The sequence below is a fragment of the Sturnus vulgaris genome, chromosome 8 (genome assembly GCF_052056855.1).
Source record: "Sturnus vulgaris isolate bStuVul1 chromosome 8, bStuVul1.hap1, whole genome shotgun sequence".
NCBI lineage: Eukaryota > Metazoa > Chordata > Aves > Passeriformes > Sturnidae > Sturnus > Sturnus vulgaris.
The window spans coordinates 16,844,239-17,088,031 of NC_142250.1; the positions used below are offsets into that span (position 1 = coordinate 16,844,239).

The 243,793-nt window shown below is 40.2% G+C and overlaps 6 protein-coding genes and 1 long non-coding RNA gene across 19 annotated transcripts; 4 read left to right on the top strand and 3 right to left on the bottom strand.

Annotated features, from left to right (window-relative positions):
- Window positions 1-10,556: 10,556 nt before the first annotated feature.
- Window positions 10,557-28,869, bottom strand: SAMD8 (sterile alpha motif domain containing 8). Its single transcript, XM_014879950.2, has 7 exons — window positions 28,745-28,869; window positions 27,373-27,525; window positions 20,495-21,092; window positions 18,638-18,733; window positions 17,830-17,947; window positions 17,011-17,161; window positions 10,557-16,109 (listed from the first exon to the last, which is right to left on the bottom strand). Exons 3-7 carry the CDS (start codon window positions 21,058-21,060, stop codon window positions 15,805-15,807), a joined length of 1,236 nt encoding a protein of 411 aa, XP_014735436.1. The 5' UTR covers window positions 21,061-21,092; window positions 27,373-27,525; window positions 28,745-28,869; the 3' UTR covers window positions 10,557-15,804.
- Window positions 28,870-28,962: 93 nt separating this feature from the next.
- On the bottom strand, window positions 28,963-98,046 carry LOC148223010 (uncharacterized). 3 transcript variants are annotated; one of them, XR_015805140.1, is made up of 7 exons: window positions 91,544-98,046; window positions 84,425-84,551; window positions 80,407-84,147; window positions 79,981-80,170; window positions 79,136-79,362; window positions 62,263-62,525; window positions 28,963-29,812 (listed from the first exon to the last, which is right to left on the bottom strand). It is a non-coding gene; the product is annotated as an uncharacterized LOC148223010 (long non-coding RNA). The 3 variants fall into 3 exon arrangements; XR_015805139.1 differs by having other exon boundaries at window positions 28,963-29,253; window positions 29,598-29,812; window positions 79,981-84,147; XR_015805138.1 differs by having other exon boundaries at window positions 79,981-84,147.
- Window positions 35,254-38,137, top strand: DUSP13A (dual specificity phosphatase 13A). The gene is made up of 3 exons (XM_014879888.2): window positions 35,254-35,485; window positions 35,774-35,991; window positions 37,005-38,137. The coding sequence occupies exons 1-3, from the start codon at window positions 35,325-35,327 to the stop codon at window positions 37,202-37,204; spliced, it is 579 nt and encodes a 192-aa protein (XP_014735374.1). The 5' UTR covers window positions 35,254-35,324; the 3' UTR covers window positions 37,205-38,137.
- On the top strand, window positions 40,371-63,379 carry LOC106855319 (dual specificity protein phosphatase 13B-like). 2 transcript variants are annotated; one of them, XM_088168943.1, is made up of 5 exons: window positions 40,371-40,743; window positions 46,312-46,340; window positions 59,623-59,818; window positions 60,942-61,162; window positions 62,289-63,379. In XM_088168943.1, exons 3-5 carry the CDS (start codon window positions 59,652-59,654, stop codon window positions 62,513-62,515), a joined length of 615 nt encoding a protein of 204 aa, XP_088025069.1. In that variant the 5' UTR covers window positions 40,371-40,743; window positions 46,312-46,340; window positions 59,623-59,651; the 3' UTR covers window positions 62,516-63,379. The 2 variants fall into 2 exon arrangements, with proteins under 2 accessions (XP_088025069.1, XP_014735373.1); XM_014879887.2 differs by lacking the exons at window positions 40,371-40,743; window positions 46,312-46,340 and adding an exon at window positions 52,936-53,282.
- LOC106855358 (dual specificity protein phosphatase 13B-like) lies at window positions 79,174-88,341 on the top strand. Its single transcript, XM_014879967.2, has 3 exons — window positions 79,174-79,364; window positions 80,048-80,268; window positions 87,925-88,341. Exons 1-3 carry the CDS (start codon window positions 79,174-79,176, stop codon window positions 88,137-88,139), a joined length of 627 nt encoding a protein of 208 aa, XP_014735453.1. The 3' UTR covers window positions 88,140-88,341.
- Window positions 98,047-113,024: 14,978 nt separating the features above from the next.
- On the top strand, window positions 113,025-128,862 carry DUSP29 (dual specificity phosphatase 29). The gene is made up of 3 exons (XM_014879966.2): window positions 113,025-113,220; window positions 122,997-123,217; window positions 128,134-128,862. The coding sequence occupies exons 1-3, from the start codon at window positions 113,036-113,038 to the stop codon at window positions 128,379-128,381; spliced, it is 654 nt and encodes a 217-aa protein (XP_014735452.2). The 5' UTR covers window positions 113,025-113,035; the 3' UTR covers window positions 128,382-128,862.
- A 4,187-nt stretch (window positions 128,863-133,049) lies between these two features.
- Window positions 133,050-243,593, bottom strand: KAT6B (lysine acetyltransferase 6B). Of its 10 annotated transcripts, none has more exons than XM_088168945.1 (17): window positions 243,484-243,593; window positions 235,177-236,073; window positions 190,481-190,589; window positions 184,591-184,706; window positions 184,363-184,444; window positions 183,242-183,374; window positions 178,362-179,293; window positions 177,317-177,438; window positions 175,817-175,932; window positions 173,712-173,853; window positions 170,535-170,696; window positions 165,554-165,647; window positions 142,899-143,130; window positions 140,986-141,145; window positions 140,118-140,384; window positions 138,589-138,889; window positions 133,050-136,945 (listed from the first exon to the last, which is right to left on the bottom strand). In XM_088168945.1, the coding sequence occupies exons 2-17, from the start codon at window positions 235,795-235,797 to the stop codon at window positions 134,460-134,462; spliced, it is 6,075 nt and encodes a 2,024-aa protein (XP_088025071.1). In that variant the 5' UTR covers window positions 235,798-236,073; window positions 243,484-243,593; the 3' UTR covers window positions 133,050-134,459. The 10 variants fall into 10 exon arrangements, with proteins under 10 accessions (XP_088025071.1, XP_014735402.1, XP_014735401.1 ...); XM_014879916.2 differs by having other exon boundaries at window positions 243,328-243,554; XM_014879915.2 differs by having other exon boundaries at window positions 242,940-243,554.
- Window positions 243,594-243,793: the final 200 nt, after the last annotated feature.

Here is a 243,793-nt window from a genome sequence, read left to right on the forward strand (position 1 = left end):
AAACTGAAACAAAAAACAATCCTGTGCAGAAGAGCTTGTACTTACACATTCCTCTGAATTTTGATTGATAATAATTTTTTCCTTAATTTTTCTTTTTCTTGCATTTTTCATTGCCTTTGGATTTTTGTTGTTGTTGGGGGTTTTTTTATCTTCAAGGAATTAGACATTTTTTTTCTTCCTGATATATTTACAAACTATCAAGTGTTCTGACACCCTGAAATAAATTAATTGATAGGTTTCATTCCTTGCAGAGGATAAATCTGAGAAAGGGAGTGGTAATCACACAATCAAATACTGACCTGCAAGCAAAACACAACAATTAATGCAAATCTCACTGAGAAACTCAGAGATACGCCCAGTGTTCCAAATCACTTATGTGGAACAATACGTTTGAGAAATTGGTGCAATAGTTGTCACCTGAAATAAATACGAGACCAGCTACTCATTTGTGCTGTATTGTTGACATTTCTGCTCACGGTGAAGGTTGTAGCAGTTACTGTGTCAAATGGATGTGTAACAGTTTTAGAGGTTACAAATTTTCAGTTACCTCAAGTTTTTGTCAGAGGTTGAATGAGGATTGCATGTGTCAGAAAACCCAGGGCACTTTACACCAGAGGAATTACACTGCAGAGCAGCAGGCCTCCAAGGCTGTACATGCCTTGCTGAAAAGAGTTTGGTTACCTCCATGACACTGCTTTTCTCCTTGTATAGCTTGATCCAATGAGGGACACACGTGCACAAGATGTTGAGCAATGTTTTTATAGCCTTGTCTCTCACTGAAGCCACTCCAGGGTTAAACCTAAATGTTGTAAATAACACCTTGATGGAGAAAAAAAAGCAAAGCTGAGCCATGGAGGAGGAACATGCACAGGATCGTGCCCAAGAGTTTTGTACTGTGTTCAGAAGGGGGCTTGGACAGGGGGAATAGGAAACAGCTTGCCCCCAGGCAAATCCCTCTCTGAGAAAAAAAGTGCTACCCTGGCTTCACAACCATTCTTGTTATTGGCTGTCCTTATTGTGCTCAGAGGATTCTGATGATGGTCTTTACTGACCATCTGACTGCTCTGATGCACAGCTCTAAACCTGGGAGCATCTCTGTAGTAACAGCACTGTTGGCCATTTGCTTTTGAAGGACTGTTTCCTTCCTTTCTTAAGGTCACCTCTCTTTCTAAGGTGCCTATTTGTAGCAGATGCTGGCAGGCCATTGGCAGCAGCCAGGCTGGAGGGGGTTCAGGCTGCTGGAAGCGGAGCTCCTGTCCCAAATGGCTCGGGCTTGGAGGGAGCTCCAGCCGGGCCGGGCTGGCTGAGCTCTGACACAGAACGTGCCTTGGCTCCGAGGCCGAAAGGCACCGTCCCCTCTGGGTGGGAAGGGACATTGATGGGTCATTAAACAAGGGGAAAGCGGGAGATTCCGGGAAGCAGATGTGCGGTGGGAAGGATGGGGGTGCTGTGTGACTAGGACGAGCCTGAGCTGGCCAGCCTTTGGTCTTCTTTGGCTTCTGGGGGCGATGCGGGGACCCTGAGCGGGCGGGACCAGCGGTCACACCCCTTAAGGAGTGTAAGGAGTGTGGGGTGACCCCAGTTTTATCCTACGAGGATGAAGGGTGGAGTGGCGGCCGAGCACGGGCGCTCTGTGCTGCAGCCCCTGCCCTTCTCCGAGCGGCTCTTTCCCTGTCATTCCCGGGGAGCTGCCCTGCGGGAGCGCCGGCAGCGGAGGGCAGGCTTTGCCGGCCGGCTGCGCTACCCAGGAGGAGCTGGCAGTGTTGACACAGCCCAGGTCTGGGAAGGAACACAGCGACAGAGAGGCAGCTCAGGCTCTTGGCACCGTCCTTCTGAAAACAGACAAGTGCCGGCGTGCACCGAGTGCTCCCGTGGGGAGCGGACAGCACCGGTGGATGGGGCTGACCCAACACCGGCTGCACCAGGGTTTAACCGGGGCAAGCTGACACAGATGGTTACCCGGGAGGAGAGGCTTGTCTTGATAGGACAAACCCACAGGAAGTCATTTATCTACATCTCTATTCCGACAGCAATCATGCTAACAAATATAAAAGTCGTGAATTAATTACTTCTGCCTGCATGATTTCCTTGAAAAAATGTGTAGTCCACACCCTTCTGCAGCATGTGGAAAGTAGGCAAACTTTGCCAGCAACTGTGACTCATCCAGTGCTTTAAGGGTTGCATTTTCATTTGAATATAAGATAATAGAACACACACCCTCACACACACACAAAAAAAGGACTTGTGTCGGATTTTTCCTCTTTCACAGAAATTTGACTGTGTGTATGTACAATCATGTTCTAGTTAGTGTCCAGGTGCTCAAAGCCGGACTCAGCGCAGCAGAGCCGATGATGGTGGTTCTTATAATTAGATCCACCTAGTCACCACCAGTAAAATGTCTTATTTTAGTAATGCCTTATTTCATTGATTAATTTTTATTTACTCACATTGGAGGTTCTAGTCCAGAAATCTGTGTAAGTCAGAATATGTTTTCAGAAGTTTTGATTAAAATATTCAGTGCTTTATAAGGGAAAAATGCTGCTTGCCCAATTGAAATAGTTCTTACAATGATTTGAGAGGGCTCTGTGCATTTCATGTTGACGTGGGTATTTCAGACATCACATGAAAGAATTGCTCTTTTGCTGTTTAGTAAAACTCACCCACTCAACCTATAAACTTCAGAAGGATCTGCCCTGGTACAGTCTGGCAATTGATTTCTGTTAAGGGTGTACTGATGGAGGCACATGCTTAATCTCTGCACTTAATGTAATTGGTCTAAGCCATCTCCCTGGAGCAGCTGTGCATACTGCATCCCACAGCTGAAACAGTGAAATGAGATTTCTACATTTTAATCCTGTATTGTAAATTTGGCTGTGGTTCTGAGCAGAACAAAGTCTCTACAGATAACCATTCAGGAGTGTAAGAACCCTAAATGCCTTCTGTGTTCAGGAGCAAAGAGAAAAGGGTGTAAAAACCAAAGGCAGACACACAGAAGCACAAGTAAATACTAATAAAAGGGGATAATGAGCTGTGACAGGAACGAGGGCAAAGGTGTCTGCTGATAAGAATGAAGAAATCAGGGCTTTACTACAGGTTTACCTCTAGCAATTAATTTCACTTCTCTTTAAGACTCTTTGTCCTTCTGCAAAAAAGGAGTAATGACATTGACCTCTTTTGTACAGCCCAGCAAAAAGTGAACATGGAAAAAATTGTCCTGCTTTCCAACTCTTATGTAACTACAACTTTTAAGTTTTAATGTCACATTGAAAAACTTGCAAACCCAGGTGTAAAACTAACACAGCATGTAGTAGAAAGACAGATGAGATATTGCTTAAAAATCTACACACACTAAAATCCTCCACATTCAAAGATAACAAGACAGGTACAACAATATGACAGATCACAGTATAAAGAGGCTGAATTATTTGTACACAACCAAACCACCAGGAGAAATCATGTACGATTCTAAAATAAAACTAAACCACTTCCTATCTGTCCCTTTTCTGTTTGGAAGGAAGACGTGTCCAGCCATACCTATTTCATATTCTGAGAACATGTTCACCAATTTTTAGAATTCAGGCATTTAAAAAATTTCTCCTATGCTGTGGTTTGGAGAGACATTTGTCTGACACTACTGCCTACTACTAGAAGTAGTTACTGCTAAAAATTGCTGGCTTTCAGTTACAAAATGCTGCAGAGACTTGAAAAGCCTATGGTGGGGAAAATGCGCAGCGTGTGGTTGCAGATGGGCTCACAGGTGCAGGCTGTGGAAAATTTCGGTGTCACTCACTTCATCTGTGTCACAACCAGAACCCAAGACAGATCTTTAGGACAAAGATCTGCAAGTAATGATCCACAAAATACATAATTTCTAAAAAATGTCACTGAAGGCTGTCAACCAAACAGACCTGTGTCTCTCGATGGGCATTCACAGCAGGACATGGGTCAATGATTCAATTAACCCAGCAACAGATTAAGGAAGTAATAAACATTAAGAGGCTAGCCAGGACATATATAGAGAAATAGCACGTGGTCATTGATCATAAGGAGTGATCACAAGGAAGGAGTCCTTTCAGAGAGAGAAGTGAGCCTTTGCTCCATTTTTGTCATGTAGAGATGAAGTTTTCTTGTAGGATGTTTTCAGATCTAGGATGAAAATTTCCAGGCAACTCACATGATTTAAACAGAAAATATAACCTTAAGAAATAGAATATAACATGGAACTAAAATTCAACAAATTATTATATACATTTTAACTTTACATTTTGATTTAAACTTAGGTACACACTGCATATTTAAGTTCATGAATACAGCAAAAATATGTAGTTTGAAACAAATTGAACATTTTCTCTTAAATGGCTTCCCACATTTTAGAAAATTATTGAACATATTATAAACCCTGCTCTTCTGTAGTGGTTGTCTACAAATGTATTATCCAGGTGAACATCAACAGCTTAGTAATGCTTCCTAAGAGACACTGACTTTGGAGTATTACAGTCATCCAGCAAATCCAAGGGTCTCCTTATGTGAATCCACACATTTTTGTCTGACAGGGCCCATGAAACTCAAAAATAGAAATGGTTTTGATATGCTTCAGTTAATGGATATTTGACTTTGTGCATTTCAGGAGCTGAGAAACTCAGAAACTTGCCTTTCTATTGTCTTATTTGCACTAAATCTGAATTCTCAGGTCTTCAGTCCCATGTGCCAAACTGCTTTAAGTTATCCTGCCTCAGGTATCCCTGTGGAAAGAATTTTTAAAAAAATCTTATTTTAATTCAATAGTTCTATTCTTCTTGCAGTCAGGCTTGGAGATTCAACCAAGCCACAGTAATTATAGTTCTGAATCAGGCTTCAACTCTTGTGCTTTCTTTATCACTACAGCTTCTTCCTATTTCTCCCAGTAAGAGGGACAAAATTAATAACTTTTTATGACTGTAATAGAAAGCTACTAAATAGAATAACCTAGATATATTAATTCTTTCAGATAAAAAAAAGAAAAAAAGATTATGCTGTACCAAGGTTGCAAGTAATAGCAGTAATAGAGATTCAGCTATGCAGGGAGTGTCATAGTTGGTGTTAGCAATCCTGCATTTCCAGTATAATTAAATCAGCAGCTACCCAAAAGTCATCCTTTAATGTGCTAGATTCATCCACCAGGATTAGATATTCATAGAAGGTTTTTATGAGATCAGAAGATAATAATATAAGATTTATTATACAGAACACTAAAATAGAAGCTAGAGAATGACAAAGTTAAAGCTTGCAAGATGCTTTACAGCAAAGATGCTTTACTAAGCTCTGTTTAGACACAGGAAACAGCTTATCAAGCAGTAGCCTAACATGTCTCAGCATGATGGCATCATCATCCGGGGTCCTGCCATCACTGAAAATTCACCCAGCAGCAGTAAATGGAAATATCTACACTTTGGAAGTGTGAACAAAGTGGGATTTTTCAAACACTTTTAAGCCAGGAAGGGCTGAATAATCTACCCTTTGAAAAGCAAACCCTGTGACAGCCAATATTTTTGACAATATCTCAGGTTAAGAAAAAGAAGTAACAAAAATAAAAACAAAAACAAAATTCCTAAAATAAAGATGGCTTTTGCATTAATCAAATGCAGTTCCAGGCTGTATATCCACGAGCCCAGTCCAGGATGACTGATTCAGAGATACACTGAACTTGTGAACTTTGTGCCATTATATGGCTGTTAACATTTGTTCAGTACTATAGCATAAGATTAGCTGCACTAAGTGCCAAATATAACATGAGTCATGCTGTGTAGGACTTCATCCTGGGATATGTCAGCTGAGCTGTGGTCCTTCCCAGGAGGGGGACATTCTGTTCCAGGATTTCATGCCTCCAGCACCATTTGCAATATACTTGGCAGCTTTCTTCTGACACAAGTTGCAGGGAAAGTAGTGTGAAGTGTTTCTGTGGATGCTTTCTGATACATCTGCCTCCCTGGCCTTTCTCTGCAGTATCCAATTTGCCAATCAATCCATGCCTTGTCTTCTCCATGCCTCTACAGCTGGCACTGCCAGCAGCTCACAGCTCATCAGGCTTCTGTGAGCTGGCTTAGACTGCACGATGTGTGGGACCAAGAACAATTGCATACACATTGTTTTTCTCCCTCTTGGTTTTTTGGAGCCTGGGTTTTTTTGGGAGGGTAGAGGGTGAGGAAGTTGAGTTTTGTTTTGGGGTTTTTTGTTTGTGTGGGTTTTTTTTAGTTTTACTCAGCTCTTCATTGCAGGCACGAACAGACAGCTTTATTAGTAATGCGTTTATTTTCTTTTACTGTAGTCCTGATTTCTTACAGCTCAGGAAATGTATGTACAGGAGACTGATTTGAAGATATTCTCACTGTTTTAAATAACCTCTCTGAGAAGCCAGGGCGGTATAATAGGCTTGTCTGATTAAGCCCATTGCAATCTTTGGCATGCCTGGGACTACTGTGCTTTCATTTTCCAAGAGGATGAATCTCAAATGTGCTTTGAAATCCTCAGAGCAGGATACAGATGTTCAAGTGACAAAAGCCAGTGCTCAGTAATCCTAATGCACAAGGATACTTCTTTTGGCAGGATCCTGGCACTCAAGCTGTTATTCTGATCTGCTGACCGTCTGCTTTCCATTAATCACTTCTAGCAGAAGAAAAGGCCTTCCAAAAATCTTTCACCTTTGGCCTATACTCGGATAGCAAAAAGGATGTAGCAGCACACAAGGTCTGTGCCAGACGGGATCCTCAGCCTGAGAGCACGATTCTGAGGTTTTTGCCATGAGATTTCCCACAGGTCTGTCCTGCAAGACCCAGCAATCTTGTGAGCCACACCCCACCTCAGGTTTCTTTATCTAAATAGGGTGGTAACCCTCAGTTACCCTGCCTGTGGTTGTAGCAAGCTGACAAGTTAGTTCATGCCTAGCACAGATCTGGCAGGACAATATCTCAGGGATGATGATTAGAAGATGGATAATGCTGTACAAGCTTTTTCTTCTGTGACTGAGGGAAGAAAAGGAGGAAAAGGGAATCAAGAAAATATGGATCTGAATCCAAGTCAACATCAGTCTTTTCTGCACTTGGGAACATTAATGTGCAAAAGTCTTTAGAGAAAACTAAACTCCTCTTAGTGATCTAAAACAGAAAAAACCTTTCAAGAACAGCACCTATTACTAACCATTAAGATAAAATCTTTAAGAAAGTCAGCACTCTTGATTAAAGAGCACAAAATACTTTTACTTTACTCTGGATAAATGTCTTCAGAAACATTGATGAATTTATTTATATCCGTCCACCCTCAGTTAAGCTTCCTCATTTCTTACAAAGGGAAGTAAGCAATCATCCTTTCTAAGCCGGCAACTTTCTTACCTGTCTGAAAATGAATTCTTACAGTTCTTCAGTGGTCAGACTGGCATTTAAGATACCAGGGACCTGCACCCCAACCACCTACTGCCCTATGATCCAAATAGGTTTAAATTCCCACATTTTGTACAGCTGGGACTGGTGGCCAGTGCCTCTTAAGAGCTAAAACAAGAATGGCAATGATAATGATAATAATACGTGCATTTAGCCTTATGTGGGGGATTTCTTTAGATTAACTCAAAGAGGAGAGAGAGGTCGTTAATCTTCATGCAGTTCTAGGTGTAAATTCTTCCTACATCTGACATTGTAGCACTGGATTAGCTGGAACTGAACTTTGAACATCTAGGCAAAATGTGAATAAAAGTAAGCTCAGGCTATGGTCTCCCTCTGGATGACATGCTCACCACACCATGTGCTGGTGGGGAAGATCCTGTGGCTCCCTGTGGTGCTGCAGTGGTCTGGGCTATTCTGTCATTCATTGCCAGTTCTCCCATGCCATAGGAAAAGCAGAGCAGGGATTTGTATTTATAAATAGTATGTGGAAAACCAAGGGCAAATTAACAGCCATCAGATGATAAAGTCCACATCCCTCTGGAAAGCCAAAGTAAAAATGACACAGACTGTGAATCATCTGTGAACCACACCCGCTAGGACAGGTTTGAAATTAACTCTGGTGCATTTGAATGTGGTAGAGATAATGCCTGAGAAGGAGCTTGTCTGTGGATTTAGCTATTCGTGTAACTGTCCTATAGGAAACTGTTCCTGGAAGATAATAAATGAATTCTGGCATATAAACCCCATTCCTGGCCAGTGTGCACACCAGTATAGCCCTGACTCGGTCATGCCTTCACACCAGCCTGTCCCTGCTGCCCAAATCCCTGTTCAAATCATCAACACAGCATTTCTGCAGTGCTGGGACAGAGATAGCACCTGAGTGGTGTTGCATGTTCCAGCTTGCCAGAAGCAGACACCAGCCTTTAACCAAAGCTCTGGGGTTCAGTTGCAGCAAGTCACAACTTGGGGAAACAGCTCAATTAAGAGAAAACCAGAACCAAACAGAAGAGCACCTTTGGGAAGGAGTCATCTCCAGAGTCACCAGAGGCATTCAGCAGGGCCTGCTGCAAACCACTCTCCTTTTCCTTCTGCTCTCTCCTCTTGATCATCTCATAAAGCCTGCAGGAGAGCAGATGCTTTTCTAGGTATTTCCAGCCTCCTGACTGACAGCTTGCACCTGTCCCACGTAGGGCTGTTACATCCCCTGGCATTAGCCAGGGGGCTATTTTTAATTGGCAGGACAGAAATAAGAGGTAGAGCCTTTGGCCAAGTACCCTGCAACCCTGTTACTCACAGACTGAATCACTTTTTGGCACCCTCATTAAAGGACTTGCTAAGAAACTTTGCTGTCCTCTTGAGGAGCACTGGTGCTGAGCAGTGCCCTTCAGAGCTGTTTGCTGGTGTGGGAGGAGAGCACATCTTCAAATCAATCATCAGGAAGCTGAACTAAGGCAGTATCCTCCATAGCCTCGTCAGTGTCTCACAAGAGAAGGCAGAGCTTGCTAAGATACACTGGGATCCACTGGGAAGCAAAAGAAGGACTGCAAGAACCCAGGCCTAATCTGGGCACTGAGTACAGTTTAGTTTGGCTGGAGTCTGATGCAAAAGAGTATTTGTGGTTTTACAGAAGATGAAGCTTGTGCTTTGTGTTTTTATTGCTGCTTTCTCTCTCAGTAACTTGGGCTCATTTGTAGGTCAAGCTGCCACTTAGAGCAAACAATTCAATTTGCTTCTGAAAGCACAGTGGAGCACAGTGCTGCCACAATCCTGCTCCTCCAGCAGGACATGCTCCCTTTCCTTTCTGCCTTAACATGAAATGCAGCTTAGTTCTTACCTTGGAGCAGGGGAGGCTGGGCACAACATCACTCATTGTATTTCTGTCAGAATCATGCACAAAACAGTTTCTGTGATGTGTCACAGGTTTCATTCCTATGTAAACAACAGTGACATCAGGTTATTCTGTACAGATTCAGTATTACAAACTTCCCCACAATACTAAAAAACCCCACCAAGGAATCTTTTAAAAAGTGCCATTAGGATACAAAAGTCTTACCTGTTTAACTTTGCCAAAAATACCCTACAAACCCCAAACATCATGAAATAATTTGAATCAAGAAACTCTGGAAGGGGCCTTTGTGATGAGACTTTTAATGGAGTTGTGAAATTCAGCAAAATTGCAGGTTAATGTTGCCAGCCCCTTTCCCGTGCTTCCACTCACACATCAGAGGTTCCTTAGTGGACAGTCACCTCTTGAATATTCTTTTGCACTCCACACGAACTTCATTCTCCACTCTCCTTCACAAAATTTATGAATTGCTATTCCCTACATTGCCTGAAGAGTCTTCTTCAGTGTTACTGTAAGGAAAGCAAACTTGCTGCCTGCTGTTGTCTCCTCTTCCTCTCTCTCTCTTTTTAGGGCTATTAACCTCCAATTAAGAGTACTTGGGAATCTATCAGTGATCAAGAGACACAGATTCAGTTTTGATGACTTCATGTAGCAGAGTGGGGGGGAGAAAAGTGAATTGGTTTTTTATATTTAAATTGAATGATGAATACTTGTTTGAAAAGCACTGCCTCTTTCAAATCAGTCTTGCATTCTGTGACATTAGAATGTGAAAAGAACCTTTTGAAAAACTAATGACGCTATTAGAAAAAGAATTGTTACCAAATTGGCTGTCAATATTTTGCACAAGTCAAATGATTTCTATGAATACCAAAGAGTCCAGTGAATACCTATCCTATCCTAGTATCAAACCGCAGTACAATCTTGACAGCAGCAGGAATTTAGTATTTGGCAGCTGTTTCCCTGTTCCAGGGAAAACCAGCAATTTTACCAGAATCTGTCACAGGTCAGTGCCAAAAGATTAAACAAACCCCTTATAGGTAGCTGCAAACTTAAAACCACAGCTGTAAACCTGTAATTCCTGCATCACCCAGAACAGTTACTTCTCCAGAAATGATCTGAAGTATATGCACATACTTGTAACAGATTCCCACAGAATGTGCCAATTATATTTTGTCAGCATTACTTACTTCCATACTGGAAAAAGATCTTGTAACACCATCACACCTATGCTCAGAAATACTTGCACAGTGCTAACAGAGACAATGAGCCATCATTTTGCATATAAAATACATCAAGCATTTGTCATCTTTCAAGTATTTTATTTTAGTATTTTTAAATATGTTTAACACAACAAAGATATAAAACAATATATTAATTCAATCTGAGTTTAGAATCAAAACAATATTTACTTATTTACAGTATTCTACACTTCACTGGCATACCTTCTAGCCATTAGATAACACTATTTTCTCAGGACAAAACTGAATTAACTGTTCAGAGTGAAAAGCCATGTTTCTACATCCTTATTATGTTAAGTACCATGTACAATGCAGTTCGTAGTTTCTCAAATTTGACAAAATTTCTCCTTTTTTGACAAAACTGGATTGAAAGAGCAAAACTAAGTTACAGTTAGTCTTTCTAACTACACAGTCACGGCTAATAGGTCAGGTTATTGTGCTCCACATTGATCACCTTAAGTTCTTACACACTTATTCCAAACTGGCTTTTAAAACGTGCACGTTACCGAATTATGTACATAATACTCATTGCAAATTTGTTAGGATACAAGTGGTAAGTCTGCAGGATATTGCTATATGGAAGGTTCAGTGTTCACAATACTGTAGTGTTTGAGGAGTTGTGAGGGGTTTTTTTGTGGTTTTTAACGAACAAGACATCAGTAGGTTCACTCTAAAGAACTTATTTCCCCAGGAATACTGTTTCAATTAGAATAGTGACAAGGTCAAAGATAGATCAGAAAATATTTGGTATTTTGCTATTTATAATTTTATAAACCAGTGGTCTATCAATTAACCCTTATTGCTGAAGTCTACATGTATAAAATAATTCAGAGGGTAAGCTGTCTCACTGATAGGACTTCTGTCAAATATACTTCCATCTTCACAAACTATGGTGGTTTTTGAAGTTACAGGTCAGATTTCTAAAAGGGTGTCCATGGTTATTAAAAAAAAAAATCCGTATTGCCAGTATATTACCACAAATTCTCCCTACCTCTTCAGTAGGAACTATGTGGACAGGATGAAAAACTATCACTGTTGTTTTAAGTTATTTTTGTTACACTCCAGGTCCATAAAACCTACTGTTTGGGTTTTTTTTTTCCATGACTGATGTTTGAAAACCAAGTGGGCTTTTTTACATCAGAAAACTAGCTAAACAGTAATGGACAAGTATAGCACTAAGCATGCAGGCAATGCTTAAAAAACAAGGAGGTATTAATTGCTGCAAAAGGCTTTTACTGGTGTCTGAGCTCAATTCTTTCCTCTTTAACTCTCTTTTTGGCACTACTCGAGATAACAGCTGTACAGAAAAGAAGATTATAGGAACCTGTGCTTTTATCCTCCTTGGAGGGTTTCAGTAATTCTAAATGACCTTATTTAACATGCTTGCATCAAAAAATAACTTTTTCCCCAAATCATTTAACTGACTCTTGCTTCTTAAAGCAGGTAATTATCAAGGTTTTATTCTGTCTTTCGGTTTTTTTACAGATTTCTTCTTTCAGAACCTAGTTAAGTAGCAATCTCTTTGAAATTCTACCTGGAATGGTTTTGGCTTTTTTTACAGTAAATGGGGGAGGGGGGGAAGCATCACAGAAAACCAAAAAGAAAGTGATGTTACCTATTTCCATTACTGGAGCAGTATACCACACAGTATGCACTGGGCTTTATCCAAAAAGATGTTTAAACTAAACTGGTAACACTCACTGAAGTCAAGAGTATTTAGTAATTTGCTTGAAGTTAAGCATACAAGTCAAGCAGTGCACTTATGGGATCCAATTCTTGCTAGTCTTGAACATTTAAATACTTCAGGCCTGCCTACATTTCTGTACCAACACTTTGTGTCAGTGTTATCATGTTTGCCACAGAACATGAGGATAATTTGCATATATGGAAGCTTTCTATAGCATCGTTCAAGGTTAGTTGGAGAACCTTGCTTAAAGATACTTTCATAAGTTTTTGTCAATGTAATCAGAATTTGTTAAAAACATGTCTATTAAGGTCTAATTCTCTGCAGGTATAAGGCTATAAACCACTTAAGGGATCTTTCAGAAATGAAAAACTAAAGGCAAAAAGTTTAGGAAAGCTATTATAAGAAACTGTGTCACAAGATACAAAAAAACAAAGAAAAAGGATAGAGGAAGAGCCTGTGTGTCTGTCACTTGCAGGTATGTGCATACATATCCCCAAACAAATAAGGAAGAGCTCAACCCTATTGCCAAGTCTCAAATATTACTAAATTTTCTAAGCTAGCAAAAAATTGTGATCCTCTCCTTCTTTTGTATATATGGTTACTAATTTCAGACTTTGCTACTTGATTCATTTGTGCACTTTGTAGTACTAATGTTGCACTTGCACTCGCTGACATTACACAGAAATTCATTCATTTTTCTGAATTCAGATTATGTGGGCACTCACACAGACTACAGAAGACAACTTAGCACAAAAGAGGTGCAGCATTTTCAAGAAGAGCAATGATGGTGTGTGAACATGAAGGAAGACATCCCTGAACATACTAAGCATTAAATCCAAGGCCCAAGGTGCTCTGCTGACTTTACTTAAAAAGTGCTTGTCAGCAACAGAAACAGCAAAATGCTTTTAAAACACTGACTCAAAGGAGGTACAAAATGTTAAGCCTATCAGTTACCTGCAGCCTGTTTCCATCTAATTAACAATAAAGCTTACATTCCCAACTTTACAGATTGACCTGTGCTCTCTTGCAAGCAAGATCACATTTTTCTGTCAATCAGCTTCAAGCTTTCCTCTTGCACGTTCACAGATGGACAAAATGAACTTCCAAAATAACAGAGGACAATTATCTTGACAATGTTTTAATCCACTCCAATGTTAACAAAACCAACTATTTTATATTACTTATCCTGGACTTAGCTATCTAGCATCAGGGGAAACAGCACAAAAGAACAAGCTTCTTTTAAGAAACAATTATAGACAAGGCTGATTTAAAACACAATTTACTTAACAGAATTTGAAGATTAAATCAGAACAAAGAATCCTTATGTTTCAATTGTATATGAACTTCACTACAAAAAAATAAAAATATTGAAATGATAGCTTTACTTTATGTAAACATTGTTACACTGGGCTGTACTTGAAAATTCTACTGCATGTCTAAGTTGTAAAATAGTATTTCAGTTTAGATGCAGTTATGCCAGTTACCATTCAAATGGTTATTTGCAGAATCAACAGCTCTGCAAGTTTAATTGCATACCTCTCCATATAACTCAGATTACAATCTTGTACATCCTGAGAACAGATGTTTCCTAGAGTTTAGAAAAACAGCATTCATAACTGTGTGCATTGCAAAGGCAAATATAAGTTAACAAATAGAGCTCTTTTATTATAAAGTCTCAAGAGGAATGTTCAAATTGCCTTTCTGAAATCAGAAAGTTAAGAGCAGCAAATGGCAAGTCTTTAAATCTTTCAGAGTATTTTCTCCATTTTTTAAAGTGTAAGCATAGTTCCCCAATTTGGATGGCAAAAGCCATCAGGCTATGGTAGACTGAACAATATAGTATTAAACCTGCAATTTTGCTAAAAAATTGGAATGTTACAAATATAAAAATCTCTGGAATAATACAGTGTACATGTGCTCATTACAGTTGGCAGAGATACTCCAAGACGTATAATTCTTCTGTGGAATCGGAGCTAAATTAAATTACAAAATCAATATACTAGGAAGACTGTAAGGTAGTCAAGTTAGTACAATCAAGGCTTATAAAAGGAACACAATACAGCAAGGAGCAGCCCACAGTAGGTTACAAGCCTCCCCACACAAAACCTTGCAAATTCCAAATGGATTCATCTCCATGCACACACAAGTACATAGTGCCCATTAAGTCAGCTTGTACCAAGCTGGAAATGCTTTGTGTAACTTTCTAAAGCTGACTTACACTACATTTCCACATCTGAAGTTGCAATAATCAAATTAAAAGGTCTATGCCATTTTTATGATTTTGTACCTTGTACCTATTAGTTTTCATTTAGCACAAATCTAATTTCAAGGCTCTACAGACAACACTAGTATTGTCCCCTTACCCAATGCCTAAGAGATCACCCACCCTTATGTGACCCTGCTCATGCATTATGGACTCGGAGTGTTGGTTTAAGGTTTTGGGGGATGTTTTGTCGTGGGTTGTGGTTTGGTTTTTTTCAACAAGCAAAACTCAACTGTTTATGGTATCTTTCAGTGTAGTAAATGAGCAACTTAAATTAAGAACTAGCCTCTTTTCATAGTTGTTAGAAAAACATAACACTGTGTGTTTATATATATAACCAAATATACTGTGCATATATATATCCAGAGATATTCACCATATTGTTGACACCAGAGTGCTAAAACATACATCAACATGAGCACTATTTCCAATACTCACTATTATTACTATTCCTGAAAGAGTTACTACATGCATTTTCCCCAGCCATTTACAGGACAGTAAGATACACGAAGACAACTGTTCTGTTTTTCCAATGTTAAAGAAGTGCTCCTGAAAAGCATGCATGGCTTTGGGTATAAAGCAATTAAGACCACACAAAAGTTACTTTGTGGCTTTAAACTCACTAAAGCTAAGTTTACTTTCAGTGGATGTTCCACTTACTTGAACTCATTTAAACACAAAAGGGAAAACTTTCAAGTGCTAGAACAATCATACAGACAACTGATAGACTAGAGTAAATAAGTTCTCATTAAAAAAATATTATCACTGCACAGCCACAAGGCAGACTTTCATTTTTGGCAACCTGTATGCAGACCATTTATACTGTCAAGACTTGTAATTTAACAATTAAGAGACCCTCTCAGCAAGGAACTATACTGCTTCCTTCATTATGACACAGACCTCCTCAATCTTTAAATACATGCAGTTTGTTTCGAAATTTTCATTTATGACTGCTTTCAAAGAAAGGCTTCCCAAAATTCTAATTTTTTGTCAGTATATGTAAAGGCTGGCACTCGGGTAACAAAGATTATCTGGACCTGTAAAGTGTGTGTTATATTCAATACATATTTGAGGTTAATATTCTATAAACATTCACGCAGAACCTTACCAAGGGTAACAGTATTCTGGTTTATATTCGTGCTTCACTGATAGCCTTTACCCGTCCCTGCATTGTTTTCTATTTTCACAAGGAGAAAACAAAACACATCCCTGTAAAGTATGGGAACCCCATTTTATGGCTAAGAATCCAAGAAACAAGGCAAGGAGGAGATCATGGAGTGAAAAATGTTACTTGACTTCCCCCTTGTAGGATCTCAGTCATAATGCTTCATAAAAATCTGAACTGACCCACACAGTCTTCAACCAATTAATCTTTTTAGAATAGCAGGTTTTGAAAAGGGCCAGCAATACTCATTGGGAACAGTACCATTAACATTGCATTCAAAAAAAGAAAACATTGGAAACCATATCCTTGCCCTCCTACTCTGTTGATATGCTCTAGTATTAGCCAATGTATGGTAATACAAAAAGAGTCTTGTAGTGATGTAAAAGGCGATGAAGACATCTATAGAATAATGTTCATGTGCAGCCAAAATGAAGAAGATTCCAAAGAGATTCAGGACCCAGGACAAGGTGTGCAAGAAGTTCCAGCTCCTTGGCGTGTCTAGGAGAAAACAGAAAGTGATTAACTTTGACTGTCTCAAAATGCAAGCCTAGACATTCCAAGTTTTTATACAGATTTTTCATCCAAAAATGAGATGAAGTTACTCTCTTCATTCAGAAATATTGTATACAGGTCCAATAAATCCAACAAAATCAATCACACAAGTTGTATGTCTGTCAGTTCATGACTTCATTTACAAATGCATTTCTGGATTAACAAGAGCATCCTTAAATGTTTTAGCACCCTGGAAAGCAGAATTCTTTGTTCAACCAACTTCTTTTAATGAAAATCATGTCTTTTCTATGTTATAAGGAGGTAGATGTAATGAAAGCTACATTACTGTTATTGCAGTCATTACATCATAGTTGAACTCTAATTATCTTTGCTTGCTGTAATATGTATCAAATCACTGTTGGTGTTTACAGAAGGGTACTCCTGTTTCATATATTCTCACTTGTTACAGGGTTTGGTGTTTGGCTTTATGGATTATACTAAATGTACAGAAACTTTGCCAGGTATTTTGGTTGGCAGGAGTCAGTGGCAGATACCTAGGGAAGGGAACAGTAACAGACAGTCCTAAGTATCTTCCCAAGTATTCTCCCAGTAGCAAGCCAGAAAGCCTTTCTAATTTCTTGGCTCACATGCTCATTGAAAAGTGCCTTATTCACCCCCCTATTCAATGAGGTGGTGTTCCTTTCCTCGCTGTGCCTTGACTGTCACAAACCTGAGAAAGAGCACAGCAATCTGAATTTATATTTGTTTGCTTAAATGTTACACTTTGAACTTTCTGAGAAAGTCAAGGAGCAGATATTCTTAATACTTAAGGACATTCAAATGTTTACACTCTCACACCTCTGTACATACTCTTAAGGACATTTGAGTATTGACACTCTGTACTCACATTCTGTGACAAAGAAGTTGAGCATGGTCAGAACGACAGTGTGACCACTGAACATATAATCTCCACATGTATGTACTCCAGTCAGAGTCATTCCAAAGCCACTCCATATTGCAAATGCCCGCTGGAGCTTTGCCCAGACATTGCCATACAACTGAAAAACAGTGATGTTAACTTTACTAAGTTGCAACCCCACTGCCCAAACAGTAAGTCTCTAAAGTTAGCTGTACTGCACTATGTTTGTTTAATACAATTTATCATGTTGTGCCTTTTAATAAAATGCAGGTTAGCACATCTTTGGATTTCACTGTGGCAATGAATCACATTAGTAACTACAGTTACTAATTGTATTAATCATACCTCTTATGAATACTGGAATTCAGAGCAAGTATTTTGTTTGAAGTGATTTACCCATAAAGCCTGCCATCTTTTTTTGAATGTGTTCAGTCTCCCAAATGTGTCATTATGTCATTTCCATTTGTTCAGCTCAAACCTCTCCTAACTACAAGTTAGGATGAAACCATAAAATCCTATATTCTAAGGAATATCCCTTACGAGAAAGGGCAAAATAATAATAATTTGTTGGGGTTTTTTTCAAAACCACACAACCAACAAGACAAAGAAGCCAATAGTTCCCTTTCAGTCTTTCTTTATGAAAGCTAAAGTGCACACACCTCTTTGACTTAATCTCTCTGTAGGAAGTGTAAGAACATGATGTTCTTAAAAAACACACATCTAACACTATGGTTGCAACAATGATAATCATGTCTTGTTTTCTAAAAGGAAGCAGGAACAATAATTTAAAGCATTTGAAGATTTTACCTTTCCAGTACACTGCAAGTGCTGTCCTGGCACCGAGAGTGAGGTAACAAACATTGTAATGCAACGTAATAGAAATACTGTCCCCATGAGGCTGCACAGCCTGCGCAGGAGTATAGATCTGGGAAAAGTACACAGGAACTGAGATCAGGAAAGTTATGATAAAAACATTTCACCTTAACCCAACTCAATCCCATTAAGTCCTGTCATCATCACTGCAAGTTTCACAACAACTTTTTTTTTTAATTAAGTAGTACTGTAAAAATATGGTTCCACATGACAGGGTGAGACATTGTAGCAAGCTTACTGACACCAAAAGGTACAGCTCCACCTCTACAGCTACTCCTGCGCTAGTTTTGGCACTCGTACCTTCTGTTGGCAAACTGATAAAAATCAATGAACCGGTGAAAATGTAACTTAAAATACACATGCACACAAAAGCATTTTTTATCCCTCTGTGAAAGCAAACTGCCAGGCTGGCTCAGACATCCTGTGGTATTTCATTCTTGTAACACTTTCTTATATGCAAAAGTGTTATAGCATAAGTGTATATACTGACAATTCTCTGAAATACCTACGTTCTGAAGGAAATTACTTATAGATATAGCAGAAAAGTAAAATCAGATTACTCCTTTGAAAGATTCACAAGCCATCATTCTTGATCAAATCTCCCCTAATCCATTTTAACAGAGACACTAGGAGTTGACAAGAGTCTTACGAAATGGAAATTCTTAAACAATCATCAGAAATTCTTGTTATGGTCTTTTCTCTGCATCAAAGTACCAGTTAATTTAGATTTTATAAAACCTACCTGTGTTTGTGAAGCAGAAGAACCACGAGCCAAATATAGCAAAGAATTACACCACATACTTCAGTCATAGCAAAAGCCCATGGTATCCTAGGGACGCTAAAAAAAAAGGAAAAAGCAGGAAAGTTAATACAAAGGCCTAATTTTTTTCTTAGTCTCAGTATTGAAAAGAAGGGCATGTGAGGTTCTAACTTCAAAATTTATGTGCATTCATCTGACAATAGTATAAACTACAGCCAAAAATACTTTTATTGTACTGAATGAAATAGAATTTCAAATAAATTCAGTTATGTCATCTCCTTCCTAATAATGTGCTTCCAGTTTACATAGAATTCACGAAGTCAGTGAAAATCTCTAGTATGCTCTCTTGATTTACACATGACTTACTAACAGGATGTGCTCCTCTACTGTTGTTTCATAACAACCTTTTCAATTCTGACAAAAACTTGCATCATGTCAATTATGCTGCTTATGCTTGCAAGAATGACATGTCAACACAATTAAATGCTGCAAGGCCAAAACCTTAAACACTTGTAATGAAGCAGAACTGCATAGAAAAGTATCAGGGAAAATAAAAAATGTTTTCAAAACTTCAGGGATAATCACTACATGAAAATCTTTCAGCCTTCCCTGTCAAAAGATCTAAAACCTCTTGCACACATAAAACATCCACTCCTCAGTCACTAAAATACAGATCAACAGATTTCAAGAGGCTGCTCCTCATAGTTTTGTGTTCCCCCTGATACAAAGGGCTAGCAAAGCACTGCTCAAACACGAGCTTTGTAGTAATCCCTTCTCATTGTTTCGTGAGCTGCTGCTTTCTGGCCTCCCCCATCCTCCTATGCACTGAATACCATGGCAGCACCCTGGGAACAAAATCCAGTAATGCCACAGCTCCTGCCCTCTCTTCCCCTCTTCCACTCTGATGGATGTGGTCTGTCCTTGATGAGTTATATATAAATTTATGGGGGATTCTTACTCAAAAGATTAGTCTTACTGACTTCTTGAAAGCCATTAATGAAAATGGAAATTACTGGCAGGAACAGGAAGATCACAAAGGCTGAACTTTTTAACAGTTTAGCTCATCTTTTAAAACTCTCTAGGCAGTTAAGTTCTCCATGGTGCAAGTGCACTTTCTCAAAGGGAACATTTATCCTTTATTAAACCTGTTGTCAATGACTAGAATTTGACCTTTGCCATTGTGTCTCTGCTTTGCCTGAAGTGAAATATTTTAAAAAATGAACAGGTACTGCATAAGTCACACATTGGTTTAATACCTGTTAAAAGAGATGCTGGTCGTTCGTTCTACTTCAGTTTCCCTAGACCATCTTCAGCAAGCTGACAGTGGGAAGACAATAAAAATACAGCACCAATGCTGCTCCCTTTCAACTTCCTTGCTCACTCACAGACCCAAATATTGCTTCATCCAAAGTCTATTTTATATCAAGACATGTTAAGCCTCATAGCAGGAACTGGATTTCAGAAAATGCATATGGCTGCATATCTATACCAGCTGACCATTATGCTTTTTTTCTAGAATGTGAGGATGGACAAAGTAATTACTGTGTTGTAACGAGTTTAAGATGTAAAACTAAATATAAACTAGGTAGAACAACAGTTCAATTTATTTGCCCCTAAAACGAAATCTTTACATCTAACTGAACTGTGTTTCCATCTTAGCAGAAGGATTTACTAGACTCTTATTACTATTTGGCAGAAGCATCTTCTAGAGCACACAAAACTTTATTCTGAAGTATATGAAACTTTCTTCTAGAGCACATGAAACTTTGAAAACAGAGAAAAAACAGCCTGTATTTTAACCGTCACATTACTGTTTTGTTTAGAAAGAAAATTTCTTACCTATCTAGAAATATGTCTGGCAGAGGTGGATATGTTTGCATGTCAGGTACTCGCTCGTGTACTATCACCATAACAAATGATGTAAAGCCAAACACTATGAAGACATACACACAACTTAAAACTGTCTTCCAGTACTCTGGGTCCAGTCTGCGTGTGGCGTGTTTGTTTTTTCCATTTGCATATTGATACTGATCACCATTCAAGTCAGTAATTGGTCCATCATAGTCCCGAGGTACTTCACCATTACAAAACCAATCTGCCCCCTGTAGTGCACCAACTGTGCCAGCATGACCATCACTGGTGAAACCCAGCTCTTCCAGGACATCAATGTGCTGCTTCTGCAGTTTGCGTATGGACAACATCAGCCTCTTGATATCCCCCAAGATTTTGATTTCCAGAGGAGGGGATCGCAAGTCATACTCAGTAAGTGTCAGCAGGGTAATTCCATCTAGCCTGTGTCTGTTGCACAAGAGATCCACATATTCACAGAAGCCTTCTTCCTTCAGCCACCTGGCCACGTTCTTGGTAGTCCATCGGCGAATGCACAGCTGGGTACTGCCTGCCATCCTGCCCTTTATCCGCCAATCGCGCTGACCTGCTGCAGAGCCGAGACAGACAACACCAGTGTTTGACACACATTACTGAAATGCCAGGGTCTGCTGTGCAATTTTAGATGCTTAATTAGCCCGAGACATTTTACATAAGCGATAGCTAAAAATCAGACCTAATTCCTAAGGTAAGTAATATAAAAATGCTTTTTTCTTTATTCCAGAAAAACTAAATTATCTCATTTGCTCATAAACAGAAATCTTAAGTTTCCAAGAAGTAGAGTATTTCCTAGATGTATCCAGTATACTGCTCTAATTTTGCTATAAATAAATAAATCCTGCTTTGTTAATTACATTAGACAATGAAAATCAAATACTACTCTTTAAATACAAGCTTAATCATTAGACTTTTCCACTGTGTGCAGTTCATCAACTACGCCAGAAGTACAGTCAGCAAACACAGAAAACTGAATTTAGGCTGAAACAATACACTTCAATACAGTCCAATATATCCTACTGCTTTAAAATACATACTGAAGCTTTGATGACATGACATTCCCCCACTCCTTCCAAGTAAACCTAAGTGTAGACATCTGCAACAGTATTGAGTTGAAGTACCTTAGTTGTATGTTGATGGTACAACCATCCTATTACTATCTCTGTTTGATCTCAGTAATTAAGATAGATACTTACTGAATTGTGAATCCCTTAAAATACTCAGCTTTCAAAAACAGCATTACTAGAAATGAAGCATTGGCTTAAGCTTCAAAGCATTTTTAAAATTTATGTGGTAGTAAATAACATAATAACACACTGAAACCCGAAGAGATGTATTCTCCTCATACAGATTTCTCACTAATTGTGTTCCTGACTAGAATATTGCTTGAAGGAAGGAGAGACAGCTCAGCAACATTTTAGTCACATGGTGGTGACAAGTCACCAGAACAACCACCAGGAAAAAAGTTAACCACAGGACATTATGTGGAACACATTATGAAACTTTGAAAGGCTACCAGTGAAGTTAAAGTACTAAAACGTTTATGCAATATTGAAGACCCACAGCAGTACAGAATGGATTTGTGCATAATTTATATTTGGTGGCTCATGTACAGCTACCATCTAAGAAACAGCTACAATTTCACAGCTCTTTTGTACTCGAAAAAACAGTCGAACTAAAATGCTTCAATCGTGCCAACCAAATCTCGGAAAATACAAAGCAGTACAATACACTACTGCCACATACATCATTCAAGGCTTTCAGAATGAAAGCAAGGAAACAGTGTATTTAATCTATTATTTAGTTTCTGTCTATAGTAAACTGGTACTCAAACCGATCATGAATATTCAGCACAGTTCTGCATATTTTCCAGGGGCACAGCTCTTCCAAAACCAGAACCTCTTTCCTTCTCACTTATTTTTTTAAGGAGGTACAGTACCTATTGTGCTCTTAATATAATTATTGGATGAAACTTTTTCTTCTGGCTTTCATCTAACAGAACCAAATTATTTTATACTATATCAGAGAAGATTCAATTTGCCAAATGAGATTTCCCAGCAGTGCAAAAGTAATATTTTAGAAGAAAAATGAGCACACAAATCACACTTACCCTTCTAAAATAATTAAGGGCATGATACTTCTGAATATATTCTCTCAGGAGTTGATTGTATATTAACAACATGTACTTGATTCATTGCTAAATTTTCTCAATACCTCACATACAGTCAGTAAGTAGATAAGCTTTAAGTTTTCAAGCTTTAATAAGATTTAAATAGTTGCCCAAAAAAAACCCCACTAGAATATCTGCATATACCGTACACTTCCTTCTCCATATAGAAGGGTATTTCCTCATTATGCTTTCTTACTATTTTTGAACATGTAGCTCAAAAATAACTGTAATAATTATTCTGATCACAGCTCATAAAATAAATTATGGCGTTTAATTTTCAACTAATCATTAGTTATTTGACCTTTTTTGTACTACATATTTTTACTTTACTCCAGGGTTGCTGTTTAATCCCTGCTGGCAATAAGAGTCATTTAGTCACTCACTCACTCCCACTCACTGCCCCCAGCCCACTCCCCCCTGCAGTGAGATTTCTAAAAAGGTAAACACAAAGGGTTGAGATAAGAACAATTTAATAATGGTAATAATGTAAAATACAGTAATAATAACAGTGGAAATAACAAAAAGAGATAAGAACAACACCCAAGAAAGACAAGTGATGCACGTTACAGCTGCTCAGTGCCTGCTGGCCTTAGTCCAGCCAGTTCCCCAGCAGCAGTTGGCCCCTTCTGGCCAACCTCCCCCCTCCATTTATATACCAAGCAGGGCATTCCATGGTATGGAATATTCCTTTGGCCAGGTTGAGGTCAGCTGTCCTGGCTGTGTCTAAACCAGCTTCTTCTGCCCCTCCTCACTGGCAGAGCAGGGGAAACCAAAAACTCCTTGACTTAGGGTCAGTACCACTGAGCAACAACTAAAACATGAGTGTATTATCAACACTGTTCTTATATTAAACCCAAAACATCCAATAAAAAGAAACAAACTTGAGTTGCTTATCTGAACTTCCAGCTTTCTCTACTCAGAAGCACAGATGAAATACTGAAAAAAAAAGCTGTTAATCACAGTGAGTCTTATATCATAGTAATCATCACATGTTTTCTAAAAGCACTGAATGTAAACTCACCACCACAAATACACTCAACTTACTCATACTGTCTTCTAACCAAAGCAACTTCTGAGGACAAAGGCAGGAAACCGTCCCTACCCGAAGAGAATTCTATTCATTTGTCACAAGTCAAGTGGCCTAACAGCAGTCTAGTCTTCCTCCATCCGACACTGCCGGAATAAAAATCAACCCTTAGCAAATGTGCAATGAAAGTAACCTTATAACACTGAATGAGCACACCCAAAGGTCACTATGGGCTGGACCTGGGAGAAAGTCTAGGTTAACCTCAAGATGCAACTGATAGGACCTGCTCTGTTCTAAAATTCTGTCAACAACAAGACACTTAACCAACTGGAAAAGACAAAGAAATGACCACAAAACACAAATTAAAACACTATACAGAGCAGGTAGGTAATTTCATCGCAACAGTTAAGCTTATTTTTTAATGACAAAGCAGCTTCTTAAACCTTGAAACTTCCCTTTCAGACTACTCAATTGGTGACACTTTTATGGTTTAAAAGGTAAAAGGCACTCCCCTAATTATCATAACACCTGGAATACAGTACAGATCCCTGCGTGCAACTGCTCCTGCTCATTTTTGAAGCTGAAGAATGCTTCAGAACTTTCACACCACTAGACTGCTATGTAAGAATAATACAGCAGAGGCCAAATCCCCTAGATAACTGCACCTGTCTTCTGAAAGGAAACAGCTCTGGTAACTACTTTGCCTTCCATGTTACTAGTTTTATCAGTGAAAGCAAATACTGGGTAACATTATTTAATGATGAATAATACACATGAGTAACACAAAGCAAGCACAGACTTAAGCATCAGAGGGCAAAATATTCTTTTCACCTGACATCAGCAATGTCTGTAGCTACTTAGTTGATTATTTTCCTGGTACTGTGACTTAACACTTAGCAAGCTTGACAACAATATGTATTGTGTGCCCCTTTTTCTTGCACCAGCCTGTCAATTAACAGCATGAACACAAATGCATATGAACTGCATATGTATAAGTATTTACTTTTTTAAAAGAAAACCATTACTCTGTGAGCCATAAACATTCCTACAATTTGGTTGTCGTATTTTAAGAAATAAGATGTCTCTGAGAGGCTGAGTATACCCCTATCTGATAGCAAAATTTCCTAGAAGTATATATAGATAAAATTAACCTCCCTCAACATGATTGTCCATGATTCTATCATTGCCAGTCAACCATTAATTCCCTCCCTAACTTTCTTCGCTTACAGACTTTGAGACTGTATTTTGAGTTAAATATGTGGGAAGTTGAATCTGCTTATCACTGCTCGAGCCAAGGAAAAGTAGCATTAATATCACAGTAACATTGGGCTGCAAACTTGATTAGAGCAGAGTCATAGATGAAGGGTTAAACAACCTAGTTAGGTCTGCAACAGATAGCAGAGTGCTGACTGGTTTTGTTTATTCCAGACACACATGCAAAATCTCTACCAGCACATTACTGCTTTACCACCTGCCCTCAGGTACCTGGGAGAGCCTTGCCCCTTGATTTTTTCCCCCTAGATTCAATTCTCACCATCCTTGAGAGGAATTTTAGGAAGGATACTGAAGAACAATCAGATCTCAAGTGATTAAACCTACATTTCTGTGTGAAGGTTTCAAGCTGCAGTTCGAATACAGGCCATTCCAAGTCAGCCCCCTCTTGGCTGGGTCTGTTGGCTTAGGAGCACGTCCCACACCTCAGGGGAGAGGCTGTTCCCTGCAAAGGCTGCTACTTCACCCACGTGGACAAGGCCCATGTTGGTGGCCTTGGTTCCCCAGCACAAAAAAGCTACACAAAAACATGTACTGAGCCAGCCTGCAATAATAAGACTACTGTCACACACCAACTTAGCAAAGCTGTGCTGGAAAAAGAAGACACAGCACTGCCTTGTTATGCAGCACCGGGCTCAGCTACTCTGCTGACTCTGACTTACATGAGAAGTTTGTCACCTGTTCTTCCTGGAAACTCTAAATATTCTTCAGTGCTTATTTAAAGCAAATAGCACCAAAGATTTCACTGCCATATAACATACAGTGACTTAGCCCTTACCTTCTAAATGCCACCAGATACATATAATGCCGTAGCTATCTTGTAAGCAGAAGGAAAAAAGAACACAAGCAAAAACAATACATGATTTTTCAAGAGTTTTTAAATATAATGGCTACTATGCTACATATAAAATTTATCAAACACAGCACAATGCCCACCATGAGACAAAAAACTGTATTTTCCTGAAGCAAGAATACAATAATTTCAAATGCATAAATATTGCTGTAAAACTTGCATTGAGTTTTAATTAGGGACTTTGGTATCATAAGTGAGATGATCAGCAGTAGCTTAATTGTACTCAAAGGTCTTAGTGCTATGCATGAAGGTATGATAAGAAATCTCAAAGTAACACTAGTTTAGTCTTAGATTTTAAGCCATCAAGGAAGATAAGCTTTTTAAGAATTATTTATTGAAGTGCAGCTTGTGGATCAGATACTAGCTCTGTATTCTCAGCAGTCTTTCTGTCAAGACACCTCCATGTAAAACTGACATCAGCTACTGCAGAAAGTCCTGAAAGTTAAACACGTTTGTCTTAAGAACCACCAAGTACAGTTATATATTGCATCAAAATGAACAGAATACATACTGCTCCCTGACTCTTACACCTCATTAAGTCAAACAGGTTGTACTATACTCAAGTGGACATTAAAAGCAGCTCAACTCCTAATCTACTAACCAGCTAAAAAAACAAACTTTTATCCTACTGCCGCAATTTAAGGCACACACAAGTGTTTTTAAACAACTGATCAAGTACTCCACCACTTATCTTAGGATGCCATTCTACAGTATTTCGTTACTATTTGACTAAGTTCTTGAATATTTTACATGCTAAATATCACGTGTCGAGTATTTTTCTTCTGGTTTCAAGTAGCATATCCCTCCTGTAACAGAATGTTGGCTGCTCTTTATCCCTCTACAACTTAGGAGTAACAACTCGAGTTTCTTCCTCCCCTTTTCTTCCCACATCCTCATCTTACAGTGGAAATAGGGGAAGACATGAACCAGCTCTCCATCCAAATGAATACCAGAACAATATCTGAACTGAAACTGTGTTTCATCTTACCCTCCACAACCATTTACAATCTGATCTTTCTGATCTAGTGAAAATCGAATAGCCTTCCTCATTTTAGATGCATTAAATAAAGTAAGAAATAAAAAACTTCTAAAAGGATGTGATTATCAAATATACACAATGTAATATGGTTAGTGGATCTCAACCAGCTAAGTAGACTGCAAAAGCAAGCTCTGTACCAAGAAAAGCAATACTACAGAACCCAAAAGATGACAATTTCCAGGCCAACCTGTATTTTAATAGTACCCTACTAAAATAAACCCTCAACCAGCCAGCAAAAAACAGTATCACTTATAAGAGCTAACAAGATAATTTAAAATTTTTGTGCTTTACAGATCTACAGAACATTTCCTTCACGTCTAAGCAGTACTTACACAACAAAAACTTACAAAACTTCCCTAAATTCCTTTCACTTGGTATAAAAATCACTTCATACTAATTCTGCAGGCTAGTTCCACCTTTCTTCTACATCACAGAAAGCAAAAGGAAGAAAAAGACACAGGCATTTCCTTACCTCTGATATCCAGTAAGAGGCACCCCCTACCAAACAGGAGGGGCACTTAAATGCCAGGAAATGTCTTCTGAGCTCTCGCCACTCCAGAGCACAGCATGATCAGCTGCTCTGTGGAGGTGGCACAGACACCGTGTCCAGCTGCACGAGGGAGCTCTGTGGAGACAGAGCAGACTTGAGCAAAGTGGAATCCTCCATCAAATCATCTTACAACACAGAATGAGTGTCGCACATAGAAAATTTTTATAAAATTAATTTTGCAAACCGAAGCCTCAAATACAAAACTATGAGACCACTTCAACTTACTAAAAACGTTAACATTAACACTACCTGTCATTTACCTCTTCCATTAACTTAAGGAGCTGGAAAAATCTACTTTTTAAGTATTAAGGTTTTTTTAATAGCAATCAGCAATGACTAAGTGAATGGTCTGAGGCTACATAATGCATCAGTAATACAGATTCAAGAGACTGAGTGGATAACAGTTCCAGTAGTTTAACTTCCTTACACTCAGGCCCTAAACTTGCACAAACACTCTCCCCCACAGGCAGACCCCACCATTTAACCCTGAAACTCGAAGAGCACGCATGCAAACCAGTAACAGCACTATTCCATGCTGCCTTGTTAATAATCAAATCCTACACGCTCAACAGCATTTTTATTCAAAACTGAACGCTGTGTGCTCAGAAAACATACCTATTTTATTGACAAAAGTAGCAAGAATATCTATAGGATCCGGTACAACCGTTTGGTTATCTGCCTGCAAGACTGACACAGAGCATCTTTTCCAGGAACGATCAGTTTGCAGTGGAGGCTGAGGCGGGAATCAGACACCACAGATCCCCTCTGCCCCCGGGCCCACAACAAACCGCACAGTGCCCGCAGGCCCCGACCCCCGCTGCCAGCCCCGTCCCCGCTCGGTGCCCGTCCCACACCGCCACACGGCTCTCCGACCGAGGCTGACAAAGTTCAGCGGCACAGGCGGGCACAGGGCGGACCCCTCAGCCCGAACCTCGCCGGTGACACCGCCCCAGCGCGCAGCCGGTGCTGCCGGGCCGGGCGCTCACGCTCGGCAGAGATGTGCCGGGCCGGGCGGGCCCGGTAATTACGGCGGAGCGGTTCTCAGCGCGGACACACAGCACAGGCGGCTCGTCCTCCCCCCGCCAGGCGAAGCTGTTCTCCTCCCGCACAGCCCCTACGGCAGGGCAGCCCCTTCCCCCCGGAGAGCCGCCCGCACCCCGGGGGCTCACGCCACAGCGGGGGCAGCGACGCGGACCCGGCGGGCTCCCACCTTTGCGGGGCGGCCCCGCGGGAAGGAAGGGTCCCCGGGAAGGAAGGGTCCCCGGGGATGGTCCCGCAGCTCGCCCCGCCTCACCTGGCGCCGAGCGGCGGTGCCGCCGCGCCGGCTCTGGGCGCTGCGGCTCCTCCGCGCTCTGCCTCTGCCGCTGCCCGTGCCTCTCCTCGGCGGCGGCGGCGGCCACCGCCACCCCCCATCCCCCGTCCGGAAGCGGCGGCGGCAGCGCCGGCGGAAGGGGCGGGACGGCAGCGAGGACGGGGCCCCTGGCAGGAGGGGCTTCGAGCGCCGCGGGGGGCTCGCAGTCAGGGGGTCAGCAGGTATTGCCATCCTGCAACTCAAAGCATACACCTGGACAAAGTAACAGGGGAAACTTGCAGGTCCCTCATACTGTCAGGCCTCGTATCAGGCAGTCATTACAAAACATTTCAGTTGCAACATTGTTATTTACTGATGTCTGTTATAAAAAGAATAAAACTGGCTGTCAGCAGTCAGTCATTTACGCATGGGGATCCAAAGCACAGATGTGAACAGCATACATGACTTGGGAAAGCTTCAGCAAGGCACCGTAACTTCGGGAGCTCCATACCCTACAAATAATACAAATGGAGGAGATGGAAGACGGACAAATTAGAAGCAAATTGCTCCAGAAATAAATTTGTTTTGGACACGGAACTGTCTGGGGTAGCAGCCAGCCCTTTGAAACAGTTTGAGGAACAGTCAGATTTTGTTTTATTGCTGATGTAATTACTATGAGGTTCGAGAGAAGTCGAAGTTCTAGCTTCAGTTGAAATAAAAGCTTATATGCTGCTATAGTGAAACAATAAAATTTTGCATTTTAAAATCCTTCAAAGCTGAGTTGTCGAGTCATCGAGCAATTCTATGCAAATATGCTCTCTCGTACTATCTCAATTGTAATGGACTGTCTATCTACCTGATATTCAGAAGAGAAACTGTGAAGAACATCTCTCAGAAGCCGTGAGAACATCTGCTCCTTTCTACAGCCTTGATAAGGGTTCAGAGATGCTTATCTCTTTGCAGTTTGTTCCATCCTGCTTTTGTTTTTAACACTGAACGATCTGTAGTTTCCCAGGATGAGTTGCTGAAGTTGGAGGGTGTGTTCCACTTTCTTTGCCAGTTTAGCAGCATCTGCAAACAATGTAGGAATCAAGTACAATTTCAGTCCTCACAATGTTTCCCTTCTTTGCCTTTAAGGCACTAGATGAAAAACTAATAAATCTGAATTCATCAGTGACAAGCCATAGAACACATACATTTAAATCTGAAAAAAGCAAATGGACCTTGTCTTCCTGTTTATAATGGATCAGTTAAAAAAGTAGGTTGAAAGTTGAGATCATTTTGCTTACTCCAGGTTCACGCATTTATATGCAAAAACCCCTAGCATTTATCTGATAAGGAAAACAAAATTACAGGAGAGCAAGGCAACTAAGTTTTTTTGTGCTTCTCTATGATGTGCATTCTCTACTGTTTTTAACATGAATTCTTCACCAACTGCAAGTCAATCACAACTTTTTGCACTCTTCCAAGTGCCAAGTTGGCACAATATACAATAAATGGCTGCATTTGCTTATATCTGAACCACTGGTTTAAACCAAAAATGTAAAAATAAGCACAAATTAAAATTTAAAATTGCTGCAAAAATGACCGTAGTCAGCTAGAGAGCTATCTCATCATAGAATAGGTCGCTGTGACAGTCTTAAGCACATGTCCTGAAGCTAACTCATCTTTTGGGATCTCATTATTTTCATGGGAGGTACCAGGAAACTGCTGCTTTGTTCAGAGTGCTATGGCTTTGTTGTTTTATTTTACATATAAACATGCACTAGGGTCTATCAACTTACCAGATTCCAGGAAGGAATCTAAAATGGAAGCAGAAGTTTCCTAACCCTATTTCCCTACACTGTAGCAAAACCAGCAATCCACCTAAAAAATTACATTCCAAATTCAGTCTCCAGACTTTAGAAGTTTGGGAAATGAGCTGTATTTAGACACGCATGTTAATCCAGGACTATCTGAAGTTTACAGGTCCTAAGGTGTGTTATTCCAGCAACAGATTTGCATGCAGGGAACCCCTGGCCAGGAGCTGCATCCAGAGCAAAGGTGAAGAAGACAGACGGAGACATGCACAGCAGAGAGCACCCTGGGCCGGGCTGGGGAGGCTGCTGGGCTGGTTTGCAGAAGCGATTTGCTCAGAGACGGGACCAGGAGTCATGGCCATGAGCAAAGACACAAGAAGTTCCACCTCAATGTGAGGAAGAGCTTCTTTATGTTGGGGTTGGAAGAGCACTGGAACAGCCTGCCCAGAGAGAGCATGGAGTCTCTTCTGGAGACATTCCAAATGCACCTAAATGGCTCTTGTGTCACCTGCTCTAGGTGTCCCTGCCATGGCAGGGATGTTGGACTGGATGATCTCCAGAGATCGCTTCCAATCCTAATGAATCTCTGATTCTGTGAACCTCAGCACTGGAAAAAGGCTTGATGGTCAGTTTCTATCTCAAGTTATCACTGCTAATGGGATTTTTCTGCTCTAATTTCATAATCTAGCAAATATTTTGAAAATTACTAAAAAAGCTTGCACAGAAAAGTAGTACAACATAATTTAAAACTTGTAACACTTAGATATGTAATAGCTCCTTAGTAGTTGTACTTCAAAATTCAGAACTACTTCTCCTTGCCAGCATTTTATGTTCTTTAAAAGGGTGAATTATCTAAATAGTTGGTGCTTTATTTAACAGAAATTTCTAATAAACCTCATTCCATCACTTTGAGTTATGTCACTTCATGCCATGTGACATGAAGGCATTGATGTAAGTTTGACATGCAGTGCCAGTGCTGGCAAGGCAGTTTGAGAATTTATGACAAATTATATGCTACAGATATTTTTAAAACAACTGTGGATTGCCAAGGAAAAAAATATTTAAAATGTGTAATAACACTGATGCATCTTTAGATTGAAAACACATTCAATTCACATAGTTATATTGATTTAATGTTCAGGCTGACACTTAATGCAATAAAAGATAGGAAATTTATATTGAAAATTCCCAACTAGCTCAAGTTACAATATATTATAGGGCAAAGGAAAATGACATGTGTTAATGTAATGGGCTTTTTTAAAAAACATTGTCATTAAGTAATACTGTTGCCATTTAATAATTAGAAATAATCTATCTCAGATATTAAGGCCCTACACAGAATAAAACGGGCCTCAGCTGAACAGAGAATTAATTGCTTATGAAAATTCTTATTCAGCAAAGACTACAACATGGCAAGGGATATACCTTTCACTAGAAATGCTAATAGATTTAAATCATGTTTTTTTCTTTTTTCTGGGTTTGGGGTAATCTCATTTTTCTATAGATAAGTCCTGCCTTATAATTTCATCACAATCTCTGTACTTCAGTTGAAGCATACTTAGGTCAGTCATGTGTGAATTTTCACGCATCTATCTTCAAATGTCTTAATTCTGTAAGGGAAGAATAAGAGGTTGAATGCCTAAGGACTAATCAAATTAGTGAACCATAATAATTTTTTAAGACAAATAACAAGCTTATTAGGAGAGGATAATAAAGGAAAAAAGAACAATAATAAACTCCATGTGTTTTCCAGACAAAATTGTTCCATGTGTTAAAAATGCATTGTTGTAGAGCACCAGAAAACTTTGTCTCACTTAGTCACTTAGCATTGCCCAAAATGTACCAGAGTTCAAATACTTCTATTCTTCTTCAGTAGTTAACCATTCCAAAAATCAAATCCTGAAAACAGGCTAATGAGCAAAATGAGAAGAACACTTTTGCAGCTGGAGATACTGTATCTATAAAATCCTATCTAACTGAACTGTCATACTGTAACATTTTCACTTTAAATGCCTCCTTCTTTCAGGATATGTGAAAGGAGTGTGATTTTGGCTCTTTTCTCAGTAGAGAGATGGTGTGGCATCAGTTAGAACTGATATGAGTACTTTCAAGGGAAGAAATAGAAGAGCCACCATGAATTTCCTGTTTTCAACTGCTGCACTTTTTCCTGGCAATGGCATGCCATGTGCTACTGGAGCATTCCATGGCAGTTTACACTTTTGCCACCTAATACATTATTAGCCAGGGACTGTTTGATTTAGATTATTGTACTAAGTACTACCTTCTAAGCAATCACAAAGGCTGATTAGAATGCTTTCTGTTGCACGTTGCAAGATTAAGCATGCATTAATTTCAGCTAAAACAACAGCTGTTTAATGTTCATATAGAATTGCATGCAAATGTTTGATTTAGAGCTGCCCAGCATTCAAACAGCTGGGAGAACCTCCAAAAGCTTGGAATCTCAAAAAGTGCCTCCTGCACAAACTTGCCTCTCTTCAGTGTGACCATGTATCAGTCTCTTGCTTTCTATATCCTTTCTTAGTAGATGTTATAAGGGCCAGAAAAGACGCAGGGATGTAGAGAGGGAAATCCATTTGAAAGTCAGATCTCTGCCTCCTGTCTGTTTCAAAGGCAACTCCTGGGAACAAAAGGTCAGTGACACAGCTTTGCCAAAGCCACATTTCCAATTAAACATTAAATGTTTAGAAGATGTTGGGTGTGGAATGGCAGAGTATTGAAGTAGGTGGATGTATGCATACAAATGTTCAAGGCACACAGGACTTGGGGATCATTTTTCTGGAGCTTATGTTTTTCTCTTTGTCACCTTTCATACCACAGATGAACTTGGAATTCTTAGTCATTGCAGTTGATGAATTCTTAGCCATTGCAATTGGTGGAGAGGCCAATAAAAGTTTTACAGCTGAAAAGGGCTAGACTTAAACACGAGTTTCACCTTTTTCACAGAACTTGATTAGCAATAAATGGGCTGGGGTTACATTTATAAAAAACTGATAGTAAAGCCTCACCTTGGGTCTCCACCCAGAAACCTGAGAAAAGTAAACTAAATTGAACAACTTAACCTGCTCAGTCAGTTAATTTTCCTGATTCATAGGCACACATCAATCGGCTTAAAGTACACTAGTTTACAGAAACAACAAACCCAAGAACAAAACGAAAACAAGGTAATGTATAAAAGGCATATACATAGAGTTTGAAATATAACTTCAGCGATTTTTCCAGTCCTCCCCTCTGCTGGGTCTGGCCAGCTGGTTGCCTCAGCCACAGCAGGGCCTGGCTGCCTGTCCCACTACCCACTCTAAATAAGCACTGCAGCACTGTTACTTGTACTTTCCTTTCCTCTAGGTCAGAAAATATAGGGCAGTGGGAAGTAACAAGTCTCTTTGTATACTGGAAGCTTTTAAACAGTTTATTCCCTAAATACCACAGAATATAAGTAATTTCTGCTTCATTAAACATTCTATAAAAAGTCATTTTTCTCTTGTTGCACATGACTTTTGTCTTCTGATGCTGGAAAGTATTGCATTGTATTATGATGATCTCTCACGGAGTACTCCTAAACCCAGTCAATTATGCCAGACTTTAATACCCAGCTTGGAATGCCCATGATATGTGCCTTTATAAAATAAAGCAAATCCATCATAGTATATCAATGCATATGGAATAAAGGTGGCTCAGACCAGACCAAGAGTTCCTTCTATTCGTGACCTCTTTTCTACAGGGGAAACTCTCGGCAGCAAGCTCCTCCTCTTTGGCCACCTTCTCTCCTGGATTGCCAGGTTTACAGAGGAAAAGCACCACCATTTCATTTGTTCTGTCTTGTAGCTCCACCACTGACAATTTTGAAGCCCCCTGCTAAGAATCATCGTGTTGAAGCACAGGAACTGGTGTACTTGAAAAGATCCACTAATATTACAATTTGATATTGTGAGTCTCCAATTTATGGCTCGCCAGACCTTCCTATATAAACTAATTCAGTGACTTACAAGTTTCACTTGACAACCATTATACTCCTTTTGTTATCTTTTCGACAAAGAGAAGTATCATGCAATATGTGGCAGGTGCCCTGCATTAACTCAGTGAAGGATTGGAATAGAAATATTAAAAATATAAAGTACAGTTATGTCAGACAATATCACTTGGTGAAAAAAACAGTAGCTTCAATAAATAAATTTCCCTAGATTATCAGAGACAGGCAAGGCATCATCATCATCATCCATTTGGTGTTTAACCTCCAGGTGACCGTGTTGGTAGCATTTCTGACCCTTTTACTGCTATGTTTTAAACACCTCAGACTAAATGACAATTGTTACTGGGACAGGTTGCTATTTTTCCTTTATCAGGCTTTAATTGCTAGTGATGAGTGCCCAGATCTCACTGAGTGCCACAGCTGTGTCGAAGACACTGCTGGGACAGTACCGGCCAGTGTCAGTGCGTGTCCTGCGGGCAGCGGCTGTGCCACTCGCGGCTGACGGTCCCGGCACCAAGGCTGCTGTGCGGCAGAGCAGGGCGGCTCTGGAGACGAGCCCAGAGAGGCAGAGTGGAGCCTGTAAGGACCCAGCAATGCCCAGTTTGGTGGCTGCACCTGTTTGGGGCGGCTGTGCCGGTGGGGCAGTGCGGGGGCCAGCCCTGGGCGGGCACGGCCGTGTGCCCGGCAGCTGCCCCAGCCCATCGCAGCCTGCCCGGCTCGGAGCGGCGCTGGCAGCGCCCCGGGGCCACTGCTCGGGCCGGCAGGAGCGGCCCCGGGGCCTGCCCTGCATCTCGGCATGTCCGCGGCAGGGGCGCCGCACACCCAGGACCCTGAAGAGGCTGGGACATGCCCGGAGGATGTCCCCTCCCTCAAGGAAATCGAGCAGCTGCTGAGCACTGGGCGGCCCTCTTGCAATCACGTTGATGAAGTTTGGCCTAATCTCTTCTTAGGGGACCTGTAAGTACAGCTTGCTTTATGGACACACCTCTGCCACACCTTCCGTTAGAATGCCTCATGGGTGCAGCTTTACACAGCTCATAGTTTTGCTAATTGCTGTCATTTACACTGCAGACAGCGCGATTTCCGAGATAAAATTATGACTAAGCTGGTATTCCCTTCTCGATTAGCCCTTAGAAGTAATGCATGGGCTGATACTTCAGCAGTGGTTTGGGAGATGCAATCTCAGTGCTTCTGCTCTGTGAATATCACTGCACCAATCTTGACTTGTTTTTGTCTTTTCCTTAGAGTAACAGCACACAATAGATTTGTTTTGTGGAAGATGGGTGTGACCCATGTTTTAAATGCTGCTCATGGCACAGCATACAGCCACGGAGGCCAGGACTTTTATGGAGCAACCATTGATTATTATGGTGTACCAGCCCATGACCTGCCAAGCTTTGATATCAGCCAGTTCTTTTTCTCTGCTGCACAGTTTATCCACAATGCCCTGAACACGCCAGGAGGTAGGAAATTATTGTGGGTCTCATTTTGATGCGAGTCAGCAGCCTCACATAACAGGTTGGCTCCACAAAGCTCAGTGGTGGACAAATCACTACATGGTGTCCTGGAAGGTGCTGGTCACCTGCACGGTGGGTGGCAGGAGAAGGGATGTGTGGATGTAGCTCTGACTAGGTCCCAAAAAGCTGATGTGACAAAACAGATGAACCGCGCAGGAGAGAGACTGGGGAGGCGAGGAGAGAGAAAATTATTTGGAAGGTAAGGCTCATTCAAAAAGGGAGAAGCAAAAACATGCATTTGAAATGGACACCCTCTTTTGAGACCATCTTATTGCACGAACAAATGAATAAAAAGACAAATATCCTGATTTTTGCAATGACCAACTGTATGAAGAGGTTCATACATTGCAGATGAGTTTCTTGTGTGAACAGGGCTTGCAAGGCTGTGCCTCCAAGAAGAAGATTTACCCAAGGAGATTTACAGTGAGTTCCACAAGAAACTGAGCTTCTTGGCAGTGGTGCAATAAAATACAAATTAACCTGTTTTACATAAAAGACCATTTCTTAGCATGAGTAAACTGGCATTAATGGACCTGTCTCTATATCACAAGTTCTGACTTCAAAATAGAATTATAGTTGCATCAAATTGCCTTATTATGCAATAGTACTAGGCCAGTCATTTTTCTTGGTGGCTAATGTATCTGTGCCATCCATTCAGGCCTGATTTTAGCATTCTTCCTTGCATAAGCAAGCCTGCTGAAACTAATAGGTCTTTTTTTCCTCATGGTCAAAACAGAACAGCTTCATTACTCTAAGAAGGTTTTATTTGGTTTACCAAAGAAAAGTGTTTCTGAGATCAGGTTGGGGTCTCATGGCATTTCTCATACAAGTGAGTGTAACAATGGCAAATTAGACTTAACTGTTAGCAGTTCATGTGATCTATCAGAAGAGTAAGAAAAACATTTAAATTAAACTTCATTTATTGCTTCTCTTGATGGTTGTAATTTTTTTTTTACCAGCCAAAATATTGGTACATTGTGCAGTTGGAGTAAGCAGATCAGCTTCTCTAGTCCTAGCATATCTCATGATAAATCACCATCTCCCATTAGTTGAAGCCATCAAGACAGTGAAGGAGCATCGATGGATTTCACCCAATCGTGGTTTTCTGAAGCACCTGCGAAACCTGGATGTCCAGCTACGGCAAAGGAAGGACTGCTGAACAGGCAACCCTATCTACATTCACTTGACTGAGTTTCACCCTTCAGAGCCATTGTGCATATACAGCTTCCCATGATCAGTGCACATTACAAAAATGAAGAAAATGATGCATCGAAATAAAATGTCAACAGGATGGTAAATGGACTAGTTCTGATAGCTCAGCCCCTCCAAAAGCAGCCCAGCCAACAGCAGCACTGTGACCACTGCGCAGGGTGGAACTGCTGTGCCTTGAGTGGTGCTACTGGATGAATCCACTGAAGTGGTTAAGACAGACCAAGTTTGTCCCTGGTTTCTGCTCATGCCAGAGGCAAGTTCAGTATTTACATCTAGCTATAAAGGATGTTTGAGTCCCCTTTACTTGGGAGTGTAACATAATCATCTCTCTCGGTTTGGTTACAGTTCTCACCTGCATGTTCTCCTAAGAAAAATTTTGTGTTTCAGGCCTGATGATGAGACAAGGGCAGTTTCTTGAGAGCCCAGGCACTCCTACAGAAATGTTCCTGTTTTGCTGGTCTGCTAAATATTGTGGTGTTACAGAAAACTGTGACAGCCACAAGACCGACACCATCAGAATAAATGCTTGTGATATTTCTGCAGCCTGGGTCAGCAAACCCCATAGGTCTTTTCTTGTTAAATATGTTTTCAAAAAGAGAATGTATATCATGTAGTATACTGAGGACATTAAAAAGAATATGTCAGGTCTTCAAAGCATTTTGTAAGTTGGACTTATCAGTTTGTTTGCACTCCAAATTATCCCAAATCAGTTCGTATCAGTGGCTTTGGATCACCCATGGTTTAATATCAGGTAGAAACTTAGCTTACATCAGTGGCTTGGCCTAATTGATGCAAATTAGTTTTAAGCTGTTTTGAGGATGTCACTTTTCCTGTCACTAGTTAATCAGTAATTAAACCATTGTGATTTTCAATACAGCAACAGCGTTTGAAATTCATGCTACCACTCTGCCTGAAAATTAGCTTGTTACCTTGTGGTGAACCACGAAGTGATAATCAAATTTGGTTTGCCCTTTGCTGCTGGTTGGATTTATTGATTAGTTGACCTTATAAAGATTCCCTGCCAGATTAAGTAAATACATTTCTGTTTGCTTGTTTGCATTTGAAGCATCAGTTCTGATCATTTTATTGTCTGCTGAAGGAGACCTGCAAGGTTATTAGAAGACTAATGTAATGGTGACTTGTGAGTTGAACCTCTTCCTTTCCAGACCACATTTCCTTCTTCATTCTTGGAGAGGTTATGACATGAATGCTGATTCTGCCTAGCATTTAGGGGAATGTAGAAATCCCTCCCTATTTCACCGTACAAAAGTGCTTTGCAAAATAAGCATATTTAAGATCCTCAGACATCAGTTTGACTGTTGAGATTTTCCTAAACCTTGTGAAAGAGCTCCACTGATGAGAGAAAGGTAAGACATTGTTGTGTGAAAAGATCAAACAGGAAATCACATTTAAAACCCAACAGTGCTAGGACAATCTTTATACCTCACAAAGCAGCAGAGAGGTGGGGGAGGAGCTTTGTATGCTTTGAAGTTCTCCATTAAAATTAATAGGGATTTATATGAGTTAATATTTCATTGTAATTTATCCTTCATTCACTTTACAGTAGGTTTTAGTCTGGAAATCTTTTGAAGACACGGCATTGAAAATTCTGAAATTCATGTGAGTGAAATAATGCAACTTAATGGCTTTAGGCTGGACAAAATTAGACACATGTGAGCAAGATTAATGGAATCCCCCCATCAGGATAATGTTTTGCATGCCTCTGAGCATCTGTCCTACAAAGCCACAGCTGCGAAAGCTGCTCCTGTTGTAAATTAGTACCTGCTCTTGAAGATACTGCTCATCCTGGGAGAGTATTGTTTCACCAGGGCAGAGAAGGGAAGAGCACAGAGTGAAGCTGAGTCAGTAGGACATCCATGCCACCAATGGCATGGTAGCAATCTTGTAAGCACAACTTACTTACCTCAGTGGAGGGAATGAATTAGGTAGAAACTTTTTTCAAGGGCATTGTCAAATCACGGAAGTGTTTTTAATCTGTGGAGTCAGTGTTGCTTGTATTTCCTGCCTGTCTGTATTTCTTCTATATATACAGATTTACTTTGAGTGCACACTTGTGCAGGGAAAAAGATTCCAGTCAACATAAGCAAAAGCAGAAGAACAGTCCTGTAACTTCCTAAAACAGAAAGCATTGTCTGCTGCAATGTGCCAGGAGGAAAAGGGACCTCCTCACCTGTCACTTACACAGTCCATAATTCACGTAATGATGTGACATGACATTAGTGTTTCACTGCTTTCCACTATTCGCAGAAAAACTTGTATTGAATGTTGGTTTGGCAAGTTAGACTAAGGAACCAAAATGAAGGAAAAATACTGCCTCCCACTTCCCACAGTGAAGTGCCACTTCATTCAGAAAATGTACATTTGTCAAGAGGGTCTACACAACCTGGGAGAAGGTGCAAGTGAAAGGAACTGTCCCAGGTACAGCTCTAGCAGACTTAAATCCGCTTAAAACAATCACAAAAACAGTGTCACCTGAAGAGACTCACATAGAGTTCCAGTGAAAACTTCTCTTAATGTTATTTTCAAGTACAAGAACTGTGGGCATCAGACGAAGTCAGTAGAAATTAGGTCTGTAACAAGAGGAGAGCTTTACATGAGCTGTGTAACATCTTGCCACAGGATGCTGCAGAGAGTAAATGCCTATAGACATGCAAGGGGCAACTGGAAAAGTTTGTGGGACAGAAATCCATTCAGGGTTACCAAATACTTAGAAACTCCATCCAGATCAGCCAGCTGGAAGCTGGGAGAGTGTTATAATTATTATATACACAAGTATAATTAATGCTTGTGTGCTCTTATATTCTGTAGGCATCCACTTTCAGCCATAGTCAAGCACAGAGCAGTGGGCTTGGTGAACCTTGGGTGAGGCCCAGAACAGGTGTTCTCATGGTGTTTACTTTGAACTCACCCTCAAGCTGTGCTGTCCCCTCTTTCCCGGTAGCTTATTATTAGAACTGGGTCACATGAAGCATTTGGGACTGCGTCTCGGTATCACTGCCTGACATTTCTTTCACAAGGAAAGCTCTGTGCTGGCAGGAACAGCATCATAGCTTATGTGAGGACGGGAGTAGCATTTTTTGCATAAGATCCACTTAGAGCAGAACGTTCATTTTTCTGGCTGCTCCCCATTGCGTCAGGGACACAGTGCTGAGCTAATCCAGGGAGGCGTCAAGGCGCGAGCTGTATTTAGAGTCAGCCACCTGCTTGGGAACATCAAGCGGCACAAAGAGCCTGCTTCAGCAAAAACCTGCCCTGTGCATTCCACAGCAGCGGCTTCCAGCAGGCCCTCCCTCCTCTGCATGAGGCCTCCAAAGGGCTCAGCACCTGAAGACAGACCCTGTGAGCCCAGGAATGCTCTGAGCCTGGCACTCCCTCTGCCCAGGAACTGCCAGATATTTTGGACAGCTGCAAGGTGGAATTAAATCACGTGGGTGAAGAGTGGCCTAATCTCTACGTAGGCAATATGTAAGTGTTATTTGAGGCTGAGCTGTTCTGAAGGGCTGGGGAATACAGTAGTCATTAACATATGCTGGCCAATTTTATATAGTTAGTGTTGGTAATCTTCATTGCCTTAAAATAGACTTAAGATTAGCACAGAAGAAAGCAAAAGGACTATCCATTAAAGAAAGAACCTACTGCACAGAAAAACAATTAAAAAGAGAATTAGATTCTATTGCTTTGTATTATTTTATAATTGTGCAACATACAGATTATGTAAATGCTACAGCATTTACCATCCAAAGCACAAGATAGACTTATGATCCTGAGAAGCCATAAAATTGAACAATAATTGGGGTTTTTTACTTTTTTGGTGTAATTTTAACTAGAAGGGAAATTTTCACACTTAAAAGTATTCTGATTTTGGCTGTTTATATGACAACTTGATTTGCAATTGAAATTTTTACAAATCTATGGATATTCTGAATGACAGCAGACTTCACTATTTCTGAAAACTGTGCAGATGGGTATTTCACTCTGAAGCATAGAGGAAGCATGCATCTGCACTCAACACGTCTAGTGCCCAATATTATGCCAAAACAAGGGCTTTTTCACCATCATCAGGTTGCAAACTTGTTGAAATATCTAGAAATTACAATAATTCCTACAGGAGAGAAGCAGGGGAAACTAAAAACCCTGCTGATTGCCCACTGATAACAGCTAAAAGTGTTTAGCTATGAAACAGCAAAGTAAAAAAATGAGCTAGGTGACGTTGGGGAAATAATCTGCATTTACAAAACTTGGTTTTACAAATTGCTGCCTGCTTGCTGATGTGCCTGCACTGGCAGGCAGGATGTGGCACTGGCAGGTGTCCCTGTGCACTGTGGGTGGGGACACCCAGCAGCAGCACAGCTCCCTGCTCAGAGCAACGTGCAGTGCTTCACTGGGCTCCTGCCTTGGCCAGGGGAGTGGAAACCCACCCTTGCCTTTCCGGTTACACCTTGTAACTACACTTGGAAATTAACTCTTTTACTTATTACAACCATGTGCAGAGATAAGGATTTGTAGAATTGAGCCTGACAGGCAAAGATTTAAGACAAAAATCTCTGAAATTTTGTTCTCTTAACAGTAACATTTGATTTTCGACAGATTTAGATCTTTTAAGATTTAGACCTTTTAAGTGCAGTTTTAAGATCTTCTTTTAATGCCTGGGAGTATACATGTGCCAAACTACTCTTGGATGTTTCTTTCAATCACATTCTGTCTTGTAGGGGGGAAAAATGGTGAGGAATAAAATGAAAAAGTATATAGACAACAACAGTGTGTATGTGTAGTAAGGAAAAGATGAGCTTTGAGAGCATTCAGCTAACAGAAATAAAAATGTAAACAGGTTTCTTTGTTAATGCAACAGCTGATTACGTATATCAGCTAAAATATGAGTTACAGACTGCAAATAGTGAAACTGGAAGTTGATCAAGTACTACAGATAGAAATTTTTTTGTTGTACCAACATCAATAAACAGACAGGAACAACACCTGAGAATAAGGTTTTGTGGGCTCTTCATGAGATAGAAATGGGGAATAGAGACAGTATGTTCATTTAGGGCCCAACCCAGTACTCAGTGAAGTTAATAAACAGTGGATGTTTCTGTTACTGAGCAAACCCATGCCAGCATCAGGACTTGTGCCAGAGCTAAAATAACCTAGAACAGTACCATGTATTGTCACTGCTTGTTTCCCTGGAACCAGTTATGTGCAGTTTCTGAGAAGCTACTTGGAAATCAAAGATCAATCTAGAATTAATGCTGTATTTTATATGAAATATTTCTCATTACACCTTTATCAGAAATCTGATGTTCAGCATCTTTAAACAAGTTAAATATATCTTAAAATAAAGTAGGGATGGCTAACTTCACATGATGACTTTCATCCTGGAGGACTTTGAAGTTGTCAACAAACTGATTATTAAATATTTGTCTGGCTATCAGCCATTGCTGATATAGAAGGCCAAGGCCAAGACCCTTTGGGTTTAAAGGTACAATGTTTTCGGGAGTTAAAATATCCTGCAGAAGTTAAACTTCATGCTGATCTTAAGCAGGCAGGTTTATTAACTGGAGAGTAACCAGATTAGCAAGGCTAATATCACTTCAGAAAAGAGACATTGTACAGTTACAGGCTGAGGCAATATGGTTACAAGCTATGCTGAAACCTCAGTGTGTTCAGTATAACACATTTCAAATCCAGTTATAGAAGGACCTGAGCTACCTCCTGAAGTGAGTTTTTGTAGGGTGTTTGGGCCAGCAGTCTTTAATGTGATTGTAGTCAACTGAAGGCAGTAAAACTTGTTAAACTTACTTCTTTTCAGAAGTGACATAACTTTGAATTCTGCATTTCCAGATATGTTATGAGTATATTCAGAAATTGCAACCTTTTACCATTCTTCTACTACCTTACCTTTTCTTACACCTCTCAAAGGGGAAAAAATGTCTCAAAATGTGGTGGCCACTGGGCTCTACGGACAGAAATACATAATAAGGCAACAAGATAACTTGAGCTACTTGTAATCATGAGTTTTTATAGAAGACACAATCAACTTTGACCTTGTTGCACATTTCTGTACATTCTGTGTGCATTAACAAGGGCAAATGGTGAGTCCCTGTCTGGATGGTAAGCTGCTGCTTTTACACAGCACTACCATTAAGCAATCACAAATTACTTTAGCAGCATTAACTAAATGTCACTCAACCACTCGGGTAAGCCTAATTATCCACTTACAGACATTGTCTTCATTGGCACATGGGAAAACAACAGGATCCTGAGAAATTAGGAGTGACCGACAAAACCATATCCACATCAGATCACACATGGTGTACTGGTAATCATCAGAATGTATCTTGTGTAGCAAGAGAGAAAAAAGAAAAGTAATTATAAAAGGGGAGACAGTTCTGAGCTCTCAGTCAGAAATCACCGATTTTTTTTTTTTTAGATTTTCTATATTGATTTGTCAGAACACATAACAAAAGTAACTAAAAATAGTTACTTTCTAGTTTGAGAAACAGCCAAAAGCTGCAAAGAGCTATTGCAGAGACATGCCAGTTGGCCATTTACAAAGCCTAATGCCATGTGTTTTCCTCTGTTTCTGGACTCAGATCTCTAGTAACAAAAAGCTGTTCTTGATTTATGAAAGGGCTCTATGTAATACCCTGGAGGCTACTTTATCTCAGCTGCTGTAAATTGTATCTCTCAGAGATGAGATGAGATGCAATGTGAGTGAGGCAGAAGTACAAACTTATGCAATCTGTGACCACAGCATTATTCTGTGCAGTCTGGAACAGCACCACATGTATTCCTTTCTACTTTGAAAGGAAAAATCTTTATTGCTGTATTCTTAGAGAAAACAGTTGATCTGCTTCCCTTATGCTGGCTTACCTAATGATATTCTGCCACTTTCCTCTAGGCAATGCTATCCAAAGAGTTATCCAGTCGTGAACAATTTCATCAAGCTGCAGGATTTCCATACTGAACTAAGATACAGTATACACCCATGTAAACTCTAAACTCTTAGGAAATTAAAAGAACACAAAGAGACAAGGAGAAATATCAGACAAACAATCTGTGAGATAAAGGCAAAAGTAACATGACCTAAAGCTTTGGCATCAAATCTATTTTTCCTCTCTGTTTAGGGTATGGAATGTTTCTGAATTTTGCATGCTCCTGTCATTCCTCAGTCAGCAAACGAAGGCAGCAAATATGCTAGGTGCTCCTCTGGCATACATTCCTAACTTGCTGTCCATTCTGCTCATTAAAACCCAACTCCAGGAGAAAATAGGCCCTTGTTTAAAATTAAAGATTCTAAGTATACACAAAAAGATGCTAACCTGTTTTGCTCATTTGGATCAGCAAATTAAAAAGGGGGAAATATTTCCCAACCTGTACAGGAAGTCGCCCAGATAGGAGGCAGTTTTCTCACCCTGGTGATGATAGATGCTCAATGGCTGAGGACTTTCTAGAGGTAATTTCTTCTTGCCATGCCCTCTGCCCAGCTCTGTCTCAGCGTTATGGACCTGAGAATTTCTGCAAATGTAATAAATTTTCAGCCATAAATTAGGCATTTCTCTCATGCTCAAAATTCCCTGTTCCCACCAAAATTCTTATTACTTCAACGTTGCCATGCCTCTAGCACTAGTGAACATGGAAAGAGACAAGTTATTTAATTTTAATGGAGTATTTCATAAAGGAACTGCTCTTTTAAGCCTACTCTGCTGGCTCAGAAGGAAGGTTTCTCCCAGTACCCTGTCTTTTGTCAATGTCTCACCAAGGAGAGGGGACTGTAAAGAAAAAATCAGAACTACCCCAAGATAGTTCTCATCTTAGAGCATTTGTTTGGAAAGTAAATTGTAGTTTTAGACTGAAGTCCGAAACATGCAGAGGTAAAATACCTGGGGAAAGTTGCTGGTGGCAATTCAGCATCTCAGCAGAATTCCATAGCATTTGCCCAGAGTCCACTTGCCACATGCATGCATCTCTGGAGAACATAATGCAGTGCTGCATCAGAACACCAAAGCTAGGGGCCACACTAGTCCTTGTGGAAATTCCCACCCCAAACCAGCAGTGTAACCCAGGGGTGAATTTGCCCTCCTAATTCCAAAAGGAGACGTCTGCCAAGGACAGTATGGCCTTAGAGGCACACATTGCTGGCAGGCTCTCAAGTGTCAAAATAGAACCGGCTCTGCCAGCCACATAGATCCCGTGCTTCGCAGGCAGCACATAGACAAGGAAAACAATCAAGTTGTCGGGTGGAAAAAGCAGCTTCCCGGGATCACTCTGACCATGGTGTGATTGTGATCAATCCACATTGGCAAGTATCATCTTTCCACGTGTGTCTCGCCTCCCGCAGGCTGCCTGCGGAGAGCAGCTCGGGCAGGCTGATGCATGCTTGTTATTGCCGGCGTAAATATCTCTGCCTTGTGCTATTGTGGCACAAAGCAGCTGGACCATTTGAAAATCATTTAAAAAGCACTATAAAATTAGGGCTCCAGTGCTCTTATTTTATGGCTTTCACGAGCAGCCATTGCCTAGAGAGAAATTATCCTCTTTATTTTCAAGGCTAAAGGTTCTTTTAACATTCATCAAAATCAAAGTGCACCCTTGGTAACACGTTGAGCTGTTACTTATTTAGTACAGACTCTTTACCTTCTGCATAATATCACATTTGAGATCTCAGTTCTTCATATACAACTCATTTCATTGTGTCTGCTGCTGTTTTCACCAAGTGAATTTGCAGTTTCAAGAGAGGCTGGATGATGCACTGAAACATATTCTTTCCATAATTCCCTTTTTTTCTTTTCTTTCTTTTTTTTTTTTAATTTTTAGAACAATAGCCTGGAGTGTTTTTGTTTCTGATCTTTCTATAAAAATGGCCAATTACCTCTTTGGCAATGGATTTGCACAGACCAATTAAGCACTGTAAGTGAAAGATTTTCAAGGGCAGAAATAATACTTAGGTCCATAACCTGATTGACTCACTTTGAAACATCTCAGTGTATATAAAAAAACTGTCTCTGATAATTTTTTTTTCCATTCTTGTTTTCACAGACAGTTTCCTTACCAAACTGAGGAAAACGGTGAGTGAACCAAAGCAGCATGACAAAATGAAAACAGTACAAAGGGAAAGCCATTCTTTTTAGGAAAAAAAAAAGAGATGCACAGTTGTATCAACCATACTTAGAGCTCAGATCTGAAGGACTTAGGAAGAGACACTGCATGAAAGCATCCATGAGCCAGCCACAAAGGTGGCAAGTGGGGAATGGTAAGGCCCTGCACATGCTCTGTGCTGCAGCTCAAGAAATTACTGTGTGCCCCTCTGTTGTTTAACCTGCCTTACGTTTCTGTAAGAGACTGGTCACCTTATTATCCGGAAATCAAATACAGACTGAAGATAAACATTTACAAAGTCATAACCTTAGCTCTGTTCTCATGGTTCCCTCTTTGGCCAGGATTTTGTCTTTATGTTCTCTGGGGACAGCAGGCTCACTCCTGTGCCAAAAGGCAGCACTCTTTCAGATGCCTGCAAGGAGGGTGGTTGCTCCTGATAGATCCTGCTGTGAAAGCATGTGTAGTCACACAGAGCAGCTGTAAAGTCAAGATGCACCATCCTGCCTGAAGGAGATGTGAGCAGGCAGAAGGCAAGGCTGCCTGTGTGCAAGGGGAGCTCTGTCACCATACCAGCACCTCTGAGAGCAGAGGAAGTTGGAGTTTTTAATGACAGAGATTTTGCCTGTCATCACCCAGTCTGGGATTCCCTCAAGGGAATGGTTAAGCTAACAGAGGAACGAGATGAAGTTACTTGGTAATCACTATTGTTTATGACCCTAGAAAGGCAGAAAATGGGACAGGCATGACAGACATCTTCATGAAGGAAGGAGGTGGGACAGACATTAAGTCAGGATAAGAAAAGCACCTCAGCTCTGTGACACATTTTTCTGTTCCAACAGTCAGCAACCACCTTCCTGTGCCTGACAGTCTCAGAAATAGAGAGAAGGGCCCAATTAAGCTCATGTAGCTATGGGCCCCTGCATTTTAGACCAGATTAGATCTTTTGGTTAAGACTGACTCATCCAATCTCAGCCCTTACTTGTGGCGATAGTGAAAAGTGGCAGGAAAAAAGCAGTGATCAGTGTAGCCCTCTCAAGACCTGATCCAGCACCACAGGTGTGATTATGTCACCTGTGCAGGGGGTTCCTCCCCTCAGAGCTGATGTGCACATGTGTTTGCTCCCTCTCAAGCATATACGCCTTGCTCAACAGACCAAAAATTAAAAACTCAGAGTTTTTATCCAGTAGAATAGAATAGAATAGAAAATCCCTTTACCCAGTAGAATAGAAATAGAAAATCCCTTCTACCCAGTGGTTTCAAATTCCTGAAAAGCCCTGAATTTGCTCTTGCTTTGTGGATAAACTACCTGTGGTAGTTTATGTGGTAGTTTTTTAATGGTAATTTTGCTAAAAAAGATAGCAAATTGACACTTGCAGTTAATGCTTAAGTGCTGAAAGGGGAGGATTTTCCTTTCAAGCACCAAAGGGGAACAGCTGTATAGAGAGTGTTGTTTTCCCTGTACACACTTATCTACTAACACCTCAATGTGTAAAGGCTTGCTCACCTCACATCCAGAGAAGAATTAAGCATACCCTGGAGCTGTTTTGACCTAGATGATCAGTTGCTGAAAGCCTGTCAAAAAGGACTCAAGTTGCAGGATGTCCTGCATGAACTAAATTCAAAGTAATTTTGTGCTCATTTAAACCTATTAATTTCAAGGGAGGTTTAATCTACCTTTAAATAGCAGATGGGAACCCATAACTCAGAGGTGGGCAGCCAAAGGGCAGAAGAAGGCTCCTGGATGCTGGCAGTATTCTTGTGGTGTTGCCAGCAGCTGCAGACCTTCCATCACTTGTTTTCCTCACAAAATGAAGCTGCTAACTGCAGAACCAAGCTGGGACCAAAGTAATTTTACCAAAAGAAGCAATACAAGAAAGAATACCTTAAAAATCCAAGTAGGATCAGAATGTGGAGAGGAAAGGTGTGAAGCATTGGGATCTGTGTTAGCATCATCTCAGGGTGCTCCTGCCCAGATGATGGGCACCCGTATCATCACTTCTTTTCCCTCATCATCACAACAGTTGCAAGTTGCTTTAAGCATTTTGCCTTTGCTTTTTCACTCTTGATGCCTTATCATTCTACTCCATGTTGCCACCATGAAATTAATCTTGGTTCTTTGTGACAAATGTATTGCCAGCCCGGGAGGCAGATTCTGAATGCTTGGTGCCCGTGTTATAGAATTCAGTACTTAGTAATGAGTAGTGTGGACATAGCATTCATAAGACAGGTGGAAAAAGAGCCAATGCAGGTTGGACCTGAAGGGGTGGCTAGTTATTAATTTTCCATCAGGCCAGAGCAGAGTCTAGAGGAAGCCAGCATAAGAAACAGGACAGCTGTGTATCCTCCAGCTTTTGGCTTTCAACAGATTGGCTACTTCTTAAACCTCTTGGTACTTTTAATTACTACAGACTGAACAGAAGAACTGGTCCTAGCACAAAAGTCCCTAATTGCCCTCATGCCCCCAACAAGCACCTTGCCTCTATCAGTTCCAAGGATGTTAGCTCAGGCTATGGAGGAAAAAAAGAAAAGGAGGGATGAAGGCTGGGTGACAAAGAAAGGTGAATGGATAGCTGAGGAGCAGGCTGGATGGTGAAGAGGAAGGCTAGATAGTGAGGAGGAAGGCTGGATGGTGAAGAGGAAGGCTGTGCTGGAAGAGGCTTTGGAGAGCCACTGCCATGACCAGGAGCTTTGTCCCCTCACCAGAGGAACTGCAAAGGCTACTGAAGAATGTTCTGGATGTGTCAGTGAGGGAAGGCCAGGCCAGGCCATGTTGGGCAGCAGTGGTGTGGCAGGGCCAGGGCCGGGACCGGCGGGTCTGTCCAGTGCTGCCATTCAGAATTAACTTCTACCAGTTAATGAGCTGGTAATTGCCATTAACCTACAATAATATTTGTGAATTTTCCATAGCTTTCTTTTATCTGTTAGAAGAATGCAGGGGAACCACCACACTGGCTGCTGAAGAGGAATGCCTTTGGATAACTCAAAGCCCCCAGCCAGTCTGGTTGTATTTTCCAAACCATTTTCCATTCTTGTAGAGGGTTTCTTTCCTTTAAGAAAAATATTTGAAGTGAAAGCAGCTGGGGAGAGGGCATGAACAGCACAGACTCCTCCATCCTAGTCCTCTTCCAAAGCCCCAGCAGCTCCTGTGACACCCATTGCACAGAAGGGTCAGTTTTCCCAGGAGATCAGGCAGGAGGGACACTAATTTAAACCCACTGCCCAGCCACCCAGTGCAACCCTGCTAGCCCCCAGGCGTGCCCTCCTGTCCTGCTGTCCCCCATGTCTCCTGCTTCTCCCCGAAGCCAGAGCAGTGTCCTCTGGTTTGGCTCTTTTTCTACTATGGCTGGAGGAACAGGGAATGGGAAGAGAACCATATTTTGAAGAAGACAGTATAAAAGACTAAAATAACCACCCTGCTTTTTAGTTTAGGTGAGTGCACTATGTCTTGGACTGGTTTGCACAACAGATTTTGCCAGCAGAACAAAACCAGGCCAAACTGCACAGTGTACAGGAAAAAATGAGCACTGTCACAGGCTTCTCTTATACAGGAAACCTGCATGGAAAAGGATACGGTGTAGATATTTTGATGTATACACCCAGGTCAGTCGATATTAATCTAAATAATTCAGTGCTTTTCAAATTTTTCTTCCATCCAACGTACACAGTTTCTTGTAAGTTCTCCCTTCAAATGCCGGCCAAGAGTGTATTCTGTCCTGTGATGCCCATCGCTGTGTATTTTTAAATCTCCAATATAGTTTTTTCCTGCCATCTTGTGGCAGCAGGAAAAATCACGGCATTTCCCTAGCACAGCCTGCTGGCCTAAGACAAGGGTTGTCAGTAAAAGTCTAATCTATAATTAGACTACTTGGCATCATTGCAAAAAACTACAGCCTCTCTTGCATATTTAAAAGCTTGACTAATTCTTCCAGCTCTGCAAGTTGATCTTGTAGCGGGGGTTCTTTGGTTATCCCAGAGCAAAATGTCTGTTTTGTAGACCTTGTGTTTTCTGCTGTCTATAAAGAGTAAAGGAGAGTTGCATAACAGTTGAGACTTTATTATGTTATGACGACTTCATCAAGTGAACCCTAAATATTTTGAAAAGGCTCATTTTTGCCAGCGTTGCTCTCAGTCTTCATAGCTCTTAACAAAGCCATCTTTGTTTCCTATCAAACCATAGGAAGATCTTGTCTGACAAGCATGTAAAGCTTTTCCTTTTACTGCAACCACTATTGCTGGCTGTTCTCTCAATGTAAACACCGCAAAACCTGTCCAAACATCCTGCATTGTTTGCTTAATTCTAAACCAAAATATTTTCATTATTTTGTTAAAAATGTGTATAAAATTTATATAAGACTGAATCTAGGTTCCTGGTTCTAGGTTTCCCCTCTTTTCCTGCAATTGCACAGAGGATTTTTGAAAATGAATACTTTTGATCCCAACTCTCCTGCCACAATAGCTCTTCCCCATATAGTTGAGGTAAAAATATGAAAATTACATATATGATAATTTTTAAAAATTCAAAAATAAAAAAATGCCACTATTTTCCCTTAAAATAAATGCAAAATTCAGAGCCAGTAAGAAAAAACTAGTCACTACTTACTAAGAAAATTTCCAGCCTGCAAAGAGAGTATAAATAAAAGCTCTTCAAAGCTTTGCTCATTTTCACAAGCACCCGCAAAAATGACTGCTTGGGATGCCAGACACTGGAGAGAAGGATGTTAGTGCTATTTATAGCTCACGGGTGGCTCCTATTGCCATTGTACCTGAGAATGTCGCAGTCCTTAATGCATTCCTGCTCGCAGCAACTTTCTCAAGCAGAGGACAGCCTTCCCAAGGCTGTGCTGGAGGCACGGAGGTTTGCTTTGGGAAAATGGACCATTACATTTGCGGTGTGTTCCCAAACTGTCTGCTGTAAACCACCTGCAGCAGGCACAGCCTCCAGCAAGGACATGCTCCTTCCTTCTACCTGTGCTCAACTCTCCCTCTTGGGAGCCTCCCTGAGGCTGCTGCTCTGCTGGAGGCTCTTCTCCCCTCCATCACCTTACCTACCAGCCTTGCCATCCATCTACAGTCCACCCCAAGCCACAGCACGAAACACAATCAGAAAAACAACAGCATAAAACCTGGCAAGATAAAGTGAAAATACTCTCCAAAAACTTGCTGGCATAAAACAACCCTTGCTTGTGCCCTGCCGGACCAACTGCAAGGCTCGCATAGCCTCAGTCTCAGGAGTGGGGCAGCACCGTGCTGCCTGCTTCTCACTCAGATATTGCAGCAGGGCCAGGCAGGGAAACTCCTGCCCAGTGACCCTGGGACTGGGCATTCCATGGAGCAGCAGCACGTTCCCTCTGCCCTTGACCCCTCATCCCTCACAGTCTGGAGAGGCAGCTGCACACTCTGCTTTACCCACGACTCCTGATGAGGCATTTTCTACTTCACTCTGATTTACCTGGCACCCTGATACCAGGGAGGTGCAACAGGAAAACCCCTCACAGTTTTATTTCTTCAAATTTAAGGTAAGAAATTAGGAGCAAATACTCATCAGACACATAATCAAAAGTTTGTAAGAGACAGGAAATCCCAGTTCTACATCTTAATATCTCTTTTTAGTTATTCTCGTGTGTTCATTAGAGGTCAATTCCTTTGTGACACACAATCACTCTTCTTAAAAGATGACTTAATCAAAATCAAATAATTATTTTAAAGTCAGCAGTTGAAAAAAAAATCAAAAGAAAAAACATTCCACTCTGCCCCAACAGAGCTGAGAATGTCACTGGAAAGCTCTGTGATATGCCTGAAAAACTCAAGTGCCAAAATAGATCTTCCACTGTAGAGTTTTGAAGTTTGCTCTTGATTCCATAGCAAAGAATTTGTACAGCTTTGTCAACCTTAGAAAAAGGTGCCTTTTTTGTATGTACCCTTACAAGAAAGGCAAAGCAAGGAGAGCACTTTACTGCTTATGTTAAAAGTGCAGGGAGAGACAGCTCAAAGCTACCCCTGTCAAACGACTGAGGAATATCAAAACCCCTTTCTCATGCCTTCAAATATTCTGAAATCTTGCAAACTTGACAGCATTGTCAATTTTGTATTGACAGCAGCAGTCAGATAAAAATCATTTGAGGAGTAAATCAAGGAGATGAAAAAAAACCCTTTAATCCACAGTCACACAAATCCATACTGCCTGCAGAAATGCGAGTGCTTTGGAGCCCTTTTTAATAGCAATATATTAACATCCTTGTTTGTCTTTCCTGAAGCTTGCAAGACATTATTTCCCCGCATCCCTCTCTCAGTCTGGCCTCTTTGACACCATTTTTATCAGAACTGCCCATAACTTACACCTATCGACAGCCTGTGACACCACTGAAGTCTTGGCACAGCACTGGCTGTGACAGCACTCACTGAACTGTTATCAATATCAAGGTCATTTTGTTTTTCTTGCTCTCACTGCAGCTGCAGCTCCTCTGCCCTCAGGGCATGAGCTGCCCAAGAAAGCTTTCTGCCTAAGCTCCTCCACAGCCTCTCTGCTCCATTACTGGCGTTATATAAGATTAGAGTGAAGTTTCTACTATTAGAAGCAGTTAGCTGCATGGTGATTGTGTGCTCCCCTGATTACAGCATACAGCACAGTTATGGCTGCTGGCAGCAGGATTTAAGACTAGACAATTTTAATTCAGGGAGAAGCATGGGCACAGTTGAGATGCATCAAAAGAATCAGTAGGTTTGGGGGGCTTGAATTCCTAACTGTGGCACCCCGGACAGGAACGCCCCAGAGGAGAAATAAAGGGGAAAGCATCACCCTAGGCTCGACAGATATCCACAGACAGTCGGAAATTGTGCTAGGAGCCTGTGGAGGGCAGCGCTGTCTTGCTGGGGATGGTTCATTCCATAGCTCAGAGATGCCAGCTGCTAAGGTAATACTTCTTTTTTTATCTCTTTAGAATCTGAAAGCTGCAGATGTAAAAGCTGGCGTCATGCCACAGCCATGACCTGTCACTGCCAGCAGGACTCCCCATTTTTCCAACTAGTGCCTCCATTTTTAAGCCATCCTTTCCTGCAGCCTTAGCCGTGTGTGTGGGCGAGTGCTACTTCCTAGGCTGCGTGACTCAAATAGGAGGGTTGGGGGAGGCGGGAGGGGGACAACACAAAGGTTCTTCCCCCTTGCAATGACAAGAGTTTTGGGAAAATATGTGCAGATCTATTACATTGCAAAGAAGAGGAAATGCTCTCCAGGAGAGCTTCTGTAAGGTAGCACCCTCTCCCCAAAAACTAGCAAGGCACAGGTGAAGCTCACCCCACTAAGCTGAGCAAGCTGTGCCCCCCCGGGGGCTTGCCTTGTCCAAGGATAACAGTGGCTGTGTGGCTTGGGATGGGGCTGCTGGGAGGCCTCGCTGGGGCTCCCTGCCGCACCCAGGGGCCCTTCTGAGCTGAGATGCTCGTCTCCATTTCCACCTGCATGCCTGTGTCTGGCCGTGCACACCCCCTGTCTTCCCACTTCACCCGGGACCTGCCTCACCACCAGGAGCTCTCCTGGCTATCCAAACCCTGCCTGAGGCTGCTTGCTCGCACCTGCCGTGCCCTGCGATCGCTCCCTCTACTGAAATGGCCCTGTGCACTCATGCCGTCCCCTCAGCCCCATGGGCAGCCGTGCGCAGGAGCAGCAGGGCTCACAGAGGAAGGAGCCTTTAGCTCTCCAGCCCAGCTCAGGCTCCTTGCCAGCAGAAGTTGGTGCCTTCCAGCTCAGTCTGGAGAAGTGCAGAGGGCCCCATCATAAATGTCCGAGGCCGGATGTGAATGGAGATGTCAGGAGGGAGACCAAGCAGTGAAGAGGTGTGAAGACTCAGATTTTCTCCCACCCTGTAAAACACGGTTGCCAGTGTAGGGTGAGGGGCATCTGCAATCTGAACTGGGCTGGGCTGAGGGGGAAGCCGTGGAGGAGGCTTGGAGTGCTCTCCTGCTCTTTCCTGACACTGCGGTTAAAGGGCGGGCTGTGTTTTCCAGAGCCCTCTATCTGGCATCTTTCCCAGCTAGTAAATTCTCTTAAAAACTGAACCAAACAGAGCTTTAATTGTACATTCTGCTTTTCTCTTCACTCCAAAATAATGGCAATAGCATTTATACAGTGCTGCATTGAACACATACCCACACTGAGGCTGAGGGACCGATTCTGCTTTCCATTATTCAGGGGCACTGCCTCTGGTGAGGCAGATCAGAGTTTGAACAGTGAGCTGGAGCAATGAACTTCTACTATTCCCTGCTGTTTGACTGTGGGCAAAATAAAAGGCCATAATATATGACGCAGTCAGCCAAGAAAGAAATATTGCTCTGCCATGTGCACAGTCTACACCAAGACAAGTCCAGGATCTCATTTCTAAATTCCCATAGGTACCTCATTTAAACCATCAGCCATAACCTGCTTCTCATTTTCAATACCACTTGGTATTAGAGCTGCAGTGAAACGCTGGTGAGAGATTCTAATTCCTGCAAACAAGCCCCTGTAGGCTTGCAAGGAAAACAGAGAGTTCCCTTCTCGGTTGCCTGCTAGGTTCCCATCTGTCTGTTTTAACTTTGCTATTGCTTTTAAATGTGCCTGTTTCTGCACACGAAGCTTTCAGCTCTACCTCAAGAGACTCCTGGGTTCTCTTAGTGTCAGATTCTGACCAAAGTGTAGAGACACAGACTGGGTCTTCTTAACAAAAAGGAAGATCATATTTCACATTTTAGTATCTAAAAGATTAATTCCACTACCATGATCATTTCTTTGTGAAACATACTTCTCTCCATCTGGAATTTTCCATCAGGAGAACAAAGAGCCATAGTGTTACACACTACTTGAGAGAAAAGAGCAAGGAATGTAAAAGATGAGTGCAGAGATGCTTGCTAAGAGAAAATAGAAGAAAAAAACAGAGTAGACAGCATTTTCAAATGCCTCAATATGCCACTTTTAAATTTTTTTCCCTTCCACACGAATTATATTCTGACTCCATGCTTTGGAATTTTGAACTATTTAGTTTGTCAGGTTTTTGATACAGGGAATTTAGGATATTTGGCTGCAGGAGCTTTCTGTATCATGTTATTGTTAGGTAGTGTTTGTGCTATTGTAGTAACCACAACTGTGCCTGAGGCTCTCAATAATCTCATGCTGCTGAAAGACACCTGTCCCCATCCAGGCTATCAGCATAACCACAGCAGAGCTCTGCCATCCAGGAAGGTGCTAGCAAAAGGGAAAGAGGAAAGATGATGGGAGTCCAACTGATGCCCTGTCAGACTCCTCTTGGGACTCCAGACATCCATTTAATCTCTCTACAGCTCAGTTCCATCTTGAGGAGACAAGGGAAGAACCATGGCAAAATGGCAGGAGGCCCTGCTACAGAAGTGAAAATTTGAGCTAGGCAAATAGATGGCTACTCAGTTTGTGGTCATTTTTAGTTAAATAAAACATATTTTTCTCAACCAGGAACAAGCCATTTCATCTTGTTTTAATGTTTTAAAATATTTTATGCAATGCAGGAGAACAAATTCCAAAACAAAGTAACTGAATAGAAAAACGGAAATGGTAAATTTTTTGAAATAATAAAATTAACTATTTCATATACAATACAATACTACAATATTGGAGTGTTTGTGTTTTTATCCCCAAAACTTTGCTGAGTTTTTTTCCACTGGAATCTGCAAATGCAACAAAAATCTGTTAAATGCTGTAGCTAATTCAAATCACTTGGGATTTGTGCGGGATTTTTCTTTTCTTTTTTTTTTTCCAGAGATGTTCAATAGAAAATGTCAATTGTTTCCACCATAGAGAGAGAAAGGAAAAAACCCAACAACCCCAACAAACCAAAAACCAAACAAGCTTTGCAGACTATAGTATTCAAGTGACTGGACAATACTGTGGAGATACAAAGCTCTACTAGGTTGTCGTAGACAAGGTTCTGGCATGACTGGGTCCCTCAGGAGCTGCACCCAGCTGCATGCAAACAGCAAGAAGTCATTCACAGCCCCTCCTGGCTGCTCCCTGCAGCCAGGCAAGGTCACCCATAGACATCTCCAGCCTGGACCTCCAGGGCAACTCCTGGACCACACCACTGGCTCCACAGCCCAGACAGGAATCCAAGCTGGTCCTGGCCATTTGGGGTGTACCCAAATGCTCCAGGTGTTTGGGAAATGATGCAGAATGACAAGACAGTTTTACAGCTTATGTGCTACCTTGTATTTTGTGGATTTCCATTAAAATCTCTCTCCAGCCTCAAGTGTCTCCCATAGGTTGAATTTTTTTGTTTCCGTTGTTTTACTTTAAGCAGAAAAAAAATAGGAGAGAAAGATAGATAGATAGATAGAAAGAAGCTAATGAGATGGCTATAGTTTAAAAGAAAAGTAATCCTATCCAACTTGTGTAGTCTAGATCTCTGCAGAAAATGTTAGTGACCTTGTAAGGCAAAAATTTTTCCCTCAGGTACAGAGATTCCTGCCCTCCTGCTGTCACTGACTGCTTCCAACTAGAGCAGCTTCTGGGAGCCACCCAGAGGGACAAGCTTAGAGAAATGTAATCAGTGGCAGCACTTTTGCTACCTCTGCACTATCTTAAAGTAGAAGGTGGGGGGAAACCTTCACCAAAGTCCCTGGCCTTCAATTAAAAAATTCATGTTGCTTTCCTCATTAGTCCCATCATCTGCTATAGCTATTTCCAAGCCTACCCTGATGGCCCTGCAGAGCAATCCAGCTTCAAGGCCAGTGCAGTGCAGGCAGGAGCAGTGTTCTTGGGAGGAGCCATTCTTGTGTTGACACAAGGAGCTCACTTGTCTGACATTAGGCATGTGAACAAAACAATGTTGGCACACTTTTTGGAAAGAGGATTGCTCTATGAAAGGGAGCTCTGTTGCAAAGCAATTCCCTGGCTTCAAAGGCCAGAGTCACCCATGAAGTGTCACTGGCACTAAAATTACTCAATTCTGGGAGAAGTTCCACTAAGTCAGGTCTTGAACAAGAGACCACACAATCTAATTCTCTTTGCTCATCAACTCCATTACTGTAACTAACTGAGAGGCTACAATAGAAGTTTAAAGCAACAGGGTCTAGGAGAAGTGAAAGTTTGGTACACATCTGCTCCACAACTTCAGCCCTTAAGCATTTGCAGCAACTCAGAGTCAGCCACACTCCTGGAAAATGAGCCTGTGGTCTTATGAATCTCCTGATGGAGAAGTTGTATTATCTTATTCTTGATTTTCTTTTATTACTTCAGCTTAACGTTCTGTGTCGGTGAAAGTACAAACAGGTCATCATGAAGATGCTGGCAGTAGCTCTTGAGCACAGTGCACGACTTTCACAAGGCAGTAAAACCTGTAGGGCAATGCACAGTATCTGTTTCTGTGCTATTCTTCATGCTAATCTGGGCTAGGATTGCACAACATACTCCTTTAGCAAAGCTCTTGATCTTATATTATCTGACCTGAAAAATTCGTAGGCTTTTATCTCTATATTTCTCTCTACTTCCCTGCAGTTCTTTTCCTCCACCATTAAAAGTAAAACCAGTCATTTTTTTTCTATGTCTCCCATCATTTTTATTGTGCTTTTCATATCTTGCTTATTAAGTAGTTACCCTAGGGAGACCTCTTTCTTATTGGAACATACAAAAAGCTATAACTGTACTTACCATTTGTGGGGAGGAGGAGGGAGGAAGGGGCAAAGGAAGCAAATTTAGACTGAGGTCACAGAAATATATATGTATGTTCAGTAATATGCTTCACATCAACTCTGCTTCTTTTTGTGCAAGCAAAAATATATTCTCTCTTGTTTTCTGCTTATTCCCCAAATCAGCTTACACTGTTAAAAATAACATATGTGGAACAAAGTTGTTGTTTTAGGAGCAACATCCATATGGCTGCTGCTGCTGTGGGGCAGGGGACAGACCAGATGACTTCTGAAGGTCCCATCTGCACTTGTTTTCTAAAATTGCTGAGAAAATAAACCCAAAGTTTAGATTTAGGAATTCAGGCATTAGAGTGAAAGCTGATGTCATATCAGAATAAACACCATTTACCCTACTTTGGGAGGAGTCTTAGTGTGCCTTCCACTCTGATTATGACTCTAGTAAGAACAAGCAACCAAACAAAGCTCATGAATATTTTCAGAAGGCAAGAACAGTAACTCAGGATAATGAGATCCAGGCAGGAGAGATGTTCCTAAAGTCCCAGAGAAGGGACTGCTTGGAAGTCTTGCTCTTGACTGAGCTTTGCTTCCAGCTGAACCATCTGGCCTGGGCTTGCTGAGTCTAAACCAGCAAACAGCATTGCAAAAGGGCTGCCCATATTCCACGGCATGATTTGTGAGGGTTCACAGGTCTGTGATCTCACAGACTGTGAGGGAGCCCTAGATGGGATTCTCAACAGCACAACAACTACCAGAACTTTTAGCTCTATAATTTCAAAAACACTCTTTTTTCTCACATCCTGGGTAAGTATCCTGTCCCTCAGACAAGAGAAATGGCCCCTCTCTGGAGGGAAGTAGCTATCACATTATTTATACAAAGTGGAACAGCTCCCAGAGGAGAGATTGACACAAGCGCAAGAATACCAGTATAGCTAAGTGTCCAGGGATATTCAACTGAAAGAGAACAAACTAGTTTAAATCCTCTCAATTTCTCTTTCTATACACACAGACATGTATCTATATATGTTTATATATGCATGTGATATGTATACATGTATTTATACAGGTAGGTGTGTTTAAACACATCACTATAAATGAAATAAAACTGTATGTACACACTATTTATATGTGAGTACTCATATGCCATACAGATGGCTCTCACATACACATCATAAGATTTTCACCTTGGCCCTAGCAGCTTTGTAAGTATAAGTCAGTTTAATGATGCATTCAAAAACTTCTGGTTTTAACTGATCAGAATTAAGTGTGCATAAATACTCTGGTAGCTCTTCAACAAAAAGAGGAATGATACCTCTGCCTACAAGGGTCATCCAGTCTGCATTCAGGTGGTGCAGATGTTCTTTACCAACAGTGTTACTTGACAAGAAATTAAATCACATTATCTTATGGTGCTTTCTCAGGGGAGAAATTACATGCCTGTAGAGTCCTACCCCTGAGTCAGTTCTGCTCTCTGGATGCTTTTAGCAACACCTGGAGGCCCTGCTGCACAGACTAGTTCTAATAATGCAATCCTATTTGAAGGGTAATGAACAGGTCTACTTTCTAGGGAATAGTATTTCTGTACGAAAATTTCCTTTCAATTCATTTCAGAAAAGCTGTCTCTGATACAGCCTGAGTGCATGCAAGGGAGCAGCAAGATGCTTCACACCAGAAACTCTTCATCTCTGACTAGCAGCACTTCCTATGAAACACCAGCACTATCAGATCTCCAGCAGCTCCTGTGGCTCAGAGGAGGCTCTGATAACCATGTGGACCAAGTCTGGCCAAATATCTACCTGGGAGATGCGTAAGAACTTATGGTCCTATTGTTAAGCCGTTATCAGTCCCTGGAAGGAGGAGGAGGATGAAAGGGTGTGGTACACTGGGGAGCAGCTTTTGGGTCTTCAGGAATGTTTTTGTGATAGGGGCTTCCAAAACTGATGATGTAAAGAGTCTGGATGTCTAGAAAAACATGGCATGCAAAATGGTGACTTACTCATAGTGTGTCTGACTTGGTTTTTTATATTCTTTGAGCCACCATGAATTTGACACGGTAAAAATTATTTATATTCTTGACTAAAGTCCTCAAAGAACCATGTCAAACTGATGTCAATTCTGAGATGCATTAGCTGGCCTGGAAACTGCTCTAAGGCAGCAGACAAGAGGCCAGTAGCCCTAACACTCAAATAGGGGTAGCAAGATTAACACCCAGAAGGAGGAAGACCCAAATGAATTGTCTAACAGTGATCTTGACATTTCAAATCCAAGCCTTCTTTCAAAGATGATACAATTGAAAATATCAATCAGGAATTTTCATGCAAATACCTTATTCTTGTGACCAATAATATTTATTGGTATTTCCTTCCAATTAGATTACTGCAGATTACCTAGCTCATTTTTCATAGCTCCTCCTCCTCATGAATATATCAGTTAAGGTTCAGAATTTTGTAGAATGCCTACAGTCCTAGTTTATGGTGGGAAGTGGGGTTCACCTAGCTGGTGAACACAATGCATCCACTTCATATCCAAACCAGGAACAAGGTGTTGCTGTATCTGTGCGAGTTTCTCACTCTTGAGATTAGGTACACAATGAATGAGAGATTAGCTCTAAAAGTTCCTAAACAAATATTTAAGGAAAATCTTGACCACTTCATACAGTAAGCTACGTTCCCAGGGATTAACTGCTGGGAGGCATTTGCTTAACAAACAGTATCCCACTTGCAAGTGTGTGCAAGCTCCTGCTGCTCTCCACACCTCCATATCACATTTTTCATGCACAAAGCACTATGTGCTTCTTGAAATTTGCTCCTCTGTAAGCAGGATGCAGCTCCTGCATCCTTCCGTAGTGGGAGAAGGCACTAACTTTAAACCATGCTATTTTTGCAGAATGTTAGGAGCGTTGCCAATGTGCCCTTCATGTCTTTCAACAGGTGGGCTGCTAGGAGCAAAACTACACTTCAAAGCCTCAACATTACTCATATCCTTAATGCAGCAGATGGACCATATAGCATCAACACGGGAGCCAAATATTATGCAGATCTGCAAATAGAGTACTATGGAGTAGAAGCATTTGATGATCCTTCCTTCGATTTAAGTACCTTCTTCTATGATGCTGCCAATTTCATAGGCAAGGCCTTAAACTCTCCAGGAGGTAAGAGAGAAGCAAAAATAAGCTTTGGGTGGAAATTTCAACACAAGCCAAATGACTTTTCATTGCAGTAACAGGCACCAACAGAGCTCAGAATCAGCATATGGTTCAAGGCAGCACATGCAGAACCACTGAGCAGAGGATGGAGAAGGGTGCCTATGCCATGTGCTGCACAGAAGGTGGCTGTGCCAGGTCCCCAGGAACTTCAGAAGACTGGCTGCCCCCAGCCCAGCATGGTGGAAAGAAGGGCAAGCTCTGGGACCAGAGTGTAGAGGGAAGGGCAGAGGTTATGGCACTGCAGATGCTGCCCCATGGGCCCATCCTGTAGGAATCAGCAGGATCTGCGTGCTTCCACACATCCCTCCCACCCCTCACACACTCCCAGGGGCTCCAACTGGAGGATCCTGCCCTGCAGGCTGCTCCTGCTCCCTGTGGGAGAAGCAGCACTTCGGTGCTGGCTCGAATGCTTCACATGCTCAAGGACTTCACAGAATTGGAGCTTTATTCAGCCTGTCTATTAAGCTAGAGAAGCAGCAGAAGTTAATGAACTAAGTCAAAAACTACGAGCCTGACCTGCAGCCTGCTGAATTTTTGTCAGCAGAGTTTGGATTATGGCCTAGTTATCATAATTTCCATTTGTTCCAGAGTTTGCTCTGACTCTGACTGGCTGCAGAATCTGCTGCTTTCACTGGAGTGCTTTATTAAATCCTCAGTTATAGCTCACACTGGGCTGCTGAGATATAGTAAATTACAACTCCATTTTTACAGACAGACTATCCCACAGAGTTTGTGGGACTTACCAGTGATCACAGTCAGGGCTGGGCCAAATTTTTCTGCCAAAAGTTGTTTTTTTTTCCACAGAAAATTATACTGACAAGTTTAGTCACAGAAAACTTCTCCTTCCACAGAAAATTTCAACTATTTCAATCTTAGGCCTAAATTAGTTGCAGAAGGTCAGTATGAAATACCACCTTGCCTGAGAGGTGACCTTCCTGAAACCATGAAGATCCACAATTGTTAATATGGCTTTCTTAACTTGCTTCTACTATTTTTTTCCTCCTCCCTTTGTCCCTCCCACCTTAGAAATGCTAAAGCACACTCACCTTGCTGTGCCTTTTCGTTTGTGCAGGTAAGGTGTTCGTTCATTGTGCCATGGGAGTGAGCCGCTCGGCAACTTTAGTGCTTGCCTTTTTAATGATCCATGAAAACATGACACTTGTGGATGCTCTGAAGACGGTGAGTGCTCACAGAAACATCTGCCCGAATTCGGGGTTCCTCAGCCAGCTGCGGGACTTGGACATTAAACTGAATGAAGAGAGGAAAGGAACCAGAGCATCTGCTACCAAAGGCCTGTAAGAGAGTATTGCTGAAACAAAGAGGACAAAATCTTGAGTTGCCTGTATCTCTTATAGATGAACTGCATTTATAAATTTAGGACACAAGTTTATGAGACACCAGGATGCATGTTATTAATAAAAATAGATTTTGCTTGATCTGTCCATTTTGCAAAGCTTTCCTAGATTTAAATTTATGATTGATTGTATACTCTATCCTTCACTCTCCACCTTAAAACATTGCCGTCTGCTAGTTTAGAAGAAAAAAAAATGAAAAAAAGAGAGAGATCAGGTTCCACTTCAGAAATAGCTGTGTTTCAGCAACTAGTGAAGCTCATATCACTTTATGAAGTGTTAGGCTATTTGAGGTGAAAGATGCCATATTATTTATGCTACAGTAATGCTTAGAAGTTTTCTTATGAACCCGCCCCCTACCCCTTCACTCCCTGTATCTCAGAGGGTTTGTATTTTGAGACTTGAATCTGGCACTGGTTAGTTCTTGGTTTTACAATTGGTGGAGCTCCTGAGTTGGGGTAAGAGGCTGTTTTAAAGGCAGAGCAGCTGGGAAACAACATAAGCCACTCTAAGAAATTATTCCAGGTATCTCTACAGGCTTTTCCTTTTGGCTGTTCATCAGAGCTTTTTTCCTCCATGAAAACACATTTCCTTGAGAGGGCATTCAAATATTGTTAATCTTCCATACGAAAAATCATCCAGGAAGTGCTGTAGAAAATGCTTCTAAAGAAGAAGGTGGGTTCCCAGCTAAGGCTGGTACAGGAAAATATTTGACAAGTTCAATGTATCCCGAATTTCTCTGGCAGTTCAAAATCACAAAACTTGGGATTTTCTTTCTCAAAAATAAAAGGTTATTAACATTGCAACATCATATTCTGTGGCATTTGCTTTTGTGAGGTGGACTGAAGTGAAAACTGAAGACACACAGGAATGGCAAGGGAGGTGTTGACAGGCATCAGGCTTTCATCTTTGTGTCTCTGGGCCACCATAAGAGCACTCAATAGCTACTGTCATCTGATGGATCAGTGCTGCCTGGAAACTATGTGAAGCACATCTGGCTTTTGGTTCCCAGAGGACAAGCATTTGCAGCACAAAGCCAGCTCCAAAGCCAGCTGGGGATGGCAGTTTGTATTCCTAGTACCAAACTCAGGAATGCAGAGGCATGAATACTCCCCACTATGTGAGCTGGCTACTCAAAAACAGCACAGCAACAAGGGAAAACATTCCTTGCCGTCTCCAGTCTTCTCGACAAGGTTAATTTCTGCCTTCAGGACAGGCAACTCAGCCTCCTGTATAAGGCTCTTAGGTGACACCTACATCTGCCTTGTGGGCTAGACTATAGGAGTCTGAGCACAAAGCAGAGTATTTGGCACTGAGGACCTGACCATCGCAGAAGGATGTCTCAGGGGGTTTTACTTTGAACTAACCCGGTAGATTGGGCACCCCTGAGCAGCAGTAGTGCAGTACTGGAAGACTTCATTGCTTTAGTTCCCTGCATAAGGAAACCTCCTCATTAGCTCCAGGGATGCTCTGCAAATACAACAAAACCTCAGCAAGTAGGAATAGCCAAATTAAAAGTATGCTTCAGACCCAAAACAAAATTTAATATGCATGTTTCCATTACCAATTAAATCTAACAAAGTGATTAAAACTTTCAGAATAAATCAGGGAAAACCCCCCAGTCATCTATCTACAGACATGCCCCCAGCCTTTTCTTATCCTTCCCCCTCTAGGAAGCAGGAACGAGGCCAACCAGCCATTTTCAGGCTAGAGCAAAGGGCAGAGCTGAGGAGTCGGTGGGAGCACTAGAATACGTGCACATTAGACGCATTTCACAGGATACAAACTTACCACGCTTTGAAAACACTGATTGGCACAACTAGAAATCTGCAGCTTACTCTGATGGCAAAAATAATGTAAACGCAGCAAAGTAACACACACAATGTAACTTTCAGGTTGCGATGTCTTGCGCGCAGTTTTTCTCGCGAAGGTGCGCATCGCATCCCATCCCATCGCATCCCACCGCATCCCATCCCATCCCGGCCCCCGCCCGTGGCTCCGGCTGCGGCCGCCAGGTGGCGCGGTCGGCCCGGCGCGGGCGGCGCCCCCGGCCGGTCGGGAGGGCCCCGGGAGGATCCCTGGAGGTTCTCGGCGGGGCCGCGCCGAGTCCGCCTTGCCCGCTTTGTTCTGAATTCGGGTCCAACCCCGGGAGAACCGGGGCAGACGATGCGGGGGCTCTGCTCGGGAACGCGCTCGCCCTGTCTGGCCGCGGGCGGCCCCCGCCGCCTGGCAGGCTAGGACACAGCAGGGATGGACCCCGCTGCCCCCCAAGATGGGCTAAGGCCAGCCATCCCCTCACGGCTCCTAGCTGGGCCGAGCCGCAGCTCCCTGGGCTGCAGGAGCAGCCGTGGCAGCCGCGGCTGGTGGGGCAGCCCTCAGGCTCCGTGTGGCGGCACCCACAGGCTCCCTATGCCGGCACCCTCAGGCCCCGTGTCCCGGCACCGCCCGCGCCCCCGGGCGGTCCCGGCCGCTGGCACCGCCTGGGCACCGGCTCCTGCACAGCTCGGCCCCTGCGGCCGCCTCACCCCGGCTGCTGCTGCAGGTCCAAACAGGGCAGGGGAGTACGGGTTATAATTAACAGAATTAAAAATAGGCTTTGAATAAACTGAACACCCGGACAGGCTAGAAATTTGTTGTGCAGCTGGCACCTTAGGAGAAAAGTGAGTGGTATTATTCAAACAAAGGTAATCCAAGACACCGCAGCGCGGGAGCTTCGACTAGCAGGCAAGTACCTTTAAGCTTGTTTACAAAGCAGCCCCAGTGAGGTCAGCCCCTGCCCCGAGCAGTGTCACCCCTCACAGCCAGCTCTGCCAGCAGCGAACCCCCGGCAGGGTCCTGCCACGGCAGCGGCTGCGCCCCTGTGCTCAGGAACTCCAATATTCGTGAAATTCCACTTTGCTTCCCAGCTGGACTTACAGGCTGAGCATCTCTCACTGTAAAAGATGCTTTAAAAAACAAACCCATTTTATTTGAATACCAATCTGCCTTGTATTTAAATTTCTTACAGATCTATCTTTAAGATAATAGCCATGAAACGCTGGATGTAGGTTTCCTTCCTCTCAGCTGATGTTCACAAGTCGATGCTGGGAAGGGAGAAACGGTCCAGCAAGTTATACTGGAGAAAATGTGAAACAGACTAGGAACAAAATGCTGTGCAGTTCAAAAACAAAACCTGGTAGAAACAAAATCAAAGAGTAAAAAGTTGGACAGGAGGGGGTTGGGGAGAGGAGGTTTTTGGTTGGTTGGTTGGGGTTTTTGTGGGTTTTTTTTAGAACTATATAGTTTGGGGCATTTATGGATTATTTATAACTAGGATAGAATTTTCAGAAAGAAATGGGATTTTTAATATCAGCAGTCTTCCTCAGAACATTTTTATTGAGGAAATATGCTTGTATGGCTGTGGAATCCATCATGATGAGTGGAGTAAAAGAGTACAGAAGGAGAAGACTGGGTTAAATTAATTCCTGCTAAATACCTACCAGCAGACTTGTTGTCTGTATGGGGAGCTGGAGACAGAATTGTACCAGGGTAAAAAGGGTAGTGTGTCTATTTTTAGTGCTGCCTTCAACACCATTGGAATTCAAAGGAAAACTCCAACTCAGCACACAGTCTTCTCATCATCTCCTTCTGTCAAGATTAAATGGGGCCTGAGATCATTTCCCCTACAAATCCTTTCTAGGAAGGATCTGTTCCTTCGTGCAACAAGTAACTACCGTGGTACAAATCACTCAAGAGGCCAAGTCCTCCTCACCCAGCCAAATGTCACCGCTTTCCTTTTGGTAGTCAGAGGAAGAGGAGAAAGAGACCCTTACAAGCCTCAGCACTTTAGCAGGAAGGAGCAGAAACATTTCACCCTCAATGGATCCTTGCTCCCCATACTGCCCCCTGCCCTTCTTACACCAGGTGCTCTGGGGCACTTGCAAACAAAAGGTTTTTTGTAAGTGTAGCTCCAGCACAACCCCAGTGCCAGGCAGCAAAGAGAGGAATAGGAACATGGTACTGGCACAGAGTCATGGTCATTCATGGTGTCACTTGAGATGAGGCCCTTACCCTTTGTGCCCCCCTACCACTGCAGAACCACCATCACTAGGAAGGAATGGGCTTCAGTAAGTGTGTGTGGCACCTATTTATCAGTAGAAATTATCTCTAATGTTGAGAGTACAAATGAAAGCAGCTTTGGAAAGGGTATTAGCAAAAACCTAACTGCCACTCTAAAAGAAAGGTACACACCTGGAGTTCCTTAGCTCCTCTCCTCTTTTAGCATCATGGTGCCTCAGATCCTTCCTTCTCATCTTCCACCTTCCAGTTTCTTTTTAATAAGAAATGCTTTTTCATTCTTCACAAAGCACTACCTATTCTGTCTCAATGCTCCTCTTTTGTAATTTGTTATCAAGCTGTCTGCTAGGTGGGGAGCAGAAGGTGCAGGACTTGGTGCTGCCTTTGAGGTACAGGTAATTATTATGTGCATCTGTTATTGTGGTTGCTGCCTCAACAGGTGGAAAACATGCTGTTCTCTGATAGATTTGCAGCACTCCATGCTCCTGCCTTGTCTTTTCTCTAAAGCCAGTCGTGTGGTGTTCCTGAAATAATAAACACAGCCTCACTGCTGCCACAAAAACCCCTGGTAAATATATTTTTATGGGAATGAAGTATTAAAGGATTTGAACACTTACTCACTGAAAGCAAAATATGAGCAGTAAGGTTGGGTAAAGATTCAAAGGCTGGTTTGCTTCCTTTCCCTGGGGCACATCAAGGCTGTACTGTTTGCACTTTAGAGATGGATAGTGGGGAATTACTTAACCCAAAATGATGGAAACAATTCAGACTATAATAATATAGCATGAGAGTTTCTCATATTACATCTATTCCCCATACTGCTGGCTGTACTCTGCCTTCAGATTCACGTGCACAACTCTCATTGGAATCTGGAGGAACTGTATTTGAAGCCAAAATGCATTTCATTGTCTTTCTGAAGTCTCTCTGCAGCTTAGTGGCTAAATTCTGAGCTCAAGAACTGGGAACAAAGCTTGTCTAAACATTTCCTAGTGTCTGTCTCTGTGAGATTCCCATCTGTTGTTTTTTTATTTTGAATTTCATCTTCCTACTTTCCTAAAAACACAAAGCAGAAACACACATTTCCTCTGCCCTGGAGTGCAGGAGTAACTTCTTTTCCCAGCAGGTTCCAGGTTCTCTCAACAACATACAGTGGATCCAATTTTGTCTAAAAATGCTACAAGCCCTGTGTGGAGCAGAAAGGGAGGAGACCAGAAATGTGGGCCAAGTTTCTGAGTGTTGTGAAAACCCCCTGCCCCCCAAAGGGACTCCATTTCCTGTTTCCCCTCTCCCAAAAATGTCACCTGGGTTTGGGTTTCATTAAGAGAAATATACATTGCTCAAGTGCAGACTCTAAGTCTTTGGTTTGTGCTTCCTGCTGACACTGCACAGACTACAAGAGCCATGACAGCTGAGTCTGACTTGGGGGCTTCGCATCTGCAGTAGCTGAGCAAATTAAATGGAGAGCATGTTAAGTGAGTTGGGAGATTCTTGTTGACCAACAAATCTTCATTAAGTTCCAACACCAAGCTGTGCTGCACCTCTAATGAACCTGATCATTGTTTCTCCTGTGTTTCAACTATATCGCCAGCAGGTCTGAGAGAAATTCAAACTTAGTTGAGGTTTAATTAGAAATAAACCCAGTATTAATCCATCTTGCTCCATACATTCACCCCATTTGGAGCTGTTGGTGCATCTTTCAAATAGGCCAAGTTTCACTCTGCTCCCAACTGTTAATTACTGCCTTGGTTTTTGCTAGTTCTTTTATTTACTGCCAGTGACTCATGGAGACCTTGTTCACCGCTTTACAGTGACTTTCTGGATTACTGGTTTGCATCCCCATTACTGGTTTGCATCACCAGATGTTTCAGCTCAAGACTTGCCAGCATGAACCCCAAGAGTTCATATGACTTGCACCTCCCAAAAGCTAAGCCTGTTCCCAGAATAACAAGCTTTCACATGATTAGAGCAAAGTCCTGTTCTGATGTTTGTGACTGAAGGGAGGTTTCCACAACTGGAGCCTCTGAGACCCTTCCCTAGAGACCATTAGAGAAATACAGGTCCTTAGGTATAACTCATGTGCCAAGTTACTCTGCTGCATGGGCTTTAAAGACACTCTGTCCAGTTTAGGACAGAGAGGTTTAAGGGAAAAGTACAAAGTGGACATGAGGAAGTACTCAGCAGTACTGAGAATGACACATTCTAAGCAGAGCGGGCTCTGCTCCAGACTGTCTTTGCCATGAGGAAAGAAACAATTACTGTCTCTTTTAAGTATAACATAAGAAACAAAATGTACATGCAAGGACAGCATAAATGGGGATGTTAGCCTTCAGTATTATTCTTTGACAGATACCATTTATGGTGGCCAAACTCTGTGTTGGCTGTGGTGCTTAGCCATACCCCATACCATATTGTCCTCAGAGTCAGGTAACACTCAAAAAATTTAGATGGCCATCAACCTTTTCCATATAGAAAAGAAAGCATCGATTATTTGGCTTATTATTGGATGCAGTAGCACCCCAGCACACAAATTTATGGGTGGATTCCCAGCACTTGGGCCTGCAGCCTCCCCTTCACAAAGGTTCCTGTTATGTCCCAGGTTGCACTGAAGAGTGCAACCACAACAGCTGCCTTCTAATGGGATTTGATTTTTTTTTTATTTTTGTATTAGAAGTTACATATTTTCTATGCTACAGAAGAAAATATGTTCTGTTTTTGTAGGGTGATCTATGACATTTGGGGGCACATTTTTAACTGCTAGTTTATTTTAGAAAAATTGTAAGAGTTAACCTGGAGGACAAATGATCAGAAATATCATATATAATCCCAAGAGCTAACACAATTTCTGGGAAATTCTAGACCTCGAATCAGCTCTGGTACAGAATACAATGAATTCCTATTTTTTTCCCCTCCAGAGACTTAGTAGCAAGATTTTACAATGAGAAGAAAGCAATTTGCTTAGCTGACTGGGGATTTAATCTCCTTCCCTTGCATCTTTTAGACTACACACATATCAGCAAGCAAACCTCAGCTGTGTTCAGTCTCACTCTGACCACTGTACTAACTTGATTTACTGGTTTTAGTTCTCAAATAGTGTATTACGTTATAACTCAAAGGATCTGATTAGAACTAGCCGGGTATTTTAATGATTTATGAGGGGCATCTGGGACTGCATGGGTAGCGAACACATTGTGTCACTGCTGTAGGAGGAATCTGCATTGATCATACCAGCATGCTCCAAGACAAGAGCGTGTCAAATTCCTGTAAGCCTGAGCTCACAAACTTGATCTGACAGGTGGCCAAGTTTGCACTGAGACTGACCATAGTTCTCATGGTGGGAATAAAACAAACCAGCTGGATTGCTTCTAGCCATTGCATTATGAAAGGATTTCCATTCCTTTCTGTTGTTCTGCTTCTATCTTGCAGTGCTTAAGAAGGTGTTTATCCTTCCCAGTTTTGTAGCCAGAAACCTAGGCCACAGGAACTTGCAATCAGCCCTGTCTGTGGTTTATCCTTCTGCCAGAAGACACTGGTGCAAAATACAGGCTACTGGAACTAACCTTCCAGACCTCTCCACATCCTGCCATGGCTATCAAATTGCTATCAAGTCTCAGATCAGAGAGGCTGGGATGAGAAAGATAAAGGAACAATTAGACAGCACAGTTGGTTTAAAGCCATAATGTCACTGCATTTAATAAGAGATCATATTATTATTTTTTTTAAATAACTGTAAAAAAAAAGGACTTTGCAAGCACAGAAAGAAGGGTATCAGGAGCACAGTGATAAAAGGGTTTCTTGTCCGTGGTTTGATTTTATGTGTTTTCAGCATTGAAACCAATATCTGCCAAGGCATTCCTAAAATCCTTGTCCCCAAGAGCATGGAAGTCCAACCTTGATGGTTACTCACCTCCTATTGTAAGCTGCCTTTTGCTTGCTAGTGGTGAGTAAAAGCTTTTGACCCACATTAAACCAGAGGGCAACTCTTTACTCTGGTCCAGCTATCACTACCAGTGTTTGGCAGCACTCTGCCCCTGGGCTGCCTCCCAGCTCAGACTTGTGCAGAGATAGAAAAATCATCAAGCTTAACTTTACCATCTCCACATGTGCAGTAGGAACAGCACTGTTCCTCACAGGATCACTGTAATAACAAGTATAAAAGGCATTCCAGTGCCCAAGAAACACCAGGGAATCTTGGCTGCCTGCCTCCTGCTGTTTCCCATTTTATTTCCTAGCAGGTTACTCAACTCTCCTGCTATGCCAGTGTAGGGGATGTCTGCTGTCTCCTCTAAGTTGGGTAGCATAGACTGTCTTTGTGTGCTGGTAGAGACCACAGGACAAGAACAAAGAGCAGTGAAACTTCTAATGCCCTCAAACAGAAGAGACACAAGAAAAAAAAAAGCAGCAATATATTGTTTTTAAGATAGAAGAACATACCAGAGCTAGTCACAGGGGAGAAGGGCTTTGCATTGTGCCATCCTTTTGGTTAGATCCTTGGGGCAGAAATCATTCATTTGTGATGGGATTCTTTGAATTCTGAAGCCTGATGTTTTCAGTTCTCGGCTGGAGGACACTGCTGTATTAGTTATTGTTAACAGCAGCCTCATTCACCTTCAGATGTGGGCTGCTAAACTCTCTTGGGCCACAGGATGCTGATCTAAGGGACTGCATTCCAACTGGGGTTTTGTGCAAGGCACAGCACAGGAAATCCTTGGCCTCCAAACCTTGCCAAAGCAAGAAAAACACATGATTTCAGGTCATTTAGAAGGTGACCTGGAAAAATTAGATGAGGCTAGATTAAGGATATGCTACATGGAGTAAATCTGAAGAGCAAAACCATGGCTGAGATACTGGAAACAACACCCAAGGGACTCTCTGTCCTTCTTTGAGCAAGCTCAGTACAGCACACCCAGCAACCCACCTGTCTTTCTCATGTTGTGTTCAGTTGGACATGGTTGATTTGTGCTGTCCAAATCAACACCCCTTACACAGCAGACTGTATATGAAAGAGTATAGGACTTGGGCTGTGTGGTAGTCACAGTTTCTGCCCAAAAAGCTACGGAGATGGAGCAGAGAATGTGTTCGTGCTACAGCATGAACAGGCTCTGTCTCCTACACAGTGACAGTGTGAGGCTGAAGTGCATCACAAAGGTGAGCCTCCAGGCCACCAGGTCTGCATTAGAGAACAGGCTCAGCACATTTCAGGCCATCTGTGAATAAATCCAAGCTTGTACCTCTCCCCCGGGTCATGCTGTACTAACATCATCCAGTAACGAGAGCAACACATGCTCCCTGCAACTGCAGGCTGCAAGTATTGGTAAAGTATTCCTACAAGCCATGAGAAAGCAACTAGGATTTATGTTGTTTCAGGGAGGGTGTGGGCTTTGGAGTAGTTGTACCAAAAAACCAGTGTCAGCCAGACAACCCAGCTGGTTCCGACTGGCAGCTCCAAGAGAAAATCAAAGTGGCACATGTTGCTCCTGATTTAGAGCAACCTGCATCAACTTGCCAGCCTGTCTTTCAGAAATGTTTATCCTTCAACTTTTCAGTAAGCTTCTGAGGGTGCTTCTAGGAGGAAAACAGAGCTTACCAATTCAGGGAATACCAGTTTTCGCCCCCAATGTGTTATTGCTGGAGGCAAGAGAGATGCAGCGATGGATCAATTCTTGAGCCCAGAAGAAGAGCCAGCCTTAACACAGAACAAATAAATTTTAGGTAAGCTTGTCTTCAAGTGCAAGCATAGTGATATCAAGAGTGTTTCATAGCACGTCTAAGAACTGTTTAGTGCAATAATTCTATAGATAGGGATTTTTGTTTTCTCAGGAAGTATGAAAAATGTAAGTACTGAATGGAGGAAGGAGTTAGAGACTGTCAGAACTGACAGTGAAGTCTGATGGCTCAAGTCCATTGCAGGAGAGGACACCAGCAATAATATTTGATGTAGGAGCAGTAGCCTGGCCAGGAGCTAGAGAGACTGTCAAATGTGGGCATGGTGTTGCAGTCATAAATAGCGTGGAGATGTGGTAGATGCATTTTGGACCAGCTACTGTCTTTGGGTCATATGAAGTGTGTCTGCTGGTCTACCAGATCAGCTTGGGTTAATGGGTGTAAGGATGCACTTGGCAGCTGGAAGTAGAGGTACCAATGGGCTCCAGAGGGCCTAGTTTTGCAGCTGAACTGTGCTCACAGCCAAAAGCCACATCTTTGCTGGGCCTAGGGCTGAAAGGGAACTGACTTTGCTTTACTTGCTTGCCAAGAGCCAAGTTCAGGTCCTTAGAGCTCTACAGTGCCCTTGCTCCAGCTGATGACTTCATGAACACCTAGTGCTGGGAGGAACACAGCTCCCTGTAGAGCCTTAAACTCTCTGTTTCCCTGCATAATCAATGACATCATTGCCACCTAAAGGCTCAAACTCTGGTCTTGGCAGGTAAAAGCCTTCTGGGTCACCTTACATTGGGATTCTTGCTCTCAATGCATATTTATGTAATGATTGCTGTATGGCTGTAATTAAATGACTGTAAAGCACTACCTAAAATGCACCAGTAATAAATTCTTAATAGCTAATGCTATAACAGGCAGTTACACAAAAAAATAAAAAATATTGTAACATGCAGATTGTTAACAGTGTCTGGGCTTGTTTAATGCTCAGCTTTAAATAGTTACAATGCTCACTATTAAAGGGGCGTGTAAAATTTGTAACTACTAAATAAAAAGTCCAATTCAGAAACAAAATATACCCAAGCTTCAGAGGTGAAGAAGCCACAGAAGAGCTTGGAGGATAAACTACCTCTTATCTCTGCAATCCTTGTGGTGGTGCTACCTATCAGCCATGGTTTCTGGCATACTCCATGTACATTCCTCTGCCTGGCACAGATTCTGTCCATGCCTCTGTCCTGACTAATAAACATGGTTAGGATCCCACTTAGATTACAAATATGTGACTAGGTACAGCAACCAATGTTTTTGCATTTTGTGAAGAAAGGATGGGTCAGGGAAAATTAATTTTGCTGCTCATATTTTTCACTTCTCTTACCCAATCGAAGCTGCTATGTGGGCAATAACTCTACAGAGTTGGCTTCCCATTGCTAAAGAATAAAATAAGCATACATTCAAGACCCAGAAGCAAAATCAGCAGGTGGCAAGGTTTTGCACACTTGGTACAACATTGCTGCACATCAAAGGATGGCTGGGTCTGTCTAGCCACTGTCAGGAACTGCACACATGGTTGGTAAATAGAAATGTACTAACCAGCTGATGACAAGAGAATATTTTATACTACAGTCACAGAAGAAAACTCCCAGGCCACCCTGCCTTGGGGTCTGCTTGCTAATGTACACGCTAAAACAGTCAAGACCATTAGGTTTGAGAACTGCAGCCTGGCCCACAGACCTGCTATGAAAAAATTAGACATTTTTGAGGCTTCTGAGGCCTGGCAGTCCATAACATCAGTGAAAACTGTGGTAAATTCTGCATATTTGAGAACCAGGATAGGTTGATTAATTTCTTCCTTACATTTGAGTAGTGCTTTATATCAAAAATGTAGCTCCTGATTTCCCTGGATGGCACACAGAGAAAATTTTACTCGGACAGCAGGGAAGCATCACAACTCCTCTAAAGTTAGGACAGAAAATGTTCACCAATGCAATACGAGAGGGAAAAAAAAATCAAATGTTTTTGTCTTGTGCTGCTCAAAGCTGTCCAGTACAACGATTTAGTCTGCTCCTCAACATAGACCTTGTGTGATCTGTGGAGAGCAAGTCCACCTCATGGATTTTTGTCAAGTCCCACCAATTGGGTGCCTTGCTCTAAATTCATAGCTGGGTGACACTTGTGGGTCTGGAAGCCTCCTCTAAATTTGGAAGTGCTGTTCAGATTACATCCTCCAGCTGCTGAAGAGATTTTCTTACAAGCAGTTGGTTACTCAAATACCTTGTGCCTCCCTAGACACAGCCTCTCTCTCAGCTTTCAAGTCCAGCCAGCCCTACCTCAGTCATTGCTGTGTTTGATTCATACCATCTATATCTCGTAGTGCTCCTAGCAATTGATAAATTATGACTCCAGTGAGACTATTGGGTTAAACGCTAAGGAAGAAAGAATGATGACAGTAATACTTGTCATTTGTGTGGCAATGTAGCAACACAAAACTCTAAAACATATGTTATCTTGGAAGAACCTTTCCAGGGGATAGGCTTTCTGAGAAATGTTTATGGCTTTTGAATACATGATAGGCATGAACTTGACATGACCTACTTGGCCAAGCCCTGAGCTTCAGCCTAGTCTTTTACCACCACAAATCAGTCTATTCGAAGTATAGCCAGACTGATATCTTCACTGGCATGGCAAGGTTATAGCACATAGCAGCTTGAGAAAACACAGGATAGAGGCTACTTTGTTCTCAGGATTTAAAGACTCAGAAATATCTTTACTAACACCATAAGAAAATTGCTAATTTCTACCCATATAGAAAAGCCAACACAGGCTCTGGGATGATTAAAATATTTGACGCTTGGTTGAAATGAGCGATTGACATCCTTATAGTATACATGGATCCCTCCTTTATCTTGGCATTGGAAAATGCAAGTTAAAGCAGACTTTGTAAAGGGTTTCTACTAAATATCCAAGACACAAGAGCTGTTTTTTCCTCCTGACTTACCACAGCATCATGCTGCAAGATTTTCTGCAGCTTCATCTCAGCCTTCATACCATACTTTCAGCTTGCTATGTCAAATTGTCAAATTACACTGACTTTTCGTTTTGTTGTTTAATTAAATATTGTGGAATTAGAGAAATTGGGTAAAAGGTGGCATATGTTTCTGAGGACTGAGACACCTGTAAAGGAACCTAAAGTCTCTAAAGGCCTTCTCCCCAGCATGGCACTGAATAGCACCAATTATGTTACAGATAAAGCTGTAGTCACTGAATTAACTGAACCCAATCAAAGCACCAACAGTATATGCAGTCTGTAGGGGCATTCCCTGCTGAGAAGATGGGAATCCTAAACAGTCATAAAGGAGTTATTATCTGGGACCTCTCACAGGACCACTTTCCTTTCTTCCTGGGATAGTTTATATATAAGGAACCATTGACCTGGTTGCTCTCGTCACCTAGCTGTAGCAAAGCCACCAACACACATATGAATCCAAGGAGGTGGCCACAGGTGCAGGCAGGGATGGCAGCACAAACAGCCCGTGTCATACTCTGGGTCACTCTGCATCATCAGAATGACCTGCTTGCAACAAGCCTCTGATTGCAATCCTCCTGCTAGCTGTAATTAAGGAAATTATGTTGCATAGTACAGACACTATTATAGTTGCAGTACCAGCCAATTCAAAATTAATATAATGGCAAAATGTCTTCTATGCGATGGAATCATTACCCTAATACAACTCCTATAGAGCAAAGATTAGGAATGTTTCATATCATCATTCAGAGACTAGTATTTTAAAAGTGTATTGCTCATTCATACAACACACATCTCAGAAACAGATCCACTACAAAAAGTCAGTATAGAGGAGTTGAGCTGAGAATCATTAAAAACATATTTTTTAAATGAACAGCCATCACATTATTACATACAATAATTTTCCTTTCACACTAATTTTTGAAATCTATCCATTTCGTTATAAAACATGACACAAAGTTTTAGTCATAGCATTGTTTTCCTTAAACATATGCATTTCAGTAATGACACTTGCATGTATAAATTTAGTGAGACTGATACCAGAACTGAGTAGTCATTTATTCAGAAAAAAAAAAATTATCTTGTTTTTCTGTCTGCAAATTTTCTATGGAAAGCTACTCTTTTTTCAGTGCATTCATTATTCAATATATTAGTTGAATAGTCCTACTGAGGCTTCTCTGCTTTTGAATCATTTGCAGCCTGTTAGTTGCAGTTATTTCACATTTGAAATTTGAACTCTAGTCCTTCCTTTTTGTTGGAGTTTACACAAACTGATGCTATTCTCCAGTTTAAAAAAAGTGACCAGAATGAAAATGAAATAAATTTTGTACAGACCATCAGCAGTTCACATCTGTGTTTCAACAGGACTAAATTCCTTATCTATAATACAATATCCATGCACGCACAAGCTGAAAGTCATCTTAGGAGAATTCTGAAGAAGCAGTCCCATCTTATAAAGACTGTTATTCCATAGCTTTAAATATCCATGTAGCACACAGTACCTCCTTTTGCCTAGATATGCAGTTATTTTCCTTCTAGAAACAATTCTAACAAAACAGAACAAAACAAAAAAAATCCAGTCTTTGAAGGAACACTTCTCTTTAGGTGCAGTGTATGTCACAGTTATCTGCCCAGCTTCTGTGAGGCTTAGGAAAGCAAGGCTGACAGCAGCATTCAGTCCTCTGAGGTGATAGGAAAATCAACATATTTATACAGTGGAGAGGGAAAGAGAAAAGGATAACAGGCAGCAATGAATAAGAAAAAACCAAAACAGTTTAAAACAACTTTACAGGGAGTGAGAAGTGCCCTAGAGTGGTTATTAGCCACACTGCAAGGAATTAGGTACATCAAAAAAGGGGAACATTTGCTGCAGATATTATGAGGTGGGAAGGATTGGAGGAAGTTGTTATTCTTGAAAGTACTTAATGAACTGGCAGATGGCCCTGTGGTGAGGGCACAGGAAATCCAAGTCCCATTTCTGCTGCAGACCTCCTGTGTGGGATCAGAGAAGTGTCCAAGATCACCAGCAGGAGCCAGGCAGAGCTGGCACAGGGGACAGTGGGGTGGCCAGTGTCAAAGCAGCGATCAAAATCAATGGGGAATGCCTGTTCCAGTGGGGAATTCCTCCATGCCACCTCTTGCATAAAGCCATCCAAAATGGGCAAAAACATCTGCTTTTGTTTTCACAGTAAAGGCTGACACTGGGGGAGATATGCACATTTGGGAGGGGAGCACATTCCAAAGTGGAGCACTTTGTAATGCTTTTGTAACAATATAAAACCACTCTGGGAACATCACTTGGTGAAAATTACTGTATCCAAGAGGCCAGAGCTGCCAAGAAGGTGGCAGGAGAAGGTGCACAAAGGGCTCTTCTTGGCAGCTGGGTAGCAAGGCAGATCACCCCACATGCATGGAAGAAGGGTGACTTGTGGGGACTATTCCGTGACCTGACACTTCCCTCCTCCTTTTCTATGGATATTTCAGGGAATTAATTGCTCCATTTGCCCTTCAGCTAAGCACTGTATTAATATGAAGGTGCAACGAGCTCTCACAGGAGGCTAGCCTTCAGATCCTCTTGCTCTTTGTGCATGCAAAATAAAGTTACACCAAAATATGAGCTTAGAGCTAGAGAAATTACCTAGGTGGGAAACTAGGAGAACATTTCACCACAGATGGTGTTTGAAAAGAAACGGTCAATGAAGGTGCTTGAACTTAAATACAACCTATTTGTTAACAATATATATGTTCAGCAGAAAGATGCGAGATTTCAGGTTTGCTGTTTAACCCTAAACCACCCCTCAAACCATTTATGTAGAAGGCATGCTTCAGGCTGTGCCAGAGCAAGACTTTGACTCACTGACTACAACTTCACCCATGTCCTAGACAGGTGCTTCTCTTTTAAGGCTCATGAGTTGATAGACTTCCTACTATCTCTGCAATGCAGATGTTTAGCTCATTTTTAGAATGTACAAAAAGTAAAGTTTTAGTATTTTCTTAGAACAGAACTCTGGGAAAAATGTAATTTCTATTCCTCTCTTAAAAAATCCTCCCAACGGTTCAAACCCACAGCTAACACTGTAGAGGAACCCCTCTTTCAAAAGAAATGTACCATATGGAAACAGAGTAATTCCAGAGATAAAGTGATGCCTAAAAAAAGTGCTTCTCCTTGTAACTGAAGTACTTGCTTCAAGATTAGAAATGGGATGGTTCTTGGAGGGAGCAGAGAGGAGAGGAATGCAAATTAAAACCAACTTACTAAAAAAATTAGTCAATACTCATATAAATGACAGCTGGAATCACTGTAACTCATTCAGTATTTTTCTAACATGAACATTTGTCACGAAGAAAAAAACGGTATGGCCAGTAAATACCGTTGGAAAGAACCAAATTACTCCTTACAGAGTTTTCCCAATTGAAGTTGACAATTAATAGCTAACCAGGGCATAAGATTTTGCATGACTACTTCTACTCAGTCCAGATCAGTGTGTTGAGCAAATTAGAAGACAAATCAGATTAAGTATATATAAGGAAGCCCTAGTTACCTGGTTAAAGGAAAACCTCAGCATACCATGTTAATACTTTGTTTCTACACCCCTTGAGGAGATATATTTATACAAGACTTTTCCATAGCATTACTTTTTTCCATGTAAAAGCAGAAGTCTTGTGCTGGCATATCAACGGCTGGGCTTTTTCACTGTGCTAATAATTGCATCTAGAATTCCAGACAGTAGTAGGAACTTCCTCATTTCCTATGAAGAAAATAATCTTTAAAAATATAATGAAGTTTTAATCAACTATTCAACAAGGTGAGAGGAAGAAAGGTGATATCAGCAATACCTCTGGCTGGTGGTGAATGTCTGCTCTCCCCTTTCAGGATGGCCTGGGACTCCTTGTGCAGCCAGGACTTACGGCGGCCTAGGATCAGAAGTGCCTCAAGCTGGATGCCCGGCAGTGGGAGCAGCACTGGGACACCATCCCTGGAGGAGCTGCGGCGCCTGCTCTGCACACGCACACAGCCCACAGGGCACGTTGATGAAGTCTGGCCAAACCTTTATGTGGGAGACCTGTAAGAGACAGGAAGGGCTGAAGGTTATTGCAACTCTTCCCCCAAATCTTCCACTCTTTATTTAAAAACAGAGAGCTAGGCACTAGTTTGGGGACCTATCACAACAGGTCTAAAGTGTTGAACAAGATTGAACTGTGCATACAATGCTGTAGCATAGCAAAAATGCACCCCAACTGACTAAAAAGAATATCCCCCACCTCCTGGTGTCTCCTCCTGCATGAATGCAGGAGTAACACGCTGCAACAGCCCACTAGAGCTGTGGCATTGGTACTTCAGGCAGTCATGGCAGAGCTGGGTAAAACATGATGAAGCTCATTTTCTCCTTACTTGGCCAGATGGCATCAGTCCTCTGAACTGATGAATACTCAGCAGAGGTGACTTGGTGAGAAACTCCTTGAAATCAAAAAACCCTTAGCTTGTGCAGAAATACCTCCACCACTGCTTTTCATCTGTTGAGAGCCACTACACATATGTTTGGGAAAAATCTGAGGGAAATCTAAAAGTTAGTTTCTTAACAAATCACTTCTGTCTTAAAGCATTTTGATGGACACTTTAAACCTGATCAGCCTGTCAAAAAAATAGCCAATACCACTTCCTGCAGTTGTAACAAACTCACCATCAGCAGCATGTTCTTCCCTGTGCTGCAATGCAGCAGGCAAATATACTTCCCCATCTTTTTGCAGGTACGTTGCTCGTGACAAAGCACAGCTGAGCCGCCTGGGCATCTCCCATGTTGTGAACGCTGCTGCCGGGAGATTCCGCATCAACACTGGGCCCAAGTTCTACAATGACTTGCCTGTGGATTACTACGGAGTAGAAGCAGAGGACAACCCAAACTTTGATCTCAGCATTCACTTCTATCCAGTTGCTCACTACATCAGAGCAGCACTGAATTCCCCAAGAGGTAACTAGACCATCTGTGCATGTTGCATATCTTCTGCATAGCAGACAAGCAGGGCAAGTTATCAAATATTATCTGACATAAACCAACCCGCCTGCATGGGGGTAAGAATGGAGAAACCCAAACAAAGTAGCATCCTACCTGCCTCCTGAAGTCCTGGTGGTAGTTCTCCTGTTTCCCTGAAACAGGGAAGGATGCACTGAACGCACTTTTAAAGAGGTTCTCCCTATGCCTAGAATTATTCATCAGCAAAAGACAAAATAGCAAGTGTCCTTTATTACCTACAGGGACACACTGACCTGGGAGGAGTCACATAATTTGATCTTTTCAAATTAGTGATGAGATTTAAAATAAAAGACAAGGGCAAGTGTCATATAATGCTACAATCTGTGCAAGTCCTACAAACACAGACTAGGGAAGAACTTGCTAGAAAGCAACTCTATAGAAGGGAGATGAAGCAACACCACCATCCAGGAATAATGGCATGCTGTTGCTAGAAAAAGTGTAACTTTGAAATAGGAAGAAAATGCACAAAATCCTCGGATTCACTAAATACATGCCAGGTACAACACCAGAGGCTTGGGGCCAATGGGAGATCATTACTACTAGGGCAAGCCTTCACAAAAGCAAGTCATCACTGTACAGATACTATTCAAAAGTAAGTGATTTAATAAGAGAACAATTGTACACTCAGCAAACCATTTTGCTTGCATCATGGTGAGCTTTAATTGCAATCAGGGTCCTAAAGTACTAACTCCCCAGCTTAATTGTATGCACTAACAGATCTGATCCACACCATACTAGCCAGGGAGGGGAGGCACAGTAACTGCAAACAGTGTATCTTCATACTATCTGTGCATTTCCTGCTCTTTGGAGGGCTTGTTCTGTTCTGTTACAAAATATTTGCCTTTGTGCAACTTAGGGCTGCATTTGGGGAATTTGAATTTTCAGTCATTTTTATTACAGCATATGCTATTTGCAATTGAAGTCATTATTGGCAGTGCTCCAGAGAAAGGTAAGATCCAAAATCTATTCATGTGTGTAAAAGCAAAGTTCCAAATCAATTGACAAAAGATGGAAAACAGCTGATGACTTGTAGAAGCCACAATAGCAAACAAAATTAGTGCTTTGCAAAAAGCATGCCGAAATACTAAGTTATGAATGCAGAACAAGTTACAGCTCAAGGCATACTTATCCCTACTCTCATGCTTTTAAATATTGCTTTACTGAACTCATATGGAAGTAGAGTTCTGGGAATGGAGACAAGGTGAAATTTAATCATATGCTGTCCAGCTGTTGCTGACATTCATCATTTTGAGGAAAGTGCAACAGTTTAGAAAATATATAAACAAGATGTTCTGGAAGCATAATTTCCTGAGGTACAGAAATTTAGCAGCTAAATACCCATGACTTGTGCAGGGATGAGACAGGGAGGGGAATTGTTACTCATATCATTTAGAAAAAGAAAAAAAGTAGTGTTTATTATAAGCAGTGAAATTGAACAACAAAAAAAATACACCAGGTGACAAGAGGCCTGTCCATATTAAATAGAGGATGTAATGAGGCACTACTGTTTGTTTGAGAAGTCATTTAATTTAAGACTGCTGCTTAACTATTACAAACAAATTCAACATAATTTTTTCTTTAATGGAAATATATTACCCTTTTTACCTAAGGGGACAAGTCAAAGTTAAGACTATATGAAACACAAACATATTTAAAACTAAGAATCAAGTACTCATTAGAATTATGTAAGAACTATTATTTCCATTATGCCTGAAAAAAAAAAAATCTGATGCTTTAGACCACAAGTCCAGAAAACAGCACAGACATATTTATTCCAGATTTCTACCTTAGCTGAAAAGAATATTATCTTTGGTGATGTAAGGAGTTTGTTTTTAAGGCAGTTTCTTAAAATTCAGGTGCCGGAGTGTGAGCAAAAGGAAGCAGAGCGCTGTGCACTTGGGAGCTGTTCTTGTCACAATGGTCAGTGGCTGCATCACACCTTGACTTCCTTCATCATCTTTGTTGCAGAAATTAGAAAATACATGCACTACTATTGCCACATAAACATTATTTTATCATCCCTACTTCCTTGACTGCCTTTCCTTCAGCACAGCCCAGCAGTTTCTTTGCCCATGTAACAGAGCTGTGTGGGGAGGCTCAGACAAGAGTGAGTAGATGCACAATCTGTCCTTTCCCCTACAAGGAGAAACATGGAGTTGGGAAAGTACTGGCCTACTCCCTCAGGCTCAAAGGACAACACCTTGAATATCAGTCTTGACCCTCTGCATGACCACCTGTGCAATTTGCATTTCTCTGGAGTGCAGCTGAACCTAGGGTAAATCAGCAGGGGTTTGTAAAGTCTAACAGAATGAAGAGGCAAAGAGAACTTGATGAAAGCATGCCATGAAAACCATTAAACTAACACTGTGCTGACAGAAAGATTCCCAAGTAGAGAGCTTTGCCTTTTATTGACCTCCGAACATGTTTAAAACAGGCAGGTTAAAATCACCCATTAAAATCTTAAAATGGCAGACTCTCTCTCAGTCATTTCCCTTCCTCCACTTCAGTGGAGCAAATGAAAAGCTAGGCTCCCTCTCCTATCACCTTCTTGTTGGTGGGAGTTATGAAAGCTGCTTAACTTTGGAGAAAAGGGTCTTCTTGCATGACTCCACTGTAGGTGCATTACATACATCAGTCTGACCTCCCACTCTGCAGCAGATGACAGCTCTTACCTGCTCTGACTTGCCACTATTTAAAGCTCTCCGTAGGCTTCTTGCTATTTTCAGCTGTGACAAAACAGATACTGGATTAATCACGAAACAGGCAGTGGATTCTGCACCTGGCTAAAACCTAACAGGAGATGAGAAAATAGTGGAACGAGCCCCTAGGGCCCATTAGCCCAGCTGAGCTCTCCTGCTGAGCAGAATACTTCTGCTGGATCCAATGGAGCAAGGGGGACAGTTACTATGGGTGACAGATCTGGAGCCTCATTTTAAGACAAATTGAATCCATCCTGCAAGAAAGCAAGGGCTAGTTTAGGACATTTTGCTCATTTTAGGACATTTTGCTCATTTAATGATGATTAGCAAAAGGACAATAAGTTATTATGTGTTTTAATGACTGATCTTGTTCAACAACATTGAATTTCCCAACTTGAATTTGGCCAACAAAGTTGAATGTGCAAACTTTATCCCTAGTACAAACCCTTTGATGTTAGTAGAGTTACAGCAGGCATGAGCTGGATAGAATATCCATAATCCGCTGTTAAAAACCAAGTGTTATTGTTCTGCACAAATCCCAGACAGATGACAGTTATTGTCAGCCTCTGCAAAAAGTAGCTCGAGATGTGTGGTGCAAAATTTCAAATAAGGATTGCAAGATTTAATAATGCCAGAAGCTAAGTGCCCCTACTTCTCCTCAGTTAATCCCATTATTCCTAAGGGATCCTATTTCATGCTCAGAGAGAAGGTTGCAACACGGTCCTCTAATGTGGGACCAGTCCAGCTTCTCTTTGCACTGTACGTTAAACCAAATGGGGGTGGGGAAGGCAGAGTTGGAAGATGGCAGCTCATGGCATGGATTCTGTGGTATAGGAGATGAGGTTATAACCTCCTTGCCTACCACACGGCAGGGGAACACACAACTGCCTGTGTGAACGCTGCTCTCCGTGGCTGTGCTCCAGCAGCCACCCAGGAATCCGAGCCTGAATGCTGGGACATCTCAGCTGCATCCCACGAGGGGCTGATGGAATGGCTGGAATCGCCCACCACAGTCACCCACGGAGCAGACGTGCTTCAGGCACTGGTCACATGCAGGGTGGCACCAGAATGTCACTTCACCCATTTGCAGCCACTGCTAAGAGACGAGGCTCTGACCCTGTAAACAGAACCAAATAGCAACACAGCTTTTGTTTCCTTATTCAAGTTCAACATTCAATTTGTTTGCTAAAAATAATTGCACAGTAAATTCAAATCTGCTTTCATTAGAGCAATTTTATATTAATTAAATCATTTCACATGACTGATTTATCTGCAACAAACAAGTCATTTTATTGTCAGTGTACCAGCATTTATCATAGCCTTTGTTTCACTATGCACAGAGGTTAACAATGTTGGAATAGATATTGCACTTGTAAAAGAGATAATATACCTACATCCTCATGGGAACAAGTGATCAGAGAACCACGCAGATTAGGACCAAGGTCAATACTTGGGGCTTGTCCAGGTTTTTGCTGAGACACCTTCTTAAGCTCTTTGCTGATACAGGAGGACTCTTCTGAACTGCAGATAAGCCAGAGAAATAGGGAAGAAAATTCAGTGTATTCCTTCTGGGCACACAGTCTTCTCTCAGACACAGACACAAAACAATAGAGAGCCAGCCTGTACAAGCAGGAGCCTGGCATTTGTTCTGCTTTCTGTGCCTCCAACAAAAACACAACAGGCAATATTTAACAGCAGCATTTATACCCTTGCTCAGCTTGGTCTTCAGTTCAAGACTGCTGGTGGGGCAGAGCATTTTCAAAGGCAGAAGTTCTTCATACAGGTGGGGTGGGGGAGGGGGAGAAAAAGGATCAAAATATTTTACAAAGAACTAGATTCAGACCATCAAATCTCCTGTCCCCAATCCAGTTTATGCACAAATTTAGATTTAATTTCAAAATATATAGTGATGCAAAATCTAATCTAACATCAAGGCCATTTCTTTCTAGTTTTTTTCTTGTTTTTCTCCCTTATGATGCAGCTCAAACCACAAATTCTTCTTCAGTTGTAGAGTGCTGGTAGCTCAGTGGTTTTCAGACAAATTAAAAAAAAAAAAAAAAAACAACAAGGAATAGTGGTTCTGATTCCAAGAAAAATGCTGAGAACATTTTATTCCTTGGCTTCTGTTATTTGGGGTGCACATTTGGGTGAATGTCTGGATTTCCCATTCCTGTCACCACATTGCAGTTAGAACTCCTGCAAACTACTGAAGCAAAGATTTCTCAAAAATCTTTTGGCCTAGCCCTATTTGCAGTGCTTCTCAAAGTGAAATCGTGCTCCTGATTCCTTTATGCTCTTCTGAAAATCTCAGACCAGGATTATTTGGATCCCAAGTGCCTCCTCTGGGGAAGATAATACAGCATACATACCCTGCAAGGTTGGTGGGAAGGCTAATGGAAGTGCAGCACATTGAAAAAGAAGTCTGATGGAAATTCAAATTAGCATTATCTTTTAGCAAGGGTTCAAAACATTTCTCCATATGCCCATAAAAAGCAGGACTTCACTTTCAAGAATTTTCATGAAGTTAATGGAATTGACAGATAGATGCAATTTAACTTGAATAAGGGCATCAATATCTCAGTAAATTCTATGAAATTGTATCTGAATGAGAAAACAGAAATTCTGCAAAACTGGCCTTACATTGGAAAACTTCTTCCTTCCCCCAAAGGTTTTGATGCCTGGTCCAAGTCTGCTGTCACCAGAGCTGTTTTTGCCACTTCCTTGGAGACTATATTTGTCCCTTTATTTCTACTGAAGACATGTCTATCTTTAGGGCTGCACTCGGATTTCTCATGCCGGGATAATGAGAGGTGGCTGTGTCACATACATTGTGGAATTCAACACTTCTCTCAACCTGCTGGCCAGAGCAGGTTTTCACAACACATGCTCACCCTCTCTGAGCATGTGGCTATGCCATCATCATTAGTCAGAACGGGAATGGTTGCTAAATAAATACTCTGTCATAAACAAAATGGGATTTAAGATTAAAAGCTGTGCACAAAGTACACAGAATTAACACCTGGGGGGATGGGGGCAATCAGTCTGAGGTTTTTGTCTGGATCATCCAGATCATCATCCAACAAGGATATTTTTGTCGTGCTCCCTAGTAATAGAGAGATTAAGATGCTGTAAGCACGAACAAAACAAGGAACTCGGCCTGAAAAGATGTCTGTTCTTTCTACCCCTCCTGACATTTTGCAGAGAAGCAGTATCTGAGATAGTCTATTCCATCTCCAAAGGAAAAAAGCGAAATAGGATTGTCGTCACTGATTTTTCATATTTTCTGGATATAAATTTTACTGCACTAAATAGTGTTTTGTCCAGCTATACAACAAATGAACAAGAGACCACATGTTTGACAGTCTAAAAAAAATAAAATCTGAAAAAAGGTAGAAAGTACTTTGCTTCAAACTTGTGAAGATTTCTAGTGAAGAACTGTGCAGAAATTTCCATGCTAAAAGGACATTTTCTTCAGCTGCCTTAATCGGAGGTTGTCCATTTGGTGGTCAGAAGTTCAGATCTGTTTCTAATCACTTGTTACTCCAATAATGCTGAGTTACTGGGCCACAGCCTCTGTGAGAAAAATAGATCTGACTGCAGCAAAGGACAAGAGAGCTTGAAAACGTTCAAGCATGGTTATAATTGAGTGGAACAGTTATACAACAATTGAGTTTCACCCTCAAATAAAATTTTCTCATTGATTTTACCATTTTTTTGAAAGTTGAAGCATTTTACAATATTTACAAGATGCAAATTTTTGGGTCCCAGAATGAGCTCTTTGTTTACATTTAGAGGGAAAGGACCACAAACCTGAATTCTTCCATCTGAGAGCAGAATTTTCCTTTAATTAAAAAACTTTCTTTAATTTCAAATAAGACAATTTTAAAAAATATTCATCTCCTTCCAATGGGTCAAAGTCATAGAGAAATCTAGGAGGCAGTTGCAATACAAAATTTAGCTTCTTAGGCTGCTTCCATTCATGATCACAGCAGGAAAACCAAAAGCAGAACAGAGGGAAGGAGGGAGTTATCCTGCTGGATCTCTGGAAGGTGTTCCCTGAGGCTCCCTTACAGCAACAGGGGAAGGATTCATTATGTTACTCTTAATGAACTCCTGACGAAGATTCACACCTTGCACTGAAATCTCTGGAAAACTGAAAACATTTCATAAATTGTCTTCCTACTGGTTACTTAATAAACCAGGGGAAAATAGAGGCATTAGGGAAGGACAGTGATTTGTATGGGGTAGGCTATAGAGATAAAAATGCCTAAGTTAGCCAGTGCAAATGCCATATACAAACAGCTGTTCTTAATGATAATGCCCATTTTCTTCACACACTTTCTAAAAAGCCTGGGCAGCAGTCAATAACCTCAGAAAGCATTACTGCCCTAAGCAAAGAGGAAAAAAAGAGTTTGTGGAAAACCAGGAGTGTTGCTGTGACAGCAGTGAGCAATCCTGAGCATTGCACTTCTGAAATCCCAAGTTTCCAAGCCTCTCTGGTAGTAAGTAACCTGCCAAGGCTGCTTCCCACATCATGGTCTTCAAGCGTGACCTCTTGAAACTTGGCCGGCAAGTACATCACTCCCAAAACCACACGTGGGCAAGCAGGGACACAACGGATGGCAGGCTGGGCAGGAGGGATAAGGATGTGCTGTCAGGCTGACAGCTATGCTCAAACAAGCAACCATGGATCCTGGAACACAATTACGAATTTTCTGTCCCCAGCCAGTAAAACCCCATACTCCCCAATCAGGGGAACTGCACCAGGGCTGCTCTGCAGGGCTGTATACAGCTGCTGGCCCATTCCCAGTACCAGCTTCCATCTCTGCTCCAACACAATAACCCTCACCATGAGGCCTGCTGGCATAATTGCAAATCTCTCTCCTTTTTCCAGGCAAAGTACTGGTTCACTGTGCAATGGGAATCAGTCGGTCTGCAACTCTTGTCCTCGCTTTCTTAATGATCTGTGAAGGTTTGTCCCTCACCGCCGCCATTCAGACTGTGCGCTCCCACAGAGGGATCTGCCCCAACTCTGGCTTCCTCCAGCAGCTTCGGGAGTTGGATCTCCAGTTAGGAAGGGGCACAGGCAGAGGAGCAGAGGCCTGCTAGTGCCAAGAAGCTTTGTCTCCTGGCACCAGCCCAAGAGATGCTGCCCTCACTGAAGAGTGCAAGGATGCTGTCAGAACTGCACTGTAGCTGCACGGAGAAACTTTGGGGAAAGGCTGAGCATGAGCAAACTGTTAGGCATGTATTTTTTGCATAAGCCCACTAATTGGAAAGAAAATGAAATAAAGAAGGATTCAAACTGGCAGTTTTGCTCACCTGGGCCTGTTTATTTAATTACCTGTTGGGCAGGGCATAGGGAGCAGTTGGGTTTTCATGTCGAACTAATAGGCAGCACAGTCAACTTGAAAAAATACTTTTTACTTGCTTATAATTGCATTTATTTGGCAAGAGGGAAAATGACTAAACTAGTAAAATAAAAAGAAAGCATAAGGCTTTTAAGCAAATCTTTAAAATTTCACATCCAGCTGGCTTAGGGTGAGACTGCAGGTTTTGCAAGCTGACGTGGTTCTTTCGTCTGACGTGGTGACACAAGTCAGGATCCAATTCAGACTGAGGACTCCCTCTGTTACAAGCCACGGAGGCTCTTGCCGGACCTTCACAAGTCCTTTTTACTTCAAATCTATGGCAAATACTCAGAACTTAAGGACTATTAAATCCTCAGGAGCCAACTCTGGAGCTCTCAAGCAGATGCTGCACCCTGGGGCCCCGTTGTTGACAGCCACTCTACTGGTCAGAGAGAGGAAGGTGTCCCCTTGCACACATGGAGCAAGGAGCATGCCCAGGGCACACTGCCCGCTGGCACACTGCAGAGCAGTACAGTGCCAGGGAGAAATGTCCTCCTCTTAGCTTGCAACTCGACGCTGGAAATCACATTCCCCAAATTTCCCTGTTTTAATGGAAAGTCAGAACCTAGTGTCATCATGTCAGAGCAAAAATGAGCAATGCCTCTAACAAATCCAAAGCAGCAGCTCTGCATTTCAATTACTCTTTTACGCCCAATTGGCCACATTTAATCTTGTGAAGAACTCGAAGCAGATATTTGCTTCAGTGCAATTACAGCCACATACAGAACATTGGCAAATGCAAACAATATAGAATTTCCACTTGACGGCAGATTAATTTGGTGTGATGTTTTCCCTCGAGAAGTCTTAAAGGCTCTCAGTTCTGAAAGTACCCTGCAGTTTGTATTTATAGCACCGTGGATGTTGAATAGAAAGAGGGAAGCATAAACTTCTTCTGAACTGAAGTTTCTTTTACCTCCATACATTAAAAATATTAACTGAACATAGCACACCTTCGCTGCATTTCTCATAATGCAATATGGAAACATGATTTCCCTGCAGAGTCTATAGAGGAATTCAGGTGGTGTTTCTACTTTCATAAACATATTAAGTAAAGCATAGCAATGCTACAGACTAATTTCCTCTCAGGGAACAGAGGCACAGGTCTTCCCTCCAGAAAGGGTCCCATCCTTTGAGACTGGAGTAAGCAGTCAGAAGCGAGGTCATAGCTAATGATGGAAAAAATCAGTGAGGTTATAGTTTTCACAGGCCTCTTATTGCCTGCCACAGCAAGGAGATTAGATTTCAGTAAGCATGGTGACTGAACCACCCCTGGCACTTGGGTCTCTTCCACCTTGGTCTGTCTGGGGATTCTTTTTTATTGCAGACCATGCTGAAGCTGTTTTGTGAGTAGTATTTTTAGTTGCCTTACTAACCACTCCCTTCAAGCCTCTAAAACTCAACCCATGCCATTCCCTATATTAAAGCATAGGGGGGTGTATGAAACACAACAGTCCAAAATCTCTATGCATTGAGCCCATCAGGACAAGTCATAATTTCTAGTGAGTTGCCCATCTGGAAACAGATGTGGTTTGCAGGGAAGAACTTAAAGTGAACAACTTGTGAGATTGACTGAGCCTAAAGTTACCCCAGCTGAGGCCTGTTGGCCATTATGTGACTATTTTCTCCAGCCGGGGCAGGCCACAGATTTCCCTGCCATCCATGACTTGCAGCTGGGATCAATACATGTGTGTGGAGCTGCAGCATACCAGCTAAGCTAGGGCACTGGCAGAGCAGACCTTCTGGCTCTTGTCACCATTACAGGTGTATAGTAAAAACTTCCTCTTCAACAGGGGAAAAAAACCCAACTAAACAATAAAAATAAGAGGTCAAAAACACTCAAAAAGACCCAAAGAGAATAATCCAATCCCCAGGACAAAAAAGTCCTTTTCCGAGGAGTGCCTAATTTGAGTGCTCTGCATTGCTGTGAAGCACAGACAGTGAGATGCAGGTCCCCCCCATCTCATTCCAGGTTCTCCACCCTTCATGAGATAATGTTCTTGACCCCACCATTAGCTCCCCTCTCCGTGAAGGCTGCAGCACCATTGAGTGGCCTGGCAGGGGCATAGGGGCAGGCTCTATATTGATGACAATTAAGCCCTAACCTCTGACTCACATGTCCTGCACACTGAGGCTTATTGCCCCTGTGCTTAGTTGAACAAAAGCCTCTTAAAATTGCAGCTGAAATCAAGGCAGAATGAAAACAATATTGAGGGTGGTTCCAGATATATCTTGTGGTATAATTTCAAGATCCAAAGTTTTAAACCACCACCTCAGCCAGAGAAATAAGGAATAACTTCCTTCCCCCACAGTCACCCTGACTATCTCAAGGTGTTTAGTCCTGGCTGCAGCTGTCCATTTCAGTGCTGCCAAGGTAGCTGAAAGGAGCCCAGCTCAACCCTGCAGGTTTGGTGCCTCTGTGGCACTTGCCCAGTGCCCTGGTTAAACATTTCCTGCCCAAGCCCCATCAGTTGGGGCCACAGGCAGGGTGGAAGCAATTGGAACAGCAAAAATGTTAATGGGCAGAGTGGAAGTGACACCACTACCATTTCCATGAACACCCTGACCTGGTGCAGAGTAAATGCTCAGGTTTATTTATGAACACCTGTCCATTCTGTCCATATGAAGAGAAATCTTGACCAGTGTGATGGAGTTGGTATACCTCCCTCACAAAAAAACCTGCCAGGAAGGATCAGTGCCTTGGCCCCTTTTGCAGACAAGATACCTGAAGTTTGCCTGAGCTGCAGCTCAGGATGTTTGGGGAAAAGCACAGGAGGATTACTCTCCAACCTCCAGAACTGGCACAAAAACATGAGAGGAGTGTTCTCACATGTGATATCTTGCCTTCGCTAGCTTTTTACTCTCAGACTTTCACCAGTGATACAGAGAATATTGCCATGGGCATGTCTGCACTATGTTATTTATCCTTTGGATTTGCACTTAGGGTTTTATTTGTAAAAGGAAAATGAGACCATAAATCTGCTGTGCAAGGAGCCAAGGGAAGAGAGGACAGAAATTTTCAACAAGTTGCATGCAAAGAGATGGTGCCAAGGACAGGTTTCCCATGGAAAGAAATACCAGCCAAGATATTGTCCAGGTACTCACCATGTGTAGTGGCAACAGCTAAGAGTGTCAGCCTTTTTCTCGTGGGTGCATTGATTCATTCCTCCTTGCACAGGTAGCTTTTGAGTTGCTGCAGCAAGGATGCTGCTCTCTGATGGGAACATCTTCATCCATAGCTTTTGCTTCCAGCACACACAGGACCACTCTTCAAATACAGAACCTTAAATAACCCCCATGCCTGTAAACAAAGGTGGAGGGAAGCAGTCTCGGGCAGATCTCGGTTCTGCATTACGCTGCCCTGTTCCAAGATAGCCCATGGCTCTGATTCTGCTTTAACCTTGTCACTGCCCAAGCCCAGGCAACATTCTCCTGCATAGCCCTGATGCCTAGACCAGATCTGCCCAGCTCCTGCCAGCCCCACCAGAATTGCAATGTACTGTCAAGCCCACATGCCAGACTTGATCCTCCTCCCATTGTCTTTTGTCCTGTATTTTTCTGATAACAAGGCTATGTGTTAGTGTGGAAAGGGGCTTCAAAACAGCTTGTGCTTTGCAAATTTACTTCATAGTCTAAGGTTCAAATAGTATGTGCAGCTCCTGAAGCCAAGTCAAACAGGAATCTAGGGCCTATGGGACTTTCAACATTTAAGTTTTCTTTAGGCTACAATTATTTTGCTTAGAAACTAGACCCTTGATCTGTTGCAGGAGGCTGCAGTTTAATAAAGTCAAACAGTTTGCTCTTTGCAATGTACTATTTGCAGTAAAAGTATCATTGAGTTACACTGCTCCCCCTCACCGCTGCCTCCTGGAACCTCGACTGTTTATATACAGAAAGCACTCTCAGGAAGCACTCCTAAAAATACCCAGCAATGTTAGCTGAGGATCTGGCACTGTCTCTCCTCCGCCTGCTTTTGCCTCTATAACATCATTCCATCATCTTGATGCTCAACAACCCCAGCTGTTCAAGCAAACTTTTCTCTGCTTCATTCTCTAAAAAATTGTCCTTTTTCTTCCTCCTCTGCCAGTAGCTATTCTCCATCCTGCCACAGAGCAGCTTTTTTGATATTGTCATATCATGTCTTATCTAGAGTTTTCTCATTTGATTACTAAATTGAAGTTCGTGACAACTTCCCCAAATCTTTGAGCTCTGCCCACATTTCAGACAAAAAGGTAGTGGCAAGTAAGGGTGATGATGGTATCTGGAAAAGAGTAACATCTTTTACTTTACTTTGTAAAGGGGCATACTGAATATTGCAAAACAAGATGCAGTATTCTCCAGAGATTAACTTTTGAAATCACTCTCAGTGAAGACAAAGGCATCTCCCAATGGAAATATCATTGCAAATAAAAATATTTTCACAATATTACAAATAGAAAATCTGCACAAGCAAGTCCAACCAGCTGATAAAAACATCAAATTCAAAAGCAAGACTGGGATTCAGCTCACACTTCTAATCTGGCTTTTGCTCAAGATGTGGGCAGAGCCTCCTCTCACACAAAATGTTACTTGTCAAGGAATAGGGTCCCCCAATTGCTGCAGACTGGTCCTGCTTGTTGCCAGTCATCTTCATGACCACAAAGATCTTCCAGCACATTAAGCAGACATCCAGCACAGACTAAGTTCATAGCAGCTCAAAGGATCTTTGATGCTTCTGTCTGTCCACCCATGAGCCATTGAGTTGAATGTTTTTCTTCTGCAGGTGTTCAGCAGACAGAACTGAAAACGAAAGCTTAATAATTCTGCTATTGTGGTAGATAAGATCTAGTGTGGTTATTCCCAGTGTAAAACACTTCTGACAGTTGCTGTTCTACAAATCCCTTTCTATGAAACATCTAATTCCTCCTAATTCAATAGCAATTATAATTCATCAATTCATCTAATATTAAATATCAAAAATGAAATATTCACTAACATTTACAACCAAAATGATCCATCAAAGCCCTTAAGATCACTTTTGGAAGATCAACAGCTCTTCAACAAAAATTTCCAAGAAGCACAGAGCTGTAAGAAGTGAGACACTGAAAATTTTTGCATCAACATCATTTAGGCTGCTTACAATGAATAAATAAATAAATCAGTTCTTTACAAAAACCCCACCCACCACTGGAAAACCATCAGCCAGTGAAGAGTAAGCAAGGAATTATTTGCTCAGCTCTGGCAACAATTGGCTGTTACTAGAGTTATTCTGACACATTGTTTTCAAGAACATCTGTTTCCACTCTGACCCCTTTAACTTTCAGATGTGAAAAACAAAAGCTCATTTTCAAGCCATGTCTCCCATCTTAGTTGGCAATAGTTGCATGATTATGAAGTTATTGTTGTGTTGGATGATCTGTTTGTCAGTTTATATTTTCCTATCATATCTATTTTTAGTTATTCATTAGTATTACTTGGAGCCTCTCCTATAAATCTTAAACATTTATAGCACATCTCGACAATTCATCAAATGGAGCCAACCTCCAAGGAAAGGAAACCCAAACCACTTCCCCTGCTCAGCTGAATGAGATTCAGATCCTTGTCTTTTAAACTTGAAACTCAACATTTTCCCATCTGCTCTTTATACACAACAGCCCTTTTGCTCTGCATCAGTATTTTATTCTCCATTCATAACTTTTTACTTCCCTCCAGAGGTTTCCTGATGCTTTTAGTCTTCTGGACTCATAGAAAACTTGGATTTTAGAGGTTTTCTCCCCCCACACTCCATTGAAGGGGAAAAATAATCATACAGCAATGAATGGCCACTTTTCATTTCTCATTCACAAGAGAAACACAGCAGGATCCCAGGGCTGGACTCAAAGACAATTTTCTTTGCTATTCTTGTTAGCAGGAAAAACATTTTATCAGCGACTATTCAAACTAAGAATATCTGGAGAATTAAATTTACTTTTTGTTCTATTCATTGACTTGCATTTCCAATCCTCTGTGTGTATATGTGTAACTATCAAAAAGCTACACAATTTTTGTGGCTGTGGCCATGCTTGGAGATACCAGTACATGTGACTTGGCTAGGTCACCCATGCAGAGAACATTTCTAAGGGGTTCAATCTATAATGGCCAACAACAAGATGATTTAAAGACATAACAACCAGAAGACGTTCCCTAGCCAAGGGTTTTGCAGAAGGAAGAGTCTACACTGGTGAAGACCAGCCTCTTCAGCCAGGCAGCACTTGGCTGCAGGGACAGGCTGCACCCCAGCTCCTGGATCCCGAAACCAAATACCATCACAGGCCAGGGGACACTGCTCTCCTTCTCCTCAGTTGTCCTAGGGAAGTCCCAGCCTTGCACACTCTGCACAGGTGAAGGCTAAGCAACACATTTCTCAGATGCAACTGCTAATTGTCTGTGTGTAATTAGCTGATACCTGACTAGAATACATAACTGATTAAAAATCAGTGACCATCTTTTTCATTTCCTACATATTTGAATTAATCAAAGGAGACATAATATAACAAGAAATGAAAACTATAACAAGGAAAACAGTTTTGGCATGCATGTTAGTCTCACAGTGCTTTTAATTTAAACAGCTCATCTGATCAGGCAGAATAGCAGGATGTGGCTCTTCAGGGATGTAGAGTGCTTGGGGGAAGTCAGTAACACAAAGGAGTATTTAGATTTTTACAACCAAAATTGTTTTCTATCAATTCACACCATTCTTCAATTCACCTGATGGCTTTTCCTACTGTCAATTTTTTTAAGAAAAGAAAGTTAGTTTATACTCCATTATACCTCCCCGTGGTTACATGCTGGTTTTACCATCACTATTAACCTCCAACAAGTCCTCTAGTTTCCAATCCAGCCTGCTTCACACATGTAGGTCAATTTCACAGCATCTCTGCTATCCCATTTCCTTTTGGTCAGATGTCAAGTACCAATGTCACAGCAGAATGACTGGCCACCTATCCAAAAGCATTTTAATAGACAAATACTAAAACATCTTTCTCAGGCTGGTCATGTGGTCATCCAGTCATCCCAAAGCTCAGAAATGCTTGCCTGCCAATAAAGGTACTGGTCTGCTAAAAAATTAAAGAACTTAATTTTGGTCTGCTTGGAAAAAAATCCTAAAAAATCTACATATTCTAGTCGTTTCCCCATGCAATGTAACTTCTGGAACTCTGTGATTATACTGGCAGAACATTGCACCACAGAATATCAACTTACAATGTAGAACTTATATTTTGAAAAGAAAAAAGCAAACTGTGCAGGCACAATGATTCAGAGATGAGAGATTACAGCAGCAAACCCAAGCAAGTCCAAGAAAGCACCATCGTATCAGCATCCCCTCCCCACTCAAACCACTCTTCCCATGAAAAGAAGTATGCCAAATCCTTTACAATGCTTTCAAATTAAAACAACAAGATTAAACTGAAGATTGACACAAACTACAAGGTTCAAATCCTATCAAATCCTATCCAGATTTCCCATAGCACTAGACATTTACAGCTCTGAGTTCTTAAAAATTTATTATGGTAATAGCAGTCTTAGATCCAGAATCACAGCTGGACTCAGACATATGCAAATGACCCCTGTATCTACCTAAGCAAGAGCTGTATTTCTGCCAGTCCCAGATGTTTAGAACTCTTGTATCACACACATATATACCCTTTCCCATTGTGAGAATGTCTTTTTAAAGCATGCGATTTTATTCTTTGTCTTCAAGTTCATTGTTTTCATTATTTTCTTGACAAGGGCAATAAACTTCCTCCTCCTCTTCCCTGTCAAGGAAAGTGGACATTGTCTGGTAGATTTAGGAGTATGTACCATGTCACAAGACATGGAAAAAAAGCTACAAGAGTAGAGTCCTGCCACCTGGCACACCGTGTCCTAGGGCTAAAGCAGCTGGGAGCATATGCTGTTTCATTGACTTGGCTATGCCTTTTAATGAGCAGTGCCAGGGAAGGATGTATACATACATATATGTTACAGCATCATCAACATCCGTGACAATGGGACATTTAAGAAATCTTTTCATTTACCAGCGCCTTCAGTCCCTACTCTGTCAGCTCTGGGAAGGAGCAATCCTCTGTGAGCTGTTGGTCACACTAAGTTCCCTACTCAAACCAAAATTATTCCCACCAGAAAGTGGAAATTTGACCAGGCCCTGTGTTATCACATACAAACTGATGGAACAAATCTGTGTTTCAGTTTGAAGGGGATTGTTTCCTAACTGAGCCATAGCCAATTGATTTTTTTTTTTTAAACATATGGAAAGACTGTACAATAATACGATTTATTCAAGGCTTTAGTCTTCCGAAGGCAGATTTAGCTACATTAGCCCATAAGATGCATGAATTGCCCAATTTTGGAGCTATCCTTTAGCAGTGTTGTTTATACACACCCATATGGATGTTCAACTGCAAAAGTTTCATGTCACTAAAAAGGAAAAGTTGTAAGATGAACCACTGCATAGTCCAAAGGAACTCATCTGTAACAATAAAAACATGGTTATTTGGTTTAGTAACCAATGGTATAAATATTCCATAGCATCAGGAAACATAACTCAGAAACAGAAAACACTTGCAGTCACAGTTGACACATGAGCAGGATGCAAGAGCTTGGCCCCCAACACTGCAGAGACCATGAGCTCGCTGCAGGGGCAGGCACCCAGTGTGTGCTGAGCCACCCCTCTGTGCCTGCCTCCAGAGCCTCCTCAGGTGCCCCTGTTCACCCCCATAGCCCTCAGCACAGAAAACACAGTCACACAAATGCAGCAGGGTTGAGAGAGACAGGAGAAGGGGGCAGGGTTCAGTGGGGACCACAGGAGGACAGAACCCCTGAGTCACTCCTGTGAGTTGCAGCTTATCTTCTCCAAAGGCCTGAGCCCCCACCAGAGCAGAGATGCTTTGCCCGGGTTGTTTCTTACAAACATTAATACAGATTTGATGTTTTCACTGCCCTGTCATGGCTGCCCAAAGGATTTAGAGTTCAGGCTGAAGACTTTTAGTAATTTCTGCCACAGCAGCATAGCAGGGCTCTGGAGACACTGATGGTATTTATAGCAGCCTGAAAATTGTGCCTCTTCTCACCAGCTGAACTGGTTCCCTGAGCTGACTGCTACAGCTAATTGAGAGAAGACTGTCATGTACCATCAGCTAAATTTACTGCTGGTCCTCACGATCAGGTTGTGCTGACTGCATTGTGACAGCAGTGTCTAAAGGGAGGTCATCTTCATTTCTACATTTTCTCTCTAGGAACACGAGTCTCTTCTGTATCTGCACTGCTAAGTTTCTATTTATAGGCTTGAACCCTGTGATGTAATCTTCCTTTTTGTTTCCAAGGAAACAATATTTGATGTATTCTACTTTCAAGTTTTTCTTCCTTTAGGTTTTCCCCCCTCCACCTGCTCTCTTCCTCTCTCTTTAAAGAGACAAGTCAATAGGTAAAACCTGTATTTATCTCTGGCATGCCACATAGTTCTCTTTCTCTAAAACCAGGCTTATTCATAGCACTAAACATTTCAAGACATTTCAAAAATGTGCTTAGCAATAATTTTATGCACTGTTTATACAGATTGCTTTTCTGATAGCAAATGAGCTATAATTGCATTAGGCAGCAACACCAGTTGATAGCTCAGATTTTTCAAAAACGTATGGTCTGCATCTCAGCTCCAAGTCCTCTTTTCCTGCAAAGATTTTTAAAAAATCATCTCATGACCATCCAGCCAATTTTCCCACAGTTTTGCTCCTTAAGTAAGTGTTCCTGATGGCCAGTCCCATCCCCTGGCACTCCCTTTCTGGCAGCAAATCATCTCATGACACCCCTTTCCATGCTACTTTCTGCCACTGGGCTGTGTTCTCAGGTCTGTGGTGGCTTGGAGGTCATTTTCATTCATGTGAAAATCTTCTGCATTAATGTTCGTTTAAAATAATTGGTTGTCACTTCACTGTCTGTAAGTCAGGAAAATGCAGAGGACTGCATCCATAATTTACAGTGAAATCAGCATTTGTAACAGCTGGAATAAGGTGTGTTGAATGGATGCTTGCAGGTGCTTTGATGTCTTACTGGAAAAGCAGTGGGTCAAGCTAATAGCTTGTCTCAAAATTCTCAGCATGTGTTTATGGGTTGAAAAACGTGGGAGAGACTGGCTGTTTTAACAAGAGACTATTTTAACACTGCAGAACTAAGAGCAGCAATGCTCATAAATGTAGTTGATTAATTCTGACTGGGAAACCTACTCTCATTTTTATTACTACTGCCTTGTGCCTCCATGATATAAAAACAATAAATGAGCTGGACTGGTGATATTCTACTCAAGGGACCACAAAATAACAGACAAGATTTTTTTAAGGACCACCCACTTCAGAACATAGAAGAGCTGGTAAAATTCCAACCTAAAGAAGATGATGTGGACCAAGAACACTCAGTAAGAATTTATGTGGTGAAGGGGAGAAAAGGTGTTAAAGCATGATAGACAAACCATACAAATTTTATGCTGTCAAGGAAATTACCAAAGTAAGCACAGAAATGATTTGTAGTCAGCATCTTGCATTTTGGGTCACATTATAGACTAATACCCATCATTTCCTGTATCGGTTCCAAAGAAGGCCAGGCTCTGTTTAAAGGTATGTGATCTTGATTCAGAAGCAACAAGTCCTTCCAAATCATCTCTGACTCAGCCACAGAAAAGGATGTGCAATGGGAAGACTTACATGATCTAGACCTCTGCCAATATCTCTGGATTCTTTTCAAAAATTCATCACAGTCTTTGCTCAAATCCCAAAAGTATGGGTTTCTCACACTCTGCAAGCCTACTGAAAGCTAGTTTGTTTCCTCCTTCCACCTCCAAGGCTTTTGTAGCTTTTTCCCAGAAGACCATGGTTGTTACCAAGCTTCCATATCTCCTAATCTGGCCATGACACAATAACATGTCAATGCTTTCTCCTTCCTAATGGTTACTCAGACTCAAGAACCTTAGTAAAAATCACATTTGACAGGCATGGGAAAAATAGCAAGCTTCAGGTGTTTGCCACTAAGTTTTGTTAGTTTATTTCTGAAATAGAATATTTCTGGTAGCTGAAACGCAGAGCACATTTCATGGTCTGGCAATGCATTGCTTTAGAGATTGTGGCTCTTTAAAAAAAAGAGCTTTATGAAGTTTGTTTGCTTCTCAAAGACAATCCCTGGCACTGGACAGGTCTAGTTGGGTCTCAGTACATCAAAAGCTTATTTGATGTCAGTGAAACTAAGATGCAACTGCTGTTTTGCTCCAGGTTGTCAGAAAGCCTTTCAGTAATCACTTTCAGTCAGAAGAGATGCTCAATTGTTCTTTCCTGCTGCAAGGGGGGAAAAAACAGCAGCTTGCTCTTCCTCAATAATTCCCTCATATTTCATTTTTAATCTCTTAAGCAAATTACAAGTGAAGACCTTTGATGTATGCGCCAAACTCATTCATTTCTCAGTACTTGCTGGACTAGAGAGGATCTCCCGTTCTTATGCATGTGGATGATAATAACAACTTCAAAGCCCGCAGGCATGTGTTAGCTCTCCTCGATTTCCTTTCTAAGTATGCATTTTGTGGGCCAACACCAGTTAAGAGCCATAAGCAGCTGTACTTGAATGCCATCTATTAAGGCAGCCTTGCTATCTCTCTCATAATGTAACAACCCTATTTCTGCTTTGCAGATCTACTCAATCTGGATTTTGCATTCTTCCTGAAATTAAATATCTAATTTCCAGCATTTATGGTGTTCTCAGCTTAAAATAGTCTGGAACCTGATCAAACTCAGAGCAAAGAGCCATTAAAAGGCACTTGCCCTGAGGTGGTTTGGAGCATTTCTGGTGGATTATGAGGCATTGCTTTGCTGTTGTGGGGTTTTATAACACGAAGTGCAGCTGATTACTTGTAGAGGGACAGTAGGTCATAGCCATATGGTACCACTGGACCAGATGTTCCAAGTACAGCAGAACAGCTGCACCTGAGCAGTGGGTGGGTAAACTTCCCCCAGGCTTGCTAAGGAAGAATGAAAAGGGGACATTTCAAACCAGTTAGTGTTATAGTTGTCATCATTATTTAGTCTGTCCAACTCATTATCTGAACACTTGGAGACAAAGACCACAGAAGAGTTCAAGAGAATATAATATAGTCATATAAATAAGAAAAACCACCATCAGAGACAATTTACATTGGAAGAAAATAAATAGTTTTGGAAAAAGATGTAAAACTTAAGGCTTTCAGCCAAACTTTATCTAAGGAGGTGGAGTGGGAAGAGTAAACAGATTTTCTCTAGGGCAGAAAATTTATCCCATAAGTGGGGAGCACAGATTTCATGTAGTTTCCTTTAATGGGTTTGTTATTGACCACAGTCAGTGGAACAGACACCAGACCAGTGGCACAGCAACTCTGGTGTTTCCCCATTTGCCCTGCCAGCAAGTCAGAAGCCTGTACCAAGTGGACAGCAAACATCAATCCAATTTCTGTCTCCCAGCTCTATTTAAATCTATATTTGGCACTCCATATACCATGAGATTACTCTGACCTGAAACCTGCTCTCAGCATGTCTGGACAATTTTTCTGATCGGAGTTACATACCAAGTATCTACTTTTTTTGTTTATTTTTTTAAGCATGCTATGCTTAGGAAATAGGTTGGACCACACATTTCTGGAACCTCTGCAGCAATATGTTATTAACGATACAGAGAACTAAAAGAAAAAGAGTTTCTTATCCCCACATACAGCAAGAGTAGAAACAGACTGTGGCAGTTTCCCAATTCTCTTGTCAAGAGAATTAGGTGCAATTCTGTGTGTGTTACTGTGGTAAATTAGGGACAAAACCCCCTTGATTTTTGGCAATGCCATTTTCTTTAGAGGTCGGTTTAAACACTGACCAGTTGGAGATGCCCCATTTTTGGGCCTGAGGAGCACACCAGGATGCCCTGCACAGGACAGAATGAGGCACTCACTGGGTATTCTCTCTGCAGAGGATTCCTCTGGTAGGTGCTCTCCTTGCAGGGCTTCCTCTTAGCACTGACTAAGCAACAGGGGAGTCAGCAGTTTGGGGCCCCAGGCTCTCCCTGTTCCCAGCATTCACCAGTAAGGGGAGGTTACAAGAAAGACATCATCCTTATTTTCCACATTACTATGCCTTGGGACCTATACTCCATTTCAACACAAATCTCCCAGAAAATGTTTTCTGCTGACAGTGAGAGAAAAAGCAGAACAGTGAACAAAATGCCTTTCAGAGCCCTGGCCCCAGCCTCACCCCACAAACCCAGGGAGCCTTGTTCAGGACTGGGGTCCTTCCTTCCTAACCCCCAGGGAACTTGCTTGTCCCTTTCTCACATACTCTCTTACAAACACAGCCACTATACTGGACTATTAGCCCTGTCACAGACATAGCAAGAGATGCACTGGTCAGTAAATTTGACTCCTATCAGGTCAAATCCAAATTACCCTCCTGACAATACTGCCTAAGAAGGTCATAAAACAACATCAACCTTTATCTACAAGAATGTTTGTTTATTGAGTAAAAAAAGAAAACCACAAAACATAAAAAAAATAACATACCACAAATCTATAATTTCTGATGCACCTTTCAGTTCCTCCTATTTTCAGACTTTTAGAAATGCTCCTTAATGCATCAGCTGAAAACATTCAGCCACTGAAATCCTTGCTCTGTGAAGCAAAGCTGCCCCTTTGATTTGATTTGCAGAATGGCCTCACAAGTCAACATAATTCTGATTCCCCTGCTGATAGCAGCAACACAACCGACGTCTGGCTGAAATGAAGTAATGAACACAACAGACAGCGCTTATTAAAGAATCAAATAAAACTCTGAATACATCAATCAAAAATAAGCATACAACCAATATTTTCTGGCAATCTGTAGCTGGGAGATGAAGAGGGAAGCACAAACCTAGGCTCAAACAGTAGGTTCTTAGGGCAGCAATTGTCATTTTTGTTTTATGGGTCTGCAATGCTTGTCTCAGCAGAGTCCCAGTCCTGATGGGGGCCATTAAGCAATACTTCAGTATAAAGAGAAATTAAATGAGTAACACCCAGTGAGATACTCCTGCACGCAAGGTTTTGTCAGACAAGTTTTATGTAGTGCTGTATAAACACCAGTTGACTTCAGCAAGAATCAAGGGCATGCAGCATTTTGTGAGGAGGGTGCAGTCATTTAAAGCATTTCTCTCTATCTGCAGTAATCAAAACAAGTTATAGCCAGGCTACAACTATATGTCTAGTTTGAAGACTGCTTGTCTGTGTGAGACAGAACCATCTGGATTTACTTTACAGTTAACTTTAAAATATATATATATATATATAAAAGGTTTCTTAACTTTTGCCAAACAACTGGAAACATAATGGTTTCTGCATGCTGTTAGCATCTCAGTGCAGCTGCAAATGTCCATTAGGACCATCTTATATAATTATATACTTACTCTTCCCATGAAATTGTTAAAAACCCAGCTTTTCCAAATAAGAACGTATTTTGTAGCGAAGAGGAAATCTTCCAGTTCACCAGGTTGGAATGGGGGAGGGAAGTCTTCTAAAGCAGAACTTTACTCAGAGTTTTTCTTTAAACTAACATAAAAATTTCAAGTCTTAGTGTGTCAGATTTTTCCAACTGTACCTCTAATGTGCTCTGGCCAGAAATCTACAATTTCTTTCCCTTTCCTTTGTGGAACAAGCTCATTCCTTCTAAGACTTCTTTTTCAAGGGAAAAAAAAGCAGCTCTTTCCTCCCCCCATGCCCTTTTCCCAACTCTTCCGTCTGGATGGGACTTTGATTCTCATTCTTCCCACAGTTCCATACTCTTGTTCAACAGAAAGTGGTACCTGGTGCCAGTGGGAGCTGATCCCCAACAGGGACCTGCACACAGAACATGAGCAAGCTGGATGCAGGCAAGGCTCCAGGAAGGAGGTGTGATCTGTGTGTTCAAAGCACCATCATCAGTTTGGCCAAGATTTTCAGAAATGACCAATAACACAGCACATGTCAGCTTTTAGGAGTCTGAGGTAACAATTCAACTTTCCAGAAGGCCGGTGCTTACCTCTTCCAAAATGAGAGCCTTCCTGCTGTGTTTTCTGTGTGTCCAGGCTCAAAGCACTCCAAGTCATTAGCCACTCTCAAAACATCTCAGCAGCTAGGATTTTTTACTTAACAAAAACAAAACTAATGGAAACACAAAGAACTAGTCCCCAAAATTGGACACAATTCTGTGCAATGTGCTCTAGGATGACTCTGCCTGAGCAGGGAGGTTGGACCAGATGACCACTGGTCATTCTTCCAATCTTACCCATTCTGTGACTTTTCCAGGAGGTGAGTGACCTTATGCACATGTTCTCAGGACCCTACAGAAAGAAGGGAACACGGGCTCATATTGTCAGCCATTCAGACAGAAAAATAGTTATTTTTCAGATGCCTGCCTGAAAATAAAAATACCACAAAGCATTGTAATGCTATGGATCTCATCAGAATTACAACCTTGGTAAGAGACAAGCAGCAGACCACTCACTGCCCATCCTTGAGGCACACAGACCTCACAGAGCAGCCTCTTCTCACCAGCACTGCTGCTCTGCTGGATCATCTTACCCATGTTACCCATACTGGGTTACCGGCAAGGGATAAAGCAACTGCTGCCAGTTTCTGTAATATGGGGTCTGTATCTCCTCCTCCACAAAGTTTCTCTGTTATCAGTACAGAATTAATTTGCAAACAACCTTACAAGGTATCCTAGAAGGCACAGCAGGTTTCTAGCATCCAAGCTCTTTCTCATTTTAAGAGTGACTGTCTGAATAATTGGCAGGGAGGAGCTTGGCTGCTCCGTAATGCAGCAACTTGGCTAGAGTGATGCTGTTAGCATGAAACAGCAGCAGATCCAATGCCTAGAACTTGAACTGAAACTCTTTGTTATTACTTCACATCTGTATTGTAGCATTAGCCACAGGCCATGGCCAGGTCTGGCCCTGGTCCTTCTGGGATGAACTTTTATCTTTTAAACAGACAAGGGACGACAAAGGTGATTGAAAGGATTTAATGCAACATTAAAAATAACTGACAGAGTCAGGAATTTGTGTCCCACTGAAAAATAATGGCAGCTACTGTAGGACTTGGGTACTTTGGAAAAAAATGGTCAGGCAACCTGAATCTTTGGTAGGGCAGGGCATTTGCAGTCACAGAAGACTGTTTGTTTTTGCAAGAAATTTAAAAAGTTCCACAAGAGGTTTCCATCAATAGCTGGCTGCTTTTTGCAGGCACTGGTGTGACAGTAGAGAGCACTGTGAGGCAGAAAGATAGGCAAGCAGTGCATGCAGGTCTGCTCAGAGAAATCATTCCCAGGATAGTCAACTCAACAGAAGAAAAAGGGTCCAGAGACCAAAGGGATACTTCCAATATCACACACTTGCCCTGACTGATCTCTTTGCCTCTTTTTCCCACTTTCACACAGAAGGCAAAAGATCTGAAGAATTTCTCTGAAGAAATATCAATACTCATGTGATAGCTGGATCTTAGGTCATCACAAGCCTATGTCCAACAGCATCAAAATCTCCTCCTAATGCTGTGGTGAGAGTTGCAGCTCTGAGGCAGGGTTTGCTGCAGAACAAATGCCCAGGTGGAGGATTTTGTGTACAGCTGCTCGTGTGTGATCCCCGGGCCCTTCATCCCTGTGGCCATGAAGGTCACCACTCACAGCAGCAAAGTACTGGAGTGGAAGAGGTGTGGCTCTGACACCAGTGAATCCAGCTTTGATCTTTGATGAATCTGGATGTAACTTACCAGAGAAAGTTTTGGGCTTCCTTCAGCAGGAAGTCATGGAGCTCTTTAGGGAAGTAGAGAATTTTTTAAAGGTTGGAGGGTGCACCTCTGCCTCTTTTTGGCAAGCTGCACTTATGTCACCAGATCTGAGCAGGGCTGAGCACCATGTGGCTCTCCCAGCAAAGAAAGGCATTTCATAAGTTAGATGGGTACTGAAAGTGTTGGCACTGGAGAAAACCAAAACAAGAAGCAGGGGAAGATGGTTTTCTGGTAGTACACATGCAAGAAAAATGGACCTTGTGAAGATGCCACCTCTCCCATTTGCCCATTGTGCCAGTGCCAAATCACTTGTGCACAGCATGACAGGAAACAGCAGTGCAATGCTCCTCACCCACATGCAGCAGTAAACATAGCATTGGCCTTGACAAGGGGACAACATCAAAGATGATGTTTGTTTTATTATAGTCAACGTGCAGGCATCATGTTATCTCAGTCATACCAAGACTAGATAACTAAACTGCCAGGTTTAATGTTTCAGGTCACATCAGGGAATAGTTTTACCAGCAGATGTAAAGATTGTCATTTGGAGTGGGTAGCACTCAAGGTCAGAGTCAGCAAAACCTCCTCTAAAAATAGACTCTAGCTGCAAAGTTAGTAAGGCTTCTTTTGTCGTTCTGCTGCACTTCACAGGACCCAGTTACCTACAACACCCACCTAAGCTTACAGGTAAGGTAAGCAATATACATTTTCTGCTGTACTTCTGCTCCTTTTTCCTTTTGTAACCTGGTTTAGTAAAGCAAGGAGAGGACTGGAAAACTTGCCGAGGTAACTTAATTTCATTAGCTTGTTGGAGAGAAAAAATTATTACAGACTCAAAAAGGTTTCGAAAGTATAATGTATAATTTTAGAAAACCAAATTTGTTGTGTTACAAAACTAATTTTATAAATTAGGAAATTAGGTGCCAAAAATGTAATGATCCTGGAGCTAATATCAATGTAAAAGTTAGAGAATTAAAACGCAATTTTTAAAGACTTGTAACATCTCTCCCAGAATATTTTGCCTATTCTTCAATAATTGCTCCACCCTCCAGTGAAATCTAGCTTTTCCAATTGAATTAAAATTCTCTCCGATGATGCTGTTTTAAGTTTCTTTTGACACTCTAATATTTAATAAAATCTCAGCTTAATCTGTTTTCAATTAACCAGCCCAGTCAACAATAAAGAATGAGGGCAAAAATAAGTTTTAAAAAAATCATATGTGGCTTAGAAATTCGTTGAAATAACTAGTTAGTTTTGAATATTCACAGCAGGAGGGTCTGGGAAATAATTGCACAGAGGCTACAATTATTCTGGTTTAAAGCTGTTTAAAGATGACTGCAATAGATGAACTATTTTATAGTCCATGAATACTTTAAGCATAAGAATGCAGGGCTAAAATAAAGTAAGTGCTACTGAAGTAAATGAATTTTGGTGAAGACTTGGATAGAAATAGGGAACAGAGGATTGTACTTTTTGCTTAAGTATCCTGCAAATCCAGTTTTGGAATTTGGTAAAATCTTTTAGGGGTCTTTTAGAGAAATATATTTTGAAAGACTTCTCCATCACAAGAAGTATTTGTAAAAAAAAATAACCTTTTTGGCCTAGTATTAGGGAAAAAATCCAACAAAACAAGACACAACCCCACCCAAGGAGCCTTTGCAGCAGCAGAGCTCATTGCAGTGCCCTGGGGTGCAGCAAGTGTGAGGTTACAGGGGAAGCACACAGCTCTTCATGGTTGCTGCCAGCCTTCAGAGTCTGAGCAAAACAGCATGGGGAGGCATATCAGGGAGCACCATTTTCAATTAATTTCATTAAATCATCTGACAGAGCAAGCTTTTGTCACTGCAGTTGATCAGCTCTCAGCTCAATTGGTACACTTTGAGTTACAACAAGCTTAGAAACCAAAGCACTGTTTACCCTCCTCCCAAGTGCAAACACTGTGCTCCAGACATGTGCACTGGCTTCTGCAAGAACTTTTCAGTTTATAAAACAGCCCTCTGCTTAGTCATACTCAAAAAGGGCAAGCACTTTTTCACCCTGAAGGGAGGTATGTGTCTGGCATGTGGGCTGGAAATGGAAGAACAGAACATTCCTTAAAAATTCAAGGACTTGCTGAGTAGATCCTCCCTCACTATTTCTGAAGGCTCTCAGTCGTTAGATCTGATTTTTGTCTGCCTTCAGCACTGAGAAAATGCTTACTTGAAGATCAGTTACTAAACTAAATTCAAGTCTTCTGCACATTTTTTCAAAGAACTGGTATTCTCCATCCTTACCTTCTCCTGAGTCCTTCCCTCTTATACACACTTGTTACAAACATTGCTTCTCCATGAAGTTCTTATCTAAGGTAGTTATTAAACTAAAAGAAGGAAGTAAATAAAAATAAAACCATTAGTTATTACTTTTGAAATGGTTTGTAAGGCAAGAATGTCTCATGTTTTACTCTGTGGAAGATAGAAGTACAACTTCAAGTGTTGAATAAAATAAATAAATAAATAAAAACTTAAATAAATAAAACCATTCAATTAAGTCTGCCCTCTATCCAAGATCAGAAAAGAAAATGGGAGTAATTTCTTAGTAACAAGCTCTTCATGCACAAAAACGATTTCTTAATCAAAATGCAAGGGTTTTTTTCCCCTCTTTTGTGTTCTTTTGGATTTAGTGTTCATGGCAGTAGATTAACTACTTTAGTCCCCAGTTTTGAGGGTCAAACCACCAATTAATTTCAAGGGGAGAGTCTTTATCTCTACTGCACTAAAATAGGTATAAGGTCCAGCACATATGTCATTACTTTTGTAGACTCCTCAAGAAAGGCTCAGTGCTGATAGTAGTTTCCTTTCCTTCCCTTGGCATCTTGGAAAAAAACTTACAATGATATCACAGTATCCTTTTTCAGAGCTGACAACAGGTAGGGAGCAAAATCTGAAAGCATCAGAACAGGAATAAGATTAAAAGCTACCTTCACATTTACAAAGAGATTGTATATTTAGGTGCTTGCTAAATGCTAAAAACTTTAACTTCCCAGCTAAACCAAGTAAATTTGTGATTGCCTGGTATTTTCAGGGAGAAGTAGCTTTTAGACAACTCTGAGTACAAAACTAAGGCTTGTACACATGTGCACACCAAATTAAATTTAATAAAGCCAGCATCAAAAGCACCACTAGCCCAAGTAATCAATGTCATAGGAGCTGGGAGAACTTCCAAAAGCAGGACACATGGGTGGCAAAAAATTTAAAACTACCCTGCTGTATTAATAAGGACCGAAGTAGACATTAAGGCAGGGAAGCCCTGTGCCCAGTATGACAGAACAGCTAATACTTCTAAAGAAAAGAGTAAGGAAAATTGTCTTCTCTCCATTTTTCTTCCCACTTTTTACTTGTTTAGTTTCTCTCATTGCATTTTTATACCAATGCCACTGGGCTCTTGACTTTGTTGAAGCTCTGAAGCTTCAGGCACACAAATACAGCTACAAGTTGGCAGCCAGAGTACACGTGGTAGGGACAACAGCAGTGATGGAGGAACCCCCTGTGCCAGGGAGGGGTACAGAAAAGGAAATGATATATAGGCCATAGCACAGGACAAAGGCAAATGCAGTCCTTGTCTGTGCTTGCCTGACTTTTTTCTAAGTCTCTACAGCTGACTTGGATCTTAACTCCCAGGCATAATTCTTGCCAAATTGTTTGGCATCTTTATACACAGCACTAGGGTTTGCACAGCGCATTGAGCCAAAAATATTAAGAAACACAGTATTTTGTTATGTAGCTAATGACTTATAGCTTTCAGTCTCAAAGTACTCAGAAACTTCCACTACATGTGGAAAACCAGCATTAGAAATGTACACAGCACCACCAAGGCTCTGGTGTTGACCTCTAGGAAAAAAAGCTCTGTTTTCCTCCCCCATCTGTGGGATTACCAAACTGTAGAGCTCATGACTGACATGTCCAAAAGCATTAACTCACCCCTCCAAATTTTGTGGTGGGGTTGGACATCCCTTCAATGGAACAGATTTGAAAATGGCCCACTACACTGTGACTTCACAGGGCCTTACTGAACATTTTGGGTTAATTTGAGTAGTTCAAGGGACACCAAACATGGTGCAAAAGACAAATCTTTCACTGCCATATAGTGCTCCAGCCACTAGACTGTGTTCATGCTCTGAATTACACAGCAGATAGACTGGCAGATTTTTCTTTTTTTTTTCCCCTTGCACTTTCTTTCTTTCTTCCCTCCCTGCTTTGTTAAAAATAAAAAAAGCTAAAGAGCTGTATAAGAAATTCCATCTGGCAGCTGTAGAGTAGATAGTGAACATAAAGAAGAGATTCCTTTGCTGTGTCTAATGCATGCTGCTTATCCAAATTAGCCACACAATTACTTCTATCAATGCAAAACTAGTTTAATGTTTTTTTTCTAGTGCACAGCACTTGAGAATGACTTAAAATGCAGTATAATTTGCCACAGTGTATGTCCTGAAGTGGCTCACTAATGAAAAGAGGATTAACTCTCCATTATTCTGAATTACCATTTTGTGAAATCACTAACAATATTTTCATTTATATACATATAACCCAGGGGGGACAAATATTCCAGTCATCCAAGCGATTAACAAATAAAATTTATTAGATAACATGCACTTTGGTCTTATTTATGAAGAGAAAGATTAGGGTATAAAAATGCAGATGACTGGATTTTTATCATCCTTGTTCTGATAATACCCTTAAGTCCATGACAGCAGAACTGGGGAGCAGCAGCAGTTCAGTGTTGTGTGCACACACTGGAATGCGAGCGGCAGAACCCGCAGGATGCCGGGCTCAGCAGGACCAATCTCGCAGGCTTCAGCACCTGTGGGCCCCACCGAGCTGTGCCCCACACCCAGGTCTGAGCAGCCCCCACAGGTGGCACACAGGGGGAACAGGAAGGTCTCGGCAGCTCACACAGGCTGGCCTTGGCACAGGGAAGCTGTGCTCTGGGCACAGGGAAGTGGTGGGATGAGCTGCAGACTGCCTTGCCTCACTGGGAGGGAACTCGTGGCCCTGGATACAGCGCTCCGTTCCTCGCTGTGCCCTGAAGCTGGGCTCAAACCTTTCTGCTGGGGAGAAGCCTCTGAGACAAGGGCAATTCCACAGCTGGCTGACTTCTCATCCTTCCCCCAGGAAATAAAAAGGCTGTCCTGAAGCAGCATTTCCAGGAACAGGCAGGGGGCAGAGTTCTTTATGCAAAGGACATCAGGACAGTCCCTACTCCAGAGGACTTCCACATGACATTGGGATTAGCTCAGTTGGTCAGAGCAAGGTGCTGATAATGCCAAGCTCACAATCTTCATGTGGGCCATTCATTTACGATGATCCTTGTGGGTCCCTTCCAACTCAGACTATTTTGTCATCTAAGGTTGTGTGTCCCCAACACAGTGCAGTGCCATGAAGTGACTGCCAAGCTGGCACAGCACTGGTACATCATTCAGCCTGCACTAACTCATCCCTAGCTCACATGAAGCACCACAAGGGGTGGGAGCCTGCTCCAACAAGCCTGTGCAGAGGTAACCCTGCAATCTGGCTGCCATCTGACTGCACTGGGTGAACGCTCTGCAAGAGATGGTCTCCTCTCCACACAAGTCTGCCAGAGAAATCTGAGCTTTCCCTGCCTGGGCTCGTGCTAAACATTCATCTCTTATACCCACAACAGCATTAAGAACTGTTAAGAACTCCATAAAAATCCAATCTTTTCACTTTTTATTCCAACAGGGCTGGCCTAGGGAACAGTCTTCCTGAAGCTCTGTTTGGTGTATGTGGAACAACTAATACGAGATGAGGTTAGACATCTTTGATTCCTGGGAAGATGCAAGCCCTTCTGCCCCCAACCAAAAGCTTCATGGCAATTATTTTCAGAGTTGAAGTAGCAAACCAGCCCTTTTGCCCCCCTTTTCCCTCCTTCTAGTTAAACTCTGTAACTTCATACATAGTCTAGAGTCAAATCTGAAATACATGTTTTATTAGAGGAATTTCAGCTGATGCTTTCCTGTGCTCTAATTCAATTTAAAAATCCCTGCAGCAGATAACATTGGCAAGGCATAAAAGAACATAGCGTACTTGAAAGTTCAGGGAGCATATGGCTTCCTGGGACAGACAGGAACAAGGATTTCTCAGCAGTGGTCGAGCTTTCAGAGTGTTAACCAAGCTTCAAACTGCGCCGGTGTTCCAGTACCACAAACCAGCATTTGCAGATGTAATTGCCCTGTTCTGAGGTGTAACAAATCAATGCACTGTGGCCACCAACTGGGATTACTGATTACATTGCTTTCTCTTCTTCCTTTCCTCTCCTCCATGTTATGGAGTGAATAAAAGTAGTCAGTCCTTCAGCATCAAGGCAACAGGCTCTCAGTTAAGATAATTCCTTACTAGACAAACAGCAGTTCTTATCAATTTCTAGATAACAGCCTAATCACTCCCAAAGTCAGACTGTCTTAGATTCGTATCTCTGACAGACAAACATTATCTGTCTACACTGTTGAGTTCTGCATGTAGAATTAGCATAATTCTGGCATGGGAAGGAAAAAATCTTACCCAGGGTATGGCTGCTGCGGCAGAGAGATGAGACTTGGTACTACACATAGGCGTGCAAGACAAGCCCAAGGTAAATTTGTTACAAGATGGAATTCTCAGAGCCCTTTAAAAATCTCAAGAGAGGACTGCTTAGCTAAACATCATCATCATGTTTCATGGCTGAAAGATAGGTCCCCTTGCCAGTGAAAGCAAGCCAATTTTTGAACAAAGGTGTACACTTGCCAAACAAAAACTGACTCCACAATCTTGCACAGCTTCGGAGTAGAAAAACAGGAATCATTTGGCTTTGTAGAGAAACAGAACATGACAGGCACAAAAGAGCCCAAACTGAGCAAACAAACCCCATGGGTACATAAGATGTTAGTGAAAAATGGACATCCTGCTTTCAGGAGAGCTTTACAATAGCTGGATGAAGGCATTAGCCAGATTTTTGGAACTGAAAGGACAAAAACGTTCAGCAGCCAACACAAAAAAAATTTTGGGAGCAACTACAGGATTCATTGCTTGAAACAAAGGTGGATTTTTGACAGGCTCTACTTGCACACTTCATAAGATCGAGCCCAACTCCACATCTTGTTACAAATCTCTTATAGAACCACAAGGTTCAATTTGTCCCTTCAAGGAAATAAGGGACATGAGTAACTGCTACCCCTGAGACACCAGAGAGTCCAGTAGGAGAAATAAAAGCAGAGCCCACAGGGAGATGCAGCAGGCAGGGAATCTGCAGCTGGCAACATTAAAAAAAGAAGAGTAGAAGAGAGTACAGCAGTACATGTAACATTCACCTGAATAGACACATTTACTCTCCCTACATTGCTGAAAACCACAAAGGATAAGCCTTTAGGAAGGTCTTAGTTAATGATAAAAAACCCCAACAACTTAAATTTGCACTCGGTTCCCCTAGGTGCTTTAGATCCCTAGGCTGTTAGACCTACCAAATTCTTGCCAGTGGATTTTTCAGGAAACAAATTCCCAGCAGAGACTGAACTTCAATAATCACAAACCTTTGAGTTTTGTTTCCTTTGCTGGTGAGCTCATCCCACAACATATTCCTCACATTACTCTGGGGAGGCAGAAATCCGGGTGCAAGTCTGTGTTTGCCACAGAACACGTTCATCACACCTGGTCAGTGCTGCTCCCAGGATCCCACAGCTGGAGCAGAAGTCACTTGCTCTGTGCTCCCTTGGGTTAATGTTCTGTTTTGGTTGCATTCCAGTTTCTTGCACATCCTGAGAGCGCTACTCCATGGACAAGATGTCATCAGAAAGCTGGAATGCTGGGAAGAAAAATGCATATAGAACAGTCAAAGTAGATCCTGATGAGGACTATTGTACCCCGGGGGCATTTGAACTGGAGAGACTCTTGTGGAAGGGATGCCCAAAGTACACTCATGTCAATGAAGTCTGGCCCAGCCTCTACATAGGAGACGAGTAAGTGCACACACTGCCCCCTGCGTAGCAGATAAGGGTACCTGGTACATCTCCTCTACACAGGGCATGACCAAGCTCTTCTAAACACAGCTCAGCAACAGAGCAAAGTGTTTGAAAGCACTGATGTCAGAGCTCCACAGAGCACTCAGAGCCTGGCATGGCCCTGACTGTTACTGCTGTTTCAGAAAAGCACAGAGTAAGTGCAGCTGGGTCTGTTGTTAAAGACAGAGTGACAGCACTGGTTGTGGCATCAGGGTAGGTTGCAGAGGTTGAACCTCTATTTCTATGATCTATTTTTAAATGGTTCATTTTGAGGAGCAATTTGTTATTTATCTCTGAGTGAAAGTCGTTCCACTTACAGCTCATGGCCTGGATATGTTGGCCACACCTTAGGTTGGTCTAGGCCTAAAATGTAAATCTTGAAAAGTGACTGAAGAGACAGCTCACCCTGCAGTTGCATTTCTGCATTTCCAAGCCTGTGCTTGTGTACATAGAACACTCTGCATTTCCAAATTGCTCAAGAGATTAAAGCAAACAGAACCCTGAGAAGGCAAAGCTGCAGAGATGTGTCTCACGGATCAGACCAAGTGTGATCTGGAAAAAAACCAAACCCACAAAACAGACTTAGTTCTGCTGAGCACAGGGCTAAACTAGAAACAGCCTATTCCAAGAAGCAGAGAAGACTGCTGCAGCAGGAGACATGCCACCAGAAAATCCCCCAGCCCAAGCCCTGAGCAGAGCATGACAGCTTTTCTTACTCCTTTGGCATTATTGGTCCAATTCCCATTTTCCTCTACACCCTGCACTAACATGACATTTATTTTTACATCACCACTGAAAGACACAAGTAGGAGCCCCAGTGGCTCCAAAGTTCTCAATAATTTTTAAAAGGTCCTAAAATTCATCTGTTGCCAGCTTATAAAAGAGGAAAGATATACAGCTTTGAAAGTTACAAGACTCCTAATATCATCCACCAATTACTTCTGTGGCGCCGGAGGCAACAGAAAGACACAAGAGTTCTGGTCTTGAACCAAGCCAGGGCTCACAATTTTAGAGACAGGGGTGGGAGAGAGAGAGAGAGTGTGTGGTGTGGGATAAAAAAAATTAAGCCATGGGAACAGTCTGCCCAAATGATTCAGGAACAAAAGAAAAGGGAGTTGAATTTTTCTCTCCACATCCTGCCCTGCCCCTCCTGTTAGATATTTCTAACTCAAGACTCACCATAAAGAAAAGCTTCTTCTGGCATTTATTTCCTACTTCCCTGTTTAAAATCACTAGCAGAATTATTCTGAATGAAGCTGTTAGAATAATCTTCCTCTAATCTCTGTGATGAAGCTATAGCTGTGCCTGCTGAGCAAAGGGATGTAACCAGACAAGGAGTCAGTCTCTCAGATGCCCAGGACAGCAGTCACTGACTCTTTCCTGTAATCTCCCTGTATCAGTGGCTTCTTACACCTTGTAATTTAGTAAAAGCTAGAAGGCATGACTGAATACACCACACATCTGGCACTTCATACAAACTAACCAGAGGAACAGAAACAAGCTTCTTGAGAGGCACATAGAGCTACACCCCATCATGGGCAGTGTGGTTCTGCTGGGGACTGGTCTTAAGTCAGAAGGAAAACCGGTGGTGCTTCAAGGGAAAAAACGTCCCCTACCATGACAAGACAAAAGAATGAGAAAACCAATGAAGGAAAAACAACTGAGGAGCAAGTAGGGGGGAACAAGAAATAAAACTTCACCAGAAAATGGGACTCCCCAAAAGAGAACAACTGTTGTCAGCCAGGCAAGGGCAAAACTGACATGGGAGAAAATCTGGGAGAACTGGTCTGCAGGCAAGATGCAGGCTTTCACTACCCTAACTAAAATTTGCTTTGAAATAGGCAAAGTCCACGGACCTTTATATCCTTCCTAGAGCCAGCTCCATATCTTACTCCTGACCAACAGCTTACCCCTTCGGTGTGGCAGGGTTTTTGTATTGTTTTTAAGATCTTGCTTTAGAACTGGTGGCCAAAGAGATGTCACAAGCCATGAACAGATGTTGGGTGAACTTGCATCTTAGCCATGCCAAATTAAGGTAGATCTTGAAAGAATTTGGTGGAATTCATCAACAAAATCAAATGAACACACACATGCTGAGTTTATCTTCAGAGCCTCCACATCTGTGCTTCATTCCTGCCTCCTGCATTTACAAGGCTAACAGGACTTGTCACTGCTTATGGAAATGCTAATTAATTACCCTGACTATGTAACCACATCTTCCTTCTAATGCAATACAGGCTATCAAGGAGCCCTGTGAGGCCACTCCATCCTTTTGTTAGGAGGCTTCACTGCAGATGTTGCCCAGAGGCAATGAAATCTCTATGAGCCTGTCAGACCCAGAATAATCAAAGCCTCAAAATATAACATGCTGTGTTCAGCTCCAATTGAGATTTTCCCCCAGCAAGTTCCAAGGGCTTTTAAAGACCAGATACTGGAATTTGTATGACACAGCCCAGTGATAGGAATAAATCACTCTTGGCTAAGATTTTGATTCAATTGCTACCAGGATTAGTATTTCCATGTATCCTCCTCATATTCAGAAGTCTTCTAAAGGGATAGAAAGCAGCCTTGCCTCCTTTGTTTCACTGGCCACCTGGTTGCTTGCACAAGCAGTTTTACTGGCAAATCCCAAACCTTCTTGGTTCACTGGGATCACGTGGAAAATCTGTCAGTTACTCCTCTTGTAGTTTCTTCTTTCAGCTCTTCAGTGATGGCCTTATTACCTGAGATGATGTTTAGGCTTCCACATTTCTGAAGTTCAAAGAATATTTCAGCTGAAGACAAAGGTCTCCCAATTTGTTTTCTTAAACATTCACTAGATCTCATTAGGATTTAAGGCCTGATCACAATTTCAGGTCTTGCCATGTTCTCAAACTATTCCGAGAAAAAAAAAAAGAAGTCTTCTGAAATGTAATTCTTTACAAGTTAAGTATGAAAAATAATTTTCTGGGTATGCAGCTGAACTGAGCTTGCAATTCACAAAAGCTATGGTCTGTTCCTGTGCTGTGCTATGGCTTATGGTCTTCAGAACTAATGCAGGTAAGGAAGATGAGTAACTCAAGCCCACAATTTGGAGTGCATGATAATTAAGACAAATAACTAAGCACTAAATATATGCATAACTAAAACTCCTTCTCTCCTCTTGCCTTTCTGCAGAGAAGCAATACAGTATAGCTTTTTCCAAGTGACTAAGTAAAAAAACAATTTACACTAACCTAGAAGAAAACAGATGGGACTCACTCAGGCTAGAAAACAGTTACCTCCCACCATTTAGCATTACGAACTCCTAGCATCTACACCAGTATTAATCATATAAAAATAGAAGCAAATGCAGATTTAGATTATAACAACACTCTTGAGGACATAGTTTTAACTTGGGTAGAATGAGAACCTCCCAATTGTAACAGCAGTTTAATAATCCAGAAAATCAGATGTTTTACACTGGACAGTCAACTTCAATGCTCCAATGGTTTCCAAGACAAGTGACACTTCTCCATAGAACATCTCTGTCTATCAGTGATTTCTAACATTTGATGAGTGACTGAAGTCAAGTCCAGGAACTGACTGACCACAGCACATGTGCTTGGTGCCTTGGCTGTATAGAAAGCAGAGCGCTATCTCCTCTATGTTGTATCACTTACAAAAACTACATCCACCATTTTGGGCTAAAGGAAAATGAACTACTAAATCTTTTCTTTTTCATATTCTGACAATCCCATTCAGTATTTTCAGTGGTACCTAAAAATTCTTTTAATTCACACTGAACAGGAGGTACCCAGAGAAATGGAGCAACACCTCAGAAGGAAAAGGGGATACAATGCTACACTATCTCTAGACTCCCTCAGTGCTGGAGCTACCAAGGAAAATTGGGTCAGTATTATTGGAAATTCTCAACATCTCTCCTCAGGAGGGAGAACTGCCAGATTTTCCTAAGAAAGTGTCAATATTGCCTATATTCAGCAAGCTTCTTTCTGACACTGACCATCTGGTAAATTATCATCCTGCATCGAGCTTTCCTTTAGCGCTTAAGTAAAGGGAAAAGTTTGAGAGAGACGATTCCTCTCCTAGTAACATGTTGCCTCAGATTTCCTGGTGTTTTGTCAATCTGGGTCACGTCAATCTGTGGCTTTAACAGTCTATACTGAAACATGTTTGCATTGCACAACCTTTTCATGAAGTTTAAGAGACTTAGCTCTACCTAAAGTTGATAAGCACATGGTTGAGCAGTAGCAGCTCTAAGGTGCTGACTTACCTGGGGAGGGAGTTGCTCTGCCCACACTCTGCCGAGCTGACCCTTCCTTTAGGGATACTTGTTTTCCTCATGAGCTGCTATCTTCCCTTTGTTAGATGCTTTTGATATACTTAATACTGCGTGTGAAGGTGCAGGCTGCAATGCCTGCACTTTCTTTTCCCCTCTCTTCCAACTCCAATGATTTGGGCAACTTTCTAACAAAAGCAGCTGGGACTAAAGCTTCTTATGACAGTATTTTTGAAGAGAGGGGATTTAGTACACTGGGCACAGCAACCTGAAAGAAAGCATTCTTTTTCATGTAGAACTACTACTTTTTTTTCCAGAAGAATGCAGAGTTTGCTGCTGCACTTGCTATTAATCCTATGAAACTTAGCCTTTTAAAACTGACAGCAGGCATGGTTAAAGTCTCAGACAAGCCCTCTATTTGCCCTTGCACAACCCAAGAGGTAAATAGTCTTTTGGGAACCATCTGAAAATGGATGACACTTTTGTCTGGGTCAGCTTCCCCTTTTGCTGAGTCTGTTAGTATCAATATATCCATATGTGATTTTATCTCCAATTTTCACCATTGAGGTGGGATTCCCACATCAAAGTACTCCCCCTTGCCTCAGAACTTTAAAAACATGTTTATGAGTCCATCTGCCCTACAGTAAATGCAGGGTCAGATTCAGCAAAGCACTGTGCTTTTGCTTAATATAGAGAAAAGGACTTCTGGGTATACTTAACTTTTAGCAGAAGTTTATGTGCTCTGATCTGAAGAACTGATGAGTATTACATGGACTAATTGGCCCAGGTCATCTCTTACCAAACTGAAATACATGGAAATTTTCACTGTTATCTCCCAGTACCACACTTCACCTTCCTTGCATAGGAACACATTCAAGGCAGACACTGGAGACCACAGCTGCACTATGTAAAAGGAAATCAAGTGCTAATAGCACAGATGCTGGAGATATACAAAATGAAAACAATTGCAAGAGTAGCCAAGTGCTTACAGCTTCACCTACAGCATTTGTAGCACATTCCTCTTTACAATGGCTACTTAAAAGTCAACCATAATCACAAAAATTGAAGTATTAATCACAATTTAATGGAAAACAGCAGCACCAAAAGAGGGGAAAAGAAGAATCTTGTTAGCTTGACTATTACACTCTGGTAGTGAGTCAACTGCAAGGGAAAAAAAACCCCGATGCCTTTTCTAATCAAAAGTGAATTAGAAATAGAGTCATAAATCCTCCAATAAGGTCATGATTCATATACCCCTGAACAATCCTAAGCTATTAGTAACATCAACCAATCAGATATTCATGCCTGATTTATTTCTCTCTTTCCTCTACAATTCTGATACCTCAGGCATGATAAAAACTGCAAGGAAGGCCAAGAGCATTCCCCTCTCCTTGGGGTGTAATCAGAAGTATCATGCATGATGAAACACAGCAAACCCCACAGGCTCTGGTTACAGTGTACAGAGGAATGCTTTCACAACAGCATTGACACTGCAGACTCAGCTGAGGATGGAAAGCAAACCAGTCCTTCTCCCAAAGCCAGAGCTCACTGCTGGCTATGGGCAGTCCAAGCACACGTGTTGAGGGGCACAGCAACATTTCCATTTGCAGGCACACAGGTCCCCAGGTGAGGCCTTACCAGGCTGCTTCTTGCTCTGTTAACTGACAAGCAAGCTGCTGCAAACCCAGTGTTACCCCAAGTTTATCTGCCTACATTATGACAGTGTCAGTCTCAGGACAGGTCATCTCTGCCTTGCAATGTTTATGATCAAAGTACAAAGTACTGGCTGACAGGAGGTAAAAAGCAGACAAACCTGAGCCAGTGTGACAAGTGGTGGTCCAGCTGGGCTCTTGACCTAGATTTTGGGGAAAGATTTTACATGGAAAAAAAAGGAGGAAAAATTTGCAAAGAACACTAGCAAAATCTCTTATGAAAATATAATTATCAAATGTAAGACTGGGGGGGAGAGAGAAAAAGATGAAAGAGCTAAAGTACTTTCTAATCTCCATATTAGGTTTAAAACCAAGTACCCTCACTCTTGAAAAAGACTAAGTGTCACTTCAGCTTTCTTCAAAAGATGCAGATTCTAAAGCCCAAGGCAAGTGCCTCTTGCAGTCCAGTGAACCCTATTTTCTATTACACAACAACTGTTTCTTCATATCTCCACAAAACATTATATATTAGAAACCTTAGGAAAAGCTTTCTATAGATAAAAGTGTCCAGGGTATCTGCTGTTATAAAAGTGCCTGGCATCCTCTGTACAGACTGTGTTCACTAGCTTGGCCTGCAGATGCAAAAGTCACGTAGCCACAGGACCTGTACTGACCCTGCTCCACTTAGGGCAAGTATTTTAGGTCTTGCTTCCACTAACAGGTTCTACAACACCTACACACAGTTTGAGTGATAGCTATTCCAGTGAAAATGCGGAGAACTTAACAGATTTGAGTGCTCAGCACTGAGCATTCATTTTCTGGAAGATTTCAAATTAGCAATGTCAGTAGAAAAAAGAAAATATGTATCTGTATTATAAAGAAAACAATTCCACTGGGTAAGGTGCCATTCATTCCAAAGGGTACTGCCAAATCAGTTTGCATATTAAACACAATTAAGAAATGGGATAACATTTTAAAGTTAGCATACCCCAAGAATTGAAGAAAACAGAAGATAAATTCATACACTGTATACACTGGCACTTGTAATTTGCTGGTAAAAAAAAAAACAAAACAAAATAAAGAAAAAAATAAAAAAGTTATTTCACAGAAGGTGATTTAGTTACATCTGAGCATTTATAATGCATTTTTGCAACACCATTGAAGGTTGATACATTGCTGCTTCGGGTCCATTTCCAGCCCAAGTTGGGAAACAAACAGTGACAATGTACATATTCCCAACCTCCTACGGGTCACAGCCAAAACAACAGCTAATGCATTTACCATATAAAATGATTAAACTGATTAAATAAAAAGGGGGACGATTATTTCCATCCTGGGCCTCAAATTCACAGAATGCAGCTACAGACAAAACTGGGAGATGGAAGGGGAAGCTCACAAGAGCTTGGCCAGGCTGAGCCGACTGCTTATGAAGTTACTAAAAGACTCAATCCCTTCTTCCTGAATACTTATTGGAAAACTGAGGCCACCCAACACTGCAAAATCAGATCCTAGGAAGTAGAGCAAGACTGTGTGACTGTTAGAAAAATGCATTCCTTGCATCCACTCTATCAAAAGGCAATCTCCAATCAAGGAAACAGGAAAATTTGATTTCATATAAAAACGAGTGTCAAATGTTAATGACTGTAGCCTATTGCTTGTCACTGTCGTTTCTCAGAACAACTTCATAATTTAATTCTAATGCTATTTATTAGCCTGAGCAGTGCTTGCAGAAACCAAAGTGTGATAGTATCTACAGCCCATCAAAAACTTTGGTGTTCTACTGACCCTAACTACTCTGCAATCCTACTTGCTACTCAGCAGGTAGGTCTCCACTTGCCAGGTTTCTCCTTGTGCACAGATTTGTGACCTGAAGCCCTCAGTCTTACATGGTTAGGATATGTGCTTTGGGCCAAGTCTGATGAATGAACCCGTATTTTCTCTATTCCAGCATCAGGGAGGTAAAACAAAGGCTTAATTTGAAGGCAGGAACTGTAGCTCACCTCAAGGACAGCAAAATGAAGAGCAGCAGTTATTCACTGCACCCTTACACTTCAGCCAGGACATTTAACCTGTTTTATTTTAAGTACTCTCCATCCTTTCAGTACAGAACTGAAGTGTCTCTGCTAGCAATGTGTACATACAGAGCATCCACACCTGAAGAGAATCCTAAGGCACAAGCCTCCTAAAAGGAGGGAGAAGGAGGAGAGTCTTCCTCAGCCAGTCACTGCTCAAGGAATACAAAGGGAAGGAGTGAGCATTATTTAACATAAGGTGAAGGTGGCAACTGAGAGCATTAGCAGCAGGATGCTGCAGCTTCTCTGTCCTCCAGAGTCTACTGAATTAGGTAAGCATCACCACACTAAGAGAGGCTTTTATTTACTTTTTACATGATCGTATAGGGGACGTGTGACATTATTTCATGGCAAAAATACCAGTACTGTCAAGACCTTATCATTCCTGACCAGAAAGGATTTTCTGCAGGGCAGTATCTACTCAGAACAGGCAATGATCATGGGATAAATTTAAGTAAGAGCAAGAATAGGTAAAACCTTCAGTATCCATATCCCAGTTAAATGTTCTAATCATTAGGTTGTTGACTGCTCAGAGGGGGTTTTGACTTCGAGGTTGGAAAGGCAGTCAACTTCAAGCTATTGTGGGCTGTCATTAGAATTATGAAACACAATGTCACTAGAATTATGAAACACAGCAGGTAGCCCACCACAGTGTCCTGTGTGACAGCAGCTACATTTACACGTGGAAGCGCCCAGGAGACATTCATGGAGAGAGGTACTTGTGTTTGGAAAAGCTTTTCTACATCATGCAGTAGTTATGTGATAATATATTAACAGAATAAAGGCTATGCCATTTTTCCTTTTTGTGAAAAACCTTTGTAGTTTTCCTAGGCACTAATGCAACTTGACAGCTTTTTCAGAAGAAAAGTTTCCCAAACTAAAAGTTTTCTGTAACAGAAGAAAAAAAGTTTTTACATGCCTGGCCACAAACTCTATTTTTTTTAGGCATTTCATCCTAAACTAAGCACCTGCAGTGGGTATTGAACATATAAATCTAAGCATTCCTCTCTTCTCTCACATCCCTTGTCCAAGGAAAAAGAGGACAAGAACAAATGTGAACATTTGGCTAAATACATGACGTCCAGCTTCCTCTGAAGGCTAATATCCAACTTCCTTATCCAGTTCTTTTTGCTTTAGACCTCTGGTTTGACCAAACAAGACAGTAAAATGGAGTTGTGATAGGGAGTTACAGTCACACAAGGATGGGATTTTAAAACTTTATTTATTTTTATAGAAATAGAGAAAATCTCAGTAACTTCTTTTAGGGAAGAAGAGCTTCTTTTTGAATCCCAGATGATTTTACTACTCACATATTACTGACTCTTATTACATCTGCAATATCATTTGATGGGACAGAAGGGGAAAACAGCATTCATAGATCCTATTTCAAGTTCTGCCACTGATTTCCTTTTCTGACTTTAGATAATTCCTTCTATTTCTTTCTGCAGCTCAAATTTCTTGCTGTACAAGATGGATTGAAGCCAGTATTGGCTTTGTGCAAAGGTAACAGGAAAATAAATTCATAGTAAACATGCTCTAAAGACCTGGGGGAGATAATTAGGAACTCCAAAAAGAATGACAACTTCAAACGGAATGACAATATCTTAAGATCCTTAAAATGGTAAATGATGCATTGTTAAAGCATTATCAGTTTCACTAACGTTTAGAACATACCAAATTAGAGGTTTTCTTAAATCTTTTTCAAGTCTTGAAGAAGCTTCTTGACTTACATGACAGCTCTTGTTTTCCCAGAAAAACGGCACTGGATCGCTACAGCCTGGAGAAGGAGGGATTCACCCACATCCTCAACGCGGCCCACGGGCAGCGCAACGTGGACACGGGAGCAGAGTATTACAGCAGCATGAGGGTGGAGTACCATGGGGTGGAAGCAGATGATCTCCCCACCTTCGACCTCAGCCAGTTCTTTTACTCAGCTTCCAAATTCATTGATCATGCACTTCAGGATGAACGAAGTAAGGAGGGTGCTGAAAATGGTTCAAACCAGTGTAATATTTACCACATGTAAATTGAAAGCATAGTTCCATGGCATTTAACCTTGCAGGAATGAAACAAGGCCAATACAGATAAACAGAGACAATAAAACCAGTAGTAGGGAATCAGTTTAAGATTCTCATTAATACCCCCCAGGAGCCCCTTACGAAGCACTTTTGTCAAAGTTCTCATCACAGCTTCTATCAAGGGGTCCTGTCTGACAGATTTCCTTGTTGTTTTGACTCCTTCAAAAGCACATCAGACATTGCATAGGTGCCATGAATAGGCTGTCTTTTTTCCTCCTGTTCCTAATTAGTCCCTATCAAGACAGATTTAATGAATATTAGTTGCATAGTGGTGGGAGTAGAACATGAGTGGTCTCAGACATTCCATGTTGCCATTCCACAGCTTCATGCTCTGCACCATTAGATTATCTCTATAAATACAGAAACCACCCTTCCTACCTGACCATCAGGTCTACCCTAACCTATAACATTTATCTCTCTGCCATCTTCCAAGCAGCAGGGAACTGCTACAGCTTTGAGAGCAGTAATCTAGAAACATTTCATTAAAGTGTTTGTCATTGCTCAGCTTGATTACTACAATTCATTATTTGCTGATCTCCAGCAGTGTTCTATCAGAAAGCTTTACACTCATGTGAAGTGCTACAGTCTAGGCCTCACACTGACTTTCAATATTACTCCTACTCCTTCCCCACATAGACTTTTAAAAAAAATCTCAGCAGAATATTTTACCAGAAACCAATTGAGAAACTTAGAACTTTCCTGCTGACCTACAGAGACCTTAATATCAGAGGGTCAGATATCAAGATTCTAGCCTTGTGTCAGCTTCTGTTCTTGGCTGTCTAGCTCAGCTGCAGGCAGTTACTACCTGACTTGCTTCCAATAGCAAGCCAGGTCTTTACAATTTTACCTTTCAGCAAGTACAGTACATACAACAGTCCCTTCCCTTGCTCAGGAGAAAACTTTGAAAGCAGATCAGTTTTAAAAATCAAAGTCCTAATAGCAGGAGAAACTGCTTCAGGAGCTTACTTGCTTATGAAGAAAGATACCCAGCATTTCAAAAAAGTGTGTCTGAAGCAGTGCCTTTGGAAAGGAGAGGATAACTAACACACACTTGTGTCTAGCCATGGCTGGAGGCCAGAGGTCAGTGTCAGACTGGAGTAGCTGGAATAAGAAACACAGACTTCCTCATTCCCACCACCCTCCTGTTCCTTTAAGACTTTAGTCTGCTGTACTGAGATAAAGACACAAGCACAAGGGAAGCTGCAAGGGCAAGGAAAAAGCCTTGCTTCCCAATAAATATTATAGGAGGAAAGGATGACATGAGGGAGATATTAACCTTTTTGTTTCAAAACCACATCAGAGTCCAGGAAGTCCTGAGATAGCAGCAAGCACCAGCCCAGCAATGGAACACAAAACCAAACTGAAGAGTGACTGGGTGAACAAACAAAACAAACAAAAAAAAATTTGCACTCAAGTAGATACTACAAATTGCAGTGATTTCTGTAGCTGTAATAATTTCTGCCACATTCTCATGGCTTTAAACAGGTTAGCTAGGATCTTTTCTGATGAACACCAATAAAATAAAGAACTACTGTAATACTCATGAAGAGCGAGCAAGCTGTCAACTTTTTCATGAGGGAAAACTAAAATGGATGTATGCACACCTCTGATCCCAGCCATAGATATGCATAAAGACACTATGCATGGCCCAGGAAGACAATGAGGTTTAAAGCATGACAATAACTTTCCAATACACATTTACAGAATAGAATGACTCCAGAAGCTAGACTGAAGTGTGGACTGATGCCTCCTACGGAAGAAAAGACTGGAGGTACCTCGTGCTCTCCTCCAGCAACATCAATGTATTATTTGTGAATGCACATTTAGTGCAGAGAGGTGTTCTGCATTTCAAGTGCCAAATGAACAGGCTGTTTTGTGTGCACCTTCCTGACTGACATCCAGATTCCTTAACAGGATTTTGTATGAAATAACCAAGCACCCATCTCCAGTGGTAATGACATGGGACTTCAGTGTGTGGTGTTAAAAACTTCTGATCAGTAACACCTTAGCATTGCTTTGCTGCTTTGTATGAGAACTGAGCAAATGCAGAGGGAAAGGGGGGGAAGGAAAAAAGCTTCAGCCTCTGTGACCAGAATGAATGTGTTAATGAATTTACTCTGGCTGTATCACATTCTGGCTGTATCTGGGGTATGACCTTCAGCCAAATGATCAAATTAATTGAATAGATGTCTTCAGATAATGATTTTTGCTGTGAAGATGCTCAATAGTCAATGCTGTTGAAACAAGCTGTCATTCTAATGAAGAAAGCCCTCTCTGAAACAGACCAGAAAGCTTGGCAATTTGGATGCTGTCAAAACAGTCCTAATTCTGATTTAACATTCAAAATCTTCATGATGGTGAAAAAAACTCCCTGATCAGAACAGTATTTGTAGGGTTTAAGCATGGGCTGATGGACAGAAGAACAGTTATAAGAGTAAGATTTAGAGGCAAACTCTAATGCATCACAATTATGCATGCTCTCATTCAGCTGTGCAAAAAGCTTTCCCAAAACATGCAATTCAGACCATAGAACAGCTTAAAATTTTTATCAGTGAGGCCTGTACAACATGAAAGGAAGACATTATTTTAAGAAGTTTTTAGGTTTCCTACTAAGCTACAGATTTAATACTCATTCCCTTGGAATTTTAGTTCTTCAGAACGTGGAATAGAGGGGAATGGCATTTTCACTTCACATTAAAATGTCAGGGGAAAAATTCACTAAAGACAGAGATTTTAAAAGAAAACGAAGTGGGAAGAAACATATGAGACAGATACAAAAACCTGAGGCTTCTGACCCAAGACACCTCAACATTCATGGCTCCAACTAACTCTGGAAAAGGAGAGCTGCATCTAGAAACAAGAAACAAAACCAAGTCAAGCAAATGAAGTATTTCACAGACCTGTCACCTCTCAGCAGACCTCTGTCTCTGTGCACTGACACTGCATATTCTGGCACACCTTGAAGATATAAGTGCTCCGAATCCAAGACTGCAAGGGCAGACTCTCTTCTGGGAATGAGGGTTCAGAGTGGTCCTTACATTAGAATGGAAGAGACTACAAAATAGTACAGAAGGGACATGGCTCTGCAGAAAAATATCAGTGTTCTGCTGTAACAGGTAGTTGGTTCTTGACTATTCACACACAGCAAAGGACAGACTTCCTTTTCTGCAAACCAGTGGACATTTCAGAAGATTGTACAGCCATTTTTTGCCTTTGTTAACACAATATGAAACTTTCTCCTAGATCTCCTGCATTTGACACCCACATAAAGCAAAGCATTCCTTGTCTCATCATGTTTTTATCACCTCAACAGCAACAGGTTTACAAGGTGGGAAACTCTAAAGAGAAGCACTGAAGGGCTAAACAAATGAGTGTTTTCATCCACTTCAAATATTTGCAGTAATAATAGAATGGATTATCATTTTCCAGGAGAGGAAGAGGCACTTTTAGTTATCAGAAGGACTGGAATTTTGCCAAGATGCCTCAAAGACTATCTGCTGGGATTAGGATGCAGATTGTAACCATTAATCCTTTAGTGTTGGCAGTTCTTGATGCATCCATTACACAGCAATGCTACTTGTGCCAAGGCATCCTCTTGTGCCTGGAAGCAAAGGAGTTAATCGGCAAGAGTCATGGCTTTGCACCCAGCACTTCTCACTATGCATAGCTGACAGAGATAAACTATTATTGGCCCTGGTAGCACGGTTTTTATTTTTTTCTCCTGTGGCAATTCTGCTTAGTAGGGTGTTAGAGAGTGTGCTCCAAATCGACTTCCTTCAGCAGTTCAACCTTTTGCAAGACCCCCTCAAGGGCTTCGAATCATTTTTGGAAATCTTCTGAAGTGTTTCAAAACCTGCCAATCAGACCTGAACCCACTTACTGTTCTCTTCTTCCACCTCCCCCAGATACTGCTAACACGGAAGGCTCCACTTTGACTTACAACCTCGTTACTATCCAAAGTCAAGGACTTTCTGCCTCTGGAAGCCCCAAGTTAAGCCAGGCAGTGTCACAGAGTTAAACTGTGGCATGTTTATTCCGAGATGAAAACTCCTGGCAAAGACTCTGCACTCACAGCATATGAGACAGGCTCCTACTGCACGGAGATGATCATATTAGAACACTCATGATGGTGGTGGTGAAACATTACTTGCATTCAACACAACAGGGTGCTAGCCAGCAATTTCTACAGAAGCTTTTCTATAGTGTAAGAGGTGGTTTCTTTCCACCCCATAAGATATATGCCTATGGCCTTTCTTATCCTCTGCCCTCAAAAATGCACATGAAGTGATGCAATCTAGATCTCAATGGACATTATTGTCAGAACAAAAAAAACCAAAATAAAATTAGGTTACTTTTCGTGTCTAGTTAGTAGAATTGAGAAAGGCACCCCCCATGCATTCCATTTATTCTCATGGAAAGACAGTCTGAGAGCACACCAAACCCTCCCACACCCTTGTGCTTCGGTCATTATTCCCAAACACAGCATTACATACACACAGTTTGTGAGGCATGTAAGACAAGGCTGCAGCAGGGCTTGCTATGATACTTAATGCAGCCCCCAGGTCTTCTCTGCGAGCTTTGTTTACAAATACAAAGAAATTTGGCGTAGGATTAAATGGATCATCCCTAGTGTAGATGGTGTTCAGTTGTAAGATTTACAATCTGTTCTCCTTCATGTGAAAAGAGAGGCTTATTAAGTGCTGGTAAGGGTAGTCAAACACCAAACAGAGCAAGGGCATTACAGCAAGCTTCACTGTCAAAAGGCAAGGATCACCCAGTGTCACCTCTGACGTGTCCCTCTGTCTCCACAGGCAAGGTGCTGGTTCACTGTGCCATGGGCCGCAGCCGCTCAGCCACGCTGGTCTTGGCTTACCTGATGATTTACAAGAACATGACAGTGGTGGATGCCATTGAGCAGGTGTCAAGGCACCGCTGCATCATGCCAAACCGGGGCTTCTTGAAGCAGCTGAGAGAACTGGACATTGCACTGGCACTGCAGAGGAGGAACAGCAAGAACAGCCTAGCACCTGCTGAGCAGCAGAACAGCACCACCATCTAGCATGCATGTCCTGGCACGGCTGTGCTGCTGGAAAAGAAACTCCATAAAAGGAGCGGAGGGGAAGGTGCAGTTAATTACACAGTCACAAGGATCATTTGTTATTTGCTAGGAAAAAAAACCCAAGGTAATTTCAAATACAATGTCAAGATGAGAAAGAAGAGCAACCAAACTCATCATCTTAGAAAGTTCCAGACTTAGGAGAATTCTTTGTTATATCAACAAACAAGTTTTTCTCTCTGCAAAGAACCCGCAAACATTTACAACACTAAAGCAAGCACAACTGAAAATTCTCTTCTAGCTGAGTACCCCCAAAATCCTGACCCTAACTCAAGCCCACAGCCTTTAAAGGAGTGCAGATAGGCACTCCTGAAGAAATCTTGCAGGGAAAACACTGAATTGTTTTGTCTAGAGTCCTCAAGGGTTTCACAGGAGTTTGTCTTTTTGTGTTTTTTCCTGGAAATTCTATTTCTTTTTTCACAGTGATAATCCAGGGTAGCACAGCAGTTAGAGAGCCTCTACATGAGGATCAACTACACCATGAGAACTAGAAACAAAATAACACCCTTGAGGAGGTCAGAAGCATAAGCAGCTCTCATGGACAATAAATCAAGGAGATACATACACGTGACATTTTAGGACTTAGGAGTTTTACTTGCTTAACTTGTCCTAAATCCTACAGCTGCCTGAATCATGTTCATTGTTATGATGAAGTCCAACACTCAACTTGTAGAGCTCCAACAGCCTAACTAATAGTGGATTATAACCAGTTCTAATGAGATTTTAGAAAAGGTAAGAGGCACCAATGAAGTCTTTAAAAATGCCTCTCAGTGACCTAACAGCAGAAGAAAGCTCTGCCGTGCTTCCAGACACTGTTCATATCAATCGCTACCAAATGTTTCCTCCTATGGCAGCTTTAGATTGCTTAATAGGTCGCTGTGCTTCCACACAGTTACATTTGTTAATAATTGCATCTGCTGACAGAAGTGCTGCTACTACATGAATGGGGGCACCAGGCAGATTTTCTGCCTTAACTTACTCCATTTACCTGTTCAACATAAATTACCACCAACTGTATGTTGAAACAATGAGAGTTTTGCCAGCATTTGATATTCTTAAAATGTACCTCAGAGGAGGATCCCAATTAAGCCACGTTTACCTTTGCTGCATCTGCAAAAAGGTGAGGCCCTCACCCTCCCTATAAGAATTTTACCTAATTTAATGTGTCAGATAGGAGGTATTTGCTCAGTGCTGAGAGCAATGGCCTGGCCATCAAGCACACAGGAGAGTTCTCTTGGTCTTTACCAGCTAACAAGGGACTTTGGTACAGTATGAACTGTGTAAGTCTGGATACTTGAAAAAAAAATACAGGGCAGAAATATGCCATTGAGAACTGCAAGGATATGCTACTAAACAGAGTTATATATTTTTTGTAGATGTTAATAGTGCTTCACAGACTTGGCACCTCTAGTGTGAAGGGTTTTCTATTCCTTCACTTCCTTTTGGGGCTCAAAACCCAGTAAATCATTAATCCCCAAACACTAACTGTAGCCAAGTCTGCAGATAAAGCAAAAGCATTGCATTATGGTTATCATTTGGATTTATCTGCACAATAAACACCTCACCTTTCAATTCTCAGAAAAGCAGACCACATTTAACATAACTAAACTACTGCTAAAAACTGAGTACAGATTAGACATGACTACGTGAACAATATTCATGATAGAGATAGACAAACTCTGGGACTTAAAGCAAATTAAGTATCCCTATACCTGTATTAGGAGGGAGAAAAAACCCACTGAAAAAAAAAACCCAGAAGTAACAGGGAACTGGAAGTAAGTAATTTGACATTTCAAAAATAAATAAGCACTCACAATGTGGGTTTAGAGTAAAAATATTTTTGGATGAGATCCCTCAGCTCTTTCCACCTACTCCCTTCAAATGCACCTTTCCACACCACCTTGTCTACTGCAGTTTAATTCTCACAGACACAGAAGAGCTCTTCCAGCCTTGTGTCAGAAACTTGCCTTGCATGGCCCTGCTTTCCTTTACACTGGCAGTGAAAGCTAAATGTTTCTTAGCATTTGCTTTACAGAGAGAAATTCTGTATCAAATGATAAACTAAGAGGTAACAAATATCTGTAAGGATTTCCCTTTGTCAAGCTTCAGGTTGTCTTCTCTCTTGTATCCTGCATGAGAGCTTGATGACTGCTGTAACTGAAAGAGGATTTTTCATTGATTTACATGCATAATTGATCACCCTCAGCACTACAGAAAATTGTCAGGGCCATTCTTTCTATTTACCATGCTGATATAAATGGAGTTTGCATCTGTCAACCACCCTTCCAGATGGACAAATTAAACAGCTTATAAAACACAGACAGTGATCTAACATGGAATATTAGTACCTTTAGCAGGCCTTCATTTCTGTTTATGTCAGAGATTCTTACAATGTTATTAAAAAATTGGTTGCATTTTGCCCACTGCTAGTGGATCAGGCAGCCTGAGCAGAACAACACTTACCATTGCTGTCTTTGCTAAAGGATGAGTGCAGCTTCCATGAGTACTGGCATTTGGCAGCTTCCAGATGAAGTATGTCCTGCTCCAAAGAGAAGTATCTTTCCTAGAACCAGGTCTTGCCTGAAGAACTCTGCTGGCATAGCTGTGCCAATTAAGCAGTTCTGAAGTAAACATACTTTTAATTTACTTCCCATCTTTTTTTGCCTACTGTTCTCCCAGAATTAATGAGACTAAACAGAAAAGCAGAAGCTCTGGAATACATGACTTCCACGAAGTGAGGCAACTCTTGCAAGCTTCCAATCAGCTGATTCACAAGTGCCAGAAGCACAGACACCAGCCACAAGCCAGGTCTGCAGGAAACACACAACTCAACAAGGCAAGTGGATTTCCTCCTTGCCAACCACCAGTGGCATGGAGCATTCTGTAAGAGGGCATGGCCAAGGAAGCCTCCTGCCTTTCACAAGAATCATCTATTGCAATTCTGTGAAGAATTTAAGGACAGTAAAAGCTCATTCCCCTTGGGATGGTGCTAGAGCACACAGTCAAAACTGACCCTGCAAGGTGCATAAGAGAGAACAAGCACAACTTTCAAGGAAAAGACAATCTTGTCACTTATCAGGAATTTTAGTGCTGTAATGCAAGTCACAGCTCAACAGTCGTTATGGGAAAAGATGTAGGATAGTCCCTTGTCTTCCTGAAAAAAATTAAATTCTGAAATAACAGAATTATATTGGAAACTTGCCTGTTGTGAACACACTCTGCATAATTTCCCAACCAACTCTTAACCTGTATATTGCCAATACAGAATTTTAGCAATATGCTGGAGTCAGGATGCTTTGTTTCAGGTTCACAAATACTTGAAATGGTAAGAAGGTTTGACTTGCCTGTATGTTACAGGCTTCAAAACTTGAAGCTAAACAGTAGCAGATAAAGCCCAAGTACCTTTTACACTCACTGTAAAAGCACACAAATGAAAAATCACAAAACATAAAGCTAAACACACCTGAAAGCTGCACAAAACTGCGTCGAGTTCCACTTTCCTCTCCCTAAGCATAAAAAAGGTGAGTTACTTTGTGAAGATGAAAACAAAGTTTAAGTACTATGAATACTCTCTGCATTCAAATCAACAAACTTGACAAGGTAAGGCATGAACCGAGATCTTTGTTGTATTGTGCTCTCCTTATCAGGTGTTCTGAACCCCTAAGACACAAGTTACTCCAGATTACCATTTGACCAGCAATTTTAGCTCTCATTTAGATTCACTATTTTAGGTTCACTGCTGCCCCATTGTATTAAAACTGAACAGGTCGTGCACATCAATCTGTAGTATCAGTTTCTTGATTTGGCACCACCACACAGTAATGGTTTTATTTAAAGAATTACACATTTCCTTGAGTTTTAGATATATTAAATATTACCTTTAAAGCTGTTTTATATACTGGAATGGGGACAGTTTTCAGTCAAGATGGCCACACCTTTCATCTTAGCTAGCAACCTTACTGCAGTGACAGTGGCAATATCCACATTAGAAGCATCCTGAAAAATTATTACAAGGACTTTTTCTGGTGTAGGTTCACACATCCCACATTTGAATTTGTCCACTCGTGAGATCCACATATAGACAGCCTTCTTGTGTTTAACAGATCTTCTAGTGCTAGATGAGAAGTGCTCATCTCTGTGTGTTTGTGTGTGCCCACATACATGCATATACACAGAACCCATAGATTCAATGCAGAATGTGCATCATCTTGTCACCCAGCAACGATGACAAAGGGAGAGATTACAATTCTACTATTAAAATACAGTTCAAACACCACATCTGTTACTATCATATATCCTTTTATATATATATTCACACTTTCTGTAGGAAAGAAGTTTCATACATTAAATATTGACAACCTTGTAAGGTATTAAATACATATTTATTCAATATTTTATTAAGATTATTAAAAAAAATAATCTTAGGTATTCTTTATTTTCACAAGATGTATGCAATTATGATGAGTAACCTACACTTAAGCTCTAAATAGCCTAATCCAAACCCCACCAACTTTAATGGGCTTTAGATCAAGCATGAGAGAGCACCTTAACAAACACTGTTTCAGGAGGTAATTCCCATGCAACATCAAACTATGACAAGACACAAGAGGCTAAAAATGGCTCATCATAATTTATTTTATGTTAAAATGTACAGCTTGGGGGGAGGGGGGGGGTGTAGTTTTTTGCAGTTTTTATTTTTGTTGCTTGGGTGGGTCTTTTGTGGGTATTTTTTTAAGTGACTGACTAAAAAGATAACAGATAAATACAAGAGTGTCACTGGGTCCTATTTTTACATGTATCAAGCCTCTTCTCTTCGGCCCTTACAGTCACTCTGTACAGGTACAAAGGCTACAAAAAAGGAAGCAATATAAACAGACACAAATAACTTTTGCCTTTTTACATGCGATCTGTAAGCTTAGTTTGAGCTATTCACACGCTACTGCTCTATTTTTTCCCTTAAAAAATAACTCCAATATTTTATAAAGATAGAAAAATCTACAGATGGAATGAAAATGTAAAGTTAGAGGCATTTCCATAAAATAGCAACTTTACACCAAATTCACTACTTTTTTTTTTAAATCCTGCCAAGTATTTGGACATATACGAAAATGTTTCAAAACTTGACAAATAAACACTGAGATGTTTCAATCAACAAAAAAACATAAGTTTTTATAAAACAGAAAGCTGCCTTTTTCCTACCCAGCTCCAAAGAAACTGGTCACAAAAATGGAAAAGAGTCTCAACTTTACACTAAACATACAGCAATAAAACCCTTTGAACTAACCAAAATGTGAATAGCTTTTGCAGCTTTTTTATTATTTTTACAAGTTTTATAATTAACAAAAATATAGTTCTGGTTTTTTTACCCCTCAAACTAGGGTAACCTAATCAAGGCAAAAAAATTAAGAAATGGCTTACTGTTAAGCACAACACTTGTACAGTACTACAAAATGCACTGTCACTAACAAAGACATTAGCGGCATGCAGAAGTGTCACCTTCAGAAACAAAATAATACAATAAAAGAACTGCTAAAAGGCATTTACATGTGGGGAAAGGAGAGAGAAAAAGCTCATGATCCAGTACTGTCTGATAGTTTTGGAGTCTGTTTATCCACATTTTTAATGGGAGCAGGCACATAAAATGGCTCTGAACCATCAGCTGCTGTGTAATTGCAGTTCATAGAAAGAGTTCTTCCTTTCCAGAGAACTTCAAGCTCAATGAAATAAAGAAAAAATGGAAAACCACCTAATTCCCCCCAAAGAGAAGTTAAATCTTACAATGTTAAAAAAACGAACAAAAAATCCCAAAACAGAACAAAACAAAAAAAAACCAAAAAAAAATCCACAACAAAGCAAGAAATAAAGAAAAAACTGGTATAAGGCTTTCTGCTGCATACAGCTTTTAAATGGTGCCAACAAATGTTTTTGCATTCACACCAATTGCTGGTTTTGAAATCGTACTCTCCAAAGGTATTTGTGCAGATCAATCCCATACGCCAGTTTGGTGTCTCTCCCGGGGGCCTACCTTCTCATGTAGGATCCATTGAGAGACTGTTTGGACATGCCTGTGTTCATGTAGCCGTGGTGGCCCGGAGGAGTGTACATCATGTTACTGTGGGGTGCTGTCTGCATTGGCTGCTGTGCATATGGCTGAGTTCCCATCATTCCCATCTGCATCTGCATAGGGTACTGAGGGGTTTGATTCATATACCCATGATTACTGTGATAGCCACTATTCATCATTGGCTGGGACATACTGTAACCATTCATAGCATTAAGGGTGTTCATATTCATGTTCACTGAATTGACATTATAAGCAGGGGCTGGCATCAAATTTACACTCATGTTCATGCCACGCTGCATTGTTAAGGTCCGTGCAGGCCCTTGCATGGCCACAGTCTGTGAAGCTCGCCCATAAATTTGTGGCTGATGGGCGGCAGCAGCAGGCGGCAGAGGCGTGGATTTGGTTCTTACAGAGACATGACCTTTGCTGGCCATCTGAGTCTGCAGTCTTTGGGTGTGGGATATTCCAATATTCGATGAAGTCATATTACGCTGCAAAAGGGGAGGTGGCAAATTCATGGGAGGAGGAGTAAGGTTGGGGGGAGGGGTCATGGTAGCCTGTGCTTGGGGTCCTCCAGGAACAGCATGTGGAGACTGAGAAAGCTGAACAAGCCCTGTGTTACTTAAGGGGGCAGACAAAGAGGCACTGTTTGCATAGGAAGTTACAGCAGCTGAATGGCTGTAAGGCAAAGAATGATCCATAAGCGTATTAGTTAACTGTTGCAGTTTAGCAAGGCTGAAGGTGGCAGATGGCTGTGAGTAATGCCCTGCTCCGAATTCACTCTGCCCCATTCTTTCATATAACCCAATGTTGGCATTGCTAGTCTCAGGGATTTCAGTCAACTGCATAGGTGGTGTGAAATTAGCAGCCATGCTGCACTGGGATAACTGTTGGTTGCTGCTTGGAGGCCTTTCAACAACACAGCCTTGGGGAGATTTCACATTACAAGTGGGAGGAGAATTGATGTTTGCTTGTTGCATCATACTGCAGCTTCCATTGATGTTAGACATCTGCTGAGTGACTGCACAGCTACTTTGAGTTAGGTTGCTAGACGTAAGGCTGCTGTATGAGCAACTGTTTTGAGAAGAGTTGTTTCCACAAATACTACTGCCCATTGTAGAATCGTAACTGCTTGGGTTTTCATAGTTTTCTGTTGTGCTCTCGATACTTCCTAAGTCACTAAAGCCACTATCCACAACTTGCTGCGAATGATCAGAAACAGAGGGAACATCCATCATTGGGCTGGTCTCCATGTTCTGCAGAGACGGCACAGAAATGGCACTTTGATCTGGGCTGATCTGAGCGTAGCTGTTCTCTAAAGGAGCAACATTTGGACTATTAACAGAACGAACTGACTGGCTGGGATGAGAGTGCACAGATGAAACTGGGCTGCTGTGGTCAGACTGCTGACAGTCATCCAGTGTGGTCATCTGGGGACTTTGGTCGTTGTGGGCATAGTTCTGCAAACTTCTACAGGCCTCTTGAGTCTCTGCACAGTCTTGAAATGTATCTTCATGTTCACTTGTTTCTTGGGTTAGAGACTGTACTGCCTGAACTGTCTCTGAGTCTATCTCCATGGTCTCAGTACTCTCTCCCTTGAAATCGGAATGTAATTCTTCACCAGCTTTTTGGTCCTGGTTGTTGTCTGCATGATCATCATCAGATTCAGGCACTGGGTCTGAATCTGTAGCAAGTTCCTTCTGGTCACTTTCACACTCATCAGCTGCAAGGTCAACCCCACAATCCATTAACTCCTCCTGATTTGAATTACCAGTTTGAACATTTACGTCTAAAAAAGACTGCTGAGTTTCCAGCATTTCTTTGAAAGCTTCACCAGGCAATTCCTCTTTCTCCACTTCTGTTGAACCCATGTGACTATCATCTTCATCATCTGCATCATGATCCTCATTGTGAGAAGGTTCTTCATCCTCCTCCTCCTCTTCCTCTTGATCATCCAGATGCATGGACTCCTTTTTGTGCACAAAAACTTCTTCAGCTTTGTCTTTTTCTTGATCTTTTGAATTGATTACATCTTCTTCTATGCTCCTTTCTTCTTCTCCAGCTTTCAGAATATCATTTTCTTGTTTTTCTAAGGGTTCACTGGGTGGATGCAGAGGTTCAGGTTCTACTTCTTTCACCTCATCATCTGGTGGTGGTAATGCTTCAAGAGGTTCTTTAATAGCTTCCTCTGTAACAGCAGCAACTGAACAGGGCTTGTCTTCAGCTACTTCCTTTTGTTCTTCTACCAACACCTGGTAGTCAGGCTCCATGGGGGTCTCAGGTGGAGTGTATAAATTAAGCTTAAAGCCAGGTTTTCTTTCTTTGCTTTGCCTCCATTTAGATGGACCACGTTTAACTCCTTTGGGCCAACCCTGCTTACTCTTTAAAGGTTCAAGATTGTCTTTAGTGCTTTCTTCCAACACAGCTACATCCTCTGTATTATCTTTGGGAGGTAATAGAGACAAAAAAAGAAAAAAGTCTTAGCTTGCAGACTAATCAGTATTTTCCAATATAAACCTGAAAATAATTTATAAACTTACAATGTATTAAGTATGAAACGAGTTATAAACAGGTCTCAAAACCCAGAACAATGTAGTATCTGCAGCTCAAAGACACTACATAGATATATTATGGTTTGGTGGCCTTTTAACAGACACTATCAGAACCACCATTTACACATTAGAAGAACCCCAGAGATTTAAATGACAAGACATGTAAACTAAAGCAAATACTGTCCAAATATTTGATTTTTCATCTTTGGTTTTAGAATAGAAGTATGCCTTCACTTTATATAGACATTGATCTAACACACGTTCATCTTTTTTGACAGTAATGACATGAAAGTCTGGAGTTCCTTCTTTGACCATTCTGAAGGACAAGCCATAACAAATATATAACACTGAGAAAAAATGGTTCATTGTAGTAATTTCTCATGGGCAACATGTCATGACATGGCTCACAAGAGATGATGGAAGACAAAAGGTAATTAAAATTAGACACAGTGCATCAGAACACTAAACTAATCCATTGACTATAAAAAAAGGACCCAAACACAAATTCATCTTCTTCCTTTCTCCCCAGATACCACTTACATATACCACAGGAAAAAAAGGAGAATTATCAAGATAAAACATGTTGCACTTGGGCGTGTAATGCTTCAGTGATACTTCCATATTGTGATGATATTTTGTATTTGCCCATGGACTACATCAGTCTAGTGAAAACAATGCAAACCTGACCACTGGGACATAGCTGGAACTTGCTACTATTAGTTTAAATAACTTCTTTAGAGAAGCTGGAAAAAGTGGACATGTTCTACTGTACCACATCACACAAGAGCTGTTTGAAAAAGAAATCAAGCCCATGATCCCTCAACTGAGGATTGCAAGGATGAAACTTCCAGTGTAATTACAAAAATACTGAAGTAATACCTACTGGCTTCTTACAGAAAATACACAGACCTTAGAGTCTAGTCATTTCATTCTGGAATTAGAACTCATATGCATAATTTGAGGGCCAGGAGGTTAAGGCAAGAGTATACATTCAGAGTAGCTCATCAGTAGTTTCACTATCCATCCATTAACTTTTCTGACAGGAAATATCCTTGACATCAAACTAGGAAAGCAGCTTTGAAAGGACACAGTTAAAACTGTCTCTTTCATGGGAAAAAACCCCAGGATCTTAGTGCTGAGGATACATGATGCCAGAGAAGCACCAAGCATTTCACTGAATTAGCAACAGTACTGAATAGAAAGAGATTTGTGTAAATGAAATCTTACTTTTTGCTTGTATCCTTTACCACTGATACAAAAACTATACTGGACAACATTCCAGTGACACCCTTTGCACTGCTGAGTATGAAATGCCCTGCTGTAGGGACAAAGAAATTGTTTTTGACAATATGACAAGAACTTCAATGCCTTAGATAGGAAAAGGTTTTTTCCTGAACACAAAAAGCAAATTATTATAATAACAGCTAAACACATGTCATAAAAATTTGCCAGATTTATGACAAAACGAAATACTTCTTTTGAAGGCAACCCAAAAAATTATTTTTGTGAAGATATAAGAACATTTTAAGTTTACCTGTACAATTTTCATCATTCCTGTAACAATGATTATCTTTCTCCTCCTTGTTCTGCTCTTCTTCCTCCTGTTTCTGCTGCCCAGGTTGATACTCAAAAGCTTTTCTAATCACAGGCTTCAAGTCATCATCTTCTCCATCCATCTCACAGGTGGGTTCCAGCTGTGGCATGGGACGCTCTTCATCCGAGTTATCAAACGGCTCATTCAACACCTCTGTTGTTTCAGAAATGGTCTCTGTTGTAACACTGCTGTTTATCCTTCTGCGTTTACGGCCCCTTTTCTTCTTCAGTATGAAAGGTCTCTGAAAAATAATTCCACAAATCAAACTCTTCCTACATTCCCATTCATTAACTGATTCTGAACATGAATTTTTGTAGACTGAGTTTACAATAAGCAATTTACTCATGCAAAAAAACCACCTTACCAGGCATCAAATTCAAATGGAAACAGAACCTAAAAGCAAAATGTCTGAACAGTTAAAATAGGTATGTACACATGTATACAAACCTTTCTTTAAGTGAAAATGAAGACTAGAATTGTCTTTATATTGTAGTGGCTTTTATATGCTTCTGTCAAATAATATTAATAGCACTGTTAAATAAATTGTACTCACACATTTTTCCTCTGTAGATTTATAATTCCCCAACAACCTTCACAAGTATCAAAGCTTATTCTTCTATATGTTGGGTTTCTGCTATTTTTCAAAATAAGTATGTACACAGAAAAATAGATAACATCGAAGAAGTGCACCTCAAGAATCCTACAGCTGGCTGCTCTAAAAAAAACTGGTCAAGATTTTGTCTATTGTACATTCTCAGAGATTTATGGTTACTTTAAAGTAACCTCACTTAAAATATAACCAAAGGGACAATCCAACTTCCTAATTCTCACCAGAGATGCCAAAATACAGGCTAAGGTAAAAAAAAGAAAAAATATAGGCTAAGGTGAGTGCTTTACAATTTTGGGATTCTTAAATTTACTAATTTAAGCAACTCAAAGAGTTGATTTTTCAAAGAAATTAAGAATTATGCAAACATGGCAGTAACCAGAATTTAACATTCAAATTAGAAGAATATGGGTAAAAAAAAAAACCTTTTGTTTTAACAGCATTTCTTTTGAAAAACAGTATTCCCCTTTTAGGAATTAAAAAAAATACATAAAAAGACAACTCCCACAAGTTGGACTCCATCTTAATACAAAAAAAGAAAGAACCATTAAGATATTGAACCAATACCAATGCCAAACAGTAGAGGGCAATCTCTAGTTTAAAAATTAACAGAAAAAAATCTGATTTTTTTTTGTCACTAGTATTTTACAGTTCTGTGAAAAATCCAAAAGACAAAAAATTGGATGGAGTGCAGAAGAGAGAAGAGAGGAGTAGTTAAGTGTCGAAATAACACATAAAGGATTAAAACAAAAAATGTTTTGAATGTCTTAAGAAATATTTTCAAAAAAACCAAGTTGTTATTGTGATGGTAACTACTGGATTGAACTCAGAGACTTTGAACCAAAGCACTGAAGTAACTCACCTTCCTTTTCATGGCCAGGGACTGGGGCTTGGTCAGCCGGGGAGGTGAACTCCGTTGATTCTCATCCCCACCATCCTCCTCACTGCTTTCTTTAGATTGTTCTGTGGATTGCCCTCGCTCCCCCACCACTGCCACACTTTCTGGAGATCGCAAATATTTATTTTTAGATTGTACTTTTGCAGGTGATTGCCTACTATTAGTTCTTGTGGAGAATATTTCTTGCTCTTCCTTCTCCCAGCAGCTAGCTTGTTCCATAAGACGCTCAGCCTGAAGGGTTGAGGTTAAAATAACAGGTCACTGAAACAGCATTTTCTTAGCCATACCCTTTACATTCAGCTAAATAGTTAAAATAAGTCAACCCTGATTAGCACTGCTGCCTAACCTAGCAACAACATTTCAGCTGAATCATCTAGTTGCTCCTTTACAACAGTTAACAGATAACAAACCAAAGAAGATTGCATTTCATGGGATATTTAGCACTATTAATGATGCAGCGAATTGATTTAAGTCCTTTAGCACTACATTACATGCCCACTGACTGGATCACTTTGAGCAAGTTGAGAACACAAAGAATCGATTGACAGTGCAGCCCCTGAGCTCTGCACCAAATTTGATCTGATTACATGCTCTTTGACTACCTCAGGAGTGATAAATACAGCTCCATGACAAGTGATTCACATTTTAAGTTTTCATATGTATCCCCCCAAAAGTTGCCATGTGTTGCTGCACAGCTTCCAAAAATTCTGCATTACAATAGCAGTATGTAGTGGTCAAAGCTAAATTTGCTCTCTTTAACACAGTCTATGTTGAATATTTAGAGTTATGAAAGCCAAAGGAAGAGAAATTCAGAAGAGATCTCTGATATTACCTCCTTTTCTGCTTCCCTCTCTTCTTCAGAAACAGCAGCATTAGAAACTAACAAAGGAGTCCATCTCAAGCTTTCAGGATCTACTTCATTGATACGTGGATTCGCTTTCAGTTTCTCCATATGACTTGAAATCAGCTTTTCCCTTCTAATAATTACAAACCTACAATCAAATAAACAGCAATTTAATTTAGCAAGTGATCACCTAGAATAGCCTTTCTATAGTTGTCATCCGTTTGCTAAACAGCCTGTGAAAAAAGATGGGTAAATGAAAGGATCCATCAAACTAAAAGTAGCAGCTGACACACAATGATAACATCCTTACACTACTGACTGTTTACTGGGAGGAAGTGAGGAAACAACAGTTTATGAAGTGAAAGCTCAATATTAACCATCACTAGAGCAACAGAGAGGAAAGTAAAGGTTTTATAGTTAACCACTTCAAACCTAATTCAAGAGGTTTTGTGTTGGCACTTGAATCACTGCCAGAACTATTTCTAATTTTAATGTTACATACAAACATAGAAAGAAAACACTGTGGGATCAAGTCAAGAGTGAGAAAGTCATAATGTTACAGCTGACAACCTAAGTTAACAGGACCAGAAAGTAAGTCAGAAGCACAGGTTTTCTAAGGAGGCATACAAATGTATGTAGTCCTGTGCTAATGAAGTACAAAACAACTTTCTAATTGCTATGAAGTGGCATACCAAAAGTAGGTAAAGACTAATAAAATTGCACAATGCTAATACATTAGCACTTATCCCAAACTCCCCTGTTACAAAACTATACAATTCTAAACAACAAGGATTAGTAAAAATTTCAAGTACTGTAAAAATTGGGTTGGTGAAGTAACAGTCTCTCACTGAAAAACCAAGTTTAAAAAAAGAAATCAGATCCAGAACCCTTTTCTCAGAATTGTGACAAACTTCTGCTTCACTACATGTAAGAAAAATTTCCCCTAAAACACATTTGTCCTCAGGTTGTCAGTAACAAAGTACTCCAGAAAGAATTTAAGGCAATGCCAGCACTCCTCTTACTACTCTCATACACCATCTTGTAAACTAACGTCCTTTTTGAAGGCTTGCATTCTTACTGGTTCAAAAATTACTTGTATTGAATACTAGTGCAGGCACACATAAAAATTACTGAGGCTGAACTTTTCCTGATTTTAATTTTATTTTTTTGGCAAGCCAGTGTTTGTAAGGCAGCTTTGCTTAATTATAAAATTTCTATGACTGGAATATCCAGAAAGAATTAAGATCATCTTCAGAAACACAAATACCATTGAAAGTAATTTAAGACATTTTCTGGAAAGAACCAGACCAAACAAGAAGAACAACCCAGTAAAGTTCTAAAATACCCATCAGGAACACGAAGAAAGAAGATATTCACAAAACAGGAACTCACCTTCTCAGTGCACTGACTTTCAACATTGATTGCAACATTAAATAGAAACTTGCAGTACCAGTACCTTGAGCAGAAGCACTTCACATAGAGCTGATCTGACCCCATGGTTTACATGAACTCAGCAATGATTGAAAGAGGAGGTGTGGAAAGACAGACTGCCACCCACAACCACAAATTTTTCTCTCACTGGTATTCAAAGTAAAATATTTGCACAGCCAGAGCTGGGAACACTCAGGGAAGACTATACTGAATGAAACAAAATTCTTAACTGAAAATTTTTTGAACTGGCCACATACTTCTAATAACCATTAACATAAAAGAGCATCCAAAAAAATCCCCAGGAAGAAAAGTTCTTTATGTAAGACCCATCCATCCTGACTTCTACAGTAAAATGGTTATCACTCATTTTAAAGTCAAACTTTTACACAGACATTCTTCATATCAACTATTTTGTAAGTAGAGAATGTTTTGTCTCAGTATTTAAAAATTGTTTTACAAGATTCACTGACCTATCTTCTCTTTTATCTATCATGCTGTGTTGCTGCAGGGTTGTGGCAATATCATGAGGACACATTCCAGTAGCTCGGCTCATTCCTTTGATGCTGATTTGTTTTTCATGGTGGCAGTTCAGGTATTCCAATATGACACTTTTCCAATAAGCCAAGTAGGAGAGACGACCCAGATCAGACAATGGCTTTTCAGGGGATCCTGCTTGACCCTCTCTTCTAGAAAGTAAATAACCTAGAATAAAAATAAACAGGATACCTTATGGAGAAAACAAAAGCAAGGAATTTTAACTAGCCCATAACAAAGTTGGAATTAATACAAAAGATGATCAGCATGACTGATTGAACTACTGGAACGTCTTGAAATTAAAGAAATCCTCTCTATAAAAGAGATGAGTTTTCATCATTACAGTGACATAGGAAAGATCAAATTCTTGTGACTCAGATCTTATTTTATGAGAATCAAACATTAACCAAAAACTCTTTCCTAATTGTGAGGCAAGGATGAGAAGAAAAAGCCAACATGTTTCAGACAGGTCCCATCATACACGTTCTCCTTTAGAACTGCAACTCTCTGGTCTTTTGAGAAATGTTTACACCTCAGTTATGTCACTGAAGCCAAGAACTTGCAAAAGAATCTCAAGAGGAAGTATCATGGGTAATATCAGTTAAGTCATTTTCCTTCAAGAAGCCCCAGGTGACCTAAGTTTTTGATTAAACAGCTAGAAGTTGTATTTTGGAGGTAACATAATTCACAAGATGAATTACTTGGAGAATTGGTTAAGAGAAATAATTATAAAATCATCTCCCTTAATTCACATTTAAGAACATTCACATCATTCCTGCTTGCAGTCTTCAAGACATTAACTGATCCACTATTACACAATATATACCACCTTCATTTTATATTCTAGGTATGCTGCAAGTCCCCTTTAACTCTTCAGCTTTAAGAGGATTTTACAATTTAGAGTAGAACACACCTGCCTGGAGATACCAGAAGATGCCACCTGTAAAACTGATTCAGTATAGAGAAAAAAAATAACACAATTAATAATAGGTATTCCTTTCACAGTAATTCATCTCTCCATGATACATATTCTGCATTGTGCCTTTCCAAAAACTACACAGGCCTTAAACAACCAGGCTTACAAAATGCTTCCTCCACCACAAGCATAGACATTATGTTTATGGAATTACATTGCTCAAAGTCATTTGGAATCCACCTAAATATACAGTTCTTGTGCCTTCTAATATTCTTAAAATATTTTTTCCCCTCAGATTTTTCACTTTTATTTTTCAAAGACTGATGTAAAACATATCTAGTACAGTCATGTCATGTTTGTTAAACAAATCCCACTAACCCCTTCACAAAGTTTCTCCTAATCAAATTAGCTATAAATTAAAAGCATACGATCAACATCCAGGTTTAAGAGAAGCAGTGGCTGTTTCTTTATTTTGCTGTATGGTCTGCCTGAGACAAACCACACACAGAGGTATTTTTCTTAGATAAAAACATGAAACACATACAAATACATGTCTATTTTCCCTGCCTGAAACATTGGTCTTCCCTTTCTTGGACACAGTACCAAAGGTCCACAACAGAATTCAGAAAAAACATCCACAGATATGCATCACAGTCTAATCTCCAGTCTGCCTAAAGAAATTTACATAGAAAAGCAGACATCCTACCATTTCAAGTGATCACAACATAGATACTGAAATAAGTAGTGTGCCTTTCATATTTATTAGCATGATTTGTGATAAAATGCCAGAGCTTCAGGAATATCATCCCACATCTGCCTACTCCTACAGAGCTACATAAAGCCTGTCTACATCTGCATGGCACCACAGGAAACTCAGCAAGTAAATTTAGTTTGTTTTACAGAAGAAACACTACCATAAAAATTAAGGAAATTAAGGTATTTTAGCATTTAAAGTTGCAGCATATTTAAATTTCTTCATAACTAGATGATATATTTTAGTATAGCTTGGCACTACATACACCTACTGTTGACAGAAAACATCAAATTCCACATTAAACACCACAGTGCATCCTGAATAGTTTGAAGGTAAAGAATTGTTGCTTTAATTCCAATTGCAAAAAAGTAGATCTATAGCCTATTCCACCTAATTTTAAACAAAGCTTCACTTGTATCAAGAAAGAATTCTAGATCACTTTGTGTACAACACACAAAGCCAAGTCTTACACTGCCCATAATGTCACTGCCCATAAAAAAAATGCAAAACTGAGGTAGGTAGCAGAAGCAGTGATAGAAGCCTCAATATAGGAAAAGAGAGGGAGAATAACAGATTTTAAAAATAAATCATAAGGAGAACTTAAGAGTTGCTTCAAGTAACTTTACAGCTTACCCTACCAACTTAACATTCCAGAAGTCTTTGGCACTAATAGAAAGTGTTTGCAGGGTATTTGCAAGACCTAGGTTTCATCCTTGCATTTCACTACACTTCAAAGCTACTTGGACTAAAATTCTTCCTCTACTTTCATTTTCCTCACAGATAAGGGGGCTGCACGTATAATTTCTTGGTAAACATATTATGAAGCTGAATAAAAAACCACTATCCAAACAAGAGTTTGGAATCATTACTTAGACAACCACAAGTACCTTTAGAGTTTCACTAAACTGGCTCACTGTATCTTTGCTGTGTCTGGGGATTTAGAGACCAGCTCTTAGTGGTGATTTTCACTCTACATTAAAGCACTGAAACGTTACCTGCATGGCAGTAACACCTGTCAGTATTCTTCCCCCTACCTTTCTAAAACATAACCTATGCTTTTCCAAGATACTCACATTATAGAGGATCAAAAATAGAAATCAAAGGTAACAGTCTTGGTTTTATGTAGCAAGCACTGAATGAAAAGTCTCTCTTAACAGATTCTGTGATTTGAATAACACCTATTAAATTAAATTTACCAAAGAGATGTCAAGTAATTGATCTAAGTTGCAGGTAAATAAAAACACTGCTCTTGGTAGCTCATGCATCTATCCATTTCAAGTATCTGAAATGAGCACAATATGCATATGTCCCTGTTAAACAAATACCTGCAGCCTCACTGTGTTTAATAATGGATAGCCTCCAAGTGGCAACCTGAAAGAATTTTCTTAAGGCACAGTCCTTGATATCAGGTTATGAACAACAGCAACACTCAGAGGACAAAACAGAGCTCTTCACCACCCACCCCCAAGAGTGAACAAGCCAGACTGTGTGCTACACAAACAACTAAAACCAGAACAAAATGTAAGACATAATCAAGAACAAAGAGTCATCTATCTTATCTGCTGGGCATATGAGTGATAGCATCACAAAATTCAACAGCCACAATATCATTAATGATTTTTATTTCTTGCCTTATCTCTACCCTCCACAGCAAAGCAATGCACCAAATGCCATTTACAGCCTTTGATTTCTGTCACACACACCTCCCCAGAATCACTAAGGTTTCATCTTAGCCAAGATTCGAAACAATTAGAAGAAATGCAATCTGAGAAAGGGAAAGTTCGTGTAATATACATAAATTTTATGCCTTCAACACAAATTAAGGAGATAATTAGGCATTAAAACATACATTTAAACAAACTGACTTGTAATTATCTCGTAATTTCAATCTACGACATTCCTGAAATAGCTACAGAATCCACAACACACTTATGTGAAAACAGTAACTTGAACACATCTGTGCCAGTCTCCAGAAACTTTCAGTTAGTTAACTACTGATTTTTTTTTTTGATGCTTGGCTCTGTATGTTCAAACAAGTTAAATAGCATGAGATGAGTGGTCCAGGCTTGATAGCAGGACAGTGGCAAACAGAGAAAAAACAAGGGACAAACAAACTGGCAACCAGCACCTGAAACACATGCAAACAGAGTTAGTCTGGCTTCATCCAAACAATTGGAACCAACCAGATGAGTTTAGTGTCCACACTTTTGGGCATTTTTTAAGAGCTTGGTAAGATTTGTTAAGTGTCACTCCCTTATGCAAGCAGTGCAGAGTCCATCTTCTCCCTCTATTCACTGCATTTACTTTCGTGTCCACTAGGAGAAATTTATTGTCATGTCTGCTGTGAGGTGAACAGACTTATACCTCACCAGCTCTCTCCTGAAAATCTTCTAAAGATCAGGATCAGATCAACCCCCTTTCACTCCTATGGCACAAAAAGCTGTTTTAGACATACTTCAAGCTACAAACTGCCAAGAGCAGCTATTTCATTAAGTCTCATACCTCCAAATGCCCATGACACATCCTTCTTTCCCTACCACACACACTTCTAAACATCACTACCTCAACATAATAATATTAAGCAAAAATCACAGTTTTAAATTTAGGTTAAGACAGTTGAATTGAATTTTTTTATCTGTTGAAGGAACACACTTGTTCTTTTGCTTTTAGCGTGGTAGCAAATGCAGGCTAACCTTCAAGACCATAGAGATGCAGACTGCACAGAGACCAGTGAAATACAAAGCAGCAGCAACAACTAAAACTGAAAGAAGTCAAATGAAGTTTGAAGATTTTTTAAAAGACACTCCTGCAATGAGTGTTCTCAATACACGCTTTGTGTTCTATAGCAATGAACACATCAATTTACCATTTCATTTCACTGAATAGTTAATGATGGAAGGAACCACTGGAGCTCATCTTGGCCAAGCTCCCTGCTCAGGCAGGGTCCCTCCCCCTAGAGCATTGTTGCTCAGGATTGTGTTCTGACAGCTTCTGAACATCTCCAGGACAGCAGACTGCACAACCTCTCCAGACAACCTGTTCCAGTGCTCAGCCCCCTCACATCCATAATTTCTGATGAATAGTCAAAGAACAGACATCTAGATTGAAACATTCCATTTCCTTGAGTGCAATTAACACTGACCACAATCATTATAAAGCCATTAAGCTTTCAGTAAGCTAAGGAATTAATCTTGATGCAAGCAAATAAAAAAACTCAACTTGTGAACTGGATGCAGGTGTTTGAATTGCACTTGTTTGTGTTCACACAAGACTGCATGGCCACACTATGGCTCAGTTACATACAGCAACAGTGAAACTATGGCATGCTTATTGCACAGGATTGAATGAATACTTTGCAGTTTCCAATTCACCTGAGAAGTAGGGATATCAGCTAATATGAAAGTTTGAACAAGCATCTTTGATGTAATTATATTTACTATTTCTACTTTAAAACCACCTAGAATGATCCTAGAAATACTGTATTTTATTATTAAATAAAAAGATTACTTTGTTTAGCTTAAGAGCAAACAATAGTCAGTCAGTTAGCATACACACTTTGGAAAAGAAATAATTGTAGCTGAGTAGCTCCTAAGAAAGTGAAATGGAGGGTTGTAGTTGGCTTGGAAGTCTATCACTCATCCTTTTATGAAAGGATCATAGCATTTCTTGCCTTCTCCAACGGGCAATATAGTTGTACATTCTACTGAAAAACCCATATAGCCAGAATATAATCCTTCCAGAGCATGCTGAGGCAGCTTCAATGCAATATCCTCCAGAAGATGGTACCAGCTGAAACTTTAGTACAATTGCCTGTGTTCTATGAAGTGTGTGCTCCCTCAAGGGAGTATCTGACATAGCACCCTCACCACAAACAACAGTGACATAAGCCATGGACACTGTGCTGATCAACTCAATTCCTCCATTCCTTGAACTTCACAGACAGGCAGGTTCTTTGAGAACAGTGCCACAAAGAGGCACTTGACTCTTTTGAGGGCATCATGTATGATGTTCAGCTACTGTTTTGAAACCTCAGTGCATTACATTGCAATGCAGCACATTGTCTTCAGCAGAAACAGAATCAGCAAAAATGTACCTGAATTGAATACTGATTCTCATTCTGTGCCTGGACGAGCACTTGGAAATTGCAGCTCCTTTCTCCTATGTTACTAGCAACATATCCATGTATTTGCTTTTCACTTATGGAGGCTAAAAACCAAAACAAACAGTCTTCAAAGTGGACCCCAAGGGTAAGGATTAATGAGCCCTACCTTTTAGCTAGAACAGATTTTTGTCTGCTACACAAACTCTGGAAATAACAGTTTCCACAGAAAATTTATAAAGTATTTTATCTGAGAGCTTGTGATCAAGGAAACTGTTTTGTGTGCCTTATGTATCAAATACATCATGCTCTGCAGACAAACATAGTTCTGATCTTATTTAAAAAGTCATGTTCAATATAATTTTCTAGGAAATCAATCATGTCAATCTCTCTGAAAAACAAAGTTACAAATGCTAGTAAAGAAGGTCTGCTATATTCTTGTAATTGAGACAGAGCTCACTTTACAAAAGAAAGAGCAAAAAGACAGATATCTTTAAACTATAATGTGTCCTACCAGAGTATTCCAGCCCTTATCTTGGATTAGCCTAGTTGTTCTGAAGAACAGAATTTTCCACTCAAATTTTGTAATTCAAACTTGAATCTTTGCTTTTCTTAAAATATCTACAGATTAGAGTGGCATTTACCTTAAAGAAAAGCTGCAACCAAATAGTCTTTCTTTCAAAAACAGAACTACACCAATGATAGTTTAATACAGGAAAAGGAGAGCTTTGCTTCACTGAAAAAACTCATTACAGAGAAATGTTTGCATCTTGTTTCATACCTCCACATTCACAGAATTATCAGTCTTTACACACTTGGCTCTTCAACAGGAGCAATTTTTACAGGAGAAGACCCATATAGAAAATGCAATATAGCAAAGGTCCCTGGACCAGAATAACTCCTGAGTCTTACAGGAATAACCCTGCCAGTGGCTAATAACCTACTACTAGCCTTTGAACAAGAGAGGACTCGGTCTTAAAAACATAAGAAGAAGCTGTCTTGATCAAACTCTGCTGAACATAATCAAGATTTCCTTTTTTGCTATCACCTTCCATGTGACCTAGTAAAACTACATGAGCATCATCATAGCACCTTCAAAGGGAAAGATTTCTGTTTTTCTGTATTGGGAATATTTACTTCATTTATATGAAAGAAATCTGTATATAAAGTACAAAAGATGAAAATTTCAGAGAAGTATCATTGCAAAACCCTTAATTTATTGCTTAAGTATTACAATACCCACAAAACAAAGATTGTATTATCATACCTGAATTATCTTCCAATCACTGTTAAACCCAGAAAATCAGGCTGTATGCTTGTAATATGTAATGACAGAATCAGGGTGAGGAATAGATCATATGAAAAAGCAAGTTCAAATCTGTTAATTTGGCTTCCAACATGGAGTCTCTTTAGCCACTGTAATTTGTCTCACAGCAAAACAAAAAAGCAAACTTAAATGGTTCCAAACTTGCTCAAACCTAGCCTGCACAGAAAGGCCATTTCAAAATCAGGTTTCAACTCCCAAACAGGAATGAATAGCTTAGAACAAGTGTCAGGTTGTCAGTCATGAAACAGCTACTGAGCTGCTCCAACATGCAGCAAAGCCACAATGGGGTGAAGTGCCAGCAGCTTCCCCTACGAGACATCACTGGTATGTCTGGGCTACAGCAGCCAGCTGGAAATGGCTGAACTGAATAAAGGACAATACAGACAGCAGAGACACAGTGTGCCATTCTAAAGGACAACCTTGCTGTCCAGCCATGCACTAAGGCCACCCCAATCAAATTCATTGGAACAGCTACACAGAACTGCAGTCAATACCTAACTCCATTTCCTCCTTCTGGACCTGTTCAGCTATACTAACAATAGGAAAACACCACTGATCCTATAAATAGGCTTGAGGAAAGCTGCCAGTGTTAAGCACCACATTATCAAGTCCACTTCAAAATGCACCTATGCAAGACAGTGCCTAAATGACAGCCTACTGACAGCACGTGACTTCCAAACTTCCTGAAGCTTACTTCCAAAGTTCTCTTATCATGAGGCAATGTAATGCTAGCAACCAAGTTTCAGAAGGCAGCACATATGGAAATACCTGTAGACAGAATTCATACAGACCTATGTTATGTGACTTATACCAAGTCCTATGCTCTCTAACGTTTGTGATAGAAAACCATTTATTTCACTCATTCATCTTCCTTGAGTGTCTTGAAGATGCATGTAACATTTGTCATCCTTCAGTTACTGAGGATGTTCCCAATTGCCCTGACTTCTCAAAGACAGTGGGGAGAGGTGTTGGAGTCATGTCAGCCAATTCCCCAGCATGAATCTCACCATTTCACTTAAGTACTCAAACTCGATCTTCCTCTAGCAAAGATGGCATCTCCCTCTGCTGCTTAAACTCTGTCACACCTGAGAACAGCTCCTGCCAAGAAAGTACAGAGTACCTCAGATCCCTTCTGAGATCCACCCCAAGCCCCTTTGTTGTCACATCAAGCTTATTCCATTCATCAGCAGGACCATGTTCTGCTTACTCTTCCTTTGGCTGCCCACATACTTCTAAGAGCTCTCCCCATTTTGTTACTTTCCATCTCCCTCAGTTTCAACTCCAACCAAACTTTGGCTGAACATTGCTGCACATGTAAGCAATACCAGTGCCTTTTGTAGACTTTGGTTTTGCTAAGGGCAGTAACTCTCCCTGCAGCCTAGCAGGCTTACTGGCATGCCTGCTATTGTCATCAACATTAGCATAAATAATTTTTGCAGTCTGAAGTGCTGGAGTCAGTAAGAGCCTAAGAGCACATGGAGAGCTAACCTCACAAAAGGAAACTGTTTCCAGAGATGAACATGTCCTCTGCTCTTCACAGCAAACTTGTTGAAGGACACCACTTAGTAGTTCTTCAAACAAGACCAAATTCTGGACCTTAGTCTCATAGTTAACCTCCTAATTTCTCTCAGGATCTGAAATCCTACCATCTCCCAGCCACTACAGCCTGGGCTACCAAATGCAAAGTATTTGCCCCAGCAGGTCCTTCCAAAATCTGTGTCTAAATAGCGTCCCAAGTACCCTGCTGTCCTTGCAGAAGAGTTTCAAAAAGCCCTTGGGAAAAAAGGCCTTTCACTAGCAGGTATCACTCAGCTGCTTGCAAGGTTCATCCTCTTCCCTTTTTAGATCAGGCTGTGTATAACAAATGCCCAGCACAGCATTAATGGCTGCTGCCCTGTCCTGATTCTGAAGCATACAGGCTTGCCAGGCCTATGACCCATTCCAGAGCACAGAATCATACTTCCAATTACTTTGTGTAGAACACAACCTCCTCTCCTTGGCTTCATTGCCTGTCCCTGCAGAGACTGTGACACATCTCTTGCAGCAGTACAGCCTTATGAGCTACCCACTGCATCTCTGTAACCCCAGTGAGGTTACAGCTCAAGGACAAAGTACAGTCTTCTAATACTTCCTTTTTGTCTACAGGACATGGGAAACTGGAATAATGGGATCTCAAATGCAAGGAAAGAGGGCACCCTTCCCCTGCCTACTCCAATTATCTCTTTAAAATCCCATTCTCCACCAAGCCCAAGACCAGGATAGCTATTTATTCCCCTAGAAAAGCTGTCCCAATTGATTTCTGATGTGCTAGTGTGGTCATTCCAAGTGATGCCTGTGACACATCACCCTCTTACATGTATTAACTCCTAACAGCTCTCTGACCTTCAGGACAACTGATTCTGGGCCAACTGTTCCATTAATTGTGAGGTTTGCATGTGTTTGTTATTGGTACCATCCACCTGTTTGTTACAAAGTTCAATCACCTTCTAAACTTAGGATCCATCAACATGCTCCCTCCTTCTATGCTATCCTCCAAAAAGCTCAAAATGTATTAAGAAACACATATGTTGTATTCTCCTTAACCACTATCCTACTCTATCCTGCTCTAAAATGCAGCATCTTGTTCAATTTTCTGTTATTTAGTCTAAGTATTCCTCAGTACAATAAACTAATACCAATATTCTATTGTATTTTAAAGTGTATTGAGTTTACAGCAAGGGTCGTTGCATTTGCATCTTTTTCTACTGCTACAAAAAAGTGAAAAAAAAAGCACTTAAAACAAGTATGCATCTCTCTATGAAGTATTATGAGAGACAATTTGAAGAAACTTCACCAAGAAGTCAGCATATACTCCTATTAGGAAGGATTCATGTTGGAGAGCACTTCCTATGAACTTGTATCCAGACAAAGGCTGGGAAGGGTTCAAGACATCTGTGCTCTTGTATTACCATTCTAGATGCATTTCTGCCCATTTTAAACACTATTTTTCTATCAGATAGTATTATATCTAGCACAAGTATGCCCCATAAACTAATTAGAGCAACAATACCTGTAATTAAGAATTCGGATCATTTTGGTTATTAATGTCATCATGTTTTTAAGCAGTCAGTAATCAAGCCCACTGATGTGCTCTATCTGCCAGTGAAGTTAGACCAAAAACAAAAACATCACCACTTGGCAAGAGCTGCTGGAGGGCAACAAAGGGGTAGGAACTGTGCACCAATGTCATGCAAATGGAGTCAAATAGGAGCAGGTTTGTTGGATCACAAGAACAGATTTTATTCTACTGATCTTTCCACAATTTTAGATTGAATGTGGCCTTCACAGAACAAGTATTTTAAGAACTGCATCCACACTAGATCTGCAAAATAAAGCAACACCAAGTAACTAAGAAACACTAACATTTTGGACTTCAGATCTGATTCATAAGGATAAAGTTTTGCCATGCACTGCATAACTTAAACCTGTCAATCTCAGGTTCATATTTATGTATGCACATCACAATCACACATACCAACATTTACATACAATTTCACACACAGCAAGGGGAACTCAACACCACTGAAGTAACTTCTACAGAAAACATAATCAAGGCACTTAGGAAAGGCTTCTTGATAAACACTCAAAAGATGCCAATACACAGCTGAAAAGCATAAGCAGATAGGAGTGTCACAGCAAAATTCAGCTACTGCTGAGAGCAGGAAGCAGCTTAAAAATCTGCTTCTCAGAGATCCCTACTCCCAAGTCAGAGCCTTGCAGAAGGTCCTATGCAATAACTTGTGCTCAGAATATAACCCTTACATAATCAGCACTATTCAACTCCTATTTATATTTTGTTAATATTTATGGCAGAAGAAAACATACTCATGAGACTCCATCCAGAAAAGAAGCAGCCAGTGAGCTGTTACCCTTCCACGTTCAGACTTCTCCTCTGTCTCTTTAAAGGCCACCCTCTGCAAATTAATTACCAGACTCAGGCAGATGGAATCAAGCACTTTTCCATTAACGTTTGTTTTGTTTGAAACAAAACCAAGTAAAATAAATCCTTTAGTATGGAAGGAAAGAACTTGTGAGTTTTCATGCAATGTCCCATATCAAGCCAAAGATCTGAAAGAACAGCAAGTACTAGCAACAGTTTTAAAAATATACCAGTATCGAAGGTAAAGATTTACCTCAAACCAACATTTTAAACTACCCTAAGAGCTAATGTTTTTTGTTGTACAAAACATAACATTTTTTTTTTTTTTTTGATATATGAACAAGTTGAGAAGACACAGGTTCAAAAGGGTAGTCAGAAATATCAAACCAGCTGAGTATTCAGACAGGACAACTCAATAGAGATAGGTCAGCTCAATGCTGCAAGTTCAGAGGTATGACCAGGAGTGGAAGGCAGAAATAGGTAAGGTGAAAGTGTGAGCTTATTAAGACTTACAATTCCCAAAACTGTAAATCATGTTACCATTTTTTTCCATAACTATTCTGTGTGCCTCTGAACTGTTCTTATCTATGTCAGTGGGAAGAAGGTCAAAGATAGAGGACCTTAAATAGGTGTTAGTACCCTCTTTGAAAGCACTTTTGAAACAGCTTCAAAGGACCCCAATCCCAAGATCCACACAAACACTATTTAAAAAAAAAAGACTAGCTGTAACTTGAGATGCTCAGATCAGTGAACAACCTGCTACATTCTCTTTTCTTTGTCAGAGTAAAGAAAAGCTTTCTTCATGATGAACAGAGTAAGCCAAAGATTCTCTCATTATTGTTACAAGAAATAATGCCAGCTCTCATTCCTCTCCACATCCTCAAGCAAACCCAACACAGGAGGCCCAAAACCTTTAACTCCTTTATAGAAAGCTTCACAGAAGAGGTTAGAGCTAAACAAATGCCCTTCATGAATAAAAGGAAAGGTAAAGATGACTGCATTACAGTCAGACCTACAAAAGGCACCCTTTGAGTGAATTAATTTGCTAACACTTATTTTACCTGTGCCAGTTGCCAGTAAACCCCTTGAGTGGAGGTTCTGTGCATGAAGTGGACTACTTATAAGCAGAGTGAAAGCATAAGCAAGAGAAAGAACTGAAGTACCCTTAAAAGCAAGACTTGTATGTGCAGAGGGCATCAGTCTTGAATACCAATTGGATGAATAAATTTGTCAGTAGGTTAAGTGGCTTAGAAGATCATTAACAACTCTGTATTGTTCTTGGTTTTATAAGCAGTATTTTAAGTTATTTAAATTTACATTTTAAAAACTATTCAGTAAATTACACTGAGAAGTGAATTGTTTCTATAACTGTAACTGTTGAATGAACTCCCTTTAGAAACTGCCTTTACCTTGTGGTGTTTAATGCTGACAGCACTTGAATACTCAGATTGTAAACACATCTCCTGTGCTCATTAGACATTACCTGCTTGCCTTCTTACAGGCTCTCTGTACCTCCACAAGACCAAACTGACCAGACAGGAAGATGGACCTAGGAGGCTTTGCTTAATATAACGAGTACACTGAATATCCTCAGAATCTTGACAGGGCACTGAGGCCAACCAGCACAGACAGATGGCGTCCATACCATTAAACTCTGACTCTCAGCTGGAGTGTTAACCTGGCTGTTAACATAATCCCTCCCAGACTTATGGCTCAGAAGATTGTTATCACACTTGGAAAGTGACAGATGCCCTGGACCAAAACTGTATCAGGGACGGTTTTAACAGTTTTAGAGTAGATAAAGTTCCAGAGCCCAAGAGCTTTTCCTATCATTGTTTTATTCATATCTACAAGGGACAGCCTAGTAGTACTAAACATGAACAAAAGTGAAATGGAGAGTTGAGAAGCCAAAAGGCACATCTAAGAAATCACTGCAAGTACTGAGTTTGCTCAGGTCAGTGGTCATGACACACATACTCCGTAAGATACAAAAGATGCAAGCTGTGTTTGTCTGATGGGAGCAGCAAAATGTCACTGCTGTTCATTTCTCTGCTAAAGCATGCTGTATAACAGGGAATTAACCAAATAAGATTTAGAAGAAAAACACCCCAACAGATGAAGATGGTTATTATTAAATTTGATAGTAATACCTGGTTAGCCAACATATACAGAAATTGCATAACAAAGTGCACATGATCTACCAGGCATCAAACACAAAATGTACCTATTACAGCACACTTCAAAAAGCCCAGAATACAGTAATCTGCTAAATATCTACTGTGATTCCAAACAGTAGGACACAAGGGAAAAATAAAATTTCTTTAGAAGAAGGTAGAACTGACTGATAAAAACGCTGGCCGTGGAAACAAGACATCTGTTAAGGAAGCCACAAGGTTCTCTCTGTGTCTTAACAAAATCTTGACAGGCCTTGCCTGGGCCATGTGCTTGGAGCTCTCACTGCTGAACACCAAAGCAAGGAAGCCATGGAGTACCTCAGCCTTCCTCATATACTGGGTAACCAGGTCCCCCATTTCCTTCCAGACAGTGCTCACATCTTCCCTATTCTTCCTCCTATCACCAATGTATCTGTAGATTTTCTTGTTGCCCTCAATGTCCCCAGGCAGATTTATGAGGGCTTTGGCTTTCCTAACCTGAGCCCTACCAACTCAGCCAATATCTGTTTTCCTCTCAGGGTACCCTTACCCTCTGTAAAAATTTTAATAATTAAAGATGCATTATTTAATTAAAATGTTTTCCACCACCAGTCTTGAGCAGATGGCTTTCCATGTTCACTGCTGCCCTATAAATACAGCTCTGTCCAACAAACACTTACTATCATTCTTACCGTGTCTAGCTTTGCCTTTTCGCTGTTTTCAGTGCTATCTGGAATAAAGATGCTCTTCAGTTAAAACAGCCTTAGCTTCTGTATCTGAAGTGACATGTCTGCTTTCTTTTGCAATTCTGATAAATGTACAGTGTCTTAAAGCTATACAAAAGTGATGCCAAGAAATCCCAAGAGGCTGATTTTCTTGGAATAAACTTAAGTCAACTAAGCTTGATTCAAAATCCATCTTCATTCCCCCCTCATCTAAATCTCAGCTTGACAGAATGCTCCTTATTAGTTATTTAGGAGAGGCCAAACTCAAGCCTTGGGGTCAGCAACATAATCAATCATCAAGAAAAGAACAGAAAATAAGCAGCAGCAGGCAGGCTCCCTCACAAATTTACAGCTACCACAGACACTTTAAATTCATTCCTAAAGGAAAAAGAAAAGAAAAAGCAGATAACTCAACCTTTCATTTGGACACAGTGCATCTGTAAACACCACCACAAAACAATGAGGAGACTGACAGATTGTTCTCTACTGGGGTACACAAGTCAGCCAAGAGTAGAAAACCCCACAACACAGAATGATTCAACATGGGCACCACATGTAACAAACGACACAAGCCTGTTTTACACAGATCCTTAAATCTTCCTAAGTGTCATTTTAGAGTACACCTTTCCAATAAAGCCTATTAAAAAACCCAAACTATTCCTCTCCACCCTTGGTCTTGCAATTTTCACTTTCCACTGCTTGCCACAGCCCCAGCAGTAATAAAACAGTACTTTCAGGAATGTAATGTGACAAAGGAAATGCTGAAATGCTCTCAGTTAAAGTGAATTTTATCTTAAAAAAACCCCATGGTCCTATTTCATCCCCACCTCAATTCCATTTACAGACCACAGCAAAGCATGACTGTGAACAACTTTATTTTAAAAAGTGTGTTTATTCCTAGATTGTATTCCTCTTGTATTTCAATTTTTTTTTAGGGCAAACTGTAAAACACCTTAACATCAGATTTTGGAAAAGAACAGCACAAGAGGTGTTGACTGAATGTGTTCATAATTCCACAGACAACCTAATTTTTCAAATGCTATTTGTACTTCATATTCTTTTTTGATTGAAATACTTGGATACTAAAAAAATTCCACACAAATTTCTTAAAGCGGGTTTTCCAAAATATTACTTTCTTGCCAACAAATTATTTCTCAAAGAGATTAATACTGTTACTGTTATATAAACACATACCACACAAGTAGATCCAAGCACTTGCAGCCTCCTGCAGCTCAGGCCTAGCTCTAAGGTGCAGGCAGGTATCAGCAGTGGCTCCCAGCACTGCCATAAGCACACCACAACCTAATGCCACAAGTGAACACACTTCCCCTGATCTCTCCTAACGCATTTCTTTCAACACGTCATCCACTTTTACATTTTTTTAAAAATTTTTTTATTCCACAAGTCAATTCATGAATTATTAAAAGAACTTAAGTTTTCTCAGTTCAGGATCTATGTCCTGTTTCTATCTGAATAGTTTTAAATCAGTTATTCCCTCTTTAACGTGTTACTTTAAGAGAAGCCTACAGAAGTACTTACCACCAAGTACGGCTACACAAAGCAAATAAACTCTGTGAATTCATCATAATGAAGAAGAAAAACACAATTTCATTACTTCTGCTCTCTTTTGCCCTCACAGCACTTCTCTGTTAGTAGTTGGCCATTGTTTCCATTTTCAAGTATGTTTTAAAGAAGAAATAACACCATTTCTGTACTGCAATGGCTTTTGCTCATTTACTTCATTCTAGTTCCCTACCAAAAAATCAAAACACTTCAATCAAGAAAGCCTTGCACCTTTTCTGAGGCTCTTCCTTTACTGATATACTACTTTTTCAGAGCCCTGTAAAAAAAACCTGATGCAGCATTTTTATTCTATTCCAACACTTATCAATACATTTATTGTATTTAAGAAGCTATTCATCTTCCAAACAGGGTTGACATTTTCCCAAATGCTAGTATCTTACCAGCAATATGTTGCCCTAAATGAGAGGCCACATGTTAGTCCATTACTAGTTTTCAGTTTTGCTCAATTAGATTTTTTTGGCTGGCTGCACAAACATGGTGCTTCACAAAAAAAATCACTGCTTTTCAGGTTTCCACAAAGGAGTAGCCTAATTTACTGTTAAAGCAGAAAGCCTGGAAACACTACAGTGAGAACCACAGCTAAGTGAGTTACAAAATAGATCTTTTGGCACAGCAACATTTTCAAACCTTCTTGATACATTAAAGCACCACAAAGCCACTTTGGAAGATGAAACTAGAAGAAGAGATCATTGTCCAAACTTCAACTAGCCATGGAAAGCTCAACCCTGACTACTCCTGAAAACACTGCAAAGCCCCAAGGCATAGTAATGCATACGAGTGAGAAAACTAAGCCCAAAATTGTCGAAAAGGAATTGCTATTTTCCATCAAAAATAACCTTTTGTCTGTATCAGAAGATAAAGCTTTTCAAGTACAGGAGCCACAAGGAAGTTGAAAATAACTAGCTGATCTTTGAAGAGTAAATGCTGTTTGAATTGACCATATTAAAAAATCAGGGTTTTATTTTTGAGCTGTATGCTCACCTTCAAGCTTAGCAGAAACCCCAATTCTTTCCTTTGACAAAAGCATTGATTTTACAGGCTAGACCAGCTCTTTAACAAACTTGATAGAAGAAAATCTCATCCTTTTCAGTCTTCTTAAACTGTGCTTAAGGACTAACCTGGGTTTCATGGAATGCAGTTTTTTCAGGTTATTTCAAAAGTATCTCAAAACTGCTGGCCACAAGAAATAAACACACTGTCACATCAGTCACTGTCTCATCAGTGCAGGTTTATGCCACCTGTAGACACTGATGGGACAGAAAGCTTCTCTGCCTACAGCAGTTCTCTGGGCTTAACACACAATGCTTAGCACTTCTGCATCACTGGGCACCGAGCAGTGAACATCCTCCGCATTTCCATAGAGAGATGCAGATCTTCTGAAACAAGTGCAAACTGGAAGGGATTCAAGAATGCACTTTACAAAGCTACGCACTTTTTGCCTATTCAGTGCCCCATCATCATCCCTCACTTCTCAAGGCAAGTGAGTATAGGATCATGTATAACAAACACTTTTGAGGACATCTGTACTTACTCCCCACACACTTTCAGTCAGAATATTTCACTGATTCAGCTTTTGTGCTCAAAAGCCCCTAAATGGTTGTATGTGAACATGAGACTGTAGCTATTTGCAGTCAAGAGGACAGGATTAGAACTGAGAGCAAAGAAACAAGCTTCAGTTCCAAGTCTTCAGTCAAGTCCTTCAAATCTGGAAACACAAACACTATTAAGAAGCAATGTAGGCTAATGAATGTTGCCACTAACTGAGCAAGAGTGAATCTCTCTTGATTACCAATTTTAAAATATCACTAATGGTACTGGGCCTCCTTTATCAATGGCTCTGATGCTTACTCATGAAAAGCATTTAGGAGGAAGGAAATAACTTTTCATTAACAGTTTTCCCTTACTTGTAATGCAAATTTTGTTGTTCCTCTCATCCTTTGGAAACTTGCCTTCCCTGGTCCTATACACCTTAGCTGTTGCACAAGTGCTGTTACTGCTGCTGCCCTGCTGCAAATCAGGACATGAAGATTTACTAACCTGTTTGAATGAACAAGAAACAAAAAGCCAACACTTGACCAAGAAACAGATACCAGATTTGGGGAAATGAGCAAACACGGACATTTAACAGAGCCGATTTTCCTACAAGAGAATAAAAGTCTTCATGTAATATAAATTCTATTTGTTTCTTCCACTGTCAGACTTGAATTGCCTGTCCCTAGTATGGTTTTCTCACAAAAAATCTGAGCTACACATCCTAAATCCTAAAGGAGAATCAGGGGTTAAGTCAAACTAAGGAAAATAAAGTCCAGCCTTTTCAAGTTGCATGCAAGAAGTGATAGGAAAGTTAAAGTTAGCACTGACTTTCCCACACAGACAAATGAACCAAAAAAACCCAAAACCCTACAAAACAAAGAATGTATTTAGCCCAAACAGAATCCCAGCATCCTTAAAGCATGTTTCATCTCTTGAGCAAGAATAATAATTTCGCAACAAACAGATAAACCAAATAAAAACAAGGAATTCTGAAGGGGAGGAAGAAACTGCTACAATCAGTTGGACCAGAAACAGCCTCAAGATAAATAACAAAAGGCTACCAAGGACTTGGCTCCTCAGCATTAAGCCCAGTTGTTACTGTAATGCAAATGAACTGTCAACATCCTAGCCAGCACAGTTGGAAAGGTTTATCCTAACAGTCACATGCATTTCTTCTCTTCCAGCTGCTGGCTGGGCCTCCAGCATGGAATTTGCAATCCAGTATGCAGAAATGTGAGACACTGACAAGATGAGCTTTGTGAAGAAGTATGAATCAAAAGAGGGTTTTAAACTTCCAGAAAACAAATATGAAATACTGCTGTATTTCATTCTAGTAATAATGAACTCTATGTTAGATATGCCAAATAAAGAAATACTAATATGTTCTGACACTGCAGTCTAGTGAATAGAAATAGAAAGCATATGAAGATTCCAGGCTTTGCAAGAGCTCAAATCAGCAAAGCAAAGAAAAATGTCTCGTGTAGAGAAGCTGCTCAAGTTTATATAAGAAATGGGTCTGCACAGAGAGAAACAACAACACTGCAGTGCTTGCACTGTCCATGCCACAGCAGCAGCAGGCTGAGCTGACAGAGGACACACAAGGGCTCACCCAAATGCAAGCACACGTAATCCTTGGGACAGGAATGGGAGCTGTGCATCACCACAAAAGGACTTGAAATGGAACAAACCCACAATGGCTCTTATGCAATAAAGCCTGCTTTCTGGGTGTTTCTGGATCTACTTCAGCTGCAGTCTACTTGTCCAAAAACTGTATTTACAGCAAATACAAAAGATGGATGCAGAAGTCAATTCTTCTCCCTCAGATAAAATCCTGTAATCACAATCTAGTAAATGCCACAGAATACAAGAACAACAAGGAAATGAAAACAAAAACAGCCCAAACCCAAAAAGATTGGCAGGAGCTTTCAGTCCTGTAAAAGGCAGGAAGGTATAAATATAACAAGCAAATTAAGACCCTTATTCATTTTCAGGAAATGCTTTTTACGTTAGCTACACTCCAAGTGAAAACTAGGTTCCCTATCCCTATGTGAAAAATCATCCAACTGTTACAAAATAGCATTTAATAAAGCATACTTAGTGTAAACAAAGTACAGACTTCATGTAAACCATTTTGTCTGCAGTATAACACGCTTCAAGCAAACAAAATAGGTTAAACTGATTGTGTTAGAGTGAATTAAGCAAAATGAAGCAGTATCAAGTCCTCAGTTTTACAAATCAATAGTTTAACCATTTAATAAAATATTTATAACTAAACCTTTTTCAATTCCTAAACAGCCCAACAAGTTTCTATCACAGTCAAAATCTCTAACTTCCCCACAATTAATGAAAAATTTTCTTATCAGGCTTTAAAAACATAGATACAAGCATTTTTTTTTTTTTAACAACATTTCTATTTAAATCACGAATGACATACAGCAAACTAGAAATTAAATTACTGCTGAAGGCAGAGTAGCAAATTCAGGCATTTTACAGCACACCTGCTTCTCACAAAAGGGAACCTCCTCTTTTAAAAACTCTTCTTTGCCATAGATGAGATTATAGATTCCTGAAGAGACAGACCAATAGACCTTTATATTGGTGTCTGTAGTGAAAAAAATACTGCTATTACCAGTTTGGATATGAAATACAGGTAAGTTTAAATATAGTTAGGAAAATGTTAAGGTGAAAAAAACAAAAATCAGTGACCAGAAGACAAATACCTATTTTTCCTTCAGCAAAACAAAACAATTTATTTTCCCTTGCTAGTTAGAGAATATATAGACCATATATGACTCATCTGTGAAGATTAAATTAGTTCAAGACAAAAGAATGCATCACTATCTGAACAAACAAATGCATTTCACTTACCAAAAAAAGAAGCAAATTTTTACCACAAATTACATTTTCAGCAGACTGCTGACAAAGCAGAGGTTGTATAGTGGCTTAAAGGCTGGGTTCTTTCCAGCCTATCAAGTGTCTAGATATATAGAAAATAATGTGAGCAGTCAACTGCTTGCACACAGTTCTTAAAATCTTCCCTTCTGTGGTTTATAACTATCATTTTCTGAAAATTACTTGCTCAGTTACATTTTTATTATTATAGTCTAAACACTGTTCTGGTTACTGTTATAAAAAAAAAGACAAGTACCAGTGACTGCTTCACAGATTTCAAAATAGAGCAGTTTACAAGCATTACCCACATAACAAATGAAGACTTAACATTCAGAGCATAAAATTTATCTTGCTATGACTTTATGAGAACATGACAGTCTAGATAATGTCACTGGCAAAGAATGCTTTAAACTATGATAAACTTGGTCTGTTCAAGTTTAGAATAATAACTGGGAGGGTTTACATCTCATCTTCTCAGACCAGTTAGAGCAATTTATACTCAGGAGACCATGAATGAACAGAAAGAGTAAAGCACAAAGAAAATGGGATTTAGTCACAAGGCAGAAACACATCAAACTCCAAGAAAAATAATAAATAATTAATTTTGAAGGGTTTTCCTGTACAAAGACAGATTTTGGGGTCGCTAATTCAGATGAAGCTATGCCCACATGGCATTCAGCCTCTCTCCTGAAAAACGATATAAATACAACGTAGGAAAACTAGCCTTGAAAGCTTTCCCTTCCTTTCTACATCTTGGGAAAAACTGCCACAAGCAGTTCCCTCACTACCTTTCAGGTAGCTTGCACCTTACTCACAGTACAGAGCCAGACTTCCTCAGTCAGCTCTTGGTTCTTCAGTCTGAGTCACAGTAAGCTAAGGGAACCTTTGACCAGAAAACAAAGGGAAAGCCCTGTGGAAAATACTGAAGGGCTGCCTGTGTGCTCACACAGGGGGCAGCCTGGTATCCACAGCAGAGGCCAAAGGTGTCTCTGGCCTGTGCCCAGTTTGTACAGCCCATAGCTGTGACCTGAACGTGCCTGCAAAGAGGGAAGGCCCAGGGATAGCACCAGAAAAGCTCCAAGCAAGCTATCACACAGAACCTAATGATTCCAACAACCCCATGGGCTTCTTCCAGATTCTTCCAGAAGGACAAGAAGGCCAGAACACCCTATTGATTTTCCCAGACTGAGCAGCACAAGGCACAGAGTAGAGCACACATCCAGAGACACAGCATACTCATACCCAGACCTTCTGTGGAATCCACGGGTTTCATGGCTGTGCCATCAGTTTTGTATTTATAACCATTGCAAACTCAACCAGAGTAACATTTGTTGAGACTGTGTTTTTTCAGAGAGAGAGAGAGAGACACCACAGAGTAACAAACAAAGGAAAAGCCTGGAAACATTTACTAGTGCCCACTTAAGAGTTCCTCATCTTTTGCAAAAAAAAAAAAAAATAAAAAAAAATTCTACTTCTAAACCAGGGCCAATTTCTACCTAGGTAAGCTTAAAGTTCTCTCCACAGATCCAGAAATATGTGCCACTTCTGACAGCCTTTGCTAAAAGGTTGCAGAAGGCACACAGTGGAACAGCTGCTGTGTTCCACTCCAGTGACAGCTACATTGCAGTGGTGGATTAAGTGGTCCAGAACCATTTTTACCTAACTCACAGGGGTACAGTGAAGGCTGTTTATTAAGCCATGCAATGATGGGACATACTAAGTATCTTTACACACTCTAGCACAGTCATGCTGAGTACAACACTGCAAGACACAGAACTTGAAAACTCTACAGTTACAAATGATTGTCTTTGTCCTGCTGTTATACTGCAATGTATTATTATTTGCATTTTAATGTTCTTGCATACACCTTCAGGGCAGGAATCCTATTATCTGAACTATCTCTACCATCGTGTAATTCTACAGTGCTTTATAAAACATAATAGTGAAAAGCAACCACATACAATATACACTAACTCCTTATCATCCTCCCTCTAAATTGGAGTAGAAAGATGGATTCAGTAGTAATGACGACACTCAGCTGGGAAGTTTCCTTAGATAATTTTGTTTGGAGTGCCATTGTACATTAAAGATTTGGGGAATAACAAATCTATATTTAAATAAGTGTGCCTGAAGCTTTCTAACAGGTCAGACAGCTCAGCAAAATAAAGCAGCAAGTACATGTACAGCCACTAACACCTACACTCTTTCTGGTAACAATTTTCACTAAGAAAGTGATGAACACAAAAACCAGAATACTTTTCTTCCACGGGGCAATTCTTCAATTAAAGCATTCTTTTTTTTGGCTTAAAGATAAAAGCTAGAAATATTAGAATGGAGAGAATGCCTCAGACTAACACCTTCTTAGCTATAATCACAAATAATTGCCTCTTCTTATACTAATGAGCAAAGCAAAATGGAAAGTAATTTAGACAATTCATTCAGGGTAATAGCTTTGTGAGCTAATATTACTGCCAAGAGATCCATTCCCAATTTCCTCGAGTACAATAACAGAGCAGCACTAAGTTTTTCACTTCAGGGTGCTTTCCTATCCTATGTAAATATAAACAGAAATCCCATTATCTCTTGATAAAAATAACAAAGTGAGTTAAATAAAGTTTCATATGTTACACTTTGATATTACAGCCGTCAGTGCCTTGGATCACAAGTGTAAATAAAATATTTCACTTACTGAAATCAATGAGAAACCTTCCAAATCCTTGCCTTTGGTATTGGGGCATGATCATTATGCAGGAGACATTGTACTTCTGCTGGCAGAGCTTTTCCTGTGGGAAGGAGAAACAGATCAAGTATGTCAAAGCACTGCTGAAGTGGGCAATTGCCTGCACCTGCTACTATCCTTGTAAAATATCCCAATAAGGTGAACAGATGCATGGGTTCAGTACCAAAGTCAAATAATTCCACGTTAATGTCTAATTTTAAGAAAGAAGTATCAAACATACCCTTCAAAATATTTTTAAAATTACTTAACCACTTGGCATCTTAAAATTTAAATATATTGTCAGAATACCATAATAAAGTTTAAATGCAGTAAAGGAGAAAGACAGATACGTAAGAAGAGGGAAATATTTTCCTGCTTCACTGACTATTTTCTCTAGGATATGAAAGTGGAATACAATATCCATACACATGGTGAAGTTGCATTTTCTATAATTGCTACACTAAGTGTCTGCAGGTTTTCACTTTTTTTTTGTCTCCTCTCTGATTATGTGGTCAGGGTGCAGGGGAGGAACCCCACATGTGCTGAACTACGAAGTTATACTTGAAGCATATTATGCTTTTCAAAGCTAGATGCTTATCACCAGAGCACAAATCAAGGCAGAATGCACAGGAACAAAAGCTTTGAGACAGAATGAACTTGTATACAGGCAATGGAGAAATACTACACTGATTGCTTAAGACAACAGAAGCTAAGATTAGGAAGCTGTTCTAACTATAGACGTTTATAGATACTTTCCAGTTTATTGATAAGAAGCAAGAGCTTTGTTACCTTTAAAAGATTACACACCAAAAAAGAGCAATAGGCAGTTTTGAGGAAGACCAAAGCAACCAGAAATATCCAGGTCAGTATAACTGACAAGGAGCTGTGGTAAGCACATGTACAGTTTAAGACACCAGCTATCATTTCAGCCTCCACACAAGATGACACTGGACCAGTGATGACATGACAGGACCACATGCCAGTACATTCATTCTCAAATACTCCATCAGATAGCCAAGCAGTATTTCACAAGGCTTCTTAGTTTCTATAACATAGTTAAATATTTGCTCTGTACATGCTTCCCAAGCTCTCAAAATGATTGCTAGTAAGAAGCCCACATTCTAGCAAAACATTTATGACCAGGTAAAAAAAGCCAGAGCATTTCTGCCAGCAAGAGCACACACACACATGTTCTTTCAAAAACCAGGAGGGGGGACACATAGACAGATGACATGCAATAATTTGAGATGAAGATTTTTCCCTAAGTTTTGGTGGTGATAATATCTGTGATCATCAGATTACATTGTGATCAACACAGACTGGCCAAAAGCAACTGGGGTGAAGTGGAAGAAGAAAATGTATCCATAGTTTGGGTGAAGGTGTGCTAATGACATCCTTCACTCTGCCACCTCAGTAAAGGTAGGACATGGAGATCCATGTGGCAGCAAAACAAGTGTTACTGATGTGTTAGAAACCATGGAAGTGCCTGAGAATGGTCACACAGGAATTAGAACTGCTCCCCCCAAAAAGGCAGCAGGACTGAATCGCCCAACTCGAGTGCACCTACACTGATGCACACAGCATGGTCAACAAACAGGAGTAAATGGAAGCCATTGGGCAGCAGGACAACTAGGACACAGCTGCTATGATGGAGCCTTGGTGGGATCACACAGAGCTGGAGTGCTGAATGGATTGGATGGCTATAAACCCTTCAGAAGGGATAGGTGAGGAAAAAGAGGCAGTGGCATAGCCTTGTATGTTAAGGACTGTCTTATTAAACTTAATCACAGTGGTGAAAGAGTTGAGTGTTTCTGAGCAAGAATCTGAAGGAAGGGTGACAGGGCAGATATGCTGGTGTGAGTCTGTTATAGACCACTCAACCACGATGAAGAGGCAGATGAATTATTCTATAAGCACCTAGGGTTAGTCACATGATTACTAGCCCTTGCTCTTGAAGGGGACTCCAATTTACCAGATGTCTGCTGGAAATACAGCAGAGCAGCAAGGAAGCAGACTAGGAGGTTCCTGAAGTATGTGGAATATAAGTTCCTGATACAGCTGGGGAGGGAGCCAAGAAGGGAAGGCACACAGCTGGACCTGCTGCTTATAAACAGAGGACTGGGGGATGATGTGATGGCTGGATGTCATCTTGGACACAGTGATCATAAAATGACAGCTTCTGTTTCTTCAAGAAATAATGAGAGAGGTCAGCAGAACTGCTACCTTAGACTCCCACAGGGCAGTCTTTGGCCTGTTTAGGACGCTGGTTGAGGAAGTTCCTTAGGACTTTAGGACTCCAAAGGATGCAGTTCTGCAAGGTAAAGGCGTCCACAAAGGCTAGATGTGCTTAAAGAAGGCAATTTTAAAAGATACAGGAGCAGGCCATCCCTATGTGCTTCCAGATGAGCACGCAGAGACAACCTGAGTGGGTGAACAGAGAGCTTTGTCTCAAGCTCACGGAAAATGAGAGTTAATCACCTTTGGAAGAAGAGGCAGGCAACAGGGGGACTTCAAGGGTGTCATGAGTTTTAGAAGGGCCAAAGCACACCTAGAATGCAAACTGGCCACTAGCACACACGACAAAAAATGGTTGTTATTCTGTACTACCTGCAGAATCACTGGGGGTGGAAATAAGGAATTCTCCACTTCCAAGAAGGGCACGTGGTTTCTGGTGGAGGTAAGAGTGTGTGGAGGGTCCACAGATATTTTTTTCCTTTTCCAGAGGAGTGGGTGGCAAGCAATGCAGGGCTGTGTTGCTGGTCCTGCCTGGAGGGCTGGCCACCATTTATTTCCACTGTCTCAGGCTTGGGGGGGGGGGGGGGGGAAGAAAAATGTGGGGGGAGCAGTAGGTCACCTCTGAGCATTTTGCATGTAGTCACCCTCTTTTATACACTGTTATTAGTATTGTTGCTGTTACTGTTCATTTTCTCATCTCATTGCTATTTCCAGTAAATTGTTATCCCAACCCCTAAGCTCTGCATTTTGCCTCTCTATCACTAGAGGGAGTGGGGAGAGGGGAGTGGCTACAATGGGGCTTAATTTCCAGCTGGGCTTAAACCACAACAATGAGGAAAAGGCTGAGGAAATTCACACCTTCTCTGCCCTCAGTCTTTAACAGCAAGATCAGCTGTACTCAGGGTACCCAGACCCCTGAGCTGGAAGACAAACAGAGAAGGATGAAGCCCCTGTGATCCAAAGGAAAATGCTTAGTGAGCTGTCATGCCATTTAAAACATCTACAAGTCCATGGAGTTCAAGGGAACTGGTGGAAGAGCTCACTGAGCCACTCTCCACCATTTACCAGCAGTCCTGGTTAACCATAAAGGTCCCAGTTGACTGGAGATTAGCAACTAGACAAAAAGAAGTGGCAAAAAATGGATTTGGGGAACTACAGGTCTGTCAGCCTGACCTCTTGTACCAGGGGAAGGTGACAGAACAGATGATTTTGACTGCCACCACATGGCACATGCAGGACAACCAGGGAATCAGGTCCAGACAGCTAGGTTTTATGAAAGGCAGGTGCTGCCTAACCTGATCTCCTCCTATGACAGTGTGATCTACCTGGAGGACGAGAGAAAGGCTGTGGATATGTTCTACTTGGGCTTTTCTCTTATTCCCAGTCAGTAGTGACAGGCAGAGGAAATGGCCTCGAATTGCACCAAGGGAGGTTCAGATTGGATGTTAGGAAAACTTTCTTCACTGAGAGGGTTATGAAGCATTGGAACAGGCTGCCCATGGAAGTGGTAGAATCACCATCTCTGGAAACGTTCAAAATACTTGTAAATGTGGAACATGGTTTAGCTGCAACTATTGCAGTGCTGGGGTAACAGCTGGACTTGATCTCAAAGCTGTTTTCCAGCATTAACCATTCTACAATAAGGAACAAAAATCAAGAGACTCACCTTAAGCTGCAACACCTTAAATAAACGGAGAAAATACTTGTCTAAATAAAAGCTGACATGTTTGTCACAAGAAGTTCTGACTGAAGTAAAGACAGTAAGTTGTGCCTACATGTCTCACTTTAATTCCAGCAAGGCCCACCTCTCAGAAGGATGTGGCCAGACATCCAAAAGATTACTGTAAAATATCCAAGGACTCTGGCATGACTTTTGGGCTTCTCTTAACTACCACATTTTCCCACAAATCACTTATTCAAGAAGGAAAATATATAGTCAATAGGAGGTAGCAATACTAGGATGAGGAACTAGTGGATTTCTGAGTAACTGTACCTATTCAACACATCCCTCAGGGGCAAATTACGAACAATAATGGAAGCTTTCCTTGTTGCAGACATATCTCACTATAGTTCACCATTTTTCTTGGTCATATTTGTCAAGATAGTCCACTTAAGTATTATTTTGGTCAATAGCAGCCATCTATTACTTGAAAAATCAGCCACAACTGAGACATCGACTCTAAACAAGGCAGCCACCATGAAGTTAGGCAATGCATTCTTACTTGGGAACAGCAAGTAACTGCATTAGATCAGACTGCACACAAGAGAGCAACATCACTGCCCATTTACATCTAAATAGCCAGCTGGAACTGCCAGCAGTCAAGCCATGAAAACACATCAACATTCCAAGTACCTGCAACTTTTACAAGTTAGACTTGGCATACTAATGCAAAAATGTTGGGGAAGGAAAAAGATTTAAATATTCAACTGAAACTACAACAAATTCTGGAAACAAAACAAATGAAGGAAAAAAAAATCCCCAAACAAGATAAAACCTACCCCATTCATGTGGCTGAACGAATTCTCAATTTGCATCAGTCAGAGGCAAGAAAGTACAATGTATTTGAGACAATGCACATAATATTCAAGATTTACAGAGAGACTTTCAAGCTTATGAGGTTTTTCCCAACTTCTGATTTTTCTTTGCTGTTGGCAAAAGTATTAAGGAGAGCAGGACATTACAAATATTAAATAAACTCACTTTTAAAATTTTTACCTTAGAGAAATATCCAACTAAATGGCAGCCTTTCTCATCATTTTTTGTAAGGACATAGAAGAGGAATGGTTCAACATCATAATACAAGGTTTTGTGGTCCAGAAAGAGCTTAGCTAACAAACAAAGATTCTGACAATAAATTTTGCTCACATTTCCATCAACCTAGAAAAGCAAGACAGATGCAGTTATTTCCATGACACCCACAAGTTAGGACAAAACAATTTACTGAATCAATCATATCATAGAAGGAAACGTGAAAAGTATGGTGTTACAAGAAACAAACAAACCACATCACGATTCAGAAGAGAAATGCCCCAGTTCCTTTTTAAATAAGAAATCTCCAACAAGTGCTAATTACTTTGCATTTTTAAGTAACCTCTGAGTATCTGGCTTTATTAAACAAACTAACTTCACCTTTTAATTGTTCAAGACAGACTTACCTCTTTCACTTTATTCCTGGAATGAAAATGTGTACGACTGGCAGATAAAATGCACTAGAGTTTAAACTGCCTTAAATTGTGGTTTGCTAGAAGGCAGTGGAGTACAACAACTTTTAAGAAAACCCCAAACAAAGAAGTATATTATGTTGAATCCTCAAGGTGTAAGGCCAATAAATGAGTAGCAAATTATATATCAATCACATCAATGGTTTGGATAAATTAGACAAGACAAAATTTCCATGCCAGGATAAAACCCTATTGAGCCAGAGAGGTAAATTTCCTGGCTAAATACTACAATTAGTCTAGGTATATTATGAGTGTAAAGAGTCAAGCTGTGATTCAGACAGCTACAGAAAAGCCAGACTCAAATGCAGATTTCCTAGACCAATTAGGTACTTCCTGAAAGGCTCAGTCAAAGGCAACACATTTTTTAAATAATCTTAATAGAAAGTTTTGCTTGTACTGATTTTTTTTTATAATGACAGTAGCTGTATTTCATTCAGAGAGAAATGATAGGAACTGTGCAGAAAAAGAAGCCATCTTCTATTTTTCATTTGTTTTGAGTAAGAATCCTAGTTACAAATCTAAGCAAAACCCATCCTCCTTTTGGATATATTTAGGGATTTTAAGGGAACATCAGCAGTATAGCTGCATTAAGTGGATTAAAGAAAAAAACATTCAATTAATAGCTACTGCTCCTAAAGTCATCAGGATAAACCTGCATACAGCTCTTAAGAGTCCATCAAATTCATCAAACTCTCTTACAGCACACTGCATTGTCCAAATGCTTTTTATTATTTTTCACACTTAGTAGCAACTGTGCAAGTTAAATGTGAACATTAAGTAAGTAGAAATCACCACTGGGTAAGCCATAAGCCTGAAAACACAAATTATGTGAGCTGTCTTTTTCAGTAAGAACATTTGTACAGAAATGTAAAATTTCTTAAATTTCAGGCAAACACAGCTTGTTCATCAGTTTAAAATGTGAGAAGCGGGGGAAAAAAAGAGAGACAGCAAGCTCTAAAGGAAGCATCTGTCAAAAGTTGCTTGGCTACAGCATAGTAGTAAGATATATCAAAGCCTGCTCTCAAATCTGTCAAAGTCATGCTCTGGGCAGAGGTACATAAATCACAAAATGCCAAACTTATTTCCACTTCTCTCAAAAACAAAGCATGAAGGAAACCACATTCTACATTCTGCCTAAAAGAAAATGGATGCACAGAATTCCTGAAAGGATCTAGGAAGTGAACTAATGACTAAGTTTCTACAGCAATCAGTGATAACTGACATTAACTTTTGAAATAAAAAGACCCAAACCAACTACATTTATTTCAGAAGGCTTAACGCAAGTGCTTACTGAAGCACCCAAAACAGACAAAGGAAATAAAAGCAGTGGATAAAGAGTTGGGACACTGCTTTCATAATACTTTGCTGCAAAAAAGACATGGAAAACAATCTCTCACCTCCCCATCCCCTCTCAGTATTTCTCTGTATTTTACTTTATTTTCTTAAGATTTTTTCGTTTACATGTTAGCAGTAGTTAACAAAAATAAATAAGAAAGCCCAATTTTCCTATTGTATGCTCCACAGCTCTTAACAGTCGCTAACAGAGAAAATCAAGTTATTTTAAACAGACTAGGGCAATTTCATTCTTGATAGGAAAAGAGGTAAGTCTATTTACAACTTAAGTCTTTTGCTGGCAAATCTTCAATATTTATAAAACTGCTCAGGTCAGAAAGGAAGCAATCTTTATGCCAATAGTTATTTTTTAATAGCACAAACACAACCAAATGAACCAAATACAAAGATCTTGTTCTAACTTAAAAAAGGACTTCAAGACAGAAACTACCATTGTTTGAACAGGTAATGGGAATGACCAAGCACTAAAGACACTTATACAATTGGAAAATACAAGTTTGAAGAAGAATCTGACATCTGCAATAAAAAGAAATTATCAATACATGAATCTCAATAACACTGTTGAGAAAAGAAGCCTTAGTAACTCCACCAGTCTTTTCTGCTATTACTACCTGTAAGAATGTTTGAGAAACTGCAATGTGACAGTTAAGGCATAGTTTTAATAACTGCAGGTATGTTATTAGAAACACAGAATTCTCTGTTCAGGATATACATAAAACCTCACACTTAAAAGAAGTCATCTCCCAAAAGAATAATGTAGATTATTAAATCCAAAGTAGAGATGGTGAGATTTCTTATATTTCAGGACAGGTTTCTCAAATACCCAAAATTAAGGCAAAAGCACTCAGGAGCTACATTTGTGATTTCAGAACACATAGTGAAGCTGCTTTATTTGTTTTTATACTTTGGGAACACGTGCATTATGATTAGTCTTCTCCCTACACCCAAGGCACTCAAGCAGCCAGAAATGAATGGGTGTCAAGGGGTATTTTTGCTGGGAAGGGAAAGGCAAATCAATCCAAGAACTGCAAAGGAAGCCCTAAGATTCATGCTACTCCAGTATCCTAAAGAGTTTGACTAAGGCATGAAGTACAAGTAAATATGAGTCATGAAAGAACATGGCAGAGTAGAATGGAACAGAGTTGGGAAGATGGATTTGTTTTTGCAGTATAAGCAGAATCTCAACTTGGTTTTGCAGTATAAAAAAGAATCTCCAAGGAAGTATTTAAGCATGTTAAAGTTTTCACTAGTTCTACAGCTGGTCTGTAACATCTACAGACTGGTTATTTTCCAAAAGCTTAACTTTTGATATACCTACCTCAAATACTGAAAGGTCATTTCTTCTGTAGATTTCATTGGCTGGAGGATGAAACCAGCCACACTTCTCTGAGTGCCTTAACAAAATGTTTTTACTTTTCATGTATTTAAGACAGAATTCACACAGGTAAAGCTTTGGTAATCTGTAGGAAAATTAAGAAGATATTTTACACAAAAAGTTTGTTACATTCCATAAACAGTTACCACAAATGAAAAAGCCTTTCCATTCAAATACAAGGTACCATACATAAATGCTGCTAAAGCATAACTAAATAAGAAAATACAACCTTAGAGTGAATGATTAAACATTCACACACTAGTCATCAGAAAAGGAAAATAAAGTATCAGCTTCAATCAATCAATCAATCAATCACAGTGAACCTAATTCAACAGTTGTGCTGTGGTCACTTTGTGGTCTGGCCTCTGGCAGATCTCAGTTACTTCCCCCTTCCCACACTCCACCTTAGATTTTGCTGTGGTTTCCATTAAAGTAAGCACACTGGAGTAATACTTCAAATTTTATCTTTCTTGCTCTTAATAAATATAAATTTTGCATCTGGGGAAGCCTCAGAGATTACTTTTCTTCCCACTGTTTTCCAAATACTTCGGTAAAGACAAAACTCGAGTAGGACTGTACCCCTTCACCTCCACCTAAGCTACCTCTTTACTACAGAAGCCAACCTAAAAAGTTCACATATAGGCAAAACAGCCCCTTTCCAGACATCTCCACAGCACAGGCAATACAGACAAATGCAATTCTCTGGGGAGATCCAGTTCAGACTACATACAAGTAACACACATGCCCTGTGTTCTACATACCATCATAAATCACTCCCTTGGGTCATTTCTGTGGCTACTTACCTTCATTTTTGAATTACTGAAGCAGTGGAAGACTGCTTTAGAAATTAATTAGTCTGCAAAGTTTTAGAGCAGAGGACAATCTTTATCTGCTCTGAAGTTACTAGCACATCCTGGGATGATAGCCATGGTTTGTACTATTCTAGTATCCTAAGGAAGTTCATCAACAATATAAAAAGTAGTTTGAACTGTTTGTTCAATTATGTAATCCCACTGCATTCAGCTGAGAGCCACAGTGCCTCCTACAGTGTCATCCCACTCTAGCCTCATACTAATAATTAGCCATCATTATGCTTCTATCTGGGATTAATTTACTCGATGGAATTGGGTAACTCACCCTTTCACGATATGATATAAATTGAGGGAATAAAAAGCAAAACTGAAATAAAAAATTAACTCTACAAAACCAGTGCTAATAATAGGAAATGGAAATGCCCTCCACACTTTTTCAGCCCTTGATTTACATATGATGGATACATGACATATCCCTCACTCCCACCACACAAACAAAAGGCACTTTAGAGTAACACTATGCAACAGCATTTTGAAAGAGATCATGTTGCAGGTTATAGTAAACATACAGTTCTGAATATCTTCCAGTGAGCCATAGTGACAATGGATTAATAAAACATTTATTCTCAGAACACACAAAACTCAGCAGAGATCTGCTGAGCACATGTACCAGTCCATGCTCTCTGCCAAGGTGCACCCTTGCAAACATGGCCAGAAATGAGATGATGTTGCCACAGCTTGCCCACTTTGACTTTATTTATTTAGCATGACATCTCCCCTGGTCCTTAGAATAAAGGAGGTTAACAAACTCTGGACCACAACCAAGACTAATCTATCCAAAGGGCCACAAGTTGGACATATCTCATGGCAATGATGCAAGAAAAAAAAACAAACCAAAAAACAACAAACCAAAAAACCCCCCAGACAAAACCAAACAAATAAATGAAAACAAATCCAACAAAACAAAGGCACAGAAATAAACCTCGAACAAAACCACACCAATACACACTGCATGTTGACATTTACACAGGACTAGGAAAAATACTTTTTATTGAATCTTTGATTTAGAACTAGCTAAAAAGAATGACAAATCCTTGTTCTCAGCTTTAATTACAAAAGCATATTTACTTTTAAAGGCTTTAAATTATAAACAGTTACAAAAGAATAAAAAATAAGTTGTAATGTTCACATCAGAAAAAATGCCAATCACGTATGGCAATCTTGACAACTTGCTACCTTGCATATTCCTGTGGGTAAGGTGAAGAATACCAGGTCTGGATCTCATATTTTCCAAACTCAATCACTGAAGGGTATCGCCCACTTGTTTCACCAGTGTTTTTACACCCAATTTTCTGTCAGGTGCAATAAAAAAAAAAGTATTAGTTCTAGAAAAGCAGAAGAAACTTAAGCTTTATATAACCCACTTTCACTCACTGAAAGCACAAGAAACCTTAAGTATCCAAATCAGTTGCTTAAGCTCTTTAAACCCTGACAGAGGACAGAGTTTGCAAACAGAATACAAACAGCAAAAGCCCATCCAGAAAAGAAGCACAACAGCCTCCAATTCTGCTCTCCCACAGCACCTAATGTGATGATGTCCCAATAACTCTGGTGCAAACTGAAAGCTGTTCTTTTGTCAAAGCAGAGAAAAGGTATCAGCACAACCCTTCAAGAGTAACTGGTATTTACCTCAAAGCCAAGAATATGCTAACACATTAATTTCAGCTAAAATAGTGCATTTAAGCTGATCAGAAAATGACTGCTAGGATCTAAAGGGCTGGCAAAATATACAAGAGTAAGAAAGGTGGGGAAAAACAAGCAATTTCAATGTCAACTTTTAGAAACCTGACCACCTAACATTTTTAGGGACTGCATATGGAAGATGAAGAAAGCAAGTAGTGGGAACTATTTCCATGAGGAAACAGAAGTACAAGCTAATAATGAAACCCAATCTTTAAACTCAATTTGAGTTTGTTGGTCAACACACTCTGAATGAAGACTAACAAAAAAATCTCTGTGTAATGTCAGTTCTTGTACACTAAACCTAAAAAAAAAACCCCTAAGTGACTTCCTAGGTGAAAAAAGTACAACACAGCCATTTATGATGTCATTTTGAGAAAGCAGCAATTGAAACATTACATTCATTCACCTTCTCACCCAGGCTCTCAAAGACCCTGGTTGCTCATTTCATGGACACAGAAACAGAAGTAAAAGCCTGGTTCACTAACCTGATTCAGCTCAAATATTACCACTGCTAGATAATGTCTACAGTATTTAAACTCAAAGTGTGGTAACTAGTCAGGTAAAATGAACTTCTGGACTCACTAAACCCAGGTTTCTACCAAGCAGTATTTTCTGGGACCGGCTTAGCTTTTCAGAATATCTGCTTTATTTGCAGAGGAAAATCATTAGGCATATCCTTACCAACCAGTATCTTCTCAGTCCTGACCAGGATGTCAGCTACTTTTAAACTCTATGTTTGATCCTGTAGTCCTGTGTCCAAAATGCTCAAGTATATCTTTCAAAATCTACCTTAAAGTGTCATTTATCATCTGATCCATTCCAGCATGAGGCCTTGTCTCCCATCTGTATATACAGTGTCTCCCAAACAAAATTCACAGCAAGCATGATGAATTCGATTAAAAGGAAGACATCAGAAATGAAGATGAAGAGACTGAAAATGAACTCACTTTTTATTAGCAGAAACAAGTATATTTTGTACAACATGATTCTTACCTCCAGAGACAGTTCTCGGGCCTGCTTAAACACTTCCAAATCCTCCTGTGTAACAGTGTCCTTGCTCCCCAACAGAAACACATCCGCGTTTTCTTGTTTGATGCTTAGTTTGATTTCAGTATCTGTTATTTAAAACCAGCAAAAAGTCTATTCACCGACATGAAGGTTACATGTGCATTAGCAAAATGATACTACTAAACAGGACTGCAACTGTGGCTGTTATGAACTCCTAATTTTAACCAAATTTGGGATTACTAAGTAACAGAAGCGAACCCTTCATCCCCCTTCTTGTTTTGTAGCTTGCTTCTGCACAAGCTATTTTTTGGTACTTGCTTGTCTGCATAAGCCTTTATAGTCCAGTTCTACTAAATTAGTTTGAACTTCATGAAATGGAGCACATTTTATTGCTAGAACTATGCCACCTGATAAACTCCACTATACTCCAGAAGGTAAAAATAAACACAAAAGTTGCCCTTAAAACTTGAAGATTAACGCTAAGCTAAGTCTGTATTCAAACATTATAAATTATATGTATTTTTTTCTTAAATAAAAATCATAAAAAGGTAGTTCACAGCAGTACAGATCAAGTGTTGTGGAGACTGTAGTACGATGGAACTGTTCATGAAAAAGCAATGGAGCAGAGGGAAATGAATTGAAATGCCCACCGTTATAAGCACTGACAGCACACAGTCATGATGACAGCACTACTGCCACAGGAACGGCAGGGGAAGAACAAGGAAGTAGCATGGACAAGTGGCTACTCATGCGGTACTACACAGCCATAAGCAACATGAAGGCATTTGGGGCTCCTAGTGTCACTACAGATGCAAAAAATAATAAAAAAAGTGGTGTGGTATTAGTCAGGAAAAAAAAAAAACAACCAAAAATGTTTTGGAGATTTAGTCAGCATTAGATAAAAGGTCAAAGTTTTGTTGTTTTTGTATGAAAGTGAAGTAAGAACAAGAGAAATAGCTAAGACCTATGTGATAAAAATTTTGGTTTTGGACGGGACGCAGGTTTGGTTGGCACTTCGACCTTTGCTTACCATCATCCTGATCAGGTTTAATCCTTCCGTCTGTCAAGCTCCCCTTCCCTGGTGAGGGGGTCCCCATCTGAGGGGTCATTTTATACTTTAAACTGCCTAGATTCCTGTGCTTTTTAAAGAAAACTGTTCTCTTGAGGTGAGCAATTGCTTTAAAAGCATGTCCTCTAGACACACCCCATCCAGAGGCACAGGCATGAGACATAAACCTACTTCTAACCTCTTTCTTTCCATAGAAATGACTATTAGATGTTGATGTGGAAGTTAATTCTGCTTTACTACACAAATGCTTGTAGGGTGCATAGCTTGAATGACCCTTTTTTCGAGACTGTTCCTGAGTGGTATAGATATGAGAGAGTCCATCAAAGAGTCCTTTTAGCTGACTGCTGCTAGGAAGGCTACTAAAGGAGGGTATGCTTGACTGACTGGAAGAACTCTGGGGAGAGTTAGAAGAGGTCAAAGTGCTGGATTTTTGAGAGCTGGGGCTCTGACCAGAGATGGGGACTGGGGGTAGAAGTGAAGAAGGTGGAGGTTTTAGCTTTTGTGTGGTACCTGTAGCCAACACAAGAGAAGTGCATGACTGTTTCTGAGAGACTTTTTTCCTTGGACGATAGTGCTTTGAAAAGTCTATTATTTCACCTCGTGATCTGCGACCATCAGGTGATGGTGTAAAGAACTTAGTAAGGCCATCAATGAGACCTTTGGTTTTCTTGTTAACTTTAAGTGTAGAGGCAGATATGTAGGTGGAGGTGGTGGTGATTTTGGTGGTGGCACCAGGCCGAGTGGGGTCTGTAACAGGCAATCTGCTGCTTGAATCCTTCACAGATGCAGCATGACCAGATGAAGGTGTGGTACAGACTTTAGTCTTTTGACCCCTACCAGGTGACCCCCTTCCTGTGAATGCATTCACGGATCCTTCATCACTGGTTACAGACCTATGCAAAAATTTGAAAAATAAAAATCAGCATTCAAAATCTTTACTGTCAAATAGCACTATATCTTATACAAGCTACACAGGCGACTGTAATTAATAATCTTTTAAAGAAATTTAAAGACATATACACTCTGGAAATACATTTCACACAATGACACAACATCCATCTTTTTTTTTTTTCCTATTCTCCTTTTTGTTCCCTCTGCCCTCATATCTTTAAAAGATAGTCCACAGTATATATAAATGCTGGCATAGCAAGATCTCCCAAGTATACAGCCTTCTCACATACTTTTAGGCACAGCCAAAGTGTGCTCCTTTGGAAAAAATATCATTACACTGTGTTTGTACAACAACTGCTCCATCACCATAGAGTTTATTGTACACACAGAGGAGATGAATGTTTTCATTGTTAATATGATATCAAAACAGTTAACTTCAGTCTACATTTGCTTAAACTGTAGAGAAAGCCTATTAATCCTTTAAAGCAATACAGTCAGTCTTCAAGAAACTGCTATTTTTGTCCCACACTCTTGTTGGATTATGTAAAATGTGGCAGTAAAAGTTGCCACCAAAGATCTAAAAGCCAAATGAGGTAGTTTATTAAGAGCATTACAACAAAACCGAAGAAACAGACTCTTTAGAAATTCTAAAAATAGCAAAAAACAGAAATAGCAAAGGAAAGAGCAATACTATGACCAAGGTGCATTTGCAGAAAAGCCATGAACTAATCAGGCCTAACCATGGAAGGTATTAGGAAGAAAACAGCGGTGAACCTTATTTAAATGCAGGAAGAAAAAGGGCATACTGAAAGCCAACATTTGTGAGAGCAGAATTACAGGCTGAACTAGTTGCTAATAACTGAAGAGAGGAGCTACACTGCAGAGCAGTATATTCTAGCATATAGAAACAGAACTTTAGAAAATATCTGCAGTAAAAGAAATAGTTACCAGGACACACAATCGAATTACAAAGCCAAAGTTACACAGTTGTAACACTTGCTTTTTTTCATTCCCCTTTCCATCCTGCTCTTTGAAGTTAGCTTATTTACTTCGCAGCAGAAAGTTTTCTTCCATAGATTTTTGCCCTCTTAATTGAGATACTGAAGTAATTAATTGCAACAGGTTACTTCTAATTAGGGATTCAGCAGCCTAGGGCTGACATCTGGTTTACTGACCTACAAGGGTGCACCAGCTTAAGAACTAGACCCTTTTTCACCCACACATCCTTAAATTCAGTTAGCTCCTAAGAGGCAACAAAATCAAAAACTTCTAAGTCTTTTGAATCCTTTGGCATCATGCACATAAGTCTGCCACAAGACCTAGTCTCAGTACCAGATGTGGCAATCACCAGCAGTGCCAGAGGCCAGCACACACCTGGTTTCAGTTAATCCTACATAGTAATTTGCCTGTGAAGGGCTTCCTATAGATGGTCAACAGGCAAAAAATTATTCCAGTACCACTGGACAGATTTTCTTTGTACTATGCAAGGACTAAATGGCATTGGCTAACCTTCCTGTATTTCATGTGACCACCCACTTTTTGTGTTTGACACTATTGTCTTCCATACTCCTCCACCACTTTTAAATAAGATTTCATGCAGAAGAGATTCTTGTCTTATTCTATCTCCAACCACTATTTTTCCAGATCAAGATTACTTTGTTTTTATATATGAGACACTGAAGGAACAGAAATGTGCTGGCAATATTGCAAATATGTATTTTACAAAGAGCTTCCAAAGCACTCCTGTAATATGCTCATGCAGATCACGTGCTACAAAGAAAAACTTTCTGAAAATATTAATAATCTTCATATAACACTAAAAACTTCTGCATCTTTTAGCATGATGTTCACTTTTAAAATTGCAGCTCAGAATTACAATAGCAAAACTTAACAGGAAAAGCCTCGTAACATTTCCAACCTTTCTATTACATGTGTGAGGAAGGAGGAGAAGTAGAATTAGTGTCGGTGGGGAGACATTGCTGCTAAATCCACCCTTTGGGAACCCAAACCAGAGGCATGTCTGTAGAGAAGTAAGATGGCAGGACTGTATTAGAACCAGCCCTGATTCTGGTCGGGGGGCAGAGTTAACTGGGGGAACATGTCCAGGACCCAGAGGTTATTCTGTACCACCTCATGGGCAGGGAAAGGGATTCTCTTCCAGGGAAGGGGCTCTTTCCAGTCAGGTAAGCAGAGAGCAGCTGGGTAACACCATTCCAAATAATCACATGTGAGTTGTTTTGTCTCTTGTACACTTAGTTACTGGTACTGTAGCTGTTACTGTTTGCTTTCTTATCTTACTGCTGTTTCCAGTGAATTGTTCTTATCTCAACCTGGATCTTTACTTTTTGTGCCTTCAGTTTTCCTCTCCAGTCATTGGCAAGGGAAGGGGGAAGCAAGTGAGCAGCCTGTGGTTTGAAGAGTCTCAGCAGTCTAAGCTGGGGAGTACCACTCCTAAATCACAAGAGAGCCCTAACCTGCAGCAGAAGGTTTATGTGTTTTCAAAGGATAAAACCAGAGGTACAACTAAAGCCCAAGGCATAGCTGAAGATATAGGGAATATTTTTTATTATGCACACACAATGCTAAACAGAAATTTCAATGACCTTCAAATTCCTAAACTATTTGTTGAGGATGAGAATGGAAAAGTACAATGTTTTGCCCAGTCTAACAGCATGGTCTCATCGGCCAGTACAACTAAATCTTTTACTTGCATGTAGTGTCACACTTTATTCCTGTCCTGAAGTACTTTGCTAGAACAATATACATTGAACTTTAGGACAAAAACCAAAAATGCAAGATAAAAGATCCTGGCAGAGAGAAAGGCAAAAGAGAATACACCAAGATGCACAGCATCAAGTACATCAACTTGACTAGTGTGCTATACTGTAAGCACTTTTCCTTCTATTTTCACATGTAGGCTCCAATGGCCTCAAAAATCCTTGTTTTGCAAAATGCAAAGTTTTACAGAAGCTCCCATGCAACTCTGAATAACACAAGAGAGGTTTTTAGACTGTAGAGAAGAATGTCACAATGTACAGAATGAGTAGTTGGTAGAGGTCAGAAAGCTTTTCAATTGCTCACTTGACACTGCCAAACAGTTAAATAATATTTAAATAGGGGGGAAAAAAGTGTATGTGGATAGGAACATGTGATGGAAGGCAACATGCTACTGCAGCTGACACAGAATCTGTTCCTGTTTAACACTCAGTGTAATGTCAACTCTGTATTTGAACACTACTTAAACAACCCTCTAACCAAGACTTATAATGTCCAACTACAGTGTTTCCTAGGAAGACAGATGCTAAAAAAATTACACCACGTGCTTGTTTTAGATAAGCAGACTCCTGAGAAGCAAGAGGAATTGCAATCTCTTTTCTTAGTAACCAGTGGCAGCTTAACAGCAGAATTCAAGTAATAATTTTTTCCAGAGTACTACTGAAACCAGAACTTATCTATTACTTTTATCATTTGCATTTTGAGACAGGTTTTGTGAGCTGATATTAATTAATAAAGTAATTTTTATACAGTTTTCAAACAGCTCTTTGAGCAGAACAGTCTCCTGAAGTTGTATATAACTAGCTTGATATTATCCTCTGTATTTTCTAGGTACTTCAATTATTTGAAGTTACACTTAAAAGACAGCTCTGGCATATATTATTATAAAGAAGTTTATTTGCATCTGCTATAGGTACAATTTTTGATAAAAACTTACAGGATCTGAAAAATTAAGTTACAGTGATTTTTTTACTACCTTCTGACGTGACACCAAAAGCACCTACTATAATTTAGAAGTTGTTGAACATTGGGCTGAAAGGCACGTACTAAATCATTCGTTTTCTATTTTTACTCTATTGAAATAGAGTTAAAAACTGTGTTTAAACGTGTATCAAGTTCTTTTTTGACTACATTCTCACAAACATCTAAGGAAATAAAAACCAAGAGAAACTTACAACATTCGTTGCTTTAATTTATTTTTCGGTCGTCCAATAGGTTTTGCATATCGTCTCCTTATTTGCGCGGCTTTCTCATGAAGCAGCTTTCTCCCTTTCTTCTTTGGTCTACAGACCTGGCAAATCCACATCCCTATATAAAGGAAAGAGTTTAGTTGTACACAACTTATCTAATCTGTACTGCAGGTGTGTACCAAGATAGATACCAAGTATACACAAGGTCAGCAAATTATCTCTTGAACAGGACATAGGGAAAGCAAAGTGGACAAAAACAAGTGATCCACTTCTATCCATACTCTGAAATTTTCAAAAGCAAAGTGCTCATGGAAGGGGGGAAACAAGAGGCAACAAGGATCACAGGAAAGATTATGAGCAATTAGGTTCCTAGAAGAATTTCTGTTCTAGCTTGTCCCTCCCTATACTACCTAGATCTTCCTCCAGACACAATTAAGACAGGGTAAAAAATTTACATCTGTGTTACAAAGCCACTAGGGCAGAGCATGCCAAAGAACATACTACATCACAGCTAGGTATATTTATTTTAATATACAACTTGACTTTAGCATCCTTTTAACATCATGTAGTCACGTCTAGACATTTATTGTAGATAAGGCTGGGGACTGGGAGGGAAGGAACTGAAGAAAGTCTTTAATGTAACTTTTAAGATTAAATAGGGAAAGTCAAAGATGTAAGAGCAAAAGTGAGAGGTGTTGTAGGAGAAATCTAGAGATTAGAGAAACTGAAGACATGAATTTTGTTTGCCTGTTTTTCCAATTATTTCTACAAAAGGCATAAACAGTCCCTTCTACGTATTCCAATGACTTCTTTGTCAGTGTATATACTCCAAGCGTTTAAACAACCTTTCTAAAATTTCACCTTCAATAAACGGGGCAACAACTCATTACACAGTGATTTCATCTGGTCAGCTATATCCAGACCTTTATTACGTTCCTGAGGAAAAGACCCCTCATATAATGACAAATAAAATTGCCTTTGATATGAATGAAATCATACTATTTATCATTGAAAGAAAAATTAAAACAGCATGCTCGAGAGGGTTTGGTCACTTAATATGAGACTGAAAATGAAAGTATTTTCATGGAAAGGATTTTTAAGATCACCTTTTGGCATTCGGGACAGCGGCGGGTCACAGCACTCCATGTGGAACCCTCTATCACAGGAGTCACAGAAAAGCATGTTGTCCTGAGGGTGGAGAAAACGAAAGAAAAAAAGACTTAATACAGCATTGCTTGAAGTTCTACATCAATCATTTACTTTTAGATATGTGCTAATTATAACGCTTCCCTAAACAAAGAAAAGCCAAGTAGCACTGAAGAAGTCTAACTTACTGCATTTTTGCCTTGGATCCTACATGCACTGCATGTCTTGCATTCAATACACTGCCACCTCAAGGCCTTCACATTTGTTGTCAATTCAGGACAGAATTTCAAACATGATGGATGTCCTAAAAAACACCAAAATGTTATTGAGAGCTTGAGATTTAAGATTGGTTAGATGGATTTTATAGTTCAGCAGGATGCAGCCAGCACAACCAGAACCCTGCAAGCACCAGCTACTTGCAGAATTTCTCAACACATTTTTTAACTCATCTACTTCATACAAATATACAGAGTAGTTGTCATGAAGACAGGTAGAAAATTGACTTCTACTGTAACTGACACCAGTGAATTGTCTACATAAGCACCTAAAACGGAACTTTATTTTCACTAGGTTATTTCCTTAGCATAAACTGTCACTGGTTCTGAAAAAGGAACCTATATATATTGGTTATATTTATAAACTTGACCACGCTCCCCTTTCTTAGCAGTGCAAAATCAACAGAGGGAATCTTTAGATAAAACTGTATTAGTTCTTTTTCTAACTATACTAAGTATCTACCAGAGAAACTGAATAGCCAAACTATATGCGTTTTTTACTTCAACTTATTACTTCATCAGACACAAAGAACAATCTCAGAGTAATATAAACAGAAAAAGTGAATCTGGCAATTGGCATAAAGAAAACAATAGAAGGTTTAAAATTGAGGGGGTGGGTGTGGAGTAGTTGAACTACCACCTCCCACAACAGAGAAATTCCTCAGCAGGACCATCCTCTTTTCACAGTAGCCTTGAAGGCCTACATGACTTTTCCAATTAACAGAAGATACCAGCCAACCGAACACATCCAACACCTTAGGCAATACTGGCAGTGATTTTTTCAGGTCTTCAACAGCCTCAGAGTGTACCCTTAATCCAGGAAAGATAAAAGCACTGCTATATAGGAAGGGATAAGCCTTCCCAGGGAAACACTTTATGATAGTATTATATTCGGAGATTATCTATCAAGAACATAAACACAGAAGTTGTCAGAGAGATAAGAATCCCTGATGCCATGCTGCACTTATAGACGGCTGCAGTGATGTGGCACACATCAAAGGTGCTTTCTTCTCACTGTCAGAGTTGGGATGAGTGCTTTCTTCTAGGTAATGGTGTAGTCACAGTCATTCAGACTTTCTCCATCAACTGTTTCTCAATCCAAGACTGAGCTAAAACATCACAAATAAAAATAAAATCTGATCTATGAGCATTTGCTATTTTTGGCTTCTAATGGACTGAGGCATGAATGGCAAAGACTGATGGAATGCAACAGTCACCCAAATAAATGACAATTTCAGATTTTACTTCCTTTTATTCCATTTGTCCAAGGCTTAAACCACTTTATTGTTAAACTTTGAAAGACAACTTGAATTGTGCATGTTCTCAAAATTAAATGCAGGGATATAATCTATTAGTAAGGAGCAATAACTAAGAAATCCAAAGAGTAGTTTCAGAAAGATATTGAAAAAGCACAACCATTTGATTTTTAGCACACAGTTTAAGACATACCAACATTCTTTATGCTTAAAATTGAGTATGCACTTTCAAGAGAGTGACAAATATACTATAAGTGCAGAGATGAGTTCAATGAGATACTGTTCCCTTCAATGAAACCCCCTGGAGAGGCTGATATTAGTAATCAATATCACATAAAGACTTATTTTATCAACTATGACTTAACAACTCTATTAACACATTAAAGCATAAATCAATCACTTCCATGTAAGTATATTTAATTCCAGTTATCTACCCTGCACAGAAGTGATTTACTTCAAGGGGCAAGTAAGTTGCAGCTGATTGTTGATTTTAATTTTAAGTAAATATCTGCAATTATATGTATATGTATAAACATGAAACATGCATTCTCACTGGTTGGTAACCACTGGTTGAACAAATTAAGTGTAACTGTGTTACTTTATATCTCTTATCTACCAATGGAACATTGCTCATTCAAGCAATTACACAGCTTAATACGTTTCTTTAAGCTCTAGATTTTATTATCAGACAAAAACTCGAAAAATATTCCACTGCTATTAAACATGAAGATTCTGCCTGTAATTCCAAGTCCTTGAACCACAAGGAACTGGAAGGGTGCAAATGGGAACCATCACTATGTATTTGCCATGTTTTTTCACTGTCATTTCTAGGTATGAACTAGCAGAGACAGCCCACCAACTTTTAGATTTCAAAATACCATATGGTATTGTTCTTTAATAGCTGATAATACTTAAACTATTCAATTTAGACACAAATTGACATAGTACAAATATAACAGTAACATGTACAGGGTAATGCCTACCAGACATTAAGTGGTAACTGACAAGTTTCAATTTTAAAAGGAACTGTTTAATTACAGTCATAGCAATTACACTGATTTTGTAGTTTAACAGATTTCCAAAGTCAGTTGAAGTTATTGTGTCCTTCATCGATTACAGCTATTTTTTTTTTAATTTGAGAGTTGAAGGAAAGCATGTTTTGGGCTTCCAAATTTGCAGTACTTCAGCTCTAACTAATCTAAACTGAAATTAAAAACATACTTCTCCATATCCAGAAGCTGATAAAACTCCAAGAGGTTTCCAACACTAGTTTCAAGTATTTAAACTGGTAATTTCTCCTGGTTCCATCATCACACTGAATTTCTTTTAAAACTCAGCAGCATCAATATTTTAATGCATCAAACAAGTTTACCAGATTACTGGAAATTTAGACCTTTGCAAGCTCCAAAACTTCACCAGGAATACATACAGACCTAGTTTAAAATAAAACACTACAAAATTCATTCATCCACGTAAGAAATGGTTAAGATTTGTGATATACTGATGTGGCAAAAATAGGCGAGACCAGGAAGTCAAAAGTAAGGGTCTCATTCCTCTGTGACTGAAGGCAATTTCTTTAGCCTGCCCACTTTCGTGTGTTCCTCACAAAGCTGAGCCTTTTTTATTCATTAAAGGATTTGAGGAAAAAGCTAGTCTTTTAAAAGAACAAGCATTAGATCAGTGACTACAATTAAACACAGTGCTAAATTACTTATGTTAATATCTCCAGATATTTTTAACTTTAACACAAATGCCGGGAACTACTGTATAAGATCATTCACCAAAACCAAAAAAAAAAACCTCAACTTGTGTCTGATAATCTTTCAGACAGAAAGTGTTATTATTATTTAGGAAGACTTAAGCTATGAGCAGAGATGGTCAGTGCATCTGTCTTGGGGATGTACCAGTTTTTTTCTACCTGCAGGCTTCTTTGCTGTTCATTTTACACAACTAGCCTATTATCTTTATATAGATAGCAATAATTAAGACAGTTTCTATATTCCATTAGTACTAAAGCATACCCTAAATATAATTTAGAAAGCAATCTCTGCCCAGATCTTTCTAAACATTTTCTGTCCCTGTTCCTCTTGACCTGAGTCCAGTGTCTCTGTTGCTCTGCTCTCCAGCCTCCTCTGCCCATCTTTGATCAGTAACCCTCTTGCCTCCTCAGGATAACACATAATTTGAAAGGAGAGCACCCATAGGTTTTCTACTCTTTGCTGTTTTTCCCCCTTTTAAAAAAATATTTATTATAGTTCTCCAGTCACTCAGTTTTTTCCCCTCCTCATTCTACAACTTCAAACCCTTATGAAAATTTGTCAGCAGCAGCTCTTTAATTGCTTCTGCACATCTTGTTTGGAAAAACAGAAGCAGAGTTCAAATCCAGTTCTCAAGTGCATTGATTTTTCAAAATCAAGTGATAGGGAAAAAGCAGGAGAGGGAGGAAAAAACCAACCACCAATACAAAACCCAACCAAAACCAAGTGGAACTATGTCTGCTTTTGTAATGGGATTTGCTTTCTCACATCTGACATCGCTCATCTTACTTCTTGAGAAAATCCTCTGTGCCAACTGACATGGCAGTGCATTTCATTTCTACTACCCAAATACTTTTTCCTCCCAAATATCACAAAAATGTGCAGTTATCCAGGCTAGTTTCTGCTTTCAGAATGCAGAAGCACTACCTGAAAAGACAAAAGCGACTTGACACAAAAACAAAAAGGGAAAACAGACGTACCAGTAGTGGGCACTGCAATTTAATCTCTGATCAAGAGAACAATTTGCTTGCTGTGCACAACATGCAATTTCTTTTCTATTTGTTAGACAGCAAGACCAGCTTTGAGATACACTGCAATGTGCAAAATTACAAATCCAATTACAATAAAACTCCACTTGAGTGAAGTTTTGTTATTTATAAATTGCACTGAAATTGGTTTTTATTTTAGTTAGGCATCAGTAGCTAAAGTTTAACCATCCAGCAAACTGATTGGCAGTCTCAACATTTCATTCCTTATATCTAATACATCTGAGGAACTAATTAAAGATAATTTAGTCTTAATGAGGCAGAGAGAATGTATCGGTGTTAATTCAAATAGAAGCTGATCCATGAAAGTCAAGACTTCCAGTTCTAAAGTGTCTTAAGAGCCACCAGGGAATTACTGTACAACAGAAGAGTAGCTGACACCTAAGCTCACCTGATTAGCGTAAACTCTGTGCACCAGAGTGTAACCAAGTATTAACTTTGCAAATATCAGAAAACAGATCTGAAAATAGAGGAGACCTGTAAATCACTACAGCAAGACAACTTAAAATTTATGAGGTTTGCTGTTGCATATTAGGTTAAAAAAGTTATTTTCTTATTACAGAGTGCAATAATTGGCTAAAATATAAAGAAAAATACACTGGCTAAGATACAAAGCAATTATCAGGGTGACAGATTGAGAAGCAGGCAATCAATAACATACCCTGATTAACTGAAAACATGTTTTTATCCATCCTGTTTTGTTTTTACTCAAGTACTTATGTAGTCTGTCCTGGGTACTGCCATAGCTACTGTCAGCATACCTACAAAATGATGATACTCATGGACTCCAGATTCACAGAAGCTCCAGAGCTGGAAGGGACCCACAAGGATCATCGAGTCCAACTACTGGCCCTTCACACAGCATCCCCAGGAGTCACACCCTGTGCCTTGAGAACATTGTCCAAATGTTTCTTGGGCTTTGTCAGCCTTGGTGCAGTGACCAGTGCCCTGGGGAGCCTGTTCTAGTGCACAACCACCCTCTGGGTTAAGAGCCTTTTTCTCAACCTCCCCTGACACAAGTTGAAGCTGTTCCCTCGTGCCCCACACTGGTCACCACAGAGAAGAGAAGCCCCTGCTTTAGGAACAGCCACAGAGTCTGCAAGAGCTGCTGCAGCACAGGAGTAAGGTACGTGCCATCAGTAGTGTCATTATCTTGTGCCTGACAAGTAACAGACTGCCCACCTGATGTCGTATGTTACCTGAAATAGTATTCAAATTCCCTCTTAAGTAACACAATTTTATTAAAAATGAACTGGATACAGAAGATATGCAGCAGCAAAAAATGCTACATAGTCTTTATCACTGTGATTATTCCTCAGCTTCTGAAATGCTGCAAATCTGTGCAAGCAAAATTCTTCATCATCATTGATGTCACAATGCAAAACTAAGTTTTCAGAGCCAACATAGATCCCAAACAATAACTGAATTCTTGTACTGTAGAAGTGTGGGTTTTCCCTCTTCTTTTACTCAGCAGATCTATACTTCGACATAAAGATGATTTCCTACTCCTCACTTATAATTATCCTAATTATACAGATGACAAAATTCTAGTTTAAACGAAAAAAAACAACAAAAACCAAACCAACAAACACAACCAAGAAAAACAACAACAAACTCTTCCACTCTCCTGGGTTCAGTTCTCTGTTTGTTCGAAGAGAGGATAAGGTTCACAAGTCGAAAATATTTTTTAGACGACATAGTACAACATAAACATTTCTAGTATTTGTAAATTCAGCCAACTTACCACTGCTGCCACAGTCGGCACAAGACAAGAGCTCTTCTGGTTTTTTTTCACGATTTGATTCTTTTGTTCCCAAGCAAAAGCTACATATCGGGATGGGATCAGCTCGTGGCTAGATTTAAAAATAAACAGACAGTTAGCTAACAAAAAAACCCCAAACCAAAACCCACCAGCCTCCATGGCTTTTAGTTGGTATTTTGTTGTATCACATTAATTGCCAAGGCAATTTACTACTTTACTAACTTTGTAACAAAGTTTTAATACTGAAAGTTTATGAAATATGTTAAGATAAAGTTACCATAATGACCCACCCTGTGTATTAATCCATGTAAATGTCTCCAATACAAGAGCAGTGTTAACAAAAGCAAGGAAAAATTAGAACTAGGACACTATTCTTGCACACACAACTGCAGCTCCAGAACGTAACAGTGCTCAAAGATCAAGATGTAAACTACTCTTTATTACAGATGAATATAGTTCCTTTACACAAGAAAATAAACTTAGTAAAAATTCTCAAATTCAAGACTTATTTTATTACTTAGAAATCCAATACAACTCACATCCCTCTGTGAAGCTACCATTTTAGGGTAAAAGCACTGCTTTTAACAGATCAAGAGTTATCCATTGCAGCCTGATGAGTCCCATCAGCTTTGATACACATTCATAATAAGAAGCGTGCAAATCTTTCAATGTCTGGAAGCAACACGCAGAACTCTTCAGAGAATTACTTCAGAATTGATACAAATTTACTTCCCATCTTCCTTATCAATTATATGCCAAAGAGCATAAATATTATTATATCGTTTCTGCATTACATTTTAGAGCTTTAATGAAAAGCTGCAACATCCAAAATATTAATGTCTTAATGACTACATTGAAGTATCTGTAAACAGGTCTGTAAAAAATAAAATTATTTGCAATTATTTCTCACAAATGGGATAGTCAAATTACAGAGGACCTTCTAGCAGAGATTATCACAATAACTCAGATTAAAATTGTTTCTTTTTCTAGATTCAGGTAGGTAATGCTGTTAGTTCAGCATATCAAAGCAATCATTTATTTGCTTTACCTTCATTTTCCATTTCCCCTTTATGCTATAATACTTTGAAAGCTGGAAGCCATCTTCACTTGACCTATAAATCTGTATTCCATTACAGATCTGGGAAGTGGGGAATCCTTGTTTATAATGGTATTCTTGTGAAGAAATTAGTTTCATGGTGATGTGCTCTTATATCTCAACAGCAGAACACAAACATTCAAACTACATTTATGTTATTAAGCTTTATGATCATTTTAAGTCAAGCAGTATGAAGAATACTGACACCAGGAAGCTAAGTTTGTCCTAGCCATAGAAGAGGAACACACAAACATACTTCCATATAAAGGTACCCTTGAGGCACCCTACTTTTTCTGAAAACTTAGTCCTCAGAAGGTCTGCTCCCTGTTCAACTCTTCACAATCCAATTACTGACATATTGTATACCCCAAAAAGTACAGGTAAGATAAATAGAGCTGAACTTTTTATAAGAAAGGAGATGTGTGTTCTCTTCCATCATCTACAAAATGGAACTTCTGTAACTTTCTTAGAACCAACAGGAACAAACATCATTTGCAGTCTTTTGTCTTACTAAGGTCTCCATTATGGATTATATGGTTAGCTGAAATAGGAAATTGCTACTTGGATAAAAACAACCGTTTAAGTTATAAAACAGACAGATTTCAGAAATGGTCGTGCTTCCAAAAAAAAGCATTATTGGTATTATCAGTTTTAGAAGAATGACATTGAACCAGATCGATAGCTCTATAGGTGGGAAGGGTTATACCAATTACTTGCAGGACTCTTCACTTGTTAAAAACAACATATATATAAATAAGAAAAAACAGAATTATTTAGTTACTATTCTCGCCAGTCAGATATAATTCAACAGATCTTTTCTATCATTTTGCTTTTATCAGGTATGTCACTGGAACACAATGATATTAACAAAAAACCCAAAATACATAAACTATGCCAATAATCAGCAGTAGAAAAAGGGTCCAGAGCTACTCAAGCAGATTTTGCAGCATTGTGTGGACATTTCTTAACTGCTGTTTAAAGTTTAATACAGATAATTTTAAAAGACAGATTCTTCTTATAGTGGAATCCAGTAAAAATCTCCTCTTGGCAACCATACCACTCTCTTTCCCTTCGATGTAACAGTGCTTTGCCCATTTCAAAAAGGCTTGTGCTGATAAATAATTTACTAAGCTTCACATATCATTCAAATCCAGGTCCACAATCTCATCTATCTTTCCAAGATATTTTTTTTGCTCTAGGAAAAGACATGGCCATTAGCCAACATTCATTTACTTCCCTATTTCAAACATGCACCCGCCCCCCCCCCCTTTTTTTTCCTGAAGGTAAAATAAAGGACAAAGGTTGTTGGCAGTTCAGGGCTACAAAGACTGATGTTCCCATACCAAAACCAATCACAAAGAGCTTGCAAATCCTATCACTTCATATACAAGTTTCCAAGAAACTTACAGGCTCCAGTATATTCTTTGAAGCCATTTACATTCATAACTGTATTACAGGGCCTGTTCTCTCAACTACTGAAACAATGCACACACTCCTGTCAGCACAAGAAACAAAACATCATCTCCATTTGCTTTAGCTTGCACAGTCGAAGCAAACCTGAATTCATACTGATAGTATGAATTAGTTCTGGCTCACAACTGCCTCAATTAGCATAAACGAAGGGATTTGGGGGTTAATTCTGGAGGGGGCTGATGCATTTGCTTAGCTGTTTATTAATAGCAGCAGAATGTAGTCCAAACAGCAATGCATCTCCTACCTTAATCAAAGAAAGCTCTAAGAGAAATTAATCTATTTTTCTAATCAGTAGTTTATCTTCTAAAATACAGCAATCACATATCTTTTGAAAAACAATGATTAGTCTTCAGGAAGGTTAATTCCATTTCATCTCTTATAGGAAGGAGTTCTACTCAAGTCGGTTATTCAATGCTGCAGTATTTTGTACCAGAGGAACCAGTAACACTTTCTGTGTTAATATTTAATATTTGTGTAACAAAAGCTTTGGGATTATGGTGTCTGCTCTGTCACACAAGGGAGGTCTGAATAACTCTTACCCACTAACACATTATTGCTTCAATAGAACTAATAAGCTGAGAATTTTTCATCCTTTTAATTTTGCCAACAAGGTAAATGACAACTTGCAAAACAATTTAGTTTGCTAGGTTACTAGAAACTGAGTATTCCAATTTAAAAGACTGTCTTGTTCTAATAACTGTGTTTCCAATTGCAGTAAGAGCAAATTTACAGAAAATTCATCCCTTATGCCAAAATACATTCAGAAATTGAAGTTTCATAAAGAGCAGTCAGGAAAGTGGATTTAAAAAAAAAATAAAGATATACACACTATGGAGCAATAACAGACACCAACTCAGCACCTGTGAACAGGCTGGGTTTTTATTTTACTTTCCAAGTAGAAATTGAACCGTACTTATTTAAGCATCACACATTCAACTGCCATAGTCAATCAATCCCTTAAAACATCATACATACAACAACTGCAGTCCATCAATCCTCTAAATAGTGTTAAAACCGTGTATTGTATAACAATATTGTATCACCAAATGACACCACCAAAATCCAATTTCACAACATTTATCACTTCAAAATTATTCTAAACAATAATTGATTGTGATTATTCTAACACTTAAAACAGTTTTCACTAAAAATTTATGAATGTGTGTACACTAAATTTTGTTTATAGCTTCATTACTTCAGTCACTAAAGAACAGAAGAGTAAAAGACATGTTTAATACAAGTTTGTGCTACAGATAAAGACTAAAAATAAAAAACGTTGGTTTAGTGCCTTCAGTAAGTATTTTGTAATTGATCCAACTGAAAAAATACACACCAAAGCCCCCCAAAAACCACAAAGCATTTTAACTATTTGACATAGTTTACACATTGTGAAACACGAAGGACCCAGCATCCTTACTGCTCACAGTCTTCACATATTCTGCATTCTGACTGGTCCACAAAAAATAAAGAATCACAGAATGGTTTAGGTTAGAAAGGACAAAAATCTAATTCCAACTGCCCTGCCATGGGCAAGGACACCTTTCATATCATCACTAATTTAGAATAACAACATAGTCTTGGCATTAGTTAAACTAGTGCAGTGTCCATGTTTAAGCAAAGACTTAGAAATCATTTATGCAATAAGTAAATTATTTTGTTTATTTTAATGACTCACAGCTATCTATTCAGAGAAACTAGCAGGCTTTGCCCTGCACAAAATCAATCCTTAGTAAAAATTCAGTTGGACTTCTGTTACCTTATGCCAGAATTTGTCTCAGAACTACAGCTCAAAGTAACAATTTCTTTTCCTATGTAGTTTCTGTGCTTGTGGAATTTATATGCTTATTTGATTATATTTATAGTTGCCATGAAATTCTTAAAGCATGTAGCACGTTCTAACATCCCACCCTCTAAGAGGTCACATTAGGTCCTGAAAAGTTTTATTTTACTTGATTTTTGAGTACGTAGAGTTACCCAAAACTATAAATCCCACTCAAAGCGAGAAGATTCCTATTTGCATTGCTATAGCACTCTGAGGTTTTAAACAGATTGTCTGAAAACTGTTAGGCATTAGCTGTGTACACACAATTACAGTCTTAAGTGCTATCTCATTAAGTGTTACACACACATTAAAAGAAATTAAAAGTTTAACACACGCTCCCAAGAAATTTGACTAATAAACCAAAAACCTCAACTGTTCACATTTGCAACTGCCTCTCAATGCCTCTTCAGAACCACCTCACCATCATGTGACAACCTGCTGGAAAACACATCCTTATGCATGATTCCCAAACATTCGATCTCTGTTATCCTATGAACAGAAACAGCCTGGAAGTAATTACAGGGTTAGCAGGAGAGAGGGGCAAATTTTACTGAAAAGTGAAGCTGCCATGACCTTCAATACAGATCCACTGTCCTGGTGCCAGCCTATTTACAGCCTTAGGAAGGACAGAGGCAGGAAGCTGGCTTTCTCAGAATACCTACATTTTCACAAAGCACCTTTGAGGGCTAGCTGCACTCCTTTTTCTATTCTTTTTGGTTTTTACCATGATTTGAAAAAAAAGAAGTCTCTGGACAAGAAATACTGCCAGAAGCATTCCTAAATACTGTTTTTTTAAATATTGAAAAGCAAAAGCTTCATTAGAAATGGGTACTGATTTCTCTTTCAGCTACTGAAGCATCCACTCTTGGTCCCAGGCAAGACAAGCTTCTGTGAGTACTTTCAGCTGCAATCCTTTTCCTGCATCCATTCTGTGTGTGGAAAAAACAGTTTACTTTCCATATCTGGAAAAACAAAATAATTATGTTTCAGGAACTGTAAGTTAAACTAAACTCTGAATTTTTAAACCAACTTGCTAACTATCCAGTAGCTCTCAAATTAGTGCTACAGGCCCACAAAGCATGGTAAACAGCACAGACTAACTCAAATGATGGCAAACACATCCTGACAGGCACAAGTGTGGAAACATTACACCTGCTGCAAACCTTAATGTAGCAGCTATGCATTCAAAGAGTACAAAGCAAAGGCCAGTACAAGGGCAGTTTCCTCCAGGAAGAGAGAACTGACCAGGCTGTGAACTTTCTTTATTACACTTTTAAATCAACTAACTGCATAAATGGTGTGTACTGAGGAAAAGCTACAGTGATGCAACTTTTCCTCTTCCCCCTCCCAAGATTATCATCACTGCTAGAATGCAGGTTTGTGTGGTTTCTTTTGGTACAAAACTCACTTCATTTCTACATAGTGGCATTGTGCCTTTCTCAGCTCACATCACCCTCTGTACTTTGAAAGGATATCTCTCTAAGGGGGTTGTGATATACAAGGTAACCATTAGAGATAACTAGAATTATGCAAAAAGAGTAAATTTAAAGCCCTTCATATCCTCCCAGATTCACATGCTCTAAAGCCATCTAACTGCAAGAGTAATAATAGATTAGCTTAGACTTAATTAGCTGCACATAAGCCACCCTGCATTCATGTTTCATTTGCAGTTTATATCCATTGAAAATATTAAAAATTTCACTTTCTGTTGAAAAGCCACCACCCAAAGCAAGCACAGAAGACATCTAGAGAAAGGCACAAAGCAGCAGCTCAAAAATACAGTTAATAAAGCTGTAGCTGTATTAATACAGCTCTGGAGGCTCACCTTTCATTTTCAACAGAATTAATATAAAGCCTCTACATTTACAGAAGGGAGGCTTTCCCACTATAGTCCAAATTCAACAGACACACAGAATTACTAAAGTCCACCTAAAAACACCCCTTGGATATGTGTACACCCTGCTACTGTTTCTGTCAACAATCTCTGATACTTATTTAAACTGTAGCCCTTCTGTGATCTTGCATTCATTTCTATATGCCATGGTTTATCCCGAGCTGGCAACTAAGATCCATACACCTGCTCACTCATCACCCCCACATGAGGATAGGGAGAGAATCAGAAGAGTAAAAGTGGAAAACTCATGGGGGGTTAAGATAAAGACAGTTTAATAGCCAAAGCAAAAGCCACATACACAAGCAAAGCACACCAAGGAACTGATGCACAAGTGCCCATGGGCAGGCAGGTGCTCAGCCATGGCCAGGAGAGCCCGGCCCCTTCCCATGTACCAGGGCAGACAACACCATCGCCCTGTCTTGGTGTACCCCACTGCCTTCTTCTTGCTCCCACTTTATACACTGAGCATAACATTTGGTGGTATGGAGCATCCCTTTGGTCAGCTGGGACCAGCTGCCCTGCCTACGTAACTTCCAGGATTCTTGAGCACCTCCAGCCTCTTCACTGGCAGGAACGTGTGAGCAGCAGCAGATGCCTTGACTCTGTGTAAGCACTGCTCAACAATAACCAGAACTATCCCTGCACTGTTGACACCATTTCCAGCACAAACCCAAGATATCATCCTATAATAGCTACTATAAGTAAAATACAACTCTGCCCTGTGGTAGCACTACAGAAGAAAGCAAGCTTTTCCCTCCTGAATGGAAATTAATTTGTTCTTTAATTTGTAGGTTTCCTGCTTTGGTCCTGCACCTGGGACTAAACAATTGAAAAATGGTTTCACCTTACTTTTTGTAATAGTGTTTTTAAATAATAATAAGTTCTGTAGCCAAGGCTATTAATGTAACTGGGCTATGAAGACAGCAATCCTCAAATTCCCTCTTATGCATTCTCCAATCCGAGATCAGATACCAGCTACAGAACCTGCCACTACAAGGTACTTTTGCTTACCAGGTTATCAACAGCTCAAGCTGTAAATACATCCTATATACACTGAAGTTTTCTGTTTGCATCTTCCTGAAATCTGATGACCATTACCTACATTGTGTAAACAATCTTTGGCCAAGCAGTCTCCAGCCTTCCTGAAAATCTATCTTCAATGGTCTCAAAGTGAAAAGACTAAAGGAAAAAAGTTATTTTAACACTTTTCAGCTATGTTATTAATACCTGTGGCAATATAGCTCCTTCAGGAATACTCATCTAAGTTGTCTCTATCAAACAGATGAAACTGAACAGACCATGAAACATTGGAACTGCATGTAGGCAATTCTACATTCAGCTACAATTGAGTTTGACCCCTTCTTTCACCTTCTGCAAGGTACCCTCGGGAAATTAATTCGAAACGCATTTCTAAATTAGACTTTATATAAAGATAACTCAGTTCCATTTTCTTGACAACTAAGACATAGATAACCTCTGTCTTCAGACTCATCTGAAAAGATATTGAAATAACACTTAAAATTAAAGGGGCTCCAATTTTTTTTTAATTCCAGACTTCATCCTTCTGGTCCCTTACTTGCCTACTATGAGACCAGCAACTGGTTCAAAACCTAAACATCTTAATATCCAGTTTCTGGCTAAAAGACTTTTTTGTTTGTATGCCTGTGTTAGTTAAATTGCACTCTTCAATGTGGCACACAAAGCAATCTCAAGTGTACCAACAACAGGCTCGCTTTTCTTCATTCCCTCTCCAAGCAGTCCATTGAGTTTCACAACCAAAGTGAAATCACTACTGCAGATGATCCATAAGCTGTGTTACTCCTCACAAAGCTACCACTTGGAAGATGTGGCATTCTTTGACTAGTGACACCTTTTCATTTCACATAGCTCAAATTTTTTTTTCTCCAAAGTAATGAGTTTTTTTACACTTCCCAACTCCCTCAAAACTCAATTCTTTAAATCCATCTAAATGTCTTAAGAGCATCACACATTTGATAGGGTATCTCTCTAAGGGCATTTTGATATACAACGTAACCATCAGAGACACCTAGAATTATTTGCCATGCGCTCTTGATAATAAAAACTGTCCTTCAAGTCTTACCTTAAAGCACACTTCTAGGTATTCATTCAGAGGTAAAGTGCGTGCATTACGGATCTAGCTTTCAACAATCCTGCTCATCATATGCTAATTTTCACAATGGCTTTTTTATCTCAGTTTCTTCATATGCCTAGAAGACGTCCAAACACAGTATCCACTGGCTTTTGTCACATGTATATACAGCTGTTCAAATGGCATTGCATTTTCCAACTCCAAATTTTCTCTTTTACTGCACTGCCATTAGAATGACGCAGGTGACGCATGTAACCACAAGGTAAGCGGTGGAGCAATTCACAGACCATGATCCCGGGGTATGTCAACTTTTACACACTTTGGGGAAACGTATTGTTTTTATGCAGATTAAATCAACTCCAGTATGAAAAGCACATGCTTCATTGCTATGATATTATGTTTACTCAGATGTTTGTATATATGCATATTTTTATCCATAACTTATTACCAAAGTCATCCTACATAAATGCGTATAATGTTTGCAGCATGGCACAGGATAATTATTAGTTGTCTTGATGCTAATTGCTCAGGGAAAATGTTTAATTGCATATTAAATTGATCATATGCATATTTTATCTAGTTTACTCTTTGGGGCAAATATACTGTCAGCACAATCTAGATTTGAATAGCAGTATACTAAATACAGAAGCAGGGCTTTTTGAAACTGGGCTAGTGTTTGAAATGCAACTCCAAATAAAACAAGCAGAGCCCTGTTCTACTCCAAGAGGAAGTAAGTGAATTTCTGCACAAAGTCAAGACATATCCTGCACAGTTCCGTCATGCCTCATATAAGGTAAAATATTAGGGAAAGGAAAAATATTAGGATTAAAGCAAAATTATTAAGGCTACAAATTCTAGAATGTGATACAGGATTACAAGAGAACTATTTCTTTAGATTTCTTTCACTGATATGATTAGGAAATAGAAGTGTTAAATAGAGAAGACATACATTTCAGTTTTGTTGTATATATTTTGGGCTTTTAAACAAAAAAATATTTAGTTTTAACTCGTGCATATAACTTGACATGCTTTCTGCTCAATTACAGAGCAGATGCAGCATGAATTACATCACTCTAAGTAACACAGCCACTTCTCTTACCAAGGCCCAAGGAGCAGAAAAATGACATGGCTAAGCTCATATTCTTACAGGCAACAAGTAGCAGTAGCTTAGCCATTGACCATTTGTTTTATAGTCACTGCTTTCTATCTAGTAGAAACACCAGTACTAAGATACTTCTCTACCAGGTGAGCTACAGAGTATTACAAGTAATGAAAATCTACTTATTTATCTATTTATTCTTTTAAAAATGAAGCAATCCTGGTCTCTTTTCTGAACTAAGAGGATGTGGACAAACAGCTAATTAAACGCTAACAACTTCATTTTTCTTTCCCTGACAGAAACTGAACTTTAATCTTGAGAGAAGAAAAGCAGTTTATTCAATAGCCAAGATACTGAAATCACTTGCAGGCATTTACCTTTACAAGCCATTGCCCAAGACACAAAGCCATTGAAGATCTGCCAGCTCTGTAAAGTACATACAGTGCATTTCATACAAGGCTTGGGAGAGTAGGAGTTTTTGCATGATCGTGTGCTGAAATCCATGGCAGGGGATAATAAAGGTGAATAGGCACGGCAGTCCTGTACCCTAAGGAGTTATGCAAGAGGCTGGCACTTCCAACAAATGACAGATTGCTTTGTCAGTCTCTGCTTCTTCATGTGTATAGATCATGTTCAATAGTGACATACTATCAAGAAACCACAACCCCCCAAATCAAAAAGCAATTTCATAATTAAAAACCCAGATCACTGTAGGTCATTTTACAAACAGAGTAGAATAATCTCCTTTCGAATATAATAAAACACTGCTAACTAGCCATGTGATGTAAACCAGAGCTCGAACAGCTCAGAACAAAGCCAGTAAACATTTCACAGAAGACCAGTTTTTCTTAGAAAGGCTTTCAAGTAGGCCTATTATATAAAATTAAATGAAAGTCTCTTGAAGGAAAGAGGCTTAAAAGAGCCTTAACTACTACATTTAAGCTGGGGGACTGAGGGGGAGGAAGGGGAATTAAAAAAAATTATTGCAGCAACTTGTATTGTGTGGCTTGTAGAAACAAATCCTGTGAGGCTCTCAAGCATTGGTTTCAATTCATCTTCTACACTATTTCCAAGTATTAAAGTCTACGAAGCCCACGAGGCCATTCTTTGTCCTACCAATAATATTAAATTGCCATGCTACTCAAGGAAAACATAGGAATTCTAGCATCAGCATTTGTGCAAAGGACAGAAGAAAGGTCACAGCAAAGTTCATTAAGTGAGCAGCTTATTGACTATAGTTTTGTGAGGGATTTTTAAACAGTGCTTCAAAGGTAGTTAGTCTGCTTCCAAAATAGCAGCTGGACTGCTCATAGCCTACAGAAGGTGATAAGCAGCTTCAAGAAAAAGGCAAAACCAAAGGGAAGAGTGAATTAAGAAATCATCACTTAGCAAATCCATCTAACTGCACTCTTGGAACATACTCAAGTTTGCAACTGAAGTCTTCTAGAATCAACCTCCTTTCAACTCTGAAAGGAAGCAGTTCCTGTTTGCTTCTATCCAGTAAAAGAACTAACCAATGAGATAACCATGGGTGATGCTGTAGGTACAGGTTAAGGGCCCTGGCCATTAAAGTAAAACTCTCACTAGAAATACTCAAACTACTTCCACTGCAAATTTTCTTGTGCAGTGGAACTGCAAAAACACTTTGATCTAATTCCAAATGAGTGCAGAGCATAGTTGGGACAAGACACAATGATATACTCATTAAAACACACTGCAGGAATCCACTTCATGACAAAACTTCCTGTGCAAAGATGCTGCCCTTGCCTCCTCCTTCACACACAGGAGAAAACACAGTATCTTAATGGAAATGGACAAGCAGCATGACAAGAGCTACCCTGTATGACTCACCAAGAAGTCTTTAGGACTGCAAGATCAAGAGAAAAGTAAACAACTGATTTCATATTTCCCTTTTTCAGTTTGTGCATGCACTATTAATCTGTTTTAGCATCAACAGATAAATACAACAAAAATCTGATCATTGCAATGAAGCCTGCAATACTGATCCCTACAGAGTACCTATGAAGTACCTCCCTAAGCACTCTGAAGTACCAAGTAGACAGCAAGCCTGAGACACAACCAGAAGATTGACAATACCATTGTTTCTTAATAGTTTAAATAAAATTATTATTTATAGCACTTGTCTGTTCGTGCCTTAACTTTCCAGTATTTAAAATACTTACAAGTAAGCATTTACACTTACAAGGTAAGAAAGAATGTCAACTAAGTGAGAACAAAAAATGATATATGGTGTTTTTTAACTGCAAAGCTGGTTTAATTGAGTAATTACATTTAGGATAGGCACAGGATCTCCTTCAAATTTCCAAAACAGCAAGGATTTGTGAAATAGCATTTCAGTGATGCAAATGAGAAGTTTTAGAGAGGACAGAAAAAGTTTGGAAAACTACTTGTCTAAAACATGATCTCTTCAATAACAGGCTATTAAGACCTCTCTATAGCCCAACCCACAGAAGATGTCTTCTCTCTCTCTACTCTGATGCTTGCAATAAAACCTAGAGGTCTTCATTACTAGCAAGAAGTCTTAATAAATAAATCAACATCTGAAAGGCTCAATATCTATACCTTTGATTTTTCAGATTGTAACTCCACTGGGACACCTTTTTTTTTTTTGGTGGAAGAGAAGCAAAGAAAAATCCCTGCAGCATTAATAATAGAGAAAGTTCCCTCCAGACTTCAAATTCTGCTTGAGATCTTGACTCCACTGCCACGAGAGCTGTGCCATTTATGTCCATACAGTTCAGAAATAACATATCATTACCCCATTTTTTAACTTCTGGCAAATTTTTCTTTGAGTAAGCCATTTAAAGGGTCCTCAGCTTTAAGCAAACAACTATAAATTTTACTATTTGGGAAAAAAAAGTAATACCTGCAGCCCAAGCTCGTTTCCTTAAAAAGAAAAATAAAAAATACGAGGTTCACATTAAGTGACCAATAAAAAAGACATACATTTCATGTTCCAAATGGAAACAGGTAACGTATAGAATAGTTAACACAAAGCACTCTGAAGTTCCTTGATCTGACCACAGTGCCTTCTACCCCTGCCAAATAAATAAAAAATATGATCTAGTTATTCCACACACACTAAAATAGTTTCATGATAGGCTAATTAATCATGAACATAACTTTTCAGACATTACATAATTTCACAGACTTGCTTGTAGCTCCTGCCAACAAAAACAACAGTTTGAATGAGAAATAAATCTACACTTGAAGAGACATGACAGTGACAAAACATGACGATAGCAGGAAAAAGAGGGGGGGAAAGGAAGGGGAAAAGTATTAATATCGCACAAACCCCCTGTAAAACTTTATTACTCAAAACATAGCAAAGCTTAAAAGCCAAAACACATGAATCCAGCAACTGAAATTAACTTCCCACTCTAATCTTTGTTACGTCTTTAAAATTACAGACTATTTCTGGAAATTATGTTTGATAGAACTTGAGAAACAATCCTAAATCACACAACTTATTCTGTGGCATTTATCTGGGATCAGGAATCTCCTTGTAAGAGCCGTGGGTTTATTTCTTGTTTGGGACACATCTAGTAGCACTCAGACCAAGCACAGATCACTTTTATATTTCAAAACTCAGATCTACATTTTCAACCTGCCAATAAATTAATACTTGCTTAATTAAACTATATAATAAAGAAAGTGAGATATAAAGAACGGCAAAAATCAATTTTTCTTGATAATGGACTTTTAATCCCCCTTCTAGGCCTCTCTGATAACAAATTCAAACCTCAAATGGCCAAGGCACTCTAACTGACACAGTAAGACTATGCAGGCAGACACAAGTGTTGATTTAGAAAGTTAGGGATTTCTACTGTTAGGAAAAAGGCTCTCAAAAGGTTCCTTCAAATCCTGTGTAAGTGACAGCTCACACAATCTCCAGATTTATATTCTTGTTAATTGTATCACTGCAACTCAATGATTTAGTATTCATATGAGAACAATAAGTTTGACAGTTATTTACTGAAGTAAAGTTCATTGTTCAAAGAGTGCTGAAAAAGACTGATGAGAACTAATAACTTGGTTACATATCATGCCCCTTGCCACACTAAAAGCAAGCTGAAGAACATCTCTGTATCATAAACCACCAGGAGAGAAAACAGCAGCTGTGAGCAAAAACTGCTGTTCATACTGTGATTCTGTGAGTGTTTCCTAAGAGCATCTCTCTCCCAGAAGCTCAGGAGAAAGAAGTAGCACTGTAACATCCCTAAAACATCAACTTTAATTATGAGATCGTTCATGCACTGACACCATTCTCCTTCACAGTAACTACAGATAATACCCACAGGTACAGAATTAAGTAAAGTATTTTATACTTCTTTTTGCATCTTATTTTCTTTCAGAGGAAGGACATTGCAAGAGTAATTCTACAAATTAAGACCTCTGTTTCCTGAGAGAAAGGATGTTCCCCTGCCTGTAATCATAGTTAATCAAGCAGTACAGTCACTACTCCAGCACTGCTTTCTAGGAAAAAAAATCAACACTTTCACTACCCATGTAAACTTGCAGAATTATAAAATGGTTTGGGGTTGGATGTGACCTTAAAGATCATCTAGTTCCAACTCCCTGCCACCATGGTGTGTGTGTGTTTCACTAGACCACCTTGTTCAAAGCCCCATCCAACCTGGTCTCGAAAACTTACAGGGATGGGACATCTCCACCTTCTCTGGACAACCTGCTCCAATTCTTCATCACCCTCACAGAAGAGAATTTCTTCCTAGTATATAACCTAAACCTCCTCTAACCATTTTAGCTGAACCTGCTCTTAACTCTTTCAATTCAAAATCATAACCCCTTGTCCCACCACTACCCTTCTTACAGAAGTCTTTCCTGTAGGCCCTTTCAGATACTGGAAGGTGCTATACATTCTCCCTGGAGCCTTCTCTTCTGCAGGTGCAACAAGCCCAGCTTTCTCATCCTGTCTTCATAGGAGAGATGCTCCAGCCAGCTGAGCATCTTCACGGTCTGCTGACCAGCATTCTCTAGAGCATCTGCACTGCTTGGAGGGGAAAGGTGGAATGAAACTATAATGGAATACTGAAGTTATCAGCTGAGGGAAAAGGTATTCCCCATACAAACCTATACACACTCCTGGAAAACAGTATTTCTTAAGATGAATGACTTTTCCCCAAAACACCTCTGGTGAATCTTCTCTGGACAAACCATAAAAGGAGATAAATTCAGTGTAACAACATAAATTGATGTCAAGTCAGTCAGTAGGGAAACACAGCAAATCAATATCAGAGTCCTGAACACTGACAAGGATGGAGGTTCAATGATCTCTGGGCAGCCTCTTGATTTTCTCAAGAATAAATCCTTGTATCAACCATCACAAGCACACTCTCTAAAAGCTTAAAATCTCTGAAGCCAAACAGAAGTATAAGTCACAACCTACCAGCAGACAAATCACAATGGTACCATCTGACAAAGTTGCATAACGAATCAGAGCCATGTTGCAACTTTTGTTTATACACGGGGCATAAATCTCTTCTTGCACTAGTTAAACCCACATTCCCCCACTTCAAATTTATTTCCACTACAATTCTGAACAACGTACTGGGGTGTTTTTAAAGCTTTCTTAAGTCACATTTAATTGAAAGCATCTACATAAAGCTACAAACAGCTGCTAGAATTCAATTAAGAGCTTCAGTTCCTGTTTTGGATCTGTATTTTTTCTCCTTTCACAGTGTCTTTGGATAGCTGATTAAAGCATCACTGTTTAGAAAAACAACTCAATTTATGGACTGTTCTTTGCTCTTCCCACAACACTTAAATACCACTGAAGAGATCCCAGCACTTGGGAGCTCTGGCCCTACCCCTTGGAACTGAAGCTGAATATGCAGCTGGGCTTCAGTTGTGCACAGTCACTGTGTCACAGTCAGCACAGACATCTATCCCCCAAATGATATGAGGGAAAAAAGGAGAGAAGCCTACAGCACACTTGTCATTGAAAGGTGTCAGCTCTGAGAAAGTAACATCATAAATTTAATATTAATTCATTCGCAGCAGTGGTTACATCAAGAACTTTCCAGCTTAAAATCTAAGTTTACACAGACAAGGAATCTTCTTCCCACCCCAAACTCCCAAGTACACTAGAGACAAAAGTGAGAGGACGGTGCCGCAATTGTTGAAGTGAAGGGTTTGTGAGACACCTGCAATATAAAACAATTTAAAAATGACTGTCAGTCTTTATTCCATGCTCTGATTTAGCAGAGTTATGCAATAGGCACTCATCTATACTTGAACTGCTCAGAGATTACATCAAGTATCATCTCTCTGGAAAAACTTCACTGTTTGTCCTAGATATCAGGTTAGATTTTAAAGTAATTCTAGAGCAATTCTACTATTAAGACAACACACTCACCAACTAATACACTATTCACAGTTTTAGACTATACCACCTCGTTTTACCTCAAAAACACTTAACTTTTCAAACTGACCCTTCCATTTGTTCAGCTTTATGAGGAAGAATTTAAGGACATGCTTTTATATTTCTTCAGTTTCAGAAGTGACCACCTGGCAACCAAACTCTTTAACTTATTTGTAATGCCTATTAGGTACACTTAAAAACAGTACAGACTGTGCAGTACGAAGAAAAAACGATCAAAGGATTTGATCATGTGGTTGAGGGTCAAGGAAGACACCAGAAATACCAAACTTCTATTTTGACCACAGTAGGGAAAAAGAATTCTCCAGTGTCCTGAAAAATGGTCCCAGGCTCAAAAACCATCCAGCATTTGTCTCCTACAGTGACAAATCTCTGCATACCTAGTTTATGTGGACAAAAGTACTCAAGTTGATCTTATGCTACTTAACCAATTAAGTAACTAATGCTAGAAAGAGCATTTCTGCATACCAGTAAATGTGTACAAGTATAAAGATCATTAAACATGTTCTTGAAAAGACGTTTGCTCCTGAAACTGTATTTTTAAACCAGTATGCAGCTCTAATATACACTTCCCCATTGCATGTAAGGACCTTCTGAAAATACTGGGTTATAAAAAAGGGTTTGTCTGTACATTTACATTACTATGTACATTCAATTTATGTTGAAAGTCCAAGTGCATCTCTATTTCATTCTAAATACTCCACCCATCTACCCTTTAGGAAGGAAAACCGTAAGAAAGAATTTAAAGAACTGAAGCCCTTTGCATAGTTTCCTGCCCTCTGAACAGCTTTTATGTCTAATTCCCATTAGTTCTTCAGTCATAGCTCTGCAAAAGGAATAGCATGGCAGAGCTGCAAATTCTTTACCACTGCCATCTAAGCACTAGTAATCTAACCACAAATCAAAAGTTACAATATTTAATGATGTTAGAAATAAAGCAGCTGAATAACTTCTGTGAATGTCCAGGCTTAACTTATACCCAATTGATCTAATGTAATGGTCCCCTAAATTCCCCAACTATACATAAATTGTACTGGAGCAACAAAATATACAATTTGAGCAAAAGAACAGGTTTATATCCAGGTTAGAATGGAGGCAGGAGAAAGGAAAGGTGTGTATTTCACACAGGTGCAGACACTTGAATTCTGCACAAAAGGCAAAGGAGGCAACTGCTGCAACCAGGTTCTGTTGCAATATCAGAGTTTTGATACTGAAGAAAACTACAGCCAAGCACTTAAATTGATTTGCCACTTGTAGTTTCTCAATTAAGTACATAATCATCTGATCACGAGATGTATAAAGCAAGACTGAAGGATAAACATAAGACAAGATCATTCATGCTTTAGTAGTAAATTTAAGGATACTGGCAGGGGGGCAGGAGAAGTTTCTTTGTCAAATTAACCTTCCTGAAAGGCTATTAATCTCACAGCTAAGATAAAAGAGCAGTAGGGAAATACACCAAGAGGAAACAGTGAAATAATGTTTTGTAGAACAGGAATAATATTGAAACCACTTTTGCCTCCATAAGCTTAGTATCATTATCTCTAATTGATGACCTGCCCAAAGTAAGGTATAATGCTGGAAATCCAAGACTGCAATGTTCTTGTAGGGCAAAGTCTGGACTTGTTATATCCTGAAGCAACTTCTATTCCCAAATCAACAACAGTCTACAGAGGAGGAGGATGAATTTGGTATTTCTTAAAGTCTGACCTGCAGACTGCTCTGCTAATATGATTTCTCAAACTAAGTTACAGTTGCTGCACATATCTGAAGAAGGCTCAGTGGACCACACCAAACAAAGAAATTGAGATGTCCACACAGGATCTTTGCATGACGTCTTCCTTGAAGTATATGCCACTGTATATTTACAGAGTAGAAAATAAGTACACAGTGCAAGGAAAAAAGTGCACCCCTTAACCCTAGAACCACAACCCTAAAAACTGCTGAGACAGTGTCAAGGATTTAAGAGCTCAGTGTTGCAAACACAACCTTTTGAGATGCTGTCAAATCTAAGTCATGTTGGATCCCAGGTTGGGCAGGCATCAGAACACTCATAGCCAGGAACACAGAGGTGCTGCTGCTCTCCATTACTGATGCCAGAACACTGGCTAAGCTATAGACAGTGGCATTTATAATAATGACTGGGGAAGAGGACCCTTCCATCTATATTCAAGATGCCTTCCTCATTCCTTAAGGGAGCTGCATGAGAAGAGTCTGTAGCAAGTAAAATACTTGAATGCAAAAGTCAAAGCAGACTCAAATCCCAGAGTCCTGTTAATACCAGCAGTGCCATCTCATTCATCCATGTTAGCCTCATAGTATCTGAGCAGATCGAGACCATTAGAAGACCACATGTTAGGAGATCCAGCTCAAAGCTAATATTCCACCCCACAATCACCCAAGAGTCTTTATTTCAGGAAGGAAAAGAAAAAAGGAAGAAATAAGTTAGTTTTTCAAAGAAAAAGTAACAATACAGATAAGTTTGGATGTAACAGGAGGATGAGATGGGACATAAACATGAAGTGACTTGGGCTCCAGAACATGTTCAGGAGAGCTCAGTGTCAAACATAGCCACTAATCACACACCAAAACAGTGCAAGAGCAATGCCCCAACCCTCCACTGGTGAAAGTATCAGCATTACTTCCAGTGCCCAGACTAGAGAGCAGTAGTGAACAGGGATTTGGGAAGTTAGAGAGAGACTTATGTAATTTTACAGCTTTTTACATCTGTTGTGCAAAAAGATCTGGCTCCTATTTATTAGCTGCATTTAATTTACTGTAGATCTAAATAATAAAACATCTGGGGTTTTTTTAGTATTTTTTTAGCCTATTATTAGTTACACAAGAAAACCAGTATTGGATTCCCCCCATGCCACCTCCCCCCAGCAATACTCCACTTGATACTCATTCATCTCCAGGATTATCATATAACTACCAGTTTAAAGCTGGATCAATGTTTTTTCACTTCACTGAACAATCTAATCAATAGCAACAAGGACATTCTGCTGTCAAAAGCAAGCTGCTGCTCGTGCTGCTAGTCCCCCCTGGGCTTGGTGTTACAGAACTATGTTAGATAGATCCTAGCACACAGCACTCAATGTGACACTGATCACTCTGTAGGCACAGAGTGAGGTATTGATACCCAGTATACAGCTAAATCAACACAGCTAATTGCTAGCACCTTCAGAAAATAAAGCTGTAGTCAGGACAAACAGGCTGTAAAATTATTTGCACCTCCTACTGAGGAAACTAACCTAGTCTCATTTCTGGTTTAATTACCTATGTATGCATTGAATTTTTAGGAAGGCAAATTAAATGGAGAAGCTTGCAACGAACTAATTCAAAGGCATTTCTCTAATCGGTATTATATACAAAAATTTTTAAAATTTTCATCCCAACCACCGGGAAGCATATCACTCTTACTACAAGTCTACAACTTCTGGAGAGCCTGCAAATCAAAAACATCACTGTACACTTCTGAGGTAAGAACCATGTTTTGTACTTACACTACATGAGATCTAAGAGGATGGGGCAGTTTTATATACAAGAGATTGCAGCTTAATCTCTTACAAATACATGCCAAACAGTGCAACCAAAGCAAAACCCACTCACTGGGCTGTCTATTTTGTATTCAGTCTGTCTTTAGAAACAACAGCAAAACCCTGCACAAAAAATATGAGGGTAAAAAGCCTTAAATTTGACTCCAGAATCATCGTATTAAATAAAATAAAGCAATTCCTAGCTGTATTGCATCTTTCATTAATGTACACAAACAGAAAAGATGTGGGGTTTGAAACCAGTTTTGTGTAATGGGAACAAGATGGGAGAGAAGAGGTCAGAAAGGCAGAAACATCACACCAAAGAAATGAAAGCATTGTTCCTCATTACATCTGGCTATATTGGCAAGCTAATTGCACAGAACATGCAGATCCTGCTTTTAAACAAGATGGTGAAATCTGTTTCTGTTGCTAGAAAAGCAGAAAAACACCACTCAAGATTTCTCTTTACTCTAGCTATGAAACATCCCTTAAATCCAAGAGATTTTGAAAGTACTTAGTTTCACATTAGAAAACATTAGCTTAACCTAGAATCTTGGACATGTATGAATAGTTCATTCCTCAGCACAACACATCTAGTGAAATGGGCTTCTGACTGGATTATCTATCTTCACTTACCTCCTCAGCTCCAAATTCTTAAAATATATCCCTCATGCTCACACTTAGAACCCCCAAATTATTCCTTCTTGTTATTTACCCTGGATCTCCATCTTACCAAGAAGGAACATGTGCCACATATAATCCAGTATCATATATTAATTCTTTATCTGACTACTACTTCTACCATTATGTGAAATATCAAACACGAAGATGAAGATAGAACTGTCCTCCCTCCTCTTCCAGCAGTAATGCTTCCCAAGATATCTCCTTGCTACTCTCAATTTCCATAAAACCTACTTGTCATTTCTGCTTGAGCAGAAGTTAACTGTGTGATCTGGTCATTAGGTTCAGCTTTACTGAGGGAAGATGGGCAAAGTACATCTGACTGACACTGACTGCAGCTGCAAAGTAACTGCAACTGCTCTCTTTTTTTTTCATGTAGGGAAGCAATCAGCAAGCAGATACCCTAAACAAGTGTACCAAATGTACCATTTTCCCCCTCAGTGGAATTGTCACTCCAATACCATTACTACTTCAGTATATCGCACCTCTACCCATTCCAGCAGTGTGTATCCAAAATGGATGTATTTCAGAATAAACTAGCACTGCTAAAAGAAGCATAGAAACCAGATAGGTACTTTCCATCCATACAAAGCCTGTCAATCTGCCTCAACACTGAAACTACCTGTTTTTTAACTCCTGCTTATGAGATAAATGGGGTGGTGGTTCAATGACATCCAAATCAAATAAGCCTGAGCTGAAGTCTCTGTCCTATTAACGAAATTAGTTGCTACTATTGGGTCTAAGAAGCAGCCACATCTGTCCCCATGACTCAAGCAGCAATTAACAGAGTTACCTGCAAGGTCTCAGGTCCTACCAAGAAAATAAGACAACAGAAAAAACCTGCCAGCTTGCTATGGTATCACTGCAATAGGCCTGGGAAATGTATTTTTAGCACATACTGCAAGTACAGCACATGGAGTTTCCTCAAGTGTGTTTATCAGGTGGCTTTGGATACTTTTTAAGAAATCAAACCAGGAATGACTATGTTAAAGGGCATTACCTTCACATATGTCCTTTGCCACAGGGAATCAATAGGCTCAACTGTTAAAGTGTGCAAGACCGTGAAATTACCCTGATTAAGCCTAAAATGGACACCTGTTCTTAAAGAGCTGGACTGAGACTCCCTGCCATGTACATGAGCCTGCAAGCAGCCAAGGTAACCTCCCACAGGAAAGGACCTGAACCTTATCTCCAATAGTCCTCTGGAGGTGAAAGGCACCACCATCAGCCTTCCAGGGTAAAATCATGACACAATCAAGTGCCAAAATGCTGCTAACATGTCAGCTGCCAAAGCAGAATCTGAAGATCCACAAAAGCACAGAATGAAGCTGAAGTCTTGCCAGAGGTTCCTAATACTAACACACTGCTGACAGCCACTTTCTGTCACTGATGTCTGTACTTGAGCTACAGTTTTAATAGAAACACAAGCTTCAGAAGAAACAGACTACTGCACAAAACAGTGATGACAGATCAGAGAAGCAAACTCAACGTTTCTTGAGCTTGACAAAACATGATCAAGCTCTCAAACTACAGAAACAATTAAAATCACTAAAGATAAGGTGTCAATAAAATGAGTAACTACTAGGTGAAAGAACACTTATTTTAGATTCTGCTTTCCTTTCTTCACGCACGTAAGTCAAAGGTCAGCAACAACTACCTTCAGCAAGGTTTAGGAGGACTCTGAACAGTTACTTCCTTTTAATGCCCTTGCAAAAAAAAATTATGACTGAAGAAATGACCGTGTGTTGGATCCACTCTGGGGCATCAGTCACTATTACTGTAATTCTTTATAATTCTTTCAAGCTTACCCTGATCCGTTGCTTGATTCTAGAACAGAAGTGTTGAATGCATGCATCCATACGTATCATGTTTATCAACTGCATCCTAGGAATATGAAGAAAGCTGTAATATAATAACCTACACCAACAGAAATTCTATTACATTAAAACTATACCTTACTGAATTTGAGAATAAAAGTTATATTTTGATAGAGTAAGAAAAATGGATTTTAATGAATGATTGTTTTGTTTGGCATAGTGAGGCACATTTGTTATAGCATGTGGAAGCTTTCTTGTAAGCAGATGCAGTCCTTGTTTAATATGTACTTTCAAGCTATACTAATACTCTTTAGCAATAAACAGACAATATTTTACAACACTGTAGCTGTAAGTGTTACTATATTTCAGAGTAAAAATTGTTTCAAACTAATTATGATTTTAGTATTGTTATTTAAAATACATAGTTTCTGAGATTGACTGTCTGGTTTACCAAGGTTTTAGTAAACTGTCAAATCTGATGGCAAATTTTAACAGCAGTACAGTTCTGCCCAATCAACCTTTAGGAAACCTAACAATTTTATTAAGTCTTTGAATATACACATACAATTAGGGAGATATGGATCCTGATGTTTTTCTCTTATTTCATTCCTAGCTTTGTGATTACATTCAATGAATAAGAACTGCTCCTCTGTCTCAGTTACTACACAGCCTACTTCATTTAGACCCCAGACACCATGCTGAAACCTACTGTCATGCTCACAGCTTACCATCTTTCTTCTGCTCCTTTGCCACCTCCTTTCACAAAAATTTTAGCTGATACAATGACACTTGTTCACAAACATTGAAGCCTTTTTCCCCCTACCTCTCCCTGGCCCATTCTTTTTAAAAACATGCCAAAGAAATCCTATCACAGGCACAACCAGGGGAAGAGGCAAAACAAAAAACCCCACATAAACACCAACAAAAACTTTAAAAAGCATTCCATTTGACTTAAACTGATGCAAACTTCACTGAGTCCAAACCAATATACACCACTCTAGAAACACATCTTCTAACCCTAAGAAAAGTTTTGGCAAGAGATGAGCTACAGTAAAGCAATTGCCAGAAACCTGCAACAAAAGAATATTGAAGACATTCAAATAAAGCAGGTAACTCCTAGAACTCCTTTTAAAACTATAATCTAGGACTAGCAACTCTCATACAAAACTTCTTTTGCTCTTTATTTCATTTTTATTACTCCAGCTGATTAACATCTTTTTAAGAGCAGATACCAAGTTTTTCCACTGCAATAAAAGGCAATCCTGGCCAAGAAAAGATTTGCCCATTAGCCGCACTATCTCCACAAAGACAGCAGCCTTATTAAATTACAACTGTTTGAACAAGGTCAAGCACTCAGGGTTTAATTCAAAGTGTTTCCAGGTATAATGTTGTCAGGTCAACTTAAACAAGCCAACAGAGGCTTTGAGCTTGATTAAATATTAAAACAGAATCTTTCACATCTGTTTTTACCCAAGGATGAAATTACTGTACATCACTTCAACCAGCTCATTAATACACTAAGCACATATCTTGCCTCAAAAGGTTACGGGAATATCAATGCTTTCTGTGTGCCTGCAGTGAAACCTACACAACTCAGCTAGAAGTGAGGTCACTGCATACTTTAGCAGGATGTCAATATTTCCTTATAAATGTGAGAGGTAATCAGTTTGTCATAGATACATTTTAAATTAAAAGATGGGAGCCTCCAGCGCAGCTAAATCAGTTGCCTTTGATCTGAACCTTTTAAATGTTCATCTTATTTTCTTTGATAGATAACTTGATAACAGACACAAAACAGAAAGTTTGATCCAACAGTAATTATTTTTCTAACTGGAGGACTGTCATGCCCAACTAGAAATCTGTGTTTTTACAAAAAATACACAGCACAATTTTTAATTGAAATATGAAAAGATCTATCAGGATAATCTATTTCAACATCTATCATTTCTAATAATACTTTGATGACATGTTTGGGTATGGGAAAAGAGAATGCATTGGAGGATACAAGTTCTTTGACAATGATAAACACACAGTATTAACTACTCCACATGGCATCTGCAGCCCTTTAAAACACAACCAAAAAAATAGATACTCCTCTAGCATTATCTTTGTCTGAGACAGGAGACATTAGTCAAATCGTGTTTCCTGACTGCAATCCATAAAAAGCAGAGACAAATGAAAGTCATCTATTTAGAGCAACAGATGTACAAGACAGGACTTGGAAGGGAAGCGATGGGAAGTGTTTTGCATCTAGACCATGCTTATCTCAGATAGAAAGTGGTCTCTATATTTGTATATGCTGAAACTAAACTCATACAGCATTGTAAAATAAAATTTAAAACTAGCAAATTTGACACAAAACATTCAAATTTACTACAGTCTTAACAGCATGCTCTTAGGGCAGGGCAGGAGAAAAACTGCTCGAATATATAAGGTCTTACCTAATGAAAGGAGAAACCATAACACCTCTGAAAGCCCCAGCATCTCTTTGAGGAGTCAGAACTATATATTTTAAGCACTGCTAATAAGGCATGAGATAATTTGCTTAAGACAAAATAAAATTCCAATACAAAACAGTCTTCTACCACCCACTAATTTACACTTGAACAATATAATCAACTAGACCAAACTATGCTTAATGCAAAGTCAATAAATTCTTTTTTGGCTGTTGACACAAAAATCTACTGGGAATTAAACACTTGAGGAAATTAATCATTATAACACTCTGGTTCAATGCACATCTGTATTGAAATAATTTGGTCTTTAATTCACTTTATTTGTAGTTGGGTTTAAAGCAGTAAATTTGATAGAAGCAGGCCTCATTAAACTGATCTAGCTCAAACTGCTTTTCGTTAAGCTCGGTGTATTTGAACAAAGCCGAAAAAGATTCATTTCCTTTAAAACAACTGTGCCTTATAAAGCAACCCAAACAAACCAAGACCATTAATACATAATATAATAAAGGCATTTGCATTTGATCTGAGCAAAAGCCAACATTAATGATCTGTTTGCTTTCCATACATTTTCCTGAGGAACAGACACTCCTTTCTTACTTCCCACAGAACCTCACATGGACACCTAGCTGGAAGAGCACTAAAATAAAGCATCTAGAAGCTCAGGCTATTATGACAACCTCACAGCTTCCTGCTTTAAGAGTTATGTTTAATACTTTGAACACAGATGTAGTTTAGCATTGTGATTTCCAGATTTAGTTAGCTTGGAAATCAGCAGCAGCAAGCGGTGGCTGGTGCAAAGACACCACATCCATGGGCTGGGGAAACCTGTGCTGAGTTACCTGACTGCACAAAAGTGACAGATCCAGCTAAGACAGTTATACCAACACTCCTCTCTACATGAATTGAAATCCAGCAACTCTGTAAAAGGTGGCAGCAATCACAGCTCCATATGTAGCTGCCAGGACATTCTGAGCAGTTCAGCAGCCTGAGCATATCTCCAGCTTGAAGTCTTCACCCCAGTCTCTTTCAGGACAGAGCTTGGTGTCACTGCATACTACCACAGGAGCCCTAATGTCATAACACACTATAGCAACATCTGGCAAAACACAGACAGTTACACTAAAAATGTGCTTGAAGATGTGCGCAGTAACTCAAGAGCACAATGTTTATCACTTCCCACATTTACCTTTCTATTCTGTTCAAGAGCCATGACAGCACATTCTATGCCAAGGGACTGTTTACTCTCAGATAGGCACATAAGCAAAATCCTAGATGGAATGAATAAGCTAATCTCTCTAGACATATTTATTTTCTTGAATAATAGTATTATAGTACACACTCGTATTTCAGAGAAAAGAGTATTTTTGTGATTTCAAGAGGTGAAGAACTTTTCAAATAAAATTTTGACCTTCCCAAGACAGTACTGGGCCCTGTCCCATCCCCCTGCTATCATCATATGTAGAGCTTATGCCTCTGTGTCCACTCCTTTGGCAACAGAAACATGTACCTGTGTAATTTCAGCCTTGCTATGCCATATAGCACAATACCTATGCTACAACTGAGTTTTAAGTAGCAGTGTTAAACTGGAGTGGGAATGAAGAGGGAGATATCCTAACATAAAGTACTCTTAGCAGTTTTAAAAAAATAAAGGCACAAAAACCCCCAATGAGCCCTTATGAAAGTTTTCCCATTCTTCAAAACGAAAAAGGACTACTTTTCCAAGGCTATTTAGTTACACTACTTTCTAGTCAATCCTAGTTATTACTACAGTACTAAACCAAAAGAAAGAGAGGACATAAATGATATGCACTCCTCATAACCTTTAGTTTCCCATAAGGCTTAGTCTGATATACTTTTGTGGTTCCAGGATCTGAATTGAGATTTAAGTACCTAGAAATCCTTCCCACCTCCAAAAACAAACATCACAGGGTTATTCAAGTGATGTTCAGGTGACTACCACTTATTCCATAAACAAGCATTAACAAGCACAGTAGTGCAAAGATCACTCCTTAAGTTCCTACAACTCAAAGAAGAGCTCACAACATCCAGAATGGCTCTACTACCAAGTTTCTCCCACTCCTCATATAAATTGGTCATAAAATTACCCCCCAGGTGAGGAACACACTAACACTACATTTTGCTAGTCATCTCAGAAGGCAGCAAACTCATCAGTAACAAAGTTCTGGTTTACTGCAGTTGGACATAGTGCCACCACATTTGTTACAGCACCCCACATCTTCTGGCCCAAGTATCTGAAGCTGGCTGCAGCTAGTACCAAGTTACTCAATTACCTTGAAAAGACAACTCAACACCTCAACACTGCTAAGTGGCTGACAGTACCTGCAGAAAGGAAGATGCTTTCAGTAACAAACATTAGCATTATAAAATTTCCTTTCACTCCCTATAGTTTTCTGGGTTTCTCTTCTATACTCACTCAACCTTGCACCTCATGTTTCTATTTTTAAAATCAAAATCTTTCATTCCCCACAAACCAATGAGGCTGGTAAATGATTATATAAATGAGGGTAGTGCAAATAAAACATGTTGTATATATACATCTGTGAATGAATATGTTTAAAAGTAGAGTACCTCAAGGCATATAAAAATCACTTCTGAGAAGAAGAGAATTTTCCCTTCCCTGGAAGCTGTTTAAAACTGTTATTTGCATCAATTCCTGAATTGCTACTGCTAAATGTCATTAGAATATAAAATCACACTCTACAGTTTTCTCCTCTTGAGATTTACAGTTAAATGATAAGAAAAATACTTCCTGGTTAAATTGGACAGATAATGCAATACAGCTTTTATCAAACCAATAAATATGTTATAATACACAAGCCTCTGGCCCTAAGAGACTTCCTTCTTCAGGTGCTGGCAGTCTATAAATTAGCTCATTTGTAGCACAGAAAAGCTCCATAATTAGTACCTAGTTTATCATTAAAACCTTACATTCACTGTATGATGTCACAGACTACTGAGTCTGGCTCTCATTTACACACTCAATTATTTTCTGGCATCCCAGTGCAGTTGCTCCCATTATTTCCTATATAATTGACCAACTTCAACAGCTGCAATTCTTCTCTTGTAAATACAGAACATATTGTAGATGACAGGATCATAGTTATCACTCTTTAAAAAATTCCACATAACATACAGTTTAAATTTGACAAAGCTTAAGATGCTTTGCCCTGCAGCCAGTGAAAGTTTGATTTAAAAAGCACTGTACAGTAATTAAATTTAAACCACAGAATTACTTAAAGTACCACACTCATTGACTGGTAGAGCTTTTATTGCAATAGATTAGACTCATTACTTACGAGTCTGAAAAGCAGTTGAAGATCATTTACCTCTCATACTAGAAATTAATACACTTACTTTTGATTACAGCTGTGAATGAGACAGAGATAGGAGTTCTGCACATCCAGGAATGCCAGACACCCCCCTGGACCAATGAAGGGCAGGAAGTGTCCTAGCTGACTCAAATCTCACCCAGTGACCAACACGCTAGATCCTCCTCAATCCTTCCAGCAAAACGTGGAATGCATGCTCTTAGAATTTCCTCTACCAAACAGCTTGAAATGGCAACTCCCTGTAGTACAGACACGTAAGATAAAGGACAATTCAATAAAGTAGCTCATTTCACATAGCCAAGAGAAACCCTGAGATGCTTTCACCTATTTCTGCAAAATCGTTATATCCAAGAACTAGAAGACCTGAGAAAATACCTTATTTAGCATAAAAAACATCTCCAAGTCTAAAAGCCAAAAAGACTTTGCTTACTGGCCCTCAAATATATCAAGAATTCTCTTAATGACCATTAATGAATCTAATGATTCATTAATTAAAGGAGAACACAGTAATAGAAAAGACAGGATTCAACAACCTGCAACTGTACTGTGCAGGAGCATTCAGCCCTATAGATCAAAGGGCAAAGGGAAAAAGCAAAGTTTTGGAAATCTAACATGTTGTACTGCTGTACATATACATGGGAGACAACTTCCATAGGAAGGTAACATTTCCCCCCCCCTTCTATCCTTTATTCTATATCATGAAAACAAAACTCCTTTTATGTTTCTTTTTTTCCACACCTTCCTTGGAATTTAATGGACAATACCTGTTAATTGCATTATACAGCTTTTTATTGTGGATTTAGGGTTTTGTTAATACCATTTGCACATCAGGTATATTCACCATGGCTTGGAATTTCAGACAACTTCAAGGATTTTTCTTTGAATTACTAGGAACAACAAAAAACTCAACCTCAAAACACAAGAAAAAGCAACAAAGCAGCTTCCTGTTAGCTGGCAAAAAATTCTGCCTTTTAGTTTTTGCACTTCTAATGCGTCACTTGGAAAACCTTGACAGCCAGGACAGAAAAACCTGTTAGCACTCAGGCCATTTTCCTCCAGAGTGAATGTATTTCATCAAGGATAATACACCAGCCAAATGTCTCCAGATGCTGCACAGGTAGATGCCCACCAGTACTGATGACATTTGGAAAGCCGTCTTGGGCATCTGCTGCTGTGGTTGCACTGTCTGAAGCATTTTTTCCACTGAAGCCATAGGATCCCATGGGGAAAGAGAAAAGAAAGAGAAATAGGCAAGATTCCAACTCCAAACCTGTACATAATTTAAGTTTTGATTTGGCATTCCTGTTTTACACCATTAAAGATACTTCAGGTTTTCAACCTACAAAAGAATGCAAATAATTTAGGTCACTATAAACCTTGCACATGAAAATGTGTACTGACCAAATTCAGGAAAACAAGATCAAGGCAAACACCTCACCCCTTTCTACAGGATGTCTGCAAGATACAACAGCATAGCAGTACAACTGAGCTGCACAACACATCTTCTTTCAAGCCCAATATTTTATCATTTAAACTATTTTGTCATTTATCAGTGTACCAATGATGACATATTTGCATTAATCTGCTACAATACAAAAGCAAACCTGCAGCAAATCCTTACAATGAAAGAACAATACTTTAAACATACGGAGTTACAATTTCAATATGCTCTAATGAGGAAGAAGGTGACCTCCATGGTGGAATGTTGGGCAAAAAACAGGAAGTTTGTAGCACTCCATTAAAAAGATTTGAATATTTGTGTTCAAGACAAAAAAAAAAAAAAAAAAAAAAAAAAAAATCAAACAAACTAACCTCAAGAGAAATGTCATCTTTAAACATGAGTCAGGCAGCTAGTGAGGCTAGTCTTTGGAGTCCCGTAATCAGTGACCACAAAATTAATTCCAAGTTAGTTAAGAACCTACATTAGCTAAGTTCACATACTGATAAAGCTGAGGATAACAGTATGGTCTCCCATTCCGAAAGGTTACTTTTCAACTTGTTGTATCATGGAGGAGAGCCAGGATCTTCTTAAATCAGGTACATTTCAGACATTAGACAGAAGAAAACTACACTACTACAGAAGTGCTTCTGCAGCATAAATGAGGCTACTCAATTCCAGATAATGTGCTATTAACAAAACTCCATCATTATTTGTTTGCAGAACAGCTCTTGCCTGTAATCTAGGTAAGAACCTTTCCATCTTCAGAAAATCTGCATCATACCTCTCAAGACAGAATCTTCTCTCAAGTCAGAATAATTAAGCTCTTAAGAAACTGTCTTCACTGCATTTACTTGGTCTTTTGATTCTACTCTAATGGATTATCTATTTAACTTAGTCAGAATTTAATCCAGTGTTACAAGTCACGACCAAAGAAAGATTATTTTAATCCAGCTATAAAAGCCTGAGCTCTTGAGCTAACACACTAGATAGACCTATTCTCAAGCTTCACCTGTGCTACTATCCTAGCAGTGCAGATCCTGAAGCATAAAAAACCATGGGAAGGGACTGCTGAGTCCTGACTTTAGACTTTGGAAATAAACAGCACATTAAACCAGTATTTTCCACTCAATTTTGCATCAGTCAAAAAATACATACATGTAGTAAAGGCTTCAAACCAGCTATTTTTTTAAGCTGTGTGAACTGATGGTGGAAGGCAGGTAAGTGGGTAGGAAAAGGTAGAGCCAGTGAAACAGGTGAAAAAGAAAGCATTTTTTTACTCCTTTGGCAGATCAACAGTCCAACATTATTGTAGGATAACTAAAAAAAATATTAAACTGTGCAAAAGAACCTAATAGAGATTATTACATGACAGGAAACAGTATGAACTATACTGTGTCCTATACCACAATAGCAAACTCAAATTATAGTTGGCTTTTTCCTTCCCCTAATTATGAGCAGTCAAACCACAAAACCTGTGTTAAGATCTTATCAGTTAAGGTTCCCTCCTGGGAAAAGTTCAGACACAGCTGTACAAAGAATCACTGCTCAGCTTCAAGTCTCTGAAGTAGCTATAAGTTTAGAAGAATTAAATCTGTCCATTTTGACACAATATTTAGGCCTCTTCCATCTCGAGATATTTGTATTAGTGACTTCCTAATTAACACTCTTGAGAAGCACTCAAAGCAAAACAAAACTAACAAAAAAGCCCACAATATACAATTTTTACTGATATTGGTATCACCTAGGAAGTACAGTCTAAATACAAATTGGTAATTTGGACAAATCAACCCAGAGGGTGTAGCTAAATTGTAAGTCATGTGAACAGGTTTTACACAGATTATACATTACTGCCTCTTACTTTCATAACGGGACACTTGCCAGTATCCTCCATGGATGCTGCTAAGGAAGTATTTGACTATAGCTTTTCATTCAAGCTGTAAACTGTTGAAGCTAAACAACTAACATCATTCACAAAAAATTCCTTCAATGTACTTCTGCTAAATTGGCATAAAATATATATTTTTAAAAACTACTTTTAAAAAAAGTCAAACTAAAACTCCTCTGTGTTTTTCTATTGTTTTCACTAAATGAGTTACCTACTCTAGATTATGCTACTCTTGGACAAGTCTGAAAATGCACACCTAAGAAACAAAAAAAAAACAAGCATAGAGCATAAATACCAAACTTCTCTTTTGTGGTACTAACCACAGCAAGAACAAGTGTCGATGGCATAAGCTGTATCAAATAGAGTTGTGAGGGAATTTAATAGATGTACTAAGAAAAAACTTTTGTAGACTAATTATTTACTGGCATGTGCATCCAAATGCACTAAAACTGCAAATAAAATATAAAGATTACTTTCTTGTAGCATTATGTTAAAATCTCTTAGGAAAAGTGGCATTTTACTTATATATAAAAGTCAGGATATCAACAGAGTATAGGAGAAGAAATCCAACTTCACAGAGCTCTTAACAAGCAAGAGCTGCTGTCTTAGTTTGAAAGGCAGCTCTAAGATGCTTCCCTGTTGCTGTTTTGTTTGTATCAAAGCACTTGTCATTGTACCTCTGCTAATATCAGCCCCAATTAAGAATTTAATTACTCCCTTACTGGCTTTATAGTCTAACAGCTCATTTTCAATGAAGAGTGATATATGGTAAAATGGAATATTCCCTGTGGTACCTCCTCCCAGTGAAACTCCTTCCAAGAAAATAGTTTAAATTTAAAATTACAAACTCAAGAGTTTTTTGTCCAACTGTAGCATTTTGCAATATTTTACTGAAAAGTTATCCAAAAGCAAGCACCCTTTATTACAGGCCTTAAAAAGATCAGAGGTGAAGGGGACCGCTAGATCACATAACTAAGTAATTTTCCAGGTTGTAAAAAATATGCACAAGGCTTTTCCGTGCCATTTTGGGTAGATTGTAACAGCAGTGCTGTAACCCAGGCTGTGTCAGAAGCTGCCATTTCCAACTCTGATACTGGAAGCTGTACTTTTGAAGTCATCATGCAACCTGCCTTATCTTCATCCTTATCTCCAGTGAGGCCACAGTCCCTCACAAGTGAGAGATATCACTGTAGGAGCTGTTCTATCTTGGTCTGCTTTGCCTGAAGAAGGAATTAATACCAGTTTACCTTAGTCAAACAATATATTCTAGGGAACGTTGCTAAGAGATTAAAGATTTAATTTTCATATATAATATTATGCAATAGTTAGTTTTAACACGAGGCAATCTTAGAGATGCTAAGCAGACCATTCTTTAAAGCTATGACAATATCTCAGATTTTTATATAATTAACTTTCAAAACACAAACCAGACCACTAAAGAAACCTGTTTGATACAAAGCAGAGGTAGAGAAGAATTTTTGGAAACGTACTGGAGTTAGACGTCAGCATTTCAGTAAACTAGTAGGCAAAGGAAGAAAAATCCACAAAAATCACACCAGGTACAAGAGAAGAGCAATTTCTTCAGTGTGAGAAGCTATTTTGAACATTTATGATGGAACATATTTCACTAATTGTTTTAGCACTGACTTCAGAAATGGAAAACAATTTGCTTATTAGGGCAAAAAAATATTGGGAGTAATGAAACAAATATGAAGTTGCTTCCTTTTTGCATAATTTCAAAGATGTATCATTTGACTGTGGTATTTCAACAGCAGAAAAAACACTTCAGTTCCTGGGTTTGAGAATATCATATCCAATTGTGTTACAGCTTTATTTTACAAAACTCATTTAACATAGATCCATTTCTAAATTCTATACCCCAAATACTGATTTTCAATCAGCTTTTTCATTATAATCCTAGCATTAAATTTCCAGTTTTTGAACAGCACAGTGTCTACAGAAACAGCCCAACAACACTTCCTGAAACTGCATGGAAAATGGTCAACTGTTTATTGGCAGAAGTCTAGTCAGTGTATGTGTGCACCCTGTAAAATATTATATACTTGACAGAATAAATTAACCCCCAAAGCTTTCAGGAATGAAGTCAAAGTTATACTTAGGGTAGGGAAGATGAACCGAAACTGGATCTGAAAAACATTTTTCTGTAACATGCATAAGAGACCAACCCTTAAACACTGTATGAAGAAGCGTCTATTACCCCTCCTATACCGCAAGGTACACAAGCATACCCCTTTATGTATAGCTGACATACAATACCTTATTCCATTTCTATTTTACCCACTGAATTTCTGAAGCAATTGAAATCTTCTCAGAACAACTCACTTTTGGATCCTTACAAAACAATTTTCTTGGACAAAGATATACTGATATGAAGACCTCAACTGTTTAATGAAAAACTGTGTAAACAATCTAGAAATGTTTTCTACAATCCAAGTACTTTAAACTTGGTTTGGAGGATGTTACAATTCTTTCCCCAATCCCTTTCCAAAATCATTCTAGAAACTAAATACTTCAATTCTTGAGAACAGTCCTTAATAAAATTCTGTGTACTAATTTATTTTGTAAAGGATGGGGAAAACAAGTCTACATGGAAGCTTTAACATGATAGTGAAATATGACCTTTAAATATACTCCCATAGATTAGGTGTACACTCATAAATGTAATGCAAAATAAATGTATTTATGAACTTGATAATCATCAGATTGCTTAAACTATATTTGAGGCAAGTCTAATCAGGCAGAAATAAGAGTCTTCCCTTGGCACCACTTGAAGAAAGGCAGAGCTTTCAAAGTTTCAAAAGATCAATAAGCCTGTGGTGACAAAGTTGGAAAATTCAGTTTAGTTAAAATGTTGAACACAGTTAACAATCCAGCAAGATACCAACACTTTAAAGGTAGTATCAAATAAATTCTTACAGCAGTCCAATGCTCAGTACCTGGAACAGGACTGAACACCCTTTAGCATAATCTTTGCATTCACTAAATCCAGAATTCAACAGTGGAGCAGCTGCTCAGTGCCTGCTCTGCAGAATTCAATGAACGACAAAAGGTTACCTTAATTCAATGAGATAATCAGCACACATTTACCCTCTACCAAGAGTTTTGCAACCATCTGCAAGGCGGCAGGGCTGGCTGCCTATAAAACAACTGGTAGCATGCTGACATGTCCTCACATCACTCATGTCAATGAAAATTTATCTCTTAGCAACAGCAAAAAGAAGCTGAACTTCCAAAAATATTTTAGATGTATCACGAGCCAACAATTTCTTCATAAGTGATTTTGATTACTGCTCATCTCCAAACACATGTCTATATTCTAATTGGTAAAATTTATTAGATACATATCTTAAAGAAGAAAAAGTCAAGTTGTCATGCCCTAAGAAAGCAGTAACAATGGGAGTCATTCTAGCTGTGCCCATAAAAGACAAAAGCTAACTTTATTTAAAGCTGCTGGTCTCACAGTATCAGTAACAGTGAAGTAAACATGTATGCGTTGTGGGGAAAGGAAGGAATTTGCTATTAAAGTTGCTGTCAGAAACTGAAAGCTAAGACAAGTCCACCAAAACAAAGATAAATATCTTTTGCAGGAAAAGCAAAATAAGAGATTCAATGCTAATACCACTTAGCTACTAAAACTATTCTATGACTCCCTTTCCTGCTACATGGGAGCAAATAGGAAATTTTAAAGCATTAATCTTTACAAGTAAACTCAATACAAAACCTCTGATAAAATTAGAAATACACTTGTTTTAGCAAAACTCATTTGCATTAGTAAAACATCAAGCAAATTAAAATTTTAGCACCAGACGGAGATCAGAAAATGGAAAAAGCTTCTTCTCAGCTACATTACAAGCTCTTCTCTAGAAAACAAGTCATACAGAAGTCTCTTCAAAATACATCCAAAGACAATATTAAGAAAGAAACAATATAAATCATTCCGATTCTGGTTCATGTTAGCATATAATGAGCAGTTTTTTGCTTTCTTCCATCACTAGTATCTTCCAGAAGACATAAAACAGAATCTGTCAATCCTAGGCTAAATAAAGCCACACTTATTTACTTGAATTCACAGTCAGAATTGAGGTATCATCCTGAATTCAGAGCAGTATAGGAAACGGGGAACACAGAGGAAGATTCCTGAGGTGGTTTATTATTCCAAATAAAAGACTCCTGCCACTCATCTCACGTTCAGATCTTGCAACTCCCCACTGAAAGACTGAAAACACACCTGCAAGAAGAGCCAGCTAGTCACTGGGTTTTAAACACAGTGCACAGATTCATAAAGTAAAAACAACTGCCCCTTGTCACAAAAACTCCAAATGGCAAAGCACAGAACTTATTGAACAAGTACCAATAATTTCCTTAAGTGTATGGCAGACAAGCATGTCAAGTGACTCAACAAGAGCAATTCTTTGAATAAGCCACAGAGCAAATCCCTGGCTTCCAAGAGAGCATGAGCTGCAGTATTTCTGAACGTAGGTAAAACATACAGGTACAAGCACAGGAACAGACCATGCTACAGGCACTCAGCATGTGCTGCTACCTTGAGAACCCACCCTGCATGTGGTTTGAGTCATCTCTTGACTAATTCATCTGTAAATTTCAGACCCTCAGAAAACATCTGTAACATCCAAAAGCCTGCTTTGCTAGATCAGCAGAATCGGCATGCCAAACATATAAAAATAAATACACTGGGTTTACCATACAGTCTTTCAATATTAAAGTAGATTAATATTTGCAAAACAGCATTAGTAAGGTTTTTGTGACGTTCAGTTTTTACAACTGGATAAAGAGGAAAGAAGAGAGCTAGACAGTTCAAGGCAGAGCAAAATTATTCAGATCAGAAAATACCATGTTTATGTATAACCCCATTGTTTATTACATTAACCTCTATGATAATATTTATAAACTGACTGATAACCAAATACTTGCAGAAGCCAATGCACTGTCCTCTTCCTCTACCATTAACAGATTCTTGTTAAACTGACTCCTACAGCAGGCATACTAGCATTCAGAGGTCAAGAGAAAAAAAACAGAAAGTAGGAAGTGAAAGCTGAATATCTTAAATTTGGAATAGAAGGGAGTGATACAGCAGCTTTCATAAGCATCGAACTTGTTAACTAGCTACTATTTAAGTTCAGTGATCATAACAGAGCTTACTTTGGTCTTAAGAATCTTTTCAGGCTCAAACACTGACTTTTTCATCACTCATTTAACTATATTTTTGTATAATGTCTTTTCTAACTACTGCTCATTATCCACTAACGCTAAGAATTTTAAAGAATCCCACACTACTTACAGGTTAGTTATTACTCACGTTTCTACCAATCAGGTTGCTCAGGACATTGCCTAGTCCAGCTCTGAGGATGCAGATTCTGCAGTCACTCTGAGTCCCTGTTCCATGTCTCTCCATCCTCATTTTAAAGGATTTTTTCCTTCATCCACCTGCAATTTCCCTTGATGCAACTTATACCAGTTACCTCTCATTATTTTGCCATCTGAAAAAATAGCAGTCTCCATCTTCACTATAATCACCCAATATGTATTTCTGAAAGAGGTGCTTCAACACAACAGTCCCACACATCTATGGCAATTTTATCTTGACTTGTACTCCTTTCAACTGCTCCGTGTAAGTACTTCCTGCTGCCTAGGGAAGTGCTGGAATCACTATCCCTGAAAGCATTCACAAAACATAGAGATGCAGCCCTAAGGAACATGGCTTAATGGTGAACATGGCAGTGCTAGGTTAACAGTTGGACTCGCTGATCTTTGAGTATCTTTTCCACCCTAAATAATTCTATGATTCTACTTATTCAGCAGTTAAGAACTGCCTGTACTCCATATCTGAAACACAGGTGCCACTGACATTTGTCTTGTATTGAGCCAAATACAAACACTGCTGGTTAGTGTTGCCACGGATACATAGACATTACATAAAAATTAGTTCTTAAAAGTACAGTCGCTCATCTGCACCATTTTGGAAAAAACAGATGTGAAATTAAAGCCAGCTTCAAAATACCACCAGTGATGAAATTAACTCCTGGAGAACATGTGGCAAATTCACCAGAGCTTAAGCTAGTTGTGCTTCTATTCAGAGCTGAGGAAACATCAGCCATGCCTACCAGACACCTCTGCTGAGATCATACACAGCTTTTTTCCTGACCCAGAGTCCTGCTTGTAATTAAAACCAGAAGTCTCAAGCCTACACCACCTAGAACTGCATTAATTGCTAACTGCTGGACTGTACCACCACAACCATGGGGGGAGAAAAATGGGACTCTGCCCCTCTAGATCCAAAAAACTTGACAAAGCAGAAATTCCTGCACATATGTAGCTAGCACTTCAGTGACAAGGCATAAGAGTAGACCATTTACAAGCCCGCAGTTTCCCTTGCCACATGGGATTTTTCCTTGTGTAACATCTTTATCTACAGCACAACCTGGAGTCACAATAATCCACACAAACCTGGGATCTGAGTGCAGCAGCCCTGGAGTTGCCTGCACAGGCATCCCTGTAACAGGTTACACCCATTCATTTCAAGAAGGCTGGCTTTGCCTGCAAATTCAAAACTTTAAGCTCTTCACAAAGAACCTGGAGAGGAAAAACACTCACAGAAAAATCCATGTGACACCAGTAATAATTTCCCTCAAAGAGGGATACAAGCAGATTGGGAAAAAGAACAATAAATACAAGTAATTTTGCAACTGAAGGAAATCACACCAGCTTAAAAGTTGGTTTGGCCCTTAACAGGTAACCACAAAGGACAGCAGTGATCTGTCAGCTAAGTGGTGCCTGATCTGACATTTGACATGCCATCATGTTCAAAATTTACAGCCATCACCTGAGCCCTAACACTGTTGCTCAGTACACAGCAGCACTCCACCCACTTGCTTCCATAAAGTCCTAGTGGCCTGATGGAAACGGGCCCTCAGATTATGGGTCTGTCCTTATACCCAGGCAAATATAGTCCTGAACACAGAGAACCAAGTTGCTAACAGGGGCATAAATGGATTCAAAGTTGTAAAGAAAATTTTGGAGATTTTACCAGTTGAGTCTTTTCTTAATGCTAGCTTGAAATTCTTTCAAAAGTGAGAGTCTTTTACCAACTACCAAATTGGAAAACTGCATTTAATTAGCAGTTAATCAATACCTGTTATCTTTCTTGACAAAAAAAATAACATGTCAAAAATAGCAGACAACTTCAACTGCAAGTTATCAAAATTTTTCATCACATTTTACAATAAAGTCCCTGCAACAATAAGCAGCAATATGGAATTGCTATCACATTTCAACTGACATGGCAAAAATACCCAAGAGTCAAGACCATTGCTATTATTGAACACTGAAGAGCAAAGACACTTCGAACAGATAAGGAAATAGCACTGAGAAAATATGCTAGATAGCTCCCCTTCTATCTAAGGCTGCTTCTAAAACAGAAATACCAGAAGGCTATCTTGATGAAGCAGTTATCCACACATTAAGTAGCTGAAGAAAAATTAGTCTGGGAGGAAAAATGCAAAGAGTAAAACCTCTAACCATAGTTCAGGAATCCAGTGTCACTCCCAGTTAAGACAGAGCAGTTCACAGAAAATAGCATAGATGAATAAACACCAAGAGAATTGCTGGAACTACATAGGATTTCTTTAACTCACTGCTGTCAGTTTTAATAAAGGACTCATTACAGAACACCACACCAATTAATTTTGAAGGGAAACAACTGAAAGAAACAAATTTTAGCAAGCCTTAGGATTAAAGAGCTTGCAGTATAAGGTTTGGAATCACTCCTTGCAGTAAACAAGAACCATGTGCACATCATGCAGAACTAGGTTCAGAATAGCCAGCTTGGGGGGAAAAAGGATGAGTAGGGTCTTCCCTCACAGATCTATAGGCTACTGCAAATATGATCCTATTTGCAGAAACTAATTCACATCAGAAATTGAAAATTAACCTCTATCCTGCCTTACAAAGGAATAGACCAATCTAACTCAGGAAATAGCAGTATTTGACTTACTTCCCACCACACAATTCAAGAAAACTTTTAAAAATATTTTTCTTGGGTTGGTCCAAATGTGCCAAATTGTGAAACAAAAAAATAAGCCCCCAAAGCCAGATATACCCATCTATGCAGTGGTATGAGTTGCTTCTCCACAATATGGGATAAGAGTTTTCCACTTCAGTTTCTGGTAAGCTCCAGTATCTCAGGTATTAATAGGATCCATTTCAAAGTGTTCTCTTGGCTCATGCAAAGAGTCGGTACTTTTAGCATTTCAGAAGCTATACGGATAGAAAAAAAAACCCCAAAACCTAAAACCACCACATATAAACAAAACCCGCAAAAAAAAAAAAAAATCTAAACCCAAAACGTAAACACCCTAAAACACAAGAACAGAACCTAGCAATCATCCCAGAAGATTCCAAGACCAGATCTACACACAGTTAAGGTGCAGGCCACCCGTCCAAGAAAAAAAGATAACTTGTAAATTGAAATAATGAGAAGCACAAACAAGAGACTTAATGTTTGCCAAGTAATGCCAACATTCCTCAGTACTTTGTCACCACGAAGATGTTATGAGGGGAGAAATAAAGGTTGCATCTGAGGACAACAGTATTTTATGGACTGAAAGTTCAAACCTAGATTTCTCTTTCCCTGTGTATAGGCTCTTCAATTGTAGCACTGCAGATACTCTAGAAACTTCTCCATCACTGTATTTTGGTGTTCAGACACCACATAAAGGCAGCTCCCAAAGTTCAGCATTATGAATATCCCCTTATGTGTAAATTGGCAAGAAACATAGTGCATTCCTTTCTGCCTCCCTTTTCTGTTTCTACACAGTGGAAAGTCTAGAGGAGAGAGGCAACAAGAAATCTCAACCAACGCTGTCTTGCTGCCTACCCACAGGAAGGCAGGAAGCTTAAAAACTGAGCAAGGAGGAGCCTGAATGCCAAAAAAGCAATTCGCTATAGATTGGCCCTTTGCCTGAAAGACAGAAGGAGGAACACCCAGTGTCTGCACTGGCACAAGCTACATACCAGAAAACTGAAATTCAACCCATGCCAAGTTACATTTTGAAAAGCTAAATGTACGTAGGCCAGCGAAAACAAAATTAGATGGGAGTTCAGGGTAAGAAAAATTAATAAAACAAGTTCGGTTTTGCATGAAAGTCAGCTTAGAAAGACAAACTGAAAGTGAAAGAGGGATTAGTAAATTTTTTCATGCCAAGAAGCAGATGAAAATCACAGTTGCTGAGCTGTTCAAGAGAGCATGGAGGAAAACCAACATCAAGCCACCTCCATTTGAACAACTTTGAAGTTTAAGTACTAATTATTCTGAAGATAGCAAAGATGAAATTGCTGAGATACACTATGCATTCCCACAGTCCTCTGGTAATGGTACAATGGCCACTCCCTCTTCACCCTTAAAAGCTGATTTATCCTTTTAAATTATGTCTAAAAATAAGCAAATAAAGAGCTGCCAGCAGCCTACAGATATCTGTTTGAGTTTATAGTCACCCAGCACTTGTGCTCGGGAGATGGCTAACTCCCAAGACTTACTAGGTTTCATGCAGCTCCCAAACTGCAGAACCTTTCTAGTGCTTGTCCAAGTCACAAGGAAAACAGGGAAAACATCAGCAATATTGCTATTCTACAACTGATACCACTAAAGATAAATTAAACAACCTTCTTAAAACTAACCATAAGTTTTAAATACCGCTTTGCTGCATTTCCAGAAGCGCATTTTAATGCTTCAAAAGCTTATTGAAAAGCTAAGTATCACTCAATTTTCCTCTCTTCACACCCTTCCCTGCTATGTAACCAGTTTTTACACTGCATTTTCTGGTTAACATATTCATACAGCCCTTTTCAGAAAATGCCTGGTGAGAAAAGGTGTGAAGCAAAAGGGAGGGTATCTATGCAAGATGCTCTTGAGCATAAGGAAGAGCACATAAGAGCAGTTAAATTGTTTAAATATGCACTGCAACATAGTGAAGTGCATGAGATCAAACTGCTGCATAACAAAATGAATTATTTTTCTGCTTTCGTGTGTGCGTGGTTTTTTGGGCTTTTTTGTTTCTTTATTTGAGGAAGATTTTTTCTGGGGATTTTTCAGGACATAAAAAAGACACTAAGTCTTCATCCTTAAAGATATCATGGCTTTCAGCACCTTCCTTCACTCTTAAGGCAGCTCCACCTCTGGCTGGATGGTGTCCTTCACACACCCAGTTAACACTAAATCAGGCATCTTTTCAAGTGCATTAATTCAAGTTACCTGTCTAGACACATCAAGTGAGCACTGACCTCAATGTAACCATCAGAATACTTCAGAAAATTAAAAAGTCCTTTATAGAATATATACTACTCATACAGTATATACATATATACTACTTACAATATACCACCTAGACACCATATAGCTGTCAAAAGCTACTGACCTTCCAAAAAGATCTGTCTTTCCATGAACCTTGTACTTGTATCTATCTCTTCATTCCCAGATGGAAAAGCAACCCTCCACACACACTAAGGAATGCAAAGGGATCGAGTAAGGGAAGAGTTAAACAGCTGCACTGCATGTTTCCTCTTGCTGCAACTCAAGAGTTGATAGAATTTTGCCCAAATCCAGAAGAGTCAGGATAACACTTGAAACACCATTTTTATCCTTCTTCCAGGCCTATGGACAACAGGAGGAAACATGGCCACTGTACTGCTGTAAGTAACTGCAGCTTTTTCTAAATTTAATGAAACAAGAGAATTATATCTAGTTGAATTGGATCACCCAGTTAATAGGGACGAGAAAAGCAGCTCCATATCATCACCACTAAGACAAATGTTTAGCACTTCCAGCTCCCTGCTCCAAGTATTTCAAAGAATGCAAACCACTCAACACTCCTGTCACACAGTCAAGGCTCCAAGTCTGCAAAACTAAATTCAGTGACACTGCATTTCAACAGTATTTATCTTCTCAGTGCACTACATACTCAGATGCTTTGGGTAGGTGATTGAAGCAAGCAAACAAAAACAGAAATCCCAAAACCAAACAACCAAAAACACCCCAACAGAGGCCCACACACAACACAACCACCTTGCTTCACACAGGCCATACTGTACCTCCTCTGATCACCTTTCACTCACTCAGGAAGAAAGGTTCACAGTCTGCATTTGGTACTATGAGCGTGACTGACAAAGAGAGCTCTAAAGCACTTCTAATGGACCCAATCTTCTGTCTCATCCTGATGAGATGTTAATTATGCATTAAAGAAAGAAAAATAATCAAAATTACTCAAACTTCCACAGTCATCAAAATAGATCTCCGTGCATGCCTCCATTTGTTCTTCTCCTCCAGAAAAGTCATCAAAAGACATACTAGAACATCACCTCTAGTATTTGAAAATAAAAACCCCAAATATACAAAATTAGCCGCCCCAACAAAAATCATCTCTTACTTATGCCAGCTATAGAAAGAGCCAAAGAAACTTTAAAATACACCATCTCGTCAAACATTAGCCATTCCCAAGAGATGCCAGTTGGATACATTTATTGTATTAATTTCAATAAATAATCTTGACATGCCCCATACTGTCACTTAAATGCTTCCAATAAAAATAGCCTAACAGTTTTCTTGCAATGTCATCAGGCTTATACACAAATTAACATCAATTTCAAATGAAATAACAGTAACAGGGACAACTTATGTACACTTACTTTCAGAACTGTCCCTGAAGTATTGAAAGCCACACACAGTGAAGAACAGTAAAAATCCCATATTTAAAACAAGTCTCTACATATTTGCTCAGTAATCTCAGTAACTTAGCACAACTAAGTGGTAAACTACACTAACATGGAACTACTGATTCACCAACTTCACATCAAAACTATTTTTGTCAGGAAAAACCGTATGCCAGTTTTTAAACACGCAAGTCACACTGCTAATTTTGAGGCACCCAAATGAAAGCTTATTTCTTGCCAAAGCACTTGCTAGAGAACAGATTTGTTTGGCTAACTTCTAGAAGACAGATTTATCCTTATACCAGTATTTTAGTATGGCAGTAATGGCTTTTTCAGCACCATGACCCAACTAACATTCCTTGCAAAGGCTGCCAGTCCCAGTAGGTAGCCTAACATGGGAGATTTTTGTTTTTACAAAATTCATGTTACTTGGGTTGCTCAGTACTCCAGTCCTCAAATTTTTCGTATCATTACAGTATTAGAATTACAGTAGAAACTCAAAGTACTTAAACAGACGGCTTTATCACTACAAGTAATTAAATGTTTATAGTGTACAGCTACAGCAGTAATTGCACAGTATGCAGCACTTTTGAATTTCCGCTCTGATTACAGAGCATGAAGCTCCATGCGTCCCTCAAACACCCAAGAAGTCCAATTTGACAGAAATAGATTTCCATATATAAATGCAATCATATTTAACAGACATTTAGAGAAGCCCACAAAAATAAAGCTACAACTACTCACCTCTGACAGTTTCCCAAACAAAAGTTTCTGAAGACCTCACTAAAAAATTCCAACACAAGCATTTTCTACTCTGCATCTGCACCCTCCAGCATCTCACCATCAAAGGAAAAAGACCACTGAAAACCATCATGCAGCTTCTAGGAGACACTGGTGGCACCTCTACAATAGCAAAGCTGTCTGGACTATTCCATGTCTAAAACAACTGCCAAACTTGACCAGCCAGAAGAGGAAAACAAAAAATGAAAACAAACCAAGAACCCCAAATATTTTAAGTAAGCACTTCGACAACGACAAGTAACTTTCTTTCCCCCCAAGTACACTGAAAATTCCAAACACACTTCACCGTACTAAATGGGAAATGATCAAAGAATGCCTGCAGACATGTCTTTGACACTAGCCTTTCATAAACAAAAAACTAATTGATAGCTCTTTCTCCCTCAAGGCTGAAACCCTGTGAACAATTAACTTCAAAACAAGACTCAAGTAATAGCAAAAATAAACCCGTGTAGGGAGGGCAACAGAAGTAAAACAGAAGGAGGATCCCGCAGTTTAGCTCAAATTGTCATTCTAACACATTTGCTTCTGTTCCTAGATTATTTACATTAATTCCATTTTCTATTAACTCACATTTTAAAGCTCACTATCTACATATAAGTATCATTAAAAAATAATAACTCTAACTGTCTTAAGCATCACAAGTCCTATCAGTGGCATCTCAGAAAATCAGTGTATCCTGACAGAAAATGAAGGTAAAAGGCCACAATCAAATCACACTGCAGATTTCAGCTACACCAGTCTGTCAGGCAAGACAGACTCAGATGTCACACCTACAACAGAGCATACAGCTGTACTCTTCCCTGCTGCTCTGTTCATCTACTGAAAATTCTCAAAGCAAGCCATCCCAATGCAGAACGGCAGGACACAGAGAGGCAAGTAAAACTCAATTACCAGAACTGCTTCGGCATAAATCTTGGACATGCATCCCCACCCACATTTAAACGGGCAAATAAAGCAAGAGAACAATCATTACTTTTGTATTAGATAAATAAACAAAGGATAACAAGAATAGTTTTTCATTACTACATTAGCTCTCATTTTTCAGACTTACCTGGTCTTTTTCATGGGGTAATAGGCTGACAGGTGGAAGGGAAGCTGGGAAGGTGCTGGAGTACTTTGGAGCTCCTTTGCTTTCCAAACTGCCATAATTCACTCTATACTGAGGACCATCCTTCAGTAACCTCCCATTGTTCACAGCACGTTTGGCCCCCAGCCGCAACCTCTGCTGAAAGGCAGGATTGTTGAAAATGCTTGCTAGGTCATTTTGACTTCTCAAATACTTCTCTATGTTTTTCAGGGAGGAGCCATTAGGTTCTTGAAGCCCTTCAATTGCTCTTCTCAAGAGTTTATTCCAATCCACATTACGAAGCTCATTACAAGCTCCTCTAGATCCCTTAACAGATTTAGGAATAGTGCCGGGTTTAACGCATGAAAACCGTCCAGGATTATCTGGGTCCTTGTAGGATGCAAGACCTTTGTTAGTGACTTTAAGAATAGAACCATCTTGAACACTAAGTTCCAACTGTTCTGAAACAGTCTTCTTATCTAATCCATGGGAAGCACAAACAGCGTGACATATTCTCTCTTCAGAAGGCCTCTGCTTTTGCTTTTTAACTTTTTGTATAGCTTCCAGAATCCACTCCGTATAAAGAGGGTTGGCAAGTTTTACCATGGTTGACCAGTAATTGTTTCCAGCCAAGAGTTACCCATAGAGGTTCCTCCTTATCCTTTTAGCAGATCTTTCAGAGGTTGTTCACACCTCAAACACAAATGGAAGGATTCCACACACTGCTTGGAGGCATGTCAAAAATATCCACCCTGAGGAGTCAGAAAAAGCAGAGAAATACCTGCTGACTGAAACTTTCCAATTATGTTACTGTTACCGAAACGTAGACGGGGTTCATCGGTGATGACACTGGTAAGTCCTTAAAAGAAAGTTTGCTGCAACCTTTGGAAAGAAAAAACAAGAGGCAGGGAGAGAACACAGTTAATACTGAAGTATTAAAAATTAAAAACACATTCAGATGTGCATTCATAGAATGGCTGCTTTAGTACAGAAAAATCTTTACAATATTATGTGAAACATTTGTCAGTTCCCACTCCACACCAAACAAGTCACCATAAAAGCCTTCTGCTTCTCATAACAGTCAGTGGATTTAGTTTTCCTAAATTCCACCACCCCAACACTTAACCTACTACTGACTTGTTGGACAATTTCCATTCAGTCAGGGATCTGAAAACACTCTCTAAAACAAACTGCCTACAAATCATTTCTGCATGGATTATACATGCAACAGAAAACCAAACCCCAAGCAATGAAAGATAAATTATTAACCACTGCCAATTCTTACAGTACCCTAAGTGTCCTGCCATGTTGATTACACAACTCAAAAACCGAAACCAAAAATATCAGAGCCAAGTTACAAGTATTACATCCTTTATTAATATTTAGGTACCCTACAAAACCCAAAGGCATCACAAAAGCACTTCTCATTTTAAGGCGTGCAGCACAGAGGAATTTTTGATACAAACCCTTAGGAACGGAAATGAAAACAAAGTAACAGGAGGCATTTTCACATAAATAGGTTGCCAGCACAAAAATGCATAAAAAGGTCACATTGAAAAATATTTTATTGACTCAGTTTAACAATTTTTTTTTTTTTTAATTATGGAATACATGACTCCAACAGAAGATTCAGTGGCTACAAAACCTCATTTAGGAAACCTGAAAGAACATCTTGATGAAGAGTTTATTCTATCTGGGAACATAGATGAAAAAAATAAAACAATTTAAAAGTCTCTCAAATTAAACTTAGACAGGAGTTGCATAATGAATAAACAAATATATCTGAAGTACTATTTTATTCTGCCATGAAGTGTGAGAACTTTTGAAGGTATTAACAGAATTGCATAATTACTTCAAATCAAAGGAAAACAAAAAACAGAAGAGAAAAAAATTTCATTCTCAATGTATGGGTTATCTTGTAAAGTAGATTTACCAGCTTCACAGAAAAAATTTAAAATTAGTTAATGTGCAAGTACATTTATAAAGCTAGGGCAAGCAGCCTACAAATAACAAAATCATCTATGATTACACAAGTCCTAGATCTCATTTTTTATTAATTTATTCTAGCCATCCTGCATTTAAATCATGTTCAAAAACTCGAGTAAATTATAACTAGGAAAAAACCCTGAACTGATACAGTAATGGAAATTATTTTCAACTTGTTAAAAAGATTCCTCTGCAACTATGAAGACAAAGAGCATAACTATAAATACTTTTAGTCCTATACCTTTTCCTTCTTATACCCCTCAAAAATGTCTTTAAATATAAATTCCATCTCATGTTTCACACATTATTATACCTACATAATAGCATCAGTAACGAAAGAGCAGCTGGTTACTGGTGAATATAATTTTTTTCTATACCCAAATAGTCAATATTAATCAATTCATTTTATGAATCTGTGCTTCTCAAATCTGATCAAAGCTTAAACAACTTCGGATTTAAAAATACCGAAATTCAAGTGACTGCCAGACTGAAAAAGACTCATTCCTGATGCAAATGCAGGGCCTGAATGCTGAACTGGCTCACATACTGAAATTATTGATCTACATGGATTGGATCCTGTATCTTGCTTCCAGACCGTACTCATGGAAGCTGTATTTGATAACACTTCTGTGTATTTCAAGTATCTGTAAGCAAACAATAACTTGTTCTGTAAACAGACCTTTTTTATTTACTCCAGCTAGCAAAAGCCATTCTTTCCCTGACAGAATTGTTTATACTCGCTGTTTTCAGATAATTCCAAAATAACACTGTAGCTACAAAATGCAGACAAATATAGGGAAGGAAAGAGTTTCCATGGTATTATAAATCCTACAAACTCTCACAAATCTGACACTGAAAATACAATAACACACCAAAGCAGAACCCTATACATAGTGGAGGCTCACTCATATTTAGACTATTTCATACACTCTTCCTATAGACTTGGAAGTTCTCTGTAGCTACATATAAAGCCCTAGATTCCTAGAAAGATACTTTTAAAGTTATTTAGTTAGGCTGTTCCACTGTAAGTCTTCTTTAAGATAGTCACGACTTAATTAAATGCTGAACACTGCATTTGCTGAGTCAGACATACTTGTCTCAGTTTTACATCTACTGCAGTACTGTTATATTAAATTTCATACAAGCAACCACATCACTTCCATTAAATTCCAGAACACACAGTACAGGGTCTGTTCCAAGCTCCTGGACACTGATGAACATTTCAGTATAAATGCTATAACATGTGGGTTACAGGAATTTTTATTGGCCAATGACTGTGGCAAAAGGTTAGCATAAAGCTATATCTTCACATAAAGTCTACTGCTTGGTGCAGAAATTTCACAGCCATATACATTCAGAACTACAGTTTTACTTATTTACTTTAAACTCCCTACGTGTAATACAACCTCCTGCATGCTAGCACCTACTAAATCAACACCAGCAGAGTGGATCAGCAGGAACAGAGTTTCCAATGCACTGGACAGGGTATTTCAGGAGGAAAAAAATCAAGACATCTTAAATACACACCTTCCAACAGTATCCAAGGTCATTCTGCCTTAGGGAACCATGCAAAGTGCATCCAATCCAAGTTTTTAATTTTTCTGCCACAACTTAGAGCCTCTCTTACTCTGGCACTTGGAGTACACATGAACTTGAAGGACAGCCCCTGACCTCCATGACTGCTATGCCAAAGTCTACCACACCCTAGAATCAGAATAACCTATTACCAACAAACATCTTCCCCAGCAAAACAACTTGGGTGAGTGATCCTAGAGCTATAAATTAAGGAGATCTTTCAGAAATCAGAACAGATTGATCCACGATTGGCAATATAGAAATACACACATTTACACGTGAAGTGACTAGATAAAGACAAAACAAATTGTATTAGAAACAATCTTTCACCATTCAACATAAAAGGACACTCAGAAATATAGAGTTACATTCAGGTTTCTAACTTTAGAATGCAATTATACCAAAAGTACAAATAGGTGGTCATACAACATTTAATATAAAAAGCGTGATGACTACCCAAGCAGATTTTGAGGCAATACCATTTTAAAGAAGTGATTATAACTGAGTCTATTTAGGCACTCATGTCTATTTATTAACCTTCCTCCCCTTATAATTAACTAACTTTTAATCAAGCCCTCAGCAGCACTCATTCAATCACAAAATACATTTTCCATACTGTTAAATGCACAGGACAACTTCCAAGTTTTATGGCAACAGTCACAAAGTTCTTCCTATGTAACTGGTTATATTTCAGCTTCTACACTGTATGGTATCTTATTTTGAAAATAAAAGCATTTGAAAACGTTTGATAATATTATATTACTGACCAAGTCTGTCAACAAGTCTGCCACTGAAGAGGTGCAGAACAGAAGCATTAGAGGGTGAAGTATAACCCATTACTTCTAAAACATGAAAAACTATCTCTAGTCAAGGCTTGTCCCTTTAACCTAGGTCATAAATTATCAGACAAAAACAAAGAAGTTGCAAAATTTCGGCTTGGGATTTAGAATGAATGCAAATATACCCTTTATAAGGCACACACCTATTGCACAGCTGATTATAATTAAAGAAGGCAGTGACTGAACACTTCAATCTCAGGTGTCATCAGTAATCCTATAATCCTTTAATAAGGTGGTTTTTAGACTCAAGTAGTACCTGGAATTACTTCCAGGTGATCCAGATTGTGAAAACAAGCTGTGTAGTCAAAAAAAAGCAACAAAAAAAGCGACACTTCTCTCCAGAACCAAAACTAAAAGTTACTACACAAATATCACATCATACAATCTAAAGTTTGGTTTGGTTTTTTTTTGGTTGTTTTTTTTTTTTTTTTAATTAATGAAAAGTTTGCTTTGGCTTCCATAAATGTAAATGCGGTTAAACTTTTAAAAACTGAGGTTAATACAGCTATAAAAAACCAAAAACTAAAAGAAAGAGGGGAAAGAGGATGCAGCTGGGGGAGATGACAGCAACCTGCTGGTGACCTGTGAAGCACAATCTCATTCTGCTCCCTCCTACCTGCTCTGCACACTCTCAGGAGAAGCAGCAGCAGGCCAGCTCTCTGCTGCAGCATCAGGGTCAGATAAGGATTGCAGCAGAGGAGGAGGAAGAAGAGAAGACTGCCATTGCATTCCATTTTTGCCATTTTTCTTTGCTCCAAGCCATTACTTAGAATTCTGTAGCGAATCAACTCTGTATTCCACCCCCATCTCAATTAATGATGCAAAACAAAAAAGATAGTTGCTTTGCTATTGCAAAATACACGGCCCTGCAAGAGATGGGGAGAAAGCAGATCCTGGTAAGGATTCCCATCGTGCATATCCCTCTTAAAATTACTCAGGTCATGAAGGCAGCTATTGTATTATTCTTTACACAACACATCGTTTCCAATAATAACAAGAAAGGGCAACGACACATCCATATGTTTTAAAAAGACAGATGTGTAGACACTACAGTAACTTCAAAACGACACCAAAGACTTGGAGGTGTGGAGAGAAGAGCAGCACACGTGAAACGATGGAAGTGCTTGTGCTCGAGATACCCCACAAGCCTCTGAGATCATATGCTTAAAATCATTTCACAACATGACAGCAGCAAGCGCCACCAGAGGAAACAGCATCAGCACAATATGACACCAGCAAAATCACCCAAATTCACCTTTCCCACTCTCTCCTGTGCAAGTTCTGAGCACTTTAAAATACAGTACTAGAGAACAGCAGGAAATATGGGAAGGTAATAATCACTGCCAGGAGTTCACCTGGGAAAAGGGTTCCACTGAAAACATTTTTTCTTGGGACAGTGGTTTTCAGCAGCAGGGGTGGTTATCCGTCAGCTCTTGTCAGAGAGGCTTATTTTCAGTGCTCAGTGACAGAGTACGAGAGGTGAGGTCCGGGCAAAGAACACACAATGTGAACATCACTTCCAAAACGTGGCACTGCCAGGCTGGACTACTCCCCTCCCCAACTTACTTAAGGTTCTTGCAGTATTAGCCCAGCCAGGGAGATGTGCAACGCCTAGAGCCTCGGGCCAAGGCATTGTTGGATTTGACAGGGGCCGAGCCGGGGCTGGCTCCGCGCCCTGCCCGCCCTGCTCCGGGATCTGCCATTCCCGAGGCAGGCACCCCCAGCCCGCGGGCTGTGTGTCGCGGGGCACGGCGACCCGCGGGCAGGGCAGGGCAAGGCAGCGCAGGGCCGGGGCCGTGAGCGCACCCGCACCGCGGGGCGCCGGGCGGGGCCGGGGGCGGCGGCCGCGCGTCCCCCGCGGGAGGCAGGTGAGACCCCCCCGGTACCACTCACCTCCGCGGGGGGAGGAGCCTCCTCCGGGCGCCGCAGCGGCTCCCCCTGCTGCCGGCTCTTCCGCCGCTCCCGCCGCCGGGCCGCGCCAGGCCCCCTGCCCCGCTCCGAGCTGCCCGCGGCCGCCGCGACCGCCCCGCTGCCGCCGCGCGCGGCTCGGCGCACCTACGCCGCCATTTTGTCTCGCCCTGTTGTACTTAACGTGAATCCGACATGACACTGATTACAGCCCAATGGAGGCTCATTAAAACCTTACCTACCCCGCGCCCCGCCCACCGCCGCCCGCCATTGGCCCGCGCCGCGCACGCCGCTGCGCGCTCACGGGCCGGAGGGCGCTGTCCGTCACCCGCCCACACCGGCCCCGGCCCGCCCGGCAACCGGCCCGGCGCTCCGATTGGCGGGCGGCGCCTGTCAATCACGCGGCGCGCCCCTTCCCTGCGCGCTCAGCACCGCCCGCCCGCGGGAGGGGGCGGGGCCAGCGGCTCGCACTGGCCGCCGCCGCCGCCACACACTCGCGCGCCCCGCCCACCGGCCCGCCTCGCCGCTGGGCCTCGGGAGCTCGCGATTGGCCGTCCGCAGGGAGCGGGGGCGGGACCTCTCGCAATCCCGCCCTCCCGTTGGCTGCCGCTGCCGCCCGTCCGGCACCCCCCGGTCTCCCCACCCCCCGCCGCCGCCCCACCCGCTCCCTCCCGAAGTTTGTTCGGGAGCGCGAGCGCTGCCGAGACACCGGCGGCGGCCGCCTGAACCAGCTCGGCAGGGCGGGCGGGCGCGCGACACACACTAATGAGCAGCCTTAAATATTGAGCATCACGCGCGTGCCTCAGACCCTGGCACTGGCCCGGGCGGGCGAGATGGAACAGCATGCTCCCAGCATTACCCTCCCAAGGTGCCTGGCACTGGCAGCCGCTTATCGCGCACACACACACCCCGCACCGCCGAGGGAGGGAGGGAGGGAGGGAGGGAGGGAGAGGGGGTGGGAACGGGGACGACGACAATGACTCCCAGCTCTGCAGCCACATGCAGGTCCCTGCAAGTTTCGCCATGCGAAGCCCAGGGACTTCTCTGTCACCCCGTTCTGCGAAGGAACAATTGCCGCCTCAGAAAGACAGGGTGGGAACGTGCAACACAAAAACCTCAGCCATCCCCTGCTTCCCTCCGCCGCTCCATTCCCCCTCTCCCCACCCCATCCAACCCAGCCATCACCTCCTGCTGCTGCTCCCCCTCCCCTGCAAAACGCAGAGCATTGCAATGCATTTACCCAGCGCAAGTGTCTGCAAACACGTGCATCAGCTCCGATGCTAAAGGAAAAAAAGTACCCAGCCTAGTGACAAGCCCCCTGCGCTGGGAGATGGGAGGGAAAGGGGGTTATTATGGCAAATTGCAGCCTGTCACCCAATGCCAAACAAACCCCATCGCATGCTCCCTATTATCCCCCGCATAAACTCCTGGGAATCTAACCTCGGATGCAGGTTCCCCCCTTTGCTTGCAATGACCTCCTTTCTCTGCCCGTGTGTGTTTCTGCAGCAGCGGTTCCTGCGGAATGTGCTGCCCCTGAAACGCGATCGCGGCTCCTCTCTCTCTCTCGCTCGCTCGCTCCGCTCTGTCTCTCGCTCGCCCGCTCGCTCTCTCTCCTGGCTGCAAGCAGAGCCAGGAACACAACAACAACACAGCCTCCCCCCACCCCCTTCCCCAAACACATACACGCTGAAGAGACCCAGCCAGGAGAGCCAGACGAGCCGGGGAGGGGGTGGAGGGAATCCCCAGCCAGCGGATTGATTGCACCAGTTACCTTCCCTAAGCCCCTCCGCGAGAGGGGGAAAAAAGAAGATGAATACAGAGAGAATACCTTGTCTCCCCTCCTCCTCCTCCGCGGGGCTCCTCTTCTCACTCCAAAATACTAAAAGGTGGACGGGCAGATCAGACACACGCGTTCAGCTCCCGGCGGGGGAGGGGAGCCACGCGAGCAATTATCATTAATTTCGAAATTAAAACAGAAACCCACCCCAGACCTCCAGCCTCCCCGGTGCGGGCGGACGCAGATTGCGAGGACTGGTGCTAAGACACAGGACCTGATAACAGCTAATTGAAAGGTTAATCTACATAGGCTGTGACAGAAGAGGTCCCTCCCCACTTTTTTATCTGCTGTTGGCAAGTGGGAAATTGAGCTCCCCCCACCTTTTTTTCTCCCTCAAAAAAAAAAAAAAAAAAAAAAAAAAAAGAAAGGGGGAAAGGCGAGAAAGTTTGGGGGGCGGCGCGTCCCCTGGGCGGGAAGGCGGCTGCGGGAAGTGGCCACCGGCGCCTCCCGGGGGCCC

Coding starts and splice junctions, on each gene's coding strand:
- SAMD8 (XM_014879950.2), bottom strand. CDS start 21,060: ATGGCAGGCAGTACCCAGCTGTGCATTCGCCGATGGACTACCAAGAAC. Junction 18,734..20,494: donor CCAGACATATTTCTAGATAG/GTAAGAAATTTT, acceptor CTTTTTTTTTAG/CGTCCCTAGGATACCATGGG. Junction 16,110..17,010: donor CAACTTCTTTGTCACAGAAT/GTGAGTACAGAG, acceptor GTTTTCTCCTAG/ACACGCCAAGGAGCTGGAAC.
- DUSP13A (XM_014879888.2), top strand. CDS start 35,325: ATGTCCGCGGCAGGGGCGCCGCACACCCAGGACCCTGAAGAGGCTGGG. Junction 35,486..35,773: donor AATCTCTTCTTAGGGGACCT/GTAAGTACAGCT, acceptor TCTTTTCCTTAG/AGTAACAGCACACAATAGAT. Junction 35,992..37,004: donor TGCCCTGAACACGCCAGGAG/GTAGGAAATTAT, acceptor TTTTTTTACCAG/CCAAAATATTGGTACATTGT.
- LOC106855319 (XM_088168943.1), top strand. CDS start 59,652: ATGCAAGGGAGCAGCAAGATGCTTCACACCAGAAACTCTTCATCTCTG. Junction 59,819..60,941: donor AATATCTACCTGGGAGATGC/GTAAGAACTTAT, acceptor GTCTTTCAACAG/GTGGGCTGCTAGGAGCAAAA. Junction 61,163..62,288: donor GGCCTTAAACTCTCCAGGAG/GTAAGAGAGAAG, acceptor TCGTTTGTGCAG/GTAAGGTGTTCGTTCATTGT.
- LOC106855358 (XM_014879967.2), top strand. CDS start 79,174: ATGGCCTGGGACTCCTTGTGCAGCCAGGACTTACGGCGGCCTAGGATC. Junction 79,365..80,047: donor AACCTTTATGTGGGAGACCT/GTAAGAGACAGG, acceptor ATCTTTTTGCAG/GTACGTTGCTCGTGACAAAG. Junction 80,269..87,924: donor AGCACTGAATTCCCCAAGAG/GTAACTAGACCA, acceptor TCCTTTTTCCAG/GCAAAGTACTGGTTCACTGT.
- DUSP29 (XM_014879966.2), top strand. CDS start 113,036: ATGGACAAGATGTCATCAGAAAGCTGGAATGCTGGGAAGAAAAATGCA. Junction 113,221..122,996: donor AGCCTCTACATAGGAGACGA/GTAAGTGCACAC, acceptor TTGTTTTCCCAG/AAAAACGGCACTGGATCGCT. Junction 123,218..128,133: donor TGCACTTCAGGATGAACGAA/GTAAGGAGGGTG, acceptor CTGTCTCCACAG/GCAAGGTGCTGGTTCACTGT.
- KAT6B (XM_088168945.1), bottom strand. CDS start 235,797: ATGGTAAAACTTGCCAACCCTCTTTATACGGAGTGGATTCTGGAAGCT. Junction 184,707..190,480: donor TGCCGACTGTGGCAGCAGTG/GTAAGTTGGCTG, acceptor GGTGTTTTTTAG/GACATCCATCATGTTTGAAA. Junction 170,697..173,711: donor ATGACCTTTCAGTATTTGAG/GTAGGTATATCA, acceptor TTGCTTTTCTAG/GTTGATGGAAATGTGAGCAA.